Consider the following 242,626-nt stretch of genomic DNA (forward strand, 5'->3'; position numbering starts at 1 on the left):
GATGGAGACCTTAACAAACCTTCACATTTAGAGAGCCTCAGCACAGCAGGAGCTGAGGTGTGGGTGAAAAGGAGCAGAAGCCCAGCACACAGCTCCCATCTGTAAGAATGGCTTAGTAGCCCCTTGCAGTAGGAGCCAATGCACTACAGAGTTCATGCTTAGCTGTGTTGTGTTCTACATGGGTCAACTCTGGAGAAAGAAGGAGAAAGAGAAAGAAAAGAAAAGCAGAGAGAAGGTTAATAATGGAGTTTATAACAAGGAGAAAGATTATCAAATGTTTCCAGTCTCTTCTACATTGACTGCATACCTTATCCTAACCTGGAACACCTTGAAGAAGAGCAGGTGTGGGTGTTCAGCAGAGACAGATGCCCCCAGTTACTGATTATCCATGCGAAAAAGAAACCGCTTGATGTTTTCTGCCTTGCAAGATTTCACTGGTAGGGTTACTTGTCAAAGGAAGTGCATATGCATAGTACTAATGTTAGCAGTGAGTGGGATTTACAAATGACATTTATCTCCGACATTCACAGAATAATAGCTGAGGGAGGGAAAGGGAGAGCATGCATGTTTGGCTATTTCATTGCCCAAAACTGGAGCACTTTATCTATGCTGCCTGTATTCTGAACTGTGAGAAATCAGCGAGGAGGCAAAGATATCTATAGCTATATATAAGTACATGTGCATGTATGTGTTTTAGCATACAGCGAAAGCACTTCCCCTCGTTACCCCTGAATCATTACAGCAATCTCTTTTACTTTGTCTAAAAATACAAACATGGTGTCATCAAACACGACTAAGAGGCAGCAGTCTCAGAGATACTACACTCATGAGCAGACATGAAAAACAGGATTACAGGAGCATTTGCACTGAAATAAAAGTGGCCGGTGAGCTGATGCATCAGCAGACTGCAAAGAATATACCTGGGCACATCCAGTCTTCTCAGGAAGAGTTTCTTTTGTGATTGGCATTTTTATCTGGGTGAAAAGCTCCCATCCCCTGGGGTCTGCCTCAGGTCTGCCCCTCTAACTCATTTAGTAGGGCTTGAGCTGTTCTTTTCATGGGGAGGATTTGAAACCAGCCTTAGCACTGCAGCAGCACACACTCCTGCACTGTTTTGCAGCTAGCCCCAGGAATAGCTCTGATGTCAGTGGGGAGCTCTCTCACTGGCAGCTGTCCCCTCTCTGCCAGCCTGTCAGATAAAGGTCAGCAAGCTCCTCAGACAGACCTGGCACACTGTGCCCCGTCATACCCACCCACCCAGAGTAAAAGGTGTGCTTTCCCCTTTGGCTGCTGTGCTGACCAGATTTCCTCACACTAAATCAATTCCCTGGCAAGAATACAAGGAATTGCAGGGTTATCCAGCTTCACCCCCAGGAATCCACCCCTGAACAAATAGGGTTAGCAAACCTCATTCATACCAGTAACCACAATAGCCATCTTGCCTGAGTAAGGACAGAGTTAGGACTCCAGAGTTTGGCCCAAATCCTAGACTATATAAATAGATTTCTATGAATCAAAGCTCCATTATGTAAGGCATAAAAATAAGAGAACAAATGAGAGGAAAAATGAGCTGAACTTCAGAGTCTGCAGCGAAGCATCAGCTGAAGGTTTTGGGCACTGAGTCAAGATACAGATCTTTTTCTTTTCTTTTTCCAGTTTGCTGCTTTGCTTTAAAAGTGACTCATCCACTCCCCCTACACCAGCTCTTTCCATGTTGTTTCAAACATGTCTGTACATTTCAGAGCCCAGCAGGACCGCCAGAACTGTCTCTTGTTGACTGCTCGTCCACATTTGCACTTCCGAATTAGAGGGAGGGGAGAGGGATGTGCACCAACAAAAAGTGCTTCAATCGCATACAACCAAGGTGAAAGTGCTGCAGCGCGAGGCACGTTGCAGCTCGCAATGAATCGCGCTGTGACTAAACACAGCATGTGACAGCCTTCTATATTTAGCGGTGGCTTTTGCTTTTACACTCTTTGAGATACACTGTCAAAAAAAAAAGAAGCATCTATGTTTGTTCATCTCAGCAGAAGAATGAGCCCCTGAAGGTGTAGGAAATGACAGACAATGGCTCTGCTTACGCTCCCGCTGGCGCTGGGGCATTTGTTTATCAGCACTGGGCTCATCGCCCTCCCCACCTCTGGCACACTCTCATCCGCTCTCTGCTTCAGCCACAGGAGTATTTTTAGCTGATGGAACACAGGCGTTCCACCAGTGGGTCTCCTTGTCACACCTTTTGCACGAGCCATCACAACAGAAGGTTTGCAAGCACATCACAGTCATCCCCCTTGTCCTCTCATCATCCCCTTAAAAGATGAGACACTTTGCTTTTTTTCTTTTCTTAATTTGTGTTAGTTTGCACACTCCAATCGGTAATGTGTGTTTTGTGCAAGGTTGTGAAGTAAGTGTTGGACATAAATTGGCCTGAAGTGTTTTCTTCAGTTAAGGGAGATTCTGGTAGCCATGTGTTTATCCTGGAAGGAGTAAAATAGGAAAGAGCTTTGTATTGTGTTGCTTTTTTCCCCCCTTTTAAATCATCCTTAAATGTTGTTCTCTGGGAGGAGGTTTCCTTTTCTCCTTTCTTTTATTGTAGTTTTCTTCAGCGTTTGGTAAACAAAAGCATTTCTTACATTCACTTGTATTGCATGCATCCTTTTAGGACTATAAATAGTTGCAGAAATGATCCTTTCTTTCACAGTCCCCTTTCCATTCTGTTTAAAGACTTTCCTGGCTGCCTTTAAAGAGGGCTTGGAGACATCCAGATAACACAGTGATGCATGCCTATAAGAACTCAAGCTGCACTAATAGTCTAGCTGGAATAAGCATTAGAGCATTCCCAGTATTCCAGATTTCCATAAATAACATAAATCAAACCCCCAGCTATTTATATGCAGTACCGACCACAATGGCCTTTTATTTCATTCCCCTTCCCTATGCCCCCATTCACAAAATCAATATTCAGCTGACATTCTGGGGATGGCATCCATTTTTTTGCAACAGGCTGCACAAGCACAATGGATGCTACGCATGTTCACAAGAAAACAGCCACTCCAATGTCCCTCCGCGGCCTGTTGCTGCTCCATGCAGGCCTCTCAGCCAGGATATCTGTAATACAAAGGTAAGGCTTGTGCTACAAAGAGCCCTACATACTGTCACATGCCAACAGGAGGCCCCTTTGCCACTGAAGCCATGTCAGCCCTGAGTCTGTACAGCGGTAACTGTAGGAAGATTTCTTTATATAGGCCAGAAAGGGGATAAAACTCTCATCCTGCAGACCTTGCAGCAATTCTTGGTCCATAGCCCAGCTCTAGACCTATACTCTGTGTTTCCAGGGTTTGAACAAAGTATTTTGTGCGCTACCATAGCAACTGATGCTAACATATCTGCTAGCAGATGGTGGTTCCAGGAAGGAGGCCTGAAAATGTCTGCGTAACAGTCTTTGCATCCCTTGGACATTTCAGAAATACTCTGCTTCACAGGCTTCTCTTCCTGCAAACTTGGGTATCATGGCCTGGCACTGGGCTTTAGGAAGTGAGGGCAGGGCAAGCAAGGAGCAGGAGTAGATGCTGGACTGGACAAGTCAGCAGAAACTTTTGTAAAAGCACAGATCAAGTAAACGCATAGAAAAAAAAATAGGATATAATGAAGAAGACTCATAATAGCTGTTGTACAGGGAAGCCACTTCTCACAAATTTACTAGTTTCCTACAGAAAGCAATGAGCATGTGGACATAATCCATTTGGTTGATGAAGTAGGAGTGGATATAAAACCAGTTTTTGCAGTAACGCTTACTAAGGAGTCTTTAAGATTCTAAAATAGAAAGTTTTTTCAGGGGTTGAAGTTAAATGAAACAAAGAGGAAGGATAAATGTTAAGGTGCTGTGGAGGTCTGTTCTGCTTATCTCTTGTTAAGCATATTCATTAACCACCTAGAGAAGGCATCAGAGAGAAGCTGATGAGGTTTATCGACGATACTAAGCTGTTGAAGTTGTAAAAATGAATGATGACTGTGTAGGATCACAATTTAGTTCTGTGCTACAAAGCAATAGGGTAATAAGACGTCAGGCAAAATTCAGTGCCGGTGAACACAGTATCTTTGTGCTCAGGGATAAGCAATTCTAACTTCAGGGGCACAGTGGTGGGTGGTGGGTTTTGAGCTAGCTCTTAGCCCTCAGAAAATTTACCGTGGTGTTAAAATTAAGCTTATTCTACAAACACATTAGCTCCAGGTTTAACAGCACCAAGAAGGGCAACGAGCATCTCAGGAAAGGAAGAGAGGTCAAAAATTATTGTTATTCCCATATCTTGAATCCTCTGTGGATCCTCCCATCTTTAAAGAATAAAAAAATCAGTGAGATGCCGGGCATCTGGGAAACCTTGAATAGCATGGAGGAGTTGGAAAGGGAATGATTATTTACTCCTACTATACTAGAGGATGTATAGAGTATCAAATTTTTAACCTACCAGAAGTAGGTCCTTTTGATATCTAAAGGGAACTACAAGAATCAAGGGGACAGACCTTTAAGCAGGGACTGCAGTGACAGAACAGGGGAAATGATTTCAAGCTCAGAGGGTAGATTTAGGTTAGACATAAGGAAAAAAGTCTTTTACAGTGAGAGTGGTGAGGAAGTGGAATAGGTTGCCCAGAGAGGTGGTGGATGTCCCATCCCTGGGGACTTTCAAGGTGAGGCTGGATCAGGCCCTGGGCAACATGATATAGCTGTGATGTCCCTGTTTATTGCAGGGGAGAAGGACTAGATGGCCTTCAGAGGTCCCTTCTGAAGTAAATATCTACATCACTGTCATCTTGTTAGTGTTTATCTACTGTAGGTAGCTGTTGGAGACAGGATACTGAGCTATCTGAGCCTTTGGTCTGGGTGGTTAGCCCCTCTCATACTGCAAAATTCGAACCACTGGAACAACTCTCAGGCTGTGCTAAATGTAAAGCAGTTTTTCACTGAATGCTAATCTGCATCAGCTGCTTCCGATCTACCATAATTTTATGATAGCTCACTTTGAAATAGAAGAGATGATTCACAGAATGCATGAAGGGAAGCAGAATACTTGGTCTTATCAGTCCTCTGGACTGTATTCTTTTTCCCTGATTTGTCTTTTTATATGTTTTATCTGGAATGTCAACAGTGATGCTTCCTTCACTGGGAAAATGAAGACGTGATGATTTTACAGCCTTCTTCTTCCAGTGGGAATTCACTGACATTTGATTTTAGATTTTCTAGTGGAATAAGGATGGGTCTTATGATGGCAACTGGATTAACCCTACATCGTACCTCACTCAAATACTAGTTGCACTGTAATAACTGCAGCTGCCTAAAGGATTAAAAATTATTAGGCTAATGAGATCAAGAATCTCCCCGTAATATATCAAGTCTTTCTTCAAGAGTCCTGTTTGGTTCCTCTTGCTTCAGCTGCTAGCTGAAGCCCCTAATTGGGGGCTTTAATAAGCCTTAAAGAGAACTCATACATTTAAAAATGCTCAAGAGAATGGCAGAAAATCCTGCCCTGAATAATTGTTCTGAAATGTTCTAAAAGGAACTCAATTTCCTTCTTGATAGCCTCAGTAATACTTTGAAGAGAGAAGAATGAAGGTGAGGACACGCATTACATTCTGTAGAGGTAAAGAAAGAAACCTTTTTGCAATGAATATGTCAGGGGAATATATCTAACAGGGCTTATATCTGTGAAAATATGACCTCTGATTTACCAAGGTCAGTAAAACCTACTGCGATTTGCTTTGTAAGTGTCGGTCACACAAGTCAAAGCTGCCTCAAGGCAACTTTAATTTCTGTACCCAAATGCAACAAGACGTGATGTTTATGAAAGGTTTGCAAAATCCTCATGTATGTGGAGGAGCAAGATTATCTGGTCCAAAAGAAGACTGTTTCTTTACTATAAATTCATACAGAATGACAGATCAAAAACCCATTATGCGCTGTTAATCTGATGTGAAACAAGCTTCTTAATTTTGATTTCCTGGCTTACCCTGTTTATGTGTAGATGCTGTTCTTCTCTTAGCCTTCACGGTGACACACAACAGAATATTGTCACACAGGCCCATGATGCCATTTGTTGAGGCAATCTGTTATAGTTCTGGGTTACATTTGCTGAGTATTTCTTGGTTAAAAGCTGAGAAGAAGAAGGGTGGTTGTTGCACCCTGCCCTGGACGCCTTTATATGGCTATTCAGAGGCTGTTGCTGCACCCTGCAATAGCCTTTTTTGGAGACAGAGATAGGCACATGGGATCACACCATTACCCATTCCTTCAAACATTCCTGATTCTTAGTGTCAGAAAAATAAGCTACCAGCATTCACTGCACTTGGGTTCACATGGGATTTCTTTATTGTGCTGGGAATAAGAGGATTTCCATAGAAGGGTAAAGCATTCTGCACCCTGCCTGAGGCTGGCCAACTCTAGATGTTTCTGAAAAAGGTGCCAAGATCTTTTAAAGTAATTGTGAAACACTGTGATCTCCAAAACAGTTTTCAGTTTACCTGCAGCATGAAAAGAAAGTGGCTTATCACCTGTTATGTTAGGTGATTCGGTTTTCTGGTTATCCTACAAGGAATAACAATATGTATGCTTTTATTGATGTAAATGTTTAAATGACAAATAATAGTTTCACTTTTTTCATACCTTGTGGAAATGAACTTGTCAGATTTAAAAAAATAAAAAAATAAAAAATTACCATTTACTGGAAATTGTTATCTTTCAGTTTCACTTCATTTTTAACTCAGACAGTGAAATATTCACTGCTTGTGCTCCAGAGGATGTTCTTCTATGCTCCCTTTTATTCACATTCTGTCTAAATGAGCAAGCCCAGCCCACCTGCTGACTTTCCATTGAGAAGCCCCCTCAAGCCCCCCCCACACACACACACTTCAGTTGTTTTATTATCAGGTTTCTCTGTGCTGTTTAGAAAGAGTGGTCTACTACAGAAGTGAGCATTATCTATTACCTTATAATGCCTCTGTAGATGTAAACAGTATCCTCTTACTCATTTTGTATTCATTTGAAGCATCTTGATTGTTTTCTAATAGCTATCGTATTTTGTGTGATGCACTGATATGCCATTTTAAAAGATGCTCACAAATCCTTCCAGTTCTTTTCTTAAAATCATGCAATGTTCTGAGTTGGAAGGGATCCATAAAGATCATCCAGTCCAGCTTCTGGCTCACACAGCACCACCCAAGTTTCAAACCCCATGTCTGAAAGTACTGTCCAAATGCTTCTTGAACTCAGACAGATTGGGCCCATGACCCTGGGAGCCTGTTCCATGCCTGACTACCTTCTGGGTAAAGAACCATTTCCTAACACCCAAAACCTTCCAGGATGCAGCTCCATTCAGAGAGGGTGAGAATCCCATCAGCAGCAAGAGCAAGAGGAGGAAGGGGCAGAGAGAATAAAAAGAATGTGATGGCATCTATCAGCAGCATCAAGCTAACAGAAGACTTCTTGGAAAAGAGAAGAAAATATTTGTGATGGGGTGTCTGTTTCAAATTATATCTATCTGAACATTGTCAATATTGCATGCCTACAACACCAGGGCCAGAAATAGTATTTAAATTACCTTTTGAATAACCTGACCTCTAAAAACTAAGAACATGGAGAAAGAGCGCTCACCTCCCCATGCAGCTGTCAAGCAAACACTTCTCTAGGGCAGCAGACTCAAGCCCTTAAGTATTGCATCACCTTTGCCAATAGCAGTTTCCCTCCTGCCAGCTCACTGTATCTTGCTAAGTCTCTTAGCTGCTCATCACAGCTCCCTCTTGCCTCATGAACCAATTACAGGTTGTGTACACTTTTTGTGGCCGCAGTGGTTTCCCCTCCTTTCCATCCTGACATACTTCAAATGCTTGCTCTAGATAAGGTGCTTGGAACTTCTTCTTGCTAGCACTTAGCCATGCTGGGAACTGCCAGCCTACTGGATGCCCTACACTTCTCAGTCCGCCACTGCACTTCCCTTCTTCCTGCAGTTATTTGCTCTAATAGCTTTTCATTTTGCCAGGTATTTGTCGTGGACTTCCTGGAAGTTCAGGTGCTCAGTATTGCCTGGGTCACCACAGAACAACCTGCTCCATGCCCCTAAGGTCTCTGGGGAAAGGCAATGTTTTATTTTTGATTTAAACTCCTGCTTTCTCCTGCAAGTTTCCTTCAGATTCAGATGAAGAAGCAATACAAAATTTCACAGGAGGGAAAAGGTGCACAGCAGAGGGAGATGAGATACGGAGGATGATTATGCAGGAATCCTGTGCAACTTGAATTGTAGGAAAGTCAGCTCATCTCCTGCACTGGAATGTCTCATGCTGATGGGTGCAACCCTTTCCCAGTGACTGTGAAAATCTTGATAAGGAAAGTGCCGAGACACTCAGTGCAGCTAGAGCTCTAAGGCTTGGGTTTGCCCTCCCACGCATTTTGGGTGGGCAGGCAAACCACAGACTGTCATCTATGAAGTAAGAAAGCATTGGGTACATCTAATTACTACATTAGCTCTTGGTAACACTTTCAGCGCCAAGAATTGGATGAGCAGAGTCTGAGGTTGTTGTTGCTAGCACCTTGTTTTTATCAGGACATAGCTTTCGGGGTAAGAGCTCATGTATCTGAGAGCTCAAGTCAACTCATTAACAGACACTTACTGCAATAAACAGACCAGGAAATAGTTGTGGCAAAGCAAGGAGCTGAGTGTCGTTATTTCATTCTCATGTTTGTTCTAATTATTTCTTAAGCTATCTTTTCACACTCACAAGGTTTTATCTTTAGAAGTCTCCTTCTTCCAACAAACTTATTTGTTTGGAAGAAGAAGAAAATGAAGCAAATAAAGGATCTTCTCATTTACAAAAATGTCTCCCAGCCCTTAGGATTTGGGAACCACAGAAATCTACTCTGAAATTCTGTGCCAAAGAATTCGTTTTAACCAGACCTGTAGGCTGTTCACTGCTCAGTTCACTTAGCAGCAGGAGGCTGGCCACAACTTCATCATACATCCCATTGCCTCTTTTCAGAAACCCAAGATTGATCCAAATTCTATAGGGACAACAGCAGCCAGCTCTTGACTTCCACCTTTCCTGTGGGTCCAGCCTCTCCAGGAGATAAATCAGGCTCTTGACCTCACAATATCATCTAGTTCACCCATTGCCTGAGTCTAGGTGAAGGTACAACTGCATGAGCTGCTTAGGTACGAGCTGCTGGCTCCCAGGTCTTGTGAGTTTCCAGAAGTTTGCCTGGGCTGTGCTTGGCCAGAAGCATCACATGGCACAGCTTTGACTGTCACCACGGTAAATCACGTGGCCATTGACCTAAAAAGTTTGGGCACTGGTGCTTTACACAAGAAAGGGTAATCATAGTTTCATTTGGCATTTTCCCTTAGAGCACAAGCTGAGGAATCCAGAATGGGTACGTTGCTTTTCCGATGTGATCTAGTTACATATTTGGGTAAGCAAATACCTGAATCAAAACAAGCTTTGTGATGGATTTGGGATCTTTCAGTTATTTTTCCGTAGTTGGAATATCTGAAATGAGTCAATGCAAAGCCACTATTGCTTAATGTTAGGGGATCGGTGGCAATAAATAAATAAATAAATAGATAGATAAATAAATAAATAAAAAGACAAAAAACAAAACAGTTAAGAGCTTTTCTATTAGTCAGCATTTCCTTCCTGATCCCACAACAGGAACCGAGGTGTGTGTGACAGTACTGCACTCAGCCCTCCTCATGCACACTTACCTCCTGCTCACCAGAGAAGGAGAAAGCCTTCATGCTGCCCAAACGTGTGCTCTAACCCTGCCATCTGCCCCCCGGCCATGGAAATGCCCTGACACCACATGTCTCCTTATAGCATGCTCAGGCTCGTAGGATCCATCTTGCATTTTCTTACCTCAGCTCTAAACCTGGTGTTAAATCAGAGGCTCAAGTACTGCAGTGTTGTTCAAAGCAGAATTAGAAAACTACACAGGAAAAAATGAGATCACTTCCATTTTCTTTTCCCCCTCTCCCTCCTCCTCCTCCACAATGATCCACTTTTACCAAACTAACAACTTTGATCGAGGGCATTTTTGTTCCCTTTTATTTCACCTTCAACTTCTGACATCCACGTCTTTGTCAAGCACAAACATGACTGAACTCATGCATCAGAGCACCACGGTTTTACTCCAAGGGGAACTATTAAGCCTGATGTAAACACTCTGTTGTTTTCATTTAGTTCAAAGGCGAGATATTAAGCAGATTTTGAATGGGTGAATGAATGCATTTTGTCACTGAACCTAGTGTAGATTTTTGTCCACGAATGTCTTTTAGACGTATGTCCTGCACATATAACAAGGTCAGTGCACGCAGATAGCCACATCCTGAATCAATCCAAAGATCTGCACTAACACAAGCAAACTAGAGGAGGTGCAGGTGTGGACAAACTCCCTAACTTCACTCACATTGCAGCTGACCTCTAACAACAGTCTGTCCACAGAGCTAAGCTCTGTACTGATAGGCACAATTTTCTAGAAAGAAGAAACCTGATTACTCCAGAGAGCACTTAATGATGGGCTACACTTCATTGAGTTCACCTTGGCTGACTGGCTATTCTGCATGTAGCAATGGCAACAAAAAAGAAAAAAGAGCCATGTGGAGACCATGGAGAGCAAGTCCTGCAGCAGTGCTGGGCTAATTGTGTCACCTCTTCACTCTCGTATTTGACTCACCCACCCTACCCTGGGACATTATCATGCCCAGCTAGGAGGCATGTATCATGGCAGTGGTTGTCTGTTAGCAGAGAAGAGAGAAGAGCCCTATAAGGGCAAAGATGTCCTAATAGAAGGTGCACAAACCTTGCTGTTACATACAGTCTGAGGCTTTCTTAAAGAGACGTAGATTAAAGTGCATGATATAAAAGAATTGTGCATGCTTGTAAGATCACTTATTTCATTCACTTTTGCTTTGTTTTCCTCTGCTTTCTTGGACCTATGACCAATGTATTTAAATAAGGACTGCATCTTCCTGCAGTCGTAACCCATCATGACTCCCCCAGCTGCCAGAGGGAGATAAACTAGAGCCACCTACATCTTGCCATGGACCCCTGTGTCCAGCACCCAAGTTCTGAGTTTGGGCATCCCAAGAGATCCCTCCAGAGCTCATTTTTCTCTCTGACAGAAGACAAAATATTTGTTTGTAGCTAACCAGTGGAGCAGGAGGAGCTCTTTTCCTAGGACTCAGCCTAGAAGAGCTAGAAGGCCATTCACAAAGGAAACCCGCAGTGGCACCAAGTACACTAACTTTTGGAGTAAGTGAGTCTAAAACCAGCAGGAGGAGGCCTAATATCACCAGGGAGATATTCTCCCTTCTGCTGATGAGAGTGAAAGTACCTGGGGCTCCAGAAACCAGGCACATTTCCCAAGGTTGTTGACAGAAAAAAAAGGCATGTAGTAATAGCGAAAAACTGCCTATGACAAACAGCAAATATTTTTCCTTACAAATGACTCTAGAGTGTTCAGGAAGGTGAGTGACTTCTTATCACCTAATATTTATATATATATTATTCGCATTATTCTCAAAGGGTATCAAGATCTCAGAAGGATTTTGTCTAATTACTTCCATGAATGAGAAAAACTCATTTTTGCCTTGTGCTGAACTCTTCTGCTTTTCCCAGCTTACTATATGATGGGTTCAGGACTGTACTACTCTCCTTCTACTTTCAACCTCCCCGTCACTCTGGTTTTAACACTGGACTGAAATTCACTCTCGTATAAGCCAACAGCAGAGTGGTTGTTATGCAGTGCTCCTTGATTTTATTATTTAATCTTCTTTTCATCTTGCTCGTGTACAATATCTGCACACACCTGGCACAGTTTTGAAATATCCTATCCCCCTTTCTGCATCCTAGGAAGAGTAGGAGAAAGGAAGGGGGAGATTTCATCTCCATGTCTTGGTATCATGCTCTGAATGTTATTCACTGTGCTAATAACTGTATCAGCATGTTTATAAGCTGATGTGCTTTTAATTGTTTCACTCACTCTCATACACATGAAGTAAGCACTCTAATGGGTTCTGTACCTTTCATCCTTTATTTTATTGCTAATGGCATCTCCAGTAATATAAAATGACGAATGAGTGCAGTCTGAAAAAAACTGAAAAATCAATGCACTTTCAGACTCTGTATTAGTGCAGTGAGGAGCTGTGGCTGCCAGGCACTGTGCTACTCTTGAGCAATGCTGCAAGCATAGGATGGGGGCAAGGAGGAGGACAAGGAAGGGCATATCTGCAGAATGCCTGCTTCTGCACCCCCATGCAGTGGTGAAGGACAGCAGCACCAGGTGTCATGTATTCTCTGCTTCTGCAATCACACCTTCTGTTGGAGTTGAGCCCCAGTTGCAAAGAAGATGGCTCCACCATGCTTCACATGCAGGCAGCTGCCAAATGTGGGTGTAAGATGTTTCCATCCCACTCATGAACACACTCAAGCCACAACTGGGGTCATTCACATTCATATGCATGGAACCAGCCTAGCACAAAACCACTGAGTTAACTGGGCCTTCCTCTTTCCAGGCTCTGTCCAAAGGAGCCTTTAGAAGTGAGAGGAGCAATGACAAGCTCTTCCCTTGACACTACCCAGCATCCGTATGTGCATGAGTGGTGTCCAGCAGCAGTGTGGGAAGACCACTGTTTGTGAACAACTGTGCATGGAAATGTTTGGTAGTGTCCTCTGGTGTCAGGCACAATGGTTTTTCAGCATCTAAACGGGAGCTACAAGAAAGAATGAGATAGATTCTTTAGCAGGGTCTGTGGTGATAGAACAAGAGGGAAATGGCTTCAAGATCAAAGAGGGTAGATTTAGGTTAGACATAAGGAAAAAGTCTTTTACCGTGAGGGTGGTGAGGCAGTGGAACAGGTTGCCCAGAGATGTGGTGGATGTCCCATCCCTGGAGACTTTCAAGGAGAGGTTGGATCAGGCCCTGGGCAACCTCCACAGCTGTGGTGCCCCAGGTCATTGCAGGAGAGTTGGACTAGATGGCCTTCAAAGGTTCTATCCAACTCTAAGGATTCTATGATTCTGTGATTCTATAACAGCAGGGCAGCTCTGCATATCTTGAGAGAAACACATGAGAGTTCTCTTTGTGGCTAGAACACCGTTACACACAGTCATCAGGATATACCCCTGTGTCTAACAACACATTCAGCCACTGGCCAACGAGGTTGTCAATAATGAACAGGGGCAGAAACTTGCCATTTCTAGTTCTCCAGGTATCTCTATTATTCCTACAGAAAAATATGCCTCGATCTCTGTTTGTTTAAAATAAAAATTAAAATTAAAAATTAGGAAATTTTATTTTATTTTATTTTTAAAGCAATAAGAACTCAAAAATCTATCAGGTACGAGCAATATTTGATGCTTTTAGGGGAAGGAACCCTGGAGCAAGGAGGAGTACTGTTTGTTTTAAAACAAAATTCCCCTTCAAATCAGACTCTAGCCTGGAATGGATATCGCACTGCCAAGTTACAGGAGCCCGTAATGGAAATGCTGACAGACCTTCAGCACCACCACAGTCACAGTGACTTTATAAATAGCCTTTGCAAAATGCCTGGCATGTGAGATGGGTTCAAGCAGCCACTTGACAGAATCTGGCAATTGAACCAATGAATGTTTCAGAGAACAATCATCAATGCAATCTGTTTGTCTGTGTGCTCAATCCTGCAGGTGGCTCAGGTGCATACCTACCTATTCTCCGGTGCCAGACACTATGCATTATAAGGATGCTGTTCTGGCAGGTACAATGTAGCTTCCCAAACAAAGCTGTAATATGACCTACTTTGCTCAGTCTAGTACTATTCAATAATAAGTGGCCTCTACTGGGCTTCTACATGTAGACAGCATCAAACACATTTCACTGAAGTGTTTAGATATTGATTTTACTCAGCCTGGGAACTTCAAAGTAGGCTTCTTCCATGTCATCTTGAAAACACATCCCCTTGTTCCCACTGCGCAGATTCTCTGTTAGAGCATGTGCATGTTTGATTCCCGCAGCTGCTAAGCATCCCTCTGTTATTTGTTTCTAAATTAAGGGCAACTGTTGTGTTCCTTTATCCCACAATGGCAATAACTATTATGTATAGCAATGCAGAAGCTGTCTCTGCTGCTTGGCTACCGTACTGTCACCCAGCCGTGCTAGAAACACAGTTTTTAACTGCGTGAAACGAAGTAACAGTCTCAGTTAGAAGTACTGAAAGCACTGGAGGATTGTTTAAAGTTTGTGAGCCAACTTGTACAGACCTGGGGCATGTGTAGAGTTTTTTGTCATCACAGCACATTCTGGCAGCCTGCCTCTATCTAACTGCTTCATGGAGAATTATTGTTGCTGTCCTCCACCTGTACAGGTTGCATTGCTACTTTGTTTTGATTTCTGTTTTCTTGTTTTGTGAAGGACAGGGGAGGCAACACGTATTTTGGCAAGAGCCAACCAACAGCTGAAACAGGGGCAACCCCTTTCAGTAGGGAACTCTTCCCTTCAACTTCCCTTTCGGTAGGAAGTTAAAATGCTATGCCCAAGAGCACAAAGAGCACAAAGACTAGAGTTCTCATGGTAATTTCAGGTGGGTGCAGGTGTAGGTGTCCCCTCCCTGTCCCAGTTTGCTACATCACTTCTGCACATCTGAATATTGCTGCCACAGCTTAATCCAAAGCCAACTGCATACAGATTGAGCCTCAAATGGGAAGTTGCTTAAAGCTTTTTGATTCAAAATGTGGTTGTTTAAACAGGCTGCCTCCATCCTCTCTAACTCTGCTGCGGGAAGAACAACATACATAAGAAGGAATCCACAGTGCCAGGCTCTATCCACGTTCTATGTTAGTGGGGCAAAAAAAGTCATTGTCCCCACTGATGGAGTCTTTATGCATCCTGAGGTGCTGGATTTTTTGCTGTTACTACATCATACCCAGAGTAGCAGCACCAGGCAGACTAACAGTTTTTTCCTTGCAGCAAATAACAAGAGCTCCATAGAGGACAAAAACCAGCAAGCACCTAAAGCAAATGAGCATTAACACTGTGTTGCAGAAGACCAGCTCTCTTTCAAACAGAGCACTTCTTTGTTTGTACAAGAGCGCTCTTGACCAAGTAGCCCTTCCTGATCTCTCAGTCATCCTTCTTCCTAAAAATTTAGAGCAGACAGCATATCATTTATATTCATATCAGTCATTTCCTGCAAATAATATTTATTTCAAAAGCAGAATAGAGAAGCTTCTTTTAATACAATTGCTGCTCTGAAAGTAATGCCTCCTATTTTATTATGTTGGCTCAAAGTGTCAGAGTTGGGTGTTGGTGGTTTGGCCAGATGAGGTTATGTCTAATATATATCCACTGTGCCATTACATCTTGTTGCTGTGCTACAGATGGCAGCAGAGCGGCAGCTTGACAAAACGGCATCTGATATGAAAGTGCATATGAAGCAAAGGTGTGGAATTGAATTAATCCATGTGGAAAATATGGCACCCATTGACATTCATCACTGTTTGCTGAACGCTGAAGGAAACCAACTGGAGACAGTGGCACAGTGAGGCAGTGATGCGCTTCAGCAGAGCTGACAGCGGCATGAAAGATAAGTGACATTCTGGATGGCCATGTAAATTTGTTTCACCACAAAATGAAGAGTATCTCCATCAGCTCATCCACATGAATCAGTGGATTACAACGAGGGAACTGTGTATGGAACTGAATATCAGCTTCAGTGCATTGAGAACAAGGGTAGCAAAGTTTACATCAAGTGGGTTCCACAAATGCTCACACGGGAACAGAAAGAACACCACATGCAAGTTTGTCAAGACTCGCCGAACCAATATGGGGTTGAAAGTGACAGTGACCTGGACTGCATCATTATCAGCAATGTGGCATCACCATTATGAGCTAGAGTGAAAATGACCACTCATGGAGAGTTCATCTGAACTCCCCATCAAAGAAAAAGTTCAGGACACAGCCCTATGTGGGTAAAGTGATGTGCACTGTCTTTTGGGATAGGAAAGAGGCAATCTGTCTGTATTTCCTGGATCCCAGACATATCATCAACTCTGACTGCTACATCATGACGCCGACTAAGCTGAAGGCCAGAGTCAGACCACAGAAGAAGGCAACCTCTCTCTTGCAACACAATAACACCAGGCCCCACATCACCTTGAAAACCATAGAGCACACTGCCATCTTGGCCGGACTGTCCTACCACACTTACAATATAGTCTGAACTTGGCATCTTCTGACTTTTAACTGTTTGGGCCAATGAAAGATTGACTGTGTGGGCAATGACTTCCTACCAACAATGCTGTAATAGAAGCTGTGTAACAGTGGGTCACCTCCACTGGTTCAGATTCTGATGAGAGTGGAGTGCAGGCTCTTGTTCATCACTGATGAAAATGCACAGCTAAGGTGGTGACTACCGTGTTCTGTAGCTAACAATTTGCTATATCTAATACTGTTATTATGCTCTTTATATATGCTGTAGAGGAATTACTTTTGAAATAAACAGTGTGCTTGAAGAGATTTGAACCTAGGCAAGACCAATTACATAAAGTGCCCCACAGTGAGGAAAACATTTCATCTGTGAAACTGAGGTTGACAGTGGTGGTGATGCTCGTCAGTGCTCTTTGCAGCTCATGGGGTTTAGGTGCTTCTGCTCAGCCTGCAGCACATAGTAGGGGATGCTGGTTTTTCCAGAGATGTTGTTTCTGGTATTTCTATATATTAGTATTGTCAGACATCATTTGCTCAGTGAGCTCTGTATCTGCATACTCATTTCTTCACTAGAAGTTTGATGGCAGCAAGTGATTAATCAGCAAATAGTCCTAGAAGCCGAAAGGGTAAGATTACTGTTTTAAGTAGGAATATTCAAGGTAATGGGGGCATATATTCAGCGTATATTGCTAAAAAACATATGAGATGATGGGTAAAGCAGCAAAATTTGATACTGCCAATGTGAAAGTCTAGAGCTATTACATTTCTCTATGAATAACATACACTAATTAACATCTTACTTTCTAAAAAGTACTTGTTCCACTGTGGTTTATAGAACACAGATGAAATACTGATGGAGAATAATGATGAGATACAAAATGCAATAAAGGAATATCTTAGTGGAAATTGCTCTCCTGCACCCTCCCTGCTCTCTCTGCTGCACTCAACCGAGGAGGAGATCCTGCTCATTTTTTTTCAAAGTCCATCATCCTCAGTCTTAGTCTTTGTATATAGCGGTTGGGATTCTCTCCTCTCTGCTAAAATCCAGATATCGGCAAGCAGAGAGATTGTCTTTCTGAGCTGTGAGATAGTGATGGAGTCAGCCTGCATGATGAATGCTAAAAAGGAATGTACAATGCATAGAAAACACTCACCAGACCTATGAGGTTTGAAACCTGCCTATAAAGCTTCCATTTAGAGAAGATGATTTCAGAGCAGGCAGGCCAAACTATGCTCTGCTTAAGTATCTGCTAATTACTTTAATGGGATGCAAAAGCAGGGAGAGGCAGCAAAAGGGATTTAAAATTTGGGAGATGGGGTAGGGTAGGAATGCCATTGCTTGTGTAAGATCACACACACCAAACAATCTCTGGAGATAGTCTGGCCCAAATCTCAAAACAAAACACTTGGATCTACACATTCCCATGTGCTCAAAATGGCATTAACAGGCACTAACAACATCCTTATCATTTGACCAAACCCCCTCAGGCAGCAAAAGCACTGTCAGGAAAAAAAGGAGGTTGGAGTCACAGCCTGAGATGTGCAAACATGCCTAAGGGTGTTGGAGCACCCAGGGCTAAATCTCCCCAGTGACTCAGTGCTGCACGATTTAGTGGTTCAGATTAGTAGAAAACACAGCCCCAGGGCAGAAACACATATTCTCCATGCAATGCCTGTCCAGGAGGACAGTGGGGTCTTGAAAAGCTGGTAAGGTGAGAGAAGAGTGAGTAACCCTCTGTGTAAACCTAGGCTTCCATTTCTGCTGAGGGCAGACTAAACAAAGGCCCTCCAAGAAGGTAAGTCCTTTGTATTTTCTCCTGGAACTGGCTACCAAAACTTGCCCAGACATTATTTAGATGAGGCAAAGAGCTTTCCTGCTCTGTCCCAGCCTTGTACGCTCATTATCATGCAAACAGAGCACCAGCTGGGGAAGCAGCTGTGCTCACAGCTCTGTAAATCAGATGGGAACAGGTTATGAATCCAGGACTCCCACTAAGTACAGACTACCCTCATTACCAAACTATGACCACCGTAGATAAGCCTCTCTTTAAACACTTCCATTAGGGACATTCCAGTTGTTGTGTGATAGGGTATGGTAGGGTAGGATATAGTAAGTTAGGATAGGGTAGAGCAACCCAGGGCAGGCTGGCATTCAGAGTGGCTTCTCCAAGTGAAGCAGCAAAAGTGAAGCCCAGGCTTTGTGTGCTATGGGACTCTGAACACTGGGATGGGATATGAACTTACTGTATTGCTCTGAGGGTTTGTCCACATTGTTTACAAAGCTATTAAGGCAGTAGCTTCTCTTGTCAGGGCCAGTGGGAATTTAGTACTTTAGCTCCCTAAGGGAGGTTGAGAAATCCCACCCAGAAAAACACAGCACACCCAGAGGTCACGCTGAAGCCAAGTGATGACAGGAGAGGGTGAAACATGAGCAAGGATTTCCCAGAGGATTTAGAGCACCCTGACTGTTGCCAGCATCTACTGGGGGAGAAGGATTTTGGTGGTGTCTCAGTAGTACTTGGGGCGGAGGAAGAAGCAAAAAAAGGAAAAAGTGCTACAAAAACACCTTTCCTCAAAGCACAGCCAAGCTTTTGCAAAGGCAGAGAACAAAAAGCTGACTGGCGATCAGGAGAAGAAAGTGCTGGAAAGGAATTTATTTCTACAGGAAGCTCGATGGCTTTCTGTAAAACAGACTGCAGTTCTGTTGTTTTCATGTTAAACCTTCAAAAAGGGCAGCTCCTGCAAGCAGAGGATTGTCTGGTGCAGAAACAATGAAGATCTGAAAAGGACGAAAGGCAACTTGAGCTTCCCAGCTGGAAGGGTAGTAAAAAATAATAATGAAGGGCAAGCTTTTTCCTTTTCTTCTTCTCCTTCTACAAATTCTCTGGTTTAATCTTTTTGAGTCCCAGACATTCATTTACTCCCAGGCTTGCTTTTAAGAAAAAAGAAAATGTGTACAAGGCCTTCTATGCCTCAAATCTATAGCAATAGTTCCAATTTTCATTACCAGAAATAGCAAGAGGAAATGAAAAGCAGGTGTGGGAAGGCTTTTCTGAATGATGCCAGGGCTGTGCTTTAACCTTTACTGGAGGGAAATACACATCTGTGCATGCCAGGCTATTCCCTTACTATGCAGCTTCCTTACAGCCACAGAAACCTGAAAAAAACAACAAAATATTCTCAATTTCTTCTAAGCATGTTTGCTGACAGCTGATGCCACTGAAATATTTTGCTGACCTTTGAAAGGCAGTAACAGTGGCTTGCAAGGCTGTAGGGAAACAAAAAACAAAACCAAACAAAACTAACCCAACAAACAAACAAAAAACACAGGGCATTTTTCACTTTAAAACAAATGTGGAGGCCAGTGGGAACAAAACCAAGCATCTTGTTTGTCTATCAATTGCATTGAATCTTTCCTTCTCTTTGCATACTTTAGCAACACATTCTCTGATTTACTCAAGAATACTTCTCCGAAGGCACCAGCAAATAGGATATATGAAGAGTGGTTGAAGGAACTGGAATTCTTTGATCTGGAAGAGAGAAGGCTGAGGAAAGACCTCACTGCTCTCTACCTCTACCTGAAAGGAGGCTGCAGTAAGGTGGATGTCAGTCTCTTCTCAGGTGAACTGATAGGATATATAAGGAAACAGTTTCAAGTTATGCCAGGGAAAGTTTAGATTGGATATAAGGAGGAATTTCTTTACAGAGAAAGTGGTCAAGCATTGGAATGGGCTGCCCAGAGAAGTGGAGGAGTCCTCATCGCTGAGGTACACAAGAGACACGAGGATGTGGAACTAAGGGACATGGTTTAAGAGCGTGATTCAGTAGGTCAGGTTGAGGGTTGAACTTAGTGATCTTGAAGGTCTCTTCCAACCCAGATGATTCTAGGATCCTATGATCCTGTCAGCTGCTGAGTAACAGTCACTGCTATACCCAGCAGCTTGCATCAAAGAGGCTGAGATCTGGCCTGGCTGACCCCAGCAGGGCCCACACAAGCCAGTTGCACTGTTGTGGGTTTGTTTGTTTTTTCTTTTTTGCATTTCTGGGGCCAAACTGTAAAATCCTGGAATTCACTCATTCCCCTCCTATCCACCCTTCATGCAAGCAGCCAGCTGTGTGCTGCCAGATTGGGCCTTTAAAACAGCACAAAAAAACACAGTCCAGACTGAACACGGAAATGTAGGCCTGGACCCGGCCCCGTGCAGAGTGGCTGCTGGAAAGGCCCTGGGGCTGCTCTGGCAAGGCAATAACCTACGCACACAGGGACGGTGTGTTTTCTTTATCCTCTCTTCAGTAGAAAGGGGTGGAAAAATAATTCACTTGCGTATATGGTCGTTTAGGCCCAGTCATGATTCCTTTAAAGCTCTTGCCAATGGATTTTAGTCATTCCCTGGCAGAGGTTTCTCTTTTAACCACAAACACTGAATAGTTATTGCATGAGTCATCGCCTTAAGTAATTTAATTCCTTGACCAGTACATGCTTGCTTCCTGCACTTTGGAGCAGCTTTCTGCAGTCAGATAGTTCACTACACACCTCTCCTGAGAGGGCTTTTCTGTTCTGCAGCATGTGGGATGGCAGAGCTGGGGAGTCTGTCTCTCGAGGCGATTCCCATCTCAAAACCCTGGTTGTTTTGGGGCTGGGGAAGATCCACTGACTTCCCACAGCTCAAAGCCAGCATGTGCTGTCCTTGAGAGCAGCAAGACCAGGGTTATCAGTTAATTTTTCAGACAGTAAGCCATTACTCAGCAAGTCCAGTTGTATTTGGAGGCAAAATGTGGCTGTGCAGCTTTAATAGCAAATCGTAAAACAGCCAGACCTGCAACATTTGCCTTGAAACAGCAACTACATGTGCCCCAGTCAGCCCTTTGGAGAGGAGCAACTGCTGCCCCAAGGCAGCTCTGACTGCCTCCAGGAAAGCAGCACTAACAACAATCACAAGCAGCACAGGCCAGTGGCAATGTAAATCACACCAAAATACAACTGTACCTGCTTTATCAAGGAGAAGAGAATTTTAACATGTTCTTGCTGTACAAGACAGTGCACTGAATAATGATGGAGCTTAGGAATGCTACAGAATGGTTTTTTTCACCCCCCTTTAGAATATGTATGTTTCCGGAGTACTTGATCATTTGAGCATTAAATGCTGGTGAGTGTTCACAAGACACCTTTTGAAGAATGTTATTAAAATCTCTCATAGGCCCTTCTTTCATGGTTGCAACTTTCTGTTTCATTTCCTATTCATGAGGACCTTGTTTTCCTTGAGGCATCTCCTGCCCACCACTTACTGCAAGCTCCTTCCCTTCAGGGGAGGAACAGAAAACATGGGCAGCAAGTGCAGAGGGTTATATTTACTCCGATATTTTCAAGCCAAGAAAAACAGACTATAATAAAAGTATTGTAATACAAATTTATGGTCCCAATAGGCAAAACGTCTTTGTGTTTTTATGTGTACATAGGCACTGCTCACAAAGAGAGTAGATCTAACCATGGATATATTTAACAGCCTATGTGGCTGATAGGATCATTAGGTCCTCTCCTGACATAGTCTTTATGTGCACCTACAATATATGCATACTTGGAATAGAGGAAGAGAAAGGTCTGTACATTAACTGTTCTGAGAGGTGGCCAGTCCTGAACTTGGTGACTGTTATTCTTAATTTTAATGCCAATCTTAATGTTTTTTAAGTGATCATACCATGTTTCTTGTATACAGTGTTTCTTGTATGCCATAAGGTTCTAATATTTGCCTTTTCTAAAATTTTATGTCAATAATCTGGCTATCTCAGGACTAGAGAATGCAGTCTGTAATAACACCAGCTATTTGTATAACAAGTTGTTCAATGGTCATTTTTATTTATAACTATATTTTTTCATTACCCGTAGAATAAATGGTGAAAAAGAAAAAAGAAGGAAAAGAAACACTGTTAGTTGTGCCAGCACTGTCACAACTTGCTGACCAATGGAGACTGGGACAAATGGTATTTACTACAATTTCCCAAAAGCCAGGGACAACAGGTCCGATATTTGATGTGACACCATCATAATTTGTACTTGTCTCTGCTTCCACATTCCCTCTGTTGCCTGATTTTTAGTGTCATAACTGTAGAAATACACACAGTCAGAGAGGAAAGGACAAAGAAAATACTGCTTTGTCTAGTTATCTTCACCCTTCCTTGGACAGGGGGCCTTGACATTCTTCCCCATTATGGCAAGATCTAAGATTTTCTGATGGGTGGACTTGGGCATAAATTGACACCGCCCCTAAGCCAAAGTGCCATAAAAATAAGGAGTCTTTTTCTTTCACCTTGCCTTTATCCACATGACTTCTTTTATGTACTTCTTCAGGGAGCTGGAATTTATTTGAGCTCAAAGCTCATCAGTTCAGAAGCTGAACCATTAGATGCAAATTTACCTCGTTGTGTGTGTTTAGTGTCCTACAGGCTCTCTGTCTTGGTCAGGTCAGCTAAACTCCCTCAGTAATGGTGTGCAGAGCGGTGGAACCACAAGACCAGGACCAGAGGCAGGAAGACAATTTAAGGGTCAGTAAGATACACAGGTATCTTCAGTAAGATACACAGGTATCTTACTGACCAAGGTACGCAGCCCCTGTGCAGCCACCGGCCTAAGAAGGAGAACTAAAGATTGCTACAGTACCTGTGGCCACTGCTGTGGAAAGGAGAAAATGCCCAGATGTGCCTAACAGTAAACATCTGCCCCTGTTGCACAGCTCCAGCATACATCTGATTCTTAACAAACCCAAGAGTTACATCCTTCCTTGCCCTGCCTCCATATGGCTCCTGTTGGTCTCAGATGGCCTAGAGAGGGACACAGATAATTGTGCAGAAACAAAAAAGTTTTTTCCTAGTGTATGAAGACATGCCTTGAAGAACTCAGAATGTGCTGTAATCACTGCCTTATCGGGGACCTGCACATACGTAAGCACCTGAGGACAAGGTAGGCAGTTCTGCATTTCTGCCACTGGTCCATGAAGGGCTTGAAGAATTGTGGGTTCCAGGCTCTTCATTTCCAAAGCTAGAAATAGTCCTATCTCTGCAAACTTTTTGGCAATAATGGGGTAAAGGCACATCACTCAGAAAGGCAAATGATTTCACCCTAAAGACAAGAAGTAATCTCAAAACCACCAGCATAGGGTAACCTATTTCAATATTCATTTACCACCGCAGCTAGAAAGATGGTTCTATTTCAAGGTTCGATTCATTTAACTTCAGCTAATAGACCTTAGATCTTGTTATGTCTTCATATATGACACTAAAACATTGCCCCAGATCTTGTTCATCTGTGTAAATATCTATAAACGCAGATCAAGTCACTTCTGAGCCTACATAAGACTTTCCTTTGGGGCTCTCTTTCCATCCCTTGGGTCACTTTCGTAGTTCTCCTCTGAATTCTCTGCAGTATTTCACATCTTTCTTGAAGCATGAAAATGAGAAGTGGACAAAGTATCATAATAGCAGTCATTAATTCAAAATCACTTTCCTTCTTTTCTCATATTCCCTTATTACACTTCTATGTGTTGCACTGGCCAATTTTTCCCACAGCACTGCATTAAGTGCTTGTGGTTGGGTAATTATTTGCAATGACCTCTGTGTCCTTCTGTTCAGTACCACTTTTCAAGAAAGTGCTTCTCATTCTGCGCAAGTTTTTCAATCAAAGGTGATGTGGTATTAAGTCAAAAGGCTTTCAGAAGCGTAAAGGTACATGTCATTGCAAACCTGCAAGAAAAGTTATCCTGACAAAAAAAAAAGACAAGAGGCTTGTGTGATGAAACCATTCCTGGAACCATTCTGGATGACATTTGTTACAACTTTAACTGTAGTTACATCTGAGTTTATTCTTCATACAGTCCTGAATTCACTGCCCTACTGTTGACCAAGATCTTCATCAGGGTTTTATACGTCCCTAAATCACACCATTCACTTGTTGGCCGTACATCCAAGTTTTAAAAGATTTAAGGACTCTTGACTCATTCCTTTCAGTCTCTTTGCTATGAGTAATCTGAATAAGCTAATTTGAAAATTTGATCTTTTTCTAATGCTGCTTCATGCATATTTTTCTGTACACTAGAGGTTTCTGCTTCTGGCTCACCTGTTCTACTCTGCCTACAGAACAGAAATCCCTTAAGACATTTGCCTCATCTACATCCTATTTTCACATCTACCTTTTGCAAGCAGCAGTGAGCCCTTATTGGATCTAGGACTTTTTGATTTCTGATGTGACAAATATACCTTTTTACTGCCTTTAGCCATAAAATCCAAAACTATGTGAATGAATTCTTTTAGCTCTCCTAATCATTCAGCATTATTTGCAGTTATTAGTTTCACTGTCCTTCCATTCCTTAGCCTGGAAATCTTTCCTGCAGCTCAGCTTCCCTCTGTGATTGCAGAAGCAGTGCTGAGGGACACCAGTAGGACAGCACTGAACAGTTCTATTTGACGTAATGCTTCCCACACTACAAATCAGTTATGTCAGCAAAAAGTTTGAGGTTTTGGAAAAGTTTCCCTTTTGAAGTTCCAAATGTACACGATATATGTTGGTACTTTCTTTACAAGGTCAGTGAAACTAGGCTGATTTCCCTGGTGCAGGGGTAGCTGCCAATTTTTAGGTCAGTGATGATCTCATCGTTGTCAAGCTGAATGCAAACCAGTGTGCAGAGTTGTCATATGTTCTACTAATATAGCACAGCTACTGCAGCATGGAGGTCAATACTAATTTAATTTGTTTTTGTGACTGCAGTAAAGCCATGGCACTTCTGCGTTAAGAAAGCATTTGTCATTTCTGGAAACTCAGGAAATGTTGCTATTGGCTAGAGGAGTCTAGCCAGGGCATCCTCAGAGAAAGAGTTACATGATAATACAGTTTTACTGCACATTATATAGAAAGATTAAGGGCAAACAAGATGAGATGCACTTTAATAAATGCCCACGAACACTAACACCTCTTAAACTTACCACTTGAAAGTGTAACCTCTAACCTTTCGGAGAACCTATAATAATCTGTAACTGTTTAGAAAGTAGCAATGTTCTTAATGGACAGTGCCTTGGGTGAAAGTAATGTCATCAGTGTAAATCTCCACCATATGTACATGGTTCCTGCATATGAATGTCCTTCATTACTGTGATGATGACCTTCACTCTCTCTTCTGAAGACCAGGGAACTTCCATGGTACCCACCTATGCCTGCAAGGCATATGCCTGCAACCTTGGTTGGTATCACAGAGAGGACCATCTGCATCATCTATGTTGACTACCTGGACCAGCTGCAAGGCCCTTATGGACTTTTCTGAGATTTACTCATTTGAGACAAGCACCACTTGTGTGTCTTCTACTCCAGTTGATTCTTGTAGGTTCTCCATTTCAGATGTCTCATTCAGCACCTGGCGGTGATTTGATACTTTCAGATGTGAAGATAACATTCCAGTTCTTCTGACAAACTGCCAACCTCTTTCTTTGTTGCTAATGTTCCCTCGGCAACTCAGCTCTACTTCCAAAGCTCAAAAGATCTGCCATAATACTGGTCAAACTGAGGAAGTCTTTTAGAAAGTCTGTCTAGGAAAATGGCCAGCTTTTCCATAAGACTTCTGACTACATTCTGTAGAAAGACTGATGTTCCCACTTCATGGAGACCAACAGCAATTTCATTCTGCTAAGAAGCAGTGTGTGATGCATATCAAAATGACTGGTAAGACTCTTCCCATCCTAATTGCTGTGTTTTTAGATCAAAGCTCTCCAATTCTCAGGAAAAAATAAAATAAAATAAAATAAAATAAAATAAAATAAAATAAAATAAAATAAAATAAAATAATCCTATATGAGGTATCTATGTGCAAACTACAACTTTTCAAAAATCATTGCTTCAGATGAAACAAACTTATCACTTCTACTTTTAAAAGATAAACAAAATGTTTGACAGTGATGTGTATACGGTGAGAAATTGCTACTGTTGAGGTCCTAATCCAAAAAATATACATATTAAGGATTGAATGGCAATTAATAGATAAGTATACTATGAATTTAGAAATGAAATACTAGAATACTTTTCCTTTCTATGCTTTTATTCAGCTCAAAACACTCCAGAGGAAAAAAAAAAAAAAAGAAAAAAAAAAAAAAGAAAGAAAGAAAAAAAAAAGGAAAAAGATATTTATAGTGCATATAATGTTAACCATGGAAAATATGTCTAGTTTATTTTTATGGTATTTCATCTTCTATTCTGTGGCTTTTTGTCCATATTTTAACTACAAAGACTATTGTTGTTTAGATCATTGTGGATGAATATTAGAACTTAAAATGTACTTTAATTTATGTTGTTTCAAACCATAAACCAAAATAATATTAGGAAATTGACGAAGTTGAGTCTTTGACAAGATCCTTATACTGTACAATTGTAAGAAACTGTTGTGAGCATTTTTCTGTCATTATAGTTTCATCAGTGCAGTAATAGGACCCAGCTCTGTTCCTTTTCCTTTCAATAGGATTTTTGTTATTGACTTTCATGAGAATAGGATCATATTACATATTGCATGGAATTAAACACCTGAAAGATGTTTTTTCTTAATGGGCTGATTTCACAGGAACTTGCTGGGAGCAGCAACAAACCAGAGGATGCACTTCTTCAACTTTTCCTGGTAGTGAAATTGGGACTATTTTGATCCCAACTACAATGGACCAGTAAAGATGAACAGATCTAGAAGGTTGAAAACAAACCTCAGAGAAACCTTGAGTATATCTTTCCCCCATCCCACCCACTTCCAGTTCATAGAGCTGTCTTGCAAACAGCTTGCCCTTGGCTTGTTTGAGTGCACCTGGGAGCATCCTGACCTATGAAGCAAGCTTGGGCATGTGTGGTCCTCACAGCTGCTGCTTCAGATTGCACTTGAACCCATGCAGGGATTGCTTTCACTAGCAATATGGAAAGCAGTCAAGTCTGTTCTTGAGGGTAAGGTTGGCATGGTTGATACATAATCTCTCTAGAAATTTCTGGGGATCTCTGAATGCTCTCTGTGACCTGAAACTGTCTCTGTTGCACCACTGTTTGCCCGTAGCATTACCCTGATGTGGGTGGAAAGGAAAACATGTTGTCTGCCAGGTACAGCTGTGAGAAAGTGCTAGGTTCTCCCTACTCTGAGCAGAACATGCCTATATGCTCACAGGAGGATCCAAAAGAAAAGTAGAGCTGGGGTGTGCAGAAATTAAGAGCTGAATCCACAGCCAACACAGATCAGTAGTGCTCTAGGGATGTTAGTGACACTATCTTCATTTGTGCCTGCTGAGGATCTGGCTTATAGCATCTTTCATGGTCATCAGAGAAACATAAAATGCAAGGTAGCCATGAGCAAAAAAATAACAAAGCACTTTGTTAGCAGCAAGGGTTAGAGAGCCGTATCAGTTTCTTCAATCGCTGCTGGAGTCCCTGCTGCTGGCCTCATCACCTGCCTGTTTCAAGCAATCTCTTCTCTAGGCTGCCTTAGCCATCTGGTAAGATTACAGACAGAACAAAGCAGCAGAAAAGGAGAAGCAGGAGTTAGGGGGTGAAAGCTTGTTCATCCTGTCCCCCTCTGTGCCTCCTTTTCATCCTCGGCATGTGTAAATCCTGACCGTGGACAAATACGTGTGCAGAGGCAGCCAAGGCCATTTGATTCAACGCCATTGAAAATGTGATTTCTTGTTGGTCTCACACAAAGGTCTATTAATTAGGGCTGATAGGGCTTAGTAAAAAATCTGCTTGGCTAGCAAGGGCAGTGTCACTCTCTCTCTCTTTTCTTAGATCTTGCCAAGATCTCAAAAAAGAGAAGGAGCTTAATTACACTCAGTGGATTAAACTCCAAGGGAAAAAAAATCGTAATTAGCCCTTTGAAATGTGCCACTTCTTTCTCTGGGCTTTCAGAATTTGTCAGTGTGTCTGTCTGTCCTTCTGTGTGACTAGAACAACTGTAGTTTTGCACAGCTTTTATGCTCATTTTTCATCCCAAGCCAGAAACACAAATGGCAGCTTGACTTGATAAACTTTTCCAGTTGATCTTGGAGGGACTGTTATTTCCTCAGTTTCTCTGTTAAGTCTTGTTTGCCACTTTCTGTAGAGCTATTCTTTTCAGCTTCTGTCTCTCGTAGTCCTGCAGGCAACCCTTCTCAGGCCTTCTGGTGACTCTTTGAACTCCTATTTCAGCTCCCTGCTTTGTGAGAGCAGCGAATAAAATCTGGTGTTTGTCTGTGCCATTCTGAGTTCTTCACATAATGGAATGAGTTGTAACAGCCCATCAGTGTTCAATAGAAAGGCAGTAAACCCAGTGCTTGGTACTGTATCATTTATGTTCATGGCTGAGTGGGTTTGAAGGTGAACAGGAGTGTTGAGAAGAAAACCTAAATCCACAGCGAGTGATTGCAAGAGATTTCAGTGAATTCCCATTTCTCACAAATGGGAATTAGGCACAGGTTTAGAAATTACCTTGATAAATGACAATGTGTCTAGCAAAGACACACCAAGCACTCTGATTTATAACAGTCATTGGATGCAGTCATGTCCCTGATACATAGCACCTTTGTGGATGAATTTGCATATACACCAGCTAATTTTGCAGGGATGCACACTGGGGTGCAGCACACAGAGGCGGGCAAGATCAAGCCCTTCATGCGTACACATTGGCACTGTAACAAGGAGAAGAATAAAAAGAAGAAATGAAATACTCCCCTATGGGGGAGTGAACATAGAAGGAGCCTTCAAGATGTATATCCCTTAATCCTTCTGTCTAGTATATCATCATTCCTCAACAGTGCAGTAAAGCTATCCCTTCATTAAGACTCTCAGTTCTAGGAAAGGTGACCCAAACTCCCCTTCCATCCATTTGAATCTTGCTCTGACAGCCAGTGACTTGTTAATTATTAATATGAAATATTTGATGGTACATGGAGCAGCTGAACCCAGTTTAATGTATGCTCAGGGCGACTCTCTGAAGCTGAAATCAGCCATTCCGATGCTTTGGATTTTTCTACTGAAGTTTTCCCTTTTGCTCCCTCTTTTACTTCTCTGCCTTTCTTTCTTGTGCCTTTGTGCCTTCATGCCGAGTTTCTTCTTTCATCTTAGCAATGAACTTACAGGTCTGCATTTCGATTCTGTTCCTTTGCTGACTGATCAGGCTTAATGGGAAAATAAGAAACAGGACACAATCCAATCCTGGTTTCATCCAGTCCCTGGAAAATATTTCTTTTTTGCACTGGAAATCATTATTCTGTTCAGTGCTGGGCACTTTTAAACACTGCTCCTCTCTGCATACTGCTGGAGTTTGAGCTGTGGCATTAACTTCAACTGTAAGAGAAATCACATCACACAGAGTTAAACATGTGCTACATGTGGTAAATACAGGCTTTGGAAGACTTATCTTCTGCTTAGGGCACGCTTTTAGGATGCAAATCTCCTCTTTAGAATGATTTGCTTGCTATGAGATTACCATTTGCTACCTTAGCGTTTTACCAAAACAAACATAAGTTATCAAGGTTGTAACCACCCGCTCACCATGGGTGTAGCCAGTCATAGAATCTTCTGCTTTATCATTTGAAACAAAGGAATATCATTTGTTTGATTCCTAAGCAAGTTCTTTAGCACTGGCATTCGAAGGCACTTCTGCTGCCTCCAGGCAGAACACATTTGGCTACACCACCTTCTCCCTTTGGTTTGTGGAGCGTGTCCTGTGCTGATCAAGAGAATCCACTTTAGTTATCCCCTCATTTGCAGCTTCCTATTTTTGTTCACCTTGTTTCTTCTTGGCCTTTGGAGAGCCATGTGCCATGATAATGCTCAGGAGCCGTGCCAACATGCCCAGAATCCCAGCTTAGTCGTGGAGAAAATCTCCTCTTGATTGGCAGGAGAGAGCCCCAAAGCACCCATGTTGTTATTCCCCAGAGGACATGGGAACCAGCTCAGTGAAAGCCTCTTTGGAAACCTGGTCAGCAGGCCATTCAGCAAGATGCAAAACAACACAGATATTTCTGCACAGGGCTAATAGCGAGACACTGGACAACGGAAATTCACAGTTGTCTGTTTTTATGCCTACTGCACTGCCTTTACTCTTTCTATGATCACCAGAACACGCACAGGAGCAATATGCTTCTTATTATATATGTCCATCCTTCTCTATGTAAATATGTGAGCGTCTGTTTAACCAACATGCAGTAACGTACTGTAACACTAACATGTCAGACTTAGCAAGCAACACACAGCAGAAACAGTGAGCCCCATTCCTTATTTCTTCCTGCTCATTGAACAGCTGTGCTGTTATGTGCGTCGTGTTTCTCCTGAAGAATATCTCAAAGCAGCTTCATAAAACAGCAGTATTTGCATTGCATAGACAAACCTTTGTTCTACCCAGCACAAAGTACCGCTCAGTACCTGTGTGCAAATGCAGAGAGGAGGTGATTTGGAAAGTATTTTGTGAGAGTTTAGAAACAGGATTGAGATTTTATTATTATTATTATTGGAAATTGGAACATTTTCTATCACATTAACTGACTTTACAGCAATTTGTTTTGCTGCTATCATAAAGGGAGGTAATGAACCGTGAAGTTTCTTCAGGAAATTGTCAGCATCTGCCTACAAATAATTTTCAACCAAATGTGAGCCATGAAGGAAGAACATAATGATTCAAAGGAAACTGCTTGTCCTGATCCTAAAGGAGAAGTGTCGCTGGTGTTTGATATTCAGGAGAAGGGCCTGTTTTAAAGACATGTCACTAATGTGCGACAATAGAAAATTTAGATGCATGTTAGTCATCTCACGGATAAGATTAACCTCTTTGAAAGCATATGTTTCCACAGATGGATAATCGTAGCGAAAGGATAATCAATAAAACGAGGAGAAATTCAACAACCTGCTTGTTATTCTCTTAGGGATTTCGCTTTTTAAAACAATTATCTCCCTGCTCTCTGTGACACCTACTTTGTTTCTCACAGTAGGTGCCTAACACTAAATCAAAACCAAAACCCATATCTAATCAAAGATAATAGAAAATGTAAAAGATTTCCTTATCGGCTCCACACACATACAGCATCACACAGTAGTTATCTAGGATTAGGAAGCTTTCTGCATGTGATTCACTGATAGCATTTACATTATATCTCTGTAGCACTGGTGACAAACATTGTACCAAAGAATAAAGCAACGTTATCAGGTTAGGATATGCTATAAATGTTCGGGAAAGGAATATAAATATTCTCCTTGCTACTGCCTTGTGTGGTTGCTTATACACATGCCAGGGGAATGTAAAGTGCAACCAGCTAAATGTGAAGCATTCTATTCTGACTATTTGTGGATGCAATTTACTGTGCAGGGTACCTGGCAGTGAAAAGTCAGGTTCATACATGTTTTAATCTTTAAAACTTTCCTACTGATAGGAAAGCCGTACATTTTCTCTATTCAGGCTTTCATTTTCTGTGCTTAGGACATCTATCATTTCCTCGCCCGGCTCTTTTCTTTCTTGATGTAATAAGAAAAAAGGCTTTCTCATCTTTTTTTTTTTTCCCTTTCTTTCTTTCTTTCTTTTTTTTTTTTAACTGACACATTATCATTAAAAATGTCTCAGACCTCATTACAACTCCACACAAAACACTGGTCACTGATGTTTCTCTGATGAACAGAAAGCCAGCATTTGTCTATGTACCGGGTTTGCTGGCCAGAGAAATGACTTGCTAAACTCATCACAGGCAGTGAATTAGAATTCATTGATTTACTCATTTTCCTCCATGCTCATCGCTTTAACAGCTGAGCATTTCATAACTTTTGGATGGATTTATCTCTGAAGCAGATCAGTGAGGTAAAGAAATTTTATTTACTTCCATTTTACTGGTGAAGTACTGAGGCAATGAGAGATTAAGTGACTTGTCACAGGTTGCAAAGGAATCCAATAATGCATCGAGGAATAAAGGCCAGATCTCTTTAGTATCAGACAAGTGCCTTAGCCACAAGAACATCTTTCTTCTCCTTCTCCCTTAATAACCTCTAACTCATTTCTTCCAAGGATTCTGTGCCTTGCCACAGACCCTCTCTCTGCTCACAGCTTGCTTGCTTCTACCATAATCCCATCAAACTCTCCATCCTTATGGTGCCTTCAAAGACATTTTATATTTCTTTCTGTTACCAATGCAAACAAATGATCGCAGTATACTCAAAGTAACATTGCAGTAAACCCCGCATGAAACAGGTGGAAAAACAAAACAAAACAAAACAAGGTAATGATATGCAGTAGTAAGAACACAATAAGTTGCTAAGAATACTCCTAGTTTGCTGCATCTCTACTGCATGTGATAAAAGCTGTGTTATTTATCAGGATTTTGATCAAGGTTTTATTTTACTTGATATTCAACTGTGAGAAAGTCATGCAGAAATTATTCCTTGAGTACATATCTGCAGCATAAAAATAGCAGAAATACTTGGTTTCAGTTACACCTTCTGGCAGTATTTCCTTGGCTGAGAAGAAGAGAATGAGAACTTGTGATGCCTGAACATGGAAGAGAAACATAGTATTTTGGATACACCTTTGTGAACACCTATCCCGTTTTCTAGTCTCTCTACAGAAACTAATAAAGCATAGCAACCAACGGGGCAAATGGATGGTGTCCCCCAGACTGTCTGGGATCAGCAACAGTCTCAGTAGCAGTCACATAGCTCCCAGTGAAGTTGATAGGATGCGGTCTCCCATGGGCACTTCCCTGGCACGTGGCTGGTACAAATCAATTTGGCCTCAGAAGTGACTTAGACTGTATTTGTGCTTTTATCTGTGAGTACACAATGCAAAAAGCCATGAAGAATTTCGCCAAGAAATTTGATCTTATCTAATCAAAGACAGAAGTTCTCCCTGTGCAATTAAGCTTAGACATTTTCAGCCCCACAGCATCGTCACAGGTCAGGAATTTCACTGCATTTTAAATCAACTGAAGGTAAGTTTGTTTGTCAGTGTTCTAGCCTATGCTTTTAACTATATCAGCCCCTCACTGCAAGAAAGACATTGAGGCTCTGGAACGTGTTCAAAGGAGGCCATCAAAGCTGGTGAGGGGTCTGGAGCACAGGCCATATGAGGAGAGTCTGAAGGAGCTGGGAATGTTCAGCCTGGAAAAGAGGAGGCTCAGGGGAGACTCTATAACTTCCTGAAGGGAGGTTGTAGTGAGCAGGGGGTTGGCCTCTTCTCTTGTGTCATTAGTGATAGGACCAGAGGAAATGATTTCAAGCTGCGGCAGGGGAAATTCAGGCTGGACATTAGGAAACATTACTTGGGAATGTTTAAGGAGTGATTGGATATTGTGTTGAGGGACATGGTTTGGTGGGAGCTATTGGTAATAGGTGAACAGTTGGACTGGATGATCTTTTAGGTCTTTTCCAACCTTGGTGATTCTATGATTCTTTGATCAGCAGAGAATACATCAGTGTCTGCTCTTGAAAAAGTACTCGTAATTCCATTAGGGCAAGGAGTACAGTATGAAAACCTCCAGGATTTATAGAATGTGCCTTCTCTGTTGACCAATTTCATCCAGACCTGACATCCATCAGGAATCATCACAGGGAATGGGAAAGAAAGAAATCTGCTGGAACTTTGTAGACTTCAGCTTTCTGCAGCTGGCAGAAAGATTGTCAAGGGCCTCCAAATGCCAGCAAATCCCAGAGCAAACACATTTTCTCCAGCTTTTTTCAGTCTATGGCATGACAGAAAACTGGTCCAGGACCAACAGTAGCAGCCACAGCAAGAATGAGTATCCTTGCAGCTCTGCAGTCACAACCACAGCACTGGAGGAGGCTCATGCAGTACTCAGATGGAGTGGCCTAGCTAACATGTCACCTCTCTTGGATGCTCTGTCAAAACCTATCAGAGAAAACCCAGTGTTTGACTTTGGAGAATGCATTTCCAGAGAATATGAATTTTCCCATTTCTGGAGAACACGAATTTTCCCAGTTGTTATTCTGACTTAGGAAAGACAACCATGTCATCCGACTACTCTGGTAATATTCCTCACAGACTGTTTTCAGAAAGTGCTTTAGTATTTTAGAAGAAAAGGCTAGAAACCAAAACAACAACAACAAAAAAATCATATAATTAGAAACTCTAGTATTGGAAGTAATTGCTCTTCTTCATTACACTATAAAACAGAGATACTTGCCTTTACATGAATTTCCAGTTACCTCTGCTTTTCTCTCTTCGGCATGCTGTCCTCATAACATTTTTATAGGATGTGACAAAGAAACTATTCCAATAAAGCTTTTCTTTCTTCATGTACTGAGGAACTATAACTTTTCATTTAGCCTTTTAAGATATGACACATCTTTTGACACTTTCTGACTCCCAGTACAAGGCAAAGGCAACTTCTGAGCTTGTTGTTTTGGTTTTCCTTCTCTTTTTGATCTGTTTAGCTGAGCCGTTGTCAGCTAAGAAAGAATTTTTAACTCCTAAGTTTCTGGATGCTGAAAGAACTACTTCTGTGTATCATGAGATCTTGAAGCATTCTCTTGCTTTTCTGGTTTTCACTAGTTTGTTTATTGTTGGTAAGCGAAAAGATTATTTTGGTTTGACTTCCAGGTTTAAAGTGTTTCAAGAGTGTATTTTTTCACACTGTGAGGGCTTGGATAATACTAGCAAGTAATAATATCCTTGTAAATGAGGTTATCCTGCAGTATATTTCAAATTAGTTAGAAAAGAGGCAATTTCCATTACAGAGAAAATTTACTTAGATGCTTCTCCACAAATACGGTGCAAAAACTTGCATCTGAACTTAAATTTTGTTTATGGTGGATGTGCACTGAGATACTGGACTTTGTCTATGAGAAGCTGAAGTGCAGATATAGTTCCTCAGCTCTCAGTTAGCGATTGCTAACACCAAGTAGTGCAATAACCCTCTGCTGCTGTAACTGCTTCCCAGGGGAAACTGACTAGCTCAAAGCTACCCACCAGTCAGATGGATGAGCCACACTTCCCAGGCTTCAATCTGCCTGCTCTAGTACATCATCCTTGAGGGGGAACAAGGAACAGATCAATATGTCTTACTTAGCAGGTTGTGCCACCTTAGCAGCTGCAGCCCACAGAAGGCAGATAGTCTTGAAACTCAGTGCAGGAGTTTCCCACCTGCTCAGTGAGAGGAAGGTTTCTCTAGAGACCATCATTAGGTTAGTTTTATTCAGTGCCTTTGCAAGAGTTTGCTTTCTGCAGAGTTGAGTTGTCAGTGCTGGGAATAGGATGGAGAGATAAACCCACAAGGTTTCCATCCAACATGATGATCTAGTCAGGGGAATCCCTGATGCAAAGTCTCAGGGATGTCTCACAACACATTACCTCCCTAGAAATATTTTCTTGGAGACAAAGATAGAAAGGGAGTCACTTTGACTTGGACAACCCAGTTTCTGCAGTCATTGCAGAGGGTAATTCAGGCAAACAGAGAAGAGATGGCTGCAGCAGAATTCTCTTCCACTACACAGGACCATATCCTTCTTACCTTTCAGTCTTTCTTAGACATGTTTATAATGCCCTGCTTATCAAAGTTTTACAGTGATAAGCTCCCTCTAGTAACTTTCCTACTTATTACTTCTTATGACCCATGTTATGGGTATTTATCAATAATATAATCTCTTCTGCCTGGAAGATATAATTAACTATAAAGATAAATTTGAATTTATTCCTCATTCCCTCCCTTGGTACTTAGTTATTCTCCTACCTACTTTAGAGCAAAACCCACAAACAAACTTCATTAATTTATTTTCTTTTTTTCCTTTTGCTACTGTTTACATTGGCCATTTTGGTTCTTGAATACTGAAACACTGAAATTTAATTGTCATTCTTTTTTTATATGAATTTATTCCTATAAAGACTAATAAGGAGTATATTAATTTGCATACTCAGCTAGGAAAATAAAGTATCAAATATCCTCACATGTATATACAATAACACAAAGAACGCTTTCTGCAATTAAACCTGATTTTGATAGGTTCATTTTTCCTTCAGGTTAATTTCAAGATGTTTTGCCCAGTCACGCCCATATTCATTTACAGAATTTAGCTCTAAGCCAACTCAGATATAATTATTATTATTTCCTCCTACTTCCCTTTAAACTACTGTAGGCATAGTTTGCTTTGAAATGAGGTGGCTAATATTTTCTCATGAAGTACATAATATAGCCCAGTACTTGCTGCACTTTTTTTTTCTCTATTTTACGCAGCACATGTGGTTCTTATGATGAGAGAAAGGAAGAGATTACTTTTCTCTTCTTTTTAATTAATCCATTTTGTACCAAAGCAATAGTAAGAAGGCAAAGATAGCCTCATCCAAAGGTTTTTCTCTCATGACATTCTCAGTGGCAAGTTTCATTTTGAAAATCGCTTGGAATTAGAGCCTGAGTTAGTGAGCCATATTGAACCTTTATGGGTTTGGCTAAATTCTATTTCACAACACACATATAAATCGAGTTTGTGGGCTCGTCTTGATTCTCATTTGTACGAATCACAAATTGTATAATGGTATGCTATGAGCCACTGAAGCAGGCAGCTGAGGAAGGCAGGTGTCTGCTTCAGCTCCAGTCCTTGGTCAGCCGGCTCAATATTCCTGCAGGCTCTTGCTCCTTCCTCACCTCCCAGCACATATCATCCTCAGAATTCCCCACTCCCCTTCTTAAAACAAAAACATTTTTAATAGATGATCTTGACACAGATCACAGAAGAAATCATCTGCAATAGTTAAAACTGGACATACTATCCGACAGCCATAAGTTGTTCTCCTGGCTAATCTCTTCATTAATAATAATGCTATATAAAAAAATTATATGCCTTCCTGAATATGAAGGTGTATTATTACACCGGACCAAGACAAGGGGAAAATGTATGAAATTCCAGAGACTTAAAGGCTCTTTCAAAGCAGGAATTTCTGAACTAAAGAAGAGTGTGTTGCTGTGAACTTCAGAGACGTCGCCTCCAGGACAACACCAGAGGGGCTTTCACACAGACATGTTAGAAATTCTGCCCAAACCAGCTCAGCACAAAACACAAGTAAACTGTAAATAGATAGATAGTAATTCAGAGGGAGGAGAGAGAACGAATAGCCAGAGATATCAAGATAAACAATCCATAATTATTTGAATAGACTAAACATAAATATGTGGGTCTCTGTTGGCCCTCCAGGTCACTAAGGAATTAAGGAGGCAATTAACAAGGATTAAGACATTTTCAAGAAGCTGAATTTATTATTTGCATTTGTTTTTGCTGTAGTGGGGGATTTGGAGGTTTATGGAAATTATGAGTGTGATATTACAAAGATAAATATTTCTGAAGATGAGGTACTGGATCAAGTTGAGAAAACCAAGTTCATGAAGTTAAAAGGAAACCAGGAGCATTCAGGAGGAACTGAACTTCAGAACATAGCTGCTGGCAGGAGCATGCAACTCTACTATAAGAAAACAAGGGTGTTTCCCAAGGCTAGAGAACTTCCCTGTTCCAAAACAGCAGTCAGATGTGAACACAGGTAATGTGGACCCCAGGGCTGAGTCTGCACAATGTTTGCAATCAAGGACGAAGTTAATCTTGGCGAGCATAATCAAGCCAGCACAGTTCTACAGTTGCACTGCAGTTCTCTCCCCTCAAACCTGCAAAGCCTCAGCAAATTAAGGAGGCTCCTCTTAGCAGAACAAAGAATGATGTTACAAATTGTGCATTAGTATCCTGTGTTATGAATGGATTAAGCAATAGGAAACAAGCAGCTTCAGTGCAGGACTACATGATAATAGTGAATGTTAAACTCCTGGTGAATTAAAGGCTAACCACTGAACCTTCTCATTGCCATTATACGTATTTCCTCATAGTGAAGTTTTGTGAAAAGGCTGTTTGAACAAAAAAAGGGGAACGTTTGTTTTCAGGGAAGCTGGGTTCTCCTTGACCACGCTGATCCCAGGATAATCCCAGCAGGTTGAACAGCTATGCCACCTGCCTTCCCATTACCTATCTTTAAGTCTTACTACCATGCATAGAATTTCACACCTTGCTGACTGTGATTTCTCTGCTGCTGTGTCATTCTGCCTCAGATCTTGTCTCTCTAGAACAGAGCGGGTGACACACAGCACGCTCAGATCTAGGGCTGTTCTTCAGGTGATCTTTCACAGTGATTTAGAGAGGAGTGACAATGCACTGATGAAGTTTTATGCACGTTGCTAAGGTTGAACAGCAGCATAGATTATGGAAGACAGCAAGTGATTTTAGTAGATCACATACATACAGTCCAGGCATGTAAAATGAAGTCCTACTTGTGTATAGGAGAAATCAGTGTTTCTTCATATGAAATGGCATAGATGTTTCAGGGAAGTTCAGTATAACTTACTGAAGACATCTCTCTCACTCTCCCAGTGGACGACACTTAAGCAAACTGTTCACACCAGATCATTAGATGGACACACCACATTCCATTTCCGACCTTTGTCTGAAATGACAAGTAACTGACTAGTAAAAATGAAACACAAGCTTTCTGAGGTGTTGTGGGTTTCTGGAGAATGAATATTCTGAATTACAGTCTGATCATAAACCCTCTGTATTGAATTACTCGTAAGAGTGATTTTAGATGGGGTTTGAGCTGCTTTGAAAGTGGTTGGTACTGAAGCACAGCTCCTCTTGACAACCCAGTTGCCTATGCTGGACTGGTTGCTCAAATGTAGGGTCCCCTCCACAGATCATGCTACTGATGCTACATGGGGTACATGTGTCACACAACAGACTCAGAGAGGAAACCGCTGTTACCCAGGAACCTTGGAAATGACCACAGGCTGACCTTAGGGCAAAGATTTCAGAATATTACCAGAGGAAGAGGAAGGGGATCATAGCTGCAGGGCATGGCACCCATTGCTCCCTTTGGCTTTGCTGGCATTTTAGTGCCATGCAATGGTGACAGTGGTCCCAACAGTACAGGCTTCACTCTGCTCATGCCACAAGTGTCAGCGGGAAACGTTGGTCATCTAGAAGTAGATCTAGTGATCTCCATTCTATTTGTGCCCAAAGTAGATTACTTTCACACTGAGGCTGTGAAGTACCAAGCTGAGGAGTGGTTTCTTGCTGGACTCTTGAGGCTGTGGGTCCCTGCAGGTCCTGACTGCTCTGCCCCATCCCCAGTGTTTTATTCCTACTCCTTCCTTAGCACCAGCTCTAGTCTCTTCTGATCTGCCAGTCAGCTGGTTCAGGATGTGAAGCTGGCAGAAACTAATCCCACAAAGAAATGTGCAGCCAGTTTACCTCCCGAACCAGCTTACTGCAAGGTCAAACAAACACCAGTGCCTACCCAAGGAGGAAGCATAATACGGAAGAGAGATGGAAAAACACAGAGATGAGGAAGGGATTGCAGCAAGTCCAATGAGGGCTGTTTTGATCTGCCTTGGAAGCACAGCCTTAGGCACTGACCACCAAAACTGAGGTTGGTCTGTGCATGCATATAAAAATCAGCATCAAATCACAAAGGAGAAGCCTTGAGGTAAAACCTCTCAGTCCTACAGAATTTGGGCACCTCTTTGTTTAGGCACCTTGTTATTTAGGAGTCCAGGGTTACATCTTTAGGCTTAAGCATTTATGGTCCATAGGGAGCATTTAAGCATTTTATTTTATTTTATTTTATTTTATTTTATTTTATTTTATTTTATTTTATTTTATTTTATTTTATTTTATTATCTGATTTTAATAGAATAATAGAATTAAAGAACCACAGAAGTTCTGGACTTGGTAGAGGCCCACAGGGATTACCAAATCCAACTCTTCGCTCAATAGATCACCACTCAGAACTCAAACCCTACACCTGAGTGTGCTGTCCAAACACTGCTTGAACTCCGACAGCTTTGTGCCATTCCCTTTGCCTTGGGCAGCCTGCTCCATGTAAAACCTCTCTCTGATGTAAAACCTTTCCCTAACACCCAACTTGACCCTCCTGCAATGCAGCTTCATGCCATTCCCTTAGGTCCTGTTACTGTCACCAGAGACACCAGACAGATCAGCACTGCCACTCCACTCGCCTTCTGAGAAGCTGTAGGCTGCCATGAGCCCTCCCCTCAGCCTCCTCTGCTCTGAGCTGAACAAACACAGGGACCTCAGATGCAGCTCTAGACGCCTCACTATCTGTGTAGACCTCCTTTGGGTGCTCTCTGATAGTTTTATGTCCTTCTCATATTGTGGTGCCTCAAATTGCACAAATGGCTCCAGGTGAGGCTGCATCAGTGCAGAGTAGAGCAGAATAATCCCTTCCCAGAAATGTCTTCAAAGAGCAGCTCAAGAGGAGCCACTGAGGAACTGCTGGAGGAGCAGAAAGGGGGGCTTTCCGCTACCTTCCATCAGCTTCTCCTCTGCCTCACTCCTCTGCCTATCCTTCCCCTCTCTCACAGCAGACAGCTCCACTCCAGGCAAGCTGCTCCTACTCTCAGGGGAGACCTGCCCAAACTTCTAGAAGGACAGAAAGCGGGAGCCACTTCCCCATGTGGGTGAAGGAAACCCACAGACTGGCAGGTAGGAGTGCAGAATTAACTTGTTCACATACAGAGGTCTCAAAGGGAAGGGAGTAGTAGTCTGGATATTTTACATCAGGGCAATTACGGCTGATCCTCAGGGTCGTGGGTGTTTGGCCAAAGCTGGAAAACTTTCCCTAAACCAGTAAAGCAAAGGGCTTCCATTCAGCGTACACTCAGCCTGAAGAACTTCCTGGTAACTCAGGTTATGGAGGCAGATTGTTGATTAGGATCCAACAGAGGATTAGAAACTCTTTTAAGCATAAATTGTATTTGCAACTGTATGAGTTAAGCAAACGGATACAAGGGAAATCAAACCTCACGCTTCAGGGCATAAACTGCTCTCTTGTGAGTCAGGATCAACCTTTTTTCCTCTACGCATAGCATCTCATAATTAGCTAGGTGCTTGCTGTGGTTTTGATTTGCTCTGAAGCACCGGTTACTGGATGCGGCCAGGGGCGGGATGCTGGACTAGATAGAGCCATGATGCGTTTCTGTAGGGCAACCCTTTTGTTCCATATTGGCAAAGCCTTGTGGGAAAGCTTTAGTGATTCATGTTCTCCGCAGCTCCTGGTCTTGCTGAATATTTGCTTCTCATTTCCATAAGCACCGAAGTCACTCTGAACTGTTACAGAAATAAAAAGTTGCATGAAGTGTTACTTATCTACATGGTGCAGACAGCATTTATTTACTAAATGTAAAGATGCTTTCAGCGTCAGCATAGGTCATTTTTGCTATGAAGAAACTAATTATTTTCCAATATTCCACTCCAGCCGCAGAGAAATCACATAACTTCCAGATGATTTTGTACTTTGAAAAATACATGTTTCTGTTTGCACGTTTGGGAACATATATATGTGAATGTATATACATAAATATAAGTCGGTCCAATAAAAGGTTTTGAATTACTAGCATTTCCTTACAAATTAAAGGCAGGCAAGGACCAGTAATGCAGGTGACAGAGCGTGCACTAACAAAGTCTGCCTCTCCACGCTGCCTCTTTGATGTACCTCATCTTTGCCCTGGAGGAATTTCATTATCCTATGGTGAGCCAGTAATGAAATCTGTACTCGGAATCAAGCCTTCACAGAAAACGATATCTCAACTCTTTGTTCTGCACAGACTAGCTGTGTGTGGTAGGAATATGTTTCTATTTGTGTGTGATCCGAGTGTACTTTGAATGCTGATCTCGAGATAAAAAGGATAGAGATCTAATTTGACAAAATATTAAATTCCTCTATCTTGCTTTATCTAACAAAATTCTGATGCTTATTATTGTGATGAACGTTTTGGGCGATACTTGTAGTGTTAAGAGCGCGTGAGAAAAAAAATCTCTCCACGGAGAGCTGAATGGAGTGTCGGAGACCCTGATTTATAAAGAGTGCAGAGGGCCCTTAAGTCCTATTTTTAGAATAATGCTGAAACAAATTTACACACAGAGGAAAAACTGTACTCCACAGTCACTTAGGAGCAAAGTAGCATTTGCTGCATAATAATGAGGAATTAATTGTTCTTTGTCATCACTTTTTATGCAAATTGCTGTAGCACATTTGCCCAGTGTGCATTTTACCTTTTAACAAAGAAAGCAGCAACAACAAACTAGACCAAATTTCATAAGCTAAAGACAAAAGTAGGCTGTGCCATACATAAATTGTAGAAAGTGAGTCTGTTCCTTTGAGGAACTCTATCAACTCCCATGGAAGTCCACTAAAAAAGAAAGGTTTCTTGTCCTATACATCTAGTTAAATTAAATTAGGTTCAATTATCAGATGATTGAAACTTCTCATGGAACTTGTCATTATATGCAGCCCTTCCTTTTTTTCTTTTCACTAATCACCAAATGTCACCAAGCTTATGCTCCCTTACTGATTGCTTTCAAGCTTTTGCTGAAACCATTATATGAATTTCAAGCAATGCAGGTTGACAGTTGTTTATTTTGGGAGGGATTCTTATTTAAAAGTAATAAATATATATAACCAACCTCTGGTATATTTTCCCAACTTTTAAATTTATACTAAGCTAACAGTTCTTCAAAGAACATGAGAATATCAATAGCTGTGGACTAAATAATATTTCCTTTCAGTGTAAGAGCAAGAAATATATAATAAATCATCTTTGTTCTCCATAAGCCTTTAATATTTTAGTCATTCTGCAGCTGACACTGAAAATTTGATGCAAAAATTGCCTCGATGGCAGGCTGGGTCAAAATACAGACATCCTAATGGATTGCAATGTGTTAAAGCATTTTCTCCAGAAACATCTCAACATGTTTTCTTTTTCTTTCTCTCTTTGAGAAATATAGGAAGGGTATCACTGTGCAAAGAGTTTCTGTCTTGCCTGTGCAATGAATTCAGTGAACTGGCGGGTCTTTTCAATCTCCAGTTTCTACATACTTCAAACATAATGGAGAGTTCCAGCAGAGCCCCTTTTCTATTCATAGGCTATTCACAGCAGACCTTTGGAGTTCACAACTTCAAGTTAACACAGCAAAGAGCAGTTTTAAATCACTCTCTTAATCAGGGGTCACAATTATTTTCTGCAGCTACAAAAAAACCACAGGCACACTGCAAGCCAACGCGCTCTGCATTCACCTCCAAAACAGAACAATAGCAGAGACTTGACCTCTCCCTTAAATGCAAACACTTCAGCAATGCTACCTATTAATCAGAAAATACGTGAATACAGATGGTAAATATTTCTTAATATAAAAGTTATCTCCATCCTTCCAGAAATAAATGTTCTGTTCCATTCCTATGCTCAAACTGCAAGAAATTCCTACAGCCTTTTTGGAAAAAGGCAAAAGCAATTTGTGTGATAAGTAAACAAATCAAACTGTGTTCACTAATGTAGTGAAAACAACAGTAATGAATCTCAAATACTTCGGCACCTGGTAAAAGACCACCAGAAGCAATGCAGGCTGCTGTGTCCCTATGGCTGCTGTATCTGCTGACTGCTCGGTCTATGCGTGCTGCTTGTCCTTCTCCAGCAGATTTCAGACAGAAAACATTTTCAACCTGCAAAAGACTTCTTGTGTTCCATCCATGTTTCATGCATGAAGTACCTTTAATTATAAAACCACATAGGACTGTCAAACCAGGCTTTGAACTCTGGACAACCTGACCTGGTGGAAGGTGCCTGTGCCCCAACAGGGGTTTGCAACCAGGTGATCTTTATTGTCCCTTTGAACCCAAGCCATTCTGTGATACTGAGAACCTTATATTTTATGTCCCTGCATGAGTACATGTGTCACTTTCCCTGGCTCTCTCTGAAAGCGCTGCAGTGTCCTCAACAACAACAGCAGCATGTCCTGCAATGTGGTTGTGCAGCCCAGCCCAAGAGGAATTTACTTACACGAAGCCTGTTACAGTTACCCAGTGAAAGCAGAATTACATGTGTTAACGATTCAGAGTCATTGCCAATCCAGTATTTTTGTTTGTGAGTAATAATTACCTCAAGGCTTTTACTCTAATTAATGAATTCAGGTCTAGTCAGCCACTGGTGCGTGTGCATAAACTCTCATTGATGTTAAAGACTGCACAGAGTAAAAGGCTCCTTAAAAATAGTAATCTCTCAGCAGGGAATAGGTTTAATGTTTTTTGGGTTTTTTTTTATTTCCCATTTTCCATTCCTTCCCAAAATCATAACTTTGAATTAAATCCTCACAGAATACTGGTGTGCCCTCATATATCAGCACTGGGACTGAGATTGCTCAGAAATATCTCTGTGCTTTTGAATGAGGTCTGAAACCAAAATAAGTTTTCTGCCTGGTATTTAGTGTCTGGAGCACAAACGCCACCCCATCACACCTAGATCAATCTCTGCATGCTCTCTTTGTTTTCCAGGCCTAGAGGATTTCTTTCTCTGAGTGATGCTCAACAGAGAGCATTTTCCCAGTTCTCCTGTGCATTCTTTCATTTGCAGCATGCCAAGGTCTGTGTTCTTAAGGTCTGCTGCAGGTATCTTCACATCATTTTCCAGATTAGAAAGAGGAGATGTTCTTGGATAAACAAACAAACAAACAAACATTTAGGGTAAGTTTAGCTAAAACAAGGTTGGGATTTGCCCACATTTGCTCTCAGATAACTTCTGGAACAGTTTTGCCTGCAACGATTCTTAGGTTTAAACAACTGTGATTTAAGTATGTCATTATGGATGTCCCTGTTCTTGGAAGGAGGTTCAGGGATCATCTAAACTTGCAGAATTGGGGGATTTGAAAGATTTCATGTGTTCAAAGGTGGGCAACAAAGCTGGTGAGGGGTCTGGAGCACAGGCCATATGAGGAGAGGCTGAAGGAGCTGGGAATGTTCAGCCTGGAAAAGAGGAGGCTCAGGGGAGACTCTATAACTTCCTGAAGGGAGGTTGTAGTGAGCTGGGGGTCGGCCTCTTCTCTCGTGTCATTAGTGATAGGACAAGAGGGAATGGCTTCAAGCTACATCAGGAGAGATTCAGGCTGGACATTAGGAAATATTACTTCTCAGAAAGGGTGGTGAGGCACTGGAATGGACTGCCCAGGGAGGTGGTGGAGTCACTGACCCTGGAGGTGTTTAAGGAATGACTGGATGTTGTGTTGAGGGACGTTGTTTAGTGTGAGCTATTGGTAATAGGTGAATGGTTGGACTGGATGATCTTTTAGGTCTTTTTCCAACCTTGGTGATTCTATGATTCTATGATTTGACCTCCAGAAGCTAATGTACAGTGCAGTTTTATACTGTATTTAAAAATACAATTCTAAATATAAATTCTGAAACATTACCTCCGAATCGTAAATCACAGTTTACACACTAAGTAAAAATAAATAAATGAATAAATAAAAATGAAAGCAGTCATAGTTCTAATGAAAATCTCAAAAGAAAGCAATGATTCAAAGACACAATGGAAATGGTTAAGATTTAAGCTCACCAGCTGACTCCACCTTAACCTCACCAGCTGACTCCAGGACTCACTGCGGGCCGTACTTGGATCATTTAGCTCCAAGACAGCAGAAGGCTGTCAGAACTGTGTCACTCTGGGGCTGACAAATTCTAATCTCCTGTATAATCACTGAAAATAATTTTTAGGCCGTTCATCCAATTTGTCTAACAAAGATAGGTGTTGCAGTCACTCTTCTCTAATTGCTCTATGTCAAATCAAAGTCTAGCAACCCTAGGAAGCAAGTAATCTGAACTGTTCACTGCTTTTACTGGGTCTTAACAATTGTCTTACTAACAACACAAAGGGCTTTGGGCACTCCATGTAAAGCAGAATGATTCTTGACCCTCAGTTTCTTGAAGGCACCAGCTCCTTAAGAACCCCTTCATGTGACGTTCTCCACACTGTTTTTTAAAGGTCAGCACCTGCCTTTTTTTCTGCCTTGCCTTCTGACACAATAATTTTAGCCTGGGCAACAACGCTTTGTTAATACTTCAATATATTTCAAACACGATATCTCACTGTCTCCTTAAAATATCACACCGGAGATCAGATGCTCTGTGCATGGCAAATGTTCCTTTGTGAAGCTTTTCATGTTACGTCAAGCCATGCTGTGGAGATATTACATTGTGAATCTTTGATATCGTGCACCACGACAGTGTCTCCTTCTTAGCTGTCACAGTCACTGACTCAGTGCTGTTCACACTGCCAGTGCTCCTGGAAACGCAATATACCTGGGGTGTGTTAGAATCTGGTTGCAAAAAGATACGCGGTGCCTGTAGCATAATCAGTAATCAACTCTGTATTTCTTAATCACTGCAAAGAGAATGATGCAATTTCATGAATTCTACCTGCATAACCCAGGAGAATATGTATGTGCATAATTATCAATAATGACTCAGAACTGTGAGTAGGACCAGGGCTTATCCAGGAAAGCCCATCTTTTCACCCTAGTGCTGCAGGGTAAAACGTACAGTGGAAGGAAACGACCATTTTCTCGATTAGATTAACCTGTCTTATTTTCCTTTTTTGCTATTTCATTACCACTATAAAGATGGAGTTGCATAAGATTTTGAATCCACTAACAACATGTTGTCTGCTCAGAGAGTCTTCAGGTCACTCTGGTTGGAGCTGAGACTGCAACAGAAACTGTCCTGTGCAGTATTTTCATCTCCTCCTGCAGCACCTTAAATTAGGAATTACTCATTATCAGGAAAAAGCAATTTGTTTCATAAATACGTGCTTGAAATAGCTTGCAATACATAGTGCTCTCCAACAAGTGGCACTATTAAGACTATTCAACTTACAAGATTGATATGCAAATGAGATCTCAGACAGGGATGTTGGGACGTGTTTTACAATATTGTATTCGTTAAAAATCTTTTCAATATACATAGGAAATGTGACTGAAATAGATATCCATATTTCAAACATTCTGGAAAGATTTGTGTTATCCATAAAGCAAATACTGGAAAGTAGGTCAAGTGCCCCAAGCTGAGCCAGGCAGTTCTCTGTGAAGGGATGAAGTCAGCATGCTGTGGGGAAACCGCCTAATTAAGACATTGGTAAAGATGATATGTAGTAAGGAACTACACCTATAAAGTTGAGATGAAGCTGGTTGTAAGACCTATTGAGGCAGCCTTCTTTGGAGAATGTTGTTGTGGCATTCTGGGTGAATTATTCCTAAAGCATTCGTGGGTTAAATTCTACTCTGCCTCTCTCTACATTTACTCTCACTTTGTTTTGTCACTGTTTGCTTGACGAACTGTTGATCATTTCGAGAGACCGTATGCAACACCTCTTCATAAAACTCACTTGTCTGAGGTATGTCTGGCTCCAAAGGAAAGAAAGAAAGAAAGAAAAAGATTCAGGAATAGCTACATTTACAAAAACTGAGGCGTGAAAATAGTTGATTGCAATCAAAACAGGATCAGGCTGGAAGTGCTACCGCAATAGTAGCTCTTAGGGGCTGTATTAGGAAGCCAGTGCATTAAAATATAAGGTGCCTGTCATAAAAACAGCATTTTCTAATGGTAGATTTCGTTCTGTTAGTGCAACGTTCCTCCTGTCTTTGAAAATCAACTGTCAGATTTTCACCCAGTTTACTAGTAGGAGAGCAAACAGGCTACAGTCAAATCACTTTAAGCTGACTTCACGTCAAACAGTAACGGGCATTTAAAAATGTTGGTCAGTAAGACAAATAGTAATTATTGTGCTTTTCAGAATAGTGCACCCTGGGCAGAGCTTTATGCAGGTTTTTTCATTGCTGAGTTTTCTGCTTGACCAGCTTTGACTTACCTGGAGCTGCATCTTGTGCAGCGTAGTTTGTAAACAACAGAGGATGCGCACTTTGAATGCAGTGACATAATGGGTGTGCAGAGTGCTAACTAAAGCATTACAAATGCTGCATGGCTTATTTTTATCTGAGCCTTTCTGAATATAGTATTTTTATCTCTCATGCCAGTACAAAACTATTTTTGTGTCTCTAGGAAAAACAAGGCGACACAGAGACCCAGCCTTGCTAGTGTTTAAGCACATGACACTACACCGTGGGACTTGCCATGTGTTAAACACTACATATGTCTGCAGAACCCGAACCTACGTGCACTTGTGAGCAAGGCTTTGCACCGGCATCGCTTGCAGAGGGAAACTGAAGTTTATCAGTCAGATTCTCCAGCAGGACATCAATCTGCTGCCACACGCAGCTACAAAACACAGGGGTAACATGCTGCTAAACCAGAATGCTTCTTGCTTTACACGAGCAGACAACCATTCAAAATGCAAGCCAGGGGAGAGTGTTGCTTTTGAAAAGTGAGGGCATGTCTGACATCACATGCAAAGAGCTGATTTTGTGTCGACGTGCCGTCTTTGCACAGTTTTCTGTAATGAAGTTGACTTGGAAAAATGCAGCGGTGAGATCCGAAGTTCAGTTCAACACAAGAACTGCTCCTTACCCCGAGAAGAACATAGAAAGCACAGCGTAGTAAAGGGGGAAAACCGGGATGGATACATGTATCAACGGCTACGAAACAGTAAACAGGCACACGTTAATTACCAAACGTGCTCGCGTTTAGCTGCGGGTCAGCATCGTTCTTTATCGATGTTTGCTGCCACTACGGCCTCGCTGCCGAGACTCAGCAGCAGGCAGCACCCCGCGTCGGGACGGCCTCACGGGCGTTTGTTTTTGTTTTTAATCTCGGGAGCACTTATCTATTCCTCTGATGTTTGGCAGGGCTGACTCATGACTGTTGGACGCTTGCGGTTGGCAAGAGCTGGAGGATGAGGTTTCTCAAGGGGCGGAGCGCGTAAAATATCACCAGGATCAACAGCGGGGCTCCGAGACAGCCGGGGCCGGCCGGGTGGGTTCCTCGCCCTCCCTCCAAACCGCTCAGCCGGCCCGAACCCCGCGACTCCATCCCCGGTGCCCGGCGGCTCCGGGAGCCGGGCACGAAGCTCTAACAGCGGACCCCCACGGCCATGGCGGCCGCCCCCACGGCCCCTCGTGGTGGACTACGGCTCCCACAGCCCCTCGCGGCCGTCGGAGTCCGGCTGTAACATCGCATATACACATATACACACACATACACACACAGCCCGGGGGGAGCGAGCCAGCCGAGCGCATGCGCCGCCCCCCTCCTGGGCAGCAAGGGGGAGGCGGGGCGTCCTCGTCGCCGCTATTCGCGGAGCGGCCGTACGCATGTTTCCGTGCGTAGAGAGCGAGGCGGGCGAAGGAGGGCGCGCTGCGCTGTTGGCGTAGCGTTGTTGTGAATGGAGCGGGGCGGGGAGGATGATGTCAGCCTGGCGAATGTCAACAATGTAGCGATTGAGGGGCGGGGGCGGCGCCGGGCCGGGGCGCGCTTGGCGGCGGGGCGCGGGCAGCGGCAGAGCGGGGCAGCAGCGGCCGCGGAGCAGCAGCAGCACCAGCGCCGCCTCCTCCTCCTCCTCCGCCGCCGTTTCCGCCCGCGCCGTGCCGGGCCGGGCCGAGCGGCCCCGGGCTGCCCCCGCCGCCGGCCCCGGTGCCGCTCCGGCAGCGCCGCTCCCCCCTTCCCTTCTCCTCCTCCTCCTCCTCTTCTCTCCGCTGCGGCTTTCTCTCCTCCTCCGGCCCCCGCCAGCCCCCTCCTTTCCTCCTCCTCCCTTCCCCCCTTTTATTTTTTCCCCCTCACGGCTCCGGCTCAGGGAGCAGCTGCTTCAAAGCGAGCGCCATGTGATGAGCCTTCGGGTCGCGGCTTTTTTTTTTTTTTTTTTTTTTTTTTTTAAATTAACCTCCCCCCACCCCCCCGGTATTTAACGGGGTGGGCCGCGTTGTAGGTCGGTGACCGCAAGAGAGAGAGAGAGAGAGAGCGGTTAACAACAATTTCCAAACACAATAACAATAACAACAGGCGGCAGCAGCAGCAGCAGCGCTCCTTTCCCCGATCCCCACCGGCCGCAGCTCAGCGACAGCGGCGACCCCCAAAGTTGAGCGGAGGCGCGGCGAGGTGAGTGGGGCGGCGGCGGGCGGGAGCCTTCCTCCTCTCCCCCTCCTCCTCCTCCTTCTCCACCCCTCCTCGGCCTCGAGCAGCTGTTGCGCGGGGCTGCGGTGCGGGAGCGCTGCGAGGGGAACCACGCGTTGCGTAACGGGGGGAGCGCAAGTGGTCCTCTGGGTGTACGTATCGTCTGTCTATACGCATACATACGTGTATATATATATATATATGCCTATATATACACGCAGTACTTACGTACCCGTGTGTGTACACGCATATGTGTGTAGGCATGGGCCCTGTCCCACCGCCGTGCCCACCCCCTTGCTCCCACCCCCGCTCATTGGGGTGCACATTGGGCTCACTCCACTTCCCTCCTTCACCGCTGGCTCAGGGCTACGGGGAGATGCCGAGCACGGCCGCAACGCGTGGCGAGGTGTGAAGTGGCAGCGCTCCTCATGTGGCACGGGCTATTTGTGGGCTATTCTGGGTGTGCTGGGAGCTGGCACCAGCCTCGTGGAGCAGAGCGTGTTCCTCGCTGCTTGGGATAATAATAATAAGCAGGAGTGGCGGGCAGCCCATTGGAATTGTGCGTTGGGATGGCGGAGTGGTTGTGAAAGTGTAGTTGGCTGTAGCAGAAGGTGTGTCGGTGTTCTCTCAATGTAAACCCATTTCTCTAAGTCACTGCATCTGTCTCTAAAGTTGTGCTTGTTGTAGTTGGGTGTTTAGAGTCTCCAGCTCATTTTGGGTTGGGGACTGTCTGAGGCTGTGCAGTGCCACTGGGGGAGGTTGGCTGTGTTCGGATACATTGACATCTCCAGGTGTGTCAATGCCAAAATGCACTGAGGTGGACAGAATGAAATGACTACACCGCATGTTGGGCTGTTGTCCATGGGGCTGTTGTATTAACTGCTTTAAAGCAGTGTTTTACAAGGCTTTGTGCCTGACAGCCAGCAAGCCATAAAGTTCCCCTTCCAACGCGTGCTTACTGTGCAATTCATGTAGACTTTCCCAATTGGAAAGACAGTGATGGCTGCAATGGCATGAGTGATGTGGGCACACGGACAAATCCCCACTGGTGTGTGCCAGACCCTGCACTGGGAACAGAAAGCCGGGGCAGTTGTCTCAGTCTTCCTCACCTGGGGCGCATCTGGGACATCTGCTGGTGTTGGTGTCTCGCAGGATGTGGGTGGGACACCCTCTGCTCCTCCCTGCTGTGCTTTCTGCTGGTTGTTCTGCAGGAGGAGATGGGCAGCTCCTCTTAGCTGTCTACAAGGGAAAGTTGGAGATGCTGGCTCAGAGTGACAGTCCAAATTCCAGTAAACAGGCATGGTCTTGATGCTCCTAGCATGAGAAAATCGTGGTAAACCTTAGGCATTGTGGATGGCCTCAGAGATGTGGTGGGATTAATGAGTTTAATCAAATTCCCATACCGCCAGTGATCTTATGTATTGGTCTCCGTCTGTGTGGTTAGTGACAAAGAGCTGGAAATAAAGCTCCCCGCAGACGATGTGTAGTGTGCAGTGTGTGGCAGGAGTAGCTTGCCCTTTCTTCTTCTAAAACTTTTTTTGCTTGTGTTTTTGTTCTGAAGTACGATAGCTGGGCTTTGTTTGTTTGTTTGTGATTGCCTGAGAGTTGCTTCCCCTAAGAAATATTGCTAGAAAAAGGAAAATGAACGATCCCACCTTTTCCAAAGCACTTGGAGGAGAACACAAAGAGGTGTTTTCTCATTGTGTGCTGATGATGTTCTTTGCATGTGCACAGATATTTTGTTTTTAAGAGACATCTTTGAACATGGCAAATAAGTGTCTGGAACTCCAGCTGAAAAAGGAGATGTGTAAGTAATACATGCAGAGTAATGATTTCAGTAGTAATGGCATTTTTGTGCAATAAGCTGTTGGTGCAAGTTGAGTAGCACTTATTACGTGATTTGTAATCAGTCTTTTGCAATTTTTGTTTAGGTTGTATGAACACGGGTTATATATTCAAATCAAAGCGTGCGTGCCTTTTTGCTCAAAGGAGTGCTTCCCTGAATGGTTTCTCAGTTTACAAGCTAAAGGAACGTACCTGCAGCATTTAGCTGATCCATCTGGGGTTTGAAGGCGCAGATGCTTCCATCTCTCACCTCTGGGTCTGAATTTCCATCTCTGCTGGTTCTGGGTCTGTGTTAGTGTAATTGACTGTATAGTAGTGGTTTCTGGGCTGGAGTATGTGAGAGAAAATACACAAGCCATTCAATTTATGTGCAGAAGAAAATCTCAATTTAAACTGAAATATAGGCTTTCTGTGAGCCCAGGTTATTCCTGCTGCTTCAGGGCTCCTTCTGACTACAAATGCTTGAAGAGAATGGGGAATGGGGCCTTTGTAGTGCCTGTCCTTGTCGTTCTCTGCAGATATTTGAAGAGGTGCCCGCACGGTTTTGTTGTAGCAGCTGAATGGGCAGTAGATTCCCACCCACCCCCAATAATTCCCTGAGGTTTTTCAGAATAGTGTTCAATTGCTCACTCGGCTTTTTTTTTTTTAAAAAAAAAAAAAAAAGTCATCGTTTCTTTAAATTTAGCCAAAAGACATTAACCTTGGCAGCTGCCTGAACATTACGCATTCATCTGAAGCTCGCATTGAGAAGATGTAAAATGTATGAATGCAGCCAGCTGAGTTGCAATGTGTTCATTTTGCTTTATAGCTAGGCAGAAACATCTTTGTAGTATATTGAAAAGAGTGCTACTCACTGTGCCACGGTTGGGCTATGAATTATAATTTTAAAGCAGGCGAGCAGTGGAATGCATACCGATGTCTTTGTGGCCAGCAATGGACTTGAAGCTCCTGCATTCCCAGAAGTAATAAGTGTGGATCAAAGAGTAACCGCACATTCTGAACAGGTAAATAAAAAGAAAGAAGGGATGAAGTTCTGGTAAACCTTTGTGCTCTGTGAGTTTGCGTGCACAGCCTAACACTATCAGTCAAAAATAGGGCATGGGAGGCTCCTCTGCTCCTTATGGTGTCACAGGGAAAGCCAGAGGAAACAACCTGAGGATGACCAGCTGTGCTGAAACTGAAAAGGGGCAGCTCCTGTGAGATTTACTTCTGAAATCTGTGTGTCACTTGAACAATAGCCTTCTCTGCTATGCTATTGACAGAAGAAACAGTTATTAGAAACATGAGAACTTGGGAATCTGCCCACTTGCCCCAAGTGGGAGATTACGTGGAAGTTCAAGGCTTGATGTTTGATCCTGAGCTTTGACAGCGCACAGCCTGGGTGGTGATGGGTGGATGGGTTGTGGTGCTCACATTCAGGGGTCTTGCTAAGAGGAGCTGCCTATTGCTCATCACTGTGCTTTTCTAGGCTGTACGGCAGCAGTTTTCATCTTGGAAAAGAGGCAGAGCAGTTATGTCTGTTTAAATAAAAGCAACTAAAACAAAATGACCCTTGAGACTTCATCATAGCTACTTATTATAGCTGACATCCATTGAGGGTTGTTTTTCTGTTGTGTTTTTTTCTTTCTTTTTTTTTTCCCCCCCCTTCATTAGTGATTGCTTTAAAATTGAAGCCTGAACTAGGAAAACAGGAACTGTGAGTGTGGAGGTGTACTTTTGGCCCGATTTGCATGTTGCCTGCTCTCTGTTTAGCAGTAGGTGTGCTGGGCGCGTGTGCGAGCAATCCAACGTGTCAGCAGTTCCTGCGGGCTGCTCCTGCTGACTCACGTGTCTGGTGCAGCCCGCAGCTCCCTGCCGTCGGCTGCCCACAGCAGGAGCATGGCAGAGCTGACCCTTCGTGCAAAGGTTGTTTTTGGTTCTCTGGTCACCGTTCCCGTTGTGGTGTCTTCCTAGACAGACTGAAGTATGCTGCCATTCAGGCTAGCTGCTGTTTGGCTGGGCGCATTGCATGAAGTGCTGATGGGTATTGCTTGAAGTGCATCTGGATGCGGCACGTGTCCAGCAGGACTGACCCTTTGGGGTTTGTTTTGTTTCTGGTTTTATGAATGGGATGTTTGATTTACCAAAAACATCCACCAATACATTGTACCCACTTTGGATACAGCAAGACCCACATGCAAGTATTCTCTTTCAATTCTCTTGAGAATTACCAGCCCTACAGGCTCCTACCCCACAGCTCTTTTTTTTTTTTTTTTTTTTTTTTTTTTTTTTTTTTGTGGCAGAAACCCTTGAAGCCAGCAAAGGATTCTGATTAACCTTTAAAAACCTTTATTGTAGCTGTCTTTAATTCTCAGAACTTTCCTGTCTCTTAGAGCCTGGCTTCAACCCCTGCAGCAGTAACACTGGCCACAGCGTGGAAGGATTCCTTCATTTGCATGAGGATGAAAACTTGCCCTGTTGTATACAACTGTTTCTTTATTTACGGTTTCCCTTCCGATTACTCATACAGATCCTAAAATGATAGCTTCTGCTGACTAGGGGCTTTTAACTGATCTCGTTATGGCTTTTTTTTCTTCCCTCCTTTCTTTTTGCTTTCTCAGTGTGTCACAAAAGCCCTTACATCAGCTGAGCGAATTATCCTCCTGCAGTTCTGGATTTACTGCTACTGAGTTGTGAGATCTCAGTCGTCCTCTGTGTTTTTTTTTTCCTTGTTTTTTAAATCTCTAAAAACATGATAAACAAAATCAGCTGGTATAAAATAGGCTTTAATAACAAAAAGGTGAGCTCTTGTCACTTGTTTTGTTTTTAGTCAACTGCTTTGACCAGTAATGAATAGAAAACCGCATTGAGAGCTTTGTAACACATGAAGAAAATGGGTGTTCTTGGTTTCCGCCAATACAAATGACTCATCGGTATCAGTAGGGTTCCTACTTCTAATAATAAAACTGTGGAAGACCTTTAAGATTTGTGGCTTTGGCCCCCCGCTCTTAGTGAAAGGTTGGAAAATATTGCCTTGAGGTTGTGGGTTTTTGTTTGATTGTTTGTTTTTAAATGTGTGGAAACTTAAATGGTTTTCTGTGCCATAGCAAATGATCGTGTACCCTCCAAAAAGTCCTGATCGTACCACTGGCTGTGGTGCTAAAATCTTCCATTCTCCCTTTTCCTCAGTGCTCTGATTTCACTGCAGTCTGTTACCCATGTTCAGCCTTTATGTCAGTGCTGCACATCTGGAAAATACAATCTAGTGATGCTGAGAGTGGGGCAGGGATGACACAATACCTCATCCCGCTGAGCTGCTGCTTTCCACCTCTATCCTACCCTGGTCAAGAGAGGACAGTGATGCTGCTGTGTGACCTGCAGCACTGGCTGAGCTGGAGTCATAGCATCCGGAGAGGAAAGTAAATAGAAAATAAGAGCTGGAGGACAGACAGCAACCTGCAGGATGCATGTCATTACCTAGGAGGAAATTCAGGTCTTCCAGTACTGAAAGCGATACTGAAAAAAGGGCAGATCAGAAAGTCATCTATTAATTTATTTTTCCTCATGCTGACATACTTTTAGTTGTTTGCTTGTGAGGCTGCAGTCTTGTATGCAGCGCATCCAGTGCAGCAAGGCAGCCCCTGTTGCATATTGCATTTAGCTTGAAACTGTAACTTGGAGACAGCCGGGTCAGCTCCTTCCATGCAAGTAGAGTGTGTCCTCCACACTGTTATACTGTATCAAGTTTTAAGTCTTTGATGCAACATTCTATTTCAGTTGTAGCCCAGCCCCAGTATTAGGACCTGCTTCATTGATTTATAGTGTTGCTGCATGCCTTCAAGCTGCTCGTGTTGTTACAGGATCTAAAGATTGTAACTGAGGCAGAGCTCATCTTTTCTTCCACCTTAGCGAGAATTCTAACAATTATGAAACCTCTATGTTCACTTTGTCTTTTGGTGTGATATTTATAAGGGTTCATTGTTCCTTACAAGGATGGGATGGTTCTTTGTTTCTTACTCTGTCTGAAAAGCAGTGTGTGCTTTGAAAAAAAAAAATAAATATATAGGGACTAATCTACAGAAAATCTAGAGCAACCTCAGCATTGATGTCAGCTCTTAGCCCTTAATGATTAAATACCTCTATATACTTAATTTGGATTTTGCTGAAATAGCTTGGATGTTTTTGTTAGTTTCTTGTGTGATTGGGCTGCTATGGAAGATCTTTGCTTCCTTCTTACTGGGAAAAGCACACTAAAAATAGAGGCGCAGAAGTCTGTGGAAATTTGACTTTGAAATATGTGAAAATCCAGTTGTTTGTTACATGGCAACAATAAGAGATTTTACTATTTTCAGATCTGTATAGAAGAAAAGGCCAACTTCCAACGTAAGGAGTTTATTTATGGACAGTTCTTACTGAAGTTCCCAGTATAATGTTCTGTAAGGAGTGTAAAATACAGCATCTGTGTTTGTTCAGTGTTCAGAAAGACATGGATTTGATTTGGTGATCTGTTTTCCTCTGCTGACTTGGAAGCAGGACTTCTTCCCAGGTCATTGAAGGTTGGGCCGGTGAAGGGGAACAGATGCTGCCACTACCTGAATTCTGTGTCTGATTGTACTCTGCATCATCTCACCCCTTTCTTCACCTTGGCACCCACCTCACCCCACAGTGGGCCTGCTCCAAGAGCTAAATCGACAGATTATTCATTTTGTGCCTACAGTTATTTTCTTCTGGTTGAGTTTACCACAGGGTCTGGCAAGTACCTGGGCAAGGGAGAGAATGGAATTGTTTCAAATGAAATTAACATTTGTTCAACAGCCTCTAGGCTGCACCAGAGCACAGTGACCATCTCAGCATCATGCCCCTGCCGTGAAGGCCACTACCATCTTGTTTTTGCAGTGTGGGGGTGCTGCAGGGAACTGTGAGCAGCCATCTGCCCTGCAGTTTGGTGGCAAGGGGGCTTGCTGTCAGGGCATGGGATGTGTGAGTTCAGAATCGGGCTGTTTAATTTTGGCTTTGCAACAGGCCATGAATTGCACGAAACATTAGGCAAAAACAAAATTCAGTCAAGCAGGCCTTCTTCTCCCCTCTATGTTAGCAAGCTTGTTATTCCCACCTGTTTATGGTTGCTCCTTGCCTGGTGTGACCTGGTTGTGTCTCTTATCTCATAGCTGTGACAAGCCCTTGGGAATTTAGGTTTTAAACTGAAAGGAGATGAGAGCCAGCCTGGTGCCTCTGGAGCGAGTTTGATGACCCAAGTGGCTACAGCCCACTCTGTGCCCAGAGTCCTCAGGTCTCTCTTGCAGCCTGCATCACTCTAGGGATGATGGCAAGCATCTGCTCTTGGAGACACCGAGGAACGGATTCAGCAGGTGATCGCAGCAGCCCTGGCTTGTATTCCCTCTGGTGAGGGAGAAAGTAGGACTCCTTTGTAACAAGAGGGAGGAGTCCTTGGCTGACAACCCTTTGGCTGAAAGCAGGAGGTCCTGCTTAGCCATGTGTTTGTTGAGTTTCACTGGGCCAGTTTAGCATTCCAACCCAGAATATGGCAAATCACCTTCCACTCAGCCTTGGCTAATTTTTATGCCAATAAGAAAAGTAGGTCCAAAGAGCAGCAGAGCTAGAGCAGGGGAGAGGTGGAAGAGCAAGGCTTTGCACCTGGATCCACTCAGACCACCCTGTGTTGCACCCCTATGCCTTCACAAAAGCTGTAGTGACTTTGTGCAGAGCTGAATGCAACCCATGCATATTAGGCAGACTTCTGTCCCAGAGCTCTGTTAGTGAACCTGCAGATTTTGGGTAAGGTCCTTCTTTTGAACTGGGAAACTTCAGTTCTGTTTCAGCTCAACTCCAGGTATCTGCTGTGGCTGAGGTACTTGAGTTGAGGTACAGGCATTGAGCTTGCCTGACCATTGCGTGTTCTACTCAGGGATTTAACTTCATGTCCAAAGCCCTCATTTGTTCCAATAGCTGTTCTTAAATGTGTGCTGAAGGGAGACATGGTGCAGAATACCTGGTGTGGAAACCCCAGTGAGCTGCCAATGTGAAGCAGTTGTGGGAGATGTCAGTGAGCTCACATGAATCTAAAAGTGGTGATAAATGCAAAATTGCTGTGTAGTTTGTCATAGCTGGAAGCTCTCAGGCAGTGTGAATATCATCACTCTGCAAGGAAATTTCATGTTTGTCTTTTTCCCCTTCTTGTTCCTCTTCATTTGTCTTATTACTAGACTAAAAGTAGAGTCAGTGATTCATTCAGTAATCTGTTTCTTGGACAGTTAGTCATCTGCCAATTTGTGTTAACTTTCCACTTTGTTCATAAAGTGAGTAATGCTTTATGCACTAACCACCAAATTCCAAGTTTAAAAAGCTGTGAGCATCATCCAAGTCATCTCCAAACTTTCTTTAAAAGGAAAATGTGTGTGTGTGTGTGTGTGTGTGTGTGTGTATATATATATATATATATATATATATATATATATATATATATATAATATATTTACCATTCTGTAAGATCAAAGTAAAGGAGACTTGGTCTGCCATGTGGTACAGCTACAGCTTAATTGTTTTGTCTAGCCCCAGTTATTAAAGCAAAACTCAAGGTTGCAAACATATTGCACCAGTTCTTTTGTACACTGACTTGTGTGTGACTTGTATTTCATAATCGGTATAACACTCCTTGTTGTTCTTCACTGTGCCTACTGTCAGCCAATAAACAATGCCTCCCTATTTCCCTCCTCCACCGACTGCCCTGACTTTATTAATTTTTTTTCCCCTACCTCAATGAGCTGTGATGCTATCAGAACTAATTTAGTATATGTTGCTTGGTCTTGCAAGGAAGACTTGGGATTGATATTAGTTGGCTGCTGCAAATATTTCTGTTGCTTTTCATCTTCCTTTTTTTTTCTTGTATGCTGTTGAAGTGTTACCTATACAGAACTTGAAGCTATAAAAGCCTTCCTATAGAGATGGGGTAGATATTTTGATCTGAAGGTGATGCCTTCATTTCTGAAGATGAGCGCAGCACTTGTTTGAATCACTTGGAGAATTTTAAAACTATTTTTCCTTCTGTTTCGTGGTAACCGAAGTAGTGTAAAGAGTAACAAGGTCAGTAACATCACAGGAGAACTTTATAGGAGCAAAGTCTTTACAGTCTGCTCTAAAATAACATGAAAGTTCCTACTGTACTGCAGTGCTTAGCAGCAGAAGGTTTCAAAATGAAGGATCAGGTCTCATACTGCAAGTAGTAAACACTGATATTGGAGGGGTTCTTCTTGGCTGGGTGCTATCTCTGCAGGCACCTTTATCTACTTGTGCCTCTATTTCTGCTTCCATTTTTGGCAGATGGTCTCAGTCCTTAATCATCCAGATTCCCACCTTCATGTAGAATCATATACTCATAGGGTATTCCAGGTTGGAAAGGACGCATGAGGTTCACTGAGTCTAACTCCTAAGTCCAGCTTGCAGGATTGCAACCTCTGAAAGGTTTTTCCTTTCCCTCCAACTCTGCACACTTGTGAGTTTGAATAGCTCAGATAAGCTCTGGGCAAACATATCGGGGTTACTTGTTGGAACACCTGCCTTGGAGACCTGCCCATCCCAATACGTGCAGATTTTCCACCATTGATGGTGGTAGGTAATGCACCTGCCTCTCTCAACTGATAGTAGCTATCACGTTTCAAAAGTAACTTGTTTCTGATTGAGACTGGATTTAAGCTTTTGAGCTTAATTTTTGAGAACTGATGCTGCACTGAAATTCGGAAACTTCTTGCTTCCCAGTTGGTTGAAGCATGAGCAGAGCTTTGACCTATCTTTGTTTGAAAAGCATACAGGAGCCAGCCTGTGCAAGTGCTGGTCTCCTTGCCTTATCCCAAACAAAGTAATTGAATGGAAAAGGACTGCATACTGAGGGACATAAGAATCTCTGCAGGGTTCGTGCAATTGCAGGTGGCTGTGCTGCAGCTGCAGCCTGGGGACAGGAAGGGAAGGAGCTGTGGTGGGTGATCCATTGTTGCATCCTACCATAACTGGAACTCCTGTGCCCACCCCACCTTGCCTTTTTAGGTTTCTGGTTTAAACCTTCAGAGCATTATTTTGGGGTGGGAGGATGAAAAGTTTAAAGGCTAATGTTAGTGTGTTTCTCCATCCATTGCCTTCTGTGTACTATGGCACTCTGTTTTTGGGACATTCCTATGATGATAGGAATCATCAGCATCCTTCTCCCAAGCCATGCACGGAGCAGGAGTGGCTGTGTGAGAGCTGTCCCCTGTATTTATAGGGCAGGCAACTCACTCAGCCTTTCACCCTGCAGGTGTACTCCCTCTTTGGTTGAAGAAATCCCGTGCTGTCTCCCAGGCGCAGCAGTTTGCAAATAGCTTTTCAGTGTTTGTTTTTATTTTTAACGTTCCCCACCCACAGGCACCTTCCTCTTGAAACAGTTCAGGGAGGAAAATCATTGCTACAGAAGATGCAAATTGGTCACGTAGTTTCCTCAGAAAGTTGCTCTCAGGGCAGCGCTGCTGATCTCTTGATGGAGCTCCAGCAAAACACATTCCCTTCTTTTGTTATTTTCCCTTAGTTTGGAGTTTATTCTGATTATTATTTTTCTTGTGGCTGCTGTTTATGGGGGTTTTCTGTGTCTGACACCTGGCGTGTGCCCTTTTCTCTCTCTGAGAAATAATCTCAGCTGTACTGTGACATCTCAGTATAAGAGGAAATTCAAACTTTTCACCCTCATATATATATATGTATTTTCTCCTAACTTGTGTTTGATTGCTAATGGAAAGTTCTGGTCAAAAGGGCGCAATATCTTTGCTATGTGCTTCATCTGAAAACCACAGCTCCCGACACACGGCGGTAACCCTGCTTACTGGCTTTTTCCAGCACCATGTGGGCGCAGGGAGATGTACTCGTGGGGGGAAGGGGAACAGAACAGTGAGATGGAGGTCCCTCTCTTGGCAGTATTTCTGTTTTTCCTTTAATGAAAAGGAAAGCCCAACTATCTATGAAGTAGGCTAATTGTTGCCCAAAGGCTTGATACCGGCACTCCGTGTGTGCATCCATATATTCACACCACTATCTGCTGTGTGACTGGAAAGCTCATGGGAGCACACCAGCTCCTTCTGAGATGGCTGCAGGTGGTGGGGAGAGAGGATGTGTGGGGTGAGGGCTGGTGCCCACGTCCTTTGGGTACTGAAAGGCACTGCTGCCAGCTGTGGTGGTGGCAGCTCGCCCCTGCTTTTGCTGATTTGCTGCTGCAGGTTTGTGATTGAGGCTGTGGTTTAATGTGCCCTTTTTTAGGTGTGCAGAGAGTTTAAGGTTATCTAGCATTGCATTTCTTCCCTTTTTCTTTTTCTTTTCTTTTTTTTTTTTTTTTTTTTCCTTTGCCTTTTCTACTTTTAATGTGTTTCAAACTTCTCTTAGAAACCATGAAGCATAACACTACTTAAAAAGAAGAAACTGGAACAGGTTGCCCAAAGAGACTGTGGATGCTCCATCCCTGGATGCATTCAAGGCCAGGTTGAATGTGACTGGACAGCCTGGTCTAGTGGTTGACAAACCTGCACATAGCAGGGGGTTGAAACTTTATGATCATTGTGGTCGTTTTCAACCCAGGCCATTCTGTGAAAAAATGCTTTAATTGATCACTACTGATCAGCTCTAAGAGAGCATTTTTGCTCTTTGGGGGGAGTTTTTTAAAATTTATTAATTTAATAGCCTTACAGATTTAAATACATAATACACAATGCTGTGAACTATAAAGCGGAAAAAAAAAAAAAAAAAAAAAAAAGCTTAAATACCTGGAAGTTGTGAAGAACCTCCCCAAACAAGAAGCCTTTCTTCAGCTGGACCCCAAGAAACTTCATGTTGGCATTTGAAAATATAGATTTGTTTCCTTGCAATTTTAAAATATTTACCTGTGGATCTGTAGTTTTCTTAAACTATTGCCATGCTGTGTTTAACTCCTTGGATGTTTGCTGAGTGTGCTGCATGTGTGATGTTACGGTTCAGATGAGGTGTTGCAGCCTAGTGAGCTATTGCTGTCCTGCTGATGATGAAGAACTTCCCACAGAATGGGATTGAATTTTCCTGCTCCCCTTCTTAGGAAAGAAGAGGAGGGTGTTTATACCATAGGGGAGCTTTAAATGCTTCATGAGCTCATGGTGGACACAAGTTCCAAGCACGCTGCTTCAGGGGGAGCCCCTGCAAGTTGAGCTGTCAGAAGTAGTTATAAAGTGCCCAGCAGTGGTGTATAGCATACTTTGTGCTACTCGTATCACCTTGTATCTTGCTGTTAATTGGGACCTCAAGAAAAGAGCCCAGCAGTCATCCTGGATAGAGTATTTGACTCTTGAAAACACTAACACACAGGTATTGTGGAGGCATGGTACGTACTTTATGAAGGAATAACTGCAGGGAAGTCTAATGCCAACAAAGATGTTGTAAGCTGCGTTAATCGTTAGCAGTGTAATCTGGAATTAAATTTGTTTAATTTGGGAAATGATGTTGAAATAGCGCTTTGGCTCATCACCTGCAGAAATGCTGCCTGGCTGTTTTTTCCTTTGCATTATTTGCTTTTGACACGAGGTGTCCAGTCTCTGTGACCTTTGCAACTACTCACTAGAATATTTCTGTAGGTCAGACCTTCCAGATGCTCCCCCTGAGAAGCAGAGGAGCTGTAAGACAGTTCAGGCAGAAGGCACCAGGTGTTCTAGAGAGGGTTTGGTGCTCTCAGGTGAGCCTGGGGGTTGGCAACCCTATGGGTTCCCTCCATCTTGGTACTAGCAAGGTGTTGGCCGTCCTTGTCCCAGAAAAGCCCTTGCACCTCTGCAGCGATGCTCTCTTTGGGTATGGTCAATGAACTCTTCAAGGAACAATGACTGACCACTCTGTCATTTAGGTACTGTTTGCACAAAAAAATATAAGAACAAGATGAGGGCAATTGGCTGAAATAGCTGTAACTGTTTGCAGCTGACAGATTGGAGTCATTGGATTAGGCAATGATGGAGAAAGCAATGCAAAGCCAGCAAGTAGCTGGAAAAAAAATCAGAAGTTTTATGAAGAGCACAAGATGGGAAGAAAATCAGAACCCTCTCCTCTGTCACACTGGAAAGGGGGACTATGTCATTAAAACTCCCACGTCAAAGTAAATGCTGTAGGAAGTAAAACATACCTGCTTTCTCTGCAGCTTCATTTTAGAATGAAGTCTTTGCCAAAAAAGAACTGCTTGCATACAGGAAACCATGTTTTTGACTTGAACATACAGTAAAAAGGGTGGGGCACACATGTCCTTTATTGTATGAAAGCAAAAGGAGTGGATATGCTGCAGGGGATCATAAGTGAGTCTGTTGCTTTTCTCCTTTTTTTAAGGTGAGTCCAGAAGGTTTTGTGCTATTGGTACAGTGGTGAGGCTTGGCTAGTTGGCATGACAGCTACAGCATGCCTTTTAAACTCTGGTGTTTGTGTGGTGCTTCTTGTTTCTGTGATAGTGATAGGAGCTTTAAAAACCTTTAAATCCCCAACATGGTGTAAATGTTTAGGCTGGCTTGCAGAAGTGGCATTTTGAGCAGAGGCACGTGACAAATGCAGTTCTAATTTGTTTCATTTTTTAGAGATCCTACTGGTCGGCATAAATGAAGCAGCTCAAGATCTCACCGTGGCTGCAAGCTGGCAGAAAAATTAGCACCACACTTTCCAGTGGAAGCAGAACAAAAATGTAGAGACTGCAAATTAAATTGGAAACAGCTCTTAATTTCCCCTCTCCTCCTCCTCCCCCAAAGGATGAATGGCTTACTCTTTTGGATGGAACTTTGTGTAGTGACTCATAGTTTTATATGGATTAGTGTGAATATGTAGGTGAGGGAGACACTAGTATCTGAGAAACTATAATATAGTGTCTAGAAGTGTCCTGGAACACAGAATAAATGAACGTTTGGTCTGTTTCTCTTGCTGAATTAATGGAAACACAAGTGCAAAATATATTCCATTATTCCCTCCCATCTTAGTTGTGCTTGGTAGCTACAGAGTAGGTCTGTGGTGCACAGAGAGCATGTGGATATTAATAATTAAGGTTGCCACTGAAATAAGAGTATCCTCTTAGCCATGTTTGAAGCACGAGTGTGCAGAGCACCAGGAGTGAGATGGCTCAGGCATCTGCAGTGGATGGTTACCTCTGTCTGGTAACTTAGGGAGAGAGTGCAGATTTGCACAGGACTTCTGCAGTGGACTGAGAAGTTTTCCATCTCTGGGCTTTTGTTTCATCTTTGCCTCTTTGCTATGCATCCACTTGCAACAGAATAGCTATAAATGCAACCAGTATTAATGAAACAGGTTAAAAATAAGCAAACTTTTTTTTTTTTTTTTTTTTTTAGAAGGTGTTTCAAACTCAGTCTTTTTGTTTTGTTGTTCATAAGCAAGCTCACATTAAAGGAGGGAAAAAAGATAGGGGGACAATAAATTTGTGGTAGAGGATTAATAGGATCAAACAAATGGGAAAGTGAAAACGTGTTGAAGTGGTATTGATGTGCAGTAGGGCCTGCATCCTTAGCTGTTTTACCTTTTCAGTCCACATCAACTAGGGGAAAAGGGGGTAAATGTTCTTCTACGTGGAGCGCCCTCTAAGGGCAAGAGTAAGAAAGAAATTTGTTCTGATGTCCTTGTATGGTAGTCGTGCCTTAAAGTAAAGAAATCCCCACTTTGAGCTGGCCAATCTTAGGTAGTTAGGACCTCCTTTTTAGATTTCACCATAACTTCAGCATTTAATTGTGTGGGACTTATTTTCATATCTTAGACTTGGAGATCTTTATTGTACAAGCATAAGAGTTGTTATTAGGTCAGAGGACTGAAAATCCTCAGGCCATTCCTGATCTCTTAGCCTCTTCATTTCCCCGGGAGTGTGATGCTGATCTCCCCTGGAGCCCTGGCTGTGGATTCTTCTCTTGCATTCTCTTTAGGAAAAACCTTTTTGCTTCATTCAAGCAAGAGGCCAAACAAGGCCTTATTCTCATGGTGCCACAATACCCTGGGAACATTTTCTGGAGAAGGGGAAATGCATTTACATTAAAACCACACAAGCACCACCAACAAAAAGAAGCAGCCGCTTCTCATATAAGTGGGGGGGAATCCCACAGTGTCTTCAGAGAAATAGACTTATTTGGTAATGTGCATGTCTCTCAGACCTCCCACCGTCAGATGCTACGGAGGTCTGACTTCCATTTTGAAACTAGTACCTGGCATGGGATAGTTATACTGAAGCCTTATTGCTTAGAAACCCAAACATGGAGAAACTGAGAATTCATGTAGTTTGGTTTAATTTCTTGAAAAGAGATTAAAACTCCAGTGTTTATCTTGGATCCCCAATGCAAGGAGCTGGAGGGAGCAATAAGAGTATTTTATGATTAATGAGCCTTTCTGCATATGTTTCTCATGCCTCTTGGCGCTTAGTAGTCCCAGTGACCTAGCTTTTTATTTTGTTTTTCTCCTGTTGGCATTCTCATTAGTTGTCTCCTGAGATGCAGAATCCATCCTCAACCAGTTAGTCTCTCAGCTGTGAAGATGTGGGCTAGCTTATTCTCCCTTTGACTCTTCTGGTCAAGTAGGTTAGTGTTTCTGTCCCCTTCCCACATTCAGATCTTTTTCTTCTCTACTTTAGCACAGAACAATTCCTACAACATAGAAAACCATCATGCTTGCCTTGAAAGTGAGACCTGGTTGAGACAGGGAGCAGTGTTGCACTGAAACTGTCAGCCAAGCTGAGAACAGGTTATGCTGGATGCAGTTAGCTGTAGTTTGGTGCAAGTCAAGTCTGCAGCCCGGCCGGTCCCCATGCTTGGTGGTCCTGGCCACCGAGGCTGCCTTGACAGCAGCGTAGACATAGCCAAAGGCAAAAAAGCCCATGGGAACTGCTCTTCAACCTTTTTTTATGTTCTCAGGAAAGAAGAAGCCTAAGATAACAGCAGATGGTTTCTGGCACTAACTTACGTGTGGAAGGCGAGAGAGGAAAGAAAGTATTGTAGGTGACCCAGGGGATCCCAGTGTTGCAATCAGAGTTTTTTCCCCTTTTGAATTAGTTTTATGGATCTGAGTGAATTTTATGGATAGGGGAGGAGTTTGACATAGCATACAGGACTGATCCTTTATCCAGAACAGTGAGAAGAACATCTGATACTGAAGATAAGTGTTTATCCCCTCAGATGAAGCTCTCTCAACTGGTGGCAGGCCATCTATGGCACATCAATAGATCTGCCTCCCTTGAGGTTTCTCTCTGCAGCTGCAGACCATGTGCTCCCGCGTGTGCGTGCTTACCAAGCATGCAGAGGGGAGTATTTAACCAGCTGCAACTCAGTGAATAAGTGTAGGGGAAATGATTTCCCTTGGGCAGAGAAACTCCATGCTGGAGTAGAGGCCTAGCTTGGCAGGCCCTCCAATACATCAGGTATGCTGGGGACCTGTGCCATCACTCTTGGTCACCACCCAAACTGAAAGAGGTATTCTCAGTTGCCGGGTCCCTTTGAAGAAGTCTTAGGTGCTTTGCGACTTCATTCACATCACTACTCAGCCATCTGTGTTGTCTCCTCTGCCACCTCAACCAGCCTGTGAACTGCCTGTGTAAGAAACACAGGAGCAGAGAGCCTGAGTGTGAACCGATGTCTCTGTAGGCCGATTGGAAAACTGGGAATGGCTGCAAAATAATGGTGTGCTACAGATCGGCAGCAGTAAGCCAGGAACTTGAGCATAGTAGAACATGCTTTTGCTCTTCTGGCAGTAGGGCTCAGGCTTCTTTGACTGCCTCTCTCCTTACCTGGAGAGCAGTCAAAACAGCAGGAAAAAACAGAAGTCATCTGATCCCCCTGCTGGAGGCCCTTCTCCTTGCTTTTTCCTTGTTGAAGAGGCAACTGTGAAAGCTTCCCCATTCGTTCCTAACTCTTCTTTTTTGGCTGCTGCTGCCTAAGCAATTTTGGTTTATACCAATCTGTTTTTCTCATATGCAGGCAGTTTGTCTACATAGTAAATATTTTTATATTTGTTGTCTTTCTCTGACTTCCATCTACAGCACACCTGTTGTTCTTTTTTGTTGTTGTTTTTTAAACAGTGATGCGTGTCATTTAACTAATTGTGCTTAAATGGAGGAAGTCAGCAAGTAGGGGGAGGGCTTTGAGTTCACCAAAGCCGTTCAGGAAAAGCAGCTTCGTTTCTATTCTGCATACATCCTTATTCCACCCCACACTTGACTAGTTTGTGGAGTACTGATGAGCACCTGACATGGTGAGGTCTGCCATGTGTGTGAAACAGACATGGCAGAAAAAATGACATAGGGAAAGTTTTCTGATGTTTGATCAGTGTTAGATTTCTTGTGCCTTGCTCTGAAGCCTCTGTATAGCTCCACTTTCTGAGGCTGATAACGGGGCAAACCACAGATGTGATCTGGGAAGACATTTTCTTGTGTACAGAATAAACCATCATCATACAGCTACAGTTAAAAAATTCCAGAACTTCCTTCTCATGATGTAATTGGAGATTCTATTAAAAAAGCATGTAAATCAAAAGTCTGTGGGGAGCACATTAGAAATTAGAAAAACTAAAGGCACTATGTAACAGCCATCAAGACGTTAGATGACAAAGTGAAATAGAAAAAGGGCTTGCTGTTGACATGATCATGAATACACCACATTGATCACCAGCAGTCTGGAACCCCATATCCTCCAAATGAATTAGAAGAGCTACAGTGAACATGAGAGCAAAAGCTAACATATAGGACGGCTAGAACCATGCTTTAAACTCTGAAAAACTTAATGAACTCCTGGTCTACTGGTTGGGGACCTTGCCAGTGACCAGGCGGTTGAAACTAGATGGTCTTCGAGCTCCTTTTCAAACCAGACCATTCTATGATTCTATGAATTGAACAATTTTCAATCAGTTTTCCCATAATTCTATTCATTGCCTGGGAACAACACTGCTCATAAATACGTAGTGAGATTTCCATGCTCTGAACAATATTATACTGCTCTGAAAACCTTATGGTACAGTTGTTCCAGGATTGGATCCTGATCATGCAAAACAACAGAGAGATTGAATAGTACATTAGATGTAACATTCCAGGTGAAAAGAAGGATGTAGAAAAATCAGCCATTAGGTATAATGCTTCTGATAGGTTAAGGGGAAAGAAGAGAGGATGGGTCAAACCATAATATGGAAATAAAGTGTGAAAATGAATATTAGCTGTTGAGTCCCACAAGGAATACACCTATGTAGTTTGTAACTATGTTGTTAATATATATATTCTGTATTTCTTACAAAAAGTGGCTGTGCTGTTTCTAATGTACTATGCCTTTGATTATCATAAGGGGAAAACCTGTATATAGTAGCATTGTTTTAGTGGGCACAGATCCTTACTTGAGTTGCAGGCATGTGTCTTTGACAGGGCATGTGGCTGGGCACTGTGTGGGGAATTTTATATTGCAATTGTCCTCTTTGCTTTAGTGGATAAATTTAATACTGTCAAAATACTGAGCAGCAACACTGTGCTTCATTGTTAGACTTGCTGACCTTTGCCTTTAGTTGGAAAGAGGGCAGGAAATCTGCATTTCCTAAAAGCTGCCTGAAGTCATAGAAGAAAACCCTATTCCTTATACACACAGTGTACAAAATGACCTCTCAGTGCAACCTGAAATAACTGTGGCCACACGAAAGCTGTGCAGAGGGTTGGCTGTTGGAAGTCAGCAATGAGGAGAAGCAATAAACAGCAGGGAACAAGATGTTAATGTTGGTTGTGTCACATACGTAAACTCATGTGGATTGTAGTGGATCTGTGACTCTACTCTTATCAGAGTAAATGTGAGCCTATGGAGCAGATGTGTACGCATTGCTTCAGAGGCAAGATCCGATGCAGAGAGAAGAAAGATAATCTAGGGCAGCATACACAAAAGGGAAATTGAAGCCGTCGCCTCTTCTCTGACTCTTGGACTGTGTTAGAAAACAAAAAGCAATCCAGAATGGTGAATGTGAAACATCTCAGCCTGTCTTGCCAGTTGGAGAACTGCTAATAATGTTTATAGTCTTGGAACAAAAGGCAACAAAACAAGTTACTTAAGAAAAGAATCCATCATTCTGACAAAAATAGAGCTTTCAGCTATGTTTTTTTGTGTGTGTGTGTGTGAGCCTCCTTTTCTCCATCCAGTCAATCCTGTTACTGAATAAAACTCTAGAAATCAAGTTAACAAGATTAATGTCTGTAAATATTTGTAAAACCTATGTGTTACACAGTCTTTTTAAATGAGATTATCTTGTGTTTATAATACTTACTCATATTTTGTGCCCAGTCTGGTCTAAAATTGAATAGTTTTCATTAATTTTCTTGCTTGTTTAATTTCATGCTTAAACCAATAAGTTACAAATCTGCATGACTGCCCACTTATTGTTACACATGGAATAATTGCGTTGAGTCACTGCTCATGGACTCGGATTGCCACAGGGTGTTAATACTTGGTATTTAAGCAAACGTGTTTATCTGAAAGCTGGCTCATTGGTCTGCAGAATGCACTGTTTACTAAGTGATGTTCAGCCTCGGAAGATTATGGGTAGGAAATACACTATGTGATCATTAATAACGCCTAGATTTCTTGTCTCTTACAAGGATGTTATCTGCTGAATACAGGAAAATGAATGTATACAAATGAATTTGCAGTATGTTAGCAACTTTTGAGCTATCTGTAAAAACTACATTGTGTGGCATTTTGTAGGAAATAACATATCATTGCAGTCAAGCTTTGAGAAAAAGATTTGCGTGTTGGTCTCTTTAAAAGCCTCCTTTTTTTTTTTTTTTTTTTTTTTTTTTTCATCCCAGTGTGTGTCTGTTTTTTGTCTGCGTTCTGTCTTGAATGTCTTGTTTAACCAGAGGAGAATTTGGGAGTACGCAAGCCAATAATCAATTCCCTTCATATACTGGAAGATTCATTTTTTCCTGTCCAAGTTTATTTCCACTGTTTAGTCCAAGTGTTTAGTTCCAAACACTGAAGAGGGGTATTATTTTTTTACGCAGTGAAGTTTTCCTCTGTGACAGAAATAACCCCAGGGAAACTGACATTTTGAAATGGCATTTCACCTCCATTTATTACACTGGTGTGGTTCCAGGTTGTTAAAATGCTGAGAAATTTAGTGGCAGCATCACCTGCTGGAGTATGTTTTACACAAGGAAAACAAATAATAAAGGAGGGTGGTAGCTGTTGGCTTACTTGCACTTTCTGCTGAAGGGCCTTCTGTCACTACAGCTGGAAGCAACTGATGTGCTGCAAATTCATAGTACAGGTGAGAGCAGATTCTCTTTCTCAGCGTGTGTGAGGCTGCTCAGCAACTTGGTGGTGTGTTTGTGTGCCGGGTAGAGCCTGCAGAGCTTGCTTTCCAAAGAAAAGGTATATGTTTTCATGTTGAGCTTTGTCAGAACTGATATTCAGCTCGTAGCATAGTTTGCAGACCTTTTGCAGTCTAGAAATTCTCACTTTCAGGATTACTGGCTACCTGTCAGCAGCAAGCTGGATTTCATTTTTCACGGGAGATGCATCTGCACGGTTCTACAGACTGTGGTAGAGCAAACTTCAGATTGGAAATCAGATTAGTTTGTCAGACAGAATGAGCGTGTGGCAGAGCTGCAGTGAAGGAGTCAGGTGGCACTTCACTGCCAAAAAGATAGGGAGGTTTTCTGTAATGTATCACTCTTTCATTATAGTATTATTTACTGCCTTTGAGCATAGCTACTGCCAAATCTTGTTTGTTAGCTTCCTGTTGCTGCAGTTACTTGGAATATCCAGATGAAGCACTGCTAATCAGAGCCCACGTATGGCAGCTCAGTATTTTGTGTTTCAGGTGGTATTTTGTGTTTCAAGTGGTGTTTGTCCATGTGTTGTCTTTATAAAGAATGTTTCTTTCCCTTTTCAACATATGCATTAAAATCAGAACACAGGAAAAAGGACTGGAGAACATCATAGTTATATAAATATGCTTTCATTTATTTTCCGATTTGATGATCTCTTGTTATCCATCCAAAGAATGTTTTGGTAAACAATACCAATTGTATAAGGAATGTAGAGGAATGAGTACCTTCCCAACAGAGACTTACATATTTTCTTCCCAACTGCATTAGACTTTTTAATTTAAGAAAAGAATTTATTTTTTTTTTCAGGTTTTAAGTACTGTGCATTATTCTTCACAGGGATAATACTTTGCGCATACTGAGATGTATTATACACATGTCATTTGTTCCTGGGCACCAGTATAACATACGTGGGTGTCAACTGCGTATCGCTGTGGTTTTTAACCAATTTATGATAGTTTTGTTCTGATGCAAAGCTTAAGAGTGCTAGAATCAGGATTGCCACCCACTTTAAATGTTGTTGTTAGCAGATAGCTTTTATTTCAGTCACTTAAAATTTTTAACATTGTGAAGGTGTTTTGAAAGGTTTGTGTGTTTTTAAAGAAAGTTTTATATTGCATCTGGATAGTATCTACCGGTGCTGGTGCTAGAGATCGTTCTCCTGTGACAGCAGTGCGTGTGTAGGATTTGACTGTGTTAATTAATTAACAGATTCCACTGAGCTCTTGGTCCTCCTAGAAGAGCAGGGTCATCCCTGTTAAGCACTTGAACAGGACGTGGCCAAACGAGCAGCGGCATTCAGTCAAAGCTCACACTGATCCTCTGGATTAAGTCCAGGGAGCCCATCATTTCTAGGAATACACGTGTTGCATCGAATGCACTTACATAAGGACTGCACGTGTTAACAGCCCCAAGGGCAAGTAATCCATGGGATCTCTAGCAGCAGTTCTGGTGAGGGACTGGCAAGTTCATGCTCAGGAGAGGTCCAGACGAGGTGGTGGGGCTCCACAGCCTGCTCCTTCCTGTTTGTAAACAGCAGTCTCAAGCTTTCCTTCTCCAGCAGTGAGGTTGAGTAGCTATGAAGCGTGGCCAGTGCAGTCCATGTGAATATTTCTAAAGGAAACTAATAAGGCTGCATGCATTGCTGCTTTTGCCTCCAGTCAGCTCTTTGACTGAATTTAACTTGAAGATTAGAGGATGCAGCCACAAGCATGCACACACAAGCTTGTAGAGAGATGAATGTTCCAAGTGAAAAAAATGCCCAGAGTAAATTTGTAGTGTATGTAAACAAATACATCATAAACATTCAGTGCCTGCTTGTTACTTTATTTGGTAGGTTATCCTGTATATTGCCTAGTGGCATGTGCAAAATACTTACAAATGTTGGGCTTGAACTTTTGGGATCTTCTCAATGAAATAGGCTGAGATTCTTCATTCTTCTATATGCATAATATGGAGGCTACCTGCCTTCCCAGGGCTTAGTTGATCCCATAGTTAAGTTTAAAGAGAAGAAACACCAAACAGGATGGTGTGACCTACATCTGCTCTGGTGAAGATGATAAGGGAGGAGGTGTTTGGGACCTTCTGGAGAGAAGAGGCCTCATCCTGTGAGGGAAAGGCTGTGGAGGTGGAGAGCAGCCCAGCAGCAACCAGAGGGTTGCTGAGGGAGGCTGGCTGGCACTTTGAGATGCTGGCAGCCTGTTCCTAAAAGCAAACAGAGCAAAACAGGTGGAGGTAAGTACACAGGGTATCTCAGTAAACCTGTTGGCTTTAATCAGCTTATGAAAAGCGAGCTGCATCTGCAGTGTGCATGTGTCAAGCTTGCAGGGTAAGCCCTGGTGTGGGCGTACATGTGGCTTTGTGTCCTCCCTGGATGCCCCGGTGGCCCAGGTATCCTCTGAACAACCTGCTGGGAAGGGAAAGCCTCACTACTGAGTGTGATTAGCCTGAGTTTCCTGAGCACCTGGAAAACTGCATGTGGTGACTGCTTGAGGTGAATTCAGAGCTATGTTCAGGACAGATTACCATCACTCCACAGAATTAGTAGCACAAATGCTTTCATGCCTCTTTCTACTTTGCTGAGCACGTTTCTTTCCTTAGGGGCTTTGTTACCTTCTCTTTAGTCCCCACTGACTCTTTATTTTATTTTTATTTTTTGACGTTCCTTATCCCTCTGAAGAAGACAAAAGACTATAATATTAAAAGATAATTTCATAGAGAGGAATATAGTTTTTCCTTGTGCAGATTAAAGTAATGTTCTGTGATAATTAGCACGTGGGAATTGATTTTCTGCAAGAAACAACTTTGGGCTAAATGGTGGAGCTGTGCATGTTGTGTATAACCCTTGCAGTTTTTCAAGGCTGCAATAGAAAGAGCCTTAATCATGCAAGAACAGTAATCACTTTCCAACGTTTTCAGGTCTCGAAATGTGAACATCAAACAGAAGAACAATGAAAAAAAATCTGAAATTCATCAGCCATTTGCATCGAAGTTTGCCAGGTCCCACACTGTAAATGTGGTGGTACTTCAAAGCCTATGACAATTCCATTAAAAAAATAATAATCCACATCCTCTTGAAATATTAACATAGGAGAAAAACAAAGGAATAGGCTCTTTCAGCATCAGTGGTACCTAAAGTTGAGACACAAAATCACAGCATTTCATTATCACCAGACTTCCTACTGTCTCCTTTGAATGTAGTTAACAAACTCTGTACTTTTTACCCTCCTAACGTAAACTGTTTGTGTGGACAGGCAGGGCTCAAACTGGGGCACAGCTGTGCTGGAAGGAGATCTGATACCTTACAGCTAAGTAGAGAACTGGGAGTTTCCATGGGACTGCCAGGTCCAAGGATGCAGTTGCAGGATCCTTGCTGATGGGAAGCATAATTTAACAGGAAGCCCTTCAGTGAACTCACTGTACCTTAAAAGAAATGATAGAGTGTGTGGGGAACTGCTGTTTTGTCTGTCCTCATACAGTTTTGGTGTATGCTGGAGGTTGCTTTCTAGAGCCCATTTAAGATCCATCCACACACTTGCTTTTTTCTTGTGCACTGTGGAAGAACTAAAATTGTGGACCTGCAATTAAATCTGAATTGTTGCTGAGTGTTTGCTTAAGCCTACTTGGAGCCTGAGAGGACAGTGCTGCTGTGGACCCTAGTGCCCTTTCTCGAAGTGTGCTAGCAGGGAGGGTGACCTCAAGAGGTCCCAGGAAAGGAGGCAGTGTTGGTGCCTTCTTGGGTCAAACTAAGCCCAAAGAGGTGAAGTTTGCTCCCCAGCTCCATCAGGGTTTCCCGGTGAGCACTGATGAGGCAATGTGATTCTGCTGGCTGTGCAGCTTGTACAATAGGTGTTTCTTTAGGGGAAAGGATGTGTCTGAAATGAAAAAAGCCTGGCAGTACCAAAGCTGTAAATACACAATGGGCTGGCAGCAAGCAGATGTTGTTACCTCCTAGCAGGGTTCAAGGGCTGTGTGTGAGTGTTGTTTCTTCTGGTGGTGTGAGTGATGCACAGGCACTCGTGCCTTGTTCCTCCCTGTCCACATTACCAACGTGGCTATTCTGCAAGCAGCTTCTCTCATTGTGGCATTTCCCATCTCCTGCGTTGCAGTGTCTGAGTTTGAAATATCTTGGTGCTGATTATGCAAAATACCAGCTTTTCATCTCCACATCCTTTTGTGTGAGCCCTGTGTTGAGTTCAGTATGGATTTAATAGTTTTTGAATATTGTATGTTAATTGCTTCCAATTTTCTATTGCTTAATCTCTTGGCCACTTCAACTCAATTACTGTTCTAGCTGTCCTTTTCTGAAATGTGTAATACCTGCTCTGTTTTTTATTTTTTTCCTCTCAGTTTCATTTAAATACCTGATAGCTTAAGTAAACCTTGCTTGATACATTTTGCTTAAGACGACAGATTCCCATTAAATCAAATACAGGAGTTTGTCTAGTTAACAGGGAGAGTGTGTAGCACTACTGAGTGGAAAATATACTGGATTGTAGCCTACAGCATCACAATGAGATTGGTTCATTTCTTGTTGATTATTACATATATCAGGTTCTCAAAATTATTTACTACTGCTCTTCGTGCTGCGTTTTCTCATGGCAAATGACCTTTCCAGTTCCCCTAGATATTAGTTTTGTTGAGGAGAAAAAAATCTTCTGCTTATTGAAGTTGAATGGGAAGGTGCCTCATCGAAAGGCAGTGAGTAGCCTGTCCCCCAGGGTGAAAAATGTATCAAGGTGGCACAGCGCTTCAACTCTGATGTTTATACAGGCTTTCTTTGAGAGGAGCAGAAGCTGCTGCTGCTGGAGTCCTTCTGAAACACAGTGCTGGGAGTCCTTGTGTTCAGAAGAAAGCTCCTGCCAGAGGATGGAGGGGGAGTTTGGAGGTCCTGGGAGGTTGGTGTGGTGGGGGCAAGGAGGCTGAGTGGGTGATGGTGCAGTGGGTCTGAGCCTTTGTACAGAGCTTGAGTCCCCCTGGCGTGTGGCACTGTGCCAGTTCTGAGCTTGTCCTTCAGGTAGCAGAAGATGAGCAATTTCTGCCTAAAAGATGTGAGAGCCAGACCAGGCGATAGATAAGATGGGAAGTGTCCTTGCTGTACTGTCTGGCTTTTTTTTTTTTAATAAGGAGGTTGTGATGAAGCAGAAGCACAGGGATGCCTCTGCATAGCCTCAGACTACTTACTCCCTGACTTGCTCTCCATGCAAATCCAGATCCTGCTGTTTACCTTCCCCAGAGAGTGCTTGGCTGTCACAGGGATGAGCCTAAATAAAGCCTCGTGAGAGTAAATGTGAGATCTGTCAGAGATAGCGCAAAATGGTTTCTTAATGAGTCTTTGCTGCAGTATTTCACAATGGACCTTTGCAAAAGTATGAGAAGCATTCACCTGGGTGGCTTAACATCCTCTGTGGGGCTGGGAGCGGCTTCTTGGCCTGTGGCAAGATGGATACTGGGCTCCACCAGCCGCCAGCTCCCTGCTGCCAGCCCAAAAGCCCAGGTGTGCAGCCTGTGCGTGGTGCGGGAGGTTTTGTACTCAGCACCAAGACTGCTCACGGGCCGGGAGCTGGTGACTGCTCTGTAAGTCAGTGTTTTGAAAGGAAATGAATGTGCTTCTCTGGATACCCATGAATTGATCCAGGTGCTTGTTTCCATCGCAGACAATGGCTCATTCATGAGTGTAACCCGAAGAGGATATAGTCCGTTGTACCTTTTTTTTTTTTCTTTTTCTTTTTTTTTCTTTTTTAAACTGAAGAAGTATTTTTATGTGATTGAGTTCAAAACAAAACAAAACAAATCAATCAGGTGTTACACTAAAACATGAAGTGCGTTCACAGCTTCATGGCATATCTTATATTTTTTCCCCTCTATATTGTCATTCCCCACAAAAACAAATGGATTGAAGGCACTGAGCAAATGACTGATCACAGTAGGTGCTGCATTACCATTCCTGTGCTGCCTTGAGGTGCTTGCTGGTTGTACGTCTGTGGCTGAAGAGTTTGATTATCTTAATTGCTGCTAAACAAGACCAGTAGGACCAGAAGCTTGGATCACATCTGAGATGCTCTATCCTAAAAACTGAATGTAAATATGCTAAAAATGCCTTCAGTTTTCCTTCCTCTTTATCGCTTCTTAAAATAAATGGAAACAGACAAGTACCCATTTTCTTTTAGAAATATCCACAAAACTCTGAAATACCAGGATATAAGCATGACAGTGCTACCAGACTACTGAAACACCACATGGAAGTGTTAAGTTGAGTAAAGAGATCAGTTTCTTTTGTTTCACATTATAGGGTATTATTTAAAACAGGTCGCAGCTTGTTGTTTTAAAGCCAGTGATTTACAGCCTCTGTACACACAGGGGCCACAAGGAGGAGAAGGGGAGAGCTGAGCTTTGGGGCATGTGCTGTACTGTTGTGCCGCCTGCATGCCAGATGCTTCCACTCCACATGTTGGGCACTGCTTATTCTCTGCAGTTTCCTAAATCCTACTAATTTTCTCTTCTGTAAATCAGCAGTTCCCTTTCCTAGCAATTAATCATTTGTTTATTTTTTTCCCTTCTATTTTTAATCCTTCTCATTCATCAACTCTTGCATTTTAATCTTCCAGTAATAGAAAAGTTGTATGTATTTCTGATCCATTCATATCCTTACCCACATACTCCAGTTACACGTCTTTATTTTGGTGACCAGCAGCAGGATGCTTCAGAGGAAGGAGCAGTACTCCTGCCCATCTTGAAGTGTAAACATAGAATTGTACAGTGGTTTGGACCTTAAAGCCTGTGCATTTCCAACCTCTCTGTTGTGGGCAGAGTTGCCACCCAGTAGAGCGGGCTACTCAGGGCCCCATTCAGCCTGGCCTTGGATACAACATCTTTACAACTTGTAATAATCTTGGCTTTCACTCTTACTGGGTGAATACTGAAATGTTTTATGTTCTTTTCCAAAAATTCAGTGAGGTAGGAAACTCTCATACAATACCTTTGGAGTCCAGCTGAGCTCTTGGCCTGCAGGATAGAAACTGGAATGAGTTACTAGGCGGTAAATTGCATGTTGTGTATAATAGTACTTTCTTCGACACACTTTGAGTTTTTATTTGGTTTAGATCAATTTTCTGCCTGTGTTATGAGATAAAAGAACCTTCCTGTTTTATCCTCCCAGAATATTTTCTAAAACATATATTTTAAGCAGACCAAATATCCCTAGAATCTAGGAGGCTCCCACAGCTCAGATGTTATCACCATTGGGCTGCATTGGTGCTCAGCAGCACTGGTGCAAAGGACTTGCTAACTCCCTTTTGTTTTTGCCCTCCCAGAGCTGGGGGTGGCTAGGGGCAGGCCTGGCATCCCAGTACAGAAGCCAAAGCCATCACCACCAGTGGGGCCAGCTGTCACTCAGATCAGCGAGGCTCTTGTCAAATGATTTAAAAGCCATCACTCTGTGCGTGTGTCTCTCAGTTTTTGACAAAGCGCCAGAGAGGTATCTATCAGATGAGCGGTCTGATTGAATGATAGCTCTTTTGTTCCAGGATATACCTACAATGCATCTATATAATCATTTCTGCTTTATTTTACTTTTATGTATTAATTCTACAGAAAAGTTTATAAAAGCCACATTGTGTATCTTAAGTGATTCTTCCAACAAAACCTAGACTTACAAGTGCTTGGTGAGAACAGTGATGGGACGAGCATTGTTGATACCTGCAGGAGCAGTGGAAAATGAAAGTGCTGAGTCCTGTGGTTACTGCTCACACAGGGACACGGCAGGCCCAGAGAGCTTATGGGAGGGCACATCAGGGGGTCTACAGCTCTATGTTTGAATGCATGTATGAAATACCATCTCTTTGACAACATCTGCTGCGTGCATTTCATATCATCCCAGAGCTTGCTCAGACATCTGAAGAACTTCCCACCTCTCAGTTGCGCGACGATAGCGATGCCTTTGTGGACTCAGATCAGTGAATTCTCTATAGTACATAGTGCTCCTCTGCATTTAACGCGTATATGTAACTGCTTGGAAAAAATTAAATTCATTTTACCTTACTGAAACTGTCAGTGAAGGGAAATTGTGTGTTTTTCCCTTGAGAGTTGGGATAGTTTTTTTTTTCCAGTCTTCTTTCATTGAAAGCCGTAGTCAAGTGCTACTTTTCCTCTCTCTTCCTTTCTTTACAGAATCCACTTTCTGCTTTTCTTGTGTTCAGAATTATGCAAAACAGTTGCAAAACATAAACATTCAGCAGTAAATGCCGTCGAAATGTATTCTAAAAAGATTCCACCGTTAACCACACCAAAGGAAACAAAAATGCAAGGTTCTTCAAATCAATGTAACATGCAGGAAGTGACATTTAAATTCTGACTCATTTGAAATTAAGATGTCTTACCATTTTCCTCTTTCTAAGTTTTGAAGATTTTCCATTAGTTAAAGGATTGTCTTGCAGCCCTTCAAGAATAAGTTTAACCATATTTTTTTTAAGAGGCTTAAGCTATTGGGTATTTTTAAGAAGATGGTGTGCACTTGAATATAAAAGCTTAATGGGCGCTGCATATATTTAATTGGCTATTTGAGAACCTTTGCGAGAGGGCTGACCTCAGAAATATTAGGAAATGGTAGTCCCACTGCTTATCTTCACACTTCATAAAAACCATTGTTTAATTCCTGGAAGAAGAGGGTGTTTCAGTCACTCCGCTTTTTTTCTTTGTTCTGGTTTGCTTTGCTTCTATTGGTCTTTTTCCTGGTCCCCTTCAGTGCAGGAATATGGTATTGAAACAACTGTGTGGTTTATGGCTGTTGCTCTCAAGGTTTTCATTTTTTCCTCATGTGGAAGCCTCGTGTCAAGCTTCCAGTAAACACATTTTCTCAAATCCAAATTGAAAGCGAGGGCTGCAACACGGATATGCTTTTAGCTGTGAAATCAGGGTCAGTATCACTTGCACACATCCAGTCCCAGTAGCTCTGAGCTTAGACTTGCATGAGCATTGGTGTTTGCCACCGTGCTTAGCAGCTGATGGCATCCAGGGCTCTTCTGGGTGACAGGATAAGCTAAGAGTCCGTCGACCACTGGAACTGTTTGAACAAGCATTCTCTCATTCCTCTTTGAAGGGGATTGCTCAAGCAAACGCTTGTCCTTTCTTTGGGTTTGAATTGCTAATCTTTCATGTGTTGGGTGCGCTATGAATTGCATAAAACTGTTGATGCTCTTTTAAAGCATGAAAGGACAATGCGTTTGTTTCATTTCTCAGATGTCTGCCAGAAATTCTTGATATCACTGGTGTGTCAAGATGTTATCTAAATCACTTAAATTCTGTACTTCAGCATTTCCCCCTTTCTAGGGTTGAGAAAAAATCAAACTTCAGCTATGAGCTGTTTTTCAAATGGGGTATAACATTCGATGTTCTTTTAGCCAGCAAAACTATCCGAGTTGCTAATTGTTATAGTTTTGATCATTGTTGTATCTTCTTTATCAGAATATGTTTTCATTTCTTTTCTCTACAACTCCTCTGCTGCATTGTGGTGAAGTAAATCTTTTATCTCATGTGCATCTCCAGTATATTGCTCTGTCAGCCAGAATTGTCTCTGGTATTCAGGAGATACTGGAAGATTTCAAAGCACAACCTCTTAAGAAAAAAAGAAATAAATTAAAAAAAAAAAAATCCACTAAAGCCCTGTTAAATAATTAAGATGCTTTGGGCATTATCAGAATTGACAGTGTTCTTGCCATAATATACATATGCAAAAACTGTAAGAAGTTTAATATTTTATAGCAAGGATAACTCCAAAACCTAAATCTGCTGTCTTGTTTCTATGGTAACAAATATTGAAATATGTCTAGCCAACACTGTGGGTCCCCCCACCCCCATTTAATTTCAGTCTATGGGTTCTAGGAATTCATTAAAACTGTAGAATCCTTTTAAAATTGGTCCGTTCTGTTGTAAAATTCCCTAAGATTAATGTTGAACATAACTTTAAATTTTAACATAAACATTTCTTTGAGAGAGATTTCTTAGCAAGTGAAGGATTAGAGTTATATTTCTAAGCCTGTATGCACATTGATCTGGTATTTTTGTTCTTCGCTGGTGAGTTGGATTTTCTTTTCTTCACATGACTGTAGTTAAAAAATTGAGTTTCAGACTATGGATTCTGCTGGTAATATTAAAGGCTCCTAAACTGGAGCTGTCTGGCTGGAAGATAACAATGGTGTGAAGTCAGCACCTGCATGATTAAAGTCAGTGGTCAGGACTTCTGTGTGAGAGCCTGATCTTAAGATTAAAAAGATTACCTACTGGGGGTTTAGCCTTTATTTCAATTAATTGCACTTAATTTTTTCTCTTAGTACAGAGCCTTTTCTGGGTGTCCAAGTTAAGCTATTTCATGCCTTCCTTCTTCTGGTTGTTTTTCTTTTGAGGGCAGCGTTGGGAGTAATCTTAAGTGTTGGCTGTGAGGTTCTATTCTCCCAGTGGTAACTCAAACCACAAGCATGTAGCCTGAGAAGCAACAGAAAATTGTTGAAGTTTTGAAGTGAGAACGTCAGGTCCATTCAACATTTTGCATCCGGTTGACCAATCAGCGTTAGATAGAACTGGAAACATAATGGCTTCTGCTCTACGCTGGAGGTACTCTCATCCAAACACTTTTCCTTGAAGAAACTGATAACTGGGAACTTTAAAATCAGACCCATCAGTCATAACAGATGCCTTCATTGAAAAGGAGATGCAACTGGAGGCAGAGACTGAAGGACTCAATGCAGGCAGAAGGTGGTGCTGGGAAAAAGTGAGGATCAGGCATGGGTGTCATTGCAGAATAGTGAGAGAGAAAATGTGTTTTCAGTGCACGAAGGATTATTTCCTGTGCAGGAATGGCTGATTTCAGTGCTGAGTGAAAGAAAAGGGTAGTGTAAATGCACTAGTCTGTAGTTAAACTTCCAAAACCTCATTTCATGATTGCAAATACTATGTAGAAAAAGAATGGGGATAACATTCTGTGAAGAAGTTGCTTCAGCTTGCTCCACCACCTTGGCCTTTCCTACACCCTCACAGTCAGGGACAGCCACATGCACCCACCCTTTGCAATATTTTGGACTTTCTAGACTTCTACAAGAGTCCTTGGAAGACTTGAGCTCTCTGCATTGAGCTTCACCCATGATGGCAATTTAAATGATGCATGCATAGTCCTGTCCCCAAGAAAATGCATTTTTATCGAGGATCATTTTCTTTTTATTTTATGATGCCTTTTCCCTTAAAAAAATATTATATATATATATATATATATATATATATACATAAAATAAAGCGGCCCCTGTATTATAACTACAGAATGAAGCGCTTGGTTTTTCAAGACAGGGATTTGAAGTCTCCTTATGTAGTGCAGGGAAGGTAGTGATTGAATGATCTGTAAGCTGAAGTGAAAGCTGATTTTTTTTTCTTTCTTTCTTCTTCTTCTTTTTTTCTTTAAAATCCAAACAAAAGTCTGCAAAATCTTGTTCTTTCATTTCCCCGGTTCAGTGTGGAACTGGGTGAAACCACAGATGAGCTCCTGCCCAAACTTTTTTTTTCTAAAGTAATCAATTTTTCTTAAATGGCGCAAGAATACAGTTAATGAAATGGGCTCCGTGTTGAGGATTTCTTGCATCATGCCGACAGACTTGTCAAATTTATTTTCTGGAAAACTGAGCAGGATTGAGAGCAGGATTATGTGTCTGCATAAAAGCTGTGACTATTCCCCTTCCATTAGGCTTTTAATCTTTCACAGGCAAAGCTGGGCTGCCTGCTGAAGCGTTGCCAGTTGGTAGCTGTCAGGGAGCTTTCACCATGGACAAATGCGTCCACACCAGTTTTTCCACCTTACTTTAAAACATCTGGTATATATCAGGGTCCTACACACCCTTTTTGACTCCAGGAGCTGTGAAGTGAAAAAGCAACTTGTATGCTTGTCTGATCAGCTCTCACATTCTCATATGGTGTCTGTATAATCAGATGCATCAAATAATACTTTGATTCACTCCTACGGCTTGAAAAATATGTACAGTCAGGTTTAGATTAATTGCTTAAATCCTGCAGAGAGGGAGAGCGAACTTAGGGATGGGTGTGAGAGTTTAGAATACCAACGGTTATACTGTCTGCTCCATGCAAGACAAAGGCAGAGTTCAAGCCACAGTTGCTACTAATAACCTTCACTGTGTTTTTGCAAGAATAGATATTTTCCTTAATATGAGCAATCCCATACAAAGATGCACACCAGATGATTGCATAGAATAGGCAGTGTGACTGCACGCCTAGAAGATAGACAGTGTTATGGGAGCGTTTGTTTCCTGCAGGAGCTAAAAGCTCCTTTTGGAGGAGAAGGATTTGTAGAGATGGGCTTATTTTAAATCTCTGTGAGTAGTCAGTGCTACCACTGACAACGGGGCAATTTTCTTTCTGGTAGCTTTTTTGGAGATCTGATGTGTGTGAAATAAATGCTGGATGATGAGAGTCCACAGTGACTTCTGTGGGGTATTGCCAGCAGCCAGCCTCATGTCCCTGCTAATTCAATATTCACTTTCTTGAATATGAGTCTTCCAGAGGTGAACTTTGGAAGGATTATGTGTAGTGACATCATTGCAGCTTCCTTTTTTGTCCTCAATTCCCCAGCCTTATGGTGGGGAGTTTGCCTCTGTCCCCTCAGTCTGTTGGCTGTTTCCATGGCAGTTTCTGCCGTGCCATTTCAAGACACAAAGCACATCGTCATTTTGCTTAGCCCCACAGCAGCTCCAAACTTGGGCTGGTTTAATTAAAAAACAGAGCAGCAGCAGAGCAGGATTGGGGCGGGAGTGCCTGGAGTTGTGGAGTGCTTGGGGCAGAAGGCTCAGCCTGCCTCCCTCTGCCTGCCACAGGAGATCCCTATGGGAGAAGGGAGTGGTGTTGAGATCTGCCATGTGCCTCTGGGAGCTGCATCATGCCCAAAACACCCTGGTTATAGATAGCTGTCCCACCTTTGTTTTCCATTGTTGTGGCAAGCCCCTTCTCCATCCTAAACATTTTGCCAGAGTGGATAGGTGACAAAGCTGTGAATTTCTGCTCCATGTCACGCACTCATAGAATTTTAAATCCTCACCCTGCCTTTCATCTTGTGAACTGTTTTCTGCAGATATTTCCTAACTTCTCCCATGACGTTTTAGCCTGTTTCTTCAGAAGATTGTATGGGCTGAAAGAGACTATTGTTTCTGCAAGAGTGCAAGCATGTGCACATTTGCTGATCTGGTTGGTACAGGATTTCGAGAGTGGGTGTTTGACTGAGGAGCAGGATTTGGATGTGTATGCATATGAATTCTTGCTTGCAGCGTGCTCTCCTATTTCATAAATAAGATCACATTTCACTTTCTAGGTTCCTCAGTTGTGTTGCTCCAAAAGCTGAACTCCGATATCATGAGACGTAAACAAGGAAATGGCATACAGTGAGATTACAGAAACTTCACTTAGCAGAGATTTGCAGACTGTTTTGTTTTTCAGCTCTGTTCCTGGGTAGGTATCAACCAACCACTTGTGTGGAGACTTGAGCACAATTACTGTTCACAAATATCACAGGTTTGAAATGAATTCTTTGTGCTTCCTTCCTTGTTCCAGTGTCTGGATTTTCAGTTTTAAAGCCCAGACTAGCACATACTTCTCAGCATGGCATTTTGCTTTGGCAATGGAGCTGTGCTTGCCAGCTCTTGAGACACTGTAACCCAAGCATTGCATTTAGAACAAACTCTTATTGCATGGTGTAAACTACTTTGCAAAATGTTTTTCAGTTGAGTGGTGTCACTAGGGAACAAAGAAACCGCTGGGGGTTGTTTTTGTTTCACACCCTGGATCTTGTCAGATGCAACCTTGCCCCAGATTTGCTTCCACTTTTGGGAACGTTACCTAGAGAATGGCACTGGGATAATTCCAGCTTCCTCGTCTATCCTGGTTACACACATTTTTGCCAGCCATGAAGTGACATCTCCTATGGGCATGGAGTGAGTGCTAGTCTGCAGCCATCTGACAATACTCCACATCCCTGAGGGAGACAGATTTTTTACACAAGCAGATAGTAATGGGAAAAGGGAAATCATTTTAAACTAGAAAAGGAGAAGTTTAGATTAGATGCTGGAGGAAATTCTTTGCTCAGAGGGTGGTGAGGCTGCCCAGAGAAGCTGTGGGTGCCCCATCTTTGGGGGCACTCAAGGCCACGTTGGATGGGCGGCCTGAGCTGGGGGATGGCAACCCTGCCCATGGCAAAAGGGTTGGAACTGGATGGGCTTTTAAGTCCCTTCCAACTCAAGCCATTCTGTAGTGATTCTATGATTCCCAGCTTCATATGGTTTCCCTGCTTCCTCAGGAGTAGTTGCTCTTGGGGAATAACTCCATGGCAGTAGAGGATGAAAGCTGAGACTTGTTGGTAATATAAGAGTTGGTGAGGATTGATCTTGTGGTTTGTTGAAGGATTTTGTTCCACTGAAAAGATTTTTGATGGATGGATGCTCAGGAATTACTGGGTGTTGACAAAAGCAGTTGACAACAGCCAGTTCTGTACAAGTATGGGGAAGAGCTTCTAGCCTCACCCAATGCCACTTGTGCTTTTAGCAACTCTGGACCGAACTGCTATTTCAGCTGTCCGTGAGAGGCTTTTTCAGTGCTTCAGTGGGGTAATAGCCTATTCATCTCCCTGGCTTTCACAGACCACCTCTGCTTCTTGCCCAAGTGATGTTGCTTAAATTGCACGTCCTTTGCAGAAGCTTGAGAGCACAGTGCAGAGCATGGGAGCTGCCTTTTCCTATCTGACATTCCTTTTGTTTGGGAGTGAGTGAGCCCTTGCTACTGCAGCCAGGAATACCAGAGGTACCATTTTACTGTCAGTTTCTTCTCTGCACTCCTGAGGATTGCATGTAGGGCAGTTTGGAGGGTTCCTAGCAGTGCAGCTCCATGTTTACAGTCAGCAAGTTCATTAGAGCCCTAAATTATTTACCTTAAAGAATTCAAGCCCTGAATTATTTACCTTTTAGAACAGTCTTTCTGTGTCATGCATTGGCTTGACCATAGGACTGCACTCTGCTCTGGCTTGTGAGCATCTCAGCATAATATTGAGGACCATTCCAGCATTTTACTACTAATTTTATTTCCATACACAATGAAATGAAAATATTACAAGTGGGGTTACAGTGTGAATCATCAAGACGTAAAAAGGATTTATGCAGCCCTGCTCCAAGCCTGGGAATTGCACGGGCTGTTTGTGGATCCATGATTGTGCTGCTCTTTCAGCAAGAGCCTGCTGAGCTCCCGGTGTCAGGCTTTCTTCCTGCTGCTCTGTGCTTGGCCCTAGGACAACAGCACTCAAACCCTACTAAAAAAGTTTGTAATTTCCTCACCAACTTTTCCGTTTATCGCTGTCATGCTTGAGAGTTTGATAAATGGTTTGGGAAGCACTACCACTTTTTTACAGGAAGAGAGCTAAAGTTAAAGACAAAGGATTGTGGGGATATCACAGCCTTGCCATGGAGACGTCTCAGTGTCACATAATATTTCATGCAATGGAAATGCAGTTCCTTTTTGCATTTGCTGTGAGCAGTCATGTGTTTTGCTTGAGAGAAGCCAGGGTTTCAGGATGGGTAAGAGCTTGCCATTAACAACTGCTTGGGAAAAGCTGGACTGAGAGACTTGTGTGCCCTGCCCTGTGGCAGCCCTCCAGGGCTCAGCTGGCCTGTCCCAATGGCTGTAGAAATAGTGGGGAGCCACAGCGTGGCTGCACCTTCACTGCCAGCAAATGTCAGTGCTTTCCTTTGCTTTCCTCCTGTGGCACTGGCGCACAGCTCAGCTATGTCCAGTGCACTGAGTGTGGCAGGGGATGCATGAGGGGAAGTGCAGCTGCTACTCGCAGTGTTTCTTCCAGCACATCCCCTTGTCAATGTTATTTCTTATAACCTACCTTTGCTACACTGAATTAAAAATATGGGAAGTGAATAAAAATGGTAAATGGTGTCAGCTGGCATTGTATCCAGCTCCAAGAAGGTTCACAGCCACTGCACGACCTGCAGCCCTCTGCGCGGCTCATCACTTTCTCCCCATCCAACCTCTGATTTCCTGTCCATGTGCAGTGAAGTTTCTAACTCTGGTGTATTTTCTGCTCTCCCCCTTGGCCTAGCTCTTGGCTGCACTGCATCCAGTGTTGGTGGCTCCATGCTGCTGGGGCTGCGGTATGGAGGTTACCTGGCACAGGCACAGGGTTAGCCCGGTCTTTGTTCAGGAAGCTGCAAATCCTATCACACTTACTCTGTAAAGAATATTTTGATTGTTGTTATTATTATTATTATTATTATTATTGGTTTTGTTCTTTTGAAAGCTTGTAAATTGAGCAGATTCAGGCAGGTTTTTGTCACAGACAGCAAGGTTCATTTTTCACAGAAGTCAGTTCTTCTCAGTGCAAGACCCAGGTTGAAAATCTCTGGGTTGCCAGAACATGTTGAGTTTTTCCAGGCACTTTGTTCTTTATGAAATGAGTCAGTCAGACTGTTGTGACCAAAACCTTGCAACAGAGCTCTCTCTGGCAGACACTCATGTTGGCCATGGACAGAGCACACTGAACAACTGAGCACCAGTATGGCAGGAAGGGTGTCACAGCCATATCTCTGTGTGCTCTGAAGCCACCTGTACTTTGTTTCTCCATGTGGAGGTGAGCAAGGGATCGTGTGCAGGTGGCTGTGTTGCATCTTCTGGTGTGAAGGTTTTTGTTTTGTTTGCTTTCAGAGGAAGCAATGAAATATTGACGTTAATGGCATTTCCAGGACTGAACATCCAATCCTGTTTTTTCTTCACTTATGATGTGTCTTCAGGCGACTCAGAGAGGCTAGTGGTTTTTTTATGAGGTGGTATCTTCAGTTGGGTTTCTACCACACCGGCTTTTTTCTTCCTTATTTAATTGTGGAAGTTTCTTATACAGAGTGTCCATTATGTTGCATTAGAAGAGTTTGACGCTGAAGCGTGAAACAAGTAGTGTGTGAAGTAGGGACTGAGCACAGGCACAAAAAACCCTTTTGAGAATTTTAAGCAAAATCACCACCTAAACAGTGTTGTATGACCCAAGTTCAGGGAAAGAGTATGATTAAGTAATTTTACAGGTATTATTTTTACATTGCTACTATGGTTATTAGTGGCGTATATTTACTAATGAATCTGAAAGAAACATTAAAGAGGCTCCCTCTTCCCTTGTGCGCCTGATTTTGGTGGCACTGTGCTGCTGTCCCTGGGGGATTTGGGCTCAGGGAGCTGAGTTCTCTATCACAGCTTTGCAAGCAAATTGCTGTCCCTGTTAGGCTGCTGTCTGCTCTGGTTGGTCAGTAAGCAATTTTATCAAAAAAGACTTTTTCTTGTTTAAGATTTTCATGACACTTAGTAGGAAAAAAAACCCCCGAATATCAGCTGGGAAGTCGAACTGCTGCAATACAAATAATAGATAACCTCATCCAGTTAATTAGTTTTCTCTTTTGTGTTGGTTTTCACGCAGAGCGATGAGGCAAGAGAGAAGTTTTTAAAAACAGAAAAATGTGATTGCAGAAACATCATTGTTGGCAGGAGGACTCGGTGGATTCAGGTAATAATGTGACACTGCTCGTTTATTATGCTTTAAAAACTGACTAGATTTCAGGTTGACTGTGGCCTTTTGTCAGGAACTGAGTGGTAGAGGTTGGTGACAAGGTATAACAAGAGCTGATGGCTGGCTGTTAAATTAATTCAGACCCAGCAAGAGAGTGTAAGTGTTCTGGCAGCAGGAGTGGGTTCTGAATGGGACATTGTTGCTAGGGCCAGGACATCTTTTGTCATCTCAGGCTGTTAAAAATGAAGTTGGTCTTTTTTTTTAATTGTTATTATTTAATTGTGGGGTTGTCATTTTTACGCTATGAGTCAGGATCTTAGAACTTTGTTAATATAGGAAGAAAGCTCAAGGCCTGCGGAATAAGGTCAAATGATTAGCTGTCCCTTCAGACTACGAAATGCTGAATCTGTGACTATTTCCCTTGAATTCCCCGTCTTAAAAGATTTCTGGCTCAGAACAGATTGTTATCTGCTAAAACACCCATACCTGAATCTTTACTGTAGCAGACTAACACTGGGTGTTTTGTATGAATGAAGACAATTTCTTCTTACAGAATGGTAGCAATTGTAACGCGCGGTGTTTAAATATACTACCAATATGTTGGCAAAGTTACCTTAAAATATCATCTTTAATATATTCAGACCCTACTCACTAAGAAATGTGAGTTGTTAGCTAAAATGCATCTCTTGTGTTTTTAATCATTCTAATTACTTTCCTAACTGAGAGGCAGAGATGGCTGGAGGGAGGATATTTGGAGTGCCAGTTGCAGTGCAGTTCCTAAGTGGAGCCAGATCCTGCCCTCACATTTCTTAGGCAGTCCTGGTGAAGCCATCAGGCTTTTCTGGAACACAAGGGTTTTCCCCATGTATATTTGATTTCAGGATAATGGCTTACAGTGGCTTTGTCACACACTGATTTCTCACACGTATGAGGAAGTAGAAAAGCATGTATCCTTGACAGAGTAGACTATTGGTTTTCAGCACAAATTTTTTTGAGGAGCAGATTGGCAGAGCTGGTTGCCTTAGACCGAGCTGATTTTTACTGGAGATTCCTTTGCGTTTTCTTTGTTAGATGCTAGGCGGGAAAAAAAACATGCAACTGCAGCTTTGCATTTCTGTATTCATGACCAAGAAGGACATTTAAATAGTGTGTGAATGGGTGTGGATTTAGTATTTCCTCCAGCCACCTTCTTTTTAATGTTAAATTGCATCCTCTGGAAAGATAGTTGCTGTATCAACATCAGCGTAATGACATTTTATTAAAAAAATCAATATCCAGCCATAGGAATGTGTCTTGGTGTAAACAGTCGTGTGCTTATGGCTGTGATGTGTATATGTTTGCAAATGTAATGGACTTGGTAACTTGGATAAACACTGTATGTGTGACTCATAGTGGAGTATGAACTTACTTTAAAGCAGCAAGTGTGGGATTTGTTGAATATTGTGTTGTTTGCATCCCTGCATACTTACATTAGGTCATGATTAATCTCAAATTGGCCAACAACCTGGGAGGAGAATTACTGCTGATCTCCCATAGGTGACTCCAGAAATAAACATAAGGATGGAAGTGCTTGAAAAAGCATAAATAGTAGTTAGAATTCATAGAATCATAAAGTAAACATATGGTACAAGGTCCTCTAAAATGTAACACTTGAAAGCTTTTTTATATAGTTTCAGAAAAGGTTTGTTTAGCTATCACAAGGAAAGTAAATATTTTCATTCCTTTTCCTTCAGTTCTTTCTCATTCCATTCCACTTTTTTTACCTTTTTTTAGTTTTGGTGGTCTGGGGCACCAAAACCAGGCATACCTAGAAAGCTCCATTTGGAGTAGTCTGCTAATTATTCTTCTCTTGGTGGAGTCTCAAGGTGTTTGTGCAGTGTCTGGATGGAGTTGGTGCCAGCGGACATGATGGGTGCTGCAGCAGCCCCAGGGTCTGTCAGGACAGTGTCCATTCTGTAGCACACACATCAAGGCTCAGTGCTGGGTGATGTGATCCCAGCATGTGCTCAAGGTGCACAAGGGGGCTGCACGCTGTGGCATCCCCAGTCTTCTGACATGTTTTGCGGATGGCATTTTAAGCACCAGTAGCAGGATGGTGTGTTGGGAGGAGAGGCCAGTGCTGTGAGGGGTGAAGGAGGAAGATGGGGAGCAGGGGGCTGGGCAGGGAGGGCAGCAGGAAAGGGGGTGCCGGGAGGAACATGCGGCTCTGGGGGGAAATGCTATGTGCTTTGCAGTTGCTTGTGTGGATAGAAACCAGATGGTGTGCTGGAACACCCGCTTGCTCGGGTGACGGTGGAGCCAAACATATGGTTAATGGTTAGGAGGAATAGCTTGCAGAGCCAGGGCTTTGCTGACTGCCTCGCATTACAGATTGTTACAGTGTGTCATTACATTGCCAAACTAAGTGCTTAATACCCAGTGCGGTGCTGGGCACACATCGGCACAGATGACTTTCCATGCAGAGCTGGCGCAGCCAGGGGGCTGACATCACGCATGGCTCCGCGCACCCCCCCACCACATCCTCTAGACCCCACTCACCGTGGAAGTGCCGTAAATCTGGGCTTTTACAAGCCCCAAACCTACAGCAGGCAGCTTTCCTGTTCTGTGTGCGTGCCTTTAATCCAGTTATTTCCAGCGGCGTACGGTTGGGTTTTGCTTTTCTCCCCACAGCGTCCAAGTTCACCTCGGCTGTGGCCCTGCGCTTACATGCCCAGCATTTGAAGTTCCTGCGCCGGGAGCTTTGGGCAACACCAGGCCTATGTTATCTAAGGAACTGCTGAGCTCATTCATCTCCTTTTCACGGCCCGCTTCCTTTTATTTTTAGCCAAATCCGTCAGGCCTGACAGGCGGGTAATTTGAGCCAGAGAAAGGGCAAAGCTCCAGGTCCTTTCCACAAAGCAATTCTTCTCCTCCCTCCTGGGAAGGCTCCAAACTCGGCCTGCTCCAGGCAGATGGATTTGTTGAGTCATGTGAGATCATTTACACAAAAACACAGTGAGGCAGTGAAGAGAAAAAAAAAAAAAGAAAAAAAAAAAAAAAAAGAAGGAAAGAAAAAGAAAACGGAGGGGGAAGGGGGTGGGGGAGCGTGTGCTGCTGTTGGTTGGGCTGTGAGGGTAGGAAATGTGCTGCGCGGCAGCGAGACGGAGGAATGCAGCGGATTCATTCTTGTATAAGGTAATGTCTAGTTTACAGTGCAGGGTGGAGCCAGCGTGGAGAAATCACTCGAAAACAGATTACTCATTTAAAACTAAAGATTCTCCTCGAAATAGAACAACTGAGACCCAAAACAACCAGCAAGCTGTGCACGCACACAACAAAGGACATGCTGTTGACAGCGCTGGTTTCCAGGAGCGAGGATCTCCTAGCCAGGGCTGCTAGAAATCAGCTTGCCCCAGTACTGCAGTAATGGCTTTGTCAGGGCTGGTGAGCCCAGTAACAGCACTGTTGTATGCCCACAAGGGATGGTTTGGGGCGCTGGGAAGGAGCAATGTGGTGACTATGGCAGGTGAACTGCTGTCATGGTGTGGGGCCACAGTGGGGCCATGCCTTCCTTGTGGCACAATCTGTACCACACCAGGGAGTGAACTGCATTTGGGCATGGGGATTGAATGCTGATTTTGTTACCATTTGCAACCTAAACTAACCCTGGCGTGTTTTGGATTGTTTTGTTTATTTGAGTGGGTGGTAAGAGAGAACATCCAGCTTGGATGGGGTTATTTAGATCTTCATGCATCCCTGAGAGAATTATGTCGGGTTAATTTTGCCATTTTGTAATGATATATATTCAAACCTTAAATAGACATGGACTGTATTTAAATATTCTTAATATGATTTCCAGTTACTCTAGATTTCTTAACATGGCAATATTGAATGTCAGTGTGTCATCCCGATGATGACTGAGAGCAGGAGCAGAAACTGCAATTGGAAATTAGTGGAGCGCACACACAATGAAGCAAGTTCAATGCAAAGTATTTTCTTTAGTTCTTCGCTGCACTTAAGGAACTCATGTATGTGCAAATGCAGGTTTGTATTTTAACTAGACTCTTGCAGAGAACAGCATCTTCTGCAGACTGCTCAGGGCAATGTCCAGTCAAGATGCCGTCCTTTTGGGAAGGGAGTGTTTGCTTGCAGCCTGCCCCACTCTGCTTGGCCTTGTCTTCCTTTTTTCTTCTCCCGCTTCTTTTTTTTAAATGCTTTCATCTGAAAGGCCACTGGATTTCACGGCTTGCTCGTTGCACCGCGCTGTGCTATTGAGCATGTTTGGCATGGAGAGAGACTTCTCAGCTAGACCAGCTTTCTGCTTAAGAGTTTTCTCACTTGGAGGAAAGCCTTTGTCTCCTGTCTCTTTATCAGCCTCCCTCATTAACTGTGGAGTTGGAGCACTTGGCAGCACCCCGAGTCCCGGCTGGGTCCCACATTGGCCACTGCACAAACTCACAGGAGGATCCTTGCCCATCAGTTTACAGCTGAGATCTGGGGTGAGAAGCAGCAAGGGATGAGAGTGTAAAGAAGATGTATGTGGCCAAACTGGAGACTAGGGCCATGTGTTAAAGGGTGACCACATAACTAGAAATCACTATAGGTTGCACAGAGATTCTCCAAGAAGTTACAGAGGACAGTGTTGCTATTTATTCTTTTTGCATAGTTACTGTAATGTTCTTTCCCCCCACTTCCCCAAATACCTAATTATCCTGCATTTTCTCTTTCTGTGAGCAACATTTCTCATAGTTTACACAGAGCTGCAATTCATGTTAAATTCTCAATTTGTAAAGCCAACCTCCCATCAGTGTCTGTGGGATTTCTACCAGAAAAGAAGTTTGTGAGGAGCCAAAGTCTTTTTTTTTTTTCTTTTAAATGACGTTGTCTGAGTGGACAATCTCTGTGTAATTCTTCTATAAATTTTTCAGTTCTGTAGCTTTATCACTGTTTATTGCACTTGGAAGACTTGTAATTTTACTTAATACCCTACACCCTAATATCTCCTTTCTCAACTCTTATGTTGCCACATTCATTGTTTTCTGCTTCTTTATAGCAGACATCCAGCTAGACTAGACAGGTTTTGGGAACTGTTCGTGACCTGACTATCAGGAAAATCAGCCTTACTCTTCCTTCTCTCTCTTTCACAGCTGCTCAGCTTCCCCTCCTTCTTCTAAAAACTGTGTTGTCTGTAAGATGCTATCAGCCTTGTACTTCTTTTATCTCACTTCTCATATTGCTTCTATTCTTCTGGCCATACTACCTCTTCCTCTATTTCATTATTAGACCAGGAAATTCTTTGCTGCTGGCACCTTCCGTCACTGCACATACCGTGGCGCTGCCTCCTTTGGGATCCAAGGAAGTGCTCACATGTTATGTCATGTACTGCACTTGGCTTCAGTTTCCACAGCATACACCAGGTAGAGGGTATCTTCTTGAGTAATGATTCTTTCATTGCAACCAGCTGCTCTCAGTTCTGAGCTCACAGCGCTAGCACTTGAGAAGGGAAATTCCTTGGCAGATGTGTGTTGAGTCTTGAAGTTGTTGTGGTATCTCCATATACTGTTTTAGACCTGCGCAGAGAGCACTGTTGTCCTCCCACCTGAACCATTTCCATTAGATTGTCTCTCCTTTAGCTCATGTTATTTCCACACTGGGATTCTACATTATTTCCTGAGAAGAGTTGAATACAGGACGCCTCCAGAACTGAGAGCTATAACAGCCCTGTTTTCTCTAAGAGACAGACTTGTTCCCCATTCCCAGAGCTGGATTCTAACTGCGATGAGCAGTGGTTATCACTGTGGCTGTCCAAGGCAGAAGCGAAGCAGGAGATCCTTGATGCCTAATGACCCAAAGCAGCAGAATTGTGGGTTCTATTCTGAGGTTTGACCTAATTGCTTATAACGAAGAGATGCATCTCATAGCTGGTTCCTGGAATTCACACCACTGAGGCACACCAAAGTGCTTGTTGTTATTTCATCAAAAAAGGCAGTTGCTTTTTTTTTTTTTTTTTTTCCTTAAGGCTTGAAAGATCTTCATTTCCTTCCGAAGATCTTATTCTGTGCCGTAATTGTACAGCCTTCCCCAATATGAAGTTGTGCCAAGGAGAGCCTTGCAAGCAAGGTAACCCTGTACTTTGAGCTCCAATTATACCCTAAGTAAGGATCAAATAGCAGTTCCCTTCCGCAGAAAACTTGAGCAAACTTTATAATCCTCTGCAGAGGGATCAGTGGGCTGAGAGCTGATTTGTAAGAAGAGTGGGGCAGTGACCTCCTTATATCTCAAAGTATTCGTTTATGGCATTTACAAGCATGTACTTATCTTAAATAAATCTCTAGAGTGACATGCTCTCCCTGCAGAAAGTCATGGAAACTTCAGTGTATTGGTGGCAGTTTTCGCTACTTAATGCATGCATCTAAAGGGCTGCCCAGAGATTAAGTGAGTTTTTTTCTAAACATTCATGAATCTAAATTTACATGGAGCTTTTTAAGGCATTAAATGTTCATAGATTTTTCTCACGCAGTAGTGAACTGGTGCAATGAGGAAGTGCAAGACTGTTCATAATGTATTCTGAAACTTAGCTTTTCCTAGTTGTGGCCAAATCCCATTAGCTGTGGTTTCCTTGCTTCCTTTTCCTCCTGTTGAGCCTTCTGGATGGTGGCTTCTTTGAACAGCTTGACTGGAGAATCTGCTCTGAAAATCTCCCAGCCTGTTCACTATTCTCAGTTACTTGGGGAGCAGCTTATCACCCTCTCGTCAGCAAACTTCAACTAGCTTCTGCTACAATGCCTCTGTCAGACACAGACCAACCAAGCTTAAATTTCTTTACTTTCCATTCAGTTGAACACAGCAGAAGTAAAAGTCTTTTCAGAGATTAAACTTTGCCTGATGGTTTAATGATGTATCATTCCCAACAGACAGCACAGGATGTATAAAATTGACTTCTTTATTCCCTTCTAGCATCCTCAGAGATACTTAAGAGTTGCTTAGGGGTTTCTGGCAAAGGTGTGTGAGCATCCTCTGATACTCTGCTGTAGTAGCAGCTTTTTCAAGTTAATGTTAAAAGAACTAAGTTGTTTTAAGACTCTGTTCAGCCCATTAGCTTTTATTCTTAACATACAGTTCCTGTAGCATTTCTAACTGCTAACACGACCTTCTATTTTTTTCACTTTGATCCCATTGTAAATTAAATTCATGTCAGCAAATGCTGTTTCTGATCATGCACTGTAAAAAGGTCCCTTTTTACCTAAGTCACAGGCCCCTTGCTTGTTCACAGCCTTTGTGTAATTAATGGGGAACATGCTATTACTCCCTAACACATTTATTCATGTATAATAGTTATTTATGGACCATATTTGGCATTAAATGGGTATCGCTGCTCTTGAGGCATTTTGGTGGCTAAATAGCTGGTGTTATATCCTCTGGTCACTCATTTTGATGTTTTTCCTGCGTCCATACTGAAGCGTGTGTGTTACGCAAATATTTTTAGTTACAGCCTTGTCAGATTTGTTTAAGGAATAGAAATGTCCTCATTTTACAGAGATGTTTATCTGTAAGTGAGTGGAATTATATTAATGTTTTTTCTGAGTTGATCAAATTCTAAGTGCTAAGATGAAAGGCCCACTATTATGTTAGTACTCCTCTTGCAAAAGCAGGGCTGTTTGTGGGAGCAGGGTGATTTATCTTCTGTATCCGCTTCTCTAATTACAGCATGAAAAGACGCTAAAGAATCCTGCTAGTAAAAGATCTCCTTTTTGCAACCAGTGTAAAAATCAGGTTTAAAATACATTTTAACTGGTGCTCAGTTCCACACACAGTACCTCTTCATTACCGTGGTCACAGCATAAATGAATGAATCTGATAGCTTACTTGGTTGTGCAAATGTCAGATGTCTTTCTTCTTCATCAAAATATTCCTTTTATCAATGATATCTGCTGTCACATAGCTCCAAGCTGTTGCCTGTTTATTTAGTAAAAGGGAGCTTCATATTTGGGAAAATAAACCAGCACTTGCACGTTTGCTTCTTACTGAGAAATGGTGAGAATATTTTATCAATTTCAGCTTCTTGTTTTCTATTTGAATACTTTCTCAAAATTAATAATGAAGTGCTAAAAAGCGAGATTGTCACGCCATCACCTTCTGGGGGGATGACATAAATAATTATCAGGGGCTATCTCTCTGCTTGGTTTTGGGTTGATTGCTTATTGTTTTCCACATCCTGCCATGAATGCCTTTGAAGCTCCTGCAGAATGATTGAACTGTGCTGGACCAGCTCAGCCTTGTTACTGCCTTTCTCTGTACTGTCCACACTGATATCTGGCTTCAAAATTGGGATTGATGTCAGAATCCAGGTTGTTTTGCCCTTTTTTTCCCTTGGATGCATCACTTAGGTGCAAATATCAGTGGGATTTCAAAGTCCGTCTGTAGTCCATCATGGTAGAGCCAGAAGGGCCACATGGAGGACATCTCACACAGGTCTCACAGAGCTGCAGCAGGTATACGTGGCACAGCCATGCTTGCTCAAATGCAGTTTAGAGAGCAAGAGGTTAAAAGGTCAGCATAAATCACAGTCTAAAGCAGGCTTTTTCATCTTTGGTCTGTTCTTAGGTGATGCTAGTTTGGTGATGCAGTTCAAGTGTGTGGCCAACAATTTTGACTGCCCAGAGGATAACAACTTCCCACCCAATGGGAAGTTATTTTTTCTGCTGTGTTTTGCCCCTTTTGAGTGTTGTAATTGGAAATAACTGCAAATAAAGGGCCAGAGGTTTATGAGGGTATTCTGGACTGTTCACTTTAAAAAAAATAAATAAAAAAATGTGATTAATTCTTTCTGGGGCAAAGTGGAGAAGAATTCATGCCCTAAACTATGGAAAAGTTTTTATATTTAATGCTGATTTTAACCATGAAGCATCCGTGACTTAGATACCATTTGAAATGCTGCACACAAAAATGACCCAAGGGTTGGAGCATCTGCCCTATGAGAACAGGCTGGGGCTGTTCATTGTGAAGACTCTGGAGAGACCTGATAGCAGCCTTTCACTATCTAAAAGGGTGTGGGGGGGAGGGGAATAAGAAAGTATGGGATCAGATTCTTTAACTAAATCTATTGTGATAGGACAAAGGAAAATGGTTTCAAACTTAAAGAGGGGAGATTTAGATTGGGTATAAGAGAAAGTTTTATTATGATAAAGGTAGTGAAGTGCTGGAACAGGTTGCCTAGAGAGGTGGTAGATGATCCATTCCTGGAGACATCCAAGGTCAGGCTGGACCAGACTCTTGAGTGACCTGGTCTAGCTGCGTGTCCCTTTTCATTGCAGCTGAGTTGGACTAAGATGACCTTTAGTGGTCCACGATTTTATGAAGTACTGCTGCAATTTCCAAAAGAGGAAAAACATGCAAGCTGGTGACACATATTTTGATTTTCAGTACAGTAGGTGGCAGGAGAGACAAAATGACAGCTTCACTGAGGTAGCTGCTTGTCCACATGCCGCTATAACAAAAGAAGGCCTCACCACATCTACACCCAATATCTGAGTGAGGTTGTATTGCCAGGTGATGTTTGTCATCTGATGTGATAGACACGGTGACATAAAAAGGTGGAATGTTAGACACTGAGATACCCATGTTATACGAAACGCTGCACAACAACGTCTTGTATTTCTACATTGTCTCCTGGTAGGCAGCAGGGACTAATGAGCAGCCCCAGTCCCAGGTAGGGTTGTGGCTATTTATCCTCTTTGTCTTCCCACTATGTCCTTTGCTCAGACTTCCTTCCTTACATTTTGCACAAGTGTTGGTGCCTACAAGGCCATACCATGAACTTCTCAATGGGGTGAATCCAGCCAACACCTAACTGAAAACATGGATAGTGTTTCTGCAGCTCAGCAGTACCTCGTAGAAACTAGAAACTAGAGTTAGGCAGGGGAGCAGGGGCCTGATTGCTTTGGGCTGTAGTAGAGCTGCCCCTTTGACCTACAAACCCATCAAACAGGATGGAAGAAATACTTCTTTAATGGACAGTAAAATAGGTGCTTGATATCTAATATTTCAGCATCCAAGACACTCTTGGACTTGCAGTCTGTAGTGGGGTAAGGTAACTATAAAAGTCTGAAGAATGTCTGTTTTCTAGGAAGTCATGAGTTTTTTCTAATGGAGAAGCAAACTAAAGAAGTGAGATTAATACTGTTCTCCCATCTCTGTTTTAAAAAGGTGAAAGAGATGCTTCTCATCTCACTTCAGTTAAGGTGAATATATTGTTTCCTTTCTTATTTATGAGAGAATTAGCCTCTCCTAGCAAAGACATATATGTCTGCTTTGATGCATGTGTAACTCTAGGAAAGTCAATGAAGCTGCATCTGTAAAAGAGAAAAAGAAGTTTTGGCTCAGGGTTTGTAACTGGAGAAATGAAACGGTTTTGTCTATTGATTTATATAGGAAATTAGCATATGGCTAAAATCAGTCTAGGCATTTGCTGTGCTTTTTTCCGAGGATTGTTCTCTGGAGTGGAGGACTTCTGGTCATGATGGAAACAGCTTTATTGTGTAGACCCGCCTGTGGGCATTGAATTTTCCTTAGAGCCAAAAGAGTCAAAACATATTTGACTCATACTTGTCAAAGGATCTTTTGCTATGTGAACCAGCTTCCAAGAATGACTTTAGCTCTCAATTTATTTGTAATTGTCCATAAACTGAATTCTGGCAAAGCAAAACAGCTAGTCGTATGATGGCCTAAATTCTTCTTATTCCTTTGATGGGTAATACTGTTGAACAACAACTCTTCATTACTTATTTTCTGTGTTTGTGCCCGTTTGTTTTATAAAATTTTTGTTTGCATTCTTCGGGTATACTGGTGTTGTTTTTGCAGTTGAAATTGTCTGAAAATTGAACTGATGTTGAAGTTATAAAACTGTCAATGTGATGTAGTGGCAAGGACAAGACATCTGTTTAGGAGCTTGCTTGGTTGTCTTTGCTGGAAAGCTTGACTGCCCCATAGACAGAACCTGAGCACCCCTGGGCATCTAAAAGAAGATGAAATATCACCCTCCTGTTGATGAGAAATGGAGGCTAGAACATAGTGATTTATTTAAGGTCATGGAAGAAACCCGGAAGGCTGAGATCTAGGTCTCCTCCACCCTACCCCAAGAGCTCAATCTATAACTTTTAGTACAATTAAGTTTACTTCCTCTGCCTTGAGAAACATGAGAATCTTACCTTTGGAAGAATACCTGTCCTTGTCACAGGAAAAGTGGGTGCAGATAAAAACTTTAGAATCAAGTTTAAGACTCACTGTCGTGTGCAAACCAGCACATTTAGAGAGCAGCTGGCTGTAGCTGTAGTGTATGGTATTTCAATGGGAAATAATTTGAGGGACATAAACAAAAGTTAGTAGCTGTTCTGTCATTGCTTTACCTACAATTCATTAGCTGAAATGGAGTAGGGAATTAGGTCTATACTGAGCTTGAATGGCAATATGGTCCCACCCAAGGACAGGTCTTTTTTTCACACAAAAGCCATTTATAAAGAATGGGACCTAATTTGCCTTAAAAAAATCTGTTATCTTTGAGATACTAATACTCTGAAATAAAAATGTATGGCTGCAAGTATTTAGTTGTTTCTGTAACCAAGTTTAACCGTGGGGTGTTATACTTGGTGAGGAAGGTTAGGGAGAGTTCCTATTGTGTAAAAGCAGTAGCTGTCTGATGCTAATTATGAAAACATATTGAAACAGCCATTTTTAAATGTATTTCCATAAGGAGCTTGTAGGAGGGCTTATGCTGCTCTGGAAGAAGTCTGACTGCACTTTAAAGTAGACACCTGGATTCGTAATTGGGAAAATATTGTTAAACAACTGGAATTTAAATACCAGTAGAGCTTCATTGTAATAATTTCCCAAAAGGCACGTTGGTAATTCTGCTAAATAGAGAGTTTAATAGACTTCAATAATGTGTACTTCGGAGACTCCATACACAAAGGAATTATGCATAAAACATTCATTATGGTAAACTGCTATTCTTTCATGTAACTAGGAATCTGTTGAAACAAAACTAGCATGCTCTGCATGGAAACATGTTGTTGGGTGTTAACAGAATCAATTATCACCACCTTGTCTGTCACTTCACCTGTGTTGATCAAATTTGCAACCTGTGTTGCTTTACCCAATAATAAAAGGATTTGTGGACATAGATATTAGTTTGGTTTTGAGGAATTCTTTGTCCACAGGAGTGTTGTTAAGATTGAGCACAGCTGTTGCTCTGTCACGCTTCCCTAACTCTGGAGCCAGTGCTAGGCTGTGTTTGCCTTTGAAGCAACTGCTCTGTGTCATTAGAAGAAATACCTGATTAGAAACATGGAGTAAATCCCCCCTTTTTTAAAGTTATAATAAAGAAGAAAAAAACAAACCCAAAAACAAAAACAAAAGAAAGCAGCGCTAGCAAGCTGTTCTAAGCCAATTTTGCATTTTATTTCAATATGCTGCTGCTGAGGGCCCTGCTGGAGAACAGTCGAGAAAGAGGAAGGAGCAGATGCTTTTGGTAGAACAGTAGGGCATTTATCTCTTTTAATGAGGTAACATCATTAGTGCTGACAAAGTGCTGCAAATCAATACGTGTAATGGACTGCTGCTGTCTTTCAATAGTGCACAGATTGCTGTACTTCTGAGTGTTCAAATCTGCTGAATCACAGGTCAGGCGTTATCTCTTGTGATACTTTTTTTTTCTTTTAAACCATTTCGCTATTCCCCCTCCCTAATCTTTGTCTTTGATATGAGAGATCTGGAGCACACCGCCAGGATCTGTTGTGTTGGGGCAGGCAGAAATGTCCTCATCTTAAGAGCATAGGAGTGCATTTAAATGCTGCATACATCTGCTGTGATGCAGGGACCTTCCTTTTAATTGGAAATCATGAGGTCACTCATGTCTCTTTGAGCCTGATTCCTTCTTCCTAAAATGGCTGCAGGTTCTGTTGTTTTTTTTTATCCCCTACCCTCTGCCTGCTTCCTTTAGAGCAGCAGTGTCATGTCGGAGGTACCAATCATGTCAGCCAGTGACACCACTGATCCCGGTATTCAGCAACAAAGAGCTGTGGGAGGAAGGCAAAACGAGGTAGAGGCTGTGCTGGCCAGGGAGGAGCATTGGGTCAGAGGAACTGGGGAGTCAGGGTCTTTTTCCATGCAAAATCCGGATGTGTGAAAATCATTGACACCATTGTGTGCGTGGTGACCAAGGGAAGAATGAGGGGGATTTCAACAGAGATCTTCCCTCTGTTCTTCACTTTGTAGGTTAATAAACAGCAGCGCATGACTGCTGTAGTATGAAAATTATAACAAACAAACAAAAGAAACAACCACAGAATTAATCTGAATTTGAAAAAAGCATGGAGATTTTAATAACGTCTCTGTTTCAATTGGCTCAATTCCTCCCAAACTCCCATCAAAATCATGTGGTCCTTTACCAGAAGTGAAGTAACCAAAACGTTTGAGGCGTGCTGCTTGTTTATCAGAGAGCCCAAGGGTGATACCTGGGCATCAGCACTGATTCCAGGAAAAGGGGCTGTTGGTAAGAAAGATTCATCTGTATACATCACACAAGTTAAAAGAAAATGTGGTTCCTCTTTCTTTTTTTATCTTCATGCCCCTCCCAGCCTGGGCTTCCCACACCTGCTTGTGGTGAAAGAATATGAACAGAATTGTAGATTCCTCCCCATTAACTGTTGCCTGACAGTCATTGTTAATGGTCCAGTTTTCCTTCATTTGGCTTTCTTGCTCTTTGCCACACATGCAGCAAGTCTCTGCCATCACTCCAGGCAATTCCATCACTGACACACGACTTGACCATATTTTTGTCCTACCATGAACCCATGACATTGTCCACTAGAGCTGAGAGCTGGGGGCTGCTACAGTTACAGCCCTATGCAGTTAACGCTCCTTGCTGAGGAAACCAACAAGTCCTTGAGAAGTAAAATCCTTATTAACAGTTGGTTACTTCCTTATGGTCTTGGACTGGAAGAAAGCAATGACCAAGAGATGTAGAAAAAGTATTGTCTGGGGAAAGCTGTGAGAACCCTTCTTCTCTATTCTCCCCTCAAACCCCGCAGAAAATCCCTTTTCTAATCAACGTCCCTATATCATGTACCGCAAACTTTCTGTGCTATCTCGCTCCAACAATTAAACACAAGTTCCTCTACCTTATATCAAGGTGTTGGAACAGGTCCAAAGGAGGGCCACAGAGATGATCAGAGGGCTCAAGCACCTCTCCTATGAGGACAGGCTGAGGGAGTTGGAGCTCTTTGACCTGGAGAAGGCTCCAGGGGGACATTATAGCAGCCTTCCAGTACCTGAAGGGGGCCTATGGGAAAGCTGGGGAGGGACTTTTTGTAAGGGCATGTAGCAACAGAATGAGGAGAAATGGGTTTAAACTGGAAGTGAGTAGATTTAGAGAAGATATTAGGAAGACATTCTTTACTGTGAGGGTGGTGGGGCAATGGAACAGGTTACCCAGTAAGGTCGTAAATGCCCCTTCCCTGGGTTTGATGAGGACAAGTCTTGCCTGCTTCTTTTGCTCCCACCAGCCACGCTTCTCAACTGGCTTGGCCTCCAGGGGACTGATTTCGTCTTACTGACTCCAAAGCAGTTACCAAATCTTTCTGTGGTCAATGTATGAAATAAATAAATAAATAATAAGGTGGTCATGGGCTCTAAGGAAAGGAAAAATAAAGCCATAGACTTTTCCAAGCCCAGGGATTATCCACCCTTACTCTCCTCAGAATAACTGAGGTGGGGTGAAAGTATTGTGACAGATGGCAAAGGGACGGAGACTGAAAGGGTCTGAGAATTAAAGAGCTGTTCATACTGCAGAATATTCCTGCATTAAGGTCACCTCTTGCTTTTCCTTTTTCTCATGAAGAGGCTGTTCATCTGTTTTGGCACTCTGGCTGAACTTGGGATTACTTCTTGTGAAGGAAATTCAGGGCTGCTCATTCACATTGTTTGAGACTGTGCAGTTTACCGGCAGGTTTGGAAGTGATGAGCCACAGTCTGTGCCAGCTGTGAGGTTTGGTTATGTCTTGTAGCAAACACGGGGCAAAGTGTTGGTGGAGAAGGGCTGCTAGCATGCAATTGCTACACTGGTGGGCCAAGTTGTGTCTGTCTTACTTTTTTCTGGGTGGTCGCTTGGCTTCTATGAAGCAAATGGAAATAGATCTGCTGGAATGTGAAACTGTGCCTTGTGTATTTCTCCCGCAAGTACTTTATAGTTTTGACTGGCATGTGCTAAGGAAATAGAAAATAATAGAAGAAAAAAACTGTATAACCCTTCAGCTGTGCTTCATTTCCATACTAAGGTTTTGCATTTAAAGAAGAAAAGACCAGTGTATGCTATTGTGCTAGTCATTTTTAGCAGTGAATTTCAATGGGGAATGTTTTTTCTTAAACTAATTGATGGTTTAGGTCTAGCTTAGGTACCTATTGCATGATTGTATAATCTATGGTTTAGGTATAGTTTCTCTTTACTCAGAGAATCCAGGCTCTTTTAAGCCTCATACATGAATTATATGCACAAGATGAGGAGAGAAGAAGATATGACCAGCACATCTCTCGTTGCTCTCCAGACATGGCTGCCATCCACTCACTGGTTCTTATCATAGAATCATAGAATCACAAGGTTGGAAAGGACCTATAAGATCATCTAGTCCAACCGTCCTCCCTTTACCATACCTACAGAATGATCATTGTAAGATGGAAGCAGAACATTTTTCCAGTCACTTCCCAGAGAGAAAACGCACATCCTTGCCAGCAGGACTCCTTGCTCCTCTGGGTTCCATGCCCTGCATGGCATGGAAAAGGCAGTCCACATATGTGAGTGGTTGCCCTTTAGAGGACCTGGAGGGAACCCAGCTTCAGTCCAACTTTAAATCAACTCAGAGTCTTTCGTACTGGAAGAAAAAATTGTCAACTCGTAGCAATAGGATTTTTGCCTGGGAAGAGAGAGCTTGAAAAAAGACACAAGCATTTGAAAGGTGCATTGTAGCTGTAATGGTATGTAAATTTATAGTAGCAAAGAAGTACAGGAGCATAGGAGGGTGTTGGGCAGTTTGAATGGGTGTGTGCCAATGAAAAAGAAAACTGATAGTTTTTCCCCACCTTTGTCCCTGGGCTTTTTTCTCTAGGGGCACGGTCCTGATTTTATGTGGGGTTCCTGAATGCTCAAGTCACTTAGCTTCTGAGCTTTGCAAATTTGTAGCTAATTGTCTCACCCTTTGCAATGTGCACTCAGACTTTTACTGGGATCATGTAAAAAGTGTACCTGTAAGAAGTATCGCTGCCTTTGCACTGGCTTTCATGTTAAATACCTTTTGTTTTGGTTATACAAAGGCTCCCTGGCCTGCTTTGTCAGCAGCTCACTGAGATGCATCCCAGTGGTTTAAAGCTGTTTTCATCCACTGCAAGCAATGTGTAATCCAGAAGTGTACAGGTAAAGGAGCCCTTCAGAGGCTTACAGAAGTAATGATACATTCATCTTGATACTTACAGAAAGTGAATATTCTGACAGTTTCCCACTGTGTTGCACTGTTCTGTTTCGAAAATTGTGGATTGCGTTTATCCTTTCAGTAGAGCGAGGTACTCCTCTCAGGCTGTGAGAGGAGACCAAGAAGTGTACACTTAATTGCTTTGTGAATGATGTGAGGTCTTGGAATGCAATCTAGCCATTGCTCATTAACTAGCAGAACTTATTAAACCTGGACAGCAAGCAGGACTGAGTCAGCCGCTCTTGATTGCAGGCAGCTAATGGAGCTCTGGGAGCAAGCTGTGACTACAGAGTGGAATTGGCAGTAGACTCCCATCAACCTTCTCTGTTTTGAACTCACTGTACACTCCATTTAGACTTCTGGCTTGAAGACAGATGATTTCAGAGCAGTGAGAAGGGGGGAAGGCGGAGGGAAGAAAGCATTGTCTTAGCAGCTCTGTTAGCTTTGATCTGAAGTTAAAAGCAAACCAGGATTCTAATGGCACTGGTAATTTGACATTTAAACCTACAGAAGCAGAGAGATTTGTCATCTGGCTGGGGATCATTTTGATTATTGATCAAGATGATTCTGCAACTGAGTGCTGAATCAAAAGAAAATGCCCAAATAAGATACCTTGGCATCTCCTTGGCATTCTTTTCTTAGTTCTGAGAGAATCAGCTGCTCTTACAAAGCACACATATATAGGTGGTTTGCCGGTGATGAGATGTGTTCTGTCTTGTGAAATAGTGTAATTGCACTCTTGTACGTCTTCATGCCACACTAGAAACAGAAGTCACCAAATGCTAACTGACTAATTGAGGTTAAGCTTTATGTTTTTAGTAGCTTGAGGGAAATCTAGTGGGATTGGGAATTGTCGGGGAAATAGGAAGTGTTTAACTTTTTAAGCACACAAAGACCTCAGCTGGAGGTGGATACCTTTCTGGCTATGTGGCATTTACCTTCAGAGTACACTTGGCATCATGCTGGAGCATTGTTCAAGTGCTGCCTGCTGAACCGCCAGCCTCTCACCCTTCAATGCCTCCCATCCAGTTGCGCTCTGTGCCCAACCTTATTTACCTTGTGGACTTTGCCAGGATCACAGCTTGGCTGTGTGGCTTCGGGCCCAATTCCACAGTCTGCTGAGGAAAAAGGAAGAAATATTATTTTTTATATACTACCTAAGGAAGAGAGTGTCCAAATGCACTCCATCACCTTTGTTCCTCTTGCTTGTTGAACAGTTTCAGACTGTTGCACATCATGGTCTTTTTTTTCTGTTGTTTTGCCTCAATTTCACTGTTGTGGAGAGATCTCTTTTCACTTCTAGTCTGGATTCCTACATATTGTTTGTGCTGCTGGCAGATCCTATCAACACCCACTTTTCTGTGATATTTAAACTTTAAAATATAACATAAAAATCTTTGGTGTCACAGAACACTGACTTGCTTGTAAAATAGTTTCATATACCAGAGATGCTATTTAAAAATATTGTAGGAGTCTAGTAATACATTAGCATTTTCTGCATTTCACTCTGAGCAGTCTCAATGTACTGGAAGTGTAGCGCACACGCACTGTACCATTGAGGTGCAGTCCCTTGGATGGAGGCTGTAAAACCATTGTTGCATTTACAGAGATTGTGAAGAAAATCCTGGTGACATCTTATTTGAGTGTTTCCATACAGCATTAAAAATACAGGTATCTCATGTATGAAAATCTCAGGAGCATTTAGGTAGGAAAAAAAACTCCTACAACTTCACAGGTTTATAATGGAGCTTTGTGTGGTAGGAATTATGTCCTGGTCAGCCACAATGGCATAGCTTGGGGCTCATTGAGGTGCAAGATCTCACCTGTCCCATTTTTTTGCTCCAGCAGCATGTAGCCTCTGCTCCTTTTTCACTCTTTTAAAGCAGATGAATTATTAATTCTTCAGTTTTAAAATGTATTATGTCTACAGGAGGGAAAAAAGGAAAACTATATTATTTTCATCTGACGTGACTCTGCTAGGCAGAGTCTTCTGATATGTTGAGTGAGGAAGTAATTAGTGTTGAGTGTGAGTTGGGTTATAATCTTAATGTCATTTTGCTGTTAATAAAATAGGCTAATTTTGTCCTTAGCTAATCTGGGCAAATCCCATTGATTTAACAGTGTTCCACAGATGAAAATAAAAAATGCAGCTGGCCTATATTTTACTGCCTCCTTTTCTATTGTAAAAGTGTACAGAATGTGTTGATTAATGAAGTAGTCATCCCTCCTGTGTGCTAGAGCAGTGCTAACAGAATTCTAAGAACAAGACAGTGGCCTGTGTGCTACTGTTGCTGTTTCAGAGCTAACGGGTAAAGCACAAAACCTTTCATTTTTCTATTGGCTAAGAGTGGAAAACATTTCTAAAGGTTGTAAAATCTCCTTTAAATGAAATGCACAGCTTTAAAAGCTTATGCAGATCTTAAAAAAAACCCACAAAGCACTGGCCTGAACATTGCCCTTTCAGTCAAATTTAGAACCTTCGCCTACTTAAACAGGATCACATTTAGGTCAGTGCTTTGTGCTTTGCAAAATCGTCTCTCCCTAATCTCCTTTGGAGCGTTTATGACTATGATTTCAGTGAAGGGGGAGGGAGGTGTTTCCAGTCTGAGACTTGTAGCTAAGTTGTCATGTGGAGTTAATTTGTTGAAAGTCTTAAGTTTTGTAGATGGATGTGCATTGGATTCTGAAACCTGATAATTATCAGCAAGTGTATTTGCTTGTGGGCACTAATATTAGGAAGCTTTCAGCCAAGGTATCCGTAAACTTTTGGTTTTAGATTATTTGCCTAAAACAACAGAAGCAAATTCTAGGCTATCTGTGTGTTTATTTGTGTGTTACAGCAAGGTTCAGAGAGGTTGTGTCAGATAATCTTTTATATACACATTTTCTCGCATCCGTCAAATAAGTGGAGCAGAAATAAAGTTTCCTCCTTTTCTCCACCCACTTTTTTATTTAATGAAATGGGAAATGTTGAAGCTACTGGAAACTTTGATGTGACATTTCTTGATGCAGTAATGCTGTCTCTTAGAGTAGGGCCCTGTAGGCAACCTGCAAATATGGAAAGTTTCTGTGTCTCTGGTCTTCTTAGTGCCATCATTTTATGAAGCTGCTGAGAAATAAGTAATTAGGCTAAATATCACACAAATACATATTTCAAAAGACACAGACTTTTTATGACTGGAGATGCCATTGGGATTTTGTATCTATTTAACCAGCAGAAACTCCAACAAAATTGTTTCTGGTGCAGTTGTGATTGCAGGGTAAATGTGGGTGTCATATAAGTCAGACTGAGCCGCCCGAGAACGAACACTGATGTCCTGTCTTCCACAAAAGCCCCATTTGCTCATCTATATCTGTATGTATGGCTGTCGCCCACCCGGTAATGAAGAATGAAACAAAAATGTTTTGCAAGCAAATCTTCAGGTGGCATTTCTTGTTCTGTCTGCACAGTTCTGCGTCTCCTCTCAGGACGGTGTCACTGTATCTCTTTAGTACAGCGTGGGGCACCTGGCACAGTCACTAATTCTGTCCATCCTGGCACAAGCTTCTGTGCCTTGGTGGTGGTGGTACACACGCTGGCGGTAACAAATCTGCAACAGTGGGCTAGCTAAAGTATCTCATGCAATTGTTTTTATGAACAGACGGCAAGGCCGAGTGCCACGTGGGCAGATACTTCTTGCACTTCTGTGTCCAGACACTTTTTCATAAGCAGTAAAATCAAAAGCTGACAACAATCCTTGTCTTTATGGAGCACTCCTATGACAGCCCAAATTACCTGGAAATACAGATAATATTAAGTATAACCTATCAAAGGACCAATTGTTGAGATGTAGAAATGAAACTGCAGCACAGTCATGCACAAATATGTTGTCTAGCCATTATGAGGCCAAGCAAAGAAAGATAGGTATCAAAAAATTACAATTCATATTCAAAGCAAATGAAGCAGTATTATAATTACTTTAGGCAACAGAAGCTAACTGTTCTCTTGTGAACCCAAAATAGTCATTTCAATCTTCCTTAAACTTCCTCTTTTCTTAATTTGAGACCTAAAAGCTATACTTGTGTTGTTTTTTTTCACACCTGTATTTATTCAAACACCTGCTCTTCATCAGAAAAGAAAGGACACTGAATGCTCTTTCCTTGAGACTTCACTGGGACTTAGCACAGATGAGTATCAGCTGTGCCACGTATCCTCTTGCTAATCTCTCTTTCTAGATGGAAAGTAGCTGCACAAAGTGATGATCTGTGTTTTGGAAAATCTGGGAGGTTGCTTATGGCATTTTAAAGTCTTCATTCCAATCAGTGGATTCACCAGTCTGTTTCAGTTTCAGAAATACTCTTCCTACGTAGCTGTAATTTCTAGGGAGGTGTGATAGATCCAGTAATCACAAATGGTAATATTACATAAGTTCTCTTAGCATTTAAAATGAGACAGTACTTTGTTCATGAAATTTTAGTTAAACCCATCTTACAGACACCTATTTAATTACACACAACTTCTACATATGCCTAAGCTGAGGCACGAAGAAGTTGGGCAGGGTTATACAAGAAGAGAACATGAGGGATTTCAACACTAACTAGGTGACTTGTCTGTGTTAGCCCAAGAAGAGGTGAAAGGAGGATGGTTTGTTTTTTTTTAAGACAAACCTATTCCCTGGTTTCTACTGCTCAGTCTGTAGCTATGTTAGTAAAAAACTATCATCTGAGTATCTTTTAGTCTTCTCTGGTTTATACATTCTCCTAACTCTCCACTGTCTTCTGTGTTTGTGCCTTCTGTATTAATTTGATGAAATGTTTAGAGAGTTAAAGAAACATTTAAATGTTGTACTGAGGAACATGGTTTAGTGGGAAATATTGGTGATAGATGGATGATTGGACTGGATGATCCTGTACGTCTTTTCCAGTCTTTGTGGTTCTATGGTTCTATGAAAAGGCTGACGCTAATTTCAGAATACCTCAGATAATATTACTTTGTCTCTATTTTATAACTAAAAGGCTGTCTTTTAACCTTGAACTCTGATTTTAACTTATCCCCTTAACTTATCTTCTTATCAAGAAGAGGTGTCCTCACCTCTTCTTCTATTCACTAATCTAACTGGTGCCAAGTATGACGACCTCAGTGTAGATAGTGACACAGATTTCCATCTCAAATATTTGTTCTTACTCCCTTCACTTTGGCTATGGAGGTAGAATCACAGAATATCCCAATTTGGAAGGGAATCACAAGGATCATTAGACCAACTCCAGTCAAACCCTATGTCTGAGTGTGGCCCAAACACTCCTTGAACTTCAGCAGCTTGGAGCCATGACCATTGCCCTAGAGAGTCTGTTTCAGGGTCCAACCACCCTCTGGTGAAGAACTTTTTTGTAACCCCTACCTGACCTTCCCCTGACAAAGTTCCATGCCATTCCCTCAGGTCCTGTCACTGTCACACAGAGCAGAGCTCAGTGATGCTCCTGCGTGAGGAACTGTAGACACTGTGAAACATCCTCTCAACTCCTCTGCTCTGGGCTGAGCAAACCAAGGGACCTCAAACACTCCTCATATGTCTTCCCCTCTAAATCCTTTGGATGCTGTTTAATAATTTGATGTCCTTGTTATTTTGTGGTGTCCCCAATTGCACTCAGTGCTGGAAGTGAGGCTGCATAGCACAAAGCAGGACAGCCCCTCTCCTTACCTGGTGACAGATGCCCCTCAGGATAGAGTTGGAATTTTGGGCTGTCAGGGCACACTCCTGACAAGTATTCAATTTGCTATCAACCAGATCCCCCAGATCCCTTTCCATGAGGCTGCTCTCCAGCTTCTCATCCCCCAGTCGGTACAAATGCCCAGAGTTGCTTTGTTCCAGGTGAAGATTCCATCTCTTGCTCTTGTTAAATTTCACGTACATGGTGATTGTGCAGCTCTCTAATTTGTGAAGATCCTGTTCTACCCTCTAGGGACTCAACAGCTTCTCCCAGTTTAGTATCATCTGCAAATTTACTTAGTAAGCATTTATAAAAACATTAAGGAGAACTGGGCCTAAAATGGAGCTCTACTGACCCCCACTACTGACTGGCCCCCAGCCTGATGTGACCCTATTTACTGTTACCCTTTGAGCCTGACTTGTCAGCCAACAGCTCACCCATTGTACTGTGTACTTTTCTAGCTCTATGCTGGACATGTTGTCCAGAAGGATACTGTGACAAACAGTGGAATCTGTGCCAGTTCAGTCTCTCTGACTTTCAGCTGATTCATTCAGGGGTGAGGCTGCAGCAGTTTTTTGCTTTTTAGAGATGTTATCAAGAGGCCACATGGATAGCTTTTTTTGCTCCCAGGTTTTCACTTGTCCCATGGACTGGAGTTTCTTAGCACTGACCTAATCCATTGGCCATCCTGCAGATTTAGAGAGCAGTTCGTATCATCCAGCTTCTAAGTCTCATTTGATCAATTCACACCCCCCACAGTTTTATTCCAAGAAAGCAATTTAACATGTCCAAGTACTGGTAGTCTCTGTGGAATCTGTCTTCTGATACAGATATAATACCCAGTCTTTTTGCAGTAATGAGCTGTGATGCTTTCCAAAACTGCTGGCCAGTTCATGCTACCTCTTGAACCCTGACTTTTGAACATTGGTGCTTCAGTTCTGTGGCTTGGCTATCCAATGCAAAGTCTGTTCTTCTCTTACGCTTTACCCACAGTCAGTTCGGAACAGCTTTTCACATGGGGTCTGAGCTGAGATAACGTTGTTCACGTGAGATAAATTGTTGGCAAAAGGGACCTTTCTTTTCGTTCTCCATCTGCTGAACCAAATAGCACCATAAGTATAGAAGAATGTGAGCTAGTTCAGTAGCCAAAAGAATCGTCTTAATTTTTTCTGCTGTCTCTGGCAGATGTTAAGTTTCTGTGCTTCACTGTATTTAGGGAGTCTTAACATGAACCTGCTTATGGTTCTAATCATCATAGCTACTGACTTATTAGTGCAACGAGAACAAGGGAGACAGGCACACAAAATGTTGTGCTGAAGAACACATGAACAATTTACAGCAGCTCTGGAAACAGAATGCAGCTGTTTCTGAGATATAAGATGTGGTTTCTTTTTAAGCCAGGTATTGAGATGGCTGCTGTTACTGTAAAACATGAGTACTCTGCAATCTTTTGATCTTGCAGCATCCTTATCAACTAGAACGTAGGTGGCAGGAAAACTGTTGCGTTCCCTTGGCAGTTGGCAGTATATGGGTATGGTCTAACCCAACACCTAAAGCAACATTGCAGCTTAACCCAGTTAAGCAATAACAGACATTCTGTGTTTGGGGTTTTCAGCCACAGGCAGAAATCTGGCCTTAGAAAGAGGCAGATTTTAGGAAGATGGCAAGATAGCTGTTTTAGCAAAGCATGTGCCAGGGAAGTAACAGATTCTGTCTCGGGTGAAATGAAATGACCTGCTTTGGTGAAAACACAAGCCAGGCAAGTATCTGAGAAGTTCTTTAGGGAAAGTCTTGACAAAAAATCCTGAATGTAGGTTTCTGGAACACTAGATCAAAACTGAAGCAACAAGCGAGGTGCAGGTGAAAGAGATGGACGAATACATTAAGTAAAATCCTTTGAGTAAGCAAAATGTCTGTGACAAGGAATTGATAAAGAGCAATCTAAGAATGAAAACAAAGCTATAATATATTCATGAAGCAAGGTGATTATAAGTCAGAGGGAGTAGCATTAATTATGACTTCCAAGGCAGAAAAATAGCTTGTAGACTGAGAACCAATTAGTGGTCGACTGCTCTGAACTAGATTTCAAGCACAGTACATGAAGTGACAATTATACAGCGTTACCAACAGAAAGCTACTATGATGAGATAAGAGCTGTCTGTGGATTTGGACCAAATTCCTCAGCCTGACATCTGCTTACTAATGGAGAGACTTCCTTGTCGGGGTTAGGGATGATGATGGAAAGGAGGGATTGATGGCCAAGCATCGTGTTCTGTCTCTAAAGCAATAAAATGGGATCTGGCAGAACTTTGCCTGCTATCAAGGCTCTTCTCAATGTGTGGGCATTGCTATGTACAGATATCCCTAAAGTAGTTGGTGGAACTGTGGTCTGAATGTATTGGAGGAAATCTTGACGTGTATCTTCAGCATCTAAGCATGCAGTGAAAGTGGTTGTTATTTTTATTTGTATTTTTTTTTGACAGAACCAGAAGGAAAAAACCTGCATTTCTTTTGTTGTTACTACCGAGTGAACAAGGCACAGTTGCTAAAAATGTAACTGGTTTTCAGCTAAGCAAACCCAAACAGTGAATAAGCAAGTGTGTTTCAAAGGGTGGGAATGTCAAAGCCAACAACAGGCATTTGAATGCAGCCAGCAAAAACATCAGGCAAGTCAATTTCAGAACAAGAATACAGGGCCACAAGAAAAATAAAATAGAATGCTGTGGCAAAGAAACTAACCTGGCTGTGAAGAAGTTATCTATCTCCTTCACTGTTGTCTGCATCAGCTCAACGGGTAAGCTGCCACTATCCAGTGGGCCTGCCTGAAGTTAACAAGGAGAAACTATTTAGTGACAGCAAAAATAAAAAGACAATAATGAAAGGATCACCTGTGAATGCTAAAGGAACTGAAAATGCTGAATTAGAGATGCTCATCATGTGCAGATAGGTAGGAAAAACATACATGATTTGGAGAAGCTACAGACAGAGACCAATTTACTGAAAAAGAATTCAATGGGTAGCTGCTGAATTCTACAAGAAATACGGAATATAGGAAGAAAAGTGATGGGAAAATTACATTCAGATTAAGAAAGGCGACATAAACAGTTGCAACTATTCTGATTCTTTCTCTTTTATGCTTCATCTCAGCCCTTTCAATTCTGGAGATAAAGGAATGGACATGTTTCACCAGTTCCCTGCTTGTGGCAGGTTATGTGCCACTATATGCCAGGTTCGTGGCATATAACACTGGTGTAAAACAGGCGTACATTCTGTCACCTCTTTACAGTTGCTGTTGACTCGATGTTGACATGACTAAGTCATGAGAAAAAAGTACAACCAGATATAATATCTCCAGTGGTGCAGTGGTAGGAATGCTGCATTGCAACACCGGAGGCCCAGGTTCGAATCCCCCCTGTGGCGCAAGTGGTAGAAGTGCCGCTCTGCTACACAGGATGCTTGAATCCCAGGGGTTGGACTCGATGATCTCTAAGGTCCCTTCCAACCCGCATGAGACTGTGAGACTGTAATACGGTGAAGTCAGATCCAGCATCCTGAGCATGCTATGCTTAAGTGACAATTCAGAAAACATGTAAGTAAAGACCAAAAGGCTGTCTAGCATTGCAGGACTAATAATTACTTACAACAACAAATCTCAGGAGAACTTAGCAAATCCCAGCTGAAGCATATATAAAAAGGCAAAGGAATACAAGGAATGAATCAATTTACATGTCTTGGCAGCAGTACATGAACCAGTAGGGAAGTCCAAAAGGAAATGTCACCAACTGGCAAGGCAACAGCTGCGTTTACCAACTTAAACAAAATTAGTCATTGAAAATAAATTTAAAGACCAAACTATGAATCTTCCACTCAGATGTTATTTCCATTTTAACATGTGGATGTGAGTGCTGGAAACTCACCAATGACACAGACACCTCATGCCTCCAGAACTAAATACCTGGACTAAATACTAGGTAATAGTCAAGAGTGGATGCATCACAAATGCAGAGATCTGTCCTTGTACCAGCAGTGAGCTCCCCAGGGTAAGCAATGGAAACACTTCGGTCATGTGCTGAGAATTAAGCCAGGCCGCCTGGCTGAGCAGATGGGCTCTGGAGCAGCTGGAGGAGCACACAAATGGTCAGACTAGATATTACTTGGACTGTAAAATCTTGCTGGCACTCGGTGATACAGAAAAACTGTGGAGTGGCTAAAGATAGGCACAGGCAAAGGAGTAAACTTTGGTTCCAGAGCAACATCTGCAGCTGCAAGAAGGCTTTAGAAAAAAGTCACTCCTGGTTCACTTGAGAGGAAAGGACTTCAGTGGTGTTTTCTCTTTTGCAAATGTAAGAGTATTTAATGTTACTGGAGCTTCCCAGTGACTGCTTTCCAGGGCACAGTGGTGGAGTGCTCTGTTGCACGCAGGAGCTGTAAGATCTGTCATCTCCTGTGCTTTCTCTGCCTGCCGTCAAGAAAATCTCTCAACCCTGCTGTTTCTCTGACCACAAGACAATGGAGTTTTAATTAAGAGCTCTGGACAGTACACTACCTTTTTTTTGTTTCACAGCTATCTGCAAGGACTAGGTGAGGTTGCTGTGGAAAAAAACACGCTGCACATACCACAGTTGCTTATAACTTTGTTTAAAAATGACCTCAGATGGTGTAGCTGTAGCTACAGATTGCCTTCAGAAGTGAAGGCTAAGGCTAATCCCCTCACTTATGTGTGCTTGTATGTTTGACAGGGCAGCTTTGTATATTTCACTTGGTGTTTCAAATGATGGCAGTTATTACAGTAACGAAATACGGTCTTAGGTTACCGAGTTTTAGATCACTTTGTAGAACACAGGGACAAAAATAGAATCCCACACTCTTCTATTTAGAGTTTCTTCCTTTCTTCGTTCGTACAAACAGCGCTTCAGTTGTTCATCCTTTTTAACTGTTTCATTTATGCAAGCTCTGCTTTCATAGAAAAGTTATCAGACTCTGCTGGTTCTCTGTACTCCCATCTCTGCAGCTTTGTGTGTTTTGGGGTGTCAGAGATGTAGTGGGTTGCACCTCTCTTTCTGGTTTGGACATTCAAGCTTACCCATGCTGCTCCTTCTTGGACATCTGCACTACTGTACGGGCAGCCACCGTTTTCATTCCTTGTGGCAGTGTTGTTAGCCTGCTGGATGACAACCAGATTTTTCAGAGAAGTAAAATTGTATGACAGTGGAGGCTTATTTTACCATCTGCTTGCCCATTCCCCACCAACCCAGCCTAGTTTTACAAGACTGAGGCTAGAAGATCCCAGCCCTACGCCTGGGGAGATAGCTCCTGTGCCCAAACCCAGCTTTCCTGGTATGGAGTTGTTGCCAGGGAGAATGCCAGCATCTTCCCTCTGAATTTCATCCTACTGATTTTGTTTCACATGCCTCAAGGATGTTTAAGACTGGCTACCTGTACCTTGTCTATGACCTCAACTATCCAGGTGTAGCCCTTTTTGCTCTTCCTCCAAAGACCATCCTCCACAGCCTTGTGACTCCTGTGCCTTTCTCTGTACAGGTGCTTGTTGCAAGCAGACCCACATTTCACTGGTAGCCATCCTTTATGCCTGGAGCTGCCAAGTGACAACGTATGCTCTTTTCTTTGCCTGCCAAGATCTGAGTTCAAGGTTATGTGTTTTCCCTCCAAGAAGTGATAAGCATCACAAGCAGCTAAATAAAAGTGCAGCATTTTCCTGTGTTGTCGTAGGTGTGAGTTATGCTGCCTTCCCTCACAAGGGAAGTTCAGAAACCAGAGTATGAGTTGGGAGTGTGATAAGGGAGTTCCTTTCCAACCACAAGGAAGAACAATCTGTCTAAAATGATTCTGCTCTCTTCTTAAACCAGTCTGCTGAATGAAGCTTCAGGTAGTCAGGGCAGCCTTTTCAGATACTACACACATCATGGAGCTCATCTCGAAAGGGGTTTGGGATGAAAAGAGCCTATATGAATACACAGCCTGCTGTAGCTGAAGTTGGAAACCAGCAGACAGCAGAACAAAGTCAGTCACTAGTAAGATGGTTGCTACATAGACCTGCTGTGAGAACTGGGATCTTACTCAGGCAGCTCTGGGTGCCCATGATCTTCCACAGGCCCATGAAAGCCCAGCAGCATCTGGCAGGGCTGCTCAGGGGTTGCTGCAGGAACTGCACTTGTGAGATTCTGTAAGCTCTGTTAAACTGGTTGCCTCTTGCCTTGAGACTCTTTTTCTTCCCTGTGTCCCAACACAGATGCAAGCAGCTCTGCCAGTAACGGTATGGAGGCCCTTTGCATAACTGGCAGCAAATACATCCCTGGAATGAGGTTGTAATATAAGTTGATGGTGGCAGCAGGGATGGAGTTCACCAGGAGTTAGCCTCTGGGGTGTTTTGTCAAATTATAGTATATATAGTTTATATAGTATAAATTACTGGCAAACCAGAGCCAGTGGGGCAGATTCGTGATGGGCACCAATAGGCACTGTGGGGTCGTGCGAGATTTCCGCTGGCCTTTCTCTGCAGCTCACCTCTGCTGCCACCATCTTGCCTTGGGGCACACCAAGAAACCTGGTCCTACTGAAGATGGCTGAACTGCTGTGGATTACCAGAATTCAGAAGGCCAGACCCAGCTCTCCTCCCTCCCTCCGCAGCTTAGCCCCAAAGGCCTGTAGCACTGGAGCAGGATTTGTGCAGTTGTACATAGCTACAGCAGAGCAGTTCAGCACTTCTGTAGGCAGTGAAAGGGGTTTGTGCACCTCCTCAGAGATGGACACCTGGAATGGATGTGAAGTGTGCCCTGGAAGGGACTGTCACATTGCATCAGCTGTAAGGGAGATCTGAAGAGGTGGCTGTCTCAGCTGTAAGGCACTGCATCACTTCTGAATCCATAGAGATTAATCCACTTGGAAACTGCTGGAGTGATAGGGTTGTAGAAGTAGCTAGAGAAGTAGTAAATGGCTGATAATCTAATACTTTAAGTTCCTTTGTAAGAGTTCCTTTCTCTACACTTAAAGCTGTAGTGTTTGATAATGTTATTTATTAACTGGCAGCAAATTAAGTATTCTATGGTAGTTTTGTGAGTTTTGACAGGGAAAAGTGTTCTACGTATAAATTCAGATGTCCAAGAGTCTGGACTCTGAATTTTAAGACAGCTTTTGTAAGCCTGAAGGGAAGGGTTTTCTTTTGGTTTTATTCTCTAAAATCTTATGTAAAATAATGTTTTTAAACAAAAATGCTACATGTGGCCCTTACAGCATTTACAAACCCCACCTTGATGTTCATACATCGGTTTGTTTATTTCTCGTCTTCCCCTTGGTCATGACAGCATGGTTATGACCAAGCTTTAAAGTATTTTTATTAGTAATGAAGTGATCTTAATGTTATGGCTAAAACTGCAAGCCCTTTTTAGTTTCCACATTCTTCAAAACCAAATTGCATGTCTTTTTGGATTGTCTCAAAGTGATTAGATGCAAAATTAAAAGTTTAGTTGGCAATTATAAGAAGTATTGAAAACTGTCATATTCTTTGACTGCATTGGTTTCAGGAGACAGTGGGTGGCAAAGAATAAAAGCATACCTTAATTATACAGTCTATCTGTTTATTTTCACAGCTGTAGCACAGCTGAAATGTGCAGCAGACATCATAATTCCACAGAACATGGTTTCTGGAGGCTGCACCTGCCAGCCCCGCCATCTCAGTGCCAGTTGGGGATGTATGTATGTTGAACAATGAGGGAAGACTGCAAGAGGTTTATCCCATTAGAAATAAATTACAGTGTAGTGTAGCATGAAAATGATGTGTCAGTGAATACAGAACACGGGATTACCTTCTGTCTCTTTTCTTTATCACAGATAACAAGAGCAGTATGGGAAGGAGATTTATAGTGTACTCATTTAAAGCTGACCAAGCAATTTAGATGAGATGAATTACAGATTTTATTTCTGTAGAGAAGAATGTGTTACCACTAAAATGCTATTAATTGCTTTATTATTTAAGGCACAAATTGTATCCAGCAATTTGTTGCTCTCTTATTTTTTTCCAGTGGAAATAATTCACCATAGAAAGATTATTCTGTCAGAAAATGATGATGAACCTGCTAACAGATTTATTTGAAAGAAGCTGTACTTTCATTTCATTATCAGTAATGGTTTTGCTAAATATGAAAATATTAACAAAAATCATGGCAAAAACTATTGCAAATATGGGCATCTTTTTACATGTTGGCTGTCATGCCGTGATCATGGTGGTGCTACATGCTCTGCTACAAGCTGAGCATTGTTCTTCTGAGAGCAGATATTGTTTAGAAAATCTCCTGCTCTCTGCTGGAGACAAGCAGAGGTGTTCTCTGGGCACCAAGGTAAGTTTAGGTTGGACATTAGGAAACACTTCTTTACAGAAAGGGTAGTTAAACACTGGAATAGGCTCCCCAGGGAGGTGGTTGAGTCTGTCCCTGGATGTGTTTTAGAGCCGTTTGGATGTGGTGCTCAGAGATATGATTTAGCAGAGGGTTGTTAGAGTTAGGGTACTATGGTTAGGCTGCGGTTGGACTTGATGATCTTTGAGATCTTTTCCAACCTGAGTAATTCTATGATTTTATGATTCTGTGTCCTCATGGCTGGAATTTGCTGTGCCCATATTAGCCCAGTGGTTCCCCACGTTTAAATCATTTGCTAAAGGATGCCAAATCAAGTTGAGCCAGAGGGGATGCACCTCCGTGTGAATCCCAGTTGGCTTGTGCAAGCCCTGCTTGTAGGAACGGTCACTTCTACGTCATGCCTCCAACAAGCTTTGGGTTTTCTGCTTTGCCATTAGCTTGTGGTTAGGAAAGACTTGGAGGCTGTGAGATGAGCAGGCTCTTTTGTATCTTTCATATAAAAAGAGTCTTGGCAAGCGCTGTCTTGATCACGTCACCAAGTGAAAAGCAGTGCTCAATGATAAGCTAACATGAAAACATCCTAATCTTTAATGTCCTACTTACAGAAATGTCCTACTTATAGAAAAAAAAATGCAAGGGATGTATAAATTGTGCTTTGTTCTACTCTCATCTTTCTAATACTGCAAGCTGAGCAGTGATTGTGATGAATTAGATTTGCCCTCTCATTAATAGACTCTGAGTTCTTTTCTGGAGAGATGTGATAATTATATTTTACTTAAGAAGCCGCAGTTGCTCCATGGTGCAAGCATTCTGAGGCTGTTTCTTGTATCTTTCCAATCTTCACAAATAGAAATGATTCAAAGAATAACATCTCTGTATTAAAAAAATAATAATAATGAAAAAAAAGGATTAAGTTCTGTTATTGCTGTTTTCCCTATGAGAGAGAGCATTGCTCTCTGTCTTGGATGGTGTTTAAAGCTGTAGCAAGACCTTAGAATTGCTGGTAACTCTATCATTTGTGTCACCATTGATAGGGAAGAAGAATAGCTTTTAGAAAAACTATTTTTGTTACAGATGTGTAGACGTGAATTTATAGCTTCAATCATGCTTCCAAGAGAGGATCTGTGAAAGAGAGATAGTTAGAAAGCGATAGGAAAAAGCTGGCAGAAGGAGTAAAACATAGGGAGGGGCAGCAGAAGGGAATAATACCTGAAAAAAAATCTATCAGAAGCAGAGAAGCTGAGGGAAGTGTTCAGCAATTAAACCTGACCAGTCCATGACCAGCTGCTGGCTTCTTGCCTGTCCTTTTTGATTTTGATTCAGCTTTGCCTGGTGTATTTATTCCCACCCTTATTTACAAGAAGCATTTTTATGAGCCTTGGAAGTCAGCGCTTTTTCCAGTTCTCTGCTTTTCATGCATGTTGGAACATCTGTACGCACATACTTCTCATTTCCCTGTCTAAAGATAGTTTGGGCTAACGTGCCCAAAATACAGCATCAGGGTTCAGTTTGTTGTTGTCTTAGTAAGCACAGAAATATTTTTGAACATTATGTCACCCTGGTTATGCATTTCAGCTGCTGCAGTCTGTCTGTGTCCGGTCTGTCTGGAGCAGTCTTGCTTCCTGGGATCTGTTGCTTTCTATACCCTGAGTCCTGAGTAGCTTAGGCTGACTAGGCAAGCAAATTCCTCTTTTTCTGTAAGGCTGGCCATTCTTGCCCTGGGTAGTAATTTAGGTTTTCTATAGGAAGAACATGACCTCCTCTACTCTCAGCAAAGCTGTGCTGTCCCTTCCCTTCCCCCTGCCCCTGCACATGACTGTCCCTGGAGGCCTCATTTTAGCTCTGCAAAACAAAGCTCCCTCCTTTCCTCCTGCAGTGCTATCTCCATTCAAAATACCCTTGCTTTTTCTTTCCAGGTTATGTTGTTTGGCCTTCCCCCCTAACTCCATCCAACATGGATGCAGTACGTTAATCTCTTCTGATGATGCACATGTTCCTGTGGTGTGCACGGGAAAAACAGAATTTAGTTATTGCAGGCCTTTTCTTATAGATTTGTTTTAACGCATTGTAGCCTGTGCTGTGTGAGGATTAATGCTCTACCCTCCTATCACACATACTCTAGTAGAAAGCTGCAATGGGAGTTTTGTGCTGACCATCTAAACATCTTGCTCCAAGTGGGCTGGCATCTGGGAGGAGCACTGTCCAAGATTCTGCTGCAGGCTCAGGTGTTACAAGGGAGCTGGTGCAGAAGTGACCAGGATCAGAAGATCATAGGTTTTCCAGCATTACTAGATGGATATCAGGAGTCCAATGCATATGTCAGAATGTTAATTTTTATTGAGAAATTAAAAAATACACAAGTTGCTATTGCTTAAACAGTAGCATGCTCATATGCAGTTGTAAAAGCTTTTCTTGCCACCCTAAGTTTGGAAATGTGAAGTGACAAAAAGGGTGTGTTCTCTGGGACATCTCAAGTGAGCATTTATTACAATAGACTGCAGGTCATTATCAGGTGCTTTCTGTCTAAGGCTTGTTTTATGGAAGAAGAGCTTCAGAAACCTTTCAAAGTCTGAATTTTATTGATGATGTTTGTCCTGTGTCTCTGGAGCTGTGCAGACAGGCTTAGGGCTGCAGGAATGCGGTGCTCCTATTCTGAGTAAAGGTGAAGGAATCAGCATCTCCCAGGGAATGGTGTCCCTGGGTTCAGGAGGAAGACTGAGCCATAACTGTAAAGTGCTGGATTTTTTTTTCAGTATTTCTAGTATGTCTTTGAAGCATCTGTTCTCAAATATGTTTCATATCCCATTGGGTGTTAGGGGTACACAGTAAGTGACGATGCGGTGTGGTTTCTGTGGCACATGGTCTCAATGACCTGCGTAACTCAGTTGCGCCACTTCTGGCAGAAAACAGTCCTTGGGAGCCCAATGCCCCACCACGCCTCAACAGATCATCTCTCTGTAGCCATGTGTGCTGTATTCAGCACCGGTGGTGGGTACAAGCTGAAGGAAAACTTCATTATGTTTGACAGTGCCTTTTCAGCTAAAGTACTGCCATGATTTACTTGACAGTCGCGAATCCCAAAATTGGTTGATTGCCGAGAGAGACTTGAAACTGTGGAGACAGACATGAGGTAAAAAGAATTAAATGCTTAATTAATAAATGTACACTTCCTATTTCATGGAATGTGACCCTTTTTGCTCTCTCTTATTTTCTTTAAGATATCATGCATTCAAGTGGAAGCTGTATAGAAATGTAGTAAAGAAACACATGTGAAGATGGAGAGGGCTCTGAGTCAAGTGACTTCCTAGACAAATATTGGACCTTTTTTAATATGAAAATGTTTGAGGCTACTGATCTGTAGAGGTTTTGGGCCATTGTTCTGTATCCTAATGCTGGTGTTTGTATAGTTGTGCAATTACTCTTTCTCCTAGGGACTAAAGTGAACTTGTTGCCTTTAACTTTTTTGTGGAGGGATTCTCCCCCACTTTCATGGATTCCTTATAAGATTTTTCATTAGAACCCTAGTCATGAACTTTGATATTTCATTGGTGTCTTCTTCTGTTATTTTCTTGCTTCCCATATGTTGTTCTGTGGTGTGAAGATCTTTGTGAGTGAAATCCTTCCTGGTTATGGAGATGCTGACTTGTGTGACAGTTCTTATCTTCCCAAAATGACAGCAATTGACTTGCAGTTTTTCACGTAAACTGACTTTCCAGTCAGAAAAGTTTTCACTTAGAGAAAGTAGCTATTAATTACTTATCTATCCCCGTTTCAATATGCCACTGTCTCGTTAAATAGCTCCCTTGTCTATTTCTTTCTGAAACTATAAAGTACTCTTTTCTGCAGAACAAGCTTGATGACATCTTGACACTTCCCTGATGTTTTCAAATCCTGGTGGGTTTGAATGAATTATTGGATTTATTTGAACTTCAGATTTGGGGCTTGTAAATATGCACAGATGAAAGCTAAAAAGGTTGACAGAAATGCGTTTGCTGTTGAAAGTGCTAGTTTTAGCTTAGTTATCTTTGGCAGCATGAGGCTCATCAAGTCCAAGAACTCAAGTGATCATAAATCTGTTTTGATACTAGTAATTGTCTGGTATTACAGCAGTTAGTACTGCCTCTCCTATTGTTATATTGGACCCTGGGGAAATATAAAGTGCAAGTCTCTCTTCCAGTGTCTCAGTACTAAACATGCCAAGCATGTGGAGGAGATCCTTATCTTCACTTTGCAGGTGGAGGATAAGGTGCAAGAGCAGGTTGCTGAGAAGGCTGATGCAGGTGCTAGTTGGTGGGACTTCATCTTCCAAAGTGCCTTAATGAAGAATGGCCCCTGCCTAAACTGAACAGTGCAGGGCTATGTAGCCAATGAAGCAAAGCAAGCAAGTAGATGCTATCTCTTCTGCTATTATTTCAGCCCCTTTCCTTTGTGAGTGTAGTGCTGCCATGTAGGAGCTCCTGTTATACCACATCTCCTGGTGCTTGCTTTGTGGCCCTGCACAGGAGATGATCAGATCATTTGGTATTTAGTTTTGAAGTTTTGCCTGTTTGTTGTGTTTTCTGTTAATAACTGTGCTTTAATCTTAGAAATATATAATGTCCTGCATCTATCTGTGGAGCTAATCCTGTTGTAGTAGGCATCTATTTCAGGAGCAGCCCCAAAAAAGAAGAGCATTATTCAAGTGCTTTCCTCCACTGTTGTCTGTAGTAGGTTATACCACCAGTATTTGAGTGTGAGTGTAATATAAGAGCTCACAAAGGAAAGACGTTATTTGTTGCGTCAACTCATTAAAAATATTCTACATGGATTCTTCCAAAAGAATAAGCAGACCTAGCATAGCGAGCCTTGTGCCAGGGAATGTAACATCCCTGTGTTGCATTAGTCGAAGCTCCGAGTTGCTTTAAAAAGCAATTTTTTATGGCTTTTTTTATTGAGTATCCCTTTAAAAAAAAAAGAGAGAGAGAGAGAGAGGAAAAAAAAAGGTTTGTGTACAGAAGTAGCAAATTAATTCAGTTCTAGCAGAAAGTAGGTCAGTGACTGACCTCCCGATAGCATGAGGCAGCAGTTTCTAGCAGAAGTGACAGCTCAGCAGCATGAACCCTCGCTGTCTCCAGGAAACTTGTTTTGACAAATGTAAACACGTTATATCCTGTATTCCTCTGTATTCCTCTTACTTTTTTTGTTATTATTATTATTATTTTCTTCTCTTTTTTTTTTTTTTTTTTTTTTTTTTTTTGTTGCTGCATTAGAAACCACAAACTGTCACTCTCCATCCCCTTTCTTCACCCCTTCTAATCCCCAAAGGGAAATGCCTTGTAACATAGCTAATAATTTTTGCAAGGCTGTGTAATGAGTAAGTCATTCCAATAGGGTTGGTTTTGTGTTTTTTTTTGACAGCTGAATTGGGCACTGTAAACCAGACTTGACTAAAATCCAAACCAAAGCATTTCTGAGGGTGAGAGAAGTCACTTGGAAGACCGTAACTGGATCAGTTTAGGACTGAGTGAACCTTTTGCATAAACCCTCAGGTCTCCTAAAAATTTGTGTGACCAGTGTGAGTGGCCACATTGCTTGTCAGACAGTGCTTTGAACAACAAAGCACTGCTGCAACCCAGCATCTCCAGACCTTGGGATTCTTTTGTTATTTGGGACTAAATGCCAATTGGTCACACATTCCCTGCAGTGCCCCACCACTTTGCTTACTGAGCACACCATAGGGAAAAACTGTCTGAGAAAGCGTAGGGCATGCATTCTTCTTTTCACGGAGATATCTTTATTGGCAGAGATAAAAGATGAGTCATGCAGTACTAGGTAACTTCTTTGGTACCTGCTTGCAATGATTTCTCCAGTAGAAATCACAGTGGAATGAAAGGTTGAGGAAATCTTCCAGCTACAGTGCTATGTTTTGGCAGATGAGATCCATCCCTGCTCTCTCGAGTTGCTTCTTGACTTATAACCGTGTTGCACATGTAAAGTGATGTCACATGATGTAGTTAGGAGGATTTCAGTTTGTACTAACCAAAATGGTCTGATTTTAACATTTTTGCCAACAGTCTTATGAAACTTTGTATCTCTAGGTTTTCTTCATTATCTACTTACTTTTTCTGGCACAAGGTGGCTGAGAAACATCCAGAGTATCCTATTGTCATTTCTGCACAAGCCATACAAACAGTGGTTTTTGCTCCAGTGACAGATAAACCTCCAGAGCTCCTCAGCTGTGTGTTGCCATTTAATTGATTTTTATGTTTGTTTGTTTATAAGCCTTGCACTACAATAAAAGCTGGATGACATTGTCTAAGCTAAAAGTAGAGACTTGACTTGGGAGCAGCCATGGGAATATACTTGTTAGAAGATATATCTGGCTTTGGTAAGGGTTTGATCACAGTGGGTACAAGTCAAGCAAGAAAACAGATGGATTTATTTAGCATAGCCGAAAAATGGCATTGAGAAGAAAGGGAAAGAATGGAGTCCTTTTCTCAATGAATTACGTCTTTTGCCTCTTTGCTAATTCTATAGATAATGCTGGCATTGATTGTTACATAGCCCACAACAGATGTAATGCAAAGAAAGTTGTGAAAATATATAGTAATATATGCAGTTAGAAAAAGGCGAGGAAATGAGCGAATCCCCATGTGCATGTGTCTAAGTATGTTAGTGTGCAGGGGACACAGTTCCCAACCTGCCTTCCAAAGGGTGCTTGCCTTTTTGGTGTAGCCCTTGGGGTGGCAAATGATGCTGGCCTTCATGTGATTAAACTCTAAACAGAGCTACTGGGTTTCTTTTCAAGGTGTACCCCAGAGAGACACAAGTGAAGGTATGCTCCCTTTTCCCACCATTTCATGCTCACAGAGCTATTGTGTCCTACTGCTTCCTCTCCTGCACCGAGGAAGGAGAGTCCAAAAGGGAATGCTGTCTTTAGGCAGTGCTGAGCAAAGCTCATGGAGCTTGAGATCCTTTCAGTTCAAGGTAATATGAGCATCTCAGTCCCTTCCTAAGAACTGGGGCTATTTTTGAAGCCCCCACACAGTAGAAAGCAGCAGGGATTTTCCCGCTTGCCCGAATGCTTGCAGGAGGTCCTGCCAGGCTGCCCAGATGAGCTTCTTCTCTGTTTGATGGTGGGTGGCAGAACTGAGTGTAAGAGATATAATGCGGTGACCTTTGCAGAGAGGTGCAGATGGGTGTAGAGCAGAGACAGGAAAATTACCCGCCTTGCAGTTAGTCATTGATGTTGCTTGCCCTGAAAAGAGAGGCTGTCTTAAACTCCAGAAGCATCCTCACTGACTGGTGGACAGGTACCCAGGGAATTAGAAAGCTGCACCTCTCCTTTTTCTTCTTTCCAGCTAGAGAAGTTGTTTCACACACGGCGTTGCATGCATGTGTTGGAAATAGAATACATTTTTCAGTGTATTCCTTACACTTTGGCTACGTGCATGCATCATCAAGAAGGCACGACAGACTCATATGTTCCCTTCTGCTTTTGAAATCTTGATGCATATAACACCATGCAAACAGCAGTGAGTTGTAAGAGCAACCACGGCTTTGCCATTCTCTGTGCCAAAACGTGGAGGTGGAATGTAGGAGCCATCAGGACCGCCCTGTTCTACATTGCCCAGTTGCTGAACCCCTTTTAGCTTTCCTGCACTAGCTCTGAGTTGGTCAGTGCAGGCATGAGCTCATGAGTGAGACTTAGCAAGATTTTATCTGTGGGGAATAGAAGTTTCCTCTTCGTTGCTTTCTAAATGTAGAGCAATCTAAACTAATTAACGTGGATGATATCATTCCAGCCAGCGGCACAAGATAATGTCCATCCTGACTGTAAATGACGTAAACGTCTCTGCTTCCATTAGATGCACCAGAGAGTAATCTGTGTCATTTTTCAGAGTATCACTGATAAATTTTGTACAGTGACATGGGCTTCTTTTCTGCTAGCACAAGTAGATCTATGTGGAGCTACCAGTTCTCTATATGTGTAGTGCAAAAACCCCTGCGTTAGTCCACTGCTGCCATGAAATCAAGCTCTCAAAAGCAAGCTCACGCAGCATTTGTTCCAGCACAAAGAGAGCCAACTGAGTAACACACTGTGAGAGTTCTGCATTTTAACAGGAAAAACTTCAGAGAAACTGTGTGAGTTGTGAGCGACTGGGGAGCCAGTGTGAAATTTCATTCCCCTCAGTATTTTGCAGAAGCTTCCTTTGGTTGAGATTACAAACTTCAGGTTTTGTATACAAATTACAGGGTTGCTGCTTGCACCAGTGCAGGCACAGACTAGGGTGGCTGTATCACTTCTGCCAAGGTACAGAGTTGACTCTTTTCAGAGGTCAGGAAAGACTTAAAGCGTCTCTTCATTGTATGAATGTTGGGGAAGAATAGGAAAACGAATTCTTTGTACTGTGAAGTAAATTTCCTGAATGAATCTTCTTTGCATTCAAGCAGAGTGTGTGCTCCAAAAGGTAGTGGAGTTTAACAAGAGAATGTGGGTAGTCTGCGTTGCTAGTGCAAAAAGTGAAATGGCTTTTCAGGTCTTCAACTCCTGCCTGACCTATGGCCAAGCTTATCTCCTTTCTTCTCTCCTTTACTGGCAGTCTTCATGCCCTGTTCCCTGCCAATATGGAGTCCAGTGGTTTGCCCTACCTGCTGGATGGAATTCTCTCATTCACATGGATGTCTGCAGAAGTGCCAGCAACTTAAAGATAAACGTTAGGAGAAAAGATGAAGATAAATTAGTCAAAATACCTTGAGCAAGTCAAGATCCTTTCACCAAGTAGATGTGTTGTTTATTTCCTGATGCTCTGGTTTCCCCACCCATAGCTTTGTTTTGGAGCCATGATTTAGGCTAGTGTGAGGCTAACATTTTAAGTTAGCTTGGCTCTTCTCAGCCAAAACTTCCTTTGTGTTCATTACAGATTCTGGTGTGTAAACGATGCAGGTTGTTTATCTTGCCCTGGCCAAGAAAATGAGGAGCTAAAATTTAAGAGATGCCATGGGTGCAAGTGCTGACTAATGGTTACTATCTTGAGTACACGGAAATCAATTTGGACCTTGCCTGATGAGCACTGCTGCTTTTTTCTTCTTTCATATAAAGCAATACAGAAAAATTGAGAAATAAATGCGTTCACTTAAGATAACATTGTGTGACAGCTGAGAACAATTAAAACTCTTACTTGCAGCTATATTTTTTTCCTTTCTACAGTAGGTGGGTGGTGTCTGCAGCTCTGAGTAGTTGGGTATTTGTCACGGGTCTGATCTTATCATTCACATGGGAAGAAAAACTGTCATGCAAGGTTATTTATTTTACAGCCTTTTCTCTTGGCTTTGCACAACACACAGATCTTGGTAGATGAGAAAGGATTTATTTCTTTTTTTCTTACTAGAGTCTTTTTAGCAATAAACACACGCCTAACTGTAAGAGAAAAAAAGTTTCACAGCCTAACTTGTTTTGTGAAGCCCAAACATTTGTGAAGCTTACAAACCCTCAAACTTTGCATAATGTGCCCATCTCTGATCTCAAACATGAGGTGGCAGAAGAGGGAAGTGTTACTTTTTTTAACCAACAACTTATGACTGTGTCAACACATGACAATTTGTCAAAGCTTTCTGTAGTGGTGCTGTAAATTAATTTTTAGCATCAGTTGTGAGTGGTAAACACTTCATGCGGTGTGAACAGCTCTTAGTACAGTGTGAGTTGTCAGCAGCTTGCTATCTACCCTAAAAGAAAAAAAAAAAAATGAAGGAGGGAAGGATGAAAGCTCAGTTGCCAATACAAAATGGATCTGAGTCTGCAAAAATTAGACGTGGTGCTATTTTTTTTTCTTCCTCCGTACCAGTCAACTCAACCTTGAAATGTAGTGCTTGGTTTTTCCAGTAATAAGAACCTGACTTCCAGTCTGGGGTCTGAGAATCACAGCTTTCCATCCTGTGCATGGAAATAGTGCCTGAAAGTGTATGGATTTCTCTGTTCACGAGATAGGTGAAATTGGGCCCTCTCTTTACCTTTGAGTTTTGCCTCTTTGTCTGCTTTAAAAACAGAACGTGTCCTGCATACATGAATCTGCTCTTTTGCTTAGAAGTCTCACATAAATTACATATAATGAGGGAAAAAAAAGGAGGCAGGCCGAAGAGAAACATTGAGGGCTGAGCTCTGTCTCTCCCTTGCCTGTTTCCGTGCTGTTTCTCTTTGCCCATCTGAGCCATTGTGGTTCACAGTAGGAGTTGACATGATGGAAGAAAATGATTTGGTATGAAAAGCTGGAGAGTACGTACTGTAGAAAACAAGTTTTCAGATACAAACCTATTTTAATCTGTCACTTTAACAGAACAAGTAGTAATAACCTCCCAACCTAACAATGACTGTTAAGTTGAACATTAATTTGTTCAGTCATTGAATTGCTAACGTGTCTAAAACTTACAAGTGAACACCCACTCAAGAGAGAAAAAGAAGTTGGTGCCTGGAGTTCTTGGCCTTGCTGAAATCACCTAGATTTTTGTCACTAATGCCAATATTTCATCTTGTGTTTCCTGAGAATGCTTCAAGTAGAGCTAGATGAGAAAAGCAGCTGCATCAGGTTGTTGGCTGCTTTGATATGTTCAGTGTGTTTTTGTTCTCAAGTACGGTTGCTCTCAGCTCCAGCCCTCTAGGTCAGCTTTGACTTTGCTTTGGCACATATTCCTGTAAATGGGCGACACAGTTGAAGCTTGGCATGGGAACTTCATATAGTCCTACTGAAGCTGTTTTTAACCTGATTATGGTTTTAGAAAGAAAGATGACTTTATTTGCGTATTTGCTCACAAAGAATTTTGGTTTTATTTCCTTTTCCAGATATAACTGTAGGTGCTTCTTGTATGAAAGAGCTGAGCCACACCATCCAGTAAACTGTCTAAAGAAGCTCTTGGCTTGCTTGGAAATCACTTCCAGAACTGTGTTTTAAGTAAGTATTTCTGCAAAAGCAGTGTGAAGTGGTTTCTTCAGTTTGAGAGCATTTTTGATGTTTTGATTGTTTTTTCCTTGTTTTTTTGTTTTTTTTTTATAATTTCCTAGTTTTACTCCAACACTTACTAGACAGTGGCAGCGTACATGAGAATATCATCTTCAGAATACGATGTCTGAAGAATTTAGTGAAAGCCCATTAAAAGCTTTTTCCTGACTTGCTCTAAAACTCAACAGCATAGTACCTAAACACACCCAAGTCTAGAAATAATGTTGGTAAAATACACATTGATCTATTTTGTTGTTTGCCAGTACAGTTTTTCCCTCTGTTCCATTCATAGGTTTTTTAGTGTTCATCCTTGCTTGCATTTTTGCACTTGAGCATTTTAGCTGTGGGGCATAAACTGTGAGCTGCATAAATTCAAATTAGTCCATGGATAGCTGCCCTAAGTAAGCTGAAAAGAACGCTGTTTTGTCTCTTCCAGCATGCTGTGGTATGCATAGGGAACCTCAGTATGCTATGAGTGACGGTGGATTTGGTCAGCTGCATCCATCTCAGTAATGACTCAATGTCAATGCAAAATACCCCATTTCAGGTTAAAAGCCAATTGCATTGCATACAGCACTGTGAGTGCTTACTCTTAAAATTATAATATCATCCCAGAAAAATTCAAGAATAACACCGAGAAAACCTCATGCCATCTTATACCTTTACTTCTGATAATATAATCCACTTGCAGATGTTTATGACCTGAAATTTTACACCTCTTTGATTTCTTTTCTTATTGGCCTTGTTTATCTGATGATGATGATGCAGGTTATCTTTATATGAGAACTATTTATGACTTAAGTGCATTTCCCTTGAAATGGCCTCTGATAGTGTCATCACTTCAGAGAAAAAGGGTGGGAGCATTAGTGACTCAGGTCTCAAGTCACTTAAAGTTAAGGACTTTATACAGGTTGCTCACACTGCCAAATATTCCCTACAAGTTACATTTAGTGTACAAAACTAGTTTTTTTTTGTTTTTAATGTGCTAATCATTGAGTCTTTCAGACACAATGGTAAAGCAATTGAAGCTGATTTCTTGGAGTGGGTTTCTTGTTTGTTGATTTCTGTTCTGTGTAGTCAGCTGACACACCTGGATTGCTCTCTAGGTGAGGCTGTCACAAAAATCTTTGACTGTTCTGTCAGGTTCTCATACTGCCATTTCACCATTGCCCTGCCTACAAGTCCAGAGCTTAGTTTAATTCAACTTGGGTGGACAAGAGTAAAAGTCGAAAAAGATGTGGCTGCTGTCACCTGTGGGATACCTGTGCTGTGGCAAGTGGACAAACAGTCAGAGGGTTGCTTCGGAAAAGTTATGTAGAAATTTGAAAGATAAAATGTTTGATTTTGGCATCTTGCCTGTACATGCTCGATGTGATGCTGGAATTTAAATCACAACCCACGCTGGAGATCTTTTCAACAGGGGAGGCACCCTCGGGGGTCACAAGTGCTTCTAGCTTTCTCCTGTACAGCACTGCAAGGCATCCCAGCAGGGCAGCCTGCTATGTCCTAGCCCTTATGTACAGCTGTCCATATGTGTCAGAGAATGTTTCAGAGGGAACCTCTGGTTTTCTTGCTGTTAACACTGTATTTTCATTCATTATATGTTATAGAGTTTGAGTCCCAGAGGCACCAGGAGCATTTATTTCACTGACCCTGAGGTAGTCACTGCTTTCTTTGTAGGCCTGGTTCAGACTTGGTGTCCCAGAGCATACTACTGAGGCTGCTGTGCAGTCTTGATTCTACCAGGTTCCTGAAGGATTCACTACACCACTGTTGCTTTCTGCCTCACATCCTTAGAATTCAAGTGCGTTAGTCTCTTTAATGGTACCAGAAAGCCACATACTGTCTCTCTGTGAAGCCACAAAGAACAGATGCATGCTTTTAAATAGTTAAAATGTTAATTATGATTCACAGATAGTTTAAACCCAAATATTAAGTAATATCAAATGCTGACATTTTCAATCAGTAATTGTTTTTCCAGCTGCTGAGCAGGACAAACTGTTAAATATTTTTAGAAGGTTATTTTTGCAGCTGCTCAAGTGCTTAAAGCATAAAAGTCTTAGGCTATTTTGTCAGGCTTGGCAACCTTGGCTGCACAGTGGGCAAAAGTTAATGACAGTCTGTGGTGAAAGTGGACTGGTGAGATTCTTCTGATGCACCTTGGTTAGTTGTAGAAGGCTTGGGCTGCATCCAGATAAGCTGAAAATAGCATTCTGGGCTCTTTTGAAAGTTTGTGGCTTTTCAATATTTTGTGACAAATATCTACAGTCTTTTTTTCTTTCTTACTATATTGGTTATTACACATATGTGGAAATTAGTTTTTTCCTCCTTATATCTTGAAAATGTTTGTTTCACAGGGTGTGAACTGTTTAATGAAATAATGGTTTGACTTGTAGCAAATGACACAGAACTACAGAATTTTGGTTTAGAAATGTATATAATGTGCCTTTCAGTAAGAGATCTTAAGAGCGAAATTAAACCACCGATCGTGGAGGGACACTGTTCTCACCCATCAGAAAGACTAGTTAGCTGCAGTACCCTGACTGTAAGTACGCTGCTCACATATGTGCAGTGATTCATTAGTCAAACTGGTAAAACACTTTCATACAATGGCTTACTGGTAGCATTTCTCTGTCTGATTGCTCATTTTGTTGTAACGCCTAGAAGTGCTGGAGCATTTACTTCGGAATATACCTTTTCTGTGCATCTCCTTGCTTTGGTTTCTCACTAGATCTCTGTTGTCTCACAACACTGATGTTTGCAGTAAGCGTTTGCTGTAACTCGTGGAAACTATGAAAATACTTTAGAAAATTACTGATATATTTTGATCAAGCCCTAATTATGAGCACAGAATGCGCAAACGAAGAACAGTGAGACACTGAGAGCTAGAGAGAAGCTGACATTGGTAGGGGAGAAGGTGAAATACTAAAGGTGAAATTCTGTTTAATATTCAATTGTAGGCTTTTTAAAGCCAAATTAAAAAAAGGAAAAAAAAAAAAAAAAGAAGTAGAATAAAAAAGCTTTCACAAAGCAGAAGTGTGAGTGAAATGAAACGTAGTGGCTAGACAAATGAAAAAAAAACCCACACCAAACACATTCATTAAACACACTAAATTGAAATTTAAGAGCCCCAGTAGAAAAGGTGGTCTGTCAGTCAGCCGCCCAGCTTGGATGGGGCACCCAACTGGAACTCACGGTCTGGGTTCATTTACCCGCCTTGGTCACAGGTTTCCTGTGTGTTCTCAGGCAACCTTTTTCATCTGCCCCATGACTGACTTCCTCATTTTTAGAGCAGAGATCGTCGTCCTCCCTTCCGGAGGTGTGTCATGAAGGTGAAGCCTACAGATGCTTTTAAAAACATGAATGTTACAGTGTGGAGAGCCGGCCTAGGGACTCAAATGAGAGGGATGAGTTTCATCACAGAGAAAAATTACCTGTGCTTCTCTCATTTAATTGCTTTGGGAGTAGATGGAAGTGATTTGCAGATCTAGAGAGGTTTTAGTGATTTTTTACTATTTTGGAACCTTCAGATCTGTTTCTCATGGAATTTGGCTGTCCCTGTGCAGCAGCAAGCAGTTGGAATATTCCTTGTCTCTCACCTTTCTCCTCACGGTCTGCCTCCTTCTAGCTTTGAGTCATTCTTATCTGCTTGACACACACGACCCACACAAACCCAACTGGATCAGAAATGCAGATTCTGTCATCTGCTGAATTACACAGAGATCTCTTGACATTTAAATATGGGTGTGTGTAAGAAAGAAACCAGAGAATGCTTGAACCTCTTCAGCAGGTTACCTGAAGTGACCCTAAACTGTTCAAAAAGGCACTATGAGGGAGCCATCCGTCACCTCATTGGTCTCCTGACAAGATGTACATTGGCACATTTTTGCTTTCACATGTTGAGGGTGTCTTAATAGCCTAGCACTACAGTTAGCCTTCTGCTCCTCAAGTCCCTAATAGGCAAATATTCATTTAAGTGATTTCAATATGAATCTCACACGGATTCTGAGTAAGGAATCAGAAATGACAAGTCACAATCCTTTTGATGTGTCCTTTTATCTCATGTGGGTTGATATTTAAACTTTTTTCAGTATTTACAGGAATTATTTTTCACTGGGAAGACGGTGTGGAGCTCTGTACTTACTTTCTCTTCCCCTCTTAGTAATGTTTTTCTCCAGCCACTGACAAGATTGTGAAAGTACACACACGTTTTCTTTCTGACCAGAAACACCATCTCTTTGATTCTGCTACTACAGCTGTTTCTGTTTTCTGTCCTCCCACCTTCTTCATACCTTCTTTTTATCTGGCCATGTTTTTACAAACCTTCATTTGACTTGACCCTCAACTTTCTCAGAGTTGTTGAGGTTAATGAGAGATCCTCTTCACAGAAGAAACCTTTGAAACCTGTGTAACATCCCCATCCATTATGTATTTCAGCCTTTCTCCCATGGACACAGAAATGCCTCCTCTGCTTTCCCCTGAGATCCATACTAATCCACATGTTTTTCTGCCACCTGTTCTCTGTCTCCCAGGTCTTCCTTTGTCTATTTCTTACTTTTGGATGGCAGTCAATCTTTCTCTTGGGAAGTTTGGCTTGTCTACACCAACTGTTCATCAAATTGCTTTCCTGTTTATTTTTCCCCACCGTTTATTTCACTGCACTAGTTTTCCCTCTCACATGGAGAGACTTGTGAGCAGCCCTGTTAATTTAGGTCAAGGTACTCTCATTTTAGGTGAATAAAGAACCAGCTTTTCATTTGGAGAGAAGCACTGCCACTCTGGGTTGACTACTATATCTGATTTAAACATCTAAGTGTGAAGATTTGCAGTTGTGCGAAGAGTGATGTCTCATCCCTTCAGAGACTGGTTAGCTCCATCTCCAGCCCTGAAAAAACATGGTTGTGCTTGAACTTTGCTGTTGCTGCTGCTGCTGGCCATCTCCTCTCTGCTCTCCTCATAGCTCAGAAGGACCGGTGCCTGAGAGTGTGGCAACTGCTTGGTTGTCTGTTGCTATTTCAACCCCATGTCTGGGCTACAAGTATCTAATTGTCAAAGTAATTTAGTCTTTTACCAAAGAAATTATTTTCCTCCTGGAAATTGGCAAGCCTGCCATTTAACACACTGTAATTGACTTCAGCTGAAAGATTCAATTATCTAGGACTATGGTTCAATAAAATCTAATTGTGCCTAGAGCAGACGGACTCATAGAAAAACTCAAGGATTGTCATCTACCTTTGCCTGGACAAGCTAAATCTCATATCCTCTGATCCAGACAGTTGAGGTTATGCCACTGCTTGGCCTGTCCAGCCTGGTGGCGTGTTGGAAGGAATGGTTTCCAGCGGTCTTGTTTCACACGTGGACAAAGTTGAGTGTCTGACAAACTGTTCAGCATCCTTGACTCAGTTTTACATGACTGACTATTTCATTTCAGTGTGTCCTCCTGGTGTCGGGGCTGGGGAATGGGAAGTAAACTCTGTCTGGTTTCATTATGATAGTGACAATAGTGCAATCCATGATGTATGGGAGATTAAAAGCCTTGTAACCTTATAGACCAAATTGTTCACAAGATCAAAATCTGAAGTCGGATCAGTGCCTAAACATCCTCTTGTCTTGCCTCACCCATTGTAGAAATAAATATGGGAAAACAAATATTTATTCAGAACTTCCTCTCACTGTTTACCAAGTAGGAAGCTTTGTTGGGCCAATTTCTGCATATAAATACTCACTGGCCATCATGTATTGGCTTTTATGACTATATACTGTAATAACAAAAAGCCTTTTTGCCCAAGCATTTATTAAAGGGTTTTCATTAGCCACTCTGATCAATTCCATTTTTCACTTACAGAACTTAAGGAAAAAGCAGAGACTTTTTCAGTGTGATGAGAACACTGGCACAGGTAATCAGTAATTTGGGATGATGGCTGGATAGGTTGTGTGCCAAGTATCTCTGTCATATTCTGAGAGCACAGGTGCTGTTACTCTTCTGAGAGATGTGTCCCAAGCCACAGCCCTTGACCCAGACTTGGTTGTATGTTATTAGCTCTTCTCACCTGGTGCCATTCTTCTTTTCTCAGTTATTTCTGTCAAGATTACACTATTGCAAACAGGAAAGAAGAAATACACTTTCAGACCAAAAAAATTGATTTTATTGGTTCTGGCATTCTGACTATATCAGCAATAAAATATGTAACATTGCTGGGTAGAGCATTTGCAGTATTAATCATTCTTTATGCAACTACCTGTTTTTTGTTTTTTGTTTACAAAAATTTAAACAAATGCCAAAGCTGCAGAGAATAATAAAACAAGGCAGTCAAGGCAGAATGGGCAGGTTCAGTGATATGAATCAAAAATAAAGTAAAAACCAGCTAACACCATGAGAACTGGAAAGAGAGGCTCTTCTCCATGGCTATACTGTAGTTCTTGGGAGCAGAGCAAAGAATTTCATTACAGGAATGAGCTGACGCTAACTAACTACACTTCCATTTGCAGAGGCTATGAAACTAAAGAAGAAAATAAATGAAGTGTCCAAGTTTTATGTTTGAATTAAGCTGATGCAGAGAACTAGACTGACATTTAGCATACAGTATTTCCTCATTTAGTAATCTTTCTTTTTGAAATGCTGGCTTCTGTTCTGCCTTGTCAGCCATGCCTTTATTTTTTTTCATCCCGTCATTCAGAAGATGGTTCAAAATGAACCAAAAAGCTACCATGGCAGATACAAGTGACCCTTCTTCAGACTTTGCCTGGTTGGCTTGTGTCAGAACACTAATGGAGCTTCATGCATTACTTACTCATGTGCAGTGCCAGACAACGAACATTGTGTTGGTATTGGCAATGTACTCCTGAACTAAGCAGAATTCTTTCATTGGTTTGCTTGAGAGTGCAAAGTGCTTTTAATTCCCATTCTTCCATCTGAGCATTGCCACCCTTGTACCCGGGAGTAATAAAACTTCAAAGAGTTGATAAAAATTACAGTTGAAGGCAGATGTTATTCCAGGTCAGAAAGATAAAAAGAAAAGAAAGTGCTAGCCAAAAAGAAAAACCAGTGCTAGCCAAATGCAGTCATCTCGTATTTGACCAAAAATACTGTGTTCCTTCATATTTTTGGAATGTCTTTCCACTTATTTCTTCAAAGTAACTGACACAGATGAAAGCACTGTTCATAAAAATGCAAGATTATCCAAATATTTTGCAAAGCTGATGATACTCATTGGTTTCTGTGCTGAATATGGCTAAAACTATAAGTTTACGGACATCGTGTCTGAATCGAAAATGAGATTGTATCTTAGAATCACATAATCACAAAGTTGGAAAGGTCCTACAAGATCATCTAGTCCAACCATACATTTTGTTCAGTATGCTCACAGTTTTGTTTCATAAGTATACATATGAAGTCATTTTTTTCCACAAAAGAGCTTGTAGATTGCTTGCTTTATGTTTTTTTCTGTTATTTAAAAAGGAAGAATTTTGATTAAATCCTCCAAATCCTGCCAAATTCAATGGAGGGAAAGTATAGTATTTTGCAGATATTCTTAGTCTCAAGTCCAGTTGTGTATCACTGTTAGGGAAATAAAATTTAATGTCATCTCCAGCCAGTAAATCATTTTCTTTCCCCTTTTTATCATTTTGATCTATCTTTTTTTTTTTTTTTTAATTTTTTTTTTTTCTTTTTCTGCAAGAAAATTTTAGTTTCTGTCTCCCTCCTTGGTTTGATACCTATCATTATATTACTCTGTGCAGTGTTTGTTTAGATGGGTCCTCCTCCATTTTCTCCAAAGTATGGTGAGGATCGGGGCATCACATCAGCAATGTATACCATGTATCTGCTGTTAAATACTGCCCCATAATCTATACATTATTGTTCCATTTAATCTGCTTTCAGTCCCAGTCTCTGTGGTCAGCCTAGCACTCCTGCCCAAGTCAGTTCTTTTCTATTTGCACATTGATATTGTAGCCAGATCCTTTTTCTTTTTAGATCTGTTTCACCTGTTTCACTTTTTGGTTTCTTTGTTCTAGTGATGTTGCTGTTCCAAGGCAGATTACTTCACAGTGACCCACTGTGTGGCTGCCTAGTATCATCTGTATCCTGGTAGAAGGAACTGCCCTGTTTGTGTCACCTTTGCTTTAGAAAATACCACTAGGTATTTCTCACTTGACCTTTCCTCGTTTAGAAGATGCGAAAATAATTAATCATAGAAATGGCCTATTTTGGGGAGGTGTAGCCTGAGGAAGGAAGTCATGTGGGAGTGCGTGTTTGTTGTTAGTATCAGAAAGGGAATCACTCCATTGGGAATCACTCTGTTGCCTGCGTGCTAGTGTCAAAAGATAGGAAATCAGTGTGCTCTGAAACCTCACTGCACCGTGATTCTTCTTGTATCAGTCTCTTCCCATAAGGTACTTCACTTCAGAAAAGTGCAGGGAGAGGGGGGAGAAGTCCCATAGGGGAAGGAGGGAACCCTTTGTAGCATTTAATGCCAAGAAAATGCAATAAAATCAGTGCTTCCACTGAGAGTTGGTGGCGTATTTTCTGTAACAAGACCTGGTTTTGGTTTCTTTGTAGTACAGCCTGATTCAGACTGTAACGAGTTGACTGGAGAGAGTGAAATCTGCTTTTGACAGATATTTCCCATGATCTGTCGAAGATAAATACTCCCGTAAGCTGACAGGCAGCTTGTTTACATGCTAAAGAAAAAATAACACACACACACACAAAAACCCAAAAAACAAACACAAAAAACACAGAGAGACAAAGCAACATTCAGATCAGTCATTCTGATCAAGGCAGTGTCAATTATTAGGCTGTAAAGGGAACTGATGACTCAACTTAGACACAACACTGCGGCGGTCTCCGATTTTCAGTTTCAGAACAGATTCTTTTCAGGAATTATTTTCATTCATACCCGATGTTTAAACATGCTTCTGGAAGCGTACGTCATTTTGTGATCACAATCTAGGAGACCAGTGTCAGTGTGTGCTGTGTTTGTGCAGAACGGAGAACATCTCTTTGTTCCTGAGTGGACGTTGGGCATCCGGTGTGAGAGGGCTCCCATGACACATCACATGATACCAGGACTTCACCCGCGCACAACCCGAATGTCAGTCACAGCGTTAAGTTCATTGATCCACGTGCATCCATAAAATTGAAAGGATCTTTGATTCAGAAGAGAAAATTCTGATCAGATCCCGTGCTTAGTAATTCCAGCAAGTGCACTTGTAAAAATGAGTGACTCAGAAATTGAAATGCAAAGCATTTCTCTGAACGGTGGCCGGAAATTGGCTCTGAAAACTGAAACAAAGCCCAGACCGCAGCTTTATCTATTTACTTATTAATTTTAGATATGCGAAAATCCCTTTGTCTTTGGGAGACATTCTGATTCTTCTTCTTGTTGTGCTTGCCTGTGCAATCCTTAGGCTATATGATCAACCCTGTCAGGACTGCCTGACATGTCTAATTTTTAGTTTAAAACAATGAGTTCCCCATGAATGGTTTCATTGCCTGTAGTGCTGTCTGATTCTGTCACAGCATTCAGTAGAAGTTGGTGGAAGTATTAGGCAGGACAGGATGTTGGAATATTTGAGGTCATGTAATATTCAGGAAGAAATCTACACTAGTGGAGTCAAGTGGAGCAGCTCAGCTGCTGATTACTCAATGTATAAGTTATATATACAGCATACAAGGGTATCTCTCTCCTCCAGCATGAATAAATCCAAATGTTTCTATTAGTCACATGTTGCCCTGCCTTTTGCAGTGCTGATTGTGTTTCACTGGTGGATGCTTACTCCATTAGAGCAGAGGGCTCCTTGGACTGACAGCTTTTTGGTGTTAGTGGGGGGTCGCTGCAAAAAAATAAAAACACCTTGGATATCAGTGCATTAGGCTGTAAAGAAGGGAGGGCTGTGCTTATGCCACAGGGAGGGTGGAGCCCATATCTGTTTTCTTATCCTCATTCTGCTCCCAAAATATCTCTGTTTCTTCTCTGTCAGCACCTGGGCACCTGCTGTTTGTCCTTGAGAGTGAGTTTGGATGCTCTGGACTCACCACACAGCCTTAGACAACATAGGAGTTGTTTCCCTGGTTGCTGTTCTGCATTCTGAAGCCCAGAAATGAAAATCATGGCAGAGGAAAATAAAGTGATATCTATGCTTAAGGGACTTGCAATTCCCATGGCAGGGCTAGTGAAGTAGTACTCATTTCAAAGAGAAGATAGTCTGGGTGATTTTTCTTAATTGCTGTTTACCTAAATAAATAAATAATCCATATTCATAGCTTTAACTAAAGTAAATGGTGTTGAATTGTTTACCTCTCCAGAGGATAATTATTAGGGTGGGGTGGGGGGTGTAGCAATTAATAATAAAACATCTAGACAAGATTACAGAATGTTCTGATTAGAATAGTAAACATTATGCTACAGATAAAAGTAAATACATGGAGCTGCCTTGAATTAAGGAAAAAAAAAACCACAATGCTATGCTATCCAAAGAAACACGCTGAGCAGCAGCAGTTCAGTTGAAGGGGCTGTTGTCTTGAAGCTATTTTATATCACAAAGAGGTTGTTTTGGCATAAAGTTAGCTTCCTTGGTATGTTGTCCCTCAGTTCTCATCCAGAACAAAAGCACACAAATACTGGCATTCACAAAGATTTGTGCAGCAGCTGTAATACCCATCAGCAGCGCTTTGAGTCTGTTGTGCGTTGATCCTTAAACCCAGTGACAGAGAGTGTTTCATCTGTTTATATCAGTAGTAAACAAAACCTTCACTTGTGCTGTGAGCCTTCCTTCCACCTCCTTCACACAGTTCTTTGAATGAAATTCTTTGCTCATCTGAGAGTTTTAAATTTCGACCCATCTTTTCATGTCTTTTGGCTATGGTTTCTTATCTAGCTAATCAGCTCAAAGAGAGCCAGTGATGCGTATAGGGATTTCTGTGGCAGCTGCATACCATTAGGCTGAATGATTTAAAAAAGCATAATTGTACCTTAATGCAGTAAATACAGACCAATCTGCTGGTTTAACTTATAGTAGCAATAGAACCAAGCCTTGGACCGGAGAGTGCTTGCTTGACAGGATGGAGAATGCAGGGATGGTGGAACTGGTCTGCCCCATAGTCTTATCAGTTTCCAGCTCTTTTGGACCAACAAAAGAGTGCAATTGAGCAGTGTGGTGCTACTGCACAGGGCTAGGAGAAGAAAATGAGTATAGAAGATGAGCAGGAAGCAAGTTGTGATGTGGAAGGGCTGGGCTCTCCCTTCTCAGCTAAGTCTCTCACAGCTGGTCTTAGAGAAGCAAGATGTCTTCTCCGTGCCCTTCTCTAACATGGGCCCCAGAGGGAAGTCTTTGGGGGATAAAGGCTCCCCAACCTCCTCTAGACAAAGTTGTTCCATTTTGAGGCAGTGCTTAGTGTGCTCTCTGGCAAGTAGTTGCTGGCACTTCTGCCCCTGGCTACACTCTCATCTAGAAACCGAAAAGAGGCTTTTCTTTAACTGGAAGTGTGGTCTGACTGAGATGTGGTGGAGCTTTCCCTCATGTCTGTTAGTGGAAGTGCCTGGCTGCACTCCGAAGCAAAACATGATGTCGAGGAACAAGAGCTGGCAGAGGGGCATGATGGGCTGCATCATCCCTGCCAGAGATAGCAGGAAGGCCATGGTGATTCCAGGCCTTCCGAGTTCCCTGCAGCTCCTTCTGGCTGATGAATTTCCTTGTGCATGTTTTCTTTTTCTGCTGTGGTGGCTTTTTCCCTGACCAGCCTGCTTGCTCTTCAGTGTCTGTGAGCAGTGTCCACACCAGAGGACAAGGATGTTTACACTAAGACAAGGTCCTTCGTCTGCATCCTGTTCCACATGGCAGAGGGGCCGGTTTCATAAGCATAACTAATTTTCCCTGCTGAAAAAAACCTTTATGGTTTCCCTGCAAAAAGATTTCTGTGGATAGAAATACCCATCTCCAGTGAATGTTATTTTTGTGATTTTTCTGGGAGTTTAGGCCATACGCCTGCTGGCAAAGCAGGCAGCAGCCATACCTGAGGAGTGCTTGGAGCGCTGAGGAGGCTGCGTGCTGCGAAGCTGTGCACGCTGTGTGTGTGGCACAGTAAGCCTGATAGCAGCTCACGATTAATTATCTGCATATAAAAATTCCCCTACTCACTGTTTTGCCGTTAGAGACTTACTGGCAAGATTTATGACTCTGGTGAACATGAAGTACCATTTCCTTTTTCTCGGCATTACTGTGCATGGCCTTGCTGGCTTTTCTTCTTAAACAGACCTGAGTTCATATGAGAGGGAATGTATTTTTGAACCCCTTTCCCACCATGATTCTTCCTTTCTTCTTTCTGTTTGAAATGGCAAGTGAAAATAACCCACAAAGCATTTTAGTTCCTTTTGACTTCCCCCTGCTTGGCACGGAGATGTTCAATCACCCTTCTAGCAGGCCCTTGGGGCCAGGCACCACCTTGTTCTGCTGTGCATCTCAGGGCTGTGTGAGCTTCACGAGGTTCACCGTGTCTGATATGGCTTTTGCTTCTTTTTGCTGTAGCAAGCTGAGATGGTCTCTACTGGAGAGGGAAGAGTGATCTTTGGCCTCTACTTTGTGTCTTTGGTTATCTGAAAGGGGGATGGGTTCCTGGAGTAGTCAAGTTCAATAAACTGAGCCATCCTTTGTCTTTTAGTAGCACCTATCTGCTCAGGTGAAGTGGTCACTGCTGGAACTAGAAAACTAAGCACCCTCTGCCTTACAATTTGGTGTGCAGTTGTTTTGTTTGGCATTTGTATGAGCTGAAATATAATTCTTTTACTCTGTGCTAGAGCATAGGGGACCATATATGCATCTTAGAGAATGTCTGTCTTATTTCTTCTTACCTAACACTGAGTATGTCAGTCTTCATTTCACACTCTAATGACTATTAGACTGAACTTCCTGAGGTGGCAAATGCTCCTCTGACTTCACCCTGGTCAAAAGTCACCCGAGAATCACTTTGTCTGAAGTCTTGAGATGGTGTATTTTTTCCCTGAGTACAAATCAAAAAGGGAGCAATGTTGAGCTGTCGCCATATTTTCCAGTCACAGTCAGACATAGTTATTTTTGTATTAGAGCTTGAAGGAAAACCGGTGGAAATGCCTGATAAACTTTCCCAAAAAAAACCATTTGTGTTAATACTTAAATATTGTTCATCTTTCACAACGTTTACTTATCTGTTTCCCACATGCTGAACCTTATGGGGAGTTTTTGTGGTTAGCTGTGACCTGTTCTTTCATTCTACGCATTAACTGTTTTCTCAATTTGCAGTTTTAAAAAGAAATTGGCAGTAAAAGTCTGGCTGAGATAATTGTTCAGAGCACTGAGTGGGAGCACCCTTTCAACAGGACAGGCATAAATTCTTGTGGTTCACATGCATTGGGGCATAAATCCAGTGAACTGCATCATTTAGTGCCACCATGGGAAGTGTCCTTACCCGAGACTGAGTGCTAGCAAATCCAGGATCATTTTCAGAGGCTGCAGATTCTGTGACAGCAGTTTCATTCTTATCACTGAACCATCATATTTTGTCCAGCTCACATGTTTGCTAACCAAAGTCTTTAAGGAATAATATGTCAGAAGCCTGGATTTTCATCATATTTAATGCAGATCTGACTTTTATTACATGTTTGTTTAATCTGTTTTGGATTTTTAGTACTTTTCTGTGTGAGGCGTAAGTAATCAGCTTGTGTCGTTTGGCAGTGTGTTGTTTGGGAGCTGTCTCAATGAATCTGTTAACTTCCTTTTACATCTCACCATCCTTTCATGGGTCATACTACCAAGGTGAAATGTTTTCGGTGGTGGCTTTATTTTAAGTAAAGTATATTCCAGCGTTAAAGTCAGTCACATTTACATAAAGTCTTAAAAGTTCATGTGGTACTATCTTCAAACTGCAGTCTCCCACCCACCTCTCCTAGCACAGCCTGCCTGATGTGTCAGAGTTAACAGCAACCAGAGAACAGGATGGAGTCAAAAATTCCCCCCACACACATCCCTGGGCCCTTTGAGGGTTTTCCATTTAAGCCCCATTGGCACTGTTAAGTGTAGCTGGGGAAAATCCAGTTTGCAGACTGGAAGACTCCCTTGCTAGCACAGAGCGACAAAAACTGCCTTCACCTTCATCCAGTCAGCTCTACATCTCCTGATGAGTTCAGTCATGGTTTCTAGCCAGACTGATTGCTCCCATGGCTCTGCTATTGCCTGAACACAGCCAGCCCAGGTGTGAGGACTGTGCGCTGCAGAAATGGTCCTCATGGTGCCTCCCAGCTTGACACCGTGCATATGAGCACAACGTGAGCAATGGGCAGGTATTCTGCTTCCCTTTGGTAGAACCACGCAAGTTACTAGGAGTAAATTAAATGCACTGATAGGTGAAGCAGGCTGTGCATGTTTTCTGATGTAGGTACAAAGATGATCTAGGGTTTAATTTACAGATTTCAGGAGAGATCCCATACTAGATGTCAGGAGGATTTAAAGTGCCTTCTCAGCCTCAGGCAATCCTTCCAGCGGTTGCAAAATACAAATGTTACACTGAAGCTGTTTCAACCAGAAAGAAGCATTCTTCAGCTTCACTTGAAAACATACAAAATGTAAAGAAAGCATGTTTGCTAATCTCTCATTGCATGTAACAGACAGGGATCCTTGGTGTTAGTGGAACTGGTTTCTACATGCTTTTGCGCAGCAAACATTGTGCTCCATCAAATGCGACAAAACTTTAAAAAACACAGATTCTCTTTGCACATCTGTGCTCACTCTTCCTGTTCTCTAGTGTGCAGCCTCCCTTAAATACGGTTTTCTCCTGCTTATGAAAAGCATACCAGCTCATCTTGTCACATGGGCTCATTTCACTTAGCCGTCATTTTGTGCTTGCGTTGTGAAGGCTGGCGTGTAAACTAACCCAGCTGTGTGTTATTCACCTCCCTCACTGTCTGCCCAAATTCTCTGATTTTCTGATGCATGATTGCACTATTTCCTGGGTATGAAAAATCCTTCCCACTAACCAGCACAATACCCAGGTGTATTCATCTCGCTCTTCTCAAATCACCTTTCTTGATTTGTTCATTGCAAACTGAAGAACTTACCAGCTTTCCCCTAAAGCATCAAAGCTCTTGCTGTTTCACACTGTAACCTCTCTTTGAAACATATCCACTGCACAACAAAAATCCAAGCAGAAAGGTTTCTTTTTCTTGCAATAAAGATGTCTATAGGCTCATGTTTGCTTCTGCCGGTGGTGGTGTCTGGTGCATCTTCCTTTTCATTGGCATTCTAAAGAAAGAGGTTTGAAGTGTTATTTTATTAACATCCTTTTGCATCCGTGAAGGCAGATGCTTCTTTTTAAAATAAAGACAAGGTTTCCATGCATTCACCTTGCTGTAGGAGGTGGGTCTTAGAATTGGCACTGGGGAATGAACTTGTGGCCTCTCGTGATCCAGTGGCATCTGGCCAACACGCACAGGTCTATGTTAAGAGCAAGGCTTGAGAGTGCATCTTCATCCTGCACAAGATCCAGCTTTTCCTGGGCTTCAGGCCTGGCCAGTCAGCATTTTAAATGCTGAGTCTTTTTTTTGTTTGTTAGATGCACTTTTGGCTCATCATTTCATATAAGCTCAATTTTCATGTATTCTTTTTATGCTTTTAGTAATTGGCTTGTTTTGGAAAGGAAATACTTTTAGAAAATGGAAAGCATGAAGCAGCTTTCATGTTTAACATAGGCAGGGGTTAGGTTTCATTCTACCCTAAACTGACCCCTCAGCTGAGAGATTCCTGCTTTCATGTTTCAGATCATGTGTAAAACCTGATGCTGTCTGGATCATCTTGTGTAGGGCAAGTATATCTAGGGGACATGGGGAGAGATATGCAGCGAGACATTTGCAGAAGGGAATGAAATGTTTGGGATGTAGCCTCATACTTTCTTACAGCAGTGAACATCAATCACACCTTCTCAGAAAAGTGTGGCACCGAGTCTTCCTTTCCCCTCTCTTTTTTTTGTTTCCCTCTTCCCCCACTTCTATTTATTCTCTCTTTCTTCTGATACGCCACGGCAAGTGCAATTTTAGATGAGAAAACTAACTTGTCCTTGAAAATGCAGACACTTCCCTGATTTTATTCCTTTGGCCATTGACTAAACTGCAGTTATTTTTGTTGTACCAGTGATTTATGGCTGAACAGATTTGCAGTTTATATTTTTAGTTTTATAGGCAATTTAGATAATGTATATTTGTGACCATAAATATTTTGTCCTCTTGCAGTCTGTCAATGAATGTTATGCCCAGTTGGAGAACATTGCATAAACTGAAGAGATGCAAGCGTTGCTTTCTTAGAGTAGCCTCATGATTCTTTTCAAGTACCCATATAGGTAATGCTTAAACATAGCAGAATTTTGATCATCTTTTGGTAAATCAACTAGATGGGTGCCATCCAGAAGAAATAGCCTACTTTTCTTAAGTGATCCAGTTCTCTACAATGCTTGGAATACAATGTTGTCATGTCAACATTCAGAAAGTATTAGACTTATAAAATCAAGATCTACATGCTTATTAAAATAAATAAATACAAATCTGCTTTCACTGGGCAGTTTGTGTTATTATTTGGCTTGTTTCTGGAATCAGTAAATATTAAAGAAAGAGGAGCTGTTACTGGAAGGTTAATTTTGCAAATTGCAGGAAAACAGCAATAGATTTTAACAAAAAAATATATATATAAATGTAGTTTTTATCTGTCTTCTTCTCACCTCCTCCCCCTTTTCTTTTACATCTTGCATGAGCTGGTGTAATTCTGCAGATACAGCCCTTACAATGATCCTAGGAAGGTACATATATGGCCCTGCTTCTTTGGCTGCTGTCCCCTTCTGTTCAATGGCAAATCCTTTATCTTTTCACTCCCAATCACCACCTTCAGTCAAATCAATACTATTCAAGCATTCCCATACTTTTTCCAGATGCTCACACATCCTCTTCTAGCCCAGCCTGCTCTCTAAGGTCTGAGCCCTTGAGAATTTGTGGCAGCATGGTGAATTGCCAGTGGGAGCATGAACATCTTACACCCTCTCCAGTTTTTGTTTTGACACTGACTTGCAGTAGCTTTCCTGTAGTATAGCTGGAAGAACATGGCACATGTTGCATTAACCAAAGGATACCAGACTGCACTAGTGGCTGGTTGTTCTTCTCTGAAGCTACTCAGATTAAAATGGAAACCAAGGGACAGATTTAATATTAATGACATATATTCCTTGATAAAATCAAAGCCTTGATGAAAACAAGTATTAGTTAATCTGAAGCCTGTTAGATCATCTTGCTTGTTTTGTTGGAACACCATTCTGGTGCACTGTCTAGAGCTTCCATAGTACATGTGCACAACGTGGGCATACCTACAGTGTGATCTGCTAGAATAATTGCAGAGGTGGTTTGTTTAGGTGCTACACTAATGCAAGAAAAAACATAGTCTCTGTTATAAAGTGTGTAATGACAAGCAGTGTGTAATGGACACAATGTAATTGTCACGTTTGACACAAAAACCTTCTATATTAGAAATAAAGTCCCTGTATTGTTTTTAGAATTAGAAGGAAAAAATAGAGGGATTTTGTGAAGATTTGATGTTTGACTTTTTTTAATGGCTGCCTCTGTTTTATTCTAGGTTGATATCAACTGAGTTGCCAGCACATTGCCCTGCAAATCTTTGGAGGGCCACTTCTTAATGGATTGCTGTAGCCTCATAATTTCTCCACTGATCCTGTTCCCTGCATCGTGAGAATAATTTAGCCAGCACAGAACTTAGAAAAGTTACATGTAAGTCATGACTCAAATTCCTTTCTATTTAAAGAAGAAAAAAATGGCTTTGAGAGGCAAGGTGAAGGCAGTAAATGTTGTTCTTCAGAAAAATACAGTAAAAGCTGTAATTCAAGTGCAAACATGAGGTGGTGGATAAATTGTTGTTGAAGTACTTACTTGCTTTTTTAACTTGGATGGTGATTGTCATTTTGAAGCCTTTTCTAAGTGTTCTGCTGCTATAGTAAAAAGTACTTAAAATAGCACCTCTTCATCCCATCTCCCTAAGGTGTTTTCTCCACAACTTTGTATGTCTGTATGCACATACCTTGGGTGTGCTGGGCTGAAGCCACACATACTCTATGTAGTTTTGGAAGCCATCAGCATGACCATAGGCATCCCTGTATTTTTCTATCACTAAACCTATAACCTCCTCAATGGTTTCCTTAATGGTTCCCTAGGAGAAGCCCTGGGGCTGTGCGGATTCTCCTTTCCGACTGCTGCCCTGAAGTGTAAGCATCAGTAGTAGCACTGTCAACTCTGTCTCCTTCCAGTGAACTTCCCATGTGTGGCATAGATCTGGCTGCTCCACCAAAAGTCGGGGCTGACATACATCAGTGATAGGCATCAAGAATGCTGCCACCACGAGGTGTTTATCCTGGCCAGTAGCGTGGCTCCAGAGCCTGAAGCAGCTTTATTAGTAATTGTTAGTGAAATTCCATTGCCTCTTGTGCATCCTTCAGGAAGGGCAGGGCATGGACATTGCATGTCTCCATGTGCTTATGAATGCACATAGAAGAAGTGTCTGTTTTATGTGGGGAGAACTGTGCTTGGCTGCAAAGGCTGTAATAGAGAAAGTGGTGCATAGAGTTATTAGAGACATAAGGAGCGGAAGACCTTCCAGCCACCACAGTCTGAGTGGTAACTCCTTGTGTGTGTTAAGTGCATAGATGTTTCCTGCCAGGTTGCAGAGCAGCTGTGATGCTCTGCACACATTTCACTTTGTCATGCCTAAATCCTTCTCTGAGGCTTCATGAAAAACATCACTCTGGGTAGGGATAACTATTCTGGAGCAGAGAAAATGGGTGACACTTTTTAACCTGTCCACAGTCCTGGCCATACTGGGAGGGATCTACAGGTGGAAAAAGCATTTGGAGTGATTCAAGGATGGCATGGCTGTGGTGGATTGTGCAGTTTAGAGGATGGGACACCCCTCAGCTGCCAAGCTTGGAAAAGGGCTTGAGCACAATTCTATTATGTATATATGCGCACATATAGTATATTTATTTTTATGCATTTCTATATAATATAAATATACATAGTATATAAAAATATATAATATATGTATAATATAAATATTTATTTATTTGTGTTTGTTTGTGAGTAAAAACAAAATCTCATTGTGGCTGGGAGGTTTTTTTCCTTCTGGATGTTGTTATGGAACACCAAAGGCCACCTGAAAATTGTGGTTCATAGTGTTGCACTCTAGCAGTTGAGCCTTGAGAGAAGAAGAGAAAATGTGGAGGACAGGAGAAGTCTTGTATAAAATCCATCTCCCAGCTTCAGAGCTGGGGCTGCTCAGGTCATGCCCTGCTGCCTTTCAGTAGCAGCGATGCTCCTTGTCTTAATGCATCCAAATCTCATGCATCCTTGCTTGTGCTGTGCACTCTCCTGACCGGGCACACATGACAGCCAGCAGCTGGTCGGATAACTCCACCAGAGAGACCGCAGGGGAATGCGGGGTATGAGTGGTCATGCTGGTGCAAGGCGTGGTACTCGCCTCTATAAGGACATCTGCTGTCCAGTGACCCCACAGGAGATCTTAAATCTTGTTATGCTGACTGTGGCCTCTGAATGTGTCAGAGCCATAGCTATGAAGCAGCAAAAAGGCAGGAGCAGGAATTTCTTTGAAACCACTGTGAAGTGGGAGAAGATGATATGGAGGTTTACAAATGAAAGTAAAAGAATGAACTTTTTATTTTCTCTCATCAAATAAGCAAGGCTGGCATCTTGCCCTTGTTTTTTCACGGCAATAATACATGCATACAATGCAGCTTAATAACTAATTAAAGCAGGGTAGTAAAGTTAACCACCACACTTGTTCTGGTCAGTTTTTCTTAAGTGCTTGCTAACACTTGCTAACAATAACACCGTTATTGCTTCTCAAAAAATGTTGTATTTTGGAATGACTGATTTTTTATGAGCAGTATACCTTATGTGAGGTACTTTGCTTATAAGACACTAAAAGTAGTGCTCAAAACAAAACAAAACGTTGCAAAAGGAGTGAAAGGTTTTTTACTGCTAATGGGAGCTCAGTTTTTAAAGAGATGTTTTCTGATATGACAAATCCTGGCAAAAATAATAGTGAAATAGGAGGCATTTGAGAAAGATAGATGAGTTGAGGGTTGAGATGAATTGGTAGAAATGACATTTGCTGTGAAGGAGGCCTTAGAAAGGGAGAGTCTTGCCATTTCATTTTAGGCTAGACAATAAACGGTGCAGTTATTAATCAAACCTCTGGTAACAGGCATCGTCTGACTGCTTGAGAATCATGGATCTCCCCTGAAACATGTTTCTTGTCTCTGTCTTAAGGGAAGGGAACTTGAAAATAAGAGTTGTAACAGCTAGGCAGGCAGAAACAGCCCTTTGTTCATTAGCCCTACTTAGCAACATTCCCATGGGATTTGGAAGCCTTATGAACAATTTTGCAGGCTTTTCTCATGATTTTTGAAAAGCCTGTAATTAAGTATCTGGCAAATTCACTAATAGAAACCCTTTCAGATGAACTGACTTTAAACATTTCATCCTTTTAGTGGACTTGGAGAAGTAGATAGAAACTGGATGGACATAAATGGAGAAAGCCTCTCTCTCATTCCTTGTCCACAGCCAAAGCAGGCTGGTAGGAGTGCACAGGCATAGTTTTGTCCTGCTGTTTCTCATGCTACACTTGGAAGTCACTATTTCCAAGTGTAAAATCACATTTAAGAACAAAATAAAGTTGAAAAATCAGAGGAAGGCTGTAGAAGCTGTCATAAACTGTGTGCCTTCCTTATTTATTTATATATTGATTGTTACTTTGTGCACTTGAAAGAGGCCAGGCCTCTACAACATGCCAGAGGCTCTGACTTCTGGAAAGCGCCAGTGCGGTCCCACAGGTTGTCAGTTGTGCTTGGGGTGGCAGTGAGGGCAAGCCATCAGGTGCTGCCTTGATTCCAGTGTTCTTCAAAAGCCTGCTGTCTGGCTTTTTAATAACAGGTTCTGCTTGTAGCAATTACTTTGTTATAGCAATTCCGATAGGAAGAACTGCATTTTCCCTTGTTAATTAGCCTTGCTGGAGAGAGCTTGACCTAGCTGTAACAACAATCATATTGTTCTTGCTTCTCCCCAGCTGCCATATAAGCACGTATACCTTCCCTCTCTGCCACTGGTTACTCAGTTTTTATAATACTATCAGGATGCTGATAGATTTAATCTCCATAAAAATAATAAGTATTGATGCTTTAATTTAAAGCAGAAGGCTTCTCTCTCGATCTGACAGAGCAGATTGCTGAATGCTGTTACAGTGAATGTGCCAAGATAAAAAAAATTTCTCCAGGTCCCCTGGGAGGTAATCATGGCAAGGTTGGATCGTGTGGATAATGAGGGAGTGCAGGCATTGAGGAGAAGCTGTGCTCTTGGATGAGTGGCTTCAGGAGCAACCAGCGGGCTGCTGGGGCTCTGCTGGGGCTCTCACTGAGCCTGGAGGAGCTGCCCTGCCAACTCCATTGCTAAGCCACACAGCACTTCACAACGATATCAGCACCATTCTTATATTTTCCACTTTGTTCTACCTGTTTTCTTTTCCTCGACAAGTGGCAAAAATAGCATACCAATCAATGGCAATCCAAGTGCAATAAATTGTCCTAATTTGTACTACTTATGCAGTGCTGAGAATTCAGTGAGGACCTTTAAGTGCTTTGTTCCAAAAAAAACCCCACCTAAAACTCAAACCCAGAAAACCTCTGCACACAAAATTCATATTTGCTACATATGAATTCTTCAGAATATTTCAGTTTACCAAAAAAAATTCTTGAGATTTGTCTTGCAACCAACCTTAGGTAGACATAAACAGCGTAAAGTTTGAAGATGCAGATTTTGATGTCATCCACCCACCACCAGGGACTGGGGAAAAAATGCTGTCTTTTTTTATATCTGCACTGAAAGGTCAGATAACTTCTTCGGTCAGGCAGCTTTCTGAAGGTGAAGCTGCATCCTTTTGAAAACCCACTCACCAAACACTCATCACTCTGGTTACCAAATCCAACCCTGTGTTCCCAAGCAGCAGGAGGTCAACTGTCTTTGTACTACCTAGCAATCATCACTGGGATTTGTTGTGAGGTGTGATTGTATCAGCCACCAGATCTCACTTTTAAGAGAAAGCCTGCCTTGGTCCTGGTGTTTGTGTTTCTGTGTGGTAGCTTGGAACTGCTTGTTGTACTTTCAGGCTCAATTTTTTGGAAGTTCTTGTTTGACTTCAAACATAATGGAGATGCGAGGAAAGGTGGTCACTCAGCTCTTGGTGTGATACTGCTGGTGTCCCTACAGCCAGCACATGGACTTTTGTCTTGGCAGGGGCTGTCCTGTGCCCAGAGGTACATCTATAAGAATGGGCAACTCCTCTTTGTGCTGAGCTATGCCACCTGTGTTTTGAGGAGTTTCACATTGGCATGTGTTACTATTGTGTCAGGGTGCTTTCTGCATCACATTGGTGGCAACGGTGATGTTACTTGATGGACTTAATGAATTTTTTGTTATATTTTCTTATTGGAGATTGGAATCTGCCTGCTGGCCTTCTGATACTTGCAAAGTCCAAGGGTTGACAAGTAGTCAGGGGAAAGTGTAATTTTTCTTGTAGAGAAGGCATTTTCTTGCCTTGGTCCTGGCATAGCAGGTGTTGGGCTCTGCCTACAATCCCCATGGCAGAGCTTTGCACTGCTCTGGGCATCTCCCACCATGAGGGCCTTTGCCCATCCTGGCAACCCTCCTGAGCTCTGCACTCACCACTGCCACAAAGCATCTTCATAGATGCGTAGAGTGGTTTGTGTGGGAAGGGACCTTATAAAGGTTGTCTAGTTCACCCCACCCATTGTAGACAGGGGCAACTTCAACTAGATTCATTTGCCCAGAACCCCATCCAATCTGCCCTTGAATGCCTCCAGGAGTAGAGCATCCACAGCTTCCCAGAGGGCAGCTTGTTCCACTGCCTCATAGTGAAGAATTTCTTCCTAACATGTAATCTAAATGTACTCCCTTTTAGCTTAATATCATTACTCCTTGTCCTTTTGCTGCAAACCCTCTTAAAAAGTCTCTCTCCAGCTTTCTTTTAGGCCACCTTAAATTACTAGAAGATCATTATAAGGCCTCCCTCAGCCTTTCTTTGAAGAACTGCACCAGCCTCTGATCATCCTCATGGCTCTCCTTGAGACTTGCTCAAACAGCCTACTGTCCTTGCACTGGGGGGCGCAGACCTGAATGCAGTTCTCCAAGTATGATCTCATGAGAGCAGAGCAAAAGGGTACAGTCAACCACCTCCCCCTTCTTGCCACGCTTCTTTTCATGCAGCACAGTATATGATTGGCTTTTTCCATTGGAAACACACAGTGTTGACTTATATCTAATTTTTCATCTACCATATCCCCAAGTCCTTTTCTCAGGGATGCTCTCAAGCTATTCATCACCTACAAGTCATCTCAGAGAACCGTCCTTTGCTTGCTGTCTCAGTGTCACCTGTGTGACAATGCTGTTGTGGCACAGGCGGTGCTTTTGCTGCCTCAGGTGATGGGCTGCATGTGTCAGCCCAGGGCACTGAGTCACAGCCCACACCAGCCACTGCACATACCCTTGCCACTCAACAGGGTGGCAGCACCTTGCCTGCTCCCCATCTTCCTACAGGACAGCCTGCCTGCTGTCTCTGAACATTTTTTAGAATAAAACGTTGCGAGAGGGTGATGTTGAGCTCAACTTTCTCTCTAACCCAAACCAGTGAAAAGTAAAATCCATCTCACCACATCAGTTTTGTTTTCACTGCTGTTGAAATCTCTCCTTGCCCTCTGGCAGAGCTCTGCACAGTCATTACACGCCCAGTTTGGGGGTGGTGTGGTTGTTAGCTCAGCGGTGTATGACCCATTTATTTTCATAATACTGAGATACCTGTGTTTCTGTAGTGCTCACCACACATTCCTGAGCCCCAAATCATTGCCAGAGAAGCACTTACCTGATTTTGGCATTGCTGTGCAAAGCGCCAGGTGCTCAGAACAGCCAGCTATGAGCCGACTTGGTGTGGGCTGCAGGAAAATGGTGAGCACTGGGGTCTAGCAAGCCAATAGTGGGCAAACTAAGGGTAAGTAAAGGGGCATTTGTCTTAAAATATCAGGTTAAATGCATATTACTAGCCTACGGGACAGGTTTCCTGCTGTGATTTGCGAGGAGTTCAAACGCAAATGTTGTAGTGGCTGCTTTCCTGATTGCAATGCTTTGCATTCTCAGAGACAGCAAGATGATTAATAACAGTGTATTGTTAACTCTCCCCATCTCCAGACATGGTCTCACCTATACTCTTATTTAGCCTGATTAGACAGACCTTTTTTCTTTTTTTTTTTTTTGTTCTGTTAATTGGGTTGGTTTTCTGCGGATTTTCAGATGATAATTAGGCTCAAACTTGTATTGCTTTGCAGAGCTGGTTAAATGAAAGAATCAGGCACAGGAGAGGAGGGTAAACCAGTATTGTAGTAGACACAGGAGTTTTATGGATAAAATTAAAAAGTAATTTGCAAAGCGACTTGAAGTAAAGTGGATTTAAACATTATGAGATCATCTTTGACAGCAATTTGTTTGAAGTTTTTCTACTATGATGAGTGTAAAGGGATTTTTTTTAATTGCCAGTTTCTGGGTAGAGTATTCAGCATATTTTCTCACAGGTAAATGAAGCATTAACTCTTTGTACATCGTTAGTTTGGGTCTGGGACTGGGGGAAAGAAACAGAGTTAGGGAGAGGCACCTTCTCCATTTTGTCATTTGAATGTTGATCAGTGGTCAGCTAATTTAGAGAGGAACTTTACCAGATAACTCAGAGAAAACAGTTAATTACAGGTATGAAAATCCCACAGGATCCTTGACAGAGTTGATACGCGCTGTGTGAGAATATATGTCCTTGATGGTTACCAGGATATAATGACACTCTAGGTACAAATTGGAAAAAAAGTAACAGCAATTAGCTACTTTGCATCCCTTGTTCAGATGAGCCATGAGTTCTGGGTTTTTTGCGTTTATATACTTGTGCTGTAGGTGCTGGAAGTGTGGGTGGCCAAGAAGAAACAGTGCTTACAATAATATTTTCCATTTATTGCCCTTTGTGTACTACTTAAAATAAGATTCAAGTGCTTCAGAATTTGTAGAGCAAGCATAATCGTTCTGCTAACTCTGATGACTAGCTTGTATGCAGCTTCATCTCTGTCCGGTGAGTGATTCTTGGGCTTAAATACTTGTAAATGTGTCTGTTGGAATATGAGATAAGAGATTATTTCCAGTGTTGTCTAGGTGTGTTAATTCATCAAACTCATGTTTGTTTGTTTTTTTCAAGGAGTTGTGCTTAGTGCATAAGTGAGAAGTGGTGATGAAAGAGTTTTGGAAGTGGAAATGTTCTGCTATCTGGGAAAAAAAAAACAAAACACAACAGTTTTAGAGAGGGCTGAAAGATCTTTACACTCAGCCCTTCAAGACCTCACTGACGTAATTTTATCCAGAACTTCACCTTCTGGCAAAAAGTAAATAAGTAAATAAGAAGCAAATATTTACAAAGTCTGCTGAGCGTTAAGAAGCAAATTTTCAGTGTTAACTTCTGGCACACAAAGTCCTTTTGGTTTCATTTTAGGGCAACGGTATTGAAACACGCTGTCTTGGTGGCTTTTCCAGGTAGCTGCACAGCTTAGGAGTCTGCTAAATTAGCTGAGATATATTGAGCTACTAAATCTGTTACGACCACATTAATTGATATGTCAGCTTGTGGCCAAGAGAAACATTACAGAGAGATGTTGTCAGCATCTGGAGGGAAATTCATAACTTCATGGTCTAAGGTTGGGTGCTGTCCCTGCCTCACACGTTGAGTCGTTGTGGCATTTCCAGAGGATGAATGTGCCTGAGTGCTCATGGACAAGTAGAGAGAGCTGCCATTCGGAAGCTGCAGAACCAAAGGTACAGAGGCACCTCATTTTCTGTTGTGTATCAGCTCAATCTTCTCTGCCTTCTTGTTGCTTTGTGACCTTTCCAGGTTTTTCAGGCTTTGCGAGGTAGCAGCAGCTGGGCAAAGACAATAGGTTTTCGCTCTGAGTTACGCTGCATTGTGCAGAGGATGTGGTGTGCTGGAAGCACTTAGAGGCACATGCGCTTGTTCCATGGAATATTGATGCTGTCGGTGGTGAGTCTTTCATTATGCAACACAAATTCCCTTTAAATTACCTTAATGCAAACCTCCCCTTCTCCTAGAATGTGAGTGCCGTGCATCCTCGCTGTCTTGCTTCCACTGCCTTACTTTTGCCTCTTTGCTGAAGTTCGTGGTTCTGCTTTCACGTCTGCACGCATCCACTGGACCAGCTCCTGCCTTGATGCAAAGTGCAGAAGGCAAGTGAGCTAAGGCAGTAATCAAGGCTTTAAATATTTCAAGTGAGAATGGGGAAAACTTCAGAAATAATTAAGTTTCTGTAGTGGTGTTTTCTGCAGGGAATTGCGTTACATCTGTTACAGTTAGCTGCACAACTCAATCCTGTAGATGACCAGATGCTGACAAGGAGTGTAAACATTTGGTGTTATTTCTTTCCATGGAATTTTCCCTTTCTGATACAGCTGTAGAGGTGGTTCTCCACCCCACCCCCCTTTTTTGCTGGGTTCAGACCTTGTTGCTTCACAGATAACTCCAGTAGAGCACATGACATGTGGCAGCAGCACCCGCTTTCTGCTCACCCGTCTGTGCTTCCCAGCAGGACAAGGCAGCCTGGTCCCATCCGGGGTATCGCCACATGGGCTATTTTTAGAGCTGGCATTGTACAGCCAACAGTACGCGCCGCGGGGATGGTGGTTTTTGTCCTTGTATGGTGATGACATTTTTAAGGTGTTTACCTTTTTCTAAAAGAGGCAGAGGGGTCTCTTTTTGATCATTTTTAACCACTTGCAGATCTGATTGGTGTAATCTGTAGGTCTGTGTGTTCTGTGTTGTCTGAAACAAACAGGCATGAATTAGGATTAGTGCGAGACACCAAAGCAATGAGATCAATTGAGATTTTCACCTCCAGCAACCTGTTGGCTTGCATAGCAGAGCGTCTTCTACCTCGGGAAACCCCAAGCTTGTTTTGTTCTCAACTTTCTCACAGCCACCAGTCTGCACTTGTAGGTTTCCACCACTGCCACAGCCCCTCTGTGTGGCTCTCCTCCCCCCCAGCCCTGCGCTTCACAGCCGTATGCAGCCTGGCAAGTCCCAGCGGGGTGGCTGCGGGGCTTCTTTGTGCCCTTCAGGCTCTGCAGGAACGGCGCTGGCTGGTTGCAGGCTTGTTAGCTGTAGTACAAAAGCATTAGTGATGGAGATTTACTTTAATGGTGCATTTTAAGTGCATCTCCACTCTGCCACTCTCACTTTTAATGCACTCGGTTAAGGAATGCTTGGGAGGTTGCTGCTAATGGATGGATCTTCCGGAAAATTGGAATTTTCAAATAAGATTGACGTCTAGAGTGAGAAATACAAATCTAATGAGAGTATTTCAGCAGAGGATTGTAATTAGGAATGAATGGAGTAAATTTGTACACGCAGTCTGCGAAAGGGCACAATGGAAGGTGAAATTGCGCGCTCTGCGCTGAGTGAGGGATGAAAGCCAATGTATCAGTGTCATGGCATGACAGTGTAGAGTATAAATGATACTGTCACTGAGTGCTGCAGAGGGTATCAAGGGAATTCCACTCCAGTAAATTACATTACTTAGACAGACCTGAAGGCATTGTGTCTGAATGATTGGAGGGAAAAAGGGTTGTCAGCACAAAGCAGAAGATATTACAGAACAACTAGCTGCAGGGTTGGAAAGCAGTGTTTTTCTGATGTTTACCATGCAAAGCTCTTCTGTTGCTTTTTAATTTTTTTGGTTGAATTTCAAATGTATTGATGAAGCAATAGTATTTTTCTAGCAGTTGTTAAGAGCAGATACCAGACTGCAACAAGCAGTGAGCATGTGTGGCTTCCATTGCTGGGTTAGGAATTGGTACTCCTCCAGACTAGGGAAAAATCTATTTGTGTGTTCCTAGCTCAGGCAGTGTTCTGCTTTTCTTCATTTAGGAAGGGGCTTGCTTTCTGAACTGTGTTTTGGTTACAAAGTGGGCTTGGGAATATGTGTATGGGGGGAGGAAGGCTGTGACCATTCATTGAATCACAGGATCATCAAGGTTGGAAAGGAGCACTGAGATCACCTAGTCCAACCCCAACCCATCAGCATCATGCCTACTGGACCATGTCCCTCAGGGCCACTTCTCCACTTTTCTTGAGCACATTCACAGACAGTGACTCCACCACTACCCTGTGCCTGTTCCAATGTCTCACCACTCTTTAGTCTTTTTGTCTGGGGCTGTGCAGGTGGAGGGGTACCAACCTGGAGAAGTTCAAGCCCAGGTTGGATGGGGCCATGGGCAACCTGATCTAGTAAACATGGAAGTTTGGTGGCCCTGCCAGGCAGGGGGGCTGGAGCTTCATGATCCTTCAGGTCCCTTCCAACCTGGGTCATTCTGTGATTCTGTGATTCTGTGTGCAGCTACAGCTGGACTGGAATGGGCAGCATCAGATCACAGGATGCAAGCCTGGTGCTAGAATAGTGTGGCAAAGTCAGTGATGCCAACAGCTAGGAACATAATGTTGTGGTGACAACAACAATCCAGAGATATCATCCATGTCAGCATGCATGCCTATGCACTGTTTGTTAGTCATAGGAGTGTGTTTCTCACTCTGTTTCATTCATCACACACCCTTTTGCACATGAGACTCAGTGCAAATGCCACTTTGTTTTCCCAGATGTTGGATGGAATAGTTATTTCTCACATGTTTTTCTCTGCAATGACTTTATGAGATGAGTAGCCCAGAGACTGAGCTTACTTGCCTCTCTGTCTCCCACCTCATGTGCAGACATTATCTTCAAGTTCCTATTCCTTCTTAGTTTTAACACAGAGTATGCACATCCCACTGTTCTTCAAAAGTGCCACTTCATCAACAGTAAATCTACAATAGAATAGCTTCTACCCAAAGAAGCTACAGACTTTTTACCCACACAGATAGAAAAGGGGGGAATGGTTTTAAACTAAAAGAGGGGGGGTTTAGATTATGTGTTAGGAGGAAATTCTTCACAAAGAGGGTGGTAAGGCACTGAAACACATTGCCCAGAGAAGCTATGGATGCTCCATCCCTTGAGGCGTTCAAGGCCACGTTGAATGGGGCTCTGGGCAGTCTGACCTAGCTAGTGACAACCCTGCCCATGGCAGGGGGTACAGAACTGGATGAACTTTAAGGTCCCTTCCAACCAAAGCCATTCTATGATTCTGTGATTCCTGAAACATGTAATAAGCCCTGCCTGCCCTGGGGCTTTTTTGTGAAAGTTCAGCAGACTTTGTTTTGCTTGGGGACATCCTTTTTTACTTACCCAATCATGGAAACCATCACTAAATGTGCATACTGTGAATAATGGTTAAGAAGTGTGCTTCCTAGGCAGACTGGACTTGAACTTTGTAGCCTGTATCTAGAAACCATAGCATCAAATATACTGATAGTATGAAAAAGCGGTAAGGCATCCTTGGAAAGGAAGTTGCCCTCTATGAGATGCGATTCAACAATAAATGGAGCAATTTATTAGTGGGTCTTGATCATAGCAAAAGGAAGCAACATGTGATTCGTGTCTGGTATGAATACTCCCCACATAAGAAGTGGGCAGAGTGGCATGGGGTGCAGCACAATGTCTGTCTGGATAGGAAGTGGTATTAATATCTAAGAGATAAAAAGTTTTTCCTACTTGTGTCCTTAGACCATCATTTTCATGGGATACTACTAGGCCTCAATAACCACCCTTTGAAAATTCTTGTAGACCTGTAGACTGTTTCTTATTGTGTTGGTCCGTGCTTTATTTATCTATTTATTTATTTATTTATTTATTTATTTATTTATTTTATCTGCCGTTGTTCGCTTTTCCTTTGCTATCTTAACTCCAAAAAGCAGTCATTTTGACATATCTACTGTTAAACTTGTTAGAAAAGCAAATGCATTTTTTTTAAATTCAGAATCATTCCTGTGGTTATGATCAAGGTGTGTTGTCGAAGTGCAGCTCTATGTGGTCCTTTACCTCCTAGAATACCCTTTTATTTCTTGCTGCAAGCATGAATCCCTGTGGACAGCGCCTGAGTAGTCACTGGGGTCAATGTGAGCAATGGATGCAAGCTGGACTTCAAATGCTGCGAAGTACTGTTGTTGCAATGATGGGCTGGAAGAAAAATGACCAATCCCTATGACCTAAGAAAAACTGAGAGCCTACCCAGTGTTGCTTTAACAGAGAGAGATATTGAGCATGTTCAGACAAATTTGTATCCTCTGGCAAATTTATTTTGCTCTGTAAATGGCTCCCTGCTGTCCCAGAAGACTATTGCTATCTCTTCCTATCTTGTACAATGGATTTCTAAATAATCAATCCTTGTGCAAGAAAGTTATGGTTCAGTAACCCCAGCTTGCTAACAATTCAGTAGTTTAATCTTAATACTCATTGCTAACACTTCTGATAACACAGGACTATAAAGGTTGACATAGCTACTCTATAAACTCTGATTTGCTTGCCAAAAAGTCAAGCCATTACCGTTAATTCCCCTCTTATCATTAGTGTTATTAAACTGACGATTGATGTGTAAAAACTTCCATTTGCATGAAGTTCCCAAAACTGCACTAAAAGAGACTTTTGTTCTAACTTGGTAAAGAGGGAAGAAAAAAAAAAAAAAAAAAAAAAGCAAAATAACACTAGTTCTAACAGCAGAGATGTTCACATAAAGACATGTTCTGAACAATAAGGCCGTTTATCCATGTATGACATAAATACATAGGAATTTAAATAATGAGAGATCTTGTGAAATGCAGCAAAATGCATGCCACTGGCATTGTGAAGTTTCCCTTCTATAAAGCCCTATTTTGAGGGAAAAGCAGCTTTACTTTTGCTCTGAAAATCCATTATCATAAGCCTTTTTTTTTTTTAAACACTTGTCTTAGTGCAATATTAAAGCAATTTTACACCCTAAGAGCTGCTCTTTCATAAGGTAAAGTGCAGTCTCGTGTGTGTGTGTGTAATTGCAGTTTATTATACTTTTCACAATCATAATTTCCCCAAAATTAAGAAAACCACTTGCTTTTTTTGGCTTTCCTTTTCTTAATTATTTTTTGTTCTCCCTGTTTTTCTTCCCCCAAAAATCCTTCTTTAAAAACACCTTTTTTAGGGGAAAAAAAAAAAAAAAAGGCACAGAACACTTTCTGGATTCATTGCAAAATACTGTTTGAAGGAAACATTTAAAGAGTTTAGGTTAAAAAGTTTCTGCCTTTTTCAACGCGTGAGTGACATTACTATTTTGGGAGGCAGTGCCATCTGCTTGTTAAAACAAAAAGCGGGGAAGATATTCCTAGTTCTAGCAAAGATTTTTGAGTTGCTTCTACATGATAAGCGTGACTGATCATTGCTTGTGCTTGCCCCTTCAGTAAACAGGGGAGAGCATTGCACCCACCTCTGCATTTCTCAGGGGTTCCAGAGGACAGGTGTCCACGTCATCCTGGACAAGGCTGTTCCAGGTGATGTATTGTAGAATCAGAGAATATCTTAGGTTGGTAGAGATCTACAATGACCATTGAGTTCAACTCCCAGCTCCACACAGCACCACCTAAAAATCAAACCCTATGTCTAAGGGTGTTGTCCAAATACTCCTTGAGCTCTGGCAGCTTGGAGGTGTGCCCACTGCCTTAGGGAGCTTGTTCCATGCCCGCCACTCTTTTCCTAATCACCACCTGACTCTCCCCAGAGCAGCTCTGTGCCATTCCTTTAGGTCCTGTCACTGCCACAGAGAGCAGAGCTCAGAACTGCCCTTCTACTCCATTCATGAGGACCTGTAGGCACCATAAAGCCTCCCCTCATCTCCTCTGCTTTGGACTGAACAGAGAAAGAAACCACAGCCACTTCTTGTGCTCTTTCACATCCAAATACTTCACCATCTTTGTTACCCTCCTTTGGGTGCTCTCCTATTCTCTTAAGTCCCTTATATGCTATGTATGGACAGAATTCCTCCCCCAGGGACATTTGCAGTCATGAGAGCTACGAGAGGAGAAAAATAGAGCATCTTTGTGCACAGCGCCTGTCCTGGCTGCTACCTGAAGGTGAAGAAGAGAAGTGTTTGGATTGTCAAAGACTTTGTTGTTGTTTGTGGAGTTTTGTTGGAGGACAGGGTTGTTTCTTTTTGTTTTGTTTTGTTTTGTTTTTGCTTTTCAGTGGGAAGGAAAAAAAATATATATGTGTTCTTTTGTTTGTTTCTGTTTTTGAAGCAGGTGAGCAAGGTTTTTTTGGAGAAAGATCAACCAAGTACCAGCTAGTTCAAGTGAAAGGGACACAGTAGAACAGTAAGAGCCGATCTAGGAAAGGCAGGGTTTGAGGGGAATATAGGTGGGTTGAAGGGAAGTATCAAGCTATTGAATGAATAGGAGCAAGATGAAGTCTCTATGTAGAATGTATTGTGAGCCATGGAAGTAGTGCCAGGACGTGGTAATGTGAGAAGAGATTGCTGTAGTCCATTGCAGATGATGAAGAAATTTCTCTGAGATAACAGTGATTTAGTCTCTGTTATACTGCTGAAGTATTTGCAAATACGTATGTATCATCATTACAGTATCTTCATGACTGAAGAAATGTTTGACCCAATCTCTGTTGACAGAAAAGATTGCCTACTGATAATTGCTTTGCTTAAGTGTCTGATAATATGCCAGGAATGAGAGCATTCTATGTTAGGTCATCTTTAATTATGCATGTACCACCTGTCAGTTTTAAATCTGGTGAAGATTAGTTTTCTCATTGGATTTAGAGTAGGGAAAATAAGAGATCTTTCAGCAACAGGAGCAGGCTATCGCAAATACTATTCCTAGGGGAGGAGTTTCAAAAGCATTCTCCTTATCTTTCCTAGTCATGAATAACGCTACTGGCACATACTGAAATATTTGAAATATTGCCTAATCTAGCTGCAGCAGTGATGGTTTTCAGAGGAAGAGGATTTCAGACCATCTGTTGCGTTTCCTACTTTTCCTTTCTGCCATCTCAAAGGGAGGGGGAGGACACATGGAAAGCGTCTGCTTTGCAATGCTGAGGAAATCTACCCTGAAACCCTTGCCACCAGGCTATTCATTGACCACTGGTTAAAGAACACAGCAAAAGTAGCCAAAGTGATGAATACACACCTATCTTAAATGAAATTAATGACTCAAAATACTGAAAAATTATGAGAATGGGTGTTTTGTGGAAAAACTCAACGGGGAGAGATGATAAAGGTCTCTGAGGATATAAAATTAACAGGGTTGCCATTACCAGGCTTACTTATGATTTTTAAAATTCCCTTGGAGAGGAAATTCATCTTTTTACAGAAACAGGGGACTAACTCTTAGAGAATCATTGAAAAAAAATCATTTCATGAGAGTATTTGAGCTTTTTATTTGGTACAGAACTAGATTTTAGGAGTCTCCTGGGTTCTGTGGTCACATTTGCCTAGGGGCCAGAGCAAAGGATGGCTGAAATGCTCCACTGGTACTTGAAAACAGGAATGTTCTTTGTTCCAAACTGCCAAACTTCTCAAACACTTTTGGAAAACCTGAACATCACTTTTGCTTAAATGTTTGTCCCGCTTTTTGTTGCCACTGAGTGTCTGAGTGGGCTTTCATGCTGGAGTCTGGGCTTTCCAATATTAGCTGCTGTCAGTGGCCTTTATGCAGTGTTCACAGTCAAATCTGTGCTTCCCCCTCTCCAGGATTTTGATTTTCCAGCTTCTCTGATCACTGCCTTGGAATCCTGGAAATAATTCCTCAGTTATACTGAGTAACTGATGCTGATTGTTTTTCCTGGTAGTACCTTCAGCCAGTGCTATTTCTGAAAATCTGTGATTTGGAACAGTAGGTCAAATTTGTGAAACAAGAACAAGCAAATACAGACAGATGGCTTTGAATGTCTGAGCTTGTTTCTTTTCATCTCACATTTGGCTTTTGCTGATTCTTCATCGTTGCATGAACATTTGAGGCTGTAATTTGACATTGGTTATGTAGTAGTTGCTCCTTTGCAGCTATTGCAGGCCAGTGCCCCTTCTATATCCCACCTCTAACCCTGCCTCCCTTTCTATAGGCTGGCAATGTTTACCCCCAAGGGCATGGGAAGGTTCTTTTGAGACCAGTAGGAAACTAAAGATTTGATTTTTTAAGGCTAAGAAATTTGTCTGTGTTTTTCCTGACCTTTCTTCCCCATGACTACACTGGGCTATTCCTTCATTCATGATAAGGTTGCCAGACTCACCTTTGGTATTCATGTTGTCAATTACGACAGTCTCCTTTGTTGTGCCATGGGACTTTGCTCAATTCTTAGACAGAAGCTGGTTGATTCCTACTTGTCTGGTTCTCTCTCTGGACCAGTTACATCACCTGGATGTGGCTGAACTTTACTGAACTCAGGTGGAAAATCGTGGGGGCGTTCCACAACTTTTGCTCTCTCATGATTCATTCAGCTGTTCTTTCCACCATCCTATTGGGTTTTCCAGTCTGACAGTCGTCCCTGGAGGACGTTTCCTTCCTACTGACTCCTTTGTTAAATATGAAGACATATGTGCCTTGTCACTGTGTTACTGCTGAACTAACCAGCAACACTGGGCACTGCCAGAGATGTCTCACTCTCCAGTTCAGGGGGCATACCTGAGTGAAGGGAGTGCTCTGTTTTTGTCTCTGAAAAGCTGGACACACTGTTGAGCTTTACAGATACATTTAAGGATTAAGGAAATGTTTACTTAGAAATGAACTTGAAATAATGAAGAAAAATTGCCACAGAAAAAAAAAAAAAGAAAGAAAGAAAGAAAAAAAAAGCCCTAGCAAGGAGTTTCTGAACTGTTTTGGGTTGTAAAATACAGTTAATGTAGCCCCTATGTCTGGCTTGTCTTGGAGCCTCTATCTTGCCCTGTATTTTACAGATAGTTGTTGAAGCAGAGCTGTTGTTCAAGAAAGCCTTTCTGTTCTCTAACCCAAGGTGCATCAGATGCCTTGTAATCTCTTAAATTACCTGTCCCTTTTCTCTCATGTGACTCTTCATTGGAGATTGCCCACTGCAGAGACCATAGGGGGAGATGAACCTATTTTCTCCATTTCTCTGTGGAGGCACTTGCTTAATGTTTCTATTGTAGGCTTTGGTATGTTGCTGGTTTTAGGCTTCATGCTTTTTCTCTCCCATTTTACTCTTTCAAAAACACTACAACAAAACTCTTCACGTGTCAGATTTAGTATCTGTTATAGTAGAAGATTTGTATAGGAGTCATACTTTTCCTTCCATAGCAGTGCAATAGTGCAAAGCTTGCTGGTAAAGCTGATGAAATTCAAAGCGATGTGTTTACAGTGAGTTGCCCTACTGTATACACTGCTAATTTTAAGGAGAAAGGGAACACTTCTGGGGATCATTAGCTTTGCCATATTTATAGATACGACTTCTTTCTAAAGCATGCTTTTCCTGACTCTGAGCTGGCTGCTGACAACCGGTATTATAGGAGATCATTGCGAGTTTCATGGTCCATGTGTGCTTATGTATACATAGCACAGATGAGATGAAGCCATGGAGAGATAATGAAGGCAGCAATGATAAACCCTGTTTAAGTGCCTAGGAGAGTGAAGCTTTTGAATAATCAGTATGGGCCAAATTCCAGCTCCTGTCTAGACCATAATGGTAATGCAAATTGCCTTGTCCTTTAACTGATTGCACCAGTTCTTTGTTCCACATATTATTTTGCACTCTGGAGAATCTTTAAGGATGTTAAACTACGTATTTACATTTTTATGCAAGTAGTTTCAAGTGATTTCATGTTTATGGAAACCATTGCTTTAAAAATAAATAGCTGGATATATCCTTCCCCTCCATTTCTAACAAGGTTTTCTGAATTGGAATCATCTCCTGATAGTAATCTGAAAGCGATGACTTGACTTGTAGCCAGGAACAGGCATTAGGTCAGGGAGTCCACTCTCCACCGCTGGCAGCACTGGCAGCAGAAACCTCTAGATGTGGTTGTTTGGCTGTATCCTATGTCTTATATTTGAAACAGGAGTATGGAATCATAGAATCGCCAAGGTTGGAAAAGACCTCCAAGATCATCCAGTCTAATCTACAACCTACAACCAAATTTTTCCCCACTGAACCATGGCCCTTAGTACAACATCTGAACATTTCTTGAACACCTCCAGGGATGGTGATTCCACCATTTCCCTGGACATCCCATCCCATTTCTGAGAAGAAGTTTGTCCTAAGGTCCAATCTGTATCTTCCTTGGCAGAGCTTGAAGCCGTTCCCTCTAGTCCTATCACTAGTTATGCTGGAGAAAAGCCAACTGTACCTCACCACAACCTCCCTTTGGGCAGTTGTAGAGAGCAATAAAGTCACTTCTGAGCCTCCTCTTCTCCAGACTGAACAATCTCCAGATGCTACTCATAAGACTTGTGCTCCAGACCACTCACCAGCTTCATTGCTGTCACAGAGTTATCCCTACATCTATCTGTGTCCATGTCGGGGGGACCAGCCCAAAAAAGAGGAGGGGTGGTGGAGGTGTCAACAGTTGATGGGCCAGTTCAGCCTGGTTCTGCGACTAATGGGGCAGGGGGATCCTGGGGCCCACATCCCAGGAAAAAGGAAAGGGAAAAGGGGTTCAGGCTAGGGAGATGGGCGATGTGCCTAAAAACAGAACAGCAGCAGCGATCTGATGAGAAAAGCTAATTTACTATGATATCGGAATGCAAGATAATATAATAATTGTAATTGGAATTCAGGCTAATAAATAAAGAGGACTCAAAGTCCTCTGGGGTGTGTAGTTCTTCTCTTCTGAGAACCAGGTACCCATGAAACTGGCAGTCCATGGAACTAAAAAACACTGCCAAAAAGCCAGTGCTTTACATGATGTTATGATGTGGAATACCTATAACAAAAACCATAAAACCATCACAGTTGCCATTCTCTGAACATGCTCCAGGACCTCAGTGTTTTTCTTGTAATGAGGGGCCCATGTTCTGCTGAGCATTAACCAACACCCCCAGGTCCGTTTCTTCTACAATATCCTAGCCACTCTGCCCCAGAGTGGTAGTGCCATACCTCTGATGTGCCCTTCTGAGAGTGAAGTGCTTATGGATCACATAAATGCTTGAGTATGCTTGTAGTCTTCCAACAAGCTCATTGCCAACACAGTGCCAATGGTAAATAAATACAGCCTTCTTGAAAAGTTCAAGTGGGCAACCACAGCAAGAAAAATAGTTTCTTTTACACTTAGGGTGCAGTGCATTTGTGGAGGAAGTTCAAGGAAATCCCTCAGTCACAGGAAGCTGCTGCTGCATATATTCAGTAAGCAAGCTGCATGGCTTTGTTCAGCACCCAGTGCCCACATCCCAGCTGCTTGACAGGTCCCTGAGCAAGGCCTTTGCCAGCCTCTTCTCTGGTGTGCGGGTGTTCTGTCTCGCACCTGCTGAGAAGGGAAGGCAATACAAAGACATTTTTTCATTCCCTTACACAGTACTGATGACTACCACTTAATAGCACCCCAAACAAAAACCGCAGCACATTCAACTGAAGGTGTCTGGAGCCTCCTCTGAGTTGTTGCAGTTATGGAGGTGGTTGTTGCTACTTAGGGAGGTGGTGGAGTTACCATCTCTGGATTTTTTCAAGAGAAACGTAGCTGTGGCACTGAGGGGCATGGTTTGGAGAGCATAGTGATGATGGGTTGAAGGTTGGACTAGGTGATCTTAGAGGTATTTTCCAACCTTGATGATTCTGTGACATTCACACTGAAAATAACTTGCCTTTGCCCACCCATTTTCAGAACAGCCATTGATACTGCAAACCCTGCTTCAGCTATCTGCAATTCCATTCACACAGACATGGAAAATGACTTATTTGATTCCCTTCCAGCCTGCCCTCTATGTGGTCCAAGTGCTTCCCAGGATTCCTATGCTCCTGGCAGCTGCATGGTGGCTTCTGACCATCCCCCACTTGGGCTGCTTACTCTAATCATCCACAGGGCATCTGCTGCCTTGTGCAGGAGCGCTGCAGGGCGTTCTGTGCACCATGAGCTTCAACTCCCTCTGGGCTGCTGCGATGAATATTGCAGAAAGCTTGCCAAAGAGTGTGGGCACGTGCAGGCGGCTGCCAGCTTGAATCACGTCTGCCATGCTGCAGAGGTGGCTGTCGCTCTGGTTGTGGTGGGTTAGCAGAGTGCTAGCAAGTCACATTTGTAAGGGGTCCCAGGCTTCAGTCTCATCTGATTTGTCACAAAGAGAAGGAATGTACTTTGACAAATTCTGCAAATGCTATTTGCACTTCTTTTTTGCTATTGTTGTACAGCAGCTGTACCCTTTGTTTCTGAAATGCTGTATATGTACTACAGGCCTTTTTGGTGCAAATCAATTGGCTTTAATTTCTTTCTCAACTACCTGATTCTTTTCACATTGTTTCTCCAGCATCCTGTTGTTAATTCACATGATACATGATAATGTGATGTGATATCCCTCCCTAGTTAGCAGAATGTTAGAAAAGCTGTTGGCAGCTTCTGGAAGAGCATTTAGCAAGTGGAATTACTCAGAGATGTGCACACAAGCCTAAATAGGCATTTCCCAGCTGTCTGCAAGTTCAAAAACTAGTAGGGACTTTTCAGACTTTAACACAAGATGAATTACTTGCTACTAGAAAGTAAAACCTTCAGAAATATGCACCGTGCAGTCAGGATACTGTGTTTTGTTTCTTAATTTGGAAATCAACATCTCTGCCACTAGTAATACAGTTTTTACATTATTCAGGAGTCATTTTCCAGAGGAGGTGAACTTTCTTATTCCAAAAGGATGTTGAGCTTAAACTAGTTTAAGAAAGCACTTAGGTCTTCATTTACGTCCATCCCCCCAAGTGCCTTTATGCTAGCTGCTCAAGCCAGGATACTGAGTTCCAAGCACCTCCTCACCATGCCCAGGACATCCCTTCTTTATTTCTGTCCACATTGCTTTCTTTAGAGAGCCATATGCAGTGCTGTGCCTCTGTTTTGCATGAAGAAGCTGACATCAATCACACACAGCCACACAGCTCTGCTGGAAGCTTTCCTTTTGTCCATGGATACCTATTGTGACCTGGCTCTTTTTTCCCCTCTTCCCTACTCTGTTTCTCCTCCAGACCAGCCTGGGTTTTCCTGGATGTTTGTCCATTCCCTGTTGTAACATCACCTATTTCTGACATAGACAATGTTTAAGATCCTTCCCAATCTAAACCATTCTTTGATTCTTTTCCCATGCATTCAGGCTGCTCTGTTGGCAGTTTTATTTTCAGCTGACTCTCTTATTGTCACCTCCATAGTCTCTCTGCTCCCTGCCTTTTACTTGGAATCTCTTGTGCCTTAGTTTTCAATCAGATGGATTACCATCTCTTGGCATCATGTCATCACCCACTCTACTGCCTCTCACTAGTAAATTGCTTCTCCCCTCTTGTCCTTTCTCTGACACTTTTCTCTACTCTCCTCTGAGAGCACATGACTTCTCCTCCTCTCCCTTTGAAAAAGCCTTGTCTCATATCCCCTTGGTGGACAGGACAATTTCCAGCAACATTTTTTTCCATCTCACTTCCATTCCCACTTCTCTTTCAAACTCCTTGGCAGCCATTCACCCTGCTCTGGGCTGCACAGCCTTTATCCTGCTTGCCCACTCCTTTCTTCTTCCTCCAAGCATCTGTACATACTCACACTAGTATGCATTGTCTTTATCTCCGGCCTCTTGAGTTGCTTTTTGCTTAGTGAGAACACTGTAAACTAGCTGCCCTTTCCCATGAACCACTCTCTGTTCTTACCTCTTCCCCCCTGGAGGCTCCCGACCTCACCAGCCTCCCTCTCACTTCTCTCTTCTCCCATGAAGTGTCTCCAAACCGATCTTCTCTCCTCCTTTTAACCCCCAGCCTCCCCTCTCACTGAGGCAAGCTTGCTTATTTTCCTTTCTTCTATCTCAGACCCTTCCACTCATCCATAGTAATAGGTTTTTAGCATCTTAGTGGATCTTACTCCTGGCTCTTCCCCATGCCTTCAACTTTTTAAGCATTGCTATAAGCTAGTCCTGTTTTGGAGCTTTTTTGGTGCATTTCTTCTTTATTATTACTGAAAACATTTGCTCAAATTCTTCCACTTTCTTATGCCCCTTTTGAAAAAAAATCTTGCTACACGCAGAGGAGAAGATTGAACCTGTGTGTATTTGCTGACAAATAAATGGAATATCTGCTACAGAAAATACAGTCCCACGCAATTTTACAAAGCCAAAGGAGTGTTTCCCAGCAATACAAATCTGGGTAGCTGTATTGATTGACCCAATGACCCTTTTAGTTGAGATAATTTTATAGAATCATAGAATGGCTTTGGTTGGAAGGGACTCTGAAGACCATCCAGGTCCATTCTGTACCATGGGCAAGGCTGCCACCCACCAGCTCAGGCTTCCCAGGGCCCCATCCAGTCTGGCCCTGAACAGCTTCAGGGATGGGGCATCCACAACTTCTCTGAGCAGTTGTGCCTGTGCCTCACTCTCATTGTGAAGAATTTCTTCCTAATTATCTAATGTAAATCTCCCCTCTTTTACTTTAAAACCATTCTCACTTGATCGATCACTGTTTCCAAATTACATTTGTGTATGCTTGGAATGTTCATACCAGACAATACAACATTTAGCAGAAACACGCAGCGGCATCAATACACATTTCCTAAGGGATATTAATTAATTGTATATTGTGCATATGCATGCATGTGTACGTGTATACATACATACCTATATAAACATATAGAAATATATGCACATGCAAATACATGTCTACTTTTAAGATACAGTGCTGGACTATAGAATGCTATTATGGAAGGGCACTGTGTCATTTATAACAAAGCAGTGATTGTCCCAGATTTCATCAAGCAACAAATACTTTGTTTTAAAAAGTTATGGTGTTCCTTTGGGCATATAACTCCCTTTCTGAGACTTAAATTCTTCCAAGTAATGACATGAATCTGTTGGTATGCCTACCTGATCTTGACTTCCAATAGTTACAAATTGACTTCTTCCACAATACTTGGATTGGGCTAATAGCAAAACCTTCTCGAAGTTTGTTTGTGAAAAATTATCTCTTGTTTTTGTGAAACTACATCACCCATGTGGTCAAGTTCATCTGCAAATATTGGGTTTAATGATGCATAATGATATTTGCATTCTTCTGCAAGTCCAAGGAACACAATACTGTGATTGAGTTGGAAGAATTTGTGGATTGGGTTTCTTATAATTTATTTATTATTCAGCCCACAGTATGGGTTGGGTAAAGTTAGGGTACATACAAGCCCAGGGGAAAGAAGCAAGAAAAAAAAAGCGCTTGATTTTACATTGCAGACTGTTCCATCTTTGAAGTATATGGAGAGAGGGACTCACTGCCAGGCACCAGAGTTTGCCATCTAGCTTATTCCCCTTTTTAGCATGAAAATTGCCATAGGGTGTTGCAGGCGCTCAGAAGTATCGATTGTTTCCTAGCTTCTATTTGTATTGTGTATTTTACCTAATAATAAGTAATGCTTTTAGATTAGCTGCATTTGAAATACTAATCAATAGGCTTTATAGATTCCTCACTTTATACGTAAACATGACAATCTCCAGTGAAGCAAAAGAGTTTTACCCCAGATTGTTTATAATGTATAGTTATCAATCTGTAGTGTAATCTCCTTGTCTCCTTGCGTTTATGGGTTGATCCTGCTTGTTGCAGAGGTCCTTCAAATCCCATTAAAGGTACTCAACACCTTGCCACATAAGTGCTGGAATGTGCCAGCTAAGTCCTGCGGCATGTGGACTTCCCAGTGCTTCTTACTGTACATGTGCACTGTAAATAGAAGTGCATGCATTATATCTTGTCGCTGTTGCTTGCGGCTTCCTTCTGCATAGCTAAGTTTTGAGCCATGATACATCTGCCAGGCTTCAGGTGCACAGAGTTACAGTTTTCTCTTTGGGATATTCTTGGGGACTGTAGTTGGGAAACCACTACCAAAGTGTTTCAGCTAAGGGGGAACAAAGTGGGGAAATAAAGCTTAAAATGTTGTGTTGAATTTGCTAATGTTTGAAATTTTATTAAACTCCTCCTAAGCTCTGGTGCCCCCATGCTGCGGAGCAAAGATGTGAAATCTCAGCTGGAGAGAGGTTTGGAGCTGTGGGTGTAGCTGTCGCTGTTGTTATTCCAATGGAAATCCTTTCAACCAGCCAGGCCAGGTTAAAACTTCTGAAAAGAAATCCCTGTGCCATTGGTGGCTTTTGCCTAATGCTGCCTCTGAAATCTGGTTTCTGATAAACCAGGGGAGCCTTCAGAGACATGCTCTGCTCACTCTAACTCTATTTGGTGTGATGTTGCAAACTGCTTGGCTGGTATAGTCAGCCAGCCGTCATTGGGAAGCAGAAACTTTGGGGTTTCCATCCTTCTCCTGGCCTGTGTGGGCTGTAGGGTCGGGTTGCACAATGGCACATTTAGTTTGTTTAAGGTAAGGGAATTATGCACAGGAGCTGTTAAAAGAATATTAGGGTTGTCAAGTCAAGCAAGAAATGCTGTAACATAGCCTGCTCACTCTTCAGTTAGATTCTGTATGCATGCAAATTTGACATTCTTTAATTGCATGTCTTTGAGATCCATAGAAAATGCAGTCTCTCAGTTCTCATCAGAAAAAGCACACAGACTTTTTCTTCTGAGAAAAGAACCACTTGTTTGTATATCAAATACTGTTATCTCATATTGTCCAGACTGTAGGTGTGGGATACATTTCATCAGCTAGTCAAAGCTTCCATAGGTCACAGTTGCCTGAAGCATGTCCCTGATCAAGGCTGCCGTGATCCTGTGAGTGAGTGCCTGTAAAGACTGCCACTGCAGGGACAAGGCCCTCACTGTGTCACTCTGGGCATTTGGGTGTCCTGGAGACTCTGTCCCCTTGGCAAAGGAGAGAAAAGGCAGAAGGTAGGAATGGGTTACAATCCACATTGTTGAGCATGGAGGATGGCTTTGGGTTTTGTGGGTCTCCAAGAATGTGTGGGATGTCTGCCTTTGGTGTCTTTCTCTACCAGTAGTATGTTCTACTTCAAGATAAATGAGTAAAAGTAGGTGGGCTGCACACTTACTATAAAGAAGCCGTTTAAGCCAACCTTATGGTGCTTTTGGTGTGTGTATGTCATTAGGGCTGTACAAAATGGGCAGTCTGACCTTCTATTAAGTGAGGTCGTAGTTCGACATGGTAGGTATAAGAAAAGTGAGCATGTGAACAGTAATGAAGTAGAATGCTAATGAGAATGGCTTGCTTAAGAATAGACTGAAAAATACCTGTTTACAACTTGTTGTATGAGAGAAAGAGGAAATGGGGAGAGAAGGGAAGCAGTTTGTCAGATGCTATTGTTTGTTTACAGCTTTAAATAATTTGAATCACACAAAATTCCTCGCACTGACCTTTTGTAAACGAAGCACAATACCTGCCAGTAGATTATGAATGTATGTAGGCAGTGTATTCAGAAACAAAAGAAGATGTTTTCCAAAATTAGTACCTGTTGTGTTGGCATAATAGTGCATTTATGTAAAAAGCATTGAATGCACTGAATTGCTGAAGAATTTTCCACCAACTGCTCAAAAATTATGATTTTACACTGTCATCAATTATAAAAAGTGGTTATTCTAGTACAAATCCATTCAGGTTTTCAGGTCTTCAGAAGAAGAAGTGGTAAAACATTGATTAATTCAGTATCGAAAAATGAGAAAGCAGAAAGTGCAGGAATGTTCCCTTAGATTGTTTTTGTATGGAAGATAATGTATTTGTTACGTATGATTACATGGTTAGAAGAGAAAGTGCTTCTTATAGAAAGGAATTATATGCAAAGGAGGACCTGAAACAGGCAGGAGTGGTCGAAATTCAACATTCTGACATCAACAAATCCTAGTAATTTTTACATCCAGGAGTCTTAAAGGATATAGCTGAAAAGCTCTGCTAAGTGCCTGTTAATTTATAATAAATCTTGGGAAACAGAGGAAATTCCAGAAAACTGGAAGGCTGCCAACTGTATTTCCAATATTTCAAAAAAATAGAGAAAAGAAAGGGATATCCCAGGGACCTGTAGGCTGCTTTAGCTTGGTGTCAGCCCTGGGTAAAATAGCAGAACATCTATCTCAGGATCTGTCAAGGGAGAATTTAGAGGCTAATCCAGTAACAGTTTAAAAGAGAGCTTTTTAAACACACCAAGTCTCCATGATAAAGGCAGTTTTATAAGACCAGATGAGGTGGTCATTTCTGCCTTTTGGGTTTGTGACCCAGTGAAGGAATGCCCAGAGATTAAAGCTCCCGTGGTGGAGCGTGCCAATTCAAACAGAAATAATCAAGCCACTCTGCTTCCCTGGGATAACATGTAGCTTAGATTTGGGTTTTGTATGTTAATCTCCTATTTGATTTGATGGCTTTTGCAGCTTTAAGTATGTTGAGTACATTGTAGTTTTGTGGGGGGAGAGAAACCAAATAAACTTCAAAAAGCTGCATTGAAGATCTTGATAGATAATCTTAGTATCCTCAAATGAAGATAAAATCCTATTTCTCCTTATAGCGGTATTTGCAACTTTAATCCGTTGATCTTAACCATGGCAAAGACGCTTTTGTAAGCTCCTCTGAATCTTACAGAAGTAAAACTTCCCTTCAACTTCTGCTGTACTCACAGTACTCTCCCAGACAGCAGGTGCAGGCTGTAGGCACCCTCAGAACCAGAACTCCAATGCATCAAATCTTTCCCCACAGGTTTCTTCAGCCTGCTGGTGTGTTCAGTCAAAATGCTCGTTTGCATCCCACATCCTCTCTGCTTACCCTGGCTGTAGCCTGTTAGGTGTTGGCAGCATAAGTGATGGTTTCCATGTGCCTTTCATTGGCGGGTGATTTATTGTCGGCAACAGGAAAGGCAGTTCAGTTCCAGAGTAAGGGTTGGACTATGGATAAAAGGAATTTAAACAGGAATCTAGGCATGTGCCAGACTGTGAAGATGATGGGAATGCTTGCAGCTCTCACTTAAAACCTTCCAAAAACAAAATGGCAATGCTCAGATTCTTGAAGGATCAAAAATGTCCGCAAAATCTCTCGTTGTAGCCCTGCTAGACAGTCATTTCACTGAACTTCTGATCATTCCATGGTTATAAAAACATCTGAAAATTGTTACTTGCGTATATTGATAGACTTCTCAGGGTTCAGAGGACGTAAATCTATGCATCCTACCACAGTAGTCAGTAGATCTCTATTTTTATTTTTAGAATAGTAAAAACCTATGCTTTAAGGATAAGGAAATTATGTTCCTTCAGTACATAATGCCATCAAATAAAAACATTATTGCTATTATCTGTTCAGTTATCAAAAACTCAGCACAAGCAGATATTGACTCAGACACCACAGAGGATACAGCAGCTGTATTCTTTTCCAAGAGTAGAAGCTGTGATTTTATTCCCTAAAAAATTCTGTCCCAGATTTAACCCAGTGACCTACTGCATGCGGTCTTGCTCTTTGCATGTTAATCACAGCAGGACTGTTCCAAAGGACACTCTGGTTTGTGTCCCACGGAAATATGAGTGATATTTTAAACACCTGCTAAGTTATAGCAATGATGAAAAGTTTGCATTTTATGGAGGGAAGATCCAATTTTTTTTTTCTTCAGAACAGCTATGTAGTACAGAAGGCTAAAAAATGGTCATTTGGCATGTGTGCAACCTCTACAGTTTGAATAGTTAAAAATTACCAGTGATTTTGGTCACAGCCTCAAATTAAGCCTCTTTTACCAGTTCTAGAAACCCAAGAAAGAAAACCCAAAGAAAAGCTTGAGAAGTGAGGATAACATTAACCAGAAAATGTAATTCTGAGAGTGAAGTTTTCTCCTCTAGAGGAATTTCACACACACAAAAAGTGCTCATTTTAGACACTCATTCAACTGTAAATAGTGACAGCAGCCAAAAACAAAGCTTTAACAACAAAGCTATTGAAATGTCCTGAAGTTTTGAAAGGGTTTGCTTCGTTGAGAACAACACATAAGGAAAATTAATAGTTTTGAACCTAGATAACTTGTTATAATACTTCACATGAAGAGTCTACAGAAAGAGCAGAATAGAACCAATAGCTGTATTGGCTCAGCATCAGCCAAGCCTTCATTTTTGTAGTCATAGTAGCAAAAGAGAAGCATGTTCTTTACTATCCTAAAGTATGATGAGATGTATGTAAAGCAAAAAAATAAAATAAATCACTGATTCAGTTTTTAATCTCTGATTCTTTAATCTGGCAATCCAGATTAACCAAGAGTAACCCAAAAGGTTATGTCCTTTCCCCAATGTCCTGAAGTCTTTGACCACTTCAGAAAAACATAATAAGTTGTTTGTTTTGCTTCGTGGTTTCCTGGCACTGTTTCAAGGTTGGGCATTCCCCATTCTGTTTTGAGTAAGCTATTTTGAGTAACAGACTTGGTTCCAGTCCCATTCCACCACAGCCGGCTACTGTAAGGCCCATGTAGAAGCCATAATAAGAGACTGTCAGGGAGGAGTTTTCCTGTGTTCTTCGCTTTCCATATACATATATGTTTGTTGAGTGTGTCAGAAAAATAAGGACAGAGGTGTCTATCTTCCCCTACCTTGTCTACTGTGCTGCTTTCTTGAAGACATCAATATTTATATGACAAGAACACTGAAAATGCATGATGAACTAAGGCTGACTTACTGAGCTTAGGACAATTAGTAGCATAATTACATTATTTTTCCTGAGTCAAAAATACACGCATACTTTGCTTAGTAGGTCTGTAGAGAATGCACATGTATCTATGCATGTACCATGCATAAACTTTAATTGAAGGTTAACATCAGTCCCTGAAGACTGCAAGCTGTCATTGCAGCATTCTGCTGGATTACTCTCTGAAAAAAATGACAACACAACTCTTTGAAGTCAAGAAACAGATTTTACCTGTGTGGACACTTCAAAATAGCCTCCACTAGGAATCCCTGCTTCATTATGGTACCAGTCTCTGAACAACCTGAAACACAGTTTCTTTAGAGTAGACATCTGGGAGTTAAATAAAAATTCTTTACAGAAGACTACGCCACAACTGAATATGTAGTAGACTTTTATTTGTGTACAGTCTTCTGATAGTGAAATAACTGTAAGGAACCAAAATATTTGGAGGGTTGTCCCTGAGCTGCAGGCACTTGATTTGATTTGGAGGCCAACATTACCAAATGTTTCTTGGGCCCCCAGCAGCTGCTTGAGTTTTCCTTAGCTGTTCCTATTTTCAGCTATGGTCAAATGAAGATTTGCTTTGAGGTGGTAAGGTCAGAAGCACCAACCATCACCTCAGCAGTAGTGCATGCCTGCAGCTGCCAGCCAAAAATGCTGTGTAATGTCTTTTCCACTTGGCTATGTATCTTCTATTTTGTAGCTGAAGTTACTTGAACAATGCAGAGAACTTATTTTTGAAGATGTTCTTGCAAATGGCCCTGGCACCCACTTGTAGCCTTGGCAGTAGGCAAACCCATGTAGCCTGGTGGCTTGCTAGTCTATTTTCAATTACCCGGGGTGCAGAGAGAAGAAGGCATTAATATTGCTGAGGATGACATAGCAAATTACTACTGCTCCCTAACCTTTTTAAATTGCTAACACTGTTGTAATCTGTAATTACAGAAATCAGTGTGAGAATTGTGGCACAGTATAATTATCTTTCCTGATACTTTATTGCTGTATGAATTATTAATCAAAATCAGTCTTGTATAGTATTTGCAGCAACTAAGAAGAATAATGTATAATTAAATTTCATTATTTCTATTTTTGTGCTGGTGTTTTATGATGTTGTAATTGATAATTAATTGGTTAAAAATTCACGCAGTTCTTAGGAGTTTCATATGACTGTGACTGCTTGGTATTCAGCATGTATTAATTGAATAATGGGCTCACTGAGGAGACCTTTGTATATAGTCTTCTGTCATTACAGTGAGCTCTCAAAAATGGTGAATTAATCATTAGGCTTTTCAATAGCTTCTTTTTAAAGGAAAGCAGTGACAATATAATCATATACTTCGTTGCTATTTCTATAATTGAGAGATCATAATAACCAATTATAAGGATGGTCATTTTAGGAGCTCTGCAGTTTCGATTATTGATAAATTTCTTTAAAACCAAGGTGTTGATTGCACACTTGAGTGTATGTTTTTGTAGAAAATATACTAGATGTGGAAGGGAGCCCTGGAAAGTTATTTTCCTCCCACTTGCCACTTAAATACAGTGCATACTTATCACTAAAAAATATCAAATCTGATCTGCTTTTGCTGCCATTTGTCAGAAGAAGGAGTTCCATTCAACTTCTTCATTATTTTGTCAGAGCTTTTCCTGTTTTTTTTTTCCCCCAGTACCTTTCGCTAAATTATTAGGAAAAAAAAAAATTGAAAACTTTGCAACAACAACAACAACAAAAATCGCACTCCCTGCATCCTATAGAACAGAAATTCTATTAGACATTTAGGTGCAAATAGCAGGGCAGACTGTCCAGCTACCTCTGACCAAAAAGCCGTAGATGTGGTCAAGCAGACCACTTCAAGTTACTCCTACATGTGTCTTTTATTTTTCATTGTTACCAGAGAATGTGAAGTGGAACTAAAAATAACCACAGCTGAGTACTGATCCTCTCTTAACTTGATCAGGAGAAAGCTGAGAGTCACCTTGTATAGCAGGATGTAATGCAAGTTCCAGCTTAGACCTCCAAGCAAAATGTGAGTTGGATTTAACATCTGTTGGTTTCTCACACCCTAAACCACTGGAGGGAGTGGGAGTGAGAGCCTTTGGTGTCAGGGACACCCACAACATGTAGCCTGTGGATGGGTGTTCCCTATTGCTTGCCCTCAGTAGCTCAGTCCCATACAGATTCAGTACTCGCAGTCATCTCCTGGGGATGGAGACAGAGGGTGAGCACTTTAGGAGATATGTATGGAGATGCTTGGTTTGGGATTTCACCTACATTCATATCCATTAAATAATTTCTGTCTGTAACTGTGGTTGGCAGGCATGGTCCCTGCCCAGGCAGTGTGCTTTTGGCCAGTGCTCTGGTGTGTGAATTTTCATTCCATGTAAACTTCCGCCCTGCATAATGTCACCCTGGATATTTTTATTGGGTGTAACTACTCATTTTATGCTTCCGGCTAATTCTCTGACCAGGAACATGCAGAAGTGCTCATTCGCACAGGAAGTTCATTTCAGCTGTGGTGGAACAGAGGAACAATAATAATAATAAGTATCCTCATATAGAGTGTGTGGGGTACAATTTTGGCTCATGTCTGTGGTCAGGAATCAAAGCCTTTCTTTTTACAAATTCTGTGTTTGCATTGTCTCTTTTATGTGGATGTGTTCTCACATTTGCAACATCAGAAGAAAACAGCAGTCTTGCTATGACCTTTTATCTTCTATTTTGTATTTTTTGTATCTTGTTTATCAAATTGATCATACATTTGGTCTTGCAGAGGGCTTTTGTCCTTTAACAATTGTACTTATCATCGTCCTCCTGAGAATTTATATTCTCCTTGTTTGCCACCTGTGTGTCTGCCTTGGATTTAATGCAACACCTTGGTAGTATCTAATGCTTTTTTGATTGTCTTTCTGAATTTTCCAAAAATCCTTACTGCCTTTGACATTTAAACTAATTCTATCTATTTCAATTTCACTGTCATGATCTATAGTTTTCTAGGACACTCATCAGTGTAGGATCATCAGAAAGTTCATGTTGGAAAGGATCTCAAAAGGTTTCTAGTGCAGCCTCTAGCTCAAAGAAGGTCCAAAAACTTCAAGGATGGAGAGGACAAACTTTGGATACCAGATGAATTCAGGAGTGTTGTGGGTGGTATGGCCATAGACAGATATTAACAGCTAGTGCTGTCTCATTTCTGGAGATATTTCACTATTAAAGTGCTGAAAATTTCCCGTGTATTCCTTCTCTGTTAAAACTGTTTAACCTAAGTGATTTCCAGTCTGATGCAGCTTCTCACCTTATGACAATCAAGCTTCTCTAGCAGCCTTTTGTAAAGGCTTTATCAAAGGATTTCTGAAAGTCAACACTAATTACATATACCCATGTTCCTCGCTGCTAATTTGACACACTTCAGGAATTCTAATAGAGCAGATCAGAGACATGACTTTTCTGTACAGAAGCCATGCTGCTTTGTCATGATTATAATTTGCTTGGTTAAGCATTCTGCACCTTTGCCATGATCTAGATTTACTTTCCCATCTAATTAACCCCATTCTGTTGCCAGAACTTTCTGGTCTGTCATGATAATATTCTCTCTTCCCTAACATTTTCCTTTAAAAACAGGCAGAGCCTTGCCTACCCTCTACTCTTGTGAGACAGGAGCTGGGTTTCATGGTAGGCAATGCATTCTTGGTAGCAACTCAGAAGTTTCTGGAGAGCTTGGGGCAAGTACCAGCTCATACAGAGCATGGTGCAAACCCAAGTGATTCACATGTTCCATGAGCAACTTTTTAGACCCCCAGAGGTCTTGTTTGCGTGCTCCTGGCTGTCCCTGACACTGGACTCAGTGGCATCCCCCATCAAGGGCTGTGGAAGTGCCGGGCAGGCAGAGTTCCAGTTTGCTTCACTGTAGTTACTGGCCTGTACAAGCGACTCTTTTCTTTTGCAAGGTTTCAATGGTGCTTTCCTTGCCCACATTAGCACTTGCCATTTGCTGGAAACTTTTGTTTCAAAGAGGCTTTTTCTGGCAACAGGGTGACCTATATGCAAACAAATGAACGTGTTCTTTCAGGCTGGAGAAAGGCTTGCTAAGTCATTCTCTCTTCAGTTTGAAGAAATACTGTGTGCATAACAATGATTTCCATGAAGAAGGCTCTGCAAACTCAGCGTAATATCAAATTCAGCAAAAAAAAAACCCTACACGTTTTGAATTAACACTCTGTTGAAGAGTTCCAGCCCTGCTTGCTGTGGGGCTCAGAGCCCAAGTCTTTGCTTTTCTTTTCCTGAGAGAGGAGAAAATAAAATGATTAACAATTTACATGTTTCTACATTCCAAAACCTTGTACTGGCCTTCTCCCTTTGCACTGACCCCTTTCTCTGTGTAAATGAACAGTATGCTTCAAAGAGAAGGGCTTTACCATCCTCCTCCTGTCCTGCCACATAAAGCCCTCTTGGATAGGAAACACCTCATAGCCTGGGTCATTTTCTTGAAGGCAGCTCATAGGAAAAGAATGGAAATCACTTCCATTGAAGGATTAAAAGCTGTTAAATTGGTTGTCCTGAGTGATAGTCCTGCCCCACCTTACCCCAGTATAACCCCAGCATTGCGGCAGCACATTAGTTGGGTTTGCTAGTAGACACACATGCCAGTGGGGAAATTCACTGTGGTAGTGACAGCACCTCACAGGGTATGCAACTAATTACAAAAAAAAAAAAAAAGAGAGAGAGAGAGAGAGAAAAGCACCTGATGAGAGCTGTAGTTAAAAAGTAGGAAATTACTAATTAGTAACCAAGTAATTCAGGGTTTGATTCACACAAATTGCAGTATTACTGTAAAAAAAGCAATTTCAAGCAAACAGCGATTTTTGCTTTAAAAAAAAAAAAAAAAAAAAAAGTATATATATAAAGGCACTGAAAATGCAATTGGTGTTGTGTTCATTACCTGCCAGGTTTCAGGTTTCTTGTATATTTCGTCACCATCTGATACTTACAGGCAGAAGACTTGCCTGGAAAAAAAAGAAAATGTAAAGCTTTCCCCGTTGCATTGTCATTTGCAACTCTCAGGTTTTCCCACTAGATTGTTCTTGTAAACTCTTGCATTTCATAGCACGCAAGAGTGACCACTTAGAACATCACTGTGGCACTATCGTTAGCATCAGAGCTCAGTTACACAGAAAGCTGTGAGTGGGATGAGCCAAGTATCATTTTCTCTGTGCCTTACCATGGTGCTAATAAAATGATTTCTTGTCAGTTCTTCTCGTTAGTGTCACTGCATGATGTAAAAAAAAAAAAAAAAAAGAATGGATTTTCCTCTGGCTAAGAAATCCAACGTGTAGCATAAAACAAGATGTCTCCCTCCCACAGCTGTACGCAGATAAATGAGCAGCTTTGCATCTCATCTCTAGGTGTGAAGTCAGTGAAAGGACAGTGGATACCTTTGTTTGTTTTTTCTGTTAATGTAGGCATTTCAGTGTACCCAGAAACATAGCTTGAGTCAGCATGTTGTAAATCTCCATTAGAGAGAGGCTGTAAGCACCCCACTAAGAACTGCAATAATATGAGTTCTGTAATGTTGGCAAAAACATCTGTTTTGAAAGAGGCATCATGGCCAGTGGCTTATAAATACTATAGAAGTGGGAAGAAAGACAGAGTTATCATTGAGAAGTCAGAATATGTTTACAAGCAGAACGCAGGTCCTGTTAAACTTATTCTTGCCTGGATTATTGCTATCTTCTGAATGACACCTTAGGAAAATGGCATCCTAGTTTGAATACAAGGGAAACAGTTTAAGCCAGTGTACCTGACTATCATACTAGGAAAGGAAAATGCTGCAAAGATTCTCTTCAAAAAAGGAGTGGAGGAGGGACTTTGCTTCCACTTTGTACAGTAGTCAAGTATTTGTGGAACAGTAGTGTTACACCAAAACACTCTGCTTTGTCACCTTCAGCTCTGTTTTGTGCCGCTTGGAAGGCAGTTGTTGTTTGTGATAAGGAGAACAAATAATTCCTTAAAATAGTTGAAGTTTTCATGTTTACACTGCTTTCCTTTTGGCAGCAGGTAGGCTGATATATACAAATGATCCTTCTTCCCATGTAAACCTTCAAACAAGTGTTCAGTTGGTTTTGAGGTACCAAGTGTGCTTCAACACAGCACAGGGTTTCCACTTGCTTAGTCAGAAAAGCTGAAGCAGGAAAGCAACGCAGACAGCATTCAGCCTCATTCTCAGTAGGAAGTTTTGGTTAGGAGAAAAATGACTTCAATATATCCAAGTGTTGACGAGGTTCACACAGTGCTGGGCGTTGAGGGAACCTGACCTCCCCCAACACCACCACAATCCGATGGCTGTGCTGAGAGGCGCTGACAGTGCGACATGCGTCAGAAACGACAGAGCAACAGGCAGGGAACTTCCTAACTCAGAGGCTGGTAGCGCATGTCGTACATCCTACAGACGTCGGGCTGCTGTCAGCATGGGGAGACATCTCGGCATGAGGGAACGGCCCCAGCACCCACGTGCTGCCCAGCCACCCGTAGTCGGAGCTCCACAGAGCTCAGGGGATTTTCCTGTGTCTGTGGTCCTGGAATTCAGAAAGTGCCCTTTTCTGTAAATGACATTAAACCACAAGTGAATGTGTGAAAACCTGGAAATGGGTTTCTTCTTAAGCAACCAAACGTCTTTCTCTCCCCCTTAAGGGCTTAGAATATCTCTGCTTCTGACTGAGAAATGAAGTCACTCCAGATGGAGGCTGGCTCCATCAGACACAGCCCACCTTGCCTTTCACTTGAGTGGGGGTCTTCAGTGGAACTGCACAGCATGTTCAGTCTACTTGAGAGAAGGCTGGGGTTTTGAGGGTTTTTTCCCTCAGTGTCAAAATAACAGAAGCAAGGACAAACCCCCCTTTTTTCACTATTAGAAGACCCAGTAGTCATTCTCGCTATTTTTGCTGAAATCTTCTAAACTTTCCCATGTAATGTTGCTTCATCTACTGAATCGAGAGTGTTGCTTCTCACTACCTGTCTGTGTTTTGTTCTTCCTCTCCTGTGCTCCAGGGTGTGAACGGCATGTCTGTGGATGAGAAGACTGACTCCCCCATGTATGTGTATGAGTCAACAGTGCACTGTACCAATATTCTCCTCTGCTTAAATGACCAGCGCAAGCAGGACATTCTCTGCGACGTGACACTCATCGTGGAGGGGAAGGAATTCCGCGCCCACCGGGCTGTGCTGGCCGCCTGCAGCGAGTACTTCTTGCAGGCCTTGGTGGGGCAGACAGAAAATGACCTGGTTGTCAGCCTGCCAGAAGAGGTATGGTATTCATTGCTGCTCCTGTGGTTTTGGGGTTGGAATGGGTTGAGGATTGCTGGGAGCTGGAGGATGAACATGTTCTCACAGCCTTCTTCACTAGGGGAGAGCAAAACCTGCCAGCACTCCTCACATTCACAGCAGCAAAGTTTTAAAACGCTTCAGCATTTATCACTTCATTCAGCACATTATCAGTACCCGAATATTCTTCTGCTCTTCCAGACAGGAAATTTGAAAGGGGTCACTTGGCTGTTAGACAGCAGGTTATTGTTGAAAAGTCATTTGAACTGTCACATTGTTTGGAGTCTCATCGCTGCCCACCCCTCTCCAGCAGTTCATATCCTTGTTCTCGTCTTTCCCCTTTCCTGTGTCCCATTCAGCCTTGCTTCCTCTCTCTTGTCTTCACAACTGCTTTGGGATTTAACTGTTTCAGGCCATGCTTTCTCTGCCAAGAAAGCACCGATACATTCTGTCAAAATGCAGGGTTTTTTTCTCATGCAACATGGCTTACACAGCAGGAAGCCAAGGGACGTAGGAAATACATACCTCACTGGAAAGTTTATTTTACCACAAAATCTCACTGGCTGACTTCCACCCCCACTGTAATTTCCTCACAGCTCTATGACTGCAATACTGCAGATATCATAGGGCATGCTGGTGGCTTTGTGAGCAGGGAGGTGCAAGGGCTGCCATCACCCACTGCCTGCCCTGGGTCCCCACTGGTGCAGGTCACACTGCAGTGGTGACATCCCCAAGGCTCAGGAAGGCAGTTGCTCTGGGATGAGCTGTTCTGGCCTACAGCATGAGGCAGAGGGGTTTTCAACATCATTTTCTTAACACCAATGAAGAAGTATGGGACTGTTTTAGCTGATGACAGGTCCTGAAGTGTCACACACCATTTTTCCCCTCTCTGGTTTAGCTCTCTGGAGACCTCAGTGGTATTGTGATGTTGTGATGATGCAAGGTGAAGAGCACTGGAAGAAGTAGGTCACTGGGCATGACTTCACAAGTCCTGACACTGAGTATTACTCATGAAGAGATTTCAACCCAGACATTTTGCATAGGAGTTCACATATATCACAGAGGACACGCTAGGATGCACACAATGATTCAACACTGTCCACTAATAATTTCCAGTGGAAGAATCATGTCTCAGGCAGTGTTGCATAGCTTTTATCCTGCAAATCAAAATGGTGGAAGCAGAGAGATTACAGTAGATGCCCAATGGCTACAAGTGTGACAAGAGCATCAGTTGCACTTCTACAAAGCCTTGGTGAGACCTCCCCTTGGATACTAGGTATGATTTCTTAAATTGAGAACAATAATTGAAGAATATGAGAGTGGCTGAGATATTCAGAAGGAGCCCAGCTTAAAGAAGAAGGAGGAGAAAGAGCTATAGCAAGTTCATGCTGCCAGAGCGATGGCTGCAAGGACTTACAGCTCCATTTAGGTAGAGGGGGTGAAACAATTAAGGAGGGGAAGTTTCTCTTAAATACTAAAAGACTGTGTTGACAGTAATGACAGTTGATTGGTTTATGATGGCTTTTAGTAAAACTAGGTTGGAAATAAGCTGATATTTAATCACAGCAGCAGTGAGGTGTTGAGTGACTGACCAGCACAAGGAGTAGGGAGGCAGAGGGACTCGTGCTTGGCTTACCTTCAAGACCAGAGGATGGGACTTGATAACACAGTCTTGGGTTTATGAAACTAAAGATCTGAAACACAAAGATTTATTTTTCTATGTGTTTTATATTAGATGGTATATAAAAGAAAGCATTCTTCCTATGCAACCACAAATTATTTCTATTTGAATAAGCCCCCTTTAGATAAATGAAGTACTGAGGTTTTACATTTTAATATATATCTCAAGGTCAAAAAGTCCTAATGAGTTAAGTTTCTGCTCTTCACTGCTACAGCTCCGGTAAAGTCCATGCTTTTGTACAAGCAGTCAAAATGGGTCTTAAGTTTTTCTCTTTACTCTGAAATTGCTGTGCTTCACCTCAGCACATGCCACACTCAGTTGAAAAGTCTTTACCTTTTTCATAGTGGAAAGGAATATCCTTGGCCTATCAAGTCAGATATATGCAGTTACTAATTCCTAATTGTACATACATTTTCCACATGAACATGCATCACTAATAGCTCCATGGAGTCTGATTTGCTCAGTGACTAGTGTGAATAGCTGTGTGTAAGGTGGTCAGTTAAATAATTTCCTCACAGATGTTAGTCACTGAAGCTAAAGAGAGCTGCCTGATGCAGATCATTGCTTCTTGATAATTGCTTGGTTAAGAAACACTCCTCTGCTTCTGCTATTGCTCTTCAGGTTGTATACTGCGGTAGGTTCCTGTGCTTAGATATGTGAAGTATCTCCAACAAGGAAGCATGTTGGAGCTGCTCACAAAAGGAGCTGCAGCACCTGTGATTTCTTGGAGGCTGATGATATGAAGGGAAGAACCATCTTATATATATAGCATTGAAAGAAGTTATCAGGGTCTTTTTCAATTCACAATCTAATGGCTCTTCCCTAGGCTATTGTTTTAAGTCCATGGTCATTACATGACCATTCCGTAGCAGAGCTCTGGAAGCCCACAGATTTTTTTCTAGAGGTATCTTTGAAAACTGACTTAATTTCTCACATAGGGAGTTATGCTAACAACAGTGGAAAAATTTCAGACAAAAGTAAAAGTTAGTCTCCTTGGCCAATATGTTGTTCAAGCTTAGAAACTACTTTCATTGGCATACAGTTGTAATAGTGAATCAGAGATCACAAATTGTTTTTAAATACAGTCTTCACAGTTCAAAACTTTCCTAAAGGTGACAATCACTCCTAAATTAACTACGATATTTTAAAGTCAGTCATGCAAGAATTCTGTTTTAAATTGTGTTGTGGTCTGAAAATTCCTAAAGTACGAAATTATGGAGAATGAACATTATTATTATTTATCAAAGGCTTGATGCTGGATCTGGATAAAGCTTTATATATAAAGCCTTTGCAGTCATGTAATGTTGGCATGAGGAAGATTAACATGAAAACAAAAGAACCTCTTTTTCGTTATTCAAAGAAGTAAATCTGCCACTGAAGACTGGATTGCAGAGGGTTTCTTTTTCATTTTACAGCATATTGGGGTCTTTTTGTTAATCTGGCATCCAGACCTTGTTAACTGTTGTCTAGATAAGCAGCAGACAGATGTTTTGTACATTATTTCTTGTTTATATCCAATTACAGTAAGTGCAGGCTTTATGATATGCTCATCATTTCAGTAGTGAGACATTCTGCACACGCAATATGTATGTACAGAGTAGTTGAGCTTACTGGATTTCAAACCAATGTAAAACCCTGTTTTGGACATTCCATGTCACTTCAAACATGACTTGACGTGACTTAGTTCAAACCTTTTCCTAATCAACTTATTTAAACTGAGTCAGTATGGAGCTAATTTTGCACTGATTGAAGAGTTTCCATAAACCCTTTCAAGCCGACACCAGTAATTCAATTTCATGCTACACCTCTTTTTAAAGCAGCATATTTCAGTGTGTAGATAAGTGCTTGGAAAAACAGCCATGAAATAGCAAGTGCTCAAATGTGGTTGTGGCATGCGAAGTGTCAGGACTCAGAGCCGAGACCGAGGGCTGGAGCGTGTCAGCTGCAGCTCCATGCAGCTCATTAAAAAAGGACCCCAGTAGGTCTTAACTTCTGCACTTTCCTCTTCATTTGCAGTTTTGGTAAACAACTGCAGTCTCATGTGCTTTTCACCCTGGGTATTTTATAGCAGTTGTGCTCTTTTCATCTGTCAGCTTCTGTTAAACGCATCCAAAAATTAATATTTTCCAAGACTCAAGTTTGAAGCTGTAAAGTTACTCACTTAATCCATACCCCTAACTGTTGTTTTGTTTTATTTAATCACAAAAACTGGTCTTCCTTCCTTTAACAAGGCACTTAATTAAGCTTTTAATTCATGATAAGAAGTTAAATGGCACTTATGAGGCATTTTTAATGGTTTCCACTTCCCATCCAGATTACAAAAAAAGGTGTGATAGAGAGGCAGACACGGCTGTCAGCCAAGGGTATTGTAGGTCATGCCAATATTAGTTGGCAGCAGGCCATTATCCAATTAACATTGCTTCATCGCTGCAAGTAATAGCTCTTGAGTAGATGATTGAGTCATTCATGCTGTAGTGGTACTCTACTTTCCTTGAGAAAGAGCCAGTGATCTGCAGAATAGGCTTTTTATTTGCTATTATTACCTGCCCAGCTTTCCTATTAAAAGTGCACAGGAGCAGGTCTGGCTGGGCAGGCTGAGAGCTGGGGGCTGGCCAGAAGAGCAGTGCCTGCACAGACACCGTGCACACCTTGCTTTGAAAACAGACTTCCTTCCAATGAGGAAAACACTGGAACAGCAGCAACAAACCCCCTCTGTTGTTTGTGACTCCTACATCTTGGAAATGAAATTCCCAACCCCACTTGGGTTTCTGTGTCTTTGAGGTGTACACTTAAATAAAATATTCATTATATTATTCCAGATCAATCTTCTCTGTAGGAAGGGATGTGTGATGTGCTTGGGGAGCATTTCTGTTGACCTGCACTGCTCTTCCTTACAATTAACAGAGCAGTGTTCAAAGCAGAGGTCTGCTGGCATACACTGTGTGCTGAATTGCTCTGTGTCTTCATTATTTTTCTGCTTACCAAAGGCTCCTGTGAAATCTGCTGTTTCCCTGTGAGGTCCAGCCATGTGAAATCTGTCATCTGGTCCTTCAGCTGAGACTGGCTGGCTCCCTCACATGGTTAATCTTCAGAAGAAGAAAAGCAGGATGGGAGATAGATTTGGGTTCAAGGCTGGCGTTGGAAGGCTAAGGCATGCGGCACCTTGGGTGGGATGGAGCCAGGCAGCTAACATTAGAATCTCTCAGCGCTGATGGGGGAGAAATCCTGGCAGCTGTTAACCATCCATGCCAGCCCACCAGCCTGAGGAAAAAAAAAAAAAAACACTGGGAATTAGCCAACAAAAGATGATTGGGTTCAGGGAAAAATCAAAGGCAGGGTGCAGGAGGTCAGCTATTACATACCCCCACTGCTGACAGAGATTAGTATTCTTTTTTTATCACTCTAGAAATAACCAGTATTCTCTTACTTTGCCTCTTTCCTCTCTCAGTGTGCTGTGTGTATGTACAAATACAGTGTCTGTAAGAAATGCGGTGACTGAGCTATGAGTGCTGTGCACAGGAGTGTGGAGTGAAGGAGGTGATAAATATGGGAACAGGGAGCAGGGGGGTAAAAAGCAACTGTCTGCTGCATGCCTGTTTCCTAGCTAAAGGGCTGGTGTTAAACAGCAGGATCAACAAAAGACCCTTTTTCCTTTGGGGCCCTATTAATACGATGGCTGCTCCAAAAATAATGCCTCCTGTTTTATTATGTTGACCCGTGATATCAGGGGTGTATGTTGTTGGCATGGCAGTAGAGGAATTTTTCCCACCAGTATGCCATGTCATTTTGTTGCCATGTAACAGAGGGCAAGCAGGGGGGCAGTCTGACAAAATGGCACCTGCAAGAAGCAAAGATGTAGAACTGAATTCCTCCATGTGGAGAAAATGGCTCCCCTCGACATTCACTGATGTTTGCTGAATGTTTATGAAGAGCAAACAGTGAATGTAAACACTGTGAGGCAGTGGATGTTGCATTTCAGCAGTGCTTATCAATGCAAAAGACAAGTCACATTCTAGACAGTCACAAACAGCTGTCACACCACAAAATGAAGAGCGTCTCAATCAACTTATCCATGCAAATCAGCTAATGGCCATGATTACATTGAAAAATAGTGTTTTGTAGCATAGAATTTGCTTTATCAAATAGTGTTACTGAGCTCTTTGTTGTCATTTCCATGGAAATAAATAGGAGGCATTACTTTCAGAGCAGTTTACATATTAGGAATAGCTATGGTTAGTTCTCAGCATAAATGTGGTTTCCTCTTTCCGTGGCTGTATCAGCCAGCAGTGTTCCTTGCAGATGGCAGCACTGGCCTGATTGACTTCTGCTGTGGTGATCTGAAAACCTTCTGCGGCCATATCCACACTAAGGCTTTTGGCAGAGCAGCTTCAAGAAGTTGTGGTTGTCAGGCTTCAGACCAGTTCACATTTCAACCTCCCCTCAGCAATGCCACTCCAGTGAGTCCGTATGGATGAAAGCTGGCTCTTTGCTTTCCTAAACTCCTCTGAGGGAGTGTGGTATGTTTGCTGCTCATGTTGCTCATATGACTCCTAGTGCTAGCACTCATCACGCAGAGTGGCTGGAGGCTACGGGTCCATATTGAGGATAAAAATGAGCATTCCTGTACTTTTTGAGGTCTTCGATGGTAATGATACTAATTCAGGAGAAACCATGAGACAGAAATGTTTTGTGTGTGTTGCACGTATAGCACAATACCAGATAGAAATGGTGTATTTTGTTTCTAGCAGTTGAGTGATAAAACAGACATGAGACCATCACTGTTGGACAAGAAATGCTATCCATTTCTTGCTGCAAAGGCTCCCAGACTTGCTGTACAGGGATGAAACAAGCCACCTCCTTGTCATTCTGTGTGATATAATTCCCATTGTTTTCTGATAGGAGATGACTCCCTGTTCATCCTTTCCAGTGGAGGACAGTCAAATACAACAGTAACAAAATCCATGCATGCATGCATGTAAACGGGAGAAAATCTTGCAGTAAGCTCCTTTCCCTCCCTTTGGTGGTAGCTGTATTATCTATTTATTGATTCAAGTAAGCATATAAAAATATACTGTAAAAGGAGATATGGAGGTTAATGCAGAGAAGGAAATTCTCTGCTGTGATAAGTGGGCCCCATTTTGTTGCCTTCTTTATACCTATGCTTGTTGCTGAGGGTACGCCTGGCTGATTGGCTGGCTGTGCTTGTCCTCAGTATTGCAAAGGAGCTTGTAGTGTGGAAACTGTCCTGCTTAAAAACAGCAAATTAAAATGCAAAAGACGTCTTAAAAAGTAGAGGCAGACCATGCTAAAGGCATGAGCAGAAACAGTAAGCGTGTATTGTGGGTTAAATATTAACAAGGGGGAGCGTTTGCTGTATTTAAGTGTGTATTTGGGTATGACTAAAGCTGAAATGGCCTAACTGTGGTTATGAGTTATTCCTTTGTGCTGGTAGCACTCTAGCTCTGTAGTCTGAAAGACATTCTGCATTTCTCCCTTCTCTTCTTTTGGATCTCTTACCTTTTCCTTTTCTCTAAAAATAAGCTTTGAAATGTTTTCACGTTGGAAAAATAAGTAGCTGCTTATTAGGAGTCCAGAAATACCAAGCATTTGGCATTTGAATAAACAGACAGATAAAGCCCAGATAAGACATCCCTCAGCTTCACCACAACTGACACCAGAACCTGTAGGATACTTCCTGATCCCAGTACCAAGTTTTGCTTTGTTAGTATTCCCAAGACCCAAAGATGATAAGGTTTTATTCCTGTACAGCACTTTCTGACAAGAATTCCCCAGTGAGTAATGTTATATTGTCTGTTTTTCTCAACTACCAGTGAAACTGATCACATTATGGGGTGGAATACGGCATCTATTCAGATGATGCACTGCAGCAGTCAACAAACACAAAGAGTAGGAAGTATGGTTCAATTCAGAGATGAAATACAGATTTTAGGTGAGCAGAACGCAGTTGAACCCTACTAGGATTTGAAAATAAGATGTTCTTTGTGAATTTTATAGGCAGGCTATTGGTGTTTTTTATTGGTATAAGTAGTACTTGCTGTTACATGTGCAGTGCAAGCTCTGAAGAGAGAAAAAGCTGCTTTATTCCAGTTCAGGTATTTTGAGCAGCACTGAATTTTCATCTGTACCACTTTATGGGAGGCTGCCAGCAAATAGCTCCAAGTCCCAGCTCAGTCTAACACTACTAAAATCTGTATCCTTGGGCATTTTATTTACCTTATGGAAGTAAACAAATACAAGCAGCTGTACTTGGTCAATCTACAACTCTTTCTATCCCAGGTTTGGTCTGTTTTAAAAATGAGATTTAATTATTCTAAAGGGTTGAGATAAGGTTTGAGTGGTTGTTTTAAGACTTAAATAAAAAGAGAGTACCAGGTCTATCTATGTTTTAGTTCACTGGAGGAAGCTATCATGAGAGCCATTGGCAGCTGTTTTGAAACCATACTGAGTTCAACAGAAAATTCAGCATATGTTTTTAGCATCAAATGGCTTAGTGATGTGTATGACTCCACATTATTTCCTAACAATAAGGCAGATTGCCATTGAGAGGGACATGCTTTATGTACTTTGGAGTTTGATGCTCAGTGCAGATGTAGTTGGGTAGGATTTAAGGTCCTAAGATTACATAGATCAGTGCTGAATGTAAACCTCCCTGTCCTTTATGTCGTTTAATCTGACCTTAAAAGAATGCTTAAGTGTAGTTGTCTGTTTCCTGCACACAGAAATCTTCTCTTTTTTAATTTTCTTTTTTGTATTTCTGGATTAATGGTTTTTCTTAAAGCTTGTGTCATGCATCTTTTGGGTCACTGAAGAGCCAGTGATGGAGGCTTTAGAGGACATGGTGGAGAAGAGAAGGTTAATTCATAATTGAAATGGCATTGGGAGTTTCCTGCTGTAACCCAGAGACTGCCACCAGCTTGGGACCCACAGTTATAATAGCCATAGATGGTCTGAGGAAAGCAGAGAATTGCAGTACTTGTGCTTACAGTCAAACCATTAAATAAACAAGGTGTCACCTAACAGCTGGAACTGAAAGGTATCAGCTCTGAAGTTAAATAATGCTAAGATAAAACCTTCAGCAGAAGATCTTTGAGGTCTCTCACGAACAAATAAAATACTGTCATCACCTCTCCACAAATGCTGTGGTGGAAATTGATGCATCAGATAGGAATTACAGCACAGGTCTATGCATCAGGTCACTGATGATCAAATCACCTTGTGTGAACCACTTGGATAAGTTTACTTCTCTCTAAACTCTTGGGTTCATATTACCTCACAAGGCAATGAACAGGCTGACCCACAGCTGGCAGCAGCCAGGGTATCCAAATCCAGACTCACCAGGTTATCCTTCCCTATTTTCTTGCCTGTGTATCTTTTAAGCATGCAGGAGGCACTGAGGAGATTTTCTGATTGGAAGACCAGCTGCAGCATTCCTCAAGAATGCTTGTCTGTCTGAGTGGCCTTTAGGGGCAGATAGGCTCAGTCCCAATATGTGAAAACCATGAGTTCTCAACACTGCCCAAATAAAGGCATCTTTGTTTTGGTGTTGAGGCAACCATACCTGAGCAACTTGATCTACTGAAAGGCATCCTTGTCCATAACAGGCAGCTTGGAACAAGAGGATCTTCAAGGTCCCTTTCAACCCCAACTGTTCTTTGATTCTGATTTTGTATTTAGTTGAGTATGTATTTGTGTTTGGTAAGACACTTGGTCCACATTCTGTCCTGCAGCAGCTGCTCACTGTTCCAGAATAAGACTTCAGTCTGTGCCCTTCAGTTCGAGAGCTCTCAATTTCCTTGTAACAGCATAGCTAAATGGCCAACACCATACCTTGCAAACCCCAGCTTTATGTATAAACTTCTTGAAACTATTGTCCTGTGTAAGAGTGAGTCCCTGGAAAGCTTTTCTTCCCTTCATCTGCATTTAGGATGCACTGTTAGCTGGAGCCAGAAAGTAAGTGAAATGAAAGTGTATAGACTTACTGTAGAGACTATAGAGGACTTTGGCAAATGTGATCCAGGACTGTGCTTTGTGTTCTGTGTGCTTCCTTTGGTTCCCACGGTGTCAAATGTACTTGCTAAAGCCAGTGCTGAGGTGTGTTTATTGGGTAGTAAAATAGAAAAGAGACCATCCAAGTAAATGAATTGACCCAGAAATGGGCTTCAACAGTGCTAGTGGTTTAAAAGAATGTGGGCATCCAGTGTATCGTGCATCAAACACTTTACTCGCACGTTTACTTGCTTTTGAATTGTGATAGGGGCAAACTCCCTTCTTTATGTAAGTACCTCTTAGTTTGTGTTCCCAGAATGGGTGGGAATACAGTGCTAGTGTTTCAAGGTAAAGAGACTAATTTAAAGAAAAAAACTGTGCACGCAAACTTTGCCCATATAGTTCTCAGTTTCAACAAAAACTACATTTGATGAAGTGTTCTGGGATTTGTGTCAGACTGTCAGCTAACTGGCTGAGGCAATGCTTTTGGCTGTATAAAGCTCTTTTGCCCATGCTTGTGGGAAACGTGTGGTTTTTTTCCTTTGAAAACCAGACGTGTGGTCCTCTGTTTCAAGGGCCTACAGCTAATAAGAAACAAGTCTTAAACAACTCTAAAAGCAAAATATCTTTCCATCTCTGACCACACAGCTGTAATACAGCGTGCCTAGCCACCTCTCTCTCCATATACACAGGCAGCCTTCAGAGAAAATTTCCCTGTCAGGAGATTCTTGGTCAAGTGAAAACAGAATAAGCTCAAGTTATTTCCTGTTTCTTTCAAAAGAGGGGGTTGGAGCCAGTAACCTTTCAAGACAGGAAAAAGCAGAGCGAAGACTAATTCTGACAACTTCCCTTCTGCTTTCCACAGAGGACTAGTGCTCACCTCTACTTCCAGTAGGGGAAACCAGGCTTAAGGTAGATGTGTCTCTGCTGTCATTCCATCTGCCTGTTGAACTGTTTGTATTTTTTTAGACTGCAAATGTCCATGTTCCCATATGTATGCTATATGGCTTTTATATGGTTTGCTTTGCTTCCTTTTCAAATATGTACTTCATCATTCTCATATGGGATTTTTTTATGAGCGTTCCAACTGGAATTATCTGTTGAGCTAGAGGGCACAGGCAGGTAAATTTTTTGAAGACTAGTATTTGATTGTGTTTTGATCTCTGTCTTTGGCTGATACAGAGGCATGGTGACCCTAGTGGGAGCCACTAGCACTGCTGCTCTTCTGGACTTCCTTCATGCAGAAGGAACAGAACAGACTAGTGCTGCACACTGTCAGCTAATCAGAGGGTTTCCAGTCATTCTCAGCCTTCAGGATCTGGACTAGTTGTATCACTGCCCTTGAGTACCTGACTTTGTTCTCAGATAGTTTTACTGTGAATTATTTGTTGATCAGTCAGTTGGTGTCTTTTTCTAACTGTTCCCCTTAGGCAAAGCTTGCACCATTGTTGTCTTCAGAATATTTTTGGGCTGGCTCATTTTTGCATCTATGCCATTTTTTGGTACCTAGCCAAGCACCTTGTTGAAATTCCAGTTGCAACTAAAAGACCAAAAAGTAATTTTAAGGTCTGGAGGCACGTAAACCCTGTTCATGTGGATGAAACCCTGTCATGTCTCCCCAGAGATCTGCTGAGGATCAGGTTGGAGTGGGGCTCTGCATTGTGCAGAGAGCAAGATGTCTCTATGCCCAGTTCTGCTGGGACTCCTGTCCTGCTGCCACTGAACATGGGGTGTCCATGTGGGAAGGGCTTGAAGTCTGTTCACACTTCAGGAAAAAAGCAACTTCATGGCAAGCTGGAATTTCATCACCTCTGTATGCATGTAGGGCAGGCTCTGAGATAGCCTGGCTCAATACCATCAGCTGCATCTCATTCTATTCTGGGAATGAGAGCAGTGCTGGAAATTACATGGCTCCAAAAGATATTAGCTTTACTCCTTTTACCCCCTGAGAGTTAGTCTTCTCCCTAGGGTTGTATGCTAGCTACAACTAAGGGTATCAAGAAGGAAGAGTCACTGTTTTACAAACCAGGCAGCAATAAGAAATGCTGTGTCTATTTGTTATCTGGTGTCCATGCGGCTGATCAGCTCTGTGTGCTTCCTCAGTGATCTGATTTACCAGGTTTTATTAAAGGTCCTTGAGAAGTCTTCATGGCAAATGTAGTAACCTTGGCAAGGTCTTGTGTTGCACCATACCCTGCCCAGCATTCCTGTCATTCTTCCCATTTCCTGCCCTTTACAACACAGCTGCAGCTTTGGACAGCAAGTGCATTTTTTATTTCCTAAACAAATGAAGTAAAAGTTGTTGTTATTTGTTAGGGGTTTTACCACATGCTGTTGAAGGGGGATTTTTGCTTTGTGAGGCTATTTTGTGGATCTATTTTATTTCCTCTTTCACCTGCCTTTCACAGAATCACAGCATGGCTGAGGCAGGAAGGGACCTCTGGAGGTCATCTGGTCCCATCTGCTGCTCAAGCAGGGACACCCACAACCAGTTGCCCAGGACCATGTCTTTTCTACTGCAACACTAACTTGAATCTAACATGACCGTACATTTAGACAGAGACAGCACTTGGCCATGCCTGTTCCCTAGAGGCTTTAAAATGCTGGCTGCGACACTGCAAACAAATTCAGAACTGTTCTGGCCGGGAGTTACCCCCAGCTCTCTGCATGTTAGCTCTCCAGGCTTTATTTTATCTACACTATTGGAGATTGTGGAGTCACAGCCTATGTCTAATTGTTATGCATGAATGGGAAATATTCCTGTACTTATTTGCATTCATTAGCTGTTGGTAGTTCCTCTGTTGAGGTCTCTAGCCTTGTTTTTACAGTGCTTTTGGCAGTGTTTCTGCACTCGGTGTGTGAATTTTTATGATCTGTTGCATGTTATTCATGCAATTTCCTGCCCTGTAATGGTATCAGTTTTCCAGACACAGAGGAATATGAACTAAAACCCAGGAGCCTGCATTAGCATAAAACGTCCCAGTTCTGTCAGTTTGATTAATTTGTCTCTTTGTCTCCACTCTATATGATAAGTGCTATTAATGGTTGCAACACTTCATATGTCAAAGTCTTTCTTCCTAATGACTTGAAAATGTGGTTTATTTCCCTCTTTTTTGTATTATTTTTCTCATTTAGCATTCCACTCAAGTATAGATTTATGCCATGCTCTTTCATTATCTTACTGGTTGCAGCACTGGAGTGATTACATATGGTGTAGGGTATGAGCAAAGATGCGATCCCAGGGGCAGCAGCTGCTGATGCAAGCTGAAAATAGATCCAGTGTATGCTCAGCACTTTTCCCAGAGGTCTTTTATTTATTAGTAACAGTCTTGGTACAGGACAACTTGGACCCTCATTTAGCAAGATGACTTTTTGCCTTTCAAGAACAGTGCAATGACTTTGCTCTATTTACTGACTGCTGTGTAATTTTTTTTTCTTCACTGCCTCCTATCTAAGTAGTGACTTAACCTAACATAAATTGTAATATAATCCTGATTTATAATGAAGTAAAGAAACGACAGGCTCCATTTGAAGTAATGGAACTTGACAGATCTAAGGTTTAAATTAAATAATCCTATTTGTAAGACAGCATTTGTACATGGTACACAGATTTAAAATGAACTTCGGTTCTTCTTCAGCAATTCCTTCACCATTTTCTGTTTTCCCTTCCACTGGGGCTTCTCGTGGAGCAGAATTCATTTGTATATTTGTCTTCGCAAATGTGTGTAGAACAGTACTTTATTTTCTTTCTCTCAACAAAGCAGCTCTCATGAGTTGTTTCACAGAAGAACTCTTTAATTAAAGAGGAAAAATTAATGTAGGTGACTTATTCAGGGCAAGCCACGTCTAACCTGTTTAGGCATCCAGAAGAGGCCAACTGATGCATAGGATGAGAGGGAGGATGCTGTGGGGGAAATCAGGAGGAGTGCTACAGTGTGGTTCTTCTCCACCAAGGAGCAAAGGCTCATCCTAGCCATAATATTTATGGGGGGGACAGATTACCCCCACCAAAGTCTCCTTCCCCCACAGCTGACAGACAGGGACAGGCAGGGCTGCCGCAAGCTTCTTCCTGCCTCAGCACCCCATCTCACGTCTCGCTTGCTCTGTCACGGCATTGTAGTGATGGAGTTAGCCAGAGCCCTGGGCTGTGCCAGCCTACAGCCCTGTGCAAGTACTGGGAACGTGGTGACGTGCTGAAGGTGGGGTTAGGGGAACAAAAGGCTTACAGATGCATAGCAGAGACCAGGCAGGGAACATGAGATACTAGGCAGATTGTGAAAAGGGCACACAAAAAGGGGCTATGGAATAAAAACACTGAAGGCAAGCTGCAGTTCTTTTCTGACTTAGATTAAGGGAAATCCCCTTTCTTTTGCTCTCTCTTGACATTGCATTATTATCTTCCTTTCCAGTTGTATTTTTGGTGCCATCCCTGTCTTTAACTTATCTTTATTTTCTCCTCATCAGCTGGGTCATGATCCCTCCCCAAGAGCCTGATGCGCGCTCACCCTGGGGCAAGTTTGTGCTCTCAGGTGGAGAGCCTGATAACTTGGCTCATGTTTACCACATCTCCCACCTGTTACCCCAAATCATGAGCTTCCCTGCCAGTCTTGATGGCATCTGTTTTGTGCAGACCTTTCCTCAGAATGGCAGGGTTGGTTCTGCAGCTCAACGGGAGCCTGTCTGGAGGAGTTCAGTGCCAACCTTCACCATCATCCCTCCCTTTTGATGGTCAGATACAGCTGTGGTGGCCTGGTATGAAATAGCTAATCAAAGTAGGGACTTTGCTCGATGCTTTTATGAGAAAGTGTCTTTAATTGGGATTGGAGACTGATGGTTCCACAGGGCTGGGTGGGGAGGAAGGAACCGGGGAAGCATCCTTGTGAAAACAGGATTCACAAATCAAAGCTTCAGCGTGACTACCCCAGAATAAACAGCTTCAGGACCTCAGACCTTATTTCTCTTAATCATAATTATCTTCACTAATGAACAGATGATGACACCCTGAATCAACTGTAGCAAGAAACAAATATGTGAATGCTGCCCCTGCCTGCCAAGGAAGGTGTTGCTAAGAGGACAGACTGGGAGCTCCCCTTTCTTCTCTTCAGTCATTCTTCTGTTCCCCAAGACATTAAAACACCCTTTCTCCATGGTTGCAGGGAAATAATAACTTCTGTTAATTAAAAACCTAACCCAAGCTCCCGATTGCTGTAAGTGAAGGCTGGAGCTTGGGAGTGTCACTGGGTGCTTAAGGAAAAGCAAGCACTCAAAGCAAAATCAGGATGGGTTGGAGGAGGGTTCCTGCAGGAAATGCCATGGATTTCACATGGGCTGTTGTTCCCTTCACAGGCAGAAAAAGCAATGAGACCCATGAATAAAGGTTTGTAGGAAAGGTTAAAGTTTCTGCCTATGTAGAAAAGAAGATTTCTTCTTGGTGACTCCACTGCTACTGGCTTCAACCAGCCTCAGGCAAAAAGTATGTGTTGCTACCAGCATAGTTTTCTGACTGTCTTAGAGTTAATAGGGCTGCATGCTGCAGGACTGAAGGCAGAGTACAATTCTGCAGACATAGAACTTCAGCCTGTGCTGCCTGAAATATGCTAATTCAAATTGTCTTTATAAAAACAAAATAAAACAGAAAGAACCAATTCCAGGCTGATTCAGTATGCAAATAAACTGTTTTTCATTACTCACAGCACTCATAAATGTGCACTGGTGACTGAGATGGCAGAATAACACTTCACTGTTCATTATTTTATCAGGCAGTGATAATTGTAGTTAATATTTTCTTAGTAGTGCCTCTAAGAGTTTATTTATACTGTTAATAATCTGAGCAGCTGTAATGATGCCGGCTGCCAGAACTGTAGCCTTTTAGAAGCGCTCTAGTGTGATAATAATAATAAGACGGTAATAGAAATACAAGGCGAAAATGATTTCAGAACAGATGGGACTAATTCACTCCCTCTCACACACACCTTCACCTTCTCTTGCCTCTTTCTCACAGCGTCCAGTGTGGGTGTATACAGGCATATATCACCACACATATGCACAAAGAGTTGTTGAAGTTCCTGACCCCTCCCTCCCAGAACAGGGAAGCTATAGGTCAAGGTGGAAATGCTGTCTTTTTTAATACATGGAGAACACTTCTGAGCATCTTAGGACAGGTGATGTTACCTAAGTCCCAGAAATTTAAAGGCTGGAGGGAGGAGCAGGATGAAAACTGGAACAAATACAGCATTTGGCAGTTTTTGTTTTAAAAATGCAGTGCCTGGAGGAAGCTGAGATATTTACACGGGGTTTCAGCTTGCCTGTTAATAATTGCGTTATTATGCCAGAATAGTAAAGCGCTTGACGTTTCTTTCCTCCCACAGCCCCGAAAAGCCTCTCTGGCTTTGAAGTATTGGGGGAGTTGCTGGGCTCTGCTCCCTGCTCTCCCAGCACAAGGAAGTTTTCTGTGTTGTGCTGAGCTGGCACATGGTCATGGGAAGTGCTGGAAGCTGCATTGTCCGCAGCAGCTCACAGCTCTTGCCAGCCCTGGAGCATCTGTGAACTGCAGTGGTGTGATCGGGCTCCAGCTCCTGAGCCTGCTGCTGCCTCAGCTCCTTTGTCTCCTGTCTCCATTCCCTTCCTCATAGTGCAACCTGGTGCTTTTCAAAGCAATACATAGGGCAGCCTGTTTCCTCCTCTCCTATACTGGCAAAGTGTAACAGTAAGGTTTGTAGGGAAATCCCTTGCTGTGAAGTATTTCTTATTTTTGTACAATAATTACAGTATGTTTAGTACGCTGTATTACTATGTATGTAGTTCATTCACTTAAATACATTCTACTAGGATTGGGAGAGAGTATTTGTGTCATATGCCAGTTTTTCTATATTGTTATATTTGCTTATGTATTAATTGCAGCTTCAGAAACTCTGAACCACTCCTCCAAACACTCTCTGAATTAGCAAATTTCTACATTCAGCTTCATTTTCTTCCTATTTTGATATTTGCTACTTGCAGGCTTTTAGAGTTTCTTTTTTTTTTTCATTCCAGAAGTTCTCAAACTCCCTTTTGTTTTCCCTTTTCCTCCCCAGTTTGGCTCATGATATGAACCTAAACAGATCTTTCACAGACTTCTCTCTCACAATTTATATTCGGTGAAAACTTTCCCACTCCTTCCTTCGCCTTCCTCACTGCTCAACACTTTCTCTTTTTTTTTTCTTTCTTTTTTAATCTGGGGGTCAGTTTAGTTTTTCCTTTGCAAAAAAAATATGGTACTGATTTTAATTTTAAATCACAGCTCCACTTTACTTCTGATTATGCTCTTGGGTTAAAATCTGTTCCATTTCTTCCCTGCTGGTATCAGCATGGGTGGCATGTGCATCCATTGGGAGAAGGCAGCGCTTCTGCTTAGCAGCTCAATTGTGCCTTCCTTCATTATTACCTTCCGTGTTTCTTAAGGTACAAGCTGCATTGGAAAAAGAAGCGTACTGCAAACCAACAGATATCACAGCTACAATCTCCCTTGGCTTTGTTTTCCAGTTCATGCCCCAGTATTTAAACTGCTAATCAGTGCCACTGATTTGTAAGTGTTCTTTGTTGATTCAGGCATGTCGTTGCTGAGTTAGTCCTTTGGAGAAAAGTTAGTTGAAACACTTCCAATGTTCTTTCTAACACCTCCATGTGGAGCATGGACACGGCAGCCTAGAGATTCACCTCTAGGCTTCCTCACCTATTTCTGTCTGCAGGTGCTCCCCTGGCTGTACTTGCTGTATTTTCTATGTTCTCCAACTACACCCGAGACAGCCTCTAGCATCGATAACATGCACCAAGCTACCTAATTACCTAGGAAAAACTTGTCTCCTTCCACTTAGTGTTCATTAAGGTGAAATCTGGCCATTTTCTCCAAACAGCAGCACTTCCGTTGTCATTCCTCCAGCTTGTTTTACTGCATTACAGCCACTATTCTGTACAGTGTGTGACTGCAATATGAGTTACAGAGCAAGGTTCTTACAATAAAATCTGCCATGCTGTGACTTGGTGTGGACAAACATCCCTGTACGCCATGCATGCTGCAGATAAACTGACCCCAAACCACTGGGCTGGGTGTACCAGGGGCCATCTGGTATGATCCAGGCAGCGCTTCCCTGCCATGAACAAGCACCACATCTTCCAGTCCTGTAATGTTTTCTTTTTGCAAATATATTCACATACACATTTTGCACTGATGCCTCCTGTTTCCTCAGCAGAACTGTGTCAGCAGCAAAACATTCGTGCTTGTGTTTGGTGATTCCTACCTTATCTCTCAATAACCATTGTATTCAAGAAAGTGGAATTTGGGATGACTAAAGCTTGTGGCAAATTCAGTAAATTAATTTTCCATGAATATTTCTCTGGATGGGAAGGATGTTGAACATCACCAAGGATACCATCAGGATTTTCAAAAGCAAAATCTTTATTCTCATTTGAAACCAATCTCATTTTTTGAAGGGGCAAGATAATTCTAGTTGGATTTCAGTAACCAGATTAAATAAAAGTTGAAGTCTTAGACTGAAATAACCATCACAGTTGAATCAGAAATTACTCTATTTTGACTTTTACTGCTTTCCATTTTTTTTACCTTATTTCTAAACCATCTTCTGATTCCATCTCCCTCTTTGGTTCACCTGACATTCTTGGACCCACGCTCAAGAACCAAGAACACTTTGAAGCTGGCACCATTACCACAGTGAATTTGATTTGGAGAAACCTGTGTGTATTGGCTGCCTTAGCTTCCACCCTCCATCCCAAAGTCATGTGTAGGCGAATGCTGACATAACCAATAATGCGAGCATCGATCCTCTTGCTGCTTACGCCATCCTTGCAGCAGGCAATCAATTCTGAAGCACTTGCCATTCTGTCAGCACTGACGCACTTCTCAGAGAGTGACAGTCACAGTTTATAGTCATTGGTTTCTGCCCTCGGGGTGAGTTGGCGATGGGTGACCTCTACTTCCTCCCCAGCTCATGTTGCGCTGCCTCACAGAATCATAGAATCACAGAATGACCCGGGTTGGAAGGAACCTCAAGGATCATGTAGTTCCAACCCCCCTGCCTGGCAGGGCCACCAAACATACACCTTTACTAGATCAGGTTGCCCAGGGCCCCGTCCAACCTGGTCTTGAACACCTCCAAGGACGGGGCATCCACAACCTCCCTGGGCAGCCTGTTCCAGGGCCTAACCACTCTCCTAGTGAAGAACTTCCCCCTAACATCCAACCTAAATCTTCCCTCTTTCAACTTAAAACCATTTCCCCCTTGTCCTGCTATTGTCAGCCCTTTTGAAGAGTTTACTCCCCTCCTGGGTGTAAGTTCCCTTCAGGTATTGAAAGGCTGCAATGAGGTCACCCCGCAGCCTTCTCTTCTTCAGGCTGAATAAGCCCAACTCCCTCAGCCTGTCCTCATAGGGGAGGTGCTCCAGCCCCCTGATCATCTTCATGGCCCTCCTCTGGACCCTTCCACTGGGGATCATTGTGATACTCTACAGGCACCAAGTAGCCACAAGGGTAGAAGGGTGGCTACTGCTTCTTCCAGGTGGCAAAAACAAGGTCAGGCAGTATGGGCTATGCCAGCATGGCACTGAAGGGTGTGTTGGAGCCAGAGTCCTAAGTCCCTGATACTCAGACTTCTGCTGTAGATCATGAAATAAACATGGAGATCTCCATTCTGACAGACATTTGCACTATGACTACTTTGGTCCAGTGGTCCCAGGTCCTTGAGTGAGCACAGTCTCATGGGAGCTGACAGCAGACATCACATCCCAAGGCTGTCCATTCATTCCCAGGAGATCATTAATCTTGATAGCCATCTCCACTCAGCCTCCCGCTCACACCTTTATTTCCCGTGCAGTTTCAGGAGGTGAGGGTGAGACACAGAGATAAATAACTCCCAAACTTCAGGTTGCCCTTCTGCCTAAATCTGCATGCACTACTTGATGCAGAAAAGTGGAAAACATGGGCCAGCAGGATATATGCTTCATTTTAAAAGTGTTTTATAAAGTGGAAACAACAGCCTCTCTTCATCAGCCTTCTCCACCAGCAATTTTTAAGTTCCTCTCCTGCTTAAGAGCCCAGATGCTACAAATGCCTGCATCTGGTGCTTCTCACCCAAGCTGATTTTCAATAGTGTTGACTCATTTTAGGAGCTTCACGGCTTTGTGAGCATATAGGGAAAATGCCTCTGGGAGCTGCTGGTGAGAGCACATTTAAACACTGGTAAGCCAAAGGGGGGAAAAATGCACTGGCATTTCCTACACTCTGTCACTGGCCTGGGAAAGCACTCTGATCTCTGTAATCCTTGTCTGACTTTTTCCTGCTTCTCGTGAATTCCCTCTCTGTGTAAAAGGATCATCATTTCCAAACAATTTCTAATTGTGTGCAGGATTACTGTGTGCATATAAAGAGACAAATCAGGTTGGATGTTAGGAAAAATTCCTTCTCAGAAAGAGTGGTGAAGCAGTGGCACAGGCTGCCCAGGTGAGGTGGAGGAGTCACCATCCCTGGAGGTGTTCAAGAACCACATGGATGTGGCACTGAGGGACATGGTTAGTTGGCACAGCGGTGATGGGTTGATGGTTGGACTAGGTGATCTTAGGGGTCTTTTCCAACCTTAATAGTTCTGTAATTCTGTGAAACTGGAACATCTAGCACTGTGTATTTCACATGCATGGCTCACCTGTTTCAGCCTAGTAATATGTTTACATCTTTCAGATAGTTTTCCAAAACCGAATAACCTTAAGCTAGGAAAAATAGGCTCTGCCAGGCTTCACCATCCCTGGTAAAAATAACAAAGTAAATAACCAGGAAGTCTCTTAACTCTTAATGGAATAACAGCTCGGTGACTGATTTTTGTTATCAGATTACACTCTGAAAATAACTTATGCGCTATACTTGCAATCGGCTGCAAAAGAAAAAGAATATAGTGTGTGCTAATTTTAGCAAATAAGATTAGAGTTAATGTTTAATCCCCGAGACCTTCTTCAGGCTGTGGAACAAAAAATAGCAGCAGTTAACTGTCACTAATCTTATCTCCTATTTCTAGCATGTGTTTGATTATATAAGTTGGAGTGTTAGGAACATGCTGGCCGAGTGAGGTGGTTCATAGTTTGTTTTCTGCATCCTTGGGCTTATCAGTCAAACACGAGAGCTAGGATGGATTTAAGCAGTCTACACAGATGCCTTTAGACTGCACAAGCAAGGATAAACTGTTAACAAAATGGGTATCACAGTAGGGCATAGCAGTGTGTAACTAGTGGATTTATTCCACAAGAAATGGTCGCATTTCTCATATGTTTCTACCCAATTGTTTTAAATTAATATTCAGTTTGGGATTTGGTTTTCGGCATGTGAGGTTTGATTCAATTTTTGTTTCTTCCTTCACTACAAAATGGCTTAGTAATTAAATCGATGTCTGGAGATTCGAGATGTGAGTTTTCTAACTGTTTTTAGGTGCCTGATGATGAATTTAACCTGAAAATCACAGTACTAAAAATATAATCCATAATCCTACAAGTAGCTTGCATGCTTCAAAGAACACCCATCAGTATTCCTATTGATTTCAGCAAGACGACTCAAATGCACAAAGATAATCATCCACACGTGCGCTGTTCAGTCGGGACTTCTGCGTTCTCAGTGCATCCAAAGGTCTGACCATCTAATTCACCATGATGTGGTGGGATTTAGCAGCTAATGTGCTGCAGAGCTTATTGTAACCTGAGGGGTAGGAAAAAAGAATTCTTTGAGGTTGTCCCACATTCTCTTTATTTTAAAATAAACTGTTTTACATACATTTGCTGTTGAATTTCGATGCTGTTTTCTGGAAGGTGGTTGGCAATGTGCCCTCACTAACACAGAAACCAGGGCCAGAAAAGGCATACCAAATTGTCAAAGCCCACCCCACCAGAAAAAGGCTGTGCTTTGTTAGCTTTGATTTGCTTTTACTCAGACATAAAGTGTCCATCCTCTTTCCTGGAAAGCATTCTAAGATCTCACTGAATTCACCAGTAGGTTCAGAGTCAGGAAAGCTTCCTGACATTTTCACTTCTTCTGTTTCTTCTGCTTGCAATCAGCAAAGCCACCCCACAGTAAACTAGACAGTTCTCTGTTCTTGGTGGTAGTGTGCATCAGATTACTGTAAACCTTATCTTGCTCCATTTTAGATACCGTCTTGCCAAGTTTTAAATTCCTACATGTTTACAGTGATCTTTCCTTTCCCTTAATCACTTTTCCCCTCTTAAAATTGAACTCACATTTGCTAGCATTTTTCTGGGGCCAACCTGATCCAGATGCAACATTTCATACAGTTACCCGTCAGAAGCAGGGTTACCAGACATCCACATTTCTCTTAGAAACAACCTTTTTTTTTCCTCTTAACCCCACCCCCTCCCCATAAGAAATGTTGTCTGTGCAGAATTGGAGGATTTTGTCTGTTTGTCTGGGATTTTGAGACATCTGGCAGTCTGGGCAGTTGGTTAATGAGTATGCACTAATGAACTCTGCAGCACGCAGCACGTCCAGCCCATCCGCAAGAAATATCAGACTGATATACGCTCTGTATTTGGATCTGCAATGCTGCCTTCCTTACTAGCTTTTCTTACTGCTGACTCTCATCTAAGCTTCTTATTCTGTGACCGATGTTTTTTTCCTAGAATTAGACAGGGTTTTTTTAAAACATTTTAACACCAACTGCAGAAGATGTGGAGACAAAGAGTCTAACAGCTTTGCAGCTTTTTCTCCAGAAGGAAAAAACATTACTCGGAATACATAAAGGAAATATCATGAGAGACAAAGGAGGAAAATAAGGGAAGGAAGATTTCCTCACAAGGAGGTTTTAAGTAGAGTCTGGCAATAATCTCCCAAAGGAAGTAGTGGAAGTCTGATTGCTTAAATCGATTAAAACTAAACAGAGCATCGTACTGTACATGGCCCTGTGAGGAGAAAGCAGCATTGGGCTGAACAAACACAGGTTTTGTACGCTTATTTTCTACAAGTCCACTGTCTAGATTTGCTGGTAAATTCAATATGGATAATGCTGATTAACCACACTCTTGATGATGATTATCACTGCATTATTTCCAGCCCAATCCTCAGTATCCTGAACTCATGGGGGTATGGATATTCAAAACACAATTTCCCTCCTTCACTTTTTCTTCCAGTGCACAAGAGAAGTCCAGTTCTGAGCTGATTTGAAAGATAAGGGAAACAAGCATTTAAGAAGCTCATATCTTTGCTTTGCTCTCCTTGGTTTGTGCTTCTTGTTCTTTGTTCTTCTGGTCTGTGTGTACATGTTGCTTTTTCTCTGCCTGTTTCCTGCAGCCCGTCAAGTCCATATAAATGTTGCAGTAGAAGTGGGATAGAGGATTAATGGAAATGTTTAGAGGGCAGGAAAGCAGAAACTCGGTGTATAGGCTTGGATGAGGTGTTCTGAGGAGGCTTCCACAAATTAACCTGTCTACTTAGACATTAATTTACCTGGAAAATAAGGTTCAAAAGCAAATAAACCCTTGATATTTGACATCTTATTTATGGTAGAGGGAAAGATAAACAGATTATTGCTGATATTTGTTTCACCCATCCAGAAAAGGTCACTTTCATATGTAAATAGAGACGTATATCAGAGAAATGGTCTATTTCCTTTCTGTAACATAGATCAACTTGGTTTCGTTCATTGTTTTCACTGGGATGCATCAGTCAGGTCAAATCATATTAAATTCTGCTCTCGCCTCCTCCGTCAGAGATGTGTGATTGTGAGCTCTGCAGCTTTGAAGTCTCTCCTGCAAATGTGTGGAGTCTATTGCTGCATACCCACACCTCAGATGATGCTCTCCTGGCAAAAGTACCAAACGTGGGCAGTTGTAAGGCTGAGGGGCTGTGATGGGGACCCTCCATGGAGGCCAGATCAATACTTAGCTTCCGTCTACAGAGATTGAGCTGACTTCAGTGCTTACCAGTGACCTTTAGAAGCATTTACTATCAGAGTTATTGCTTGGGTAGTTTCAAGTGTTGGCACTTGAGAAATTCCCCCCCAAGGGCAATGAGAAGCACTGGTGCTTGGAAGGAATCCTTCCTCCTCTGGTTCTGTTGGAATGAGGAGAGTTGTGTCACTGAGTAAGATCTCAGCAGCCAGAATGAAGGTACATGCTGGACCAGCATCCTCATCCTCCTACACCTGGGAGGTCTGCAGAGCATTGCAGGGAGGCTAATATATGTGTTCTCGTGCTCCGTCACTAATGCACTCAGCACAGAACAGCTGTAAATCTGTCCTGCTCCTGTTCCATGCTGCCTTATTGGGAGCGAAAGCCTGAGTCAGCACAGAGATGGCCTTGCTCTGGAGTGCTGTGAGTCACCCTCGGGCTCTGCAGCCAGGGGAGGCAGGTGAAACCCTGGCCCTGAACAGAAAATGCTTTTAATTTGCTTTGCAGTCATTCCACCTAGTGGCTAAGGGACACCACAGCCAGGAGAACTGGCTTTGTGCTCCGCAGTCCCTGCTATGCAAAAGGGACCTGAAAACCCCAGCTGGTATTTATGGCTGCTCCTAGGGACCCACACTGCTGCTGAGCTTATGAAATGCATAATAACACTGAAGATCTTATCAAAGAAATGCTGTGAGTAGCTCATTAAGTTTCTGAGCAATTTTGTTAATCATACTGCATAGATAAAATGCAGATAGGCCTTTAGTGAGCTGATAATCTAACAAATAGGCAGAAAGTGTAACACTGATAAGACAGAGATCAGTTTAATAGCCAGCTGTAAATCTAGGCAGTTCTGAACCAGAGGCATATTGTAAGACAGAAATGTGCAAGTGTGTAAGTGTGTGCATGAAAATGTGCTGTTTCTTAAAATAGCAGATAAATAGTGCAGTAATATTATGTAAGGAAGAGCTATTGGGAGCGATTTTAGAAGTGTTTTAAAATATTTTTCTCTCCATCAAAGTCTACACCATTTGTGGTGTCTTCATAATCCAGCATCACAAGTGCAGGTGTGTGAATAACAAAGGCTTGTTTCTGGATGTCAGGATTTTCTGTAAAGATCTGTGAGCCCTACCACTGGTCCTCAGGCAATGTAAGAAATTTATAGGCTTTTCATTTGAACGAACCTAATTATTCACTTAGATTTTTACTGTTTGTGAAATAAGACCATCAGAAATGCATGCCCTGATGCCTCACTGTGCTTTGGCACAGTGGACTCAAAACCATCCTCTGCTGCTCCTCCATGCAGGAGGAAATACAAACTTTTTTGTGGCAGAGCAATTCCCTAACATATTGATTGTGATTTTCAAGCAAGAGAGGCATTGTGATATTCCAGTCTGTATGTGCTGTGCATTAAATAGCATTTAGGAGCAGGCAGTGGAAGCTCGGTGTCTCCCTTCGCAGAGTGGCTCTAGCAGTGACTGTGCAGCATCATTCTGACTCTCTGCACTGCTCAGCAGTGTTAATTCTATTGGAAGAAAATTGAGTTGTGGTCTTTCAAGTCTCAACTTAGTGATCCAACTACTGAATCTCCTTCTTGTGGAGATGCTGTTATCCTTGGTTGTGAGCCCGGGCATGTAGGTACCCTCTCACTGAGTTTTTCAACTATCTGTGTTTCTTTCCTGTTGCAGAAAAAACATATATAAGAAAAGTCTGTGCCAATGCACTGATGGTAGAGAATGAACAATATGTATATATACATGGCTTAGCAAGTTGTTTGCTAAAAGAGCATCTAAAAGAGCTAGAGGGAGAAAGCACATTTTTTATATATGACTTTATGTAAATATAGTGTAGATGGTGTAATGAGAAAAAAAGACAAGTAATGGTGCATAACTAAGACCCATAAACTCGTGGAAACAGTTGTTGCTCTTTCTCTGAAGAAAATGATGGAAAATTATGTACTAAGGTGAGACTTAGAGCGATTTGCATTATTTGAATTATGAGTATGGATTGCTTTCCTGTCAGCTGTACCTTAGAATCACTAAAGTCGGAAACAATATGAGAAGAAACAGAGTCCATAGGATGAAGAAAAGGGCTGTGCAGTCAGCATTTAACTGGTATTTATACTATAGTAGCTTGCAAAAAATACAGGGGAAAAAGAGGGAATTTGTCTGTAAAATTAAATGCTTCCTTTCCAAAATACCTTTGGGGTTTAAATAGCATTTTATGTTTGAAATCGTTGTTCACCAGAGCTTCCATCAGGGCAATCATAGTGAAAACAAGATCTATCCAAGAATTAGCGGTTTGCACACTAGTCTGGTTTTTTGATCGTTTATTACAGCAGAAACTTGGTTCGCAGGTCTTTATTTGAGCAACATGATGTAGAGAAGCAAAATAAAAGCATTTGTGTTCATTTCTGGATGCAGAATCACTGCTGACCTGACAGAAGAATAATTGGTGCCGTGCAGTATTTATTTCTGAATGTTAGATCTGTTAGGTTATCTAACAACATCATGAAGGACTTGGGACGATAGCAAGAGCTGATGGTAATGCTAGCAATTTCCCTCTTTTTTTCTACAGGTCACTGTCAGAGGATTTGGTCCATTGCTACAGTTTGCCTACACTGCTAAGCTGTTACTCAGCAGAGAAAACATCCAGGAGGTCATCCACTGTGCTGAGTTCCTGCGCATGCACAACTTGGAGGACTCCTGCTTCAGCTTCCTTCAGACTCAGCTGCTGAACAACGAAGATGGCCTGTTCCTGTGCAAAAAGGATACCACTTGTCAGCGCATGCATGATGAGGAAAACTCAGATGGAGATGAGGAGGAGACAATGGAATCGGAGACGTCAAAAATATCTTGCCCAAGAGAGAGAATGCACCAGGAGCCCTTCAATTTTGAAACCACCGTTGCTGGCACAGACAAAGGAGAAGGGATTCTGCCCAACTCTGACATGCTGAGAGACAGCAAGGACAATTTGGACAAAGATGCAGTAACACGGTACCCCAGATACAAGAAATACCAGCTTGCTTGTACCAAGAATGTCTACAACACATCACACATCAGTACCTCAGGTTTTGCAAGCACATTCAGTGAAGAGAGTTCTGGAAATGGCCTCAAATCAGGACTTGCTATGGGGCAGATAAAAAGTGAGCCTCAGAATGAAGAGAATGATGAAGAAAGCATCACGCTTTGCCTGTCTGGAGATGAACCTGACATCAGGGATAAAGAAGGGGATGTTGAAATGGACAGGAAGCAGCCAAGCCCCACTTGCATCGACAGGCCAAAAAGTGGGTCTTCTCCTTCTTGCTTGCGGTCTTTCTTCAACAGAACAAAAAGCATAGATTTGGTTGGCTTCCCCAGCACTTCCCAACAGCACTTTGGCAGGAGTCCAGCGTGCCCTTTTGAAAAAGGGACAACTCAGGGTGACCACAAAACTGATTACGTCCCTTTCACAGGGAACTATGGACAGTCCCATGCCATGCAGAAGGATGCTTCCAACTTCACGGTGGGATCGCCGCTCAGGGGGCCCGGCTTTGAAACTCTCTGTAAGCAAGAGGGGGAACTGGACAGGAGGAGTGTTATATTCTCTTCAAACACTTGTGACCAAGTAAACACTTCGGTGCATTCATATTCTGGTGTGAGCAGCTTGGACAAAGACCTCACTGAGACTGTGCCAAAGGGTCTGTGGGCTGGTGGTAGCCAGTCTCTCCCCAGCTCTCAGACCTATTCCCACAGCGGACTGACAGCTGATCACTTGTCAGGAAGGATGCGGCCGAACACCAGCTGTCCAGTGCCAATTAAAGTTTGCCCTCGCTCACCTCCTTTAGAGACCAGAACGAGGACCTCCAGCTCGTGCTCTTCCTACTCATATGCAGAGGACGGCAGCGGCGGCTCTCCCTGCAGTCTACGTCTGTGTGAGCTTTCTTCTTCCCCTTGCTCCCAAGGCCCCCGATTCCTGGCGCCCGAGCACCAGGAGCCCGGTGTGGTGGGAGATGGATTGTACAACCCAGTTCGAGCCCAGATTAAATGTGAGCCATCCTATGGAACAAACTCCAGCGATGAGTCTGGGTCATTCTCAGAAGCAGACAGTGAATCATGTCCTGTGCAAGACAGAGGGCATGAGGTAGGGATTTAAGATAAGTACATATTACATACATCCCATTGTTGTGACCCTATTAATCACTCCCTTATTCTCTCCAATGACTTGCCATTTTCCCAGCACTTTCTTTGTTTATAGAGGCAAAGAGTAACTTCTATTTATTCCCTGTCAGCTGAGCGCTCGTGGTTAATTTTGTGTAAATAGGTCTGTTTGGCCTCCGAAATGTCCATAGCTTATCAGAATTTTGGTATTGAGCAAACCCAAACAGCTGAATGATGACAGTGTGTCTGTGTGCTGATGAGTGCTGGCAGTGTCCTGTTCCTCTCCCTCCCTTGCCCATGTGCATGACACCAAGCACCATTCTTCATCCCAGGCTTGCCAACGTGGTTCCAGCTCTGCTTGTCATTGCTGTTGTGTATCAGCAAGCTAAAGCTATGCCTTTGCTGACATGTGGAAGCCCACTTTGGTTGTGAGCGTGTTGAGTTGCATTTGCAAACTGCATGCACTGGAGAGCATCTGAATGAAACTGTGTGTCTGGCTGATCTAGTAACACTGAAATGCTCCAAAGAGGTCTTTTGCTTCAGTTTAGGGAGCAGCAGGTGCTTGTTTGGGGGTTTGTGTGCAATGACCAGCCAAGTGAACCAGCTGCACTTGTCTGGGCTAGGGGTGAAAAGAGTGAACTGTAATATATCCTTCAGTCTTAATTCTCATTGTATCCCAGGCTCTGGAAGATACCTTTCAGATAGATGTGTATGATGCCTTTACTGAGGTGTTCTGCTAAGCTCTAAGGAAGGGCTGAGCAGCCTGGTGAACTCTGATGCACTCATCCCTACCATGCTGTACCAGTAGTTTGAGGCCAGCTCTTGTTTGTTGCTATTTGGAGAACTGGGGACATGCAGAGGGGAGAGGAATCTCCTTGGAAGGCTGTCTGGGATCTTCTGTGTAGGACTTCACTCAGGAGGCCCTATAGCAGCCATGCAGGACTGCTCTTCTCAGAGATACCAGGGTTATTTGCAGTCTGACACTCTCTGAAGTGCTGTGTTTATGAGGGGTGAAAAAGAGCAGGGAGTGGGATTAAGGAGGGCATTGGATTTCCACCCATGTGTGCTGCTGCTTGCTCAGCAGGGGCTAATGCACAGCAGGATACAGTGAAGAGAGCAGGAAGTGAGCCTTTTGGGGTTTGATGACTAATTAGCTGTCATAATTGGCTAATTGTGTGGAGATGCTGCTGCAGAAGTGAGCCCGGAAGAGTCAAATGAGAAGGATATAGGGGACTATAGGTTGTTCTCAATAATAGTGTGCATGTGTGCGCAGGAAAGCATGGCTGAAAGGAGGAGTAATCCTAAGAGCAGTGAAGGAGCAGGCTGCAGCATCTCCGTGTGCCATGGCAGGCAGATGTGCTAGGCTGTGGGCAGGGCTAGCAGGGCTTTACTCTACTCCTGGGTTTGCTCCTCATTTTCTCCTGGGGAGGTTTTCTATACTGTGCTGAGCAAGTGTTTTCCTTGGGTCTGCTGATAATGCTTTATTTTCTTCTCTTCAGGACATTGTGATTTAAATTATAGTGATGAAATTAATGCTCTTTAACGTAGTACTGCATTACCCAGAGTAAGCCACTAGTAAACAGATCACACTAATGCTGCCATTAAAATATTAGGAAACACACGCTGCTTGGAAATAGGCTGTTTTAATCCTTCTCCACTTACAGACTTGCAGGTTTGACCTTGCTGTCCTAACGACCTCCCAGAGTGCTCCCTTGTCATTTGCCACGTCACAACATGCAGAGTGTATTTTGGGTTTTTTCTCTGCCAACACCTGATAGGTGGAGACAATGCACAGGCTGGCTGCTGTAGGTGGGCTTTCGTTCTGCTCTATGGGAGCAAAGCTGATGGACTCTGACCCCAGGTTATCTCACCACACTACTTCATTCCCCTGGAGTTTGGACCCTGTTTCTCTTGATTTGGGTTCCAGAGAGCTGCTGGTCCCAGAATTAGTGTCACAAAACATCACCTGTTTGTGTATTGATCAAGTGCGAAGTAGGTGAAAGGTTTCTACTCACTGCTTTTTTTAGGGTACTCTTTACTTGTAGACCAGCGCCCTTGAGGAGCATATGCCACAGGTGTTCGGTGCCCAAAATATGATTTGGAGAGGGATGCTTGATGTGACTTAGAATCAAACATCGAATCACAGAATTGCTCAAGTTGGAAAAGACCGTAAAGATCATCGAGTCCAACTGCAACCTAACCAAACTTACCTTCAGTGTAGGTGAATGTGTCCCCAAATGTGTGAATGTATCCCCCAAATGGGGATACAGACCACCATCACAAGTATCGGAAGAGCACCACTGATAAGTGCTCTCCAGATCATCTTTGCCTTTTATTTTTCTTCCTGTTGAAGGAGGCACCCTAGGGGTTCTGAGAATTCTATTAACACATATAAGAAGCATATGCAATTTGGAGTGTCCTAAACCCAGTATTAAAGAAGCACGGAACCAGAACCGATATCTGAGCTGTTGGGACTTTACAGAAATGCGTAAGAGTTTGCCTTTTCACCCAGCTCCTTCAGCCTCCAGCAACTGTTAAAAATCAGTTATTGGAATACAATACTAGAGAGAAGACTTCACTTCACAGACAGGTTCTGACAACCTGCTTAAAATAGCAGCAACAAAACAATAGGGCCTGGAATAACGAATTGTTGAGAAGGAAGTAGTCTGTCACTCCTTTAACCTAGTTAGGAACAGAAACTTAACCACTAACCCACTTTCTTTGATAGTCATTTTCCTCATAAAGTATGTCTGTGGGTTTTTTGGGTTTTGTTTTGGTGTTTTTTTTTCTGCTGGAAAACTTGTAAAAAATAGCATAACTACTAAGGTGGTTAAAAAGAAATCTCAGCTCAGTCTAATTCGATGAGCAAGTTTCCTTAGGAAAAGGGTAAACGTGGATAGGATGAGGTAAGAGATTGAGTTTTCCAAGTATCACTACCTGGAGAATTGCATTCAATGTGTCTTTCATTTCTATTTCAAAAGAATTTCCCGCTTGGCTTAGTGACTCACTTTTCAAAGGAAATTTTCATAAAGGCAGAGCTAATGCAATTGGACCACAGAGGATACTGTAAGCAAACGACCTTCAGTGAGAGTCCAGGACCATCCTTGCTAAATCAGGGAGCAGCCCTTTCCCTGCTTGCCCAGTGATGATTATTAGTGCTGTAAGCCAGAGCCCCAGAAAGGGGAGGAAAACAAATAAACCAAAGTTGCTCTGCCAGAAATCTGCTGGTGCTGAGCTGTCTGTGCTGAGTCTGGTGGGTGTTCTCCTGAGCAGCATCAGTGGGGCACTTGAATTTGTGCGTGATGACATCTGGATAAATGGAGCCTCATCAAACATTGCTCTTGCAAGATGAACTCCAAGGCAGTCTTGTTTCCTCTTGGTAGGAGTGGTGTCCATGCAGGACACAGAGAACTACTGCCTTTCAACACTGGGAGTTTTCCATTACAAACCTCAAATTTCTGGAAGGTCTTTTCAAACACCTTTAATCCCCTATATTATTTCATGGTAGCCTAAAATCAATTCTGCCATGCCCGGAGCTAAAACCCTTGCTGAAGTTCCTGAAGTGCTCTTTCCTTTGATTTTTTTTTCTACAAAAACAGATTTTTCAGAGGAATGCTGCACTTCATTTCATCACCTGATCTGTCCTTCTAAAGTGTTCCTGTCTTCATCAGGGTCTGCTCATTATCCCTGTCTCAGAAGAGCTTCGTCATGGGTAGGGGGTGCATTGTCCCACCCATTATAAGGATGAAGCTGAGGACACTGTAAGCAGTGAACAGGGAGAGGCCAGGACAGCATTTTGAGCACCAACAAGTCAGGATTGGAACAGAAACCTGAGTCATGGGCTAAAGGATGAGAACTCCAGGCTCGTGAGCCAGGGCACTATCCACTACCTCCAGTGGATCAGTGGTTTACTCCAGTTCTCTGAGGCAGGTAGAAAATCAAAAAGCTGCTCAGGGTGCTTCTTCAGAGTGCCCAACAGTAGTCCCCTCAGGGAGCATTACTGACCCTGACCCCTCATGCCCTCACGTGAGACTGTGGTTGCCCCAGGGAAGGACATGACCATCAGTCATGCTGTGTCAAATAGGGCAAGCTCTCTGCTCTGGGCCTCCACAGTTTTGCCACTCGGAGCATTTTTAGATCCCATTTGTTAGCACTCCACTAGTTCTTTTCTGCCTGGGCTAACAACTCTCTGCTTGCAACTCCATGCCATCCCAGTGGCTGCCATTTGAAGAGAGCTGTTTTGAAAGCTTCACCTATGCCTGTAAGAAGCAGGGTGAGCAGACCAATGGGAGCACACCCTGCCTGTGGTCCTATTGCTCAAAGTGGGGCCAGTTAGATTAGGTGGGGTCCCTCTTCTCTGGGACCATGAGTGGTGCTTCAAGCAGTATGTAGGTAGCCAAGCCCTTGAAACACAGGTGAACTCACTTCAGTTTCTGTCTTGGGCTGAATTTCTTCCTGAGTGTGGAAGAATGATGTGTATACTAACGAAGATATAATGGAAAACACCAGTAACCTGTTGAGCTTGTCTGTGTGGAGCAGATTGCCTCTTTCTACATCAAAAAGCATTGCTGTGATTCAGTCCTTGCGTTAAATAGCTCTGTTGAATCCTGAGAGCTTTCCAAGGGCTGGGTGATTTCAAGTGTCAGAGGTTTTCAATAGCTCTGGCTTTCAATGTAAGAGCATTAAGGCAATAACTTTGCTACTTACAACTGTAGAGAAAATGACCAAGATTTTCAGTCTCTTGCTCTAGGTGGTTCCATTGAATTCTACCCTCCTATGCCCAGTACATACTGATTATCTTATGTATAAGGTATGAAAGCTTATATTTACTGTAATTGTAAGCTAGGCTTATGAAGTTCACTATCTCCACCAGCACTTGACAGCTCAAGGAAGACATCGTTGAAATTTAAATACAAAGTGAAAAAGTGAATGTAACTTATGAGATAGGAAAATTCCGTTATGTAAGTTAATACAGGGCTTCAGTCTTTTCCTTTATTCCCAAGAATAGGGGGTGAAGAACAGCAGCAGAAACTAGTGCAGTATTGAGCAGCATAGCACTCATGGCTTATGATACAAGCTGACACTAACTAGTGAAGCCTGAATGAATTAATTGGTTATAGATAAGCCTTGCATTTGCTGAGTCAATGATTGTCATCACTTGTCAAGAACAATGCTGTTACTGAGCCATTCGGGGGTGTAATGACATTTCCACTGGATGGCCTTCGGAACTAACAACTTTTTAGTCTCACCTCTGTGCCATGGAAGATCTTGGAACAGATCCTCCTGAAATCTATGCTACAGCACATAGAAGACATGGGGGTGGCTTCACCAATCCTCTTTGACCAACCTAGTAGTCTTTTATGATGGTGTCACCACATCAATCAATACAGAAGGGAAGAGCCACTGATGTCATCTATCTGGACTTCAGTAAGGTCTTTGACACAGTCTCCTACAACAGCCTTCTCACCAAATTGGAAAGATATGGATTTGCTGGGTGGACTGTTCAGTGAGTGAATAACTGGCTGCAAGATTGAGTCCAGAGCTTGGTGATCAATGGCTCAGTGTCTGGATAGAGATTAATGATGAGTGGTCTCCCACAGCGGTCAGTGCTGGGACCAATAATCTTTAGTATCTTCACCAATTACATCAACACTGGGGTTGAGTGCACCCTCAGCAAGTTTGCTGATGACACCAAGCTGTGGGGTGCAGCTGACAAACCAGAGGGACGGGCTGCCATTAAGAGGGACCTAGACAGGTTTGAGCAGTGGGCCCAGGTGAACCTCATGAGGTTCAACAAAATACAAATGCATGGTCTCACCTGGCTCGAGGCAACCCTCACTGCTGATACAAGCTGGGGGATAAAAGGATTGACTACGGTCCTGCTGAAACAGGCCTGGGGGTACTGGTGGATGGAAGCTTGGCATGAGCCAGTAGTGTGCCCTCACAGCCAAGAAAACCAAATGTATCCTGGGCTGCATCAAAAGAAGCGTGGTCAGCAGTGTGAGGGAGGTGATTCTGCCCCTCTGCTCTGCGCTGGTGAGAGCTCATATAGGGAGCTGGATCCAGAGGTGAAGTTCTCAGTATAGAAGAGAGGTGGTCCTATTGAAGTGTGTCCAGAGAAGGGCCACGGAAGTGATCCAGAGTATGGATCATCTCTCCTACAAGGACGTGCTGAAAGTGCTGGGGCTGTTCAGCCTGGAGAAGGCTTGGAGGTGACCTGATAGTGGCCTTTCAGTGTCTGAAGGGGAGCTACAGGAAAGAAGGGAACAAGCTCTTTGGCAGGGTTTGTGGTGATAGAACAAGGGGAAATGGCTTCTAGCTTAAAGAGGGTAGATTTAAGTTGGGTGTAAGGAAAATTTCTTCTACAGTGAAGGTGTTGAGGCAGCAGAGCAGGTTGCCCAGAGATGTGGTGGATGTCCACCTGGAGACTTTGAAGGCAAGGCTGGATCAGGCCCTGGGCAATCTGGTCTAGCTGTGCATGTCCCTGTTCATTACAGGGGAGTTCGATTAGATGGCCTTTAAAGGTCCGTTCCAACTCAAAGGATTCCATGATTCTATACCTAATAATAATAAAATGCCACAAAATCATAAACAAGTTATATTTTTTACCAAGAAGGTTTGGCTGCCTGAGGAGTGTATAAGCCAGAATCAGGGGCAACAAGGGCTGCAGCATTGGTGAAAAGTGCTGGCTTGCTTGCTGTGGTGGAAACAGATCCTCTGGTATTGGTATTAAAAAAACAAAACAAAAAACACAGAGAACAAGTAATTGTGTTGATAGTGGAGACTGAAGAGCTCAGTTCTCTGTGTGGTTTACTCTGCCTGGAATAACTCTTGGAAGGAGCAGAGATCCTGCTTACATTTCTAACTTAAAATCATCCAAACCAAGGAGTATAGAGTTCTTTCCTTTATATAACTCATAATTACTAAAAATAACAATTTACAAAGACACACACTAGCTGGTTTTTTCTTACACAGCTCGGAAAAGATTGGCGATCCATTTTCAGACACCTCAGGTAAGTTTTCTCTCATATGAGTCGGATATCTTAAGAGAGAGCATCTTTCTAAGTCTGGTTTCTTCTCGGGGAAGCCATGGGGGTGCATTGCTCTCCACGGAGCTCTCTTCATCCTCGATGACAGCAGCAAGGACTGAGACATGAGCAGGTCTCAGCCCTTCATTTTAGGCAGCTCTAAGTGGGTCAGCTGAATCCCAACCATGACACATCCCTCAGCTCATGTAAATGGCTTTGCTGCAATAAATACCCATTAAGGATCTCACCATGCATCAACATAAAGCATCAGCAGCCTCTCACTGCAGCAGCACTGCAGTGTAGTTGCTCATTGTGTCCATACCAAAACATGGTTGGGTTTTTTGGTTGTTGTTTTTTTTTCTTTTTTTTTCGGATGACAGCTAATTGAAGAGAGGGAGACAGGCAATAAAGATTATGTTGATGGTGAAGGAAATGAGTCTGACTCACTTCCACTCTCCTTTCACTTTTTTGATCCTGAGCAGTGCTGTATATGACAGAAGTGGAATTAGGCTGGTTTTCTGATAGCACCCTCTGCCCCACTCTGTAGGTATTTTTATTTTCAGTCTATTTCTTTTAACATGTTTTTCTTTACTTTCCTGTTTCCTTTCAGCATATTCCACCTGACAGATTTAAGCTGATCCCATTTAATTCCCATTTGAACTGCAAGCACATTTCCTGCTTGCAGGTAAATATGTTGAGAGAGGGAGAGAGGGAGGGAGAAATAAGGTTAGCAGCTCTTTCAGCTTCAGACCTCAGAAAACGGGGAAACCCTCAGAACGTGACAGGAGTGTTTTTGCAGTGAGACTGTGGTGTTTTTCAGTGCCTGTTTTTGTTTTCAGGCCCTGTGAGAAGCTTGAGAGAAAACTGGTTTACCCCAAGTGTGTGTTTACTGTCCAAAGGGTAGAAAGAGGAAATCAAAGAGGTTTCATGTTGTTTAGCAGCAGTCTGTAAACAAGGTGTCCGTATCACCATGTCTAAGGTCAGCTTATGTATGTATGCATACAGGTGTGGGGGAATTCAAGCTGCCCTGGGGGCTGACCTGCAAAGCCACAGACCACAAAGTGGTGACCGAGGCCTGGTTTTCCAGGGGCAATGTTTGGCACATGGAACCATATGAAAGGGTTCTGTGAGCATTTGCTGCAGGTCCTGCATGGCCAGGGCTCAGAGAAACAAACAGAAAGTTCAGTTTTGTCACCAAGGCAGAGAGCTGGCTACAGGCGGGTCTGTGTGTTATGTGTGTGCCCATCCTTCACACGCTGCTTCTAAACAAATGCAGAACACCAGTGAAAATACCCACTCTTATTTCTAATCCATGTTCTTATTTTATCTCCAAGTGACTGAAGTGCACCATTTGAAGATGATAACTGTGTTTTAAATACCAAAGAAACCTTTTCAAGTGGAGTCTCTTGCTTGGCTGGAGAAACTTATATCTATTTTCTTTGGGAGCTTGGCTACAGAATAATCCCCTTGTTCCAGGGAGGTTGAATTGTACCAAATTGAGCTAGAAATGTAAATATTTACTGCCACCTTTCGGTCAGTGTGGGTATGACTACAAGAAAGAGCGTGAATCCAACTACTCTGTTGTCATCTCCTTCAATTTTGTCAACTCTGTTTTATTTGATCACCAAATGCACCTAGAAACATCTTTTCATAGTCGCATTATCAGTAGCAAACAACAAGTGAAACAGGATTTGAAGGGAGAGATGCTCTCCTTAGTTTGAGCAAACTGAAAAAAAATAACCTGACAGAAGTCCTTGAGTGCATCTGTTTGTTTTAGGAGGGTATGGTGTGTTGCATCGTGCTTCTCTGACCCTTTTTTCTTTCTGTGGTACACAGCTCATTCTCAGTGCTGGTTAAATAACCTGTACTGTGAGAGGTATGGTATTTTTCATCAACTTAAGGTGTTGGGTTGCATTTTAAACCTCACACCTAATCAAATTTTCAGCCCTTCAGGCCATGCAAAATGCAAGTTTCCTGGAGTGGTCGCCCATTCCTGGAAAACAGTTTGGAATTCATTCCAGTTCATAGTGGTGAGGCACTCCACAAGGACTGTGTCACATCATAGTGGAAGGAGCCTTTTTTAGTGCAAGGAAATCAGTTATTAGAGCTGTATGGAAAGGTGATTTTTTATTTTTTTTTAGTATCTGGGATTCATCAATATTGCTGATTTCAGTTAAACCATATCCAGCTGGACCTCTACAGTGTGCCACAAGGGAGTGTTAAAAACTTGCTGCTGTAAAACCGTGTGTGTTGTTTATTTAGAAAGTGGGAGCAGGTCTAATAGTCCTTCTGCTCTGTGGCATTCAGCTTGCATTCAGCATGCAAAATGTGACTCTTTGTCTGCTTTTGTCTCACATTTGTTTGTTTTAGGTGAAGCTTCCTTTTCCTGTTGATCAAATCACAGATCTTCCAAGGAATGATTTCCAGATGATGATAAAGATGCACAAACTAACCTCAGAACAGCTTGAGTTCATCCATGATGTTCGCCGGCGCAGCAAGAACCGAATTGCAGCTCAACGCTGCCGCAAGAGAAAACTGGACTGTATTCAGAACCTCGAATGTGAAATCCGCAAGTTGGTGAGTTGCATGCTCTTACCCTACCAACAGCTATTCCCATCCAGAGTTTAGTTGATTCAATCAGCTTGTAGGTTTGTGTGTAAGTGAAGGCACTAGTATGACAACTTAATGCACAAAATGTCACAGGATGTATGTGTGTATTGTGTATGTGGAAAACACAAAATACTGGTGAAATTAGACCCACGTTTGGAGATGTCTGTGTACCCAGTTTCCCTTAAAATCAGAGGTTATTTGGAGCCCTTCATTTCAACGTCTGTATGTGCATTTGCTCAGCTGTGGGTTGAACATAGTGGGCTGGGAAATGGAATACTTCTTGTTCTGATAATAGCGGGTTGCATGTCAAAAGTGGCCTTCAGCATCCTCCTTTCTCAGCACAAGCTGCAGCAAACAGAGTGTGAAAGAGACAGGGATCTGCTGGAAGAAGCTGTGTTTTTGCCACCCTACAAATGGCAAAAGCCGCAGCACATTGGGTTAGTCACTTACTGCCTGTGCGGGTCTGCTTCCCATCTGCACAGTGGAGGTGATGCTGACCCCACAAGCTGGCTGGGAGACTTACATCATCAAGGCTTGTGAAGTATTTAAATACCATGCTGCTGAAGCCCGGGTGGAAAAAAGAAGAAACAGAAATAAAAACATTTGTAAGAGTAGGGCTTTTCTGATGCAAAACAAACCAGACATCAAAGACAAACAAAGCACTGAGCAACCGCTTCTTTCACCAAGCCAAATCCACAATGGGTGCAGAATGAGTCAGAGGTTCTGCAGGGTGAGGAATAAGCACAGAGGCCTGGAAGCAGGGTTGACAGGAGAAGCAGGCTCGGTCCTAGCCAGGCAGTGAGCTCCTGGGGCAGTGCTGCAAGGGCTGCATGAGCAGCAAGTGTGGCTTGCTTTTGATACCTGTCACTGTTGGGTTTGTGCAGTCCTATAAAATAACTTATTATTAAACATTATCAACTGTGGGTAGGCAACATACATTTCTCAAGTCCCCTTTTTTTCCCCAGCACACGCATCTCTGAGAAGTGAATGAAAGGCATATGAATGGCCTTTTGGGCCTGACCCCTGCTGAATTCCAGGAATCAAAAGCACTTGGAGGTGCAGGAGACTTTGAAAGTAATTTTAAGATTTCTATGCAGCAAGCTGTAGATAGGTAATGGGCTCTGGTGCATCCTAATGAAAAAGAGCATTCTTTACAAAGACTATTATGAGGTGTGCAAGAGGATAAAGTGATAAAAGTAAACGAACTCATACAACTTCAACACTACCTCTCCAGCACTCCTGCCCTCTCCCCAGACGCTTGCAGCCCAAGCACGCTGTCTGCTTCAAGTCTGTACTTTGAGTCTCTGGAAATTCCTTTGTCATCTTCTGTCCTTTTCATCACCAGTAATTTCCATTCTTCTCAATTATGTGGCAGTACCAGGTTTTAAGGAGCTTCTACTGGGATAGATTTTGTTATTTTTTTATTTTTAACAAGCTCCTTCTTCCCCATTGTGCTTACGCGCTGTAAGTCACCCATCTCCACAACACAGATGGTTTCTTAGAAGACAGTTAGTGAAATGGTCACATTTTCCAAGATTGGTAGGTAGGGTTTTTTGCCTGCTTTCCCTCACTCATCCGTCTACCCACTCACATTCCCATTTTTTCATGCAAACTCACAGCATATTCTCTTCCATAATTCATTATCTCAAGATGTACTTGAGCATCTGTTTATTTTTTCATTATTTTTATGCTTTCCTGATAGATTTATCAATATTTTAGCAGTTGGTTCTTTTCATACTCTCTTCCTCATTCACACAGCTGCATGCTTCCAGTGTGGGCTTTGGACCTGGTGTAATGCTATCAGCAGCCACCCGTAACGGGTTATCTCAGCGGTGGAGTTTTCACACCTCAGATGCCAAGACAGCTTGAGTTTAGCAGTGTTACTAGGTGAGGTACATGGTGCACTGCTTTCAGGGCCAGCCGAGCACTGGAAATAGCTCTTGTGCTCTCTAAAATCTGATCTGCTCCCTTGAGCTGAATGCTGGGTGGTGGTACTAATGAGGCAGGACTACTATTTTGCAATGGGTCAGCACCAGATTTTAGCAGCAGGCCCCCTGGCTGGGTCTCGCTCTGTGCCTGACCCCTCCTGGTTCACCTCCCAAATGTTTGAATCAGAAAGCCCACCTACCTTTGGGGTTTTCATATGCATCTTTGTAGAATTATCTTGATTAGGTCAAACTCAAACCAGTAATTAGCAGGACATACAAAAATGGCAGACCACAGAGCACACAGTAACCCAAGTTCTCTCCTCCAATCACCATTCCTTGCAGTAGTCTATGATGGGTGTTCATATCTCCAAAGAGGTGCACTCAGACTGACAGACTGTCCTGGCATTTGGAGAATGAACTGCTGCATGTACCTCTCTTTAGCAACAAGACTCTGATTTATTCTTGTTTGTGCAGATAATGGCTTTTCTCAATCAAAGCATTTCTTTCAGAGTTTTTTCTATTGTACATCAAACAGCCTTAGCCTATTAAGGAAACTAACAGTCTCTTGGAATAATGTATGACTGTAGTCCAACAACTCAAATGCTTTTCTCCAAATGTTTCCCAAACTGCAGTCTGCACAGACCTATTAGTGGTCAGTACCTGATATCTTTGTGACATTTCCTCTGCCCATGTAAAAGTAACTGTGTTGTGTCAAAATTCTCCTTGGGTTCTGCCAAGCATGGATGGCCTTTCTTTCAAGTAAGATGCCTTCTTTCTTTTTCAGGTGTGTGAGAAAGAGAAGTTGCTCTCAGAAAGGAACCAGCTGAAAGCAAGCATGGGCGAATTGCTAGATAACTTCTCGTGTCTTTCCCAAGAAGTGTGCAGAGACATGCAGAGCCCGGAACAGATCCAAGCCCTTCACCGCTACTGCCCCGTTCTCAGACCCATGGATCTGCAGACAGCCACCACCGTCAGCCCTGCAACTGGCGTGGAACAGGGCCTAGCAACGTCGCAGTGTGTTGGGGAAGGCATGCAGTGCTGCTCAGAGCAGGGCCCAGTGCAGCTGGGAGCATCCTGGCTGCCCAACAACGTCTCAGAGAATTGCTCAGCCAGCGGCGGGGGGTTGGATGGAGCTGAGCCAGGTACTTACCCTGAGAGAGAGCTTCCGCGAGAGCAGAGTAGCCAAACGGTCACAGTAGACTTCTGTCAGGAAATGACTGATAAATGTACAACAGATGAACAGCCTAGGAAAGATTACACCTAGTGACTTGTAACCTTACCGTTACACCTGGTCAGGTGTTCTTCAGTCAGCCAGTGGCAGTGCTCATTTGTTGTCTAGAAGAACGTATTTGGTGCACACTACAGTGGTCTTAGCAGCAATACTGTTTTTAAGTATTCCCTCCTCTCTACAAGCAGGAGTTATCTTCACAATGGTGCTATCCCTTGCTCAGGCAGGGAATTACACAGTGGCAACACTGTCTGTTTTTGTATGTTGATTTCAATCTTAACAGGGATGGACATAACACCTCTGAGGACCCAACCGCAGCTTTTTTCTCAGTGGCCCATGTCACAAAACCCTAACTCAGGAATTTCCTCTGAATGTTCAATTTTTCATTGAAGACAGCTTCTTTACACATCAAAGTTTTATAGCTAAACTGTATATATTATATATAATATATATAAAATATATATATCCATATGCAAAAGTCCCTGCATGCCTCAATTTTTCTCATCCTACAAACTGGAAGCTTTCATTTATATTGTATAAACAAGTTCCAACATTCCTTTTTGTCTTCGATGCTAGAACTAGTTTGGTAACTTGTTACACCATTTTTTTTTCCTTGGTTCGCAGTTCAGCAATATCATTCAATTTGTACTTATTTATAAAATTCTAATGTTGGAATCTTATTTGAGATTTTATTATAGACAATTTTTTTTTTTTGGCACAGCCATTTTGTGCCACTTGAGCAATGTGGATTTATTTTATTTTCTTGCAGATACTGTACAGTAATGGTCAACTTTGCCACTTGCACTGAGTTTCTGGTCAAACCTCTTTTCATAAATGAAGTTGTGACTTCAGTATAACTTGAGTATATGGTTTTCTTTGCTTTATGGCTTAAAGAAAATAGAAAAGTTTTAGCTAATAGACAAACACTCAGGAGCTCATTACATAGTAAAAACGGTCTTGCCAAATACTGAATTCACTATACAGTTTGTAAAGAAAATCTGCTTGAATTATTTTTGTATTCAGACTTCTTTCTGTTTCACAAACCAAGCTTAAGTGCTGTTAATGATGCTTTTGGATTCTTATAGGGCAAAATATATTTCACTCCTTAGAGAGAAACGTATTTGACAACTGGATCCGATCACCATATGTTCCATAAAATATAGTAAATGGAAATCACATCAGTACACTTTGGCAGCTTCTTTGCCAGCCCCAGTCTGCATCCTTTACTCATGGAAGCAGCTGCTGCTCCGAGTAGTAGTCCCTGTAGCATCACCTCAGCTTTCCTCAGACCTTCCCCAGACCTGAGCTGCAGAGGTGGCTCTGGTGAAGTCAGGGATCCTGCCTAGGTAGGAAGAGTTGCAGGACCAGACCCCTCACCGTTGGCTCTGGTTTCCCTGCAGAAGTCAAGTTAGCGCTGTACCCTCTAAGAGCAAGTCACACTCTGTCGGCACCCAGTTTGGTTGCTTGCCCTTCCAGTTCTTGTGTTCCAGGATCCACTCGTTCTACAGCATTGCCTTCAGGACAAATCACAGCTAGAAGAGCGCTGTCTCAAAGGAGACTACTCAGTGAATTGGCTTAGTTGTAACTGCATTGGATTTGTATCTGAAGCGATGTTGACTCATGTTACGACTGTGTGAGACAGCAGCTTTCCAAGCATAACATCTGTATGTACAGTGTAGACAGAAAACGTCCTCCTAATGCTTTTCTAATAATTATTATTATTCTAAGTGTACCGAGTTTTTATTTTGTGGTTCCTTGCCCTACGTGTGCCAGGTTGCGTGGCTTTATCCTGGACGACAACTGTCATGTGCTTTACTGGCTGAAACCATTTGTTCTTGCTGAGAAAAATTGACCAGCTGTTCAGACCTATTTAAAAAATAAACAAAATGTGGGGGTAGCAGCTTCTCAGTGGCACTGAGCGATACTGCGGTCTGCGCTATAGTTTACACTTAGAGGTGTGCACTGGGGCTCTCTTGAGGCACTCAGTAGATCAGCAGCTTGACTTTGGAGGAGGAATCAGCTCCCTCTCTCCCTTCTCTCACCTTCAGCCTGTGCTCATGGATGTCGCCCACTCGCCACAAAGCCTTGCTTTTGTCCTCTGCGCCCACAGTCTTGTAGCCAAGCTACCGAGGAGGAAATGCATATAGCATGTGCCATGTTTGTTAAAGATACTTTTTTCCCCCGCATGTACAAAGAAAAACTAGTATATAATGTAGGAGAATATTTATGTTTAAGTATTAATCATTACTGTACAAAATCCTTACCTTTACATGTTCAAAAGTATACGAATGCCATAAACTCCTAGTTCACGTGGCTGAGAAAGGGGGAGGTGTCTTCTTGCTTTTTACAGAAGCTTAAGCTAAAAATCTCTGACCCCCTCCCACCTCCCCTCTCACAGGTAACTGCCTGAGAAGCTCCTGGGGGGGTCTGATTTTCCTTTGAACTCACTGACGTTGCAAAGCAGTTCTGTGCTTCGCAGAGAAGTTTTGTTTCTATGAGACCATGGTGAAAGCTAGAATTTAAAACTAAATGTGAATCACATTATAGAGTCATAGCTACTTTGGGGGGTTGGGGGAGGGAGGGACGGGTCAACTGACACAGTATTTTAAAGATGTTTTTTCTGTTGCCTTTTTTATTTTTAAGTGACCTCCTATATATATGAATAGATAGAATGTTTTATGAGCATAAAACCAAGTTTTAACTTGCTTCCTGGCATGAAGATTTACTCTACTAACAACTCATGTGCAACTGGTACTCTTGACCTCATTCCAGCGGTTTAAAAACCCACCCTCACAACCATTGCGCTGCAGCTCTCAGTTTGACCTGGCTTCCTACAAGTGCTGGGTCTGTTAATTTTCTCTACCTTGGGAACTGATATATAAAACCACTGCTCAAATAAGCGTCTCTTCCTCAATCTTCCTCTCCTCTTGCTCTCTTTCCCTCCCCCGTGAGCTTTTCTGGATGTTTGATTTCATTCTTCCCCGTTAGAAGTGGCTGGTTTTGTGTCATTGCTTCCTATATTCACATGTATCATGGTTTTTCAGTGAGTTTTTTTGGTGGTGGTGGTGGTTGTTGGGTTTTTTTGTTTGTTTGTTTGTTTCTATTTTGTTTTGAGGTTTTTTTGCTATTCTGAACCACATGGCTCTCAAAGCTGTTACTGGGCTAACTTTAAAGGAAGGCACTGGGAGAATTAGACCTGGACATCAGTTGGCATACCCAACTGCTCTTTTCGTGAGGTCAAAGCAACTGATCACAAAGATACCATTTGGAAAAACAAAACAAAACGGCTGACTGTGATATTTACTGATTTGAAGAGTTTGGTTAATGGTCACCATGGTCTTAAGAATCTCTTTGCATTTGTCAAAGAGGATATTTGCAGCCTCAGGCATTACGTAGGAGAGGTGTGATGAGACCCAGCCCTCTCCCTGCTGTGTGCTGCACAGCTCCATGGGCACGTGAGTCCTTCACAAGTTGTCCAGTCTGTATCTAATCCTCCTCTTCCTTTGCCATTGCTCTACCTGTATTGCCAAGAAACCTCATTTCATTTAGGCTTGTTATGCTTTGTCAGGTGAGTACTACACTATATGATGTGTTTGTTTCTCTGCGTTCTCTGGGGGTGCCTTGAACAAAATTAAAGCTCATTGCAAGCTGATTCTGGAACAAAAAAGGTAGTGCAAAAAAAGAAAAAGAAAAAAAAACATCAGAGAAAACAAAACAGAAAAGAAGCAAAACAAAAGCAAAAATGTTGGCTGTCTTATCAGGAGACCCCAGTATTTATATCACAGACTTCCTAACATACAATGACTCAGGCGTCAGAGTTTGATGCTGCAGTATAAAACTATTATTTTATATATTGTGCGAGTAATTTATTAAATGTCTTTCTAAGGGTATATGCTGCTTTTAAGATGCACTATATTTTTGGATCTAATCCTTGTATTATTTTTTTCCCAAGGAAGTAAAATGAGTTGCAAAGGCAAGCCATGGTGATTAGTATGCTAACTGCTACTTCTCTTTAAAAAGGAGAGTGGGAACTAGATAAATAACTTAGCTAAATGGATTAACTACTGCCGGAGGAATGATTAATGCTGATAGCATGGTTGTTAATCTGGAGTTCAACACTTTGTCAAGTCTGCATTCTAAAGAGCGCTTAAATAGAAGTTAAAACGCATAGATAGATATAGTTAGATTTTTTAATATGTAACTTTATGATTGCCTAATAAAGACAAATCTGCATGCTGGAATCACTATAATCCTGTAATAAAATAAAAGCTGATCCACTAGGAGAAAGCATGATGAAGCACTGTACTTCCAGTCAACACAACAGCCTCACTCGTGTCACGGAATGCACTGCTGTGGTTGTTGAAAAGAGCAATGGGTTTCCAGAATGAACCTCTAGTGATTTTTTCAATGAGACAAAGGGAATGCTGGCCAGGTTTGCACCAGCTTGCGCTTCAGTCCACTTTGTTTCCTCTACTGCTGCAACAAGGAGCGCTGCTTTCACCTTGTTCTGATCTGACATGCGTTTGGAGGTGTCTTTGGGTGAACGGTGTAGCCCATGCTTGTAGCATTTTAAAAGTGTATATTTTAGATCTGTTTAGAGAAGATTTAGCTTCAGTGTGAGCAGTGGAGCTGATGGCCTTGCAAAAGGAGGGATCTGCTCAGTCTAGGAGTGAGGTGAAACTAAAATCATTGTTGTAACAAACTGACACTCCCTTTCCTGCTAGAAATTTTCTCCACAGGTTTTTGACTTCATTTCAGTTTTGTCTCTGCCAACCCAGCCCAAGTTAATTTTAGATATCTATAATACATGTATGTACATATACATACATTTAGAATTCTAGTCAGAGTGTGTGTTTGTGTATTTTCCTGTTTATAATACCTATGTGTATATTTATAATACTCCTTAGAGTATTTCGTGACACAGGCATCAGGTCTGATGCTGCAGAATCCAATATATGTGTATATGCATATGTTCAAATACTGTGTGTATATTTAAAAGATCTATTGTTGGTGGTCTGTAGAATAATTTTTCTCTTTACTCTCCAAATGTTAATGGCATTACTTGGAAAGACTAAATGTACAGTATTTTCCTACACTCCACCAAGATAGGTATTATTATTTATATCAAAGTCAAATATTGATATGCATTTTAAGGTATTACACATACGGTGTTGCCATTTTTTGCAAATAAAACCACTTTTTGGCAGGAAAGAATCCTAAAAAAACCTTTTCATAAGGTAATGACCCCCAACAAACGACTGCTGAAAACACAGCTGGATGACTCCTGTTCTTGTATGGCTTTTGTGGGAAGAGCCCTTTCTATGTTTGAAACGGCTGCTGCAGGGCCTCTATTGTCCCTTTGGGCTCATGGCAGCTGTCAGTGTTGGAGTTCATTGACTGCATAGAAGCAGAGCTGGGCCCGAGCTACAAGCCCAGCCAGCCCCTCATAGTTGGGAGCCAGGGCTGCCAGTGGGACTCAGCCCCATAGCAAAGGAGCATGGTCCCGGGACACACAGGATTTGCACAGGATGCTGGTACCTTGTGTTTGTGATATACCTGAGAGAAACGTGCATGCTCTAGATACTGTTTCCACTACTGGTTGTGCTCTGACTGAAGCTATCTGGATCCCGCAGACTGGCAGGAACTATACTAAACACTTTGGTGATATTTGATGCGTGTCTGTTTACCACTGATTTTAAGAATCACCTTTGATTTCAAGGGTGGGGATGTCCTAAGAGTTTGTTCCAGAACCAGTTGGTTACAAGTGCACCTCTTATATATGCCTTACAAACTTCAGAGGCCATATTCAAAACAGGGTTTTATCAGTGTATGCAAGGGGGTGCAGCCCCTCTTCTCTTCCTCCCCAGGTCAAACAGAATGGACAGTTTTCACACATATCTACCTGTATAACCCTCTGTACCTCTCATAACTGGTCAATGACTGTAACAGGTTACATCAGGTGTTTTTTCTACATACTTTTTACACAAATTCTATGCGATTAATGTAACTTAATTCAATGCATCATTTTATTGTACTAGTTCTTAAGCTTGTCTTTATTTTTTTTCTAGGTGACTGTGGTTTCTTGTGATTTTTATTGTATAAATAAATGAGGTGGCTGTTGATGCTTACTCTCTGTTACTAAGAATTTTTACCTTTTTGGAAGAAAGCATTGCTATGAACTAATGAATTTAAAACGTCATTTACTCATTGTAAATACAGTATTGTGCAAAAAAAACAAAAATGGAAAAAAAAAAAAAAAAAAAGCACCCGACCCTTTTCATTCATTTGAATTGCTAGTGTTAACTGAATTTTGTCTAGACACCATTTCTGTTGATGAAATAAAGACATATCATTATGTATTGTAAACCAGCTCATCTTGACTCTGAAATCACTGTCGCAGTCCTTGGTTGCGTGGGGATGGAGTTGGTTGGGGGTGGCCTGGAGGTGGCTGATGCTGCCTGGAGGATGCATCTTGACAACAAGACTTCCGCTCACGTGGTCACATTTCGGATTCACTTGATGTCTTTGATGCAGGGGTTTGGTTGTCTTTCATTTGATCGGGAACAGCTGAAGGTGTTTGGTGGCAGAAAAGAAATAGGTTGGGAAGATCAAACACTCTCTATACCCATTCCACTTATGCTTGACTTAAGGCAAATCTTCTATGTCTTTGCTTTGGTATTGTAAAGTTTCAGTGAACGTGTACAATGGCAAGGAGGGAGGTTGGGGTTTATTATTTCCCCCCATAGAAAACTTGAGAGAAATTGGAAGAGGTTTATGCAGAAACAAGAGGAAAAAAGAAAAAGAAAAAGAAAAAGAAAAAGAAAAAGAAAAAGAAAAAGAAAAAGAAAAAGAAAAAGAAAAAGAAAAAGAAAAAGAAAAAAGAAAAAAAAAAAGAAAAAAAAAGATTGAATATTTCTGTGTGTAACTCAAGCATTCTTTTCTGTGTAAGGAACCTGTGCCACTGATCATTTGCATCATTCACACTGCATAAAATCCAGACAGAAAAGAAGAGATGCCATCAGCCTGGAGCTGCTTCTTGCCTGAGTGCCAGATCATGGCAAAGAAAAGACCATTTGGTCCCTCTGGGGACTGGCATTTTAACACCAGATGAGCAACCATGTATCATGTGCCCTAGGCCAGTGCCCTAAAGGATGTCAGCTGCATCCTGTTTGGTTGGAAGCATGTGATGTTGCCTGTGATTTTTCACCTGAAAATTTACATGGAGGAAAAGCAGAAGTACTGCTTTACAAAGTCCCCCAGTTTTCTGAGTCTCACTCTTAAGCACATAAAAAGAACACTTACCACCCTCCCAAGTCTGTTTCCACTGCATATCATCACAGCCTAAGAGCAGGGCATGTGCTGTACCAAAAGAGCTTCTCCATCCTTGGTCAGTTGTTGCTGACACTTTAATGACCACCATCTTAAACATTTTCCTTTTTTTGTGCTTTAAAAAACACTGCAATTACAAGCAATCCTTACGTTTGATTCCATTTTTTTTTCCTGCTGGTCTGCTTGTCTTTCCTGTAGAAGGCTTAAATGATTAAGGAAACTGGCAGAGCAAACAAGCTTCTTCTTGCTACTGAAGTGATGAGCACATCAATAGTAGATGCAAGCTGTTATAAACTTGGCACATAAAAGCAGCCAAGAGCATGTGGCCAGAAAAAGGCTTATAGATAGTCAGAGTGCTTTATTTGCTGGGTACACAACTGGAAGGATTGCTTTCTTGGGCTACTTACACCTCGGAAATCTGACCTTACAGAGTAAATCTTGTCTTGGCAAACTCAAAATGAGATCTTTGTACTTTCACTTGTCTTCAGTTAATGTATATGAACTAATAAGACAGCAAACATTAAGATTCTCATGAGCTGGTTCCACAGTTCTTCTAGAACAGAACTGAAGAAAAGCACAGGTGTTTTTTTAAATTAATTGCCTGATTTTACTTAGTTTCAATTTCAAATCTGGAAGTACTAACTATGAAAACACCACATGAGCGTGAAAAGTCTCTCTCAGAGCCTGAGGATTGCATTGGCACAGGTAGAACAATAGCAGCAGAATATCCTTCAGATGAGATCTTATTCTGTGCCCAAGCTTCTTCAGCTTCCTTCTGTGCTTGGTCCATCTTTTATTGACTGGCTGCTGAGCTCTGGGTAGATAGGGGCCACACTGCCTTCCAGATTACTTTCACACTAAATTAACCTTTCCTTGTCAGAGTCTTGGGCCTTCTACTTCCATTAAGGTCTATTAATCAGGCTGGTTGCTGATATGAACACTACCCATGTGCATCACAAATTGTACATCCCAAAGCATCCTTCCAAAGATGCCGGGCTGGTTCTGCAGTGGCAACACATACTGGCAAGCTCCAGCTCAGCCTATGTGAGAAAAATCTTGAAATGTGGAGCAAGCTACTTATGAACATCAGCAATCAGAGTACAGTATTGGTGGGACTGGCATAAAATTGAGGAAATGAGACAAGCGTTTTCTTCCTTAAACATTAGAATGTAGCACTGTAAGGGAACAGAGAGGGAGACAGTAGCAGATAATCGGCATTTTATCTTTCTGCTGAAGGTGGTTTGTGCTCATTCCCTTAGTTTATCTCTTGTCCTCAGAATGCAATTACTTTTTCATGATAGATGATAGTTCTAGGAGCATGCTCTGAAAGATAACAAGAGAAAGAAGGCATGAAGTTGACCTGGCTTAAAGAAGAAAAGGAAATGTAGTCATAACGATTAACCCAGACCCCACCACATATGTAGATGAGGAAGAGGGATGCTGATTGCACACTTACCTTGGCTTCATTCAGTGCTAAGGGGTGGCTGAGGGGAGGGGAAACAACTTGCTTTTAAACCAAATACATTAATCCCAACGTAACTTGCTTGAAAGTAGTGACTACATCTTATTGCCCTTTCTTCACGTGTTAAGGACTTTGTGTTTCTGTTGCCTTAAAACCCCACAAAGACAGACTTGGCAAGGCGAGCTCCACTTCCAGAAATCCAGTTTGTCTGTCTGTTGCTATGCAAATCCGTGGAGAGGTTCATTATTTATCAGTCACTGTGACCCCCAAAGTTTGTCATTTTCCTATTGTCTGTGCCTGTGCACGCAGTGAAGGGGTGCCTTTGGGTGATCAAGCAGGTCCTGCAGGATCACTGCTATACTCTCAGTCATCATCACAGGCTTTCCAAATGCTCCAAGGCAAAGAACATGTAGAATACAAATAAATATATTTTTTTCTTTGCTAATCATGTCATTCGTGCAGATTCCCAGTGATACCAGAATAATTCCTACATGCCTTTGTGCCTCTAATTCCCAGTTATCCTCTTTAAATGCAGTTACAAGGAATTCACCGCAGATGATTTCCCTGAGCTGTTTACTGAGCCACTCCTAAGGTCTCCTTGCCCACCAGAAGGCTTGAAGCATGCAAGAGGTGCCTCTTTGTTCCACAGTTGCATCTCCCCCTGAATAAAGAAGTTAGAGTGTGACTAGAGATGCAGAACTATGCGTGTACCAGCTGTATGTCTTAGCAGATAACATAACCTGTATTCTCTAGGACCTATCTATCATATTCTAAGTCAACCTTGGAAATGACCATCTTGGAGCCAGTTTGTGTTAAACAGATTGCTCACTACCCCCTTAAAGCATGCTGACAGCATTCCTCGGTACTGAGGGTTTGGCCTTGCATGCAGCATGTCCCGGCTGCATGCAGATGACAAATTTCCCGTCAATACAGAGATTCATAGCGGTATTTATCCTAGGTGTCCATCATGGTGGGCTTAGCTTACCTGTGTACTCTGTGGGGCTCTTGTCACTGTGTTAGGTGAACTAGAATCAGTAGCAAATTACTGTTGTCATGGAGCGACTCTCCTATACTTTGCCACGTGCTTTCCCTGATACAATGAAGGTCCTGTTTTGGTGATCTTTCCTCAGAACTTTTTAATTCTAAAGTCTGACCAGAAATGGCTGAAGGAAAAGATTTTTCTTCCCAAAGGAACAGAAACTTGAGAATGTTTTGGCTTTGAAAAGCTTAACAAATGAACTTCTTTGTTTTTGAGATTTCTGCTTCTCTCTTCATTCTGATCTGAATGAACCTTCAACAAATGCAATAACCAAAAATCTGAATAGAAAATAATGTGTGATCATTCGGGGTGTAAAATTAATCAGCTGCAGCATCAATATTTTTCAAGCTTTTATACTGTATTTAGACAGAAAGCAGAGAAATGGCGCTTTGCCTTCACCTGTTCTAGACAGGAAAGTTTGAGGTAGCTGATAATCCTCACTGTGGCTAAATGATGCTTCTGGCAGAATCCTACCAAGTGAAAGACATTTCTTCCTTTCTCTATATATAGTTGGTTTGATTACAGCTCAGATCTGAAAAGTTGACTCCTCATGTCAAACGCACATCTTGTGTTCAATTTCCTATTGAGATATTTAGTGCCAGCTTTCAGTGAAGGATTTAATGCACTTTCCCCTTAAAGTTTGACAGTAACCTTTCTTCCAAAGAAGAATTCCTCTGAGGAATTTCCCTGTTCTGTTCATACACGCGGTAATGCTCAGGTGCAAGACTGACATGATGTACCAGCGTACAATTGTACTGAAAGTGGTATCATTAAACGCTGTAGCAAAGTGCACTACCCAAAATAGTGACTGAATTTTATACAGAAGTGCCCTGAGAATATCATGAGCCACACTTACACTTGCTGGCAATAGTCTCATACATAGTCATACAGGCAGCATGCCAGAAAAGGCGTTACTTTCAGGAATAATGACGTTGCTTTGCAAACTGCATGTATTTCTCTGCAAGCTCCCACCTGAAAGATAGGTTTGTTGTCATCAAACATTAAAAGTTGCCAAGTAACACCTATGAATTCTCAACAGGGACTGAAAGTCTGACTTGCTTAAAACCTTTTGCATGTCATCTTTTTAATTATTTTTTCTCATCAGAGTATCAAAAAAATGAAACAAAACGAAACAGAACACCTAAAAATGAACAGGTAGAACTCCAGGCCTTTTCCCTACACCAGAAAAAGCAGTTGTAAGTAGTTGAATTGCACCTAAATGACAATTTAACATGGCTTATGAGGTCTATTTAGATATTGTGGGAACTGTAACTCAGCGAAAACTGGAATCATGAGCAGTTTGTTCATGAACGGGGTGTGAGAGGATTTTCTGTTTCTTGCAAGAAATATTTTCAAATTTTGTTTGTTGTTTCTGTTTTCAATTTTCAAACATTATTTTTAGGAAGTGTGAAATTAAACAGAATTGATAACATGGAGCATCGTGTGAACTAATCTTCTGTTTCTTGCATGCCCTAAACAAAGGTGTATCTGTGGGCTTGCTGCTGTGAGAATTTGTAAGGAAAGGGGCAAACCCCATGATTTGAAGCAATCGGAAGTGAAGCGAGGCAAAAGCAAAGCAAGGCAAAGTGAAGCGAAACAAGAAAAGAAGGGAAGGGGAAGGAAAAGATCTACTTATTTGTGCTGGGAGGCAAGCATGACATTAACACTGAGTGTAAGCAAGTTTGGAACATCCAGACAATACAAAGAGCTGATGGAAACGGAGTTCTGCAGCACATCTGTTTTCCCCGCCAAAGTACACCAAGGGTATGGGGCACGATCACAGCCGTGGCGGTGCCAGGAGGGCTAGAAGAGCTGCCCCGGACACCTGCACCCCCTGCCCGCTCCCCGGGGCCGGTTCAGGTCTGGGACCCCCGCCCGCTCCCCTGCGGCCGCTACTTGCCATCGACACGCGACGTCCCATGGCCGCGGGCGGCGGCGGGCTGCCTGCCGGGCTGCCCTCCTCGCATCGCTGCCCCTCGGAGCCGGAACAGGAGGCGGAGTCGGGACCGGAGCCTCGGCGTGAGGCGGCGCTCTCGCTGTCGCTGCCCGCCCGGCTTTCGGAGAGCACCCGGGAGAGGAAGCTGGACTTGCGGGTGCCCGGGCAGTGCCCGCTGTCCGGGGATTCTCCGCGGTTCTCCTCCAGGTCGCGACAGACGCTTACTCGGCTCTGCTTGCGGAGAACTCGGCGGCCCGCCCCCGTTCCCGGCCCGGTCTCGCCCGGTCCCGACGCCCGCGGCGCCTCCTCGCTGCTGGAGGAGGGCGGCTGCTGCTGTCCTTGGTGCTGAGCCGAGCTGTGCCTGCGGCGCGGCGGGGCGGCGGCGCGGAGCTCTCCGTGGTTCTGATGGCCCGGCTGTCCAAGAGGGTCGGGCGGGGCGGGGGTGCTCGAGGGGGCGGTGGGGGGCGGCGGGGCCGCGGTAGAGCGTGGAAGGGAGGTGTCGGCGGCCAGGCAGGCGGGTGGGACCACGGAGTTCTTCTTGGAGTTGTAAGGACTGGCCTCGTCATCCACAGGGCCCAGTGGCTGCCGCGGTCGCCCGTAGAGGGTCTTGTGGATCTTCTTGAGGCCCAGGTGGGCAATTTCTAGGATGTTGAGGAATAGGGAGACAGCAGCAATGCTGTGCATGAAGACCATAAAGATGGTCTTCTCTGTGGGTCGGGACACAAAACAATCCACTGTGTTAGGGCAAGGGGGCCGAGTACATTTGTAAAGGGGTGACATGTGAAATCCATACAAAAGATACTGACCTATCATAAAGCCCACTTCAACCACTGAGCGGGTCAGGATATGTAGGACATAGGTGCGCAGCAGAGACCCTCTTAAGGGTGCCTTATTCACTTTCTTCTGTTCTTCCAGCTTTCGCAGCTCCCTCTCCACTCTCCGGTGTTCTTCAGGCATGGGCTCCAGGTCTTCTAGCTGAGCCCGCAGGTGGGCTTTCCTCTTCTGTCGTTCTTTCTCTAGAGCCCTTAATCTGTACAGTGCATGGGCCATGTAAACAAGAGATGGAGAAGATACAAATATGATCTGCAATACCCAGTATCTGATCAAAGAGATAGGGAAGGCCTTGTCATAACATATATTGCTGCAGCCAGGTTGCTCTGTGTTGCAGATGAATTCTGACTGCTCATCATCCCAGACATCCTCAGCAGCCACTCCCAGCACTAGCATCCGGAATATGAACAGGATTGTGAGCCAGATTTTGCCAACTATAGTGGAGTGGATGTGCACTTCTTCAAGGATACTGCCCAACAAGTTCCAGTCGCCCATGGTCAGAAGTTCATATCTGAAGTATAAAAAATAGTGTTATTTTAATACAGTACTGAATTTCTTTTAAAACTGACCCTTTCAAGTATATACAAATTATATATATATTCCTTGGATGGAAAGAGACATTTTCTATTTAATAGGTCATTACATGAATGTAGACCCTACAATTAGTAGTAGAAGATGCAAAGTGAGATTATTCTAAGGGAGACTGAGTTTGGCTATAAGCCACAATACTTCAACTGCCTACACTTTTACTATATTTTCCACCCACCACAAAAGAAGACACTTTTTTTTTCACTTTGCAAATCCACTGCCAACAATAGATTAATTCTACACCTACTCCATTCCTGTCTGCGGCTCTGCTAAAGCTTTGGGTGAAAACAACTGAAACAACTTATAAAGCTTTCATTTATTTAAGAAAGTTTTGGGAAGTATCCTGTAAGTGTGACAGAAATATTTTATATTGTACCACAAGGTGGTAGCATTATTAATGTCACACATTCAGTATTTTCCTGTCTACTAGGCTTAACAGTTCACTTTTTTTTTTTTTTTTTTGCCTTGAAATACAAAATTGCAAATACATATAATTTACACATAACTGTACACATATAGTCATATGAATTTTATTCATAAATTAAGAATGCGTCTAGGATTCGTATCTTGAATTTTGTGCATTTAAAGTCTCTCTGAATCACTGAAACTCTTTCTTGATTATAAATTTTAACATGTGAAATAAATTAAGCAGAAAACACATAAAAGTGCTGTGAAGATCTTTAGCTGTAAGTGTGAGATGATCATTTTAACCACCTCTTTCCCAGAAGCTCTGTGATTCATCACTGATCTACATGCAGTTGCAAGATGTTTGATAGCCAAGCCACCTCTCCAGAATATCTTGAGGGGCTTCAGGTAATGTAGGAAATGGAAATTCACAAATTGTGTATTTGTGAATGCAGCCCACAGTGTTTGTTGTGTTCGTGGAATGCTTTTGCTAACATAGTAATAAAACATTGAAAGCAACTGGGGTCGTCTCTACCTCATAGTTCTCACTTAAATTTTATTTGCTAATATACTTTTTAAGGCTTCCAGATTCCAGAAAACTACAGTCTTTTGTAAAGTGCCATTTTGAGGTTTCTTTAAGTTGGCTTATTATACTGTGATGCTTTCCCTTAAAATCTGTTCATATAGGATCGCAGTGTGAACGTTCACATGCTAAATTCTCTCTATAAAATGAAAAGTAACAGAAGGGATCTATCTCTACAGAAGTTGTAGTTTCAAAGAAATCAGCCAAAATTGCCTTACAACCTTATGCTTCCATTTTTTCCCCACCTTTCCTCTCCCTATTTTTACCTGAGCCATGTGTAACAGAGTAGTTTCAGATTACTGTAAGAAGGTGATCTCAAATATCAGTTGTATCACTGTATGACAGAATATATAGTTCTACTGGAGACTGTACATACCTGGGACTTTTCTCCTTATATCATCTAACTACCTTTGTGGCTATCTCAATATTCATATGTGATCAGTTTAAAGATTAAATATACATGCACATGATCAGAATCAGATGGAAATCCACAGTCACTGGCAGAGGAAGCTTTTTTCCTTCTTTCTTTTTCTACTTCTTTTTTTGTTTTCTCTTGAAGTTCATTTAATTACTTTCCAATATTCAGGTCACCTCTATATTATATTTGTGCCAGGATCTATTTAGAGGTGATTTGCAGAGTTAAGTCTTCCTTAATTTTATCAACTATATATTAAAATAGAACTGGAATTGATGGTTAAAACGCAATACGTCACTGCCTGAAATCATTTTTTGTCCTGCAGCCATTACATTTCAAAAGGGGCAATATGCACATCTAACATACTTAAAATTCCACACCTGCCAAAACCCACAAACTGGCCCAGTTGATCCACTGGAAGTGAATAATATCATTAAATAAAACTGCAAAAAATAGCAGCCTTCATACATTTCTGTCTTTACTGAATTATATTTCTTCTCCAAAAAGATTAAAAGTTTAGATTCAAGGACTCTTGTTTTTAATTTGAATTGCTATCAGTCTGATGCTATCTGCCTGTCCTGCACTTCCCTGGGCAGATGTTTCTTTCCTGCTTGCTTACCTTAAGAGAAAGTCTTTGGTTGTTCATTCCTAGAACATGGTAGTAGCATGTAGAGTTGCTGAAGGCTGTAGCTTGGAAAACTTCCTTCACAGTGCTTCTTTTTTTTTCTCAGTGCCAAAGCATAGATGTGGTACTTGGAGCAGACTTCTCTGTTCTTTGCATCTGGATGCTTAGATCACTCAGTCTAAACTCTGCGTGTGTGATTTTAAACCATCAGATTATAGGATGGCGCCTCCAGCCAAAATTATCATGCAATTATTTTAGTCAGTGGCATCTATCAAAGCCATTCCCTTCAGGCTCAATTTATTTGGCAATAGTTTTTAAAGTCCCTATGCATCGTTTTGTTCAGTTCTTCAAACATTGTGTCTCCACCCATATCCTAAATTACATTTTCTTTCGTATAGTGAATAAATGAGCACCTTTTAGAGTCATATACATTCCTGCATTTTCTTTACATTCCATTAGTTTCACTCTGAATCAATGCCAAAGAATCGATCGGTCATGTCCGATTTCATACTCTGTTGCCTGGTGAGTTAATTTGGTCTGCTGGAGGCTGATTCTTTGCAAATGGAGTTGCCTAGACTTAAGTTGTTTAGAAACACAGGCCTTCAATGCAGGAACCTTTCAGTTGGGTTACCGTCACCCTTATAGACCATTCAGGATTTGCATCTGTGAGAGACATGACCTAAAAAAAGATTATGAGTTTTTAAAATAGGATTTCTTGAGACCTTAGATACGAGATGAGGCTCTGATGCTAAAAAAAAATCCACTGCCTATTTCTGCACTTTATGGAAACCCCAAATTATTTTTTCCTTTGACCTTTCCTTCCTCTTGACCTTTGTCAGCACCTCTCTTTTGGGTCACTCTGCATTAGCCAGATTCCTCTGCAACACGTCAGGACAAGATGTCTCTGTCCTTCACCCAAACTTGAATGCTAAGGAGTGAGTTAAAATACATACACTTCTGTCCTAAGAGGTGCAGGACTGTCTTCCACTTCTGTCTCTTCTCCCTAAGGGCTTTCCCACTTGTTCTCAAAATACACCATCCCCAATCTTTTGTGGTTAGCTCAGATCTGCATAGCAATGAATCCACTCTGGCACAGGCTGCTGGTCTCTCTGAAAGCTGTTTGTGTTCAGAGCCTTTCCCCACAGCAAACAAGGTGGCTACAATACCTTTTCTTCATCCTCAGTATAACACAGAAGGTATACAGTTTGTGTATACCTTTCAAATGCTTTAAGGGAGGTAGCACTACACCACTCCATACTCCTGAGAGATGTGTTAATACTCAACCCAAAGAGCCAGAACTCCCAGGGTGTTTCTTACCCATAAGCACCCTCTTTTGCTCTGTTCAGTGAAGAAACTTGAAAACTGCTCAGGTGTGATTTACCCATCCTGATGGAGAACTTGCTTTGCTGCTGCCAGGTGAAGCGGCTGATTGGTGGGTTGGCACGTTTTTCTGCCACCTCTTCTCTGTCTCACAGGTGACAGCACCAGGACAGATAGTATCCATCACTTAGCCCTCATCACAGGCACAGGGTTAAGTGCTGGCATCTCTGGGAGTATGGGAGGTGACAGCAGGCTGCCTAGGGACAATTTGCCATGTTTCTACTTTAGCAGCGTAGTAATTGGTGCTGTTAGAGGATTGCTCATGCAAGCTTGCTAATGGACCATAGAATAAATTACACATGAAGGGGAAGAAAGGCCAGGGTATACGGGATGGTAGTAGGAAAACACAGGTCTTCATGTAGTCTTTTGCATTTGGAGGTGAGAGAGAATTCGTGGTACCCGAGGAAACTCTTGTTATAAGCATAGAATCATAGAATCACTAAGGTTGGAAAAGACCTTCAAAATCATCCAGTCCAACCACCCACCTATCACCAATATTTCCCGATAACTGATGTCCTTCATCATGACATCTGAATGCATAATGTATAATAACAGTGTCGAATAACAGCATCTGTCATAGGTGAAAGAGCTTACAGTGTGAATGCTAGCAGGAGGCAGATGGTTGTGTCTGTGTGTAGGCAGCTCTCAAGCACAAGCCTACCACTTGCCTGCTGCAACCCACTTGAGTTGGAAAAGCAGAAGCATGTCAGAATCTAGTGGGACACACAAGGACCAACAACAAGGAGAACCAGCTGTAGGCCATCATGAAGCCTCTTCTCAGTTTGGTCTTCTCCAAACTGAATAAATCCAGGGACTTCAGATGCTCCTCAAACATTTTGCCCTCAGATACTTCACCATCTTCATAGCCCCACTTTGGATGCTCTCTGATAGCTTTATGTTTTTATATTGATGGGCCAAAACTGCAACCAGTGCTTGAGGCGAGGACGCACAGCACAAGTGTAGCGTGAGGCAATCCCTTCCCTCACTGGCAGTGCTAGGCCTAAAGCACCCCAGAATGCAGTTGGCCTTCTGGCTATTAAAGCCAACTTTGCAACTTGACTGATTTAATAAATTCTAAGAAAGCTAAGAATTCCTTAAATCTACTTCTTGGCTCACTTCAGCAATGCAGTTTTACTGCATGAAGATGAATTGGTAAAGACTATCTTCCATCTGGCTTTAGAACAAAGACAATTAGTTGAAAGAAACTGGAGAGATGTAGAGTGCTGAACTGGCAGCTAAAGCATTGCACTGGAGCTTGAAGAAATGACATTCCACCAGTCTATTATTCTACATAGATAGCTAGCCAGCAACGGCCTATGTAGGCCTTAGAAATCCCTCAACACTTATGATCCCCATGCTTTGTGATGTACACCTCTGTCTCCTCCATAATCCCTCCTGTATGAACTTCGACTTAGGACTACCTTCCAATACCTGTGTCAATTATGATTTTTTGAACCAAATACTGGAAAAATTCGATGAAAGGAGGCATAGGCTACACTACCAAAGTGTATGTGGAGTGAGACTCTCAAACGGATGCCTGTTACTCTTCCAGGGGAAAAAAAAGAAAGTAAATATTAGATTCAAAACTACCTTTTTCCTCAACAAAAAAGGCAATGATTTTGGGAAGCCAGGAGTGGCACGGGTTGTAATTCATAAATGGTTTAGAGGAAAGTTTGTAGTTTGAGGGATATGATTTAACTGGGAAGTATTGGTGATGGTTGGACTGGATGATCTTCTAGGTCTTTTCCAACCTTGATAATTCTGTGATTCTGTGATTCATTAAATTGTTCGATTTCTGATGCACTTAACTTCACTAAAAATAAACAGTATGTAATAGAAGCAGTCATTGTACGAGAGCAGCAGCTGATCCCCTCCATGTTTTTCAGTCAGAACATCAACATAGCT

General features: G+C 42.3%; 2 protein-coding genes and 1 long non-coding RNA gene across 9 annotated transcripts; 1 reads left to right on the forward strand and 2 right to left on the reverse strand.

Moving 5' to 3' along the window:
• The first annotated feature begins 49,849 nt into the window (after positions 1-49,849).
• Positions 49,850-227,871, forward strand: BACH2 (BACH transcriptional regulator 2). Of its 7 annotated transcripts, XM_015858930.3 has the most exons (9): positions 49,850-50,100; positions 83,655-83,791; positions 87,795-87,881; positions 129,257-129,365; positions 147,054-147,205; positions 183,309-183,563; positions 209,773-211,317; positions 220,733-220,939; positions 223,685-226,028. In XM_015858930.3, exons 6-9 carry the CDS (start codon positions 183,321-183,323, stop codon positions 224,162-224,164), a joined length of 2,475 nt encoding a protein of 824 aa, XP_015714416.2. In that variant the 5' UTR covers positions 49,850-50,100; positions 83,655-83,791; positions 87,795-87,881; positions 129,257-129,365; positions 147,054-147,205; positions 183,309-183,320; the 3' UTR covers positions 224,165-226,028. The 7 variants fall into 7 exon arrangements, with proteins under 7 accessions (XP_015714416.2, XP_015714414.2, XP_015714417.2 ...); XM_015858928.3 differs by lacking the exon at positions 83,655-83,791; XM_015858931.3 differs by lacking the exons at positions 83,655-83,791; positions 87,795-87,881 and having other exon boundaries at positions 223,685-227,871.
• A 2,440-nt stretch (positions 227,872-230,311) lies between these two features.
• Positions 230,312-232,780, reverse strand: LOC146761469 (uncharacterized). Its single transcript, XR_014944162.1, has 2 exons — positions 231,431-232,780; positions 230,312-230,695 (listed from the first exon to the last, which is right to left on the reverse strand). It is a non-coding gene; the product is annotated as an uncharacterized LOC146761469 (long non-coding RNA).
• Positions 232,781-235,735: 2,955 nt separating this feature from the next.
• On the reverse strand, positions 235,736-237,343 carry GJA10 (gap junction protein alpha 10). The gene has a single exon (XM_085542609.1). The coding sequence runs from the start codon at positions 237,218-237,220 to the stop codon at positions 235,736-235,738; it is 1,485 nt and encodes a 494-aa protein (XP_085398735.1). The 5' UTR covers positions 237,221-237,343.
• Positions 237,344-242,626: the final 5,283 nt, after the last annotated feature.

Source organism: Coturnix japonica, chromosome 3 (genome assembly GCF_054131305.1).
Source record: "Coturnix japonica strain WE chromosome 3, WE-NBRP24, whole genome shotgun sequence".
In the NCBI taxonomy this organism is placed as follows: domain Eukaryota; kingdom Metazoa; phylum Chordata; class Aves; order Galliformes; family Phasianidae; genus Coturnix; species Coturnix japonica.

What these genes read in the sequence shown, in the direction of transcription:
- BACH2 (XM_015858931.3), top strand. Translation starts at nt 183,321, where the DNA reads ATGTCTGTGGATGAGAAGACTGACTCCCCCATGTATGTGTATGAGTCA. An exon ending in TTGTCAGCCTGCCAGAAGAG is followed by an intron (nt 183,564 to 209,772) that starts GTATGGTATTCA and finishes TTTTTTCTACAG; the next exon opens with GTCACTGTCAGAGGATTTGG. An exon ending in AATGTGAAATCCGCAAGTTG is followed by an intron (nt 220,940 to 223,684) that starts GTGAGTTGCATG and finishes TTTCTTTTTCAG; the next exon opens with GTGTGTGAGAAAGAGAAGTT.
- GJA10 (XM_085542609.1), bottom strand. Translation starts at nt 237,220, where the DNA reads ATGGGCGACTGGAACTTGTTGGGCAGTATCCTTGAAGAAGTGCACATC.